Source organism: Xyrauchen texanus, chromosome 4, assembly GCF_025860055.1.
Source record: "Xyrauchen texanus isolate HMW12.3.18 chromosome 4, RBS_HiC_50CHRs, whole genome shotgun sequence".
In the NCBI taxonomy this organism is placed as follows: domain Eukaryota; kingdom Metazoa; phylum Chordata; class Actinopteri; order Cypriniformes; family Catostomidae; genus Xyrauchen; species Xyrauchen texanus.
In genome coordinates this window covers 39789320-40062354 of record NC_068279.1, presented here as the reverse complement: position 1 = coordinate 40062354, position 273035 = coordinate 39789320, and the positions used below count along the sequence as shown (strand labels likewise).

General features: G+C 41.1%; 4 protein-coding genes across 4 annotated transcripts; all 4 read right to left on the bottom strand.

Annotated features, from left to right (window-relative positions):
- Positions 1-30319: 30319 nt before the first annotated feature.
- LOC127642975 (pappalysin-1-like) lies at positions 30320-170893 on the bottom strand. Its single transcript, XM_052125462.1, has 22 exons — positions 170509-170893; positions 164370-165450; positions 143486-143631; positions 142879-143172; positions 142231-142423; positions 141218-141339; positions 133503-134004; positions 118752-118880; positions 118137-118228; positions 113675-113871; positions 86197-86304; positions 85470-85605; positions 83633-83846; positions 83160-83328; positions 66690-66873; positions 63767-63974; positions 63177-63369; positions 60748-60895; positions 60275-60390; positions 54030-54101; positions 52583-52681; positions 30320-37592 (listed from the first exon to the last, which is right to left on the bottom strand). Exons 1-22 carry the CDS (start codon positions 170891-170893, stop codon positions 37488-37490), a joined length of 4893 nt encoding a protein of 1630 aa, XP_051981422.1. The 3' UTR covers positions 30320-37487.
- Positions 170894-240731: 69838 nt separating this feature from the next.
- LOC127642972 (myosin light chain 4-like) lies at positions 240732-241502 on the bottom strand. Its single transcript, XM_052125458.1, has one exon. It carries the CDS (start codon positions 241451-241453, stop codon positions 240857-240859), a length of 597 nt encoding a protein of 198 aa, XP_051981418.1. The 5' UTR covers positions 241454-241502; the 3' UTR covers positions 240732-240856.
- A 2997-nt stretch (positions 241503-244499) lies between these two features.
- Positions 244500-252156, bottom strand: LOC127642968 (adenylate kinase isoenzyme 5-like). Its single transcript, XM_052125456.1, has 8 exons — positions 252095-252156; positions 247782-247968; positions 247126-247293; positions 246371-246543; positions 245578-245691; positions 244894-245085; positions 244695-244781; positions 244500-244573 (listed from the first exon to the last, which is right to left on the bottom strand). The coding sequence occupies exons 1-8, from the start codon at positions 252152-252154 to the stop codon at positions 244568-244570; spliced, it is 987 nt and encodes a 328-aa protein (XP_051981416.1). The 5' UTR covers positions 252155-252156; the 3' UTR covers positions 244500-244567.
- Positions 252157-255565: 3409 nt separating this feature from the next.
- On the bottom strand, positions 255566-259837 carry LOC127642973 (G-protein-signaling modulator 1-like). The gene is made up of 3 exons (XM_052125460.1): positions 259689-259837; positions 258473-258851; positions 255566-256468 (listed from the first exon to the last, which is right to left on the bottom strand). The coding sequence occupies exons 2-3, from the start codon at positions 258782-258784 to the stop codon at positions 256283-256285; spliced, it is 498 nt and encodes a 165-aa protein (XP_051981420.1). The 5' UTR covers positions 258785-258851; positions 259689-259837; the 3' UTR covers positions 255566-256282.
- Positions 259838-273035: the final 13198 nt, after the last annotated feature.

Below are 273035 nucleotides of genomic sequence, written 5' to 3'. Positions count from 1 at the left end.
CTTTTACATAATGATTGCAAGTTGATGAGTTTAAAAGAGTGCAGCAAAGGCAAATGTTATTTTCACGATTTCAGTTTTTAAGAAAATGTCAAAAAACTTTTATTTGGGTCCTAATTTTTGGGAAAAAGCATAAAAAAAAAAATTCTTCAGTATTTGACATTATTGCTCTTTTTAGGGTTAGTACACAGGGTTGTGCAAAATTTCAAAATGAGCTCCCTTTCAATTAAGTCATGAGTTGGAATTTGAATTGATTTGGCCACACATCACAATGCTATTGCTAATGCTAATGAATTTGAATGCTCGGAGGTAGAATTCACTGAATTGCAATTCAAAAAAATTCAACACATTAACAACACACAATTTCATTAGTCCAAGACACATTTTGTGACAAATAATTATGCATTTTTTTGAAAGTATTAATAGGTAGAATTGCATTTTTTTATTAAACTGAAAGATGTATAATTTCCCTCTAAATAAATAAATAAATAAAAGTCAAATTAACAGCCATCAATATATATTATTTTTGCTGTAGCACCAGAAATTGAGGCATATCTGGGAAGTAATGACAGCAGGCGGGTGTGGCAGGGAGTCCAACAGCTCACCAATTACAGGTCCACCGTAGGAGCAGCTGAGGGTGAGGCCTCGCTGGCAGAGGAACTGAACACTTTCTTTGCCCGCTTTGAGGTGGAACCAAGTATGGCAGCGACACCACACCCCACGGTCCATAGTAACCTCACCTTTACAGAGCATGAGGTGAGGCGTACACTACAGGCCGTGGACCCGAAGAAGGCTGCTGGGCCAGATGGCATCTCTGGGCGTGTTCTAAAAGAATGTGCGGATCAGCTGGCTGGAATCTTTATGAGGATTTTCAACCAGTCCCTGGCTGAATCCACAGTCCCACCATGCCTGAAGTCCTCCACCATCGTCCCCCTGCCTAAAAAACCTTATATTTCCAGCCTCAACAACTACCGGCCAGTCGCACTCACCCCAGTGGTGATGAAATGCTTTGAAAAGCTGGTCCGGGGTCACATTACATCATGCCTGCCAAAAAGCCTGGACCCATACCAGTTTGCATACAGAGCTAATAGATCCACAGAGGACGCCGTAGCTACAGCCCTGCATGCTGCATTGGCCCATCTAGAGCAGCAGGGGAACTACGTACGGATGCTCTTTGTGGACTATAGCTCTGCGTTTAACACCATCCTTCCTCAAAAAACTGATGAACAAACTGATGGATCTAGGCATTCCATACCCCACCTGTATGTGGATTAAAAGCTTTCTCACTTGTCGCACCCAGAGGGTGAGAGTTGGCCATCATACATCTACGGCCCTTAGTCTCAGCACCGGCTCCCCACAGGGCTGTGTATTGAGCCCCCTGCTGTACACTCTATACACGCACAACTGCACCTCCACCCACCACAATAACATCATAGTGAAGTTTGCGGACGACACTACAGTTGTGGGGCTCATCACTGGAGCAGACGAATCAGCTTACAGAGAGGAGGTTAAACATTTGTCGGTGTGGTGTGGGGAGAATAACCTTCTCCTTAATACTGTAAATACCAAGGAGCTGGTGATTGATTACAGGAGGGAAAAGACTGACATCACACCACTCATCATCAACGGGGATCGGGTGGAGCAGGTGTCGGACTTCTGTTTTCTGGGTGTGTACATTGAGGAGGGTCTGACATGGAGCGTAAACAGTGTGAAGGTGCTAAAAAAGGCCCAACAACGTTTGCACTTCCTGAGGGTCCTCAGGAGAAACGACATCACTCAGAGACTGCTGTTATCCTTTTACAGGTGTTCCATAGAATCTATCTTAACATACTGCCTATGTGTGTGGTTTAGTAGCTGCACAGTAGCCCAGAAAAAGGCTCTCCAACGGGTCATTAACATGGCCTAGAAGATAGTCGGTTGTCTCCTCCCTACAATGGTTGACCTTCACAGTGCTCGCTGTGCCAAAAAAGCTCAGAGCATTATTAAAGACACTTTCCATCCCGGTCACTCCTTGTTTGAACTGTTGCCATCAGGCAGACGATACAGGACAATCAAATCAAGAACAAACAGACTTAAAAACAGTTTTTATCCAACAGCAATAACCACCCTTAATGCCATAAAAAAACATTCATAAAACAATACTATATAGTTAGATTGTGCAATAACTATGACAGAATGAATGGTGGTGTGTGTGTGTATCTCCAATAAGATGGGGATTGTTTTTTTCTTTTTATTGATATTGATTTTATTGATGCACCAACTGTTTGGCACTTTTAAATTTCGTTGTACAGGTTACAATGACAATAAAAGGATTACATGAAATGTTCCACCAAGTTGTTTTCAGATAAGTTCCAAAAGATTCCTAATTTGAATTTGTTGATTGTTTCATACAGCATATTGAGCAAATTAGAGAATTCCTGGAAATTAAGTGTTCCTCCACCATGGTCCATAAAATGAAAATGTTGTACATATAGTGAAATAAATGAAATACTAAATATATATATATTTATTATTGCTTATTAACACTGTGAAAACTGATATGTTTGTAGAACATAAAGATATTACATTTCCATTGCTTTTTAAAGGGTAACTAAACCCTGCTCAGAGTCTGACTCCACCCACTAGCAATATTTGAAAAATGCTCGAAAAGTGGGCAGACCCCAGCGGGGATAGAGGGATGAACCGAGGGCGGGGCTGAGCAGGGGGTGGGGGGGGGCGTGCACCTGAGACCCGTAGTGACAGGTTAATTGACAGCTGCTGTCAGACTCTAAAATGGAGAGTGACTGGTGTTTTGCAAGTAGCTTTGCCACGGAGCGGTCTTTTGAAGTCGAGGACCTTTCTCCCCCACCTTCACCTGAAGTGGAGGAGGGTGAATTGTCTGTGGACACAGGGCCGGAGCCATATCAATTCGAGCCGCTGGCTCAAACTGCGGTTTTAACTCCCTGTTGAGCATCCGAGTGCGCATTCACCTTCACTCGCGTGCAGGAAAAACAAACGAAACGCTGTTCAGTGATGTTTATCCTTTTAGCAGGATTTTTATTTAGCAAGCTTCACTTGAACATAACATCAGTTAGCTGTTCTCTCAACTTAGAAGAATGTGACGTAAAGCGTAACGTCATCATGTACAAAACCATATACCTCCAAATAAAACTATACAGGTAGTCAGTACCGTAATACAATGTATAAGGGTGCAATACGTTTAACACTCCCGCATCGCGAACGCGCGTTTGTCGACCCCAGAGGATTAACTTTAGCCTAACCATAAATTGTGATTCAAATATATATGATCACTCACCTCAAGACGCCGCTGAGGTGGTGGAGTCCATGCAGGAGGAGCAGTGTTTGGCACTGCATCGCTTTTCAGCGCGAGCTGTTTGTAGAAGCCCATTTCCACCTCCATTGCGTTGGAGAAGCAATCCCACGTAAAATGCAGTTTGCACACTCCTCCAGTTCTAGGCGGGAACTCGCGGTCTTCCAGAACAAGGACGTGCAACCCCTGGCGCCTAATTTCCAAGTCTGCTGGAAAGCTATACAGTCCAGCAGTGCTGCTGCAACCAGAAACACTACACCTATGTACCATCCTGACCACTGTACTAAATACAGATAATCTACGCTAACTTGAAGCTATCCTAACTGACGCAATACTATGCTACTAACTAACTATGCTTCTAACAATACTACACTAACAAATATGCTAATTAACTACCTAGGCTACACGAAATAATCTAAATAACTATATAAATGCTATGCTAAATAGATGCTAAAATACTCTATCCTGATCATTTTCAATACTCGCAATTCCAACTCCTGACTCGCTACAGTGGTTTTGACGAAACGAGATGGTTTTTATACTGCCATGGGCGTGGTAGCTCGTACCAAGGGCGTGGTGAGCTGGAACCTGCTTACGTCAGCTGTCACCGCTTACGTCACGAAGTACCGCAAACAGCCAATAGGAAAATTCAACTGCAGTAGCCACCGTTCAACCTGAAGAGGGCAGCACTCAGACGTTTTTACACCATATATTGTAGAATTAAAACACTTTATACACAAATGTCAAAAAAATTACTTGAATCAATGACCAGTACTAATAAAGCCCCATTCTTACAGATCATTAACTAAAAAAAGTTGGTTTAGGGTTTAGTTACCCTTTAAGTTTAATTAATTCATTAATGTACTTTAAATATCAACCTGCGATGACTTTTACACATTAGCTGTCCATGTTACGTATTCATTTAGCATATATAGCAATTACATATTTAAATTAAGTAACTTTAAAAAGATTTCGTAAACTCTGTTAATTTAGTCCTGTGACAACTGATTGAGCTGACATAGAAGAAAAATGACCTAAATTAACAGAACGTCCATTTTTTAGATAGGAGGAAAACAACTGGAACACCATTCCCTGGATTCCAACCATACATTCTAGACGACTGAGAAGAATATTATGGTCGATAGTGTCGAACGTGGCAATAAGATCTTATAAAACTAAGATGACAGGTAAACCTGAATCCATGGAGAGAAAATAGAATTTGTGACCTTTAACAATGCAGATTCAGTGCTGTGGAAGGGTCTGAAACCAGACTGAAATGTGTCTAAATAATAAATGTATTTAGATGGGAGTAGAGCTGCAAATAAAAACTCTCTCCAAAATCTTGGAAATAAAAGGCAGTTTGGAGATTGGTCTGTAATTGTTGTGTATTGCCAGATCCAAAAAAGTTTGTTTTAACAATTGATGTAAAATTGCATGTTAAAAACTACTTGGAACAACTCCACTTGCTAATGAGCTGTTAATTATAGCTGTCACACTGGAACTGATGGTCATGAAAACTTCTTTAAGAAGGCTTGTAACTGGAACACTTAATCTTGGAGACTACATCTGCTAACTGTTCTTTCGAAACTGGTTCAAAGTGTGTCAGGGAGCTGGACAGGGAAGGAATTAGTGGTTGATCAAATTGTGAAGGTACAACCACACCTTTAATCTGCTAAATTCTGTGAGTAAATATGTTTAAAAATGTTTCACAGGTCTCTTGGGTGGCATCCAGAAAAGCATTTATAGTTGGGTTTAAAACAATACTTTTGAACAATAGTTCTGGTCGATTAGTGTTATCAGAGATTAATGTAGAGAAAGCTTTCTTTACTGCTGTCTGAGAGTTAGTTAAACACTCCTTTAAAATATCATAAGAGACCTGATGCTTGTCTCTTTTCCACGTTCGCTCTGCTCTTCTGCACTCTTGTCTAAGAGAGCGGGTGAAGTCATTTAGCAAAGGCTGTGAAACACCCTTAATTCTCCTTGGCTTGAGCGAAGCGAAACGTACAAGATTTATAAAAGCTTCAACCACTGATTCACTGTCGAGTCCAGCTAAAACTTCATCTGTGAAATGCGTTAGATAAAATTCTGAAAAGAGATTGGCAGTAGATGAATGAATATATCAGGAGTGATGTAACGGCTGAGAAAAAGTAGGGAGAGGACAAGTAGAGACAAACTCAAACATTAATGAATAATGGTCAGAAATGCAATATCTAAGACCTCTAAGTTGGACACAGAAAGACAATACAATAACACAAGATCTAATGTATGACCCATATTGTGAGTAGGACCAGTGACATGTCATTCAATATTTAAAGACTCAGAGGGAGATAAATTAATTTACCAGAGGATTTGATGGACAGCATACATGAATAATAAAATCAGGAGTCTGTCACCACGAGACACCAGTCTAGAGAGAAAATATGAAAATTGTTGGATGAATTCATTATTAAATCTGGGAGGTCTGTACACAAGTGCACAGAAAGCAGGACCCAATATGTCAATCTTTAATAGTTGGACCTCAAAACTGGAATACATGTCCATAGATTAAAAGAGTTTCTAAAAACAGTGGCAACATCACCTCCTCACCCTGAAGTCCGTGGGGGATTTTAAAAGTCACAGCCTGGCGGTGTTAATTCCCCCAGGGCCATTTGTTCAACAGGATTCAGCCATTCAACAATGCAAACAAGCAGGGAGCTCTCCGCTAAAACTGGCAAAGGCCAACAGTAAAACTCCAATAGGCCAAGATTGGCAACAGAAGGCAGAACATCCTCAAAGATTCCACCAACACAACTCGAATTCAAAGTCCACATGCTGCAGCCCCACTGGACTTCGACAATGGACAGGGAATCAAGCAGCCTATTTAAGTCTGTACGTAGTAGCCTTGGCAAAGACCATCGGTAAGTGCAGCAGCGTTAAATTTCCTTTGAGGTAATCCGACGCGAAGTGTAGCGTAGATTTCAAACAAACTAAAAAGTCAATACTCCATACGTTTTTCCATAAAAGGGGAGTCGCTCATACAAAAGGCCACTAAAACAAAAGCATCTAAAAACATTGAAAATTAGCCAGAGAGCAGCAGAAGATAAACACAACCATGTTCACTCTAGCGGATGTCAACATTCGTTAACTTCTCTAGAAGAAGATGGGGGTACACAGAATAGTTCAAGGCAGATCCCCCAGAACCCCTCAAAAAAAGGGCAGACTCCCGATGCCCAGATGAAGAGGATGATGCTGAGGAAGGGATATCAGGCGGACCATGGGAAGTCTGATAGATGGTCAAGAAGCCAGGGAGGAGCCTGTGGATGATCATGAGGCCAGGGAGAAGCCTCCAGGAAGAGAGCAGGTTCTTGAGGTTTGGGAGGCGGCTCTGGTCATGGAGAGGGGTCAGTGGTTTGGGAGGTGGCTCCAGGAAGGAAAAAGGCAGAGAATCAGAACACCAGAATGGAAATGGCAGGAGGTCAGAGGGTGGAGCCACAGGGGGTGGAGCCACAGTTGGTTCAGGAGGTTGAGTCTCATGAAGTGGAGCCGAAGGTGGAGTGGGCGGAGCCGTAGAAGGATCACAGAATTGAGTTTCAAATGGAGTGGGAGGAGATACTGGAAGGCTCAGAGGGTGGAGTTGTCGTGGTCAGTAGTGCTGGCAGCGACTAAAACGTCCTCCATGGTTGCTAACATGGGCAAAGACAGGGGAACAGTCTCTGTGGCTGTGGGCACTGGCACTGGCAGTGACAGGGGAGTAGGAGATCTTCTCTTCCTCCTGTTCCGGAAGGCCGTGAGCACTGCTGTGGAAGGCTCGGAAGGCGGAGCTGTGGAAAGCTCGATGGGTGGAGCCGTGGGGGGCTTGGAGGAAGGAACTGTGGGGGGCTTGGAGAAAGGAGCCATGGAAACCTCCATTATTCCTACCCTGAAGGCTGATCTGCTGAATAACAAGGCCAGGTCAAGAAGCTGGGCCAGGTTCCAGGGGCTTTTGCCATAAGGCATAAGTGACTTAATTGTCTTGTTTAGTTCAAAACGAAAGTCCATAAGAGCCACATCTTTTAAGTCAACCAAATCAGCCATCTCACAAAACTCCACCACATAGTCCACCAGCGAAAGATTCATCTGACGGAGATACAGGAGCTAAACTGTTCGGTTCATCTTTGGGTCAAGTCTTCTGTCAGCACATGAACACGGAGAGAGATGCTGTTGAACCCAAACGCAGAGCTTATACAAAATGAAGACAAATATACAAACAGAAATAGCACTATGAATACTGAAGATGATAACAAAAGAATGGCTTTTGCTCAAGGCACAATAGACAAGACTAGACCCTGAATAACTGAACATGAGGGTATAAATAGAAGTACAAATGATGGTTAACACAAAACTGCTGATCACAATGATGATGGGAGACAGATGAGGATGTTAATAGTGCATCTTGGGACATATGGTGAAGAGGGTGATTTCAACATAAAAGTCTGTAGAAGAGGACGGGGAGTAAACACAGAATTGTTTGTGACAGCTATCACTTTGTTTGTAAATGAAGAGGTGTCAAAACATTCCCAAGTTTCACAAGTGAAGTACAGAGTGCAACAAGTTTTGGGTCCACTGTTGTTCTCCTAATACATGCTCCCTTTAGTTTATATAGATTTCACTGGTATGCCGATGATACTCAGCTTTGTATGTATTCCAGACCAGATGACATTTTTCACAATTTTCAAAGATTGCAGAATTTAATTAGAAATTTCTGTTCAATTTTGACAAAACAGAATAATTATTAATTGGGACAAACACTCCTAAAACAAGCTTTTTGTATATAGTCTGAATCTAGGTTGCAGGCCTATAGTTATGCCATTGACATCAAGTTGCCTTTTGAAAAACACATTTATAATGTTTGTAGAACAGCATTCTTCTGCCTGATATATTGCTAAGTTACAAATCATGTCATCAATTTCTGATACAAAAAAGCTAGTTAATGGTTTCATATTACCTAAGACTAGTGCAATGTACTGTCTGGATGTTCTGCATTCTCCATAAACAATCTTCAGCTGGCTCAAAGTGCAGCAGATGGAGCTCTTACCAGATTTAGAAAATCAGATCATATCAACCCTATTTTATCATCTTCTTCACATTGGCTCCCAGTTAGGTTTACGATAACAATTAATTTGACAGTGTTTGTATTACACATATTACATGTTAATATAATTAATTATAGTAATACCTATAAAAATAAGTAAGTACAAGCAGCTCTACAATATAATTACATAATAGGACAAATATATGTAGTTTGGTAGTATTACTCTGTAATTACCAACTACCAGGCCCCTAAACTATGAAATAGCCTTCCTGGCAATGTTCTGAAAGTTTGAGGCAGTTTCAGAGTAGACTAATGGCTTATCTCTTTAGCCAGGCAAACACCTAACTTATCTCTTCTATGAAATCTGCTGCCAACGGCAGCCTATGTCAGACAGACAGCAAAGGAAGCTTCACTGACCACTGCCGGCATCTTTCCATCTGTCTTAGGATGGACTCCAAAAATTACAATTTAACAATTGTCTTTTCAGTTGAATCATTATTTGATCAAATTATTAAATAATTAGGTTCTCGTTAAATAACAAAATATATTTATTAAATAAATTACTATTATAATATATCTACATTTTCTAACTACACATCTTAGGGAGATTTTCTCTGCCACAGTCACACATGACTTGGTCATGGGGGCACTACGGCATTTTTTTTTTTAAGCTACTTTGGAAAAATATGTTTTGTGAAAGCGCTATAAAAACAAACCTCACCTGACTTGAACTAACCTTTATATATATTCTAAGTGGGCTTATATACAGTATATTCTGAAATGTTGCCTCTGTAGTGAGTATTTTCCTATTCACTACAGTAAACATTAAAGGGATAGTTCATCCAAAAATGAAAGTCATCATTTACTCACCCACATGTTGTTACAATATGAATTTATTTCTTCCATGGAAAACAAATAGAGATGTTAGGCAGAAATGTACTGTTGAATGGTGACTGAGGCTTTCAGTCCATATAACATTCTGCCTAACACCACCCTTTGTGTTCACGAAAGAGAGAATGTCATATAGGTTTGGAACAACAAGAGGGACACAGCATTTTTAGTTTTGGGGAACTATTTCTTTAATGGACATCTGTATCATAAACCCAATAACACTGGACCTGCTATGTTCATAATGATGCTAAAATTCCTTCACCAGCTGAGGAAGTTCAACCTGCCACAGGCGCTGTTGATACAGTTCTACTCAGCAGTCATTGAGTCTGTCCTCTGCAATTGAATAACTGTCTGGTTTGGTTCAGCTGCAAAATCAGACATCAGAAGACTACAAAGGACAGTTCGGACTGCTGAGAGGAATATTGGTTACCCCCCAGTTCAATAACTGTACACTTCCAGTGAGGAAAAAGGCTGTAAATCACTCTGGATCCCACTTACCCAGCCCATTACCTTTTTGAACTGTTGACTTCTGGCAGAGCTCTGAGCACCGGAACCGTCAGGTACAGGAACAGTTTTTTCCCTCAGGCTATCCATCTCATAAACAGTTAAAGCCGCCCCATTGAGCAATAATTATGTGCAATAGACAGTTTAAGTCTATTTATATTATCTAACATATCCTCTTTTGCCATTACATACAAAGGAAAAAAAAACTTTTTTCTTTATATACTTTATATAACTGAATTGTTTTAGATTTGCACTACGTATGAGTGTGTATGTATGAAGGTGTGTGTCTGTTTGTATGTACGTATATGTATAATCATAAATAATGGAAGCTCCTGTCACCAAGACAAATTCCTTGTATGTGTAAGCATACTTGGCAATAAAGCGGATTCTGATTCTGAAAAGTCATAAACTGTTCGTATTGTATTTAATTACTCAAACAAACTAAAAAGTCAATACTCCATACGTTTTTCCATAAAAGGGGACTCAACAACCCTCAGAATTATTCACCAGTGTTCACTTACCAGTGTTCTCCTTTCTTTGTGTTCATTAGTGGGTGTTTTGTGTTTATATGTGACCCTACCTCCCCGACATCATATTACAGAATAATGATAAAAAAGCATTACAGCCTTTTTAAGTGGATAAGAAAATATTTTGCAGTGTAAAAGGACCTCAATCCAGATATCCATGCCTTAATCAAAAGCAGTTCCAGAAATAGCAATCACTTTTACGGCATCATAACGTGAGACAAAACAGTGTTGTAAAATATAATGAATGAAATCAGCAAGCTTGTCTCATTAATAAATTAAAGCAAACTCTTAATTTAAGGTATGCCGCTTTTCTATCTTTGCCATTGTTCCATGTTCGTGATTTTAAGATGTTTAAATAGAGGCAGTGGATGCTGGAAAAGCTATTTGGTGTAAATGATCCGCATACAGAATTTCTTTAAAAAGTTTCAAAAATGCTTCAATGATCCATTATTTAATGGAAAACTTAAATGGAGTAGAGCACCCAAAAAGGACCATAAGAATCATACTCATCCCTATGTCAGTCCAAACACAAATGGCTTTCTTTTTTTCCCGTGGAACACAAAAAAATGTGAACTTTTGTTCCATACAACACAAGTGAGTGGATAACATTCTGCCTTTTGTTGTGTGTTAAAAAGAAAGTCATTCAAGTTTGGAACAACATGAGAGTGAGTAGGCTAAATTATGACAGAATTGTCAATTTTGGGCGAACTATTTAAACTTTCAGCATTAGTGGGCAGATGTTGTATGCCGTGTTGTTGTAGATTTAGCTGTTACCTCAGTAACCCATCTCAGTGTGAGATGTCATTTGAAATTCATGTCTGTTTGGGTGTGAGTTTCTACTGTTGACCTTTTCTTTTTTTAACGATCTCACAGCACAAAACATGTCTATAGGGATTGAGGAGAGCAGAGAGTAATGAGGTGGTCATGATACTGGAAAAATATATGAGCTGGTAGAGCTAATTTTTGGTTTAACATTAATGCCTGAATTATATGGGGAGAACTATTTAAGCAAATATGCAGGGACAATGGCTCTGTGTCTTCATCGTGGGCCAGGAGAGTTCTGGAAAGTAACACAATCCCTTGGAATCCTCACTGCAGACCTGCATCTTATGTGGGCAATTTTTCAGGAGCAGTGAATTCTGTGGGTGTAAGCATAAAGCTATAAAAATATCACATACAGGGCCTGTGTACATTTTGTACCACAAACATCACATTCTACCCAGACATGAAATGGGGTCTAGATGGTGCTATATTCTTTTTTCTTTTGGTATGATTTTCATTATTACAGCTTTTATTACCACTAGCCATTACACATGAGTTTCTATTTTCATAGGGAAATGTGCATTAGGCCTACTTTAAGAGACAGCCTCAAAGGGTTACTGTTTCCACATAATAACAAGAATCTAACATGCTGTTCCTCAAGGGGAATGTATGGATTATGATGGGTAAAACTGGTGTAGAACGGTATAGAATGTGGATATTTAAACCTCTCTCACACACACACACACACACACACACACACACGCACACATGCACGTACACACACACACACACACACAAATCAAATCGAATACAACATTTACATGAAAAAAAAAATAACATAAAAAGTTAATATAACCTTAATTTACTAATTTAGCTTAAATGGAAGTGAATGTGATTTGAGGACTGGTCAGTCTTCCTTGTCCCCCTTGCAAGTACACTGCAATAACACATATGTACATAAGTACAATGTATCAAATGTTTAAGTACATAGTAGTTAAAGACACCTAGTATACAACAAAAGAAAATGGATCCCATTAATGTTTAAAAACTGCCTTTAAATGTGCACTCAGTAATTTTTGGAAGTATGTAGAAGTAATTTACATTGGCTTTCACTGACACATAGTGGTCTGGATGCTGCATAATTCAAAGTATCCAGCTTGTCATGTGATGCTAACATGTAGAATAAAACAGTTTTTATGCTTTTATGCTTTAAGGTTACTGTTATGTCTGAACACTTCATCGATTTTATACATCTGTTTCAAAATTATTATTCACTGCTTTAGAAGTAAATCTTTTTAATGGAGGAAAAAGTGCGCCTTTAAAAGACCAAAGCTCTAAGGCCAAATGTTCTAAATATGGTGCTTAATCAAGTCAAGTCATTTGTATGGCACTTTTCACAACACAATTTATTAGAAGCAACTTTACAGAAAATTATGATGTAACAGAAAATAATGTTGTAATGTCTTAAATCACATATTTCAATTCAATTTCTAATTGACGGTTTTAAAAAAAAATCTTAAGATTATTTATCTTTAGACCCCCAGTGAGTAAGCCAAAGGCGACATTGGCAAAGAATACAGCGGTGGTAGAACTTTTCACAACTTAGCCACACTGTTTTTGCATGTATTTCTGTCACTTTGGCATATTCATGCAGATACCATGAATAACTAAATCTGAACCTCCATGTAGTGTAAGGTAATGTAGTTTCCCTCTCGAGAGGTCTCTCCTATTGCGTAAGTAGCTTACGCTATGGGAAAACAATATTTCAAGAAATATTGAAGTCTTTATGTAAAACACATTGCAGCTGCACAGCAGACAGCAATGAGCGAGGCAGCTCGTCATTGGCTGTGCTGCGGCAACTTGCTCGAACCAATGATGGGGCGACTCTGAACGCGCGACCAATGAGCGCGCTTCACGCCCGCGCGCTCAGAGCCTGCCAAGATTGCCGTGGCTAAGGCTATATATTAGGTGCCCCGTCATGAGAGTTCTTTAGATTTAATCTCCTTCAGCAAAGACCTTCTCTTCGCTGGATCCTCTGGATTATTGGAGTCTTTTCGCCCGCCGTCGACAAGCCTACAGCAGGACTGCAACGAGGACGCCGGCGCCTTCAGCCGCCTTCAAAGCCTTCTGCTACGCCATCCGGCGCGCATCACCTTATATCCTTTACTAAGCAATAACTTTTCAAGTGTTCGCCTCTGGGACGCTTTTTTGTCCTTAGTAAAGAGCAAATTCGAGGCGTTGTTTAAAATGCCTTCGACCTGCGCCTCGTGCAGAGGCCCTCTTCCTGACGGGGACCGTCACATTATCTGCGCTCGCTGCCTGGGACCTGACCACGCAGAAGCTGCTCTCACTCGAGGCGGATGCCCCGAATGTGACTCCCTGGGCCTCACCGAGCTGCGCGCTCGCTTTGCCGCCTTCGCCGCGAACAAGCCTGCTACCACCGTGCTGCCATCCCCTCTGTTCGAGCCGCGCAAGAAAAAGCGCCGCTCACGGAGGCCGCCAGAGCACGCAGACTTCAGTGACGTCACGCCGGGCCAGTCTCCGTGTGCTTCACCACCACCCGAGGACTCCCTGCCGTCAGTTCTATTCACGCAGGCAGACCAGCACCCCTCCGGAGCGCTGGGTCTCGTCTCGTTCGGCGCGTCAGGGGACGACGGTGAAAAGGATGACAGTCTTTCCATTGACGCTGCATCCGACGACTGGCTGGGCTCGGCCTTCGACCCCGCGCCGTCGACACTAGCGGACACGAGCAGGGGCACCAGCATGGACTCAGAAATCGTCCGCATACTTTCCAAAGCCGTGGAAGACCTCGGGCTCGACTGGTCTTCTCCGGAAGAACCCGCCCGCAGCCGGCTGGACGAGTGGTTCCTGCAAGGGCGCCGGCAGGCCCCTCGACAGAGACCCTCCCCTTTCTTCCCCGAAGTTCACGACGAACTCACAATGTCGTGGACATATACCGCCGCCGGCCAAGCTGCGTCAGCGCTTCATTCCATGGCTGTTCTGCAGGTCTATCAGGCCAAACTTCTCCGCACCATGGACGAATCTGGACCTGAACCTGAGGCTTTCAAGGACCTGCGCAGCGCCACTGATGTAGCCCTGCGAGCCACAAAGGCCACCGCCCAATCCATCGGCCGGGCCATGGCTAACCTGACTGTCCTTGAGCGCCATCTGTGGCTGACGCAAACAGAAATGAAGGACGCGGATAAGGCGCCATTCCTCGACTCCATTCCATAGCACTGTTCCCACAGTTATAAACACTTCCCCAGTAAAAGCGGGAAATACTATAAAGGTAACGCGCGTGCCTGCTGTCATGCATGCACCCCTACACACAAACACTGTATGCATGCCCAAAAAACCCCTGCCGCGAGCGGGAGGCTTTATGAAAATGGCGCGCGTGCCTACTACGGTATATGCATCCCCAACCATAAGCGCTGCCCATACAGTTTCAAACAGTTCTCTGGCCCATGCCGCGAGCATCACAGATGCGGCGCGCGAGCCAAGAAACTCCCCGCTAAGAACGGGAAGCTTTATGAAAGTGGCGCGCGTGCCTATCACAATGTATGCATCCCCACCCGTAAACACTGTCTATACAGTTTCAAACATTTCTCCAGCTCATGCTGCGAGCATTACGGAGATAGCGTGCGTGCCTGTAATCTCCCACGCCTCTGAGAGCTGTAAGCTCAGTGTTAGCACAAGGCAATTCTCCGGCAGGGTCCATATGTCACTGCGACACGCCCCCAGCCAGCATTCAGCCCATATCTGTGCGAGCAAACGCCGGGGAAAAAATACCCGACATGCCGAAATGGGTTTTGAACATAATAAGACACGGTTACTCGCTTCAATTCGCTCGCAGACCACCCCGCTTTTCAGCGGTGGTCGAGACGAAAGTGAAGAAAGATGTTTCACATGTTCTACGCACCAAGGTGCTCAAACTGATAGAGTAGAGCGCTATAGAAACTGTTCCTCCCTCTATGAGTGAGGCGGGTTTTTACAGCCGCTACTTTCTCGTCCCGAAAAAGGATGGTGACCTCCGCCCCATCCTAGATCTCAGACATCTGAACAAAGCTTTAATGATTCGCTCGTTCAGAATGTTAACGACCAAACATATCCTCGCGCAAGTTCGCCCCGGGGATTGGTTTCTATCAGTGGATTTGAAAGACGCTTACTTTCACATTCCAATAGCGCCTCATCACAGGCCATTTCTGAGATTCGCTTTCGAGGGACAGTCATACCAGTACACAGTACTACCATTCGGCCTATCATTGGCCCCCCGTACATTCACGAAATGTATGGACGCAGCACTTTCCCCCCTGAGACAGCAGGGAGTGCGAATACTGAATTACCTCGATGAATGGCTAATCCTAGCACAATCAGAGAGTCAGTTAACGACGCACAGATCTTGGATTATCAGTCATCTAGAATGTCTGGGTCTGAGAATCAATTTTTCAAAGAGCGTGCTATCCCCCAGCCAGAATATCTATTTTCTGGGAATAGTGCTAGTCTCAGTGCAGATGACGGCGCGCCTCTCATCAGAGCGCGCGCTCGCTATTCAGCGCCTTGCAACATCATTCAGAGCGGGCGCGCACGCCCCTGTCAAACGATTTCAAAGGATGCTCGGTCTCATGGCCTCGGCATCAGCTGTACTCCAGCTAGGATTGCTGCACATGCGTCCTCTCCAACGCTGGCTCAAGAGCCGTGTCCCCACTCATGCGTGGCACTCGGGCCACTTTTTAATCAGAGCGAATCACGGCTGTATAAAAGCCCTGACGTCCTGGAAGGCCGTCGACTGGTATCAAACCAGCGTGAGTCTGGGTGTAAACACGCAGAGAAAAATGATCATGACAGATGCCTCCAAAATAGGATGGGGGGCCCTTTACGAGGGCAGGCCTGTCTCCGGTTTTTGGTCAAACCCGGAAAAGCGCCTACATATAAACTGTCTGGAAATGAAAGCGGTCGCCTTGGCTCTCAGAGCCCTGCTTCCATACCTGAAAAACGAACACGTCCTTGTCCGAACGGACAACATGACGGTAGTGTCGTATATGAATCGCCAGGGTGGACTCAGGTCGAGCTCCCTGCACTCTATGGCCAGGGAGCTCATCTTATGGTCACAGCACAACCTGCGCTCACTGAGAGCAGCGCATGTGCCAGGCATCCTGAACCAGGGAGCGGACATGCTGTCCAGAGACAAGGTTCTCCCAGGAGAATGGTCTCTCCACCCCCTGACGGTCCAGTGGTTATGGAAAACCTTGGGCGAAGCAGAGGTCGACCTCTTCGCCTCCAGGGAAAATGCGCACTGCCCTCTTTTCTTCTCAAAGAGCACGGACGCGCTCGCCCAAGTCTGGCCGAGCCGCCCCTTGTATGCTTTTCCCCCGATCGCGATGCTACCTCAGGTCATCAGTCGGATCAGGGAGGTGAAATGTGCAGTGCTCCTGGTAGCCCCACTCTGGAAGAACCAGATGTGTTTTCCAGAACTGATGCAGATGATGCAATCTGCCCCATGGCCGATTCCGTTGAGGCTGGACCTCCTCAGGCAGGCCAACGGGATGATTCTTCATCCCCGCCCGATCTGTGGGCCCTTCATGCATGGCCCCTCAACGGGTTCCAGAGAACCTCCCCAGTGGAGTGTTGAGAACCATCACTGAGGCACGAGCGCCCTCTACGAGGTGCTTATATGCCCAAAAGTGGAAAGTGTTCAGTGACTGGTGTGATACCAAGAGCTTGAACCCCAAATCGTGTGAGATACCAAGTGTACTCGCCTTTTTGCAAGAGCTGCTGGAGGCGGACCGCACACCCTCCACGCTCAAAGTCTATGTGGCTGCCATAGCGGCGTCACACAATCCTGATAAAGGATGCTCATTAGGGAAAAACGACCTAATCATTCGTTTCCTAAGAGGCGCTAGGAGGATGAACCCTCCTCTCCCCCCCTCGGTACCGATCTGGGACCTGGCCACGGTCCTGGACACACTCAAGAGTGCCCCGTTCGAACCTCTCCGAACCGTGCACCTTAAACAGCTCTCGCTCAAAACTGCGCTCTTGCTGGCACTCGCCTCAGTCAAGAGAGTGGGCGACCTGCACGCGCTGTCATCAAGCGCTGCTTGCCTGGAATTTGGACCTAACGACTGCAGAGTTGTCCTTAGGCCAAAGTACGGGTATATTCCTAAAGTGCTCTCCACACCCTTCAGAGTACAGGTGATATCTCTGGCAGCGCTATCGTCTTCAGCAGACGAAAGCGACGCTAATTTACTCTGCCCGGTCAGGGCGCTCAGAGTATACTTGGAACGTTCTGCCCCGTTCAGACAGACGGAACAATTATTCGTATGCTTTGGCGGCCGCACTAAAGGTCTCGCAGTTTCAAAGCAAAGAATATCGCGCTGGATAGTAGATGCTATAGCGCTGGCTTATGAAGCCAAGGGCCTTCAATGCCCCTTAGGCGTCAGAGCTCACTCTACGAGGAGCATGGCCTCCTCGTGGGCGTGGTCGAGTGGGATACCCATTGAGGATATTTGTGCGGCGGCAGGCTGGGCCTCGCCTTCCACATTTATCAGGTTTTATAACCTACAGGTCCCCTCATTGCATTCCAACATTCTATCAGCCTGACTGTAGTATGGACTGGAGTACATATATGCTGAGCAATATCTCCTCCCTTATAAGGTCCGTCTCTGACTGACTTAGGGAGTTTTTTATGCATATCAGTAAAAAGAAAAATCAGTACATAAGATATGTGCGTGTTTTTACAATGAGCGCCCCACCATGGGCCACCTTGGGGCAAAGGCGCTCTGTATTATCCCATTATATAGCTCGCCGTTGGCCGGCTCGTTGAATAATCACTTTGCTTTAAGGCTCAGGCATCTGCCTCTGGCTTTATAGAGCGAAGTCAGCATGCACGGCGTTTTGCATGGTGTTCCCATAGCGTAAGCTACTTACGCAATAGGAGAGACCTCTCGAGAGGGAACGACTCGGTTACTAACGTAACCTCGTTTCCCTGAGAGGAGGGAACGTGTATTGCGTAAGCTGCCGTGCTTGTGCTTGGTCAGTCGCTTCAGTCGATTGAACCTAAAGAACTCTCATGACGGGGCGCCTAATATATAGCCTTAGCCACGCCAATCTTGGCGGGCTCTGAGCGCTGGGCGTGAAGCGGCTCATTGGTCGCGCGTTCAGAGTCGCCCCGTCATTGGTTCGAGCAAGTTGCCGCAGCACAGCCAATGACCGAGCTGTCTCGCTCATTGCTGTCTGCTGTGCAGCTGCAATGCGTTTTACATAAAGACTTCAATATTTCTCGAGAAACGGAGTTTTCCCATAGTGTAAGCTACTTACGCAATACTCGTTCCCTCCTCTCAGGGAACCGAGGTTACGTTAATAACCGAGTCGTTTTTAAATATTGCATTTGATCTTCAAAGATTCTCTGTTGCAGTATATCATTGAAACTGCTGTTATTGTATGGACTGCATTTATAAGGTCTAAGAGCATCACATGGTTCCAATTAGATAAAACCTCCAAACAAATAAAGAAACTGCTATTTATTCTCATTTCCTGTGCTCTTGTTTGCAGTGCTTGTATTTTCACACTAACCGCCAGTCTTTAGTAGATGCATTTTCACCCGTTCCTGTTCTATTTGAGGATCCCAAAATTGAGCTGAAAAATAAAAAGCTCTGCTACTTGGTACAATTGTTCACCACCATCGCCTGAGGTCAAGTGCATTTCCAAAACTCATTTGTTCTTCAGTTTTTCCTCACTTGCTGAAACCGGGGGAAAATCCCTCAGTGAAAGCGGGACACCCGCTCTGATTTCAGACGTCCTCACAGCTGCAGCCGGGCCTCTGGGTGACCTCACAAGGCTGGTACTAAACTGGTTGCTCTTAAAACCACAAAGCCACAGTTGTCTCACTTAAGCCAATTTTACTGCCAACTCAGAGTGGCCTCTGATTGCAGGCAAACAAATTTGGCTGATGTGGCCGGGGCGAATGTATTTCACTGAACATTCAATGGAAAGATGTTGCATTGCAGTTTGACTTTTAGTTCCAGCACAATGTAAACTGTGCTCTCCTAGGTTGGTTAAAGGAATAGTTCACCCCAAAAATAAAAATATATGTAATAATTTACTTACCCTCATGCCATTCCAAACCTTAATGACTTTCTTTTGCAGAACAAAGGAAAAAAGAAAATAAATATTCCTGTCCATCAATGGAAGTTGATGGCGACTCACTTTAAAGCCTAAAAAACCCCACTCAAAACTACTCAAAAGTAGTCCATGTGACTCATGTATCATATTCCAAGTCTTTTAAAGACATATGATTTTGTTGAGAAACAACCCAAAATCTGGTGAGACACAACAGTGGCTCATATGCATGTCACTGTGAACAAACTTCTCTCATGAACACACAATGGATATCAAGATTTTCACTGAAAACTTGGAATATGACGCACATGTTGCATGGACTATTTTATGATACATGTGGGTTCTTTTTTATGCTTCAAAGTGATGCATTGGCAACTGTGTTAAAAAAAAAGGTTGAGCAAAATATTCATAAATGTTTTCTCTTTTATGTTAGCATAAGAAAGAAAGTCATACGGGTTTGAAACGTCATTAGGGTAAATAAATTATGTCACAATTTTCATTTTTGAGTGAACTTCTGTATTCCTTGATGGACCAGCTTTATTTAACCCTCTTGTTGTCTTAGTGTCTTTTTTTTACCCGGGACAGGTAAAGAATATGATCCAAGCATTGTGACTGGTCAAAACTATCAAAACAAACAATATATATCTAGTGTACAATGGGACTAAAGGCCCCCAATGGTAAAAACTAATTTGAATATAATTTTCTCCTAAATCGTTACATGCCAGAAAGAACTATTATGGCACATTCTTAAACACTTCCCACTACAACAAAGTTTTTGACACAAGTGGGAAGGAATGGATTTGTTTGGATGGGCATGCGAAATGGGCCCACTTTAACAGCTGAAAAAGCAACAGAGATTAATTTATGAAATAGGCATGAAATAAATTGTTACTCAAAAATGCACACTGTTGATTTTCTAAAAGCAAATTGAATCAGAAAATATAGTTTGTCAAAATGTATTGAAATAAATGTAATCTGAGACATTCTTGGCCCATGTTTGGCAAGTTTTGAAAATATTTATTTTTCATTTTTGAAATTTGAAATAAACTGCTCTCTTGAAATAACCTTTGTAATTTCAAATGTTTCCACCTTTAAAAAACATCTCAATCCTTACCTTGTTTTGCAATTTCACCACACAACACCAATTAGCATTCTATCACAACATTGAAAGTAATGTGTTCTTAATTGTTATGAATACCCTGTCTTGTTTCACTGTTGCCCTTTTGTTTACCATTGTTGTCACTTTTGCACTTCTTAGTTTTCACTTTAGTCCCTTATGTAACTCCATAGTCCTTGTTAGCGTTCGTGTTCACTGTTCATTGTTTACACCTGCCCTTGTTAATTTGCCTTTGGTTTCTGTTAATCACCTTGTTATCTTGTTTGAGTTCTGTTCTTTCATTGGCCACCTTTCCCATGTTTGTGTATTTATACCCCGTGTCTTTGTTCAGTCTTTGTCGATCGTTGTTTGATGTTAACCCGGTGTATCGTTCCCTACCGAGTTCCCTGTTCGTGTTTACCTTGGTCAGCTCACTCAGTTTATGTTTCATTTCCCCATCGTGGGTTGTTACTTTGTGTTTATCCTGTTTTGGTTCGCTCAATAAAGTTCAAGCTGCGTTTGGATCCGCATTTCCTCGTCTGCCTCGTTACTCAAGCATAACATTAATCTACATATAAATAGTGTTAAATTAAATTAAATTAAATTCAAGAGCCGCTGGATGAATTTGTTGCAGGGATTACAAGACATGTTTTGGAGGCATTTTCAAATGATGGTGAGTCAGACGGTTCATAGCTGGTTTTGACCCTGTTCTTCAAGCAAAATATCATGAAGATGGTACTACAAGCCTAGAGGAAGCATTAGCAATTGCATGTAAATGGTAATGAGCACAGGAAGTTCACAGGCTTGCTCCCCTTTCCCACTCTAATCAACACACTACTCAAATACCAAACATATCTACAACTACAAACAGATCCAACGTGGAGTCACTTTCAGCTATGGTGTCCACATAGACTGTATCGACCTCAGAAGACTCCTCTGAACCGTGTCAGTGGTTAAACGGTAAACTGTTGATGTTAAGACTCTCCAGATGGAGGTCAGTCAGTTAAAGAGACAGCATGAGCATGCACCACATGGTTTTCAATTTGATTCCTCTAGACAGAGATGTTACTCACCTGAGATAAACACCACCATTCTCCTAGGAGGTATGCACACTCGCCCGCGTCTCCTTGGCATTGCTCCTCCTCCCATGCTGGCTACTCTGATGGCAGTCCACCACCCCATCTGCATCATCTCCACATCGTTGAGATGAACACTATTCCTCCATCCATCGGGACGCCAACAGATATTGGAGCTATGACACAATCATCACGTCAGCCCAGTTCCCAATCATCATGAATGACACATCAGCCCACTCTCCATCATTGACATTGTTGCATCAGCCCGACCTCCGATCAGCAACATCATCATTATACTTCCAATGGGATTGTCACAAGGCAGGCTGGCACTCCAACAGGTTCTCTGGAAAGACACACAACCTACAGCCTTCCAGTAATCATCTACCGTTGCCAAGTGATCATCAACACGTCAGTTATGTCCGTGAGGACATCGATCTTCAGGGAAACGGCTGGTAGCAGGAAATACAGGCCAAGTGTCTGCTGAGCCTGGGCCCAAAAAATCTGAACTTGTAATGTCTGACATCCCCACACCTTATGTTTTTGCTGTCATTGAGAACACGGCCATGAGAAGGTCCTTTCCAGTGACTGGTAAATGTCTTGACACCCTTGGTATGCTGCCTATTACTATTAGGCCGGTTGAGGATGTTTTTATTCATAATGTCCAGGTAGTCAGAAAAGCTACATAGTCAGTAATACTTGTTTGGGATTTTCTTCAAAAACATCATGCTGCAACTGATCTCAGAGAGAACCAGTTAAAATTGTGGAACTGGACTGTCCCTCTTTTATGTTCACAGCACATTGCCACTCTTAATTGTAATTCTGTGACATTTGCACCTGTACTTATCACTGCCATGTCACAAATGAACATTCTGGCAAAAATTCAACCCCCTACGGGTGAACCAGAACTCCTATGCAATTATACAGGACTTTTGGAACTTGAAACTCATACAGTACCAGGTCTTTTGGTAGCACGTATTGTAACCACTGTCAAAGCTGGTGTAACTTGTGTTCGATTCATGAGTTCAACAAGTGATGATTGTCATGTTCCCTGTGGCACTAGTCTAGGAGAGTTTAATTCCTTAGTCAGTCAGACAGGTGAAGAATATGCAGTGTTGGTACCTACTGTAGCTCAAGTACAGACTAAAATTGAGCCCTGCCTGAAATCAAAGCTAGACTTCAGTCAGTCAGCAATGGACAGAGAGCAACAAAATCAGCTGGAGGATCTGGTCTCAAAATATTCAGAGGTTTTTAGCATGCACGACAATGATTAAGGCCATACTGATTTGGTTAAGCATGCCATCCATACTGGGGATGTGCAGCCCATCAGGCAGGGGGCCTACAGGACATAACCACCCATTCGAGCTGAGATAGACCGGCAAGTTCAGCAACTCCTTTCTCAGAATGTCATTGAAGAAAGTTGTAGTTCCTGGGCTTCTCCTGTCATTTTAATTAAAAAGAAAGATGGCAGTTAAAGATTTTGCATAGATTTTAGAAAACGAATTGCAGTTGCTGTGAAAGATTGTTAACCCTTACCACGTACAGCAGATGTTTTAGACAGCTTGTCAGGTGTGTGCTGGTTCAGCTCCTTGTATTTGTCAAGCAACTACTGGCAAGTTGAGCCAAACCCGGATAATAGAGAGAAAACTGCATTCAAGGTTGCTTTATATCAGTTAAAGTGATGCAATGGGTATTACGAATGCCCCTCCAAATCTTTCCATTGAATGTTCCATTGCATTCCATTCCATTCCATTGCATTGGCCACATCAGCCAATGACTCGTGGTGCTGGTGCTTTGTGGACTCCATTGGCGAGTTTGTCTTGTCTACCTTGATGATGTTGTTGTGTTCAGTCAGACGTTCAGGGAACATCTTATCAGCCTGGAGGAAGAGTTCAGTCGTTTCCGGTCTGCAGGTCTTAAGCTGAAGGTCAGTAAATGTGTTCACAGTCAGTTGTCTTACTTGGGTCATGTCGTGTCCAGTCAGGGTCTCCTGCCAGATGAAAAGAACCTCGATAAAGTCCAGGTCGTGGCCTACTCCCAGAACTGTCACTGAAGTGAGAGCCTTTGTTGGTCTCTACTCCTATTATAGGAGGTTTGTAAGAAAATTTTGTCATCATTACCATTCCTCTTCATGCGCTCACACAGAAAGGTGCTGTTTTCAAGTGGTCGAGTGAATGTGAGGATGCTTTCCAATCGTTGAAGCACTCCCTAACTAGTCCTCTTTTTGTGGCTCATCCTATATTTACACAGCCTTTTCTGTTGTACACAGATGCCTCTCAGGACTGTATAGGCTCAGTGCTTGCTCAGGTTCAGGATAAGAAGGAGCATATAATTGCACACGCAAGTCACACTCTCACTCCTACGGAAAGGAAATGGTCAACTTATGACGTAAGCTTTGTGCTGTGGTATGATCAGTCAAACATTTCAAACATTTCTTGTCAGGAGCTCCATTCAAAGTTTTCACTGACCACAAACCCTTCTTAAATTTGAAAAAGGCCACAGTCGATAATCATCCAACATTTAGAAGAACACGCTGGATTCTTAAACTGGATGTTTATGACTTTACCGTCCTTCACAGAGAAGGAAAGCAGCATAGCAATGCTGATTCTATGTCCAGATATCCTAGCTCACCTGTGAAAGAAACAAATGGAATTCAGTGTGTAATTTCAAGCCCGAACATCGCTGAAGGAGTCCCCTCTTCTGACCAAATGCAGAACATGTGATGTTCTTTCTGACCCTGGTCTGACACTATCGGTTGACTTAAAAGAACTGTAAGCTCAGCAAAGGGATGATTTTAATCTGAGTACGGGCATGGACTGGAAAGAGAAAAGTAATCAAAGGCCACCACTAGGCAGATTGAAGCATTCCTCTGCCACCTTGAGAAAACTCTGGCATGAATTTCCCATATTGTCAGTCCGAGATGGAATTTTGTGCCATAAAGTGAAACCCTCCCCTCATGGCCCACATGCTTACCAAGTAGTCTTAACTGCAGTACTCATTCCTACTGCTCTTAAGTGTTTACATGTAGAGTAATTTAGTGGAAATTTAGGTGCTGAGTGCACTTTACTGAGAGTCAGGAAAATCTGTTACTGGTCTTGAGATATCCAGAATTACTGTGCTGAATGTGTATCCCGTCAGTCCTGTAGTGCTACCACTCCTCACAAAAGGGCCCAATGTAGTCTATTCACGCAGAGAGACCATTCCAAAAGATTGCTGCCGATATCACAGAGTTTCCTGTTTCTTCACAAGGGAATAGGTATGTGCTGGTTGTTATGGAATATTTCACTCGATTTGTCAACCTTTACCCTCTGAGAGACACGCGAACTACAACTGTTGCACAGTGCATTTTTGAGGATTACATTATCATGGGATCTGTGAGTCAATCCATACAGACCGAGGTAGACAGTTGGAGTCTGATTTGATTAAACATTTATGCAATAAACTTGGAATCATGAAAACATGCACCTCTCCCTATCATGCACAATGTGATGGTATGGTTGAAAGATTAATCGCACATTGAAAGATCGACTTTCTAAGCATATATATGAGAGTGGAGGTGAATGGGATAAATATCTGCCTCAAGTGGAGTTGGCTTATACCTCAAGTGTTCATTCGAGTACTGGGCTTTCTCCTTTCTTTCCATGTTTACCTGTTGACATCCTCTTGAACTGTAGTCCTGTGGTGACCTCTTGTACACAAGGCGCACCACGTGCCAGTGCTTTGACCACACATTTGTCATTTTTCTTCAGAGATGTGACTGCACAGTCCACAGCTGCTAAGCTGAATCAGAAAAACTGTATGATATAAGGACATTTTTCCACCCACATAAAGAAGGTGAATTTGTGCTTTTGGATGATCCAGCTCAGAAGCAGAATAAGCTGGTTCCTAAATGGAAAGATTCATACATATATTTCTGAGACGAATGGATAAAGATAACTGACCAGGTGTAATGTATGAGATCACTGACCCAAAGAATCCCCAGTCAAGGAACTGGGTGGTTCATCACAATCGCTTGAAGCCTTACAAGGGTTCTTTGTTGGACATGCCTACAAGTTCCTCTCAAGTGTCTGTGCCTTCTGATGTTTGCAGTACAAATGCCCCTCAGCATTCCTTTACTCTCAATGCATTGTCAGGAGCTTTGACTTTTCGACCTCCTACTCCACCTTATGTGCCTAAGTGAACTGTAAAGCACACAGCTTCTGCTGCAGGAACTGAATGTTCAGCTCAAACAGTTTCTCTGTCTCAGCCTGAGACTGTGCCATTGCCACGTCTACATCCTAACACCTTGCTGTCCCCTGGTGCGGCCTAATCAGTAGATTAATCTCAATTTACCCGTAGTGGCCGCACATTGAGGAAATCTGAGAGGTTCAAAGACTTTATTTGGTAAAGCCTATTGATTCTTCTATGATCTTGCACACTGGTACAGTACATGCGCATAATGGAGTTTGTTATACAGTGTTGTGTTTAAAAGAATGCGATGCTTAAAATCTGCAATCATCGTTGTTCCAGATTATTTGACTCTGATATTTGTGTATTGCATATATGTGTGTGTGTGTGTGTGTGTGTGTGTGTATATATATATATATATATATATATATATATATATATATTCTTGCTTACTGCACTCCATGTTAATTTTATGTTGTTCTATGTTTATGTGGTGAAAGGTGTTAAGTATAATATCATGCCAGAAACAAGGACATTTCTTTAATAAGCAGGGTAAGACTTTAATCTAAAATTGGCCAATTCATTATAAATGACATTTATAAATGTAGTAATTAATTTGGTAATTTATAATTAATTTGTACTTCAGTGTTTTATTTCAAACAGAGTAGTAACAATGCTTAAAACAGTTCAAACGCACAAACACACCAGGCATGTGGCATTGGACTCAACGCTCTGCGAGTGTTTCAAACAGCTAGACAGAGTGCATCTAATTACTTAACACACATATTAAAAAAATTATAACAGGCATGTTAAAAACGTGATGGTTTTGGCATCTTCTGTTAATCCAACTGCGTTTCAGACAGTCACTAAAAAAACTGGCATAAGCTTACTAGGATTACTACGGTAACCTGAACGAAGGACAGACAGATGTGCATTGTGCCCATTCTTTCATTGAGTTGGTCAGTGAATCTTCACATAATGACAAAATATGATGCATTATATTATATTATCTTTTGTACATTTTGTAACAGATTATTTTATAATAGCCTATTATAACGAATAGACAAACAAAACACAATGTAGCAGCCAAAGAGGTTAGTCAGACATGATATTATATATACAGTTATGTACTTGTCATTGCCCCTCAAGTACTCGAATAAGTAGACGAAATGACCAAAATGCATATCCCTAGTCTTTAATAGACTAAAAGAAACAGGTCTCAAATTTAAGCCTGAAAAGTGTAATTTCTTGCAGCAAGAAGCAACTTTCTTAGGTCATCAAACCTCAGCTCGAGTTATTGGTACTGATCCAGCTAAAGTTGAAGAGGTCAAGCAATGGAAAATCCCCAGTATAGTTAAGGAAATACACTCATTCTTAGGATTCTGTAGTTACTACAGAAAGTTAATTGAGGGGTTTTCTAGAATTGCCAGCCCTCTTCATGATTTAGTGAACCTGTGTATCAAGCAGTTTGGCATAACAAAGAGAGAGTTTAGTGCTTTGTGGTCATCAGAGTGCCAATCAGCATTTGAGCTGCTGAAGGAGAAGATTACTTCTGCTCCTGTATGCAATAAATTTATTTTTGCAGCTTATGCAAATCTGCAAAGACTATGCAGATTTCAGTCTTCCTTTCACATTGGAGACTGATGCAAGCAGTGAAGGACTGAGCGTTGTCTTATATCAGCAGTAGGGTGAGTGTAGGAGAGTCATAAATTATGCCAGTGGGAGACATCATAAATCAGAAAGTATTGACATAAATTACAAAAGCATGACGCTTGAGCTACTGGTCCTCAAGTGACATATCTATGCATGTCATTTGAACACACACAGTTTTTTCAATTGAAGATACATTTTATTGTTATAATCATAATAATGATTTCTATTAGAACAGTCCATGTAACATGCAAATATACCTTAGCTTAAAATTTCACAGCCTCATGACTTCTACACATTTTCTCTGTACTTAAAAATAAGTGGATGTAGTAAAGAGAGCTTATCACGCGACCTTGGTGTCAATCTTGGCCTAACTCTCCCTCTTGCCCAGAGATAAGTGCAAACAGCTGCTGCTTGTAGCACACACTATTCCTTACATTCAAGATTTTACACTGGGCAACAGTAATTCCCGAATCTAAATTCTCCAACACGACAGAGCCTAAATTCCCTAACATTGTCTCAAGTTCTTTATGATACTTCTGTTTCAAAATGACAAGACTGGATTGTGTACAGTTTACAACCCCTGGCATTGATTGGATTTTGGATATTAATATATATATAGAGGGATGAAGTGCTTCCAATCATTGTGTTCTTGTTAGCAATGGTTACCTCCAAAGAAAGACATGCAGCCATCATCGATAACTTCAAGGAGAGAGGTTCAACTGCAGTGAAGAAGGCTTCAGAACATGTCCAGAAGTGTCCAGCAAGTGCAAGGACTGTCTCCTCCTGAGGAGTCACCACCAGTGCAGAGCTTGCTCAATATTTGCATCAGGTTGGTGTGAGTGCATCTGCACACACAGTGAAGCGGAGAATTTGACAACGGCCTGTTGTCAAGAAGGGCATCAAAGAAGCCACTTATCTCCAAGAAAAACATCAAGGACAGACTGAAATTCTGCAGGAAGTACAAGGATTGGACAGCAGAAGACTGGTGCAAAGATATTTTCTCTGATGAAGCCCCCTTCCGACTGTTTAGGACATCTGGAAAATCAATAGTCCGGAGAAGAAAAGGTGAATGCTACCATGAGTCCTGTCTCATGCCAAGAGTGAAGCAACGTTCTGCAAGAGCAACTTCTTCCAATGATCCAGGAGCAATTTGGTGATGGTCCGTGCATTTTCCAGCAAGGCAAGGCAAGAGTGATAATGAAGTGGCTAGGAGATCATTACATTGAACTTTTGGATCCGTGTCCAGGCAACTCCCCGAATCTGAATCCCATTGTGAACCAGTGGTCAATCCTCAAAAGGCGAGTGGACAAGCAGAAGCCCACAAATTGTGATCAACTTCAAGCACTAATAACGCAAGAATGGATCGCCACCAGTCAGGATTTGGCCCAGAAGCTGATATCCAGCATACCAGAGTGAATTTCAGAGGTTATGAAGAACAAGGGGCAACACTGTAAATATGCACTCTTTGCATATATTGAATGTTTTTGCCAATTAAAGCCTTTAAAACTCATGAAACACTTATCATTGTTTTCCAGTATACCATAGAAACATGTGAAAAAATTATCTACAAATACTGAACCAGCAAACTTTGCAAAACACAAAATTTATGTCACTGCCAATACTTTTGGCATTGTATATTTAAGCAATATCACACGAGCAAGAGTGCGATATGGCCCTACATAAGCACTGCTATGATTCGGCCGTACTATAGGTAATCACAGCAGTGCTGATGTAGGGACATATAGCATGATTGCGAGTGTGATATTGCTTATATAAAACAGTTCAATGAACAAGTACATTTTAAACAATTTGGAAAAACAGAGTACGGTCATAAAAACGCATTTGTGCATGCAACTAATTTCTTATGCGACGAATCAGAATCTGCTGCTGCTGGTTCAAAACAAATGATGCGTCCAAGCCTCCATTAGTAATTCAAAAAGTTCAGAAATAGTATCATGGCTAGTGCTGTTTCTAACAAGTTATTGGATAAACAAGGATGTGTGTGTGTGTGTGTGTGTGTGTGAAAGAGAGAGAGAGAGAGGTGTGCAATCACTTGTTGCCACACCCAATCAGAGATGCTGCCAGGTTTCTCAGTGGAAAATAGACATCCAAACGGGTATTCCTCTCTATTTCACGGTAGCCAGTACGCAAGAGTTATTCACTATAGACACAGCGATGTCCTCTGCCATATTAAACAGTATGTATCCAATGTGGAATCCCTAATAAAAGGTAAGCACTTGAGTTCTGTAATAAATCAGTCTGTTGTTTCTCTCAGCATGAGCCTTCATCCTGAAGTTGTCCGTTTAAATCTGTTTAAAGCTATTTCCTAGCTTTGGTAATGTATTAGTAATACAGCAATCACGGAGCATAGTTCTATGTAAACAATGACTAACGGATTCACTTTACGTCACCAACTGGCTCATATTACACACACAAATTATCTTTTGCCACCACCTGCAGGCTAACATATTTAATTTAAAAAATAAAGCCAGTAACTCCTAACAGATACACTTTAGTTTAAAACAGCATGAACATGGAGTGATACACACACAGTGAAGTGTCTGAGTGCTGATGGTGTCACACCATCAGTGCTCATGGAATGTCTCTCGTCCGATCAGATTTGAGGACTGGAACTAACTGTGGTATATTAGACGATAGCTTTTAGTTTACATCAGAGCCACTTCCTTTTCTATAGTAACAGGGCAGATGGTATAGAGGGGAGGGAATGTATTGAGAGCATTTTATTGGACAAAAGTTTAGATATACCCTTGTGGACAAGATGAGCCATTGATATGTTCCCTCCTTTTCCAAAATACAAAGACTGTAAATTTGAAATGTGTAAATGTATTAGTTTACTTTGTAAACTTTTAAGATTACACTCACATGTAGATAGTCTCAAAGTTGACAGACATTGGAGTAAAATAAACAAAAGTTTTACTTAATGGTGTCTTTAAATATGTTTTGAGTTCATATCAGAAATATAATGGAGAGCAATATTACTCATAATATGCTCTAAGTCAAAGGCACATGCAAGTGTGCTTCTATCACGTTTCACTCAGTAATTAAACACAATAAGTACAATTACATTGAATTAACCAGTGTTTATTTTCTAAATAATACATATCAGGAAAAATAACATTGATTTATATTTACTGTTAATAATGCTTGAGGAGTTCATGGATGTATACAGTACACTAGTCTGCTCTGTGATTAATAATACCACAATATTACATTATATATATAAGGGCTGCAACTAATGATTATTTTGATAATTGAATAATCTAACGATGATTAAAACGATTATTTGACTACCTCAATCCGGGTGGCGGAGGACAACTCTCAGTTGCCTCCGCTTCTGAGACCGTCAGTCACGTATCTTATCATGTGGCTCGTTGTGCATGACACCGCGGAGACTCACAGCACATTGAGGCTCATGCTACACTCCATGCACTCCATGCACAAATCACCACATGCCCCATTGAGAGCGAGAACCACTCATCGCAACCAAGAAGAGGTTACCCCATGTGACTCTACCCTCCCTAGCAACCGGGTTGCTTAGGAGACCTGGCTGGAGTCACTCAGCATACCCTGGATTCAATCTCACGACTCCAGGTGTGGTTGTCAGTGTCAATACTCGCTGAGCTAACCAGGCCCCCTAAAAATCATCTTTTTAAAAATACCTCTAAATGACATTCACTGAATTAAAGGGGAAAAATACTTTTTTATAAGTTTAATTCAGTAAAGAAATTCACTGCAATAAATCCTATTGCTATCAAGTTTTTTTTTGTTGTTTTCCATTTAAAATGGTCTAAAAATCCTTAAAACAAGATCCAAATACTTGAGTAGCAACATATGAGATATTTAGACATGCTTTAAGAGAATGTGTCTTAAAAATAAGTGTATTTTTTACTTGGTTATACTTCTGCGAGTGCAGTAAAGACAAATTATACTCTAAAAGTACACTAAATATCTTATATGCTTCTTCTCAGGTGAATGCATATTTTTTTAAAGGATTTTTAGATATTTTAAAATATTTACATTTTTAATATTATATTCAACATTCTCAGATTAAAAAAAATAATCTTCAGCAGTATAGCTGCTAAGAGTCCCAATGCGAGCATCCCTGTGCCAGAGTGTGCATCAGCCATGTGCTGTTTCAGTCTCTCCCCCTTAGATCGGGACACTTTGTGCAACTCATAGAAGAAGTGCTGACCGCACAGAGAAATGCCAAACAATTCATGTTTGTGAATATTTACGTGACCTGCTTCCATATTATTTGAACTTTAATAAAGCTATAATGCATTAAATATAACTGTATTTAAGATGTAAGTTTTGTTTCAGCAGAGCGGAGCGAAGCGCTATTCCACAACGAGAGGGCTTCTGTTTTTACTTATTTTCTATGTTTGCATTGTAATTCCCTCATACTTTGCGATCTATATCAACTGAAGAAGTTTGGAAAGTTTAGAGTGTGTCTGGACTGTGAGATGTGTAATTCTTCCTCTCCTCAGTCAGGTACGAGCTGCAGTGCTGCTCTCATGCATCATCATTAGAGTTTAATGTGATCTCATGTTACGTTAAAAGAGATCAAACGACTATTCAACAACGGACAAGTTTTTATTGTTGACGTTGTCGATAAAGTCTAATAATCGTTTCAGCCCTAATATATATTACTATATATAAAACAAATAGCAGTCGCAAACACCTTACATCAAAGATACTTGTGAAAATGACAAATGGTGGGAAATAAAAATCAACTGGTTGTTAAAACGGGATTGTGGTAAGTGCCCAAAACAGTGCATTAAGTATGTATACTGAGCAAAGTGGGTTTCTTGAGTCTAACCAGTGCTTATGGAGACCATCAGTGTAAAAGATCTAACACTTAGCTGTTGACCTTGCAGGGCCATATTTGAGATGTACCAGAAAAGAAAACAAGGTCGTTGCCATTATATCTGATCTTGATTTTTATCTCAGTGCAGTTGCAGATGAATTTGCGAATTTGGAGACCAAACAATGACATTGAGACACAATATGGAGCAGGACATTGAAAATAAACAATAATGAGAACACTATAACATATATTTGACTTAGAAATGAAGTAAAAAAAACAACAAAACAAAAAAACAACAACACATGAATTCATGTATTCAGATGACATATGGGATTTCTTTCATAGCAATACTTTTTATGATATAGTACATCTATCATCTTTCATCAAATTCATCTTTGGGAACAGTTTTGATCATGCAACTGTAATCAGGGTATCTGATTTGACATAAAATACACTTAAACTGGCTGAATATTGACGTAAAAAATGTGCAGTCATATTCCGTTATTGGGAGCACTGTACAAATCATCACAGCTGCGAATAAATACAGAAACTATCAAATGAGAAGTGAAATAATGGCAAAACTTTTCAAATATTTAGAGACAGTAATCATAAGTTGCAATGTGTCCTCGGGGAGTTTTGTTCTAGACAAACAATAAAATGCAATACACTATGCACTATAAAACTGACTTTTCTGCAAGCAAACACAACACACAGGAAATATGAAATATGTTTAAACCTTCAAATCACAATCATGATTTATTAATGTATACAAAATAGTAAATCAATTTGCTGAGGTACAACTGTCTGAATAGATGAACTTGAGGATGTGCCTCTCTCTGTGGCAGAAATAAACGTTTAAGGAGACGCTTACGATTATGGAAGGAATCTATGGATGAGGCTTTCTATATGTGGCCAAACATCAGCAGCTGAGCCACCATAAACAGTCTTTCAGTTTCTCTCACCTATTCTACTATTTACAAAAAAAACACGGCTCCAGCCTGTTTCAATGTATCTACTCAGCTATTAAAAATGGAATATCTGCACAGAATGTCCACAGAATATACAAACATACGGCATCTAAAACATGGGTGAAAGTCAATACAGCAATACAGGAACACTTTGTACAATTTTCCGAAGGTGACATTTCTATAATATTTTCCTTGTGTATTATAGAATATTTATTTATTCTTCATACAAATTGAGTGGCTGGGAAAACAGGTCGTTTTGCTTGATTGGGGTAAAATTAGGCCTTTACTTTCAAACTGGAACCGAGCGAACCGACAGAGAGAGAAAAAAAAAACAGCATGAAAAAAAGACTTTTGATCACACCAAGTAACACTGGAGACATATGAAAATAACTTAGATGAGATGTGTAAATATAAATAAAAAATGACAACATTCTTAATAAATAATTCATTATTTACAACATTGTATATTGCTAAGATATTTAAATTACTAAAATACTGAAAAAGTAAGCAGCAAAGATTACAGGCATGAGGTACAGCAAAAAAATAAAGATCCTGTTAATTTTACAGTAGACTGTTCAAACATTTTTACCAAACTTCATTTGATTTCATCTTGCTTTTCATGGCTTCAGAAGAAAGGTGTAACATTGCATTCATTTCCATTGAGTCTTTTAAATATTTCCAGGAAAAAAAGGACAGAAAAGGAGATCACTATTTGTGTACAATACCCTTGTGAGATGTGTAAAGCGCAGTAATGGTCCATTTTCAGTGATGTCTGAAACTGGTTGTGATTCTAGTTTATACAATTGCACATATACTGTTATTTGTTCTAGGCACACTTTCCAAGTGATCATTTTATTAAAGCAGCAGTTTTTGAGCCTTCGCTATGCAATAATAACAGTTTAATAATAGGAACATAGTCTATAGAGGCAAAATATGACATGATCTTTTCATTGAAAGAAATGAATCAGTGACTGATACTCTATTACTACATACTCTATCATCTCATTTTGACTAATGCCATGCCCTGATTTTTTCTCCTTTGGATGTACTTTAATGGTAGCAGGTTATTTATGTCTGCAGTTTAAATGTATTACTCACACTCTTTTATTCTCACTGTTTCAAACAAAGGTAGAGAACAGAATCAATTGCCAAATGAAAAAAAACCAACACATTTTGAAGACCTATTCGATGATATCAAATACAAAAATCCTATTTTATTTAACAATAATGATTACCTGTATGACCATAGCAGCTTGTTTATGGTAAACTTTTTAGACTTTTATTTCTTTTTTACTATTTGATTGACAAAACAACTTTACAAACCATGTGCAGCAACTGTGGTCAATGATAAAATACTGATTGACAAAGATACACTTAAAAATTAGGCTACCATCAAATGAAAATGCACAAAAGGCCAGTCCTACATTAAACTCTTCTCTTCTGGAAAACAAAATAATTGTTAGAAAATTTGTTACACATTAATGCCATACAAATATCCTCTCATCATTTACTGGGCTGGCACAACCTTTATGTACTTCGTTAACCTAATTGTTTTTTACTTAACATGCCAATTGTTGTTTTCATGCTACATGGTTAATCGATTCCCCAGAGGAAAAAAGCCCTTTACATTTACTTTTAAGAGCTGAGGGAGATTGTGAGGGTGACTCATAAATGAGTTTAAGCCACTTTGTAGTTTATTACATATTTATATCTTTTAAAAGTGGTTTGTATTGGACTGTTTGTATAGTTTAACAGCTCCTTTCTTTACAAATATAGTAATACATAAGACTGAACGAGCACAAAAAACCGAGATGAAAGACTAAATGCTGATTTTACAACATTGAAGCTTAAATTACATTCTTTGTGTCAATAAATAACTCAATTTGATATTTCATTTTTCATATCAACTTGGTATGACTTTTGACTGGTTGCATGGTACATATTAAAATACATTATTGTCCCAAGCACATTTTCTGCAAGTGACAACAGCACTCCGGCTGCCTATTTTATTTGTATTATTAATTATATCTGGTATTTACTATGCCAGCTTTTACATTACTAAATTCCTTACATTATTGAATCAGCTCTATGGCGTAAAGGGGCCTTTGTGTCTCTATGTGATCTTATTTGTAGGTATTCATATGCAAAGTCTAGCACACATACATTTTTGAACGTTTGAAGAGACGCTGAAAGTACATTATCAATGTATTGATAGGATATGAAATGTAAACCCTTTTAAGAATGGAGTCTTTGATAATAAAGGCTGATCATTTGATCATAAATGATTGAAACAATGTTACAAAGAAACATCAACAGTGTTCTACTTAAATGTCATACTTGTTGAGCTTTGATGATTATTAAATTTAGCTATACAATGAGAGTGCAAATGTCTTTGAATCTGGATTTCATTTAAAAATAAATTTTCCATTAAAAAGACATTTTTGTGAAATTAAGTCACCTACGGCAGTACCCTTCCAAACATTCTGGCAATAATCCATCCTGCCTTGAAAGCCGCCTGATCTCATAAAAATTACATATGACGACATTTTTGAAAAATTATATTACGCAGACATATTGCAGCAGTTCCAAGGTGAAATGTCCACTCTGTGGCACTAAAAGCTAGTTAAATCTTCCCATAAACAGATGACGTTATTAAGGTTAGTGTTTTAAATCAACATAACCGACCACCCCACTCTAAACCTAACCAATATTGTCATAAAAACATATGCGAGATGAAAAACCCAACTGCAGAAGCATCTACATCATATTGTGGTGCTTCTGTGACAATTTCGGCTCATGTGTCGACTCCAGTGCTCTTTGTGATTTGTAGACCAGGTCCTTTGCATCGCAACTGCAACACTAATGGTGTGTTCACATACAACGCAAAGACAATTTCGATTTTGCGTGTTCGACTCGTGTCATTCGTTTCATTCGCGCCACCTGGTGTCTATTTGTGTCTATTCACATCTTTGCATTGACTTTGTATGTTATCGTGCTGCACGAAACGCTCGCTTTGCGTTGTATGTGAACGCACCATTAGTTGAGCTACCGTGTAATTCCATTGTACTGAAACAAGCCTTTAAATGTAGTTGGTTATGCAATGCAAATGTTAAAATGCATCGCCTTATAATTATGTGCTACAGAACATGTTTTGATGTATTAAGATAGCATTGTGTGAAGAATAGGGCAAAAAGTATGTGTTTCTGATCTGATAATCTGCTGTTTTAGTCGAGATTTTTATGAAAGTGAATAAAAGTTGTTGTAGCGCCTCTAGTGTTTATTTCACCATGAAATGGTTGGAATGATTTATACTGATAATGTATAAAACATACAAAAATGAATGTGTTCACTTTACATACAATTACAAACTAGATCACCCTGACAAACCAATTGTAATTTGTTTTAGACCTACATGAATATAGCCATTTCTGAGTATATGAAGGTTTTTCCCTGTAAAATGAAACAGCATTTTGACCAGAGGTAAAGTCTATGGCAGACTTTTTGTTGTGTTATATGAAACTACAAACTGTCCATAGAGATATTTGGCTGCAAGGCCAAAGCAGCAAAACTAGCAGCAACAGCTGTTCTAAAACAACTTCTTTCACATCTCTCTCTCTCTCTTTCATTCTTTCTTCCTCTGCTGGGGTTGTAATTCACTGGACCAACACCTCATCTGATGATTTTCGGTTTTAGATTTGAGCCTTTCTTGCTGATATACAGGATTTTGTGATTTAGGGCCACAGCTGCTGCACTCACACATCTTTCTATGCACTGTGAAGCATTCCCATCACCCCTCCATGTTTCATACAGGCACTGAGTTTATCAGACAGATTTTTGTTATGTGTGTAAGAGCAGCTCAAACATTCTGAAAAGTGCAAGTCATTCGTCTGTAGCCTGTTTCATTTCAATGACATAAATTTAGTTTGTGTACTTCCTCTTAGACATTTGAAAAAGGAAATATAAGAACAGAGAACGTTTGATAGAGAAGACACAGTGAATGGCTAAACTGTCATTGAGACAGTTATGGGGTATCGTGAAAACACCAAGAATCCTCTCTTTCATTGACTGATTTTTGTTTGTGTTTTCTGATTTGACTCTTTTGGAATCATTCTTTTTTTAATTCTCTGAATATTGTTAAACATCAACCGATGCATTTTTTCCCCCTTTCCTACCCTATTATCCTCTGACATTACATAAAACAAACATCACCATGGTTGCAGTTCACAAATAATGATCAATTAAAGCAAACATAAAACAACAAAACAGTCAGTCTAGGCTTGCTTTAGACATAGTTTGACAACATATATGGTTGCTATTGCCATAACTTCCACGTTTTATCCCTTTTGAGATCTATTATTGAGGTGTTGTTTGTTTGTTTGTTTTGGAGTGTCATACCCTCATATGTTGTTGCTATTGGATGAGAAAACAAGGGCATGTTGGTTGGCATGTTGGAGTGTGGTGTGAGTGGAGAGGCCCTTTTATAAGCAGCATGTAGAGATGAATGTATTCCCATAAGGCCCCCTGGGTGCCACAGGGGGTACGAAGCTCAGCCAATGGACCGGTGGCGGACTCCTTTGTTGTTCTCCTGGGCGTCGGGGTCTCGACACGCACAATCTTCTCGAATATCACATGACATAGGGAATGGAATCACCTGCCACATACAAAATATTAAAGTGGGTCAGTTCAAGGGGTGGGAGTTACATCTTTGTACGTTTAGACAGACACCGAAACGTACAATATCATCATATTGGCAGCATATAAAAAGTAAAGGCTTGACAGATGGATAAGTATTTATGATTCTTTAAAGACAGGTTGCAACTGAAAATGCAGGAACCTTTGCAAGGGTACAGTTGCTGGGGAATTCAATGATCCCAATAACATATTAGGACTCTCATTTATCATTAAATGATGGAGAAACTTTGTCCGACAAAGCTTTGTCTGACTTTTTAATAGCAAAATTATTTATAAATGAAATCCAGTCAGGAATAATACAATTAAAGTAATTTGCACTCTTTGTTTTGTTGAATTTATTATATCATCAAGGATGAAACATTTACAAGTATGTTGTAACATTAATATGTGTTTTACTCATTTACTGATTTGTGTGTGTGACAAGGGTGTAGAAGCAGTGGGGGACACGTCCCCCTCACTCATTAAAAAGGTGATTTTGTCCCCCCACACTTTTTCAAGCTAAACCAATACCGAATCTAAATGGTGACATTTTATTCAGTATTCTTTGCGTTTTGTTACTTTGGGCTGATTGAGCGACCATTAAGCCAATCACAGGCGAGCTTCATGAACCGAAACAAGCCTTGCGTAATAGGCTGTCAGTCAGAAAGTCTAATCAACCCGGCACTGTTCATTTCTACAAAGTTGCTTTGAACAATACTCATTTTCCATGTTTTTTATCGCCATTGATGTTGATATAAATTAATAATCTAGAGATGAGGAACACACAAACGCAGAAAAAACAAACAAAGGACAATCCTTCTTTTAAGCACACATTGTAAGAGGAGTTTATATCAGCGCATGAGTCTTCATTAAGTTATTCTTTTTACATTATGCTTGTGAGGTAAAAGTTTGATTGGTTGTTTTTGCCAATTTAAGCAGATTAATCGACCTGTGTTAAATATTTAAAGCTATTTTTAATATCAACTCCTATTTTTTACCTCTATGTTGGTGTGCAGTCGACAAACAATAGGAAAAAATAGCTCTGCTGTGTTTTTAGAACACTTAGCCATTTTACTGAAGCTAGTAGATTTGTAGACACACATGAAAACGTACTGATGTTATTGAAACTCATTATAATTATTATAAGACTATTATTGTTGTCTTTTGGTAAAAGTCATGCTCAACGGCTCACAAACTGAAGGGAAATTATAGATTTGCTTTGTTCTTATAATGCATAAAACCTCTACAGAATCTCTTTGTAGGTCTGTAGACATACACATTTTAAAGGATTCTTTTTTTTTTAAGAACTTTGATTCAGTGACTAACTAATTTGACCTAATTAAACCTTCTGACATCATCAGAAATGGTCACTGAATCATTAAATGGATCTGAACTAATTTTGGTGAATGTAGTCAAAACTCTCGAGCAACTTGGATGCATTTAAATCCCACAATGCACAGGCACAAATAAAACAATTTAGTAAAAAATTACTTTGTTCACATTCACATTGGCATTATTGTAATTGATTAAATAATTTATTCAAGGACCAGCTTGTGCTCAGTCTTTTATTGTAATGTGTGAAACTGAAGCAAGTGCTCCACAAGATGCCCTATATAGAGTTGTTCAAAAAGGCTTTCATGTTTGTTGCACCTTCTACTTGGAATGACCTACAGAAAACACTTAAACTACAGTGTCTAATTTCCTTAAATGATTTTAAAGGTTATGTTAAAACTATAGAACATGAGTCCATCCACACGTGCAAATGTTTTAATTAATGGCACTTTTATTTAATTGAAATGCACTTGAGTTGTCTTTGCCTCTTTTGTGTTTGTTTTGTGATTGTGTGATCTAATTTGTTCTGCTATCTTGGCCAGGTCTCTCTTGAAAAAGAGATTTTATATCTCAATGAGACAAACCTGGTTAAATAAAGGTTAAATCAAAATAAAATAAAATTGTTACAGCAAATTCTGCAAAATTTTTAAATAATTTGCAATACTTAAATCTTTAAAATACTACAAATACAAGTATATAATACTTCTATATGAATATAATACTTATTTTATACTTACAGTATGTATTAATTTTAAGGCTGTCGATTTAACACGTTAAAACAATTAACGCAATTAATCGCAATGCCCCCGGCATTAATAAGGTTTCTTGAGAAATGCAAGCTTGTATTACCACCTGTTTACTCCAGAGGGCAGTAAATGAAACTTCAGCTGTACGAGCAACGCACAGTTTATACAGTGAAGAAAACAACCCACAACACAAACATGCGTTATGTTTTTGAGTTCAAAACACTTAATGGAGTGCAAATCCGAACTAAGGGATCTCAATATGTATTCTAAGTATTAAATTATATTTAACTTGACACAGTGACCTAAACATTTTATGTTTATGATGCAATGCACCCGATACGCTATACAAGCCCTATGTCTGACCCAGCTGTACATAGATGGGTCCTTAAACAAGCCCTCATAATAAATCTCCAACTGATTGACAAATTCACTTGGGAAATGGATTGCTGTGAACTGTATGCCAATGATTGACTTATGATCAATAATATGGTAGTAAACAATACATTGTCAGACCTGCCAACCTGTACACATTTTGCATAGCAAGTACGCATTTTGATCAAAGTACGCTGGTACGATCTGTCACTCTAAACAATATATAAGCTGATTCAATTATTGAATTAATAAATAAAATGGAAATCCTGAACAGATACTTGGGTTTTATTCATAATTTACAGTGTTTACCGTGGGTTTTTTTTACATTACAACACAAGTTTTTGTAAATACTTTAAAATGAAAACATATATTACAATATAAAAAAATTAATTATTTAAATTGTTATTAAATAATTGAATGCAATTATGGTTATCAGTTTGTATAAGCACACATCATACAATGAAATATTAATCATGAAAAAAATGGTTTTAAGCAGGTGTACTGAAACTTTTGACTTTCACTGTATATTATAATATAGCCCAGTGCAGTGCAAGTTTGTAAAACATTAAAAGTTGAGTTTTTCTCAAGAATATATGATTGTATTGTTTTCTTCATAGTCGATTTATATGTTCAATAACTTGATGATATGGTTTTGAGTAGGTAAATGACCGTGTGCAAAGCAAAGTGTTGCAAAAGCAGGTGAAAATTTTCCTATGGTTGGAAGGTCTGCATTGTATTCTAAAGCTGCTTTTTGTATTGTCTTATCAATGATTAACGTCCAGGTTATGTATGTAACCTCCGTTCCCCGATGGAGGGAACGAGACGTTGTGTCGGAGAAGCGACACTAGGGGTCTCTCTTGAGTGCCGAAATATGCCTCTGACTTATGAAAAAAGGCCAATGAGAAGTTGGAAGACAGTATTTGCATACCCCGCCCCTGGACATACAGGTATTTAAGCGGGCAAATACGGGAGTTCATTCAGGATTTTTCTGAGGAGCCGGAAATGGTCCGGCCACAACAGTGGCTCGGCTCAGTGACATGATGGGGAGGACACAATGTCTTGTTCCCTCCATCGGGGAATGGAGGTTACATACGTAACCTAGACGTTCACATTGTGTCGGAGAAGCGACACTAGGGGTCCCATTTAATCATGCCATGCGCTGGGCCGTGTACGTGAACTGCTGATACAGAAGCGGGAAGGTATTCTGAAGTGCAAACGCGACCAACTGTATCAGGCAGCACGTACCCTTCCCCAATGCCCCATTGAAGTCATCAGAATCCTTCTGGTTACCCTAGTGAGGGGAACAAGGTGATGCCCAAGCCTGGCTGGGCCTCTTTTCTCTCTATGTTTCTTGCGTAGAGTAATCACGGCCGGTGCCCTTACATGCATTAAGGGAAGGGGGTCTTACCCAGTTTCCTATTCTTTCAGGGGGAGAAGACCCAGCGAGACCACACCTAACCTGCAGGGGAGGTAAAGGTGGCAAATACATCACATGGCCGCTTAGGTCCTATGTGGGAAAGTTGGTGCAGTGGTAGATCCAGCCTCGGAGAGGAGGGTGTTGCTACAGCACGGCGATTGAGGCAGCTGGAACTGCCTAAGGGAGACACCTGAGTCCACTCGTAAGGGGACAGTACCGCGGAGATTACACACAGGGGGAGTCCGCATACGAGGCCTTTAACCTGTGGAGCACCTATTCCAGTACAGGGTAGATTAAGTACCCATAGTGGATTGGGTCGGCGAGTTCCTCCGCTGAACTGCGGACCCATGAGGGCTAGGGAGGAATCATCCAGGGATCCGAGAGATGGGATCTCCTGGGAAAAAAGGCGCACTATTTTACCTCGGCTGAGGGAAAGGGCGCTAGGCGCAAGCGATTCACCCGGCCAGTTCGTCAGCGTGTTACCAAGTTCTACGGGCTCGGACCTGAGAGAACACGAGACGATACCGACTCAACCCGGAGATTGTAAAATCTCGCGAAGGTATTAGTTGTTGCCCACTATGCTGTTCTACAGATGTCTGCTAGGGAGATGCCCCTGGCCAGTGGCCACGAGGATGCAACACTTCTGGTTGAGTGCGCTCAAACCCGGAAGGGGGACACGGCCTGGGTGTGATAAGCCTATGAAATGGCGTCGACAACCCAGTGGGCGAGCCTCTGTTTGGAGAGAGCATTCCCTTTCTGCTGTCCCCTGAAGCAGACAAAGAGCTGCTCAGAACATCTAGAGCTCTGCGTGCGGTCCAAATAGATAAGCAAAGCACGTAACGGACACAGCAATGAAAGGGCTGGGTCTGCCTCCTCCCGGGGCAGCGCTTGCAGGTTCACTACCTGATCTCTGAAGGGCATGGTAGGAACCTTGGGCACGTAACCTCGTGGTCTTAGGATCACATATGTGTCTGCTGGACCGAACTCCAGGCAAGTGTCACTGACAGAGAACGCTTGCAGGTCCCCGACCCTATTGATGGAGGCGAGCGCGATCAGCAGGGCCGTTTTGAGAGAGAGGGCCCTGAGTCCAGCTGAGTCTAGCGGCTCGAAGGGGGGGGTCTCTGGAGGCCCGTGAGGACCACTGAGAGATCCCAGGAGGGGAACAGGCTTGGCCGGGAGGGATTTAGCCTCCGGGTGCCTCTTAGGAACCTGATAATTAAGTCGTGCTTACCAAGCGACTTCCCGTCTACTGTATCGTGGTGAGCCGCGATGGTGGCGACATACACCTTGAGGGTGGAAGGGGACAGCCTCCCCTCCAGCCTCTCCTGTTGGAACAAAAGCACTGACCTAACTGCGCACCTCTGTGGGTCTTCAGCTCGGGAAGAACACCAATTTGCGAACAGGCGCCACTTTAGGGCGCAAAGATGCCTGGTAGAAGGGGCTCTGGCTTGGTTGATTGTGTCTACGACGGTCGATGGTAGACCGGCTAGCTCTTCCGCGTCCCATCCAAGGGCCAGACGTGGAGGTTCCAGAGGTCTGGGTGCGGATGCCAGAGCTTGCCCCGTCCCTGAGAAAGAAGGTCCTTCCTCAGGGGAATTCGCCTGGGAGGGGCTGTCGTGATTCCCAATGTGCTCTAAGTCCTCGTGGTGGCTTAGTGATTCGCCTCAATCCGGGTGGCAGAGGATGAATCCCAGCATCCCAGATCAATCCGTGTCTGAGAACGTCAACTCTCGCATCTTAACACATGGCTTGTTGCCACGGAGACATTGCACGTGTGGAGGCTTCACGCCACCCAGAGCGGCATCCACGCCCAACTCACCATCTTTACTCGCTGAGCTACCCAGGCCCCTGCTTTTAAGCTGTTATATTATACATACAAACTGTACATTTTAGATGCTGTCAATATATTGATTTTGTATGTTTCAGTGTATCCAAACTGATTGTGCTAGAACCACACTTTAAATATGAATACCTACTAATACTAATTAAATCATTGTTTTGTTATGGTAATACTGTATTGTTCTTTAATTAAAGGGATTATTGTAATTTTTTAGCTCAACCACAGTATTCTGATCCAAGGGTCTCCTTCAGTCATTGAGCAAGAGTAGTGAAGAAAACAACAACAGTCACCCACCACACCATCAGTGCACTGGGACAAACAGTACAACCTAAGTCCAAAATATATTTTTAGATCTGGCTGCTATTCATCTGCCACCAGCTGTCATTAAAATCTCTGATGACAGCAATTGCCAGTGAGAATACCCCATGTGTCCATATGTTTCCTAAATTAAATTTCAAAAATATTTTAAGATCTTGATTCTCACCTGTACTTCTATTTTATTTCAGACACTTATTGCGATACACAACTATGCTCATCTATTGTTTTTACATTTGATGTGATAACAAAGTAGCACACTAATTTTGTTACCTACAAGCTATATGTTTATACTGTCTTTAATTACTCTGAAGTCACTCAGATTCTGATTAGCTGACAGAGTGAACGTGTGCATATGGGTACAGAGGAACAAGGGATCTCTTGAGGAGCACTAAGGAGAGGAATGCCCTCTCGTTGCCCTGAGAACTACACAGGCCTTTCCTTTTGGTGTCCCCATCCACCATAGGGGAGTTTCCCAACTGTAAATTTAGCCCATACATAGTGCCCACAAGCTCTGGCTGACAACATTCCCTCCATTGCCACACTCCTCATTACAACCGACCACACTTCTCCAGTTTTTGAGAGTATGTATGTGTCTGTCTTCAAAATATTTTCATCACTCTCAGCCATCCCTGAATCGTTTCCAGGAAAAGCAAACGAAACATAGCAAAACAAAAATATTTCACAAGAAAATACTGTGCATTTTTTCTTTTGCAGAAATCTTAAACACCTACATTTTTTTACAAGTCTGAATTAAAGAAACATGAAGATGTAAATATTGGTGTACAGTTGAATGTTTGAATAGAAGTCTTTGGGTGAAAATGTCTGAGTGGAATGGTCCTTGTATATAGATCAAATCTGTTTGACTGTTTTGGCTGTGTTGCTACAGTAAATTAACAACCAGATTTTTTTTTATTTTCTAAAGACAATGTGACTGGTGCTTGGGTATTGTACAAGGGTATTGTGGGTGCTTGCCAGGGTGTTGCTATGTTGTTGTATAGGAGTTCTGTGAAGTTTTAGCGCTATGCTATGTGGTTGTTAGAGTGTTTCGGATGTCAAACGAGGCCCCATGCTATATGATATCTATGATATTCTGGTCTCTAGACATGGCTCAGGTCCCTCGCTTGATGTTTTATTGTCAGCGAAGAGAAAATCTGATCACTGAAAAGCATTTCACAAGAGTCAGACAAGCTCTGATAAGCTTGAAAGAAGTGAAGTTGAGAAGTCTGCAGATATTTACACTAAGCTAATCTGTCAGTGTGCCTTTCCTTTAGCAAACCTTGCAACAACTGAATGTTCGCTCAACGTGCGACCTTTTTTGGATTGATGTCATTGGGACAGTAGACAGTTTGTGTGTCCATCAACAGCCTCAGTGGGACATGAGCAGGTTTGACTAATCTGCCCACAAATTTTTGACTGTTTGAATGTTTTGAAATTCTTCTTTAGTATGGTCACAAATTACTGCCAGACTTCAGTTTGTAGAATTGTAGAATCTTCACTTCCCATGTGATCATGTTCAACTAAACTATATTCCTTTATTCTTTACTCTACTACTATCTCTACTTTACTCTGCTTATTTGTATATGGTACGGTAGTTGACGCTTAATGTGCCTATGGACTTTTATTTTATTCACATCAAGTTTTGAGGTTAAAATGTATATGACTGTATAAAGGAAAGAATATATCTTAGGTCATGTCACTGGTCATCATTTCCTGTTTCGCCAAGTTTGTTTACCTTTTCCTAACAAAAAAATCTAGAGTTCTGACCCACTTGCTGCTAAATGCTGCAAACTTGCCTCAAATTTCCAACTCATTATTTTCACATACAAATGAGCTTGCGATTCACCACAAACATTTGCCGAGGTGCACTTGACTACACCGCATATCTGTACTTTTCCATCATTTGATTTATTTTTACTGATGTGATCAAAATATACATTACAAAAATTAAGGGATTCTTGTTATCAAAACAGGTGCAATATCTGGTTCAAAAAGCTAACAAAGATTTAAAAAAATGAATCTGCAAAGTGTCGCGCGACGATAATCACTTGTGGTAATATAAACAATCTGTTTTAACACCTTAAAATGAAGCACACTAAAGAATATTATGAAATCTAAAAGATGTGCTCCACATTAATTCAGTCTTTTTTAATAATTATTTTTTGAAAAAAGCGTTTATAAATATATTTTAAATGTATTTTCTGCAAGAAGTGTTATTGCAGAAAGACATATTAAAGATGTATTTTTTTTTTAATTCACATTATGTAATATTTTATGTTACTTTACTTTGAAAAGATCTTCAGTTTCTTGTGGAAAGTTTATAATAATATTGGTCAACAACATATCAGACTGAATGTGAGATGTGAAATTGAATATTATGGTAAGGTTGATTTAAAACTTAGTGTTTATTTTATTTTGAACTTTGTTTGTCAGGTTCTAAATAAAGAGAAAATAATATAGGAGGAAGTAGCTTCTATTTTAGAAGTATTTATTTCACTGACTAGATTTTACAAAAATAGGTGTTACGGTATGGTTATTTATTATTTTAACAAATTGTTATTGGTTTTACAGAATTTCATTTTTTTACTATATTGCAAAATATATAGTTATCAATATATATAGTTATCATATTATAAAATGACTCATATCGTGATATAAGATTTTGGTCATATCACCCACCCCTAATATGAACTCATCAAAACTTCATGCATAATCATAAAATAATGAACAAAATAAAAATAGTTTTAGAAAGAGTTAAGCACGGCACACCACAGGACATGTCAGCTATCTCAAATCAACTCCCCATATCTACACATCATAAGACAATCTTATGAAAATATAGTTTCACTAAGCGTTCTAGAAAAATCCAAAGAACTTTGGAAGAAAATTGTTTAGCATCCTTCTCCACTAAACACATCACCTGGAACCAAAATGACTTCTTCCATCATGACTTCACCTCTAAAGTGGAAGACCTCATCATTACGTGGCATGCATTCAAAACCTGGTGATCCTCAAGCCCAACAAACTAATAGGATGCTTTGTGTCAATGTTGCTTTTCTGTCTGCTTGTAGCACGTCAGAGGCCCAGGCTAGTTTTTCCTAATTGCTCTGTGGGCCTTGTGAGGGCAGTTATCCGCTATTGATGGCGCATTTGGGAGGAAAGACCTTGGCTGACAGGAGCTCTGACAAATACAAGCAATGTATACTATGACTTATTGGAATGTTGGATTGAAAAATGCATGGTCCTTTCAAAGAAACAATGCAAAAAGCCTCATTTTCTAAGACCACTGAAATGGACACAGTACAAAGAACTCTAGTGAGAGCCACTCAGTGAGGCGATTGAATTCCGTGTTTACTAACTCCAATAAACCATCACATTGTGGGAGACTTTAGAAATCAAAACATAATTTTAGTGCTGTCTGGGATGACCTGATATGCCCCAGATCTACAATAACTGACCTCTATCAGGTCATCTTGCAAGATGTGCCTACCATATACAATAAAATAAATACTGTATATGCATAAATTAGCCATGAAATGATAACAGTTGCCTTAAGAAAATGTTCAGAACTTCTGTGCATTCTGGTTAAAACACTTATCTAAGAGAAATACTTTTCATTTAACAAATTAATGATTCTATTACACCCAGCGTACTAGCTGTTTGTATTCTGTAGTTGGGCAGCGTTGTCATGTCAAAAGTGTAAAATGTAGCACAAATGTAGCATTTTCTGCTTCTCTACATACAAAACAATACTGAAAAAAGGCATTTACCCTGTGGTGGAACCAGTTATTTCATTGTTTGCTTTTGTTTTGGCAGGTTCCTTTCAGAATTCATACAAGAATACAGTAAAAGTTTAATATGTGCCAACTTATAGTAAGGGCATATTTAAGATGGGTACAACTTAAGTATATGGGGGTTGAGGAGTGCCAGGGTATATACATGGTTATATAGTGCCCCCATAAAGTAGTTGGACACAAAAGACACATGTATGAATGTCACTGCATTAAATAACAAAATGCAAAACCAAGTAGCACATATTTTGAAGAAACCATAAGATGTGCAATCTTTTCAAGCAAAATCTTTTAAATTATAAAGCAATTTATAATTATAGCAAAGATATACTGTTGAAAATTAAGACAAATGCATTTAGCCACTTTCTGGTTAATAAACGTTAGTGGAACATGATCATAGTTAATGTGATGAACTACACCTGTGTGATCTAGAAGGGAACTGATTTCATATTTCCACCTTGGGACCATTTGCAAAAATGGCTCAGAAAAGTGCAGTTCATTCTGAGAAAAGGTCTTGCAGATGCCACTTGGTTTGACATTTTGTTTTCTGTTTTCTAATACATTCATAAAATAAAAGTGTTAAGGAATTTTCCAAATTCTCGTGTGCATATTGACACTATTGGTTAGCAGCTCAGTCAGAGGAGGATGTGCAGTTTGATTTATTATTTGCTTGGGTAATCCTCTGGTATGACAAAGTAAATGGCCCCCTGAGTTTATAAGTTACTTTGTGAGTTACAGCTGTATTTAAATATTCGGAGTCCAGCTCCAAATGCTGTTTCTAGACCTTTCACAACAACTTCTGCATTTTGCCGGGAAATGCGTCATCACACAAGCCAACTTTTTCTTTTTGGCACCACACAATGGTAGAGTGATCTAGCCTGCTTCCAGAGTTCGCTGTTGTAATTTTGGAGAAGTTACTTCATTCTTTCTCTGTCAAAAGAGAACCTCACTCTCTTTGGTAGCCAGGAAAACTTGCTCAAGGAAAAATCAAGGGAGGACCAAGTGAATGAGGGCAGAGGATGACAAGTCTGACCGAAGAAGAACAGTACACAAGATGTGTGCAAAACCCATTCATGGAGCTTTTCCTTTTTACATCTTTTAAGGTTAAAATTGAAGGTTTCATGGATAAAGAATGATTTTCATTGCATTAGATGAAAAAACAAACTAACTAACATTTTCTGCTGCATTTTTGCAATTACTTTTAACCAACTGCTTCCAAGGTCATTTTATGGATATATGAAGTCAGTTCCCTATCTGTCACTCACTCGATGTTGTGTCGATGAACTGACACTAGGGGCCACTCTTGAGAGCCTGGAAACACCTCTGATCTTTGATAAAACGGCAATGGGAATTGGCAAGTGGAATTTGCATGCCACTCCCCTGGACATACGGGTATAAAAGGAGGGGACGTGCATACCGCTCATTAGATTTTCTCTTCGGAGCCAAACGGTCGATGGTTCAAGCTGTGAAGCAAGCGATTTCCATCCCTCAACTCTGCTGGATCCTTATGGTGCATTACTGTGGCTTTCTCCCCTCTCTGCTCTAGTGCACTGCAGAGATTGCCCCTGGGCGCTTCAGCAGATTAAAAAATATTCCAAAAGAGCAGTTTTCCCTCACAAAAGATAATATATTCCTAAAAGAGCGGCAAAGCCCTTACAGCCCTTACTTCACTGTACCATAAAAAGGCGGTGTGTTGCGGCCAATCTTGGACCTGCAAGTTCTGAACCGGGCCTTACACAGACTCCCGTTCAAGATGCTGACATTAATATGCATTCTAACGAGCATCAAGATTGGTTCGCAGCGGTAGATTTGAAGGATGCATACTTCCTCGTCTCGAATCTACCTTGACACAGACCTTTCCTGCGGTTTTCATTCGAGGGTCAGGCGTACCAGTACAAAGTCCTCCCTTTCGGCCTGTCCTTGTCCCCTCACGTCTTCACGAAGGTAGCAGAGGCTGCCCTTGCCCCGTTAAGGGAAGTGGGCATCCGCATTCTCAACTACCTCAACGACTGTCTAATCCTAACTCACTCTCGGGATGTGTTGTGTGCACACAGGGACCTGGTGCTCACGCACCGCAGCCGGCTAGGGCTTCGTGTCAACTGGGAAAAGAGAAAGCTCCTCCCTGTTCAGAGCATCTCTTTTTTCAGTTTGGAGTTGGACTCAGTCTCAATGACGGCACACCTGACGAACGAGCATGCCCGGTCGGTGCTGGCCTGTCAGAAGGCGTTCAGACAGAGGACCGTGGTTCAACTGAAACTCTTTCAGAGGGTCCTGGGGCATATGGCGTCCTCGCCGGTGACTACACTGCTCGGGTTGATGCATATGAGACCGCTTCAGCACAGGCTCCGGACTCGAGTCCTGAGATGGCATGGCACCGCGGGACACATCGCGTGGCCATCACACCATCTTTTCAGCCCTTGGAACGACCTTGCATTTCTACGGGCAGGGGTTCCCCTACAGCAGGTCTCCAGACGTGTCGTGGTCACAACCGATGCCTCCAACATGATGACGGTCGCTTATATAAACTGCCAAGACAGGTTACACTCCCCTTGCATGTCACATCTTGCCTGCCATTTCTTCCTCTGGAGTCAGTAGCAGTAGTCACATCCCGGGCGACCTCAACATCACGCTGGACGCACTGTCACGTCAGGTCTCCAGCAAGGGAGAGTGGAGACTCCACCCTTATGTGGTCCAGCTAATTTGGAGTCGATACGGGCAGGCACAGGTAGACCTGTTTGCCTCCCCAGAATCCTCCCATTGCCCGCTCTGGTACGCCCTGACCGAGGCCACTCTCGGCATAGACGCGCTGGCACAAAGCTGGCCACCTGGACTACGCAAGTATGTGTTTCCCCCAGTGAGCCTACTTGCACAGACCCACATCACTCAGGCTAGGGCCCCCTATTTGAGGTGCCTGTATGCCTTGAAGTGGCATCTGTTCGCTAAGTGGTGTTCTTCCTGACAAGAAGACCCCAACAGGGCTATATGCCCAAGGTTCCCACGATCCCTTTCAGGGACCAAGTGGTGAACATGCAAGTGCTGCCCCAGGAGGAGGCAGACCTGACATTTGCAGAGCAGCAGGCTGGGCTACACCCAACACCTTTGTGAGATTTTACAATCTCATGGTTGAGCCGGTCTCATCCCGTATCTTAGCAGGAACAAACGAGTAAGTCCGGAATGACCAGCCGGGTATACCGCTTGCGCCTAGCACTTTTCACCTCCCTTGCGCTGAAGATGTGCGTTGTTGATTCCCAGAAGTGTTCACAGATGTGTCCCTTGGTTGATTTCCTCCTAGCCCTGCGGCAGTTGAGTTTGCGGAGAAACTCACTGCCAGCCCAGTACTTGTGCTAACTACGCCCTGTGCTGGGACAGGTGCTCCGCATGTGCTGGTTCCCTATAGGCGACCCCTTGCAATGTATTTCCACTTAAAAACGTTTCCCGATTGGCAAACTGCATCTTCCTTGGGCAGAGACCCCTCTGCCCCAGTCTCCATGCTCATAGAGCTTCCAACCATGGGACTTCTCCACATGACATAATTTCGACTAGACTCGGCAAGACCATGCGATGTATTTCCTCTTGATTCCCCCTCTCTCCAGGCAGGGTGTGGTCTCTGTGGTGTCTTCCCCTTGGGAGTGAAACCCCCCCTACGCGGACACTGGCGTCCGGTCAGTTAGCTAGAGGAACGACTAGGACATTGGACTTTTCTCCTAAGTACAGTGGTGTTTCTGGGCTCTCAAGAGTGACCCCTGATGTCACTTCATCGACACGATGTCCATCAGGGAACGGAGGTTAAGAAAGTAACCAGGACGTTTCCCCACAAGTGCACACAGGTGCCCTTGCAGAATAACCACAGCTGGAGTTCATCACATTAAATGGGCAGGTTACACTAACATTTGTCTAGAAAGTGTCTAAATACTTTGTCTTAATATTGAACTCTATATCTATTGCTTTATACTTTAAAACCTTTCTAACTTCTTTTTGTGAAACATTCTATTTGAAAAATATGGATGTACTTATAAATTGTTGTGTAATGCAATGACAGTGTTACATTTTCAAGTTTAGCCAAAGTGTCTTCTTTGGGCAACTGTATGTGCTAGCATGTGTTGCCATGGCTTTGAAAAACAAAACATAACACATGCATGTGGTTCACACATTCATGTATAATTCCTACAATGCCCTGTGGGAAGGGTTCACAGAGTTTCCCCCATTGGTGTGGTTGTCCTTAAAAAGTTTCCTCTCCAAGAAGATAATTATGACAACACAAGATGTATTACCCTGCATAGCAGAATAAATCTATGGTAGGAGTGTAATAATACACTTTTTGGTATTTTTCAAACCTTGTAAAGAATTACAGCTTGTTGAGTTTTTTAACTGGTTATTTAGAATAATAGTTCACCCAAAACGGTAAATTCTGTCATAATTTACTCACCCTCATATGTGGAAAATATAAGGTGATGTTTTAATGAATATTGCAAGCAATCTATTCAGTACAATAGTTGTGGATAGTGACTCACTTTAAAGCAGTAGTTTTCAAACTTGGGGGCACGACTCCCCAGTTGGGCACCAGAGTACTGTCTAAGACTTTGAAAAACCCTACTTTAAACCTAAAAAAGAGCCCAAACTTATAATATATAAAAGCAGATGGTGTGTCATATTCCAAGTCTTCTGAAGGCATACAATAAGTTTAAAGTGACAAACTTAATAAGCGCTATGAGAGTGGCTCATTCACAGTGGCTTGTGTGTTAATATGAGAACTTGTATTGTTTAGCACTAAAACCAATGCAAGTTCTCATGTAAACCATGGTGAACCAGCTTCTCTCATAGTGCTCATGAACAAGCAATGAACCGAAATAACTTAAAGTTGTTTGTCTCCAAAACCTATCGAATACCTTCTGAAGTCTTGGAATATGATACATGAGTTGTATGGACTTCTTTTATGATACTTTGGGACATTTTTTAAGCATTAAAGTAAGCCAGTATCCACTGCCACTGTATTGAAAAGATGGGCCACTATATTTATGATTAATTTCATATTTTTTTGCACGAATAGACACAATAATTTAAATTTTTGGATAATCGATTACATTAAGCTTAATTAAGGTAAATCCTTGGAACAAACTAACAGTCACCTCTTTAATGTAAAAAAAAGATAAACCTTACCTTTTTAGTTTTAACAGTAGAATGACAGCAATCTCCACCATCATAGTTGCAGAATGCTCGATTGTTGATGGCATCGCAGTAATTATCACCCATGAAGGGCTAGTGAGAAAAAAATGGCAACTGTGCTCAGAAACAGGGAATTTTTACTACTACACATAAACCACACAACTTCCTTTATCAATGATGAATATAAGGTTATATAAATAAACTCTTCATTGTCACAATTAACATGAGGCTCATTGCCGTATAATAATCCGTTTCACAATAAACTGACATCCATCCATAAACTCAAATAAACCCAGGAAGAAAGAAAGAGACAGCCATTCACACATGCATGTATCCACAACTGTGTAAAAATAGATGCACAGACTTGAGTCTGTTGCAACTATGTTGACCTGGAAAAATTTTGTTGGTATTCCCGGGCTTGTGGATTGAGAAGGCTGCTTTTAATGGGGAAACCGAAGCCCTATTAAACTTATATGTGTCTCCCTTGGGAGTTACTGCACATTTCCATCTTGACAGGCACAAAAGGTTGCCCAACACACCTGTGACCTTTTCCAGTTTGAAATCATCTCTCTGGCTTGACCCAAATGCTTTCAGAGGGCTGCTGATTACCACCCATTGAAACTGGGTCAAGGGGAGGTAGGTTCAATAGTCTGCTGTTGTGGCCCAAATCAATAATATTACTGCAGGACTTATTATAAATGAGAGTGGGATTCGGATAATTGTCAAAGCTTTTCTTAGAACTGAGGTGAAGAGCACTTTCTGAGTAGCAGGGCAAGAAATGTAAAAACCACATTTGCTTTTAAAAATGATGATCAAAGATAAACACATGTAGAAATGTTGCTTTAGTCTTTTCAATAGTAAATGTAAATTGTCATCAGGACATATTTTTTGCCAACTCTAGCACTTCCTCAATAGCTCTTTCAGCAAAAAGACACCGTAGTTTGGTGATTTGAGGAAAGTGGGAACATGATATCCACTAGATGATTTTTCCAGGTTCGTCTAAAATGCAAAAGAAAACAAATTGTCCTTCAAAACAAAAGGTGGTAACAAATCCCACTTGTCTGCTTTTGTTGGCCCTGTTAAACCTGACTCAGATTAAGCTAGATGGGTCCACAGAGCACACGAGAGGAAGACACCAAGCACAGCATGTTTATTTATGTATTAGACTTCAAACGGTGTGAGAAGATGGCAGAAACAACTGTTCAAGGTTAGGCTCCAGAGAAAAGGCTTCGCCAGACCTCCATGAAGGTACAGAGTTTAGTGTTATGGCTGGGAGATTAACCTGAAACATTTACAAAAGTGGTGCTAATGGATGTTATCATTCTACCTTAGAACTAGAGTTTAGATTGTGTAATCAAACACAAATTGTGAATAAAAGATGGATAAAATTAATAAAACCAATAAAAACAACCTGTTGAGAGTAGAATATGTCAGGTCTTACCTCACATCCCTTGATGCAATGAAATGCCTCTGGGGTGGGGTACCACTTTAGTCCCATGGTGCATACAATATTCTGCATGAAATAGAGAATGATTAAGTTACAGATGTTTTGAATAGCTTCAAACATAAAACAGTTTGAATTCAGTGTGCACTATTCAGAATTGAATTTGGAATGCCTTTTAAATTCAAATTGAATTACTGAATTGAGCTGACTTTTTCAATAAAGGCAGCTAAATTAACGCAACGTTGTAATTCAAATGCGAATAAGGAAGTCAAATTTGAATTAAATTAAATTCCAAAGAAATTCATATACGTGTAGTTTTCAATAATACATTTGAATGATTTTATGAATGTTCCATTAACATAATATCATACATGCAACATATGAAGTATGTGTGACAGGGCGGAGGGCAGGGCCTGGACGTGATTCCACACACCCGGCCCCTAATCAGGCTAATCAAGCCTCAGAGAGGGATAAAGGCCGACTGGAGACAGGAGTGGGACAGATAGAGAGATTTACGGACAGCTGTCTGACACCTGTGTGTGTGTGTGTGTGTGTGTGTGTGTGTGTGTTTGTCTTTTTGTTTCAATTTTATATTAAACAATTATTTATATTGTCAAGCCGGATCTTGCCTCATTCTTTACATTAATCCCTTTACAGTATGATTTTAATATATGATGATATCAATGTTTGAAATGCCACCTAACAAAATTAATATGTAATTAATTTACAGTATATATATATATATATATATATATATATATATATATATATATATATATATATATATATAGTATACCTGTATATATCACTTAATTTGCCAGAATGCTTTAATTTACCCTAAATTTAGAAAATTCCTCTTTCTGTCATTCCAGTTTATATTCCAGTTCAACCTGTTGAGAGTAGAATATGTCAATAGACATAGAATATGTAGAATATCTCAATCATGGTCAATTCATTTCACACTCATGCATTGAAAGGGAGTAACTCATTTCACAACCTGATTTTTTTTCCGCTATCATGCAAAATACAAACAAATCAAATCCTCTATGAACCCAGTGATCTGGACTAGATGGTTACATCCAGTGGTCGATTTGTAAAACCTTCAAAGGGGATGGTGTAGTCAAATATTTTTTGAATAATTCTAATACTTATGGCTCATTGACAAATAAGGTTGTACAAGGTGTTATAATGAGAAATCTTCTAAAAAATATTGTTTAAAACACTTGCTTTGTGTCCAATTTGTTTTCATATATTTTTGAAAAACCTTTATAGTATTTTCTACAAAAATAAAAATATACCTTTAAAATTGTCGTATGGTGTAACCATTAAGTAAAAAGTATTATAATACTTTCTTTGCACCTTGAATACATTAGAGTATAAACAACTCAATTGTTAATTTCCAAAAAGTTTTCAAGCACATTTTTCAAGATAAAAAAATAAATATATGTTTATAAATATTATGAATTTTTGGAGCGTAAGATCAGGTCCGGGTGGGCCAGTAAGGGGCCACCAGGATGACCTGTTCCTCATCCTCCCTGATCTTGCACAGCACCAGTGCAAGAAGGCTCACTGGGGGAAATGCATACTTGCGTAGCCCCCGGGGCCAGCTGTGTGGCAGCGCGTCTGTCCTGAGAGGAGCTCCTGTCAGGGAGTACCACAGTGGGCAGTGGGAGTTGTCCTGGGAGGCAAAGAGATCTATCTGTGCCATGCCAAATCGCTCCCAGATCAGCTGGACAACCTGGGGGTGGAGCCTCCACTCTCCGCTCAGCGAAACCTGCCGGGACAACTCGTCCGCCATCGTGTTGCGGTTTGCAGGGATGTGAGTGGTGCGCAGCGACCTGAGTCGCGGCTGACTCCAAAGGAGGAGATGGCGGGCGAGTTGTGACATGTGACGAGAGCGCGTGCCGCCATGGCGATTTATGTACGCTACCGTCGCGGTGCTGTCTGAACGGATCAAGACGTGCTTGCCCCGGATTAGTGGGAGAAACCTCCGTAGGGCGAGAGATACAGCCAACAACTCCAGGCAGTTGATGTGCCAACGCAGCCTGGGTCCTGTCCAGGGCCCAGCAGCAGCGTGCCCGTTGCACACGGCACCCCAACCATGTTGAGAGTTTGGACACCTGCTGCAAGGGGACTCCAGTCTGCAGGAAGCAGAGGTCTGTCCAAGGGTTGAAAGTCTGATGGCAAGAAGGGGTGATTGTCACATGGTATTTGCTGTGGCGCCATGCTCATCTCGGGACTCGAGTCTGTAGACAGTGCTGAAGCGGTCTCATATGCATCAACCTGAGAGGAGCGGCCACGGCTGAGGATGCCATATGCCCCAGGAGCCTCTGGAATTGTTATAGAGGAACCGCTGTGGCGGGCTCGAAGAGAGTGAGGCACCTGAGCACTGACTGAGCGTGCTCGTTGGTGAGGCGCGCTGTCATTGAGACTGAGTCTAACTCCATGCCGAGAAAAGTGATGCTCTTTTTTTACTTAAAGTCCGACAAAAATATTTTCAAAACGACTTACTAAGCAATTGAAATTGTTAATCATAGAAGAGGTGTTTTCAAGTAAATGGTTTGTGTGAATTGCATTTTTTTATTTTTTTATTTAATAGATCTGGACAAAAATGAGCATCACTTCATTTAGGACACATGGCCAGAATATCCACCTGTTACCTGTTATTGTACATTGTTATGAATCTTGTAAATAGATTACACATTATGATCATGAAAAAGTTTTTTTTTTGCCCACTGCATTTGTTCTACTACAATCTACTACTTGACAATGTTTGAAAGTGCATGAAACATTTGAAAACTCGTGGTGTAAGTTTTATATGAAAACCTGTTTTACAGTGTTTTCAGAAAACTGCCATATTTTTTCACAGTGGAGAGAGCGAAAGCTTGCATACTCAAGGTTGGCAGATTGTAGGACTAAAGCTTCACCCTGGCAGCATATATACCAAACAGTACAAGTATCCAGATCTGATTGGGGGACTTCACCTATAGAAATCTGGCAACCTCACACATGTCGAAATCTAATTCAGACCAGCTAATCAGCCTTATTTAAAGTCTGTTATTTATCAAACGTATTCAAATTAAATATGAAATATTTTACTTACATGATTAGTTCTAAGTAATACATGACACAATTGATTTAAAGGGGATGGTAAGAGGGGATGGTGGTTTACAAAGTGGATGCTTTTTGGTATTTCTTGCAACAGGGGGATGGCATCCCCTCACATCCCCCTCAACTCGAGCCCTGGTTACATCAGCTTGCAATCAATGAAAGAGCTAGGCTTGAAGGATTACTGCCTTAAGAGCTTGGCTAAATAGAGGAGTCATTAAACTTCAGGAGGGCTACCCAGCTTCCACCCCTACTGGAGCACGCAATAGGGGGGAAATGGACCTCTGCCTCCTGGGTTAGCACAAGTAGAGAGGATGTTTAGAGAGGTGAAATGACGTGGTTTGGGGGAACTCCAGATGCAATGGGGAATGGAAAGGCTGAGCGTAAACAAAACATTTCCAAGAAAGCAGGCATTTGCCCTGTTGGCCAACTGTGGCCTTGCACACATACACACTTCGTATTCAGTGTCACACCAAGGGCCCAAGCGGCGTGTTTACTTAAGGGCTAATTTAAACCGCCTGCTCCTGAACTTGTGCTTGTTTTTATAGTTTCTCTGAAGGCCCAAGCTGTGCAAGTGCTACCTGCCTTCTATTAAAAAAGACTTTTATACTATCTGTATCAGAGACTGTTTTTCATTTTTAAGGCCTTTGACATTTTCCACCCAATACAGTCAAGACATAACATTTCCTGATGGTTTCCAAGCTTGTGTGCACTGCAAGACACAGAGGGTGATTTATGGAGGACTAGGTTACAAGAGATGTGCATGTATGCATATACAGGACATTCTCCTCCATGTCTCTGCCTTTGATTGTGATCAATAAAATTTATGCAAATAAATCATGTGAGTTTGATCTTCAACAATTCCATGAAAGAACTCAAAGGACCATGTCAGTTCAATCTCCCTGCAAGGTTGATTTACACAGAACAAGCTAAAACTATGATATGGAGGATTAGCCCAGAAGGAGCAGGAGAAGTCTGAACTCCTCATAATCCCAGCCAACCCATCAGTCGACCAAAACATCACAGTACAACTGGATTCAACAACACTAACACCAGCTAAAACTGCCAAAAACCTGAAGGTAGTATTTGATGACCAGTGAAAATGATCTGTCACACAGATTCCCGATTTACATCCTGTTTTCATTTTTGAATACACTGTGCAGCTCCTAGTTGTCATCTCAAGATTGTACTACTGCAATGCTCTGTTGGCTGGCGTTCCAGCTAGCCTCTACAGATGATCCAAAATGTGGAGCCCACATCACACCCCTTAGTCTCACTCTACTGGCTATCTGTAGAAGCCTACTTCAAATTTAAGGCTCAGACATTGGTGGACCTCTGCTACAAGCTGCTTGAACAGCATCCTCAGATTTTAAAGTAAGTCTCTTAAGATAAATGTGTTTTCTAAGTGATTAAATGTAAATGTAAATAAAAGAGCAGTGCTCTTGCATTCAGGAGATTATTTTGTGCTTCCCAAAGCTCCACTACAGTCTATAAAATCAAGTAAAGAACCACATGGCACAAACCACAATCTAGAAAGAATGAAAAGCAAAAAGACCACACCAAAGAACCTCTGCAATACTACAGAGGAGGAAATGCAAATATGGAATGAAAAATCCAGACAACCTCATAACCACACGTGGGCATGATGTCCCCCAAAAATGTCATTCAGTAGTCCATTTATAAATCAATGACATAGTAAAGGCAGAAATGGATATTCCTTGAGACCTGTCTGGCCTCGGTGACCCTAGCCACAGCGTTCTTGTTTGTGCTATTGATATAGTATGAAATCACTAGTTCCACAAAGATATTGAAGAATAAGGCACATTTTTGTCTCTTCCCATGAGTTTCAATGAGTCATTTGATTAAGTCATTGCTTTGAGCTCTGGAGTCACTTGGGCTTTTGCGGTCTGCTTCTGTCAGTAAAGCAAAGACCCTACAGCTGCGATAAAATAACTCCTTTCTCCTCTTACACATTTTAGGACTAGTTGAGTAAGGAGAGGAAAGACCCAATGTAACAGCAAGGAAAACAACCCTTAGCCATTTTCTGTCATATGTATGATACGTTGATAAATGGTTCAAAAGCAGTTCAGAATGTCATCATGGTTAAGGTTGAGTATTCTTTAGTTGACACTGTCCACTTCTTTTGTCCAGTTCTGTGGTTTGTCGGTTTTGTAGTGAAACTTATTTTGAGGAAAATAACATTTTGTTTGCTTTCACAACACTCATCATTTCTGAAGCACTCCAGGTCTAATCTAAGACACTCTGAGGAAATAAGAGGTATGTGTCACTACTGTCTAAAACTTTTGTTTGTGTCTACTACATTTTTTGTTACAAAAGCTTCCTGAAAGGAAATGCCTTAGTACTCTAACACAGTGGTTTTCAAGTGGATCTGCTTTAGGACCCAAATTTCAACAAAACGTCAACAACAAAAGATATGGGAGGCTTTTCTCCTCCATTTAAAAAATTGACAAGCTTATCTACTTTTCTTTCCCACCACTGCATGATTATATGGTCAGTTACATTTTATTATTTGCATTTAGCATCCTCATTCCTGGCTTCCTGTGCTTACTAAATCTTTTTCTATCTATGCTCCTGCTTTCTAAGGCACAGACAAAAAAGGGCATCAGGCAAATGTCACCAGTGTATAAATGAGTGTGGTCCAGACAACTTGGACTATTTTGGACAGGTAAACATAATGATCCATTGGATGGTATAAAAGAGTGGAACAAACATTTATCGTTTCCCTTTCTAATGTTTATGATTAATCTGAGTATTAATCAAAATGCTTTAAGTAACTACTGCCGACTACTCTGGTGTGTTTACATCATAAGGTGTTTATTTTGACTACCCTTAGTGCTAAAGTTACAAACCTGCTCTATTATATTATATATGACTTCTGAGAAGCTACATCTTAATTGTGTGTTAATCCAGATTGCATAGTACTGAATCGACCTGTTTGAAGATTCAACTTGTATTATGACCAGGTCTCAAATATTTTCCAAACATCTCCAGTATGACATCAGTCAAAAATATGCTTAAGATTAGAATCTGAGATTAAAACATAAGAGAAAAAAACATCTATAAAAGTAATGTAAAATTAGCCCACCCAATTGTTCTAATGTCTTGGTACACACCTTAACTTTAGGTGGGTTCCAAGAGTGGTCTTTCATCACAGTTTCAATGGTCATGTTGCTGGGAAAGAGGACCACACTGCTGCTTGCATCTCGGCAAGCCACCTCACACTCCTCTCCTGTTGGGCAACACAGCCAGATTTAGAACCAGTCTAGAATGTCATTTCCATTGTGTCTTGAAACTGTGTAACAGTTGACAAATGTAATTACATTTACAGGATATACTGTATGCATATACAGAGCCTTTAAGACACTTGTTCTTCTCATTTGCATATTCCATGTTGGGTGTAACTATGCTGAAGTGGTGCTCAGAATATGCATGCAGGTGAAGAGTAATAGCAACAGATCTGCTTTGCTGTAATGATGTACCCCATTAATTTCTTTATTTTATTTGTAATGTTATATTTTAATGTACACAGAGTGTTTATTTTGCTCTTCTCTGTCCCTGTATGAGAGGAGACAGTGTCTGCAGATACCTATGCCGTGGCCATTCTTGCATCTGAGATGGATGGTTGGGCTGAGGTTCTGTGGGAGGGAACACTGTCCTTTCAGGTTGGGGCAGAGACGGAAGGAGCCAGTCCAGTTCCCATCCTTTCTACATCGGATCACATTGGTGGTGGGAACCTAGAGGAGAGTCCAATATTTCTATTAATTATCATGAAAGAAAGGAGCTAACAAACCAATTCCACCTGTCAAACAAATAAATATAAAATAAATAAATGTTAAAATAAAAGTTGTCTATAATGGTGACCACTGATGGGCATGACTGGGTCCTTATGGTTCTGTTTGTCCTTTTCTAGAATTTTATGAATCTCAAGCATTAACCAGGTTCACCCTGTTCAAGTTGTTTGGGAGACAACCCAGGGTCTCTTCAGTGTCCATGCTGAAAAGACCAGCTTAAACAGCATGTAATTACAGAGCTGGTCTTAGCTGGGTTAGTGCTGGTCTGGCTGATGGACCAGTAAAGCCAGATTGTTCAGCAGTAAAACTTTGCTCATGAAACTTGCTTCCAAGCAAAGTTTGTCAGCCAGAAACTTCTTCTCTGGTAAAGCTGGTTGACCAAGAGAGTCTTGCTGGTTAAGCTTAAGCCTTGTTGGAAAACCAGCATTCTAAGTTGTGGACTATGGAATGTAAAAGCTGCCGCTATTAAATAAATGAATGCAGTGATAAAAATGAAAAGTGTCTGTAAAATATGTGCAAAAATTAAATGATTACATTTTCACTTTTGTTTTCACAGTGACAATGCTTCATCCTTGTCAAATAAAAAATAAAATGCAATAGCTGATTTTAAATTCCATTTTCATTGCAATCTTGAGGAAAGACTGCCAATATTAATATTACATTGAAAATATATTTTTTTACAAAGCATTTTCTCCATGCTAGCACAATAACAGTTGCATAAATCAAATTAAAAGTCTGTTTTAAATTTTATTTTTCAATATCAATTTTCATTTTCAAAACCAACATGTAAATTCTATGTTAATGAGGGGTTTATACTCAAGGGAGGATCCTTTAATACAGTGGTTCTTACTCTATATCTCACACTTTTGGCAGGGTACATTCCATAGTGGACCAGCATTCAAAACACAACGTAAACTTATGACTAGCTATAATATTTTCAGCAGGGTATGCAAAGGAGGCCAACAAAAACTGTCACAAATCCGCTGAGTTGTTGACCATATTCAGAAAATAAGAGAGCCGATTGACAATTTATGCAACTCATTTGGAAACACTGGGTCTGTTCCAAAACTTATTGAGCTGCCTCTCTGTCTCCTTCCTACATCTCTACAAGTGCAGCACACGAGACAAGACTCGCAAATTATTTCAATACAGGTGACACGAGAGAAACAATGCAATCCTCTAATAAGCTTAAATGTGCACAGCACACACACATTTTGGGTAAAATAGTTGGTTTTGTATAATATAAAACTGTTATTTATCAATGCTTTTCAGTATTGAATGGATTATAAGAATATTTATAATCCAAATTTCTCCCACCATCTTGGATTTATTTTTCATCACGTTGCATTCTGGGATCAACTATCTGGAGAAGGATACATACGATATTACCTTTAAAATTTGTCCAAAACGAGATATCTTAGGTGGCAGCATAATTAAGATACCTATTTGTTGGAACAGCCTTTGTTTCAGAAGTGCACCAATGATCAAAACAAGATAATTGTTCCAAAACAATGATCTGTTTTGGAACAGACCCATCTTCCTGAAAGCCAGCACACTCAAAGGCTATTTCACTTATTTCTTCCATTCGATGCTAACTGAAATGTTTTTGCCTTCTTGACAGGAATCATACAGCATATATACACTGCGGAGGCAGCTATATCATATCAACCAAAATCAAGAAATTTGTCAAGCCCACACTGCAGCTCTCCTTCACAATGGAAACTCCAGGTGTTGTACATTTTGGGAACAAATCTCTCTTGCACAAAAATATGAACTAAGTTAAATAATTTCAATTTTCTAATGTGAGATCTTCAGAGTTTTTTTTTTTTTTGTCTCTGGAGAGTACTCACAGGGGACAGCAACCTTCGAAATGCATGCCACCATTGGCACGTGGAAGGGTAATGCAAGTGTAACCAGGCTTTGCTCAATGAGTTGATACTTTCCAATGCTGCTACTTACTAACTTGAAGGGTGTGAAACAAAACACGCATGAATGAATGTACACATGAGACTCCTCTCTGTCAGTCTACCAGTTATGCTGCTGATAAATAGTCAGATGATAGCCTGAGTGAGTGATAGGAGGCACATGATGGGTGGAATGCCTAGCCAGACAGAGTAATGAGAGGTGATGGACTGAGATCTTGATGGATGAGAAGAAAAAGAGAACGGGAAAAGAAGAGAAAGAGAAGGCGACAGACCTGCTTGCAGTGGCTGTGCGGTCTCACCGTGTGGCTCGCCTTGTTGCAGTCGATCCAGCAGTCGCTGTTGAACTGAAAACCGTTTGTGCACTTGTAGGTACCATGGAAAATGGGAGGAGGTGGCTCACATGTGACAGCAACACACTCACCGGGTTGCCAGGTTCCATCCTCTGTACACTGCCTCTTAAATGCACGCCTATGGTACATCACAGGAATTGCCCTATGACATGTTTGTCAATCAAGGGGAAAGATGGATAAAGTGAGCAGCATGATCTTACATATTTTCTGCCACAAAATATACACACATTTTTTTTGTGTGTTTTCTTAAAGTACCTCGTGAAGACTTGTTCACTGTTATTTAAAGTCATTTTTTCCACGCCGGTATATTATTGATTTCAGATTACCTTCTCTAAACAACACATAAAAACAAAACCAACTGTTGATCAAATGATCTCTTCCTAACTCTGCAGACAAAAAAGTGGAACAGACTTTATGCCTATAGAAATCGACCAACAGGGTAAATGATGACACAATTGCTAATGGTATGAAACAAGTTAATTAACAGGATTAATCATGTACTTTGAACTGTAATGAGTTTCCAATTTGGTTTCTCTCACCTCTTGGGCTTCTCTGTGTGGGGAAAATGGTAGCCAGGCTTACACTTGTACTTGCAGAAGGAACCAACTTTGAGACCTGTAGCATTGCAGCGTTTGGTCTGCAGGACTGCATTGGGTACAGGAGGAGGGATTGGACAACGAAGCTCACACAGAGCCTCAGGAAAGGACCACATCCCATCCTCCATACATGTTAATACATTATTACTGCCTGCGGAAGGGTATGGGACAAAGTTAAGCCCTGTTTTCATCTGTCTCAGGTAATTTCATCACAAGCAGTCTGCTGATTTACATGTCACCTCTAGCCAATTGCTGTTTACAATTTACAATTTTTTTGAAAAAAGTTCAGTCATGAAACGTAAAAAGTCTATTGGTCCTTATTATCTTTTAGCCAATCAACTTACACTCTCTTCTGCCAAGCATTTAAATTGCCTCAGTTGTTTGCAGATAGTTTGCATGGTCTCACACCGCATGTTTTACCATGTGAGATCTTGAACGTAAAACTGTGTGTGTGCGTGTGTGTTTTTCAGTTTTAAACTTAGAAATGTATGTCTAATGAAATATGTTTTAATCCCTGTGTATTTGTCTGATGTTAGATCAAACTAGTAAGACTGTTTAGTTGTGTAGTAAAACTCGGAGGCCGTATATTTAATAGCCTCATATATGCTTCTCATATATGCATATATGAGTGTATATCCCCTTTCTAAGTGTACTAAATACACGTTCCTTGGTATCAAATTAAACCTTACGACTTGTCCTAGCTGAATATAAATATAAGATTACCTTAGAATGGTGTTCTGCTAGGTATTACCATCTTTTGAGTTATTCAAACCAAAGTCCTGACCCCGAGTCATAAAGGATGCAAATGAGCCTTGACAGGACAAAGGAACTCTCTCATGCCCAAATAAAGTAGACTTTTACGACCTCCAAAGGAATGTTCAGAGAGTGCTGAGCCTTGTGCTCTCTTACTGGGAAGGAGAAATTAACCCTTTTAATCCTATATATTCTATCCATGGGATAAATGTATCGACATGTATCTAATGTGCCATTTCACGATTTCCCTTAAATGTTGTGTGGTCTATGTTTTCTTGCAAACTCTAATGGGTTAATGTTTCAGACTTTGCATACTATGGTTAACCGAAATCATATGTGTGTCATGTTTGGTCTCTATAACTTGGTATTTTGAAGCTTGAAATGACTGTGTACATGATATGTCGATAACAACAACATATTAGTATTACAAGAATATTTTCTAGTTTCTTCATCAGCTACCACCCCTCCAGGGTGCACATGCAATGAGCAACCTGAGAACAAAGGGCAATAAACCAAATTCCCGCCTGGAACTTCCACCCTTCTTATTGGTCGAGCCAATGAGAGGTGGGACATGTTTTATAAGGTTATAAATTGCTCCTCTCTCTCTTGGCTCTCCCTCTTGCTTCCTGGCTCTCTTGCTTCCTGGCCCTCTTGCTTCCTGGCCCCCTTGCTTCTTGTCCTCTGAGCCTTGTGCTCTCTTACTCTCTTGGTCCTTCCTGAGAAGTCCTAATGAAGATGATGCTGAACTAGAAGGCCCCCAAGGACTCCCAAGCGTGCGCCAGGCTACGGCCTTGTCTTTCCATTCACCAAAGATCCTCTGACTCCCACTGGTTCTCTCTCATCAAGACAACATCATCAAAGATCAACTGGAGCCTCAACAAATTGCATCAGGACAGTTTAATTCAAATGGGATATGCAAGTATCAAACTTAGTCTCATTATTTGATACATTAAGTATCCTTACCCCTTTCTAAAAAGGGCGTGTCAGAACTAATATTATGGTTTGCTTAGGCTGTTGATCTGCTGAACTTCAAACAATGCTATAACTTCTTGCCTTCCTGTATTCTGCTTCAGCCCTCTTTCCCTTGGTAAACTGTATGAATGTATGTATATGTATGTTAGAGTAGTTTAAATGTTTAGTCTAGTTAATAAAGTCTTGTTCATGTCACACGTAAAGTTGTCTGTGTCTCAAGCTCATATCTAAAGTCACTAATCATAGATTTTGACTACTTGCTCTTAATACTTAGTAAGAAAGACATTTCCCATGCCCCGGAAATGTACATTTCTATTAATTAATTAATTAATAACCAATATTGAGTGTTCACGGGATGAACCAAGTATTTGGTTGTAATGTTAATGTAGCTACATCAAGTTAACCCGATTAACTGATCCAAATATTCATAATCGATTATAACATGTTATGATTGATTATTAATATTTCATAGAGCTGATTCGCTACACTGTATATGTTTTTGTCGTATTTGCTCTGCAGAAGCAGCAGCATAAGACGATCTAGTCCGCCAAGACTAAACTTTCTTAACTGATTATATTCATTATAAAACTGAAAAATGATTTCAGTAAGTTGCCATGACTGAACTGATATTAGCATGCATGTCAAATGCATTACCTGTGACCACTTATGATCAGATTTTGAGGGAATAGTTTCTAATTTTGTTAGTACATATCAGTTACTATGTCAGTGTGTTACTGGATGTTGATCCAGTAACAAAAGTAACAAAAAAGTTGTCTCACAAATATTGAATTAATATGATATAACTTGAGTATAATATAACTTCTCACAGCAATTTTTGATTTAGTGCTATATTTTAGCCAAGCACTTTTATTTACTGAATTTCACATGTGCATACTTCACATGATGGCTTGGTAATCAAAAGCATGCCACAAATTTGCATTAAACCTGGAAATTCTAGAGTAGATCCAAATAAAATCTACAGTACTTTCATTTGATGTACAGCACTGCTTTCTCAATGTGTGTTGAATATTATTTTATTTATTTTTTTGTACATTGGTGTCAAAACCACATTTGTCACGCATAGAGGTGACCTCTCAATCCCAAGGAACTTTTATTTTAAGAACAGTCATGCTCTACCCACCCACGAGCTGAGCCGGCTCCCGGCACTGGAAAGTGCATTTCTTGCCGTAGGTGGTGCCCTCAGAGAACTCAAAGACAGCCGGGTGCACGTGGTACTTGTCGGGCCGCCCGCAGTCCACAGGTTCACAGGTCACCTGCTTGTTCCATTTTCCATCTGCACAGGTGAGGGTCACCGTAGATTCAGACTTTGAGAGGAAAAACATGAAGGCAAAAGCTTCAAATATTGGAAAAGAACATTTTGTTTTCTCTCCGTTAATTCACTTGGTAAAAGTACAGCAACCGCTTTAATTTCCAGATAGTCCACCAGAGCAGACCATATAAAATATCTCAGAGAAAGGAAGCAGTGGAAATCAGGCAGTCTGAGTGGCTGATAATAGATGGCTCAGGTACAGCATATAAAGCTGTCAGAGTCAGTCATTTGTGCTCTCACTAAGACATTTCAGACCTGCACGATGCCTGTAAAGACATCTGCACATTTGAAAACACAAGCATTCTCTGTTTCTCTATCATACTCTCTCTCTTGTCATTGTCTCTCTGGAGTGGAAATGCCACTTTCCTCTCTCACCCAACGGAACCACAAAAGTAAACAAACATCACAGCCGATCCAGCTATGTGTTGCAGGGTTGGGCAAAATTCAGAATTGGCCCTTTTTCCATTAAAGAGCTGGAATTCAAATTTAGTTGGCAATCCCTAACAGGATGTTGAATGTTCAATTTAAATAACAGGAAGATAAATTTACTTAACCCAAGAATGCATATATGCAGCCTTACCTCCCTTAAATGCATACAAGACCCAATTTGTAGTTCTTGGGGACATCAACATCCACCTAGATAAACCTCAGGCTGCTGATTTCCACACTTTGCTTGCCTTGTTTGATCTCAAACGACTCGTAACTGTAGCAACTCACAAATCTGTAACCAATTGGACCTCATCTACATGTGCAACTACACAACTGATCATGTTCTTGTTACCCCACTGCACACTTCCGATCACCTCTTCCTCATATTTATCCAATAATTACCTAATTTAACAACACACTCTCCTCCTCAGATCTCTTGCTCGTTCTCTCACCCACCCGTCTCTCCCCTATGATTTCATCCTTGCTTCCTCCTTCCATCCAATTCTCCTTACTTGATGTTGATAATGTTAAAGACTTCATACTCCACTTTAACATCTTGTCTAGATGACTTCTGCCCCCTCTCATCCAAGCCAGACCATGCCACACACCCCCAACCCCTGGCAATCTGATGTTCTCTCTGAACATCGCTCTGAACTCAGGGCAGCAGAGATGAAATAGCACAAATCGAAAGAACCAGTTGACCTGAGTAGGCATCAGTCACTGCTCACTTCCTTCTCTGCCAACATTTCCACAGCTAAAACATCCAACCATTAGAACAAAATGTGTTATTTATCTGATACTCGCACACATCTCTCTTTCAATCCTACCTGCACTCACACACATCATTAAAACATCTCTCTATGGTACTTTTCCCAGTACATTTAAGCATTCAACCATCAGTGAAGATTAGTCTGCCTTTAGCTCATTTGGGCTCTTTCAACCCTCTGAGGATTTACTTATCTTTTTTTCTTGCAACATACTGGGAACATTTAATGACCTATTATAAAACCAATACATTAATCATTGCTTTTATTACAGTAACATCATGTTCTTGTACAAAAACCCTCTACAAAATCCTTACTGTGTCTGCAAATAATCAACTAATCAAATCTTTAGTATGTACAAAGCAGGAATAACAGTCATACATTTGTCACCGGGATCACAAACATACATTATTCCACTAGCTGCTCAATGAATCTTTAAATGTGTTAACCATGCAAAAGGCTTTATGAATTTACTGCACGGCAGCAAATTTAAGACTTTTCTCAGCCAAGAAAAGTAATGTGATCTAGAAGAATGTGACAAAGCACCGATTTTATTGTGGCAAATGTTCTTTATCATGCATCAACAAAACAACACACCATGATGAATGAACATCAATTTTGTTGTTGCTTTCATGTGACCTGAGCCATTTTATTCTCAATTCTTATATATTGTGGATTGAATTGGTCTAGAATGTAGTGAGTCTGTGGAATCCAATGCTTATCTAATGTTCTGTACCCTCTGAGGAAATGTACGAGCACCTAAAACGGAGCAATGCAGCGGGAAGCTTTTGAAATGCAATCCAGACACAGTTACAAAACACTTATTTGCCCCCTTTCTTTCCCTCTTCCTGCGCTGAAGCTCTTATTGAAAACAGCCAACCATGAAAGTGTGAGTCTTGAATGTTTTAGCTGAATATCACAAAACAAAACAAAGCAAAACCAAAATAAAAGGCGAAGCAAAACTGGCCTAAAGACTACATTCCACTTCATCATGTAAGAGCAACAGTATAGTTAAAAAGCAATCTTTGACCTCATATCACTGGCACAATAAAATCCAAAGTGAATGGCCGTCAACCTGCTCAACATCTCCCCCATGGTTAAAGAGATCACTGTCTATTTATCATAACAATGCTAAAAAGCATGTTAGAGTGTATACCTGCCTTCTTAATAAAACCTTCGGAGGCTACAGAGGTACATAAAAGTGTCATCTAACTTTCCCTCCCAGACCTCTCTGGCTCTCAATGCCGTTTTTATGCTGAATGACGCTTCTGACTCAAAGTTTATTAGCCGACACTTGCTGCATTACAGAAGCAGTAAAAGAAATGACTACATTTATTGAACAGGAGAAACACACACACACATCCAGGAGGCTGTTTAAATGCCCAGGGACCCACACAAATAAAGCTGACATGCAAACACACGTGGTTTCTACTTGAGTTGGATGCACAGAGAAAAAATTATTTTCTTACTCTGCGTAATCTTGTTTACAACGCAAATATCAAAACATCCTAAAAACCAAATAAATGTACTTAAGAAGCAACATTACATAAGAGATGAAGTCCTTTCAGAGAAATTAACAAAACTTAGTGAGATTTATGTCTTAGAACAAGAAAAAATAAAGTATTTGCCAATTGAGTAAGAAAAATAAACTTGTTCCCTTGAATTATCTTACTCCATTGGCAGATTTTTCGATCTTGTTCTAAGAATACACCTCACAAAACTTTGATGTTTTGTTGTTTTCTCTCAAAACAATACATCATCCTGTTTCATATGAATGTTTAGATTTATACTGGAAAACAAGACAAAAATACTGAGTAAGACTGTTATTTTATTCAGTGTAATATGCTTCATAGGCTGATCCTTCTAGAGAGCAGACGGGGAACGGCTCGTCGGAAAAGAGGACTGCCATCCCATCGGGGGGTGGTAAGTTGTGGAGGGGGATAGAGGGGTGTCTGCGTGCGGAGTTTCCTTCTTTTAAAACTTTACAGCTGCTGATTCCTCCACCACCAAGTATTTAACTACCACTGACTACTGTGCCTAATTCAACACAGATGCCTCGGTTGGACTTTCTCCTGCACCCCACCTCCATCCTGTCTTCCTCTCTCCGCATACACACATGCACAAATGAATAGTAACGCACGTAAGCAAACTCAGTCAACACACACACACAACCACGCATAAGTGCTAAAAAAACAGGGGGTAAAGCAAACCTCAAAGTCTTCAATTCCCTCTGTGCTGTTGAAATGTTGTTTGCCTAACGTTGACTGCTTTCAATAACACCTTGGCAAAAACAAGAGGCCGACAGCCAGGAGGTTGTGGCCACAAAGACATGACACTTCAATGGTTGTTATTGCTGTAGTTATCGGCTCCCAAAACTGTCCTCTGTGCATGATGCATTGTGAGATTATAAACCTTGATGCTTGCAATTGTGTAAACACAGATATACCTGCTAATGCTGTACAAAAAAAAGGACTGTATTGGCGGCCGCTCAATGATGCTACGGAAACAGGTTAATGATGAAATGGCTAATTGGTCAATGACTAGAGTCTTTAGGAACACATATTATGAGCTCCCTCGAGATGGCTAATAAGTTCTAATGACTGTGCTGGGATCAGCACTTTAACTCTGTAAAGGGCCAAGGGCTTCCTCACACCGTCGTCCTCATCTCACTATAGCACACATGCAAACAGGGCTGTAACCACAGTAGACAAGCACCATCAAATATTCTGATTAGTGATCAATAAAAATGGTTTTCAATAAAATAAAAATACAATAATAATAAAAAGAGAATTTTTTAAAACTTAAAAATGTTAAATACATAGACCCTGCAACTGTCATGTGTCTGTCATATTATATTCCAAACATATTTTTTTCTAAAGGAATCATGTCAAATACACATTTCCAATCATTATTCTGATTAAATGAAGTGTACATTAAGTGTTTTAATAAGTCTGTGTGTTGAAACCACACTACAAAACTTTAAAGTAGAATATAATACAATATACAGTATATTATGTTAATTAATTTAACTCAAAAATAAATAATTTGATAATTACTTTGAATGTTGCACCAAATAATTTGGTTTCAGCTCTTAGAATAATGCAATAAAACATACTATGAAAAGTTATAGAAATAGGCTTTATATAAAACAAATAAAACATGTAGAGTTTGTAATATCTGACTGAAAGAGATTGAGCTTAAATACTTCTTATACTTTTTTTAATTGAACATATATAACACATTTAGAATATGCAATTTCTGACTGATGGAGATTGAATATACAATTGCAATAAAATTGCAGAGATATTGTACATTCATTATATAATGTTAGGGAAATAATCTAAAAGAAATGCTATATATTGTACAAAACTAGCATTAGTGTTTTAATGAAAACATACATACAAAAAATGTGTATACAATTTTAAGACATGCAAATACTGGAACTTATTCATGCAACAAGAGTGAAATTATTTGATGAAAAATGAGCAAAACTAAATGTTGCATTCAATTTAACGCAAAAATGTACCAAAATAAAAACTTTTAATGATCTGATTCTGCATAGAAATTCATGAATGAAGTTCATACTTTGTTGCCATATTTATTTTTTATCTATAATTTATATGATATCTGATTTCATATTTTATATCTACACATATCTATATACCAAGTAAGGTTACATCCAAACAATACCATCAATACTGAAGAATATTAAAGCATTTCATCTTATCAGCAATAGATGGGCCTGCTTTTAACACTGCTACACCAAATCTCAAGTCATATAAAGTGCAAGGTTTAAATACTGCACAGTGGATGACCGTGGGTGAAAACTAAACAAATGTTTTGTGAATACTGCTTTATTTATTTTTTACAATGCAATGCTGCAAATACAGAGCTATTACAGTTCTTGAAGCAGATGTGGTGGTCTTTATGAAAACGCTCCTATTTTACCTTACATAACCAGACTAGACATCTCCCCAATGGCCTCTGAAGCCCCCAGTCCTGGACCCCAATGTGCACCACTGTTAAATATGCCGAGGCCTCCCAAAAGCAGAGAAAAACTGCTGTCTGCTGCCTTTCTTTCCAAATGCATATAACTCACAAGCCAAGTTTCTCAATCGACAGCGGCTGCTGGCAAAAACCACCCAACATACAGTAGAACTCATGTGCTTACAAAGAACACACAGCACTTTCTCATTGTTTTTCCCCCTTGTTCTTTTTTTCATGAATATCACCAAGAGAACAAGAGCTGGGAAACAGAACAGAGTTGTTATTTGAAGGGCAAGAACAGCAAATGTCCCAAAACATTCTTTGTGAAGGGGAGGGCTGTTTGTGGAGTTAGCACTGTGCTAACACTTGGCTAGGTGAAGTGGGGTAAATTAATGCTTTTGCCACCGCTGACATTTTGTGTGTGGAACTGGGGTCAACGGGTTGCAGTAACTGGTGCTTGTTGCTTAGTGAGGACGTACTAGGCTGGCAGATCTACAGTGCCACTGTTCCGTGGCCATGCCTTAAACAAATCCTCTGGGAGCGCGGTGGCGGCTGAGCATGGTGCTTTTGATATCAAATAGACCTGAACAAATTGCATCCTGACCAACTACACTCCGACACTTTCTTCACACGTTCAAACAGCAGTGTACCAGAAAATGCAAGCGCAATTAGCAGGGTTGCCAACTCTCACGCATCTGGCGTGACACTCACGCATTCAGCCTCAATCTCACGGTGAGGCTGAATGCGTGAGTGTCACGCCAGATGCGTGAGAGTTGGCAACCCTGAATTAGCAGATGTGCAAGGCACACATACTCATACACAAAGACACAAGTAGACCCTCATGTTTATGAACTTGTGCAGCCTTCTAAGGTCACATCCATTTTCATTTGAAATCTCAGTTTTCAGTTTCCTACATCAACCTTTTATATGGCAATAGAGAGCATTTTCAAAAGTATCTGTTTTTAGTACAGTATAAACATTGTTCTAGTGTGAATGAAAGGCACACCTGAGAAAAATCAAGGCATTTTAAAAAGAAAATATAAAATGTGGACAACCTATAGGTTAAGATTTGTGATTGTGGATGCACACCAATGATTCTTCAGATACTCATAATGACATCACATAACAAACTAGATTAAAAAGTTTGAGTACAAACTTTAAGTTGGCTTGTGAAAGTTTGGACCAGAAAGTTTGAAGAAGTTTAAATAAGTTTATAGTTTAAAGTAGTTTATAGTTTAAAGTAGTTTGAAGTTTAAAGTAGTTTGAAGTTTAAAGTAGTTTGAAGTTTAAATTAGTTTAAAGTTTAAATTAGTCTAAAGTTTAAATTAGTTTGAATTTTAAAGTTGGTTCTTTTGAATCTACAGTGTGAAACATACAGTGTGACCAGTGTAGTCTGATTACAACATTAATGACTCTAATGAGCCAGTTCTTTTGAATCTACAGTGTGAAACATACAGTGTGACCAGTGTAGTCTGATTCCCAAATTAATGACTCTAATGAGCCAGTTCTTTTGAATCCACAGTGTGAAATATACAGTGTGACCAGTGTAGTCTGATTACAACATTAATGACTCTAATGAGCCAGTTCTTTTGAATCTACAGTGTGAAACATACAGTGTGACCAGTGTAGTCTGATTCCCAAACTAATGACTCTAATGAGCCGGTTCTTTTGAATCTACAGTGTGAAACATACAGTGTGACCAGTGTAGTCTGATTCCCAAATTAATGACTCTAATGAGCCGGTTATTTTAAATCTACAGTGTGAAACATACAGTGTGACCAGTGTAGTCTGATTACAACATTAATGACTCTAATGAGCCAGTTCTTTTGAATCTACAGTGTGAAACATACAGTGTGACCAGTGTAGTCTGATTACAACATTAATGACTCTTATGAGCCGGTTCATTTGAATCTACAATGTGAAACATACAGTGTGACCAGTGTAGTCTGATTCCCAAACAAATGACTCTAATGAGCCAGTTCTTTTGAATCTACAGTGTGAAACATACAGTGTGACCAGTGTAGTCTGATTCCCAAATTACTGACTCTAATGAGCCAGTTCTTTTGAATCTACAATGTGAAACTTAAAGTGTGACCAGTGTAGTCTGATTCCCAAACAAATGACTCTAATGAGCCAGTTCTTTTGAATCTACAGTGTGAAACATACAGTGTGACCAGTGTAGTCTGATTCCCAAATTAATGACTCTAATGAGCCAGTTCTTTTGAATTTACAATGTGAAACTTAAAGTGTGACCAGTGTAGTCTGATTCCCAAACAAATGACTCTAATGAGCCAGTTCTTTTGAATCTACAGTGTGAAACATACAGTGTGACCAGTGTAGTCTGATTCCCAAATGAATGACTCTAATGAGCCGGCTCTTTTGAATCTACAAATCAAGAGATATGTGATTTGTTACTCGGTTGCTAGGGTAACCCCATCTGGTTGCTAGGCAGTTACAATAGTGATACTTATCAAGTGTCCTTGCCATCCTGAATTAAATAAATCAACCTAGAAGTCTCTAGGATTTTCTGTTGCAGAGATATGTGATTTGTTACTCGGTTGCTAGGGTAACCCCATCTGGTTGTTAGGCAGATACCATAGTGATACTTATCAAGTCCTCTTGCCATCCTGATTTAAATAAATCAACCCAGAAGTCTCTACGATTTTGTGGTGCAGAGATATGTGATTTGTTACTCGGTTGCTAGGGTAACCCCATCTGGTTGCTAGGAAGTTACCATAGCATGTTTTAGCGTGTGGCTATGAAGATTTTAGGTCATTACTTTTTGGCTGCTTGATAAATAAATCCTCTGAGGGAGAGAGAGAGGGAGAGATGCAGGGCTGACAGGCCCTTTTTGTCTGTGTGTGTGAAAATGTCAGTTGGGATTTGAATTTCTGAACATTCCGCAATGTTAAGTCAATGGGAGTTTTTTCCGAGTTTGATCGTCATTTTTAGGAAAACCGTAAGTCCGATCAGTTAGAAAAGATATAGCAACTCGAGTCAAAACAGTTTGAGTGTCTGAGCCGAGTTTGGAGTATGTGGAGTTAAAGCTCTAGGAGGAGATAGATATAGAAATTTCATCGCTAAGAAGAATAAGAAGAATCGGAATAATAACTAGAAAAAAAAGTTCGTCGAGACAAACTTTAAGTTGGCTTGTGAAAGTTTGGACCAGAAAGTTTGAAGAAGTTTAAAGTAGTTTGAAGTTTAAATTAGTTTAAATTAGTTTAAAGTTTAAAGTAGTTTATAGTTTAAATTAGTTTGTAGTTTAAATTAGTTTGAAGTATAAATTAGTTTGTAGTTTAAATTAGTTTGAAGTTTAAATTAGTTTAAATTAGTTTAAAGTAGTTTATAGTTTAAATTAGTTTAGTTTAAATTAGTTTAAAGTAGTTTAAAGTTTAACTTAGTTGCTAGATAGATAGATAGATAGATAGATAGATAGATAGATAGATAGATAGATAGACAGACACTCAGATAGATAGAGAGATAGATAGATAGATATTTACCCTCAGATAGATAGATAGACAACAGACAGACAGATAGATAGATAGATAGATAGATAGATAGATATTGACCCTCAGATAGATAGATAGATGGATTGATTGATTGATTGATTGATTGATTGATTGATTGATTGATCCTTGCTACCCTGAGTCCCAAGAACAAAGCCAGAAGTCTTTATGTTGTTCAGTTGCAGAGATATGTGATTTGTTACTCGGTTGCTAGGGTAACCCCATATGGTTGCTAGGCAGTTACCATAGTGATACTTATCAAGTCTTCTTGCCATCCTGATTGAAATAAATCAACCCAGAAGTCTCTACGATTTTCTGTTGCAGAGATATGTGATTTGTTACTCGGTTGCTAGGGTAACCCCATCTGGTTGTTAGGCAGTCACCATAGTGATACTTATCAAGTGTTCTTGACATCCTGATTGAAATGAACCAACCCAGAAGTCTCTACGATTTTCTGGTCCAGAGATATGTGATTTGTTACTCGGTTGCTAGGGTAACCCAATATGGTTGCTAGACCGCTACCATAGTGATACATATCAAGTCTCATTGACATCCTGATTGAAATAAATCAACCCAGAAGTCTCTATGATTTTCTGGTGCAGAGATATTTGATTTGTTACTCGGTTGCTAGGGTAACCCCATCTGGTTGCTAGGCAGTTACCTTAGTGATACTAATGAAGTGTCCTTGCCATCCTGATTGAAATAAGTCAATCCGAAGTCTCTACGCTTTTCTGATGCAGAGATATGTGATTTGTTACTCGGTTGCTAAGGTAACCCCATGTGGTTGCTAGGCAGTTACCATAGTGATACTTATCAAGTCTCCTTGCCATCCTGATTGAAATAAATCAACCCAGAAGTCTCTCTGATTTTCTGGTGCAGAGATATGTGATTTGTTACTCGGTTGCTAGGCTAACCCCATCTGGTTGTTAGGCAGTCACCATAGTGATACTTATCAAGTCTTCTTGACATCCTGATTGAAATAAACCAACCCAGAAGTCTCTACGATTTTCTGGTCCAGAGATATGTGATTTGTTACTCGGTTGCTAGGGTAACCCAATGTGGTTGCTAGGCAGTTACCATAGTGATACTTGTCAAGTCTCCTTGACATCCTGATTGAAATAAATCAACCCAGAAGTCTCTACGATTATCTGGTGCAGAGATATGTGATTTGTTACTCGGTTGCTAGGGTAACCCCATCTGGTTGCTAGGCAGTTACCATAGTGATACTTATCAAGTCTCCTTGCCATCCTGATTGAAATAAATCAACCCAGAAATCTCTGATTTTCTGGTGCAGAGATATGTGATTTGTTACTCGGTTGCTAGGGTAACCCCATCTGGTTGTTAGGCAGTCACCATAGTGATACTTATCAAGTCTTCTTGACATCCTGATTGAAATAAACCAACCCAGAAGTCTCTACGATTTTCTGGTCCAGAGATATGTGATTTGTTACTCGGTTGCTAGGGTAACCCAATGTGGTTGCTAGGCAGTTACCATAGTGATACTTATCAAGTCTCCTTGACATCCTGATTGAAATAAATGAACCCAGAAGTCTCTACGATTATCTGGTGCAGAGATATGTGATTTGTTACTTGGTTGCTAGGGTAACCACATCTGGTTGCTAGGCAGTTACCATAGTGATACTAATGAAGTCTCTTTGCCATCCTGATTGAAATAAGTCAATCCGAAGTCTCTACGCTTTTCTGATGCAGAGATATGTGATTTGTTACTCGGTTGCTAAGGTAACCCCATGTGGTTGCTAGGCAGTTACCATAGTGATACTTATCAAGTCTCCTTGCCATCCTGATTGAAATAAATCAACCCAGAAGTCTCTCTGATTTTCTGGTGCAGAGATATGTGATTTGTTACTCGGTTGCTAGGGTAACCCCATGTGGTTGCTAGGCAGTTACCATAGTGATACTTATCAAGTCTCCTTGCCATCCTGCTTGAAATAAATGAACCCAGAAGTCTCTCTGATTTTCTGGTGCAGAGACATAGTTATTGCTAAACGGTTGCTAGGGTACTCTGTTTAGTTGCTAGGGAGTGGCTTGACAGCTGCCAATTATGAAACTCCAAAGGCTGCTTGTCAGTATGAATGATATAAACCAACTCCCATGCCTCTGTGACATTCAGAATGGAAGATATCCCTCTATGGATTTTGGTTGTTAAGGTGCTCGACAATGGTTGCTAGGGAGGGGCTAGGAAGTGTTGAGGTGATTCATGATTGGCTGTTTGCTGCCCCGAGTCAAACGAGACCACCCTTGTGTTTCTATGACACTTCTATCCGGAGATATCCGCTTGATATCTTTCATTAGAAGTCTATGGGAGTTGTTGCTAAGGTGCTTTAAATTGTTGCTAGGGCGTGGCTTGATAGCTTCACAATGATCCCGAGAGACTGATTGGTCGTCTGAGTAAAATGAGCCCGCCCCTTGTCTCTATGACACTGTGATCCAGAGCTATGTTCAATACAAAATCCCTATGCAATGAGGGAGAGAGAGAGGAGAGATGCAGGGCTGACAGGCCCTTTTTGTCTGTGTGTGTTCCCAAATTAATGACTCTAATGAGCCGGTTCTTTTGACTCTACAGTGTGAAACATACAGTGTGACCAGTGTAGTCTGATTCCCAAATGAATGACTCTAATGATCCAGTTCTTTGAATCTACAGTGTGAAACATACAGTGTGACCAGTGTAGTCTGATTCCCAAATTAATGACTCTAATGAGCCAGTTCTTTTGAATCTACAATGTGAAACATACAGTGTGACCAGTTTAGTCTGATTCCCAAATGAATGACTCTAATGAGCCAGTTCTTTTGAATCTACAATGTGAAACATACAGTGTGACCAGTGTAGTCTGATTCCCAAATGAATGACTCTAATGAGCCAGTTCTTTTGAATCTACAGTGTGAAACATACAGTGTGACCAGTGTGGTCTGATTCCCAAATGAATGACTCTAATGAGCCAGTTCTACAGTGTAGTGTTAAAAAGTTTAACTTAGTTGCTAGATAGATAGATAGATAGATAGATAGATATTTACCCTTAGATATATAGAGAGATAGATATAGATAGATAGAGAGAGAGAGATAGATATTTACCCTCAGATAGATAGATAGATAGATATTTAGATATTTAGATAGATAGATAGATATTGACCCTCAGATAGATGCTAGCACGCTTTTAGCATGTTTTAGTGTGTGGCTAGGAAGATTTTAGGTCATTACTTTTGGCTGCTTGATAAAAGAAATCCTCTTAGGGAGAGAGAGAGGGAGAGATGCAGGGCTGACAGGCCCTTTTTGTCTGTGTGTGTGAAAATGTCAGTTGAATTTGAATTTCTGAACATTCCGCAATGTTAAGTCAATGGGAGTTTTTTCCGAGTTTGATCATCATTTTTAGGAAAACCGTAAGTCCGATCAGTTAGAAAAGATATAGCACACTATTCGGGATTAGTCTGAAGGTCTGTGCCGAGTTTGGTGCCTGTAGCTTAAAAGCTCTAGGAGGAGTTAGTCTTGGTAATTTTAGTCTCAGAAGAATAATAATAACTAGATAGGTACATTTCCTGAAGAAAATGTGAGTGGTGCTTGTCGTGGCAAAACTCGTCAAACAGCATGCTATAACTTGAAAAGAACAAAAATTATGGTCATAAATAAATCAAACCAGAAGTCTGTACGATTTTCTGGTGCAGAAATATGTGATTTGTTACTCGGTTGCTAGGGTAAGCCCAAGTGGTTGCTATGCAGTTACCAAGGTAATACAACACATGGCTCCTTTCCATCCTGAGTGAAATAAGTCAACCCGAAGTCTGTAGTGTTTTCTGGTGCAGAGATATGTGATTTCTTACTCGGTTGCTAGGGTAACCCCATCTGGTTGCTAGGCAGTTAGCATAGTGATACTAATCAAGTGTCCTTGCCATCCTGATTGAAATAAGTCAACCCGGAAGTCTCTATGTTTTTCTGATGCAGAGATATGTGATTTGTTACTCGGTTGCTAGGGTAACCCCATCTGGTTGCTAGGCAGTTACCATAGTGATACTAATGAAGTCTCCTTGCCATCCTGATTGAAATAAGTCAACCCGAAATCTCTATGTTTTTCTGATGCAGAGATATGTGATTTGTTACTCGGTTGCTAGGGTAACCCCATCTGGTTGCTAGGCAGTTATCATAGTGATACTAATCAAGTCTCCTTGCCATCGCTGATTGAAATAAGTCAACCCGAAGTCTCTACGCTTTTGTGATGCAGAGATATGTGATTTGTTACTCGGTTGCTAGGGTAACCCCATCTGGTTGCTAGGCAGTTACCATAGTGATACTAATCAAGTCTCCTTGCCATCCTGATTGGAATAAGTCAACCCGAAGTCTCTATGTTTTTCTGATGCAGAGATATGTGATTTGTTACTCGGTTGCTAGGGTAACCCCATCTGGTTGCTAGGCAGTTACCATAGTGATACTAATCAAGTCTCCTTGCCATCCTGATTGAAATAAGTCAACCCGAAGTCTCTACGTTTTTCTGATGCAGAGATATGTGATTTGTTACTCGGTTGCTAGGGTAACCCCATCTGGTTGCTAGGCAGTTACCATAGTGATACTAATCAAGTCTCCTTGCCATCCTGATTGAAATAAATCAACCCGAAGTCTGTACTGTTTTCTGGTGCCGAGATATGTGATTTGTTTCTCGGTTGCTAGGGTAACCCCATCTGGTTGCTAGGCAGTTACCATAGTGATACTAATCAAGTCTCCTTGCCATCCTGATTGAAATAAATCAACCCAGAAGTCTCTCTGATTTTCTGGTGCAGAGATATAGTTACTGCTAAACGGTTGCTAGGGTACTCTGTTTAGTTGCTAGGAGTAGCTTGGCAGCTGCCAATCATGAATCTCCAAAGGCTGCTTGTCAGTATGAATGATATAAACCAACTCCCATGCCTCTGTGACATTCAGAATGGAAGATATCCCTCTATGGATTTTGGTTGTTAAGGTGCTCGACAATGGTTGCTAGGGAGGGGCTAGGAAGTGTTGATTTGATGCATGATTGGCTGTTTGCTGTCCCGAGTCAAACGAGACCACCCTTGTGTTTCTATGACACTTCTATCCGGAGATATCCCTTTGATCTGTTTCAATAGAAGTCTATGGGACTTGTTGCTAAGGTGCTCTTAATGGTTGCTAGGGCGTGGCTTGATAGCTTCACAATGATCCTGAGAGACTGATTGGTCGTCTGAGTAAAATGAGCCCACCCCCTCGTCTCTATGACACTGTGATCCAGAGCTATGTTCAATACAAATCCCTATGCCTTTTCATTTCATGGGCCGCCCTACACCATTATAAGTCAATTGGGGCATTTTTGGGCAGCTCCTGCCCCCAGGGGTGCAACTTTTACCCCATATTGAGGTATGCTCTTACAGAGCCTGCCAGCCTCTTCAAATGTGGCAAATCACACGCTTCTACTAAATCCTCGCTTGGAGCTGTGGACGCCAAAGTTTGTCTCAATGTTAAGTCTATGGGATTTTTTCGCCGCTTTTTTGCCCCTGGGGCAAATACCGCACTCGATCGCTTATAAAAGTCATAGCACACGTGTCCTCAATAGGTCGCTCGATTTGACACCTCATTCGTGGGTCTACGCCAAACGGTACGGGACGAAGTTAGGTGTCGAAATTTTGTTAAGAGATATAAAAATAAAAATAAAAATAAAAATAATAAGTATGTGAGATTACAATAGTGATGCTTTGCAAGCACCACTAATAATAATAATAATAATAAGTTTAAATAGGATTTCAGTAAGTTGGCTCTCACAAGCCAACTTAATAAGTTTAAGTAGGATTTCAGTAAGTTGGCTCTTACAAGCCAACTTAATTAAAGACAAAGCTTGCATTGGCTGATTAAATCAATCTTTTACAGCTAATTAAATGATCTTTTGCATTGAATCAGCTAATTATTTTTTATCAAACAAATCATTCTGTTTGCATAAAGTGAATTGTTCTTACATAATGAATCAGTTGAACAGATATGCAAATGTGACCTAATTGAACGAGAGTTGTTGGTTGAAATCAAACTGAAACAGTTGAATTGACTGCACTGATTGCTGAGTCCATCATTCCACTGAAGAGTTGTGACTCATGGATGTACATCAATTATTTTACCAGACAAGACAAGACTTTTAAAATGATTAGTTTTTTGGCATCAAACTAATCTTCTTTTCCATTAAACGAATTGTTCTTTTGAATTGAATGAATCATACTTCTGCATCCAATTTATCATTGTTTTGCCTTATATTAATCATTCTATTAGCATCAAATGAGTTGTTCTTTCACAATGAATCAGCTGAATTGAATGCACTGATTGCTGAGTCCATCATTCAGCTTGAAAGCTGTGACTTGTGGATGTACATAAATAATTTTTCAGATATTCATAATGACATCAGACAAAAATGTGAAGACAAAATTAGCCATCAAATTAATCTTTTGGATTAAATTAATCGAACTTTTGCATCAAATGAATAACTGTATTACACTGAATTGTTTGCGTTATATGAATTTGTAATTTGTGAATTTGATTTGAAATCAATCGGATTAAATTATTTGCAAAACTGAGCATGAGTTGTTGGTTGAAATCAAACTGAATCTATTGAATTAACTGCACTGATTTTTGAGTCCATCACTTACTGATTTGAAAATCACACTTTCGGTCATATCCCACCAAAAATAAACCAAAAACTCATAATGAGCCAATCCGAAGAACACTAGCAGTGTTTACAAATGATTTTTTTACTTTAACCTCAAATTTAGGTTACAAAATTGTACTATTTAGAGATATTTTTCTAATTTATTTTTTTAGATAATCAAACAACCGATTAATAAAAAAGAATACTAAAGGTAAACAATTATGTAAAATGAGTGGGGCTTCCAAAACCACAATATTTAAGAAGAAGGAAGCAGCCATGCACTGTGACAAATGATCATTGTGTTCATATTTGCCAGACAGTGATTTCTGGAAGCAGGAACTTCCTTTCCATCACTCACAGATGACCATTGAGGTTGCTATTCAGTCAACTGTTTTTCCAGCCTATTACAATAACAACAACAAAACAACTTCCAGTCAGAGGGCAGGCTGAGAGTAATGTTTATGAAAAATCTACAGCTTGTCTTTTATTGGAGCCACATGGACCATTCCAGTGGCTGCAGTGAGGGAGAAAGACATAAAATCAACATCAAGCCAACAGCAGAGAGCCCACTGCTCAGAGCGCCAGCTATTGTGGCCATTCACTTACCCTCTCACAGTTTGCTTAGCAAATCCTACGTGAGCCATAAATCTTTACTGCTACTTTCTCTGTATGTGGTCAGGGCATGAGTCAATGATTATTGCTTAATCTAATACAAGCCCTTGTGTTTGCATGTGAATGATTGTGTTGTGTGCTTCTCTATGAAACCTGGTCAAAATTCTTGGCAAAATATTTAAGAGATTTGATTGTAGGACATAAACACACACACAAACACAGACACACACACAGACGCACACACACACACGCACACAGAGATTGAGAACACACATAAAATAACTCTCCACATATATTACACAGTACATTCAAAAAGTGATGAACTAAATATAGTGGTACCTGTGTTTTGATGATGTCATCATCTCGATGAATATTCAGTATATATCCTCGATTGCAGGTGATAGTGCAGCGCACTCCATTGAAGTATCCAGGACTACTGCACTTCATCTCGGCATTGTTGAGCATTAGCTTCTGACACTCGAGGGCATCACATGAGTAGTGAACGCAACTAAGGGATTGTGAAATTTGCAAAGATTACAGAAAGTAGTTACATCTACTGACCATTTAGGGGCTGTTCACACTGAATGAATTTTTGTGTTAAAAATGTGGTGCTCCTTTCACAGTGAGACACAACAGTAAAAGATGTCTGTTTAGAGAATTCTTGAGATCTTGTTCACAAAAGAGCACTTACACATGTACATTTTATAGACAGAAGAAGATTGAAACACTAGTTCAGCATGCTGCATGGTTGACACAACTTTCAAGCCTCTGCACTGACATGAGTGGAAGCAATGGTAGATTTATTTCCTCACCTTTGGCCCATAGGGTTGTAGATTTCATTGCTCTGGCAGCTGCTAATCGTGATGGGGTCAAAATATTGGAAGGAGCGCAGCCCTACACCTGAGATGGCCACCAGAGGAGAGGCGAAGCTTACTATGATGGCCTTTGTCCTGTAGAAGGCCGTGCTCAGGTCGTGACTCACAGGAATAACTAGTGGATTGTTCCGGCAACTCAGCCTCCATTCCCCTGAAACCATCCAAGCGTGGCATAATATTCAGTAAATCAACTCATGTGATAGTAGTGTGAATTTCAAGTATAGCATTTGAGTAGTCTCTTAGCATCAGCTCAGGCGGAGGACAATATTTTCAGTTAAAAACAGCTTGAATCAGCTTGAGTCTTTCCTCAAAGTTAGACCACTCTGAGGAATATTGCGATTTTCATTCATGTTGTAGTGGCTTGCATCATTTGAGAGAATTACAATTGGAGCGGACAGCTTACAAGCAGCTTTCGACCTCTCGATAATTTGGCTTTTACAAATTTGGAGAAAATGTCCGTGTTACAACTGTGCTTTTTATTCACGACTACATCACTGAGAATCATTCAAAAGAAAGGTCATACTGTTCTCTGGTCTTCAAGAAACTCCTTTTCCATACCTAGAGGTTGCGCTATCACTCTAAAAGGAGTTTTTTGGTCTATTTTTATCCATCGTACTTGTATTTATTTCAGTTCTAGGGCTATATTCAGGAGCACACAGCATCCATTATAATGGTATTTACACTTAGTAATGGCCTTCTAGGGTGAAAGTTGTACCTGTCAAATCAACCACTGCGCTAAATCAAGATTTTAAAACTTTGCAGACTACGTGTGGCTTTTAAGCGCATTCACATGGGCAAGATTTCACAGATCTTCCTCAGTATGCCTGATATGAACATGGAGTGACACAGATTGGAAGCAAGCACATCTGAAGAATAATTATACAGGTATTCCACTAAGATATTGTGCTCAAATTGTCATGTTTGCACTTTGAATAAATTCAAGTATAATTGGCAGAAACGGTGCAAAGATTTTGCACACTTTCTTATAAATCTTGTACTTTTTATACGCTTTATTAACGGCATTATGATTGATGTATGAATAAGCCTCCCCATGAAATACAAATCTGTCAAATGTGGGACAGCATTTGGAATATTTATCCATCAATGTTTAAAAAAATCATAAATGATCTAGAGTTTTCAATTAACGTAGCCCCTGGCCATACCGTCTGATTTTTTATTTCTAAATCACAAGCTATTACTGCCACAAGGAAATAAAAACATATCCACTGGTTTATGTTTTATATTGTTAAATAGCCTCCTCCCTAGAATTCATGCTATCGCTTTGGAAATTGGGAGGTCGTAAAGTGGTACCTGCATCTGTACGATTACTGACAAACTGACTTGTAACATGAGCAGAGGCTCATAACTTATCAAGTGTCACCATGAGCACCTGGCATAAGCTATTGTATGGTACATTATCAGAACACTTGCAATAAGTTCATGAGTGATATAGACTAGTTTTTTGGTGATTTTGGTTATTTTTTTATTTGTCCTTTCTAGAGCTTGATAAATAACCATTCACTTTTGCAAAAAATAAATAGCAGCTAAACATCTCCTTTTGTTGTTCCGCAGATGATAAACATACAGGTTTACAAGAGGGTGAGTAATTGATGAACAAAATACATCTTTATGGGGGTAAATTATTGAAGAATTTGATTACTAGATGAACAGACCATTTGTGTGTGTGTTTTTGGACAGTAATGGTTTATTCTAATAATAAACAAAGAGAAGTAAAATGAGTGATATCATATTATTGAGACGATGTGAGACTAACCAAGAGGATGTGTTTGCTCTTTAGCATCCACCAGTTGAACTGTAATGTTGTGCTGTCTCTGGTCGATGTCAACAGTTCCGTCAGCAGCCAGATGGATAATGACCGCAGCAGCCACCATAGGATGAGCGTAATAAGCCTTATGAGAGATAAAAGATGATGACTGACATCCATTTTTAATACATACCTGTAATGGGTTACAGAGATTTTGCCATGGATGTGCTCCTGAATCAACAACTTCTGTTGATCAAATATAGTTGTATCTAGAGTATGGTAACTCATTACTAACCCCAAAACCTAGCCCTAATCATTAACTATCCCTAAAGTTAATGCTTGGGATGGAGCAATTCGGCAGAATGGGATCAATTTAGGGTACATTAACTTTTAGACAACATGACAATTTCCATTATGTTCATGTCCAGAAACATGGTCTACTTGGATACCTCACAGTAAGTTGTGTGTTTAACTGTGATTTTTAATAAGTAGGATATGTTCCTGGATCAACATCTTTTCAAAATAGTCACATCCCTATACCTAAACACTAACCCTTAATTAACGCTAAATTCAGAAGTAAACGATAGGTTAATGAAAGACCTGACCCCAGCCCACAGCCTAACCTTTCAAGTTATTAGGAATGTTGTTCCAGGAAAGTTGTGAAAATCATAATCATACTGATTTGTCCACTTGATGTGACATGACATCAGTGTTTGAAACTGAAACCATCTCTTACCTTTAGCCAATATCGTGAAGTCCAGCTGTGCTGTTGTGACTCCTCACAAGGAAACCAAGCATATTGAGACACACCATGGGACAGGTCAAACACCTTCGACTGACAGCTCTGAGTGAACATAACAAGTGATATTTATTTTCTTTTCAATCCATTATATATCCTTTTGTTAAATCTGTGGAACATTTGTCTGATAACTGAAGACAATGATTGATTTAAACCAGCCATCATAACCCAAAGCTGATGATCTGTCTTTAACGCAAACCATTAATACAAACATTTTATGTTAATTTATCTCTTGGTAAGCTCATTTAATTGATTTGAGAGGAACAGTGTGCTGACTTTGATACACGTTTTATTGATAAATATTTTGTTATTTATGCACCTGGATTCAAATAATTTTTGGAGGCGCATGTTTTTCTGGATTTATATTGCAAACCATTGCCTACTTTTTTTATCTGCTTTAGTTGATATATAATGTATATATTGATTTTCACTGATATCCATGATGTAACAATAAATGTTTAGGAGGGTGAAAGGTAACAATTGTATAATCAAGGAGACACTTTTCTAGAGTTCTAATTCCCGATGATTTTTAAAAATTTTTAGCAGGTGTGCATTTGATTACATTTATTTGTGCATTTACTCACCTGATTCACTTGATCTGTACTTCATTCACTTAAGGTGTATGGGGCAATTAATATAACATCCATGGGCATTAGCAGAGAGACAGCCCTAAACGAGCCAGCCTGACAATGTTGAAACTTTTGTTGGGTGGGAACCTTTACATTTTTTTATTTACTTTGCATGTAAATTTGATTTTGATTACTGACCTACAAGTCATCTGGCTGTAAAGGGATTAATGGAAAGGAGGAGGCAAGAACCGGCTTGACAATATAAATAATAGTTTAATAATAAACTGAACCAAAAAGACAAACACACACACACACACACACACACACGCTTGTTGTGTTTCCATGTTTTATGGGGACTTTCCATAGACATAATGGTTTTTATACTGTACAAACTTTATATTCTATCCCCTAAACCTAACCCTACCCCTAAACCTAACCCTCACAGAAAACTTTCTGCATTTTTACATTTTCAAAAAACATAATTTAGTATGATTTATAAGCTGTTTTCCTCATGGGGACCGACAACATGTCCCCACAAGGTCAAAAATTTCGGGTTTTACTATCCTTATGGGGACATTTGGTCCCCACAAAGTGATAAATACACGCTCACACACACACACACACACACACACACACACACACACACACACACACACACACACACACACACACACACAGGTGTAGGCAGGCCCGGATTACCCAATGGGCATTATGGGCACGGGCCCAGGGGCCCCATGCACACTTGGGGCCCAAGCGAGGGGAAGATTTATTTATATTTTTAATTTTTTTTTTTTCATTTCCGAAAACGGAGCGTATATTTGCACCACGTGCCGGCCCGGTGCCTGTCTTTTTAGCAAAAAGACGCTCGACACAGAATAACTACTGTAGCGTAAGGCGTGAGGTGCATGATGGTAGCTTTTGACGCGTTCGGCCAGAGTTCGAATCCGCCTTTTGCCGAACTCGCTCTTCTCCCTTTTCCCAACACATGCAGGTACTTACTGCTGGTGGTGACACGTACGCGTGCATTTGAGCAACACTGGCAACAAAACTAGCACTAGTGTAATTGCTAAATAAGTTAATTGCCATTATGCAACTTTTAGAAAAGTATGAATTAGCAGAATATCCAGCGTTATGAAAACAGTAGGTCAACAGTAGGTCTTTGCTGAAGGAGATTAAATCTAAAGGAACACGCATGACGGGGTGCCCATTATATAGCCTGGCTATGCTAATTTCGGCAGGCTCTGAGCGCGCAAACGCGAGGCGCGCGTTCAGAGTCGCCCCGTCATTGGTTCGAGCAGTTGCCGCAGCACAGCCAATGACCGAGCTGCCTCGCTCATTACTGTCTGCTGTGCAGCTGCAATGCGTTTTACATAAAGACTTCAATATTTCTCGGAAACGGAGTTTTCCCATAGCGTAAGCTACTTACGCAATAGGAGAGACCTCTCGATAGGGAACTACAATGCATTCTTTAATTCCCTGTCTTATTCTGCCCTCTGGCATATCGAAATTAATACAAACCTTAACATAAAGAGACGGACAGTGTTATTAACAGACAGTAAAAATCATACTAATAATACTATGTAAAAAAAATCTGATGAGCCCAGAATATAAACTCAACGTGTTTAATTACACGTTATAAGCATTGCCGAATACTCTCAAATGAGATCGACGTCAATAAATGCACGCGTCACCTGCTACATCCTCTTTGTTGCATGCGCAAATTATGATCACTAATACAAAATACAACATTTTATTCACAAAAATGTCTCTATTTGTAGAAATTGCTGCACATTCGTTGAATTCTGAATTTTGCACACATAAGTTGAAAGCAATTTGTTTGTGGATAGTAGGCACAGGCTATCCTAGAAGAACATATCTGCAACATTTATCAAGTTCACGGATAATTGTGCGTGCATCTGATCTATTAAATTAGTATTATTAAGATAGACAGACAGATAGACAGACAGCCCCTGAGGAGAGGAGGAGAGCATGAGACAGACAGACAGACCCTGAGGAGAGGAGGAGGTATTGTGTGTGTGTGTGTGTGTGTGTGTGTGTGTGTGTGTGTGTGTGTGTGTGTGTGTGAGAGAGAGAGAGAGAGAACAACTTACATGAAATATAGTATTACCAAAAAAAACTAAAACAAGCTGCTTTATTTTACATTTGATTTACATTTACATTTAGGGCATTTGGCAGATGCTTTTATCCAAAGCGACTTACATGTAGTACATTTGTCAATAGTTGGACAGGTCATACACCAGCAATTGTAATTTGTATTGTAAGCAACCAATATTATACCATAATACTTACAGCATCTTGTAATGTGTCTACTACCATTTCACTATCATTCAATCATCAAACAAAGTGCCATTAGGGGCCATGAATAATAAAGTGCTAAATACATAAGTGCAGAATTTCTTTAGTATAAAGAAGAGAGAGTATAAAGAAGAGTAAAAAAGTTGAGTTAAGATGACCTATACTGTTTGCATCCTTTTCATCACAGGAAGAGGAGAGGGGGAGAGAGACAAAGAGTGGCAGCCCCTGTAGAGCCGAGGAGTAGAGGACAGGAGAGGAAGAGAGAGACAGACAGGAAAGCTACATTAATGGGTGTGTGTACGTGTTTGTGTGTTAATTATGGAAAAATTGTATTCATATAACTGGATTGGTAAAGGTGAGGCACTATGTGCTTGCATATGCCAGCTAGTTGCTCGCTATAGGTGTTACCAGCAAATAGTATCCAAAAATTAAAAAGCTTGATTGTGTGGGTGGGGTGGGGTGGGGGGCCCTACAAGACATTGTGCCCAGGGGCCTCTGAATTCTTAATCCGGGCCTGGGTGTAGGGCAGCTGCCCATAAATCTCTCTCTCTGCCGCACTGCCATCTCCGGTCAGCCTTTATCCCTTTCAGAGGCTTGATTAGCCTGATTATGGGCCGGGTGTGTAGCATCACGACCCGGCCCTGCCCTCCGCCCTGCCTCACTGGCCCACCAGAAAAAATTAAATCTCAGAGCTCCCTACAGTACGTTCATTTCATCCCTGACTGAGGAACTGTCCACAGTTTTACCAAACAAATAGACCAAAAATAATCTTCATTCTCTCCATTACAGCAATTCTTTGGATTAGATTAAAAACAAATTACCTTAAGGGCCATGCACTAAAACAGAATAATAATGATGTTGCCAGTCTGAAATCCCATATCAAAAGGTAACTTAGACCATCTGGAAGCTCACAATTAGCCTCCAAGTGGCCGGGGTAAAGTGCCACTCCAGATCAGCCTGAAAGGCAGTGAAATCCGGGTGAACAGGGGAACTGACCTACTCTCTGTGAGCACACCATGGGATCGGAACTGGACCAAGTAGCTGTGACTGTTGAGTGCACAGTTTCAAAATGATACATTTAAAAAACGAGATTGGCACTATGTGTGAGCGTGAAGTTAACCAATCATACAAGCCTTTAGGGAGGGTCAAGTTGGATCAAAAAGAAAACACACCTCCGATAACTGTTCTCTGGTATTAAGGGCAACTTTTGACATCTTGCCAAATAAAAAGCTCAAACTGTCTTTTATTTCAGGCTAGAGTGCATTAAAAGCATAGTTTACCCAAACATGAAAACTCTGCCATGATTTACCTAGCGTTACAACATTGTCACCCAACAGTTAGGTTCAGGGGGTTCAAAGTTAGGCTTTGCTGTCTGATTACTCCACAGCGTAATGAAATACACTGCCAGCAATATGCACTGATTCAACTGAGCAGAGTTGTGAGGACTTGGAATTAGCCATTGAGTTAAAAGGCCACTACAAAGACATTAGGGTCAGCATTGTAGTAAAATGAATGATTATTTATGTAAAAAAAAAAAAAAGGCTTTAGATGAAGATTGGGTAGCTTTTCCTTATTTTTTCCTTCTTTTTGCATTACACAAAGTCATACAGCTGTGAATCAACTCAATCCTGCTTTTCTTATTCTTCTTTCTTCCTTGCTTCTTCTTTTTTTAAGAAAAGCAGGAACGAATCAAAATTGTTTTGTGGTTAGAAACATTATGCCACAATTTATTTTGATTGTGCTTTACTAAAATTATACCTGCAATATTCCTTTAATTACATTTTATGACATCAGTTTTGGTGGGAAAACGTCTATGTTACTAGTGTAACCCCTGTACCCTGATGGAGGGAACAAGACGTTGTGTCGATTGTAGTGACACAAGGGGCTTCTTTCAGGTGTCTCGGATACATCTGAATATGAAAAAGGCCAATAAAAAAATTGGTGAACAGAATTTGCATGTCCCGCCCCAGACATAAGGGTATAAAAGGCGGGGATTGTGCATCTGTTAAGTCAGGTTCTGCACTGAGGAGCCGAGAATAAGGTTCAGCCATTACAGCGACTTGGTACAGTGTTGTGGCAAGGGTAACACAAAGTCTCGTTCCCTCCATCAGGGAACACCAGTAACCTAGACATTCCCCTTCTGTCACTCACTGGACGTTGTGCCGATTGTAGTGTCACAAGGGGCCCCTATTCAATAGCGTCACCTACACTGGACCGCATAACATATCTGCTGATGCTGGTGCATTAAGCTGTAGTGTGCCAAAGGAGCATGGGCATCAGACTGCACATAACCTTCCCCAACACCCCACTAAGATGTCATATTGGAACAAGCGATGTGACAAGCATGGGAGCATTTCTTTCTCTATGTTTCTCCTCATAGAGTGTTAGAGGCGGCTGGGGCCATCTAGATATAACTCACATCAGGGAAGGTGTTCTTTTCTTGTCCAGTTCTTCAGGGGGGAAAATACCCCGTGGAGACCACATCCTGCCCAGCCTGGGGAGGTGAATATGTGGCAAATACGTAACATGGGCCCGTTACGCCACACAAGGAAGTTGTGTGGTGGTAGGTCCTGCCTATTGAGGGAGGAGCTCTACAAACACATCGACCAGAGCAGTGGGGACTGCCCAAGGGAGGCACGGGTCTGCCTGACAGGGGAACCGTACCATGGAAAATACATCACAGGGGGTTAACCATGATAACTTGCACCTATGGAGCACCTATTCCAGTACAGAGTAGTTTGTACCCGTAGTGGGTCTTGTAGGGATTTCCTCTGCTGAAATTCATGAGCCAGAGGTCTGGGAAAGAAGAGCATCCAGGGAGCACAAGTTCGAGTACTCACCTAGGAGTAAAAAGCGCATGTGTTCGCCTCAGTGAAGTGGTATACCCAGTCAGTCGAAACCGACTCAACCCGGAGATTGTAGAATCTCGCAAAGGTATTGGTTGTTGCCCAGCCTGCTGCTATACAGATATCTGCTAGAGAGGTGCCGTTGGCCAGTGCTCACCCGCAAGGAGGAGGACACAGCGTGGGACGCTTTCAGGTCTCGCGAGCACAATCGGGAGGGCTGTCTTCAGGGAGAGGGCACTTAGCTCGACTGACTCTAGCGGCTCAAAGGGGGTTCTCTGAAGGCCCATAAGGACCATGGAGAGATCCCAAGAGGGGAACAGGCATGGCCTGGGATGATTCAACCTCCAGGCCTCTTAGAAACTTGATGATCAGATCGTGCTTCCCTAGGAACTTACCATCCACTGCATTGTGGTGGGCTGCTATAGCGTCTACATACACCTTCAAGGTGGAGGGGGACACCAGCCCCTCCAGCTTTCCCTGCAGGAATGAGAGACCTGACCGGACTGTGCATCTCTGCAGGTCTTCAGATCGGGAAGAGCACCAGTTTGCGAACAGATGACACTTTAGGGTGTAAAGCTGCCTGGTAGAGGGAGCTCTGGCTTGGTTGATTGTGTCTATGACAGCCGGTGGCAGACAACTCAGATCTTCCGCATCCCATCCAGGGGCCAGAGGAGGAGGTTCCAGAGGTCTGGGCAAGGATGCCAAAGGGTGCCCTGTCACTGAGAAAGAAGGTATTTCCTCAGGGATATTTGCCAGGGAGGTGCTGTCGTGAGGAGTGTAAGACCCGAGAACCATGTCCGAGTAGGCCAGTAAGGGGCCACTAGAGTGACTTGTTCCTCATCCTCCCTGACCTTGCAGAGCACATGTGCAAGTAGGCTCACTGGTGGAAATGCATACTTGCGCAGCCCCCGGGGCCAGCTGTGTGCCAGCGCATCTGTCTCGAGGGGACTTGCCTCCGACCTGAGGGAGTACCAGGGCGGGAAATAGGAGTTCTCTTGGGAAGTGAACAGTCTACCTGTGCTTTGCCATAACAGTCCCAGATCAACTTAACCACCTGGAGACTCCACTCACCATTGAGGCTGCCCGGGATTTGAGTGGCGTGCAGCGACCTCAGTCAGTGCTGACTCCAAAGGAGGAGATAGTATGCAAGTTGTGACATGACGAGTGTGCACAATGCCTTGGTGATTTATGTAAGCTACCATCACGGTGCTGTCTGAACGGATCAAGGCGTGTTTGCCTCAGACCAGAGGGAGAAACCGCAGGGCAAGAAATACAGCCAGCAACTCTAGGCAGCTGATGTGCCAACGTAGCCGCGGGCCCATCCAGGAACTAGCCCTGTTTGGAGGCATCTTTGGTGACCTCAATGTTTCTGGACACCTGCTGCAGGGGGACTCCTCTCCACAGAACACAGAGGTCTGTCCAAGGGTTGAATAACTGACAGTAAAGGGGGGGTGAAGATCACATGATACGTGCCACGCCGCCATGCCCATCTTGCGACTCGAGTCTGAAGCCAGTGCTGAAGTGGTCTCATATGCATCAACCCTAGTGGCGCGACCACGGCTGAGGTTGACATATGCCCCAGGAGCCTCTGGGACTGTTTTAGAGGGACTGCAGTGCCTATTTTGAATGACGAGAGGCAATTCAGCACTGACTGCATGCACTCGTTTGTGAGGCGCACTACCATTGAGACTCAGTCTAACTCCATTCCGAGAAAAGAGATGCTCTGAACCGGGGAGAGCTTGCTCTTTTCTCAGTTGACCTGAAGCCCTAGACGGCTGAGGTGCCTGAGCACCTGGTCCCTGCAAGGATCAGCCAGTCATCAAGGTAGTTGAGTATGCGGATGCCCACTTCCCTTAGCAGGGCAAGGGTGACCTCTGCGACCTTTGTGAAGACGCGAGGGGACAGGGACAGGCCGAAGGAGAAGACTTTGTAATGGTACGCCCGTCCCTCGAACGCAAACCGTAGAAAGATATCGGGGCAAAATTGAGACGTGAAATTACGCGTCCTTCAGGTCTATTGCTGCAAACCAGTCTTGATCCCAGATGCATGTTAAAATGTGTTTTTGTGTGAGCATCTTGAACAGGGGTTGTAAACGTTGTACAGTCATGGATGTGGAGGTAAAGTTCTTACGTCCAGAGTGCCACTTTGCCTGTAAGGGTTTGATGCCAGGGCGCAATGAGAATGGCGTTTGTGGGCACCGGCTAGGTGACACAGGGGATGAGGAAATAGCTCTTTTATTAAATGAACATTAAATGAAACCAAGGATTCTCCTCTGGCCCTCCACTGGGGAAGGAGTGGTCGGCTACCAGCTCCTGTGCAAACATCTCGTCCCCTGGGTGGTCCCTCTCAGGAACGATTGGGAGCCTTACGGGTCCTTGAAGAGGTTTGTGAGACTGGGGGTGTCATCTTTCTGCAGATAGCTCTACAATGGGGCTGAGAGCTGGGCCCTAGTTGAGGTGCAACTACCTGCTGGTTTCTTGCTGCCGCAGGGGGATGCCCTCGGCGAGCAGACAGGGCTCGGCTGGGGGTAGTCCGGTGCCGAGGTAAACTGCTGGGCAAAGTCTTCAGAGGTCTATTTGTCACCAAATAGACCGAGCTGGGAGATTGGGGCTTTGAGAAAGCTGGCTTTGTCAGTTCCCAGCATCTCCACCAAGTTCAGCCATAGATGATGTTCCTGGACCACAAGGGTGGTCATTGCCTGTCTGAGAGCCTGCCCTGTGACCTTCGTGGCCTGGATTGCGAGATCGGCAGCTGAGCGCAGTTCCTGCAGCACATCAGGATCAGGACCCACGTCCAGGTCAAGTTCTCGCATTGGATGAGCCATCCACAAACGCTGCCTCAGTGTGATCGCGACCCAGACACACGAGGCAGCACCTATGGCCGTCAGAAGCAGAGAGATATCTGCCACATCCAGGAACAACGCAAAGGTGGAAGGGCATCTTTAGAAAGACGAGTCTTTAAAAAGACGTTCAACGCCAATGCGTTAACTCTTTTAGAGAAATTATTGCTCTTTGAGGAGTTGTTACTCTTTTAGAAAGCTGTCGAAGTCCCCAGGTGTGTGGACTGCACTGGCGTGCAGTGGAGGGAGAAAGCCAATGGCAATATGCCGTAGATACAACCGCAAAGCTCTCTAGAGGTGAGTGGAACAGTAGTGAGTTTCTCAACTCACTGATCACACAACCGCTTGGCTCCGAAGAAAGAATCTGACTGAACAGATGCACAATCCTCGCCTTTTATACACCTATGGGTATTTTGTTCACCAAAGGTTTCTTTGGCCTTTTTCATATTCAGAGGTATCCGATGCTCCCGAAATAAGCCCCTTATGTTACTACAATCGACACAATGTAGAATGAGTGACAGAAGAGGAACAACAGCTCTGACATCAGTAAATATAAGCAATTATGTTATGTTTTGTGGTATTAGTTAATGTCTCCCTCTAAAACATCCATCCTGTGATAAAATTACAGGAACTGGAACGATAATATCAAAATCCCTCATTGAGCATACTGTTAGCTCACGTTACCGCTTTATTTACATTCTGTAAGTCATCCTATTCATTTTCATGCTATTGTGTAAATAAGTTATAAATAGCTTAAACAGAGCATATTTCTGAAAGTCTGACAAATATTATTTATTATTATTGTTTTTTTCTCAAAAAAGTGCATAATAATTTTCAGAGTTAAAAAAGGTAATCCATAACAGAAATAAGTCAGAAATCTTGTATGCATTATTTTTATTTTTTATTTATTTTTAAATATCAGCACTTTTTTTTTTTCATTCCATCACATAATCTTTCTGGGCAAAAACGAGCATCTAAACTCAACAAAAAAAGAAACGTCCCTTTTTCAAGGACACTGCATTTTAAAGATAATTTTGTAAAAATCCAAATAACTTTACAGACCTTTATTGTAAATGGTTTAAACAATGTTTTCCATGCTTGTTCAATGAACCATAAACAATTAATGAACATGAACTTGTGGAACAGTCATTATGACACTAACAGCTTACAGATGGTTATAAAAACTTAGGACACTTAAGAAACCATTCTACTGACTCCAAATAAAGACACTAAATAAAGATGCCCAGGATCCCTGCTCATCTGCATGTACGTGCCTTAAGCATGCTGCTCATAATTTGTCTCTCTGAGTGGAATCATCCCGGAATTCATATATCTAGAAGCGATGATGTAATATTATTATGACTTATATGCAGAGACTGGCAATTCACTTCATTCACAACTCCAAGACAGCTCTGCAGAGAGTGAGCTGACTGTAGAGAGGGGGATTCATAACATCTTTTTCATCTCTAAATGCCTCATAAAATTTGAAAAGGTTACAAAATTAGACACAAAACTTGAGAATTCTGATGTAATGCTTAAAAGAGAGTTAGAATGGGAGAAATGGGGTGGAAAAAAGGAAGAGAAGATATTTGTTTCCGACCCCTTACTTTGCTCTTCTATTGTCTCCTGAGATATCTCTCTCTCTCTCTTTATCTCTCTCAGCACACCAATGTAACCTCACTGACACTGTTCCCCGCTCCACCACCTCCCCTCCATTGATTCAAGTACATTACATCACACAGGGCTCACCAGTCAGCTCTACAGACAGTAACCTCTGTTGGCTGATTGGCCAGACAATAAAAACTATTAGTCATTCCAATGCAGAACTAATATTGACCACAAAACGTTTAACTTTTAAGCCGTTAGTCTGTTTTCATATAAAAATTGTTGCGCGATCATGAAGTAGAAGTAAAATAAACTCCACACAAAGGCGTATTGGCAACACTGTGCAATGCATTAAAGTGAGGAACAATTCCAAGTGATTTTAACCTATGTGCCAATGTTTCCCATTACAACCCACAATACCGTTTCTAGCAACAATGAGGTTCAAGCTCAACTGTGAAAAATGGCCATATCTCAGTGCTATAAATCCTTTGGTTGCACACAGCACGATAGGAATAGTTTTGGGACATGATTAATTCAGGAGCTTGCATGACAGGAGATATACGCTCCACAAACATCACAGAAGAGGAGAGGGGATAAGGAGTAGTGGCCAATAAAATGTTATGTTTTGTGGTATTAGTTAATGTCTCCCTCTAAAACATCCATAATATATATATATATATATATATATATATATATATATATATATATATATATATATATATATTTTTTAAATATCAGCACTTTTTTATTCAGTCCATCACATAATCCTTCTGGGCAAAAACGAGCATCTAAACTCAACAAAAAAAGAAACGTCCCTTTTTCCCTTCTGTCGCTCTCTCCACCTTGTGTCAGAGAAGCGACACTAGGGGTCTCTCTTGAGCGCTGATATTCACCTCTGGACTATGAAAAAAGGCCAATGACAGTTGGCAACCAGTATTTGCATGTCCCGCCCCCGGACATACGGATATTTAAGTGGCGCAAATACGGGAGTTCATTCAGAAAATTTCTTCGGAGCCGATGGTCGTGCGTGCAGTTACAAACCAAGTTCCTGTTTAATCCTCTGACGCTCTGCATGCTGTTGGATCTGACGGCGCACAACAGCGGCTTTCTCATTCGTGCACGGCTGTGCATTCTTGCCCCTGGGCGCTTCGACAGCGCAGACAACTTGGAAGAGTTATTCTAAAAGAGTGAATTTCGCTCTAAAAGAGCAAAACACAGCGGCGTTGAACGTCCTTCTCAGGACGCGTCTTTTTAACTCTTTCCCCGCCAGCGTTTTTAAAAAAAGTTGCCAGCCACCGCCAGGGTTTTTGACGATTTTCGCTAAACTTTAATGGCCCGCAGAATATTTTCTTCCATGAATATATGAAGATGCTATATATCAAAATAAGATCTGAGCCTCTGCTTTTAGGCAAAAAAAACGATTTTATTTTATCTTCATTTGTTCTTTTTTTATTGCCACTTGAACAGAGGTAGGTTTTGTCAAAAACAACATTTCAGACAAAAAGCTGAGAAAAAGGCATTTTTATCAAACAAGTGCTTTAGTATTAGTATGGTGTTCCACTTCACGTTTGAGACGATCACAGTCTGTTTCTTTGATCAAAGAGTTGCATACTCTTTCAAAACATGCGCGGGGGTCTTCCTTACCGTATACCACCTAAAACACGGATACCCGGAAAATTCCGTGTTTGGCGGGGAAGCGTTTTTTTCATAAAATCCGGAGAATTCCGTGTTTGGCGGGGAAAGAGTTAAAGACGATTTTCCGCCTCTTTGTAGTTTCTGGATGCGTTGATTGTCCCCACCTCTGACGGCCATAAAAACTGCCTTGCATTCCTGGGTTGCGATCACACGCAGGCAGCGTTTTTATGAATGGTCTATGTTTTCAGTACGAGAACATAGCCATGACAGCATTGCGGTCGTAGGCTTTTTCTTGTAGTGAGAAAAAGCCGTTTCAGCCACCCCCCGCGCCTCGCCTCCTTCCTACGGGATTGAGGCAGGCGCCGTGGGCGATGAAAACGATCTGGGGACAGTGACGGGCTCCGTTTCGCCGGGTGAATCCCCTCGAAACCCCCTGCCTCCCCGGCACGCTTGCTTGTTTCCGTGCGAGCTCGGGATGAGCATGCTCTCCAATGGGTTATGTTTTCAGAGTGAGAACATAACTGCGGCAGCGTTGCAATCTCTGCTTTCTCTTGTAGTGAGAGAGAGCCATTTCAGCCACCCCCCATGCCTCGCCTCCTTCCTACGGAATTGAGGCAGGCGCCACGGACGATGGAGAATGATCTGGGGAGAATAACGGGATGCTTTCGCCGGGTAAATCCCCTCGAAAACCTCCCGCCTCCCCGGCACGCTTGCCTGCTTCCCCCGAGCTCGGGATTAGTGCGGTCCGCTTAACAGCCTACCGCCGGTCCCTCGAGCTCCCCAGCATTGGATGATGACATCACCGCTGCATCGGAGAGCGTAACAGCGGCGCCGAATGCGGATAACTCGCCTGGACAGCCACCTTCGTGTCTCCGCCCAGTCTGAGCCTGACACAAGAAGGTCCGCTATGCTTCCCCGGGCTTAATTGGTTCCGCGGGCATGTGCGCTGCTCACAGCTGCGCCCCCCCCCCCCGGATTCCTTCCCGGATGTGCATGACGAGCTGAGCAAGCCCAGCTTCCTCGCTCCTTCGCTCTCGCTACCCTCGGTGGTAGAACGGTCCCAGACCGCTCCCCCCTGCACGCCATGGCCCCCTCCTGCAAGTCCATCGGGCCAGGGCACTTCAAATCTGCACTTGGGTAGTCCTGTTCTTGACGTGCTGCAGGAACTGCACTCAAACAGGCGATGGCCACTCCGTGGTCCAGAAACGCAATGATGGACAGGCAGTACGGGAGGCAGACAAAGCACGCTTTCTCAAACGCCCCTGTCTCCCAGCTCCGTCCATTCGGCGACACCACTTGACGACTTCACCCAGCAGTCCTCAGTGGTGAAGAAACAGACCAAGGCTATTTTCAAGCAAAACAGCATCCTGCCCTGCCGCAAACATGCCGCCAGGGGCCATGTCCTGTCTGCTCGCCGAGGGCGTCCTCCTGCGGCTTTCAAGAAAGAAAGGAAGTGGTGCTCCGCCTCAACTAACAAGTGAGTGGGCCCAGCTTTCAGCCCCAGCGTTGAGCTCCCCGCAGAAGTTGGACGCCCATCGTCTCACGGACCCCCTTGAGGACCCAGAAGGCTCCCAGGCGCTCCTGAGATGACAGACCCAGAGACCGAGACGTTAGCTCCGGAGCTGGTAAGACCACTCCGTTCCCCGGTGGAGGGCCGGAAGGAGAATTTTTTGTTAAATTCTTTACACTCTATAGAGCTATTTCCTTGTTGTCTCTGGGGTCACCTGGCCCACAAATGCAGTTCTCACGGCACTGTGCTTTCAGGCCTCAACAGTCCCGGCTCCATGGATGCGGTGTCCCCGCCTCCAGCCCCACGACTATTCCCCGGCCGGCCGGTTCAGAGGAGTCCAGAGGACGCCAACATCAGACCTCCTCAGTTACGAACCCGCCCCCCGCCGGGTGCGCGGAGCAAGGTAAGTGCTTTGAGTTTATTCTCAGCACCAGAGCCTTGGGACACCACGTTGCCTCCCGACGCCGCGTTACCTGTTCCACACCGCTGCGAAGCCCCGCCGGGTACATCCAAAAAACCTGTCCCCTTGGTGCCCCTAGCACGGAGTTTAGAGGCGTGACTTTCACTGCCCAACCCGTCACGCTGGCTGCACCGGACCATTCGACTCGGTTACGCAATTCAGTTTGCCAGGTCTCCGCCCTCCTTCGTGGGCGTACATTTTCCGCAGTACCGGCCAACATGCCCACTCCCTGCGCGAAGAAATCGCCTCCCTTCTATTAAAGGACGCGATAGAGCCTGTCCCTCCAACCGAAACGAAGAAGGGTTTCTACAGCCCTTACTTCGTTGTACCCAAGAAAGGCGGTGGCTTACGACCGATCTTGGACCTGCGAGTTTTCAATCGGACCTTGGCCAAACTCCCAGGTAACTCAAAATGCTCACCCAGAAACAAATTCTATCTGGTGTCCGGCATCTAGATTGGTTCGCAGCGGTAGACCTGAAGGACGCATACTTCCACGTCTCAATTCGCCCTCGACATCGCCCCTTCCTAAGGTTCGTGTTCGACGGCCAGGCGTATCAGTAAAAAGTCCTCCCCTTCGGCCTGTCTCTGTCCCCTCGCGTCTTCACGAAAGTCGCAGAGGCAGCTCTTGCCCCGCTCCGAGAAGCCGGCATACGCATACTCAATTACCTCGACGACTGGCTCATACTGGCCCACTCCCGAGAGTTACTATGCGCACACAGAGACCAGGTGCTCAGCCACCTCAGCCGTTTGGGGTTTCAGGTCAACTGGGAAAAGAGCAAGCTCTCCCCGGTCCAGAGCATCTCTTTTCTCGGTCTGGAGTTAGACTCAGTCCCAATGACAGCACGTCTCTCCAACGAGCGTGCTCAGTCAAGTCAGGCGCCATGGTCCCGCTAAAACGTTTCCAACAGCTCCTGGGGCATATGGCATCCTCCGCGGCGCCGGGCGCTGAGGTTGATGCATATGAGACTACTTCAGCACTGGCTCCGGACTCAAGTCCCGAGACGAGCATGGCGCCGCGGCACGCACAACATAAAAGTTACCTCTGCCTGCCGCCAAACCTTCAAACCCTGGACAGACCTCTGCTTCCTAAGGGCAGGAGTACCCTTGCAGCAGGTGTCCCGACGCATTCTGGTCACAACCGACGCCTCCAAATTGGGTTGGGGCGCCGTATGCAACAGGCGAGGGGCCGCAGGCCGGTGGAACCGAGGCCCGCTGCGCTGGCACATAAACTGCCTAGAGCTGCTGGCTGTTTTTCTGGCCCTGCAGAAGTTTCTCCCGTTAACTCAGAACAAACACGTCCTAGTCAGGACAGACAGCACCATGGTCGTAGCCTACATAAACCGCCAAGGCGGAGTACGCTCCCTCCACATGTCACAGCTCGCCCGTCGTCTCCTCCTTTGGAGTCAGCAGCGACTGGAGTCACTGTGCGCCACTCACATCCCCGGCAACCTCAATGTGATAGCGGACGCGCTGTCAAGACAAAGCTTGCCTGGCGGAGAGTGGAGGCTCCACCCCCAGTCAGTCCAGCTGATTTGGGACTGGTTCGGCAAGGCTCAGGTAGACCTGTTTGCCTCCCAAGAAACCTCCCACTGCCCGCTCTGCTATGCCCGGACAGAGGCTCCCCTCGGGGCAGATGCGTTGGCACACAGCTGGCCTGCGGGGCTGCGCAAGTACGCATTCCCCCCAGTGAGCCTTCTTGCACAGGTGCTATGCAAGGTCAGGGAGGATGAGGAGCAAGTCATTACTTTTCACTCTTTATATTTTTCCTCTTGGCCAACTCTTGAGGTCTCTAGGTCTTGATTTTAATTTTTATGCGGACGACACCCAGATATATGTTCACTCAAAATCTGATGTAAATGTGGCCGTATTACATCTCTCTAACTGTATCACAGTTATTAAAAATTGGATGTCTGCTAATTTTTTATGCTTAAATAGTGATAAGACTGAGGTGATGCTTATTGGTTCGCCCCACCAGTTACGCTGAGTGCAACCTGTAGCGTTACAAGTGGACGGCTCTGTAATCCAGTTCCAATCAAACTTAAAAAACTTGGGAGTAATTTTCGATTCTAATTTAACATTCGATCTTCACGTATGTAATACTGTTAGAGTTTCTTTTTTTCATCTTAGAAATATATCCAGGTTACGGCCCATGCTGTCCTTTCCTGTAGCTGAAAAATTAATTAATACTCTGGTTTTTTCTCGAATTGATTATTGCAATGCCTTGTTAGCAGGAGCATCAAAATCTATTCTGAACAAACTTCAGTGGGTACAAAACTCTGCCGCACGTATTCTGACTAGGACAAGACAAAGAGATCATATAAAACCCATTTTAAAGATCTTGCATTGGTTACCGGTTAAATTTCGTGTTGATTTTAAGATTCTGATGTTGACGTACAAGGCATTGAATGGACTCGCTCCTCAATATCTCGCCGAGCTTTTAATGCCCTACATCCCAACACGTAATCTTCGCTCTGCTGATACCGGTCTTTTAGCTGTTCCGGTAACGAAGCTAAAAACAATGGGTGATAGGGCATTCTCTTCAGTCGCCCCAAAGTTATGGAACTCCTTGCCTTCCGAAATAAGATTTGCACCATCTTTGAAAAGGTTTCAAACATAACTTAAAACTCATTATTTTACGGAAGCATTTGGGTAGAGGTGATATTGGTGGCTGTTAATGAGATGTATATTATGGTCTTAATCTGTCTTGATATTTATTTATAATTTGTTTTTAGGTTTGTAATCTTGTGTGAAATATTTTGTATTGTGTGATCATGCCTTTTTATGTGTTTTTTTTTACTTTTAATTTTGCTTATGTAAAGTGCTCTGAGAATTAACTTTTAAAAGCGCTATACAAAATAAAGTTATTATTATTATTATTATTATTCTGGTAGCCCCTTACTGGCCTACCCGGACTTGGTTTTCGGACCTCACGCTCCTCCCTGGCGAATTCCCCTGAGGAAGGACCTTCTTTCTCAGGGACGGGACACGCTCTGGCACCCACACCCAGACCTCTGGAACCTCCATGTCTGGCCCTTGGACGGGATGCGGAAGATCTAGCCGGCCTACCACCGACCGTCATAGATACAATCAATCAAGCCAGAGCCCCCTCTACCAGGCATCTCTATGCTCTAAAGTGGCGTCTGTTCGTGGATTGGTGTTCTTCCCGAGCCGAAGGCCTGCAGAAGTGCGCAGTTAGGTCAGTGCTCGTGTTTCTTCAAGAGAGGCTGGAGAGGAGGCTGTCCCCCTCCACCCTCAAGGTGTATGTCGCCGCTATCGCGGCCCACCACGACACGATAGACGGCAAGTCTCTTGGTAAGCACGACTTAATCGTCAGGTTCCTAAAAGGTGCCCGGAGGATAACTCCCTCCCGGCCTAACCTGTTCCCCACCTGGGATCTCTCGGTCGTCCTTACGGGACTCCAGAGACCCCCCTTCGAGCCGCTTGACTCAGCTGGACTCAGGGCCCTCTCTCTCAAGACTGCCCTGCTGATTGCGCTCGCTTCCATCAAGAGGGTCGGGGACCTGCATGCGTTCTCTGTTAGCGATGCTTGCCTGGAGTTCGGTCCAGCAGATACTCTCGTGATCCTAAGACCGCGACCGGGCTATGTGCCCAAGGTTCCTACCACCCCCTTCAGGGATCAGGTGGTGAACCTGCAAGCGCTGCCCCGGGAGGAGGCAGACCCAGCCCTTTCACTGCTGTGTCCAGTACGTGCTTTACGTATTTATCTGGACTGCACACAGAGCACCAGATGCTCTGAGCAGCTCTTCGTCTGCTTTGGGGGACAGCAGAAAGGAAAGCTGTCTCCAAGCAGAGACTCGCCCACTGGGTTGTCGACGCCATTTCCCTGGCTTATCACACCCAGGCCGTGACCCCCCCCTTGCGGGTCCGAGCTCACTCCACCAGGAGTGTTGCGTCCTCATAGGCACTGGCTAGGGGCACTGCCCTAGCAGACATTTGTAGAGCAGCGGGCTGGGCAACACCTAACACTTTTGCGAGATTCTACAATCTCCGAGTTGAGTCAGTATCGTCCCATGTTTTCTCAGGTACCGAGCCCGTAGAACTCGGTAGCACGCCCACGATCTGACCGGGTGAATCGAAACCTAGCGCCCTTCCCCTAACCAGGGAAACAGTGCGCCTTCATTCCCAGGAGATCTCAGGTTTGGGACACTGGTCGATTCCTCCCTAGCCCTCGTGGGTCGCAGTTCAGCGGAGGAACTCGCTGACCCAAACCACTGCGGGTACCGCAAGCTACCCTGTACTGGTATAGGTGCTCCACAGGTAAGGCCTCCTTCGGACTCCCCCTGTGTGTAACACCAAGGTTCTGTCCCCTCTGGCGAGCTGACTCCCGTGTTTCCCTTAGGCAGTCATGGCTGCCTCGGCTGCCGTGCTGTATGTTCCCCCCTCTATGAGGCTGGATCCACCACCGCACCGACTTTTATACATAGGCCCTAAGCAGGCCTCTGATGGTTTTGCCACTTAAACTTGCCTCCCCTCTCGGGTAGGCGTGGCCTCCACAGGGCCTTCTCTGCCCTGAATAAGGGCTAAGATCCCCTTCCCTCAATGCGTGCAAGGGCCCCGGCCTTAGTTGCTCTATGCGAGAAACATAGAGAGAAAAGAGGCCCGGCCAGGCTTGGCCCATTCCCAGGTTGGCGGCCAGCACTTTGTTCCCCTCCAGGGTAACGATAAGGAATCCTGATGGCTTAAATGGGGCACTGGGGAAGGGTACATGCAGCCTGATTCAGTTGGTCATCCTGCAAGTAAGAATACCTGCTCGCTCCTGTATCAGCAGTTCACGTACACGGCTCAGCGCATGGCACTTTTATAAGTGGACCCATAGTGTCGCTTCTCTGACACAATGTGGAGAGAGTGACAGAAGGGGAACGTCTAGGTTACATATGTAACCTCCGTTCCCTGATGGAGGAAACGAGACGTTGTGTCTCCCCTGCCACGTCGCTGAGCCGAGCCACTGTTGTGGCCGGACCATTTCTGGCTCCTCAGAAAAATCCTGAATGACCTCCCGTATTTGCGCCGCTTAAATACCCGTATGTCCGAGGGTGGGACATGCAAATACTGGTTGCCAACTCTCATTGGCCTTTTTTCATAGTCCAGAGGTGAATATCGGCGCTCAAGAGAGACCCCTAGTGTCGCTTTTCTGACACAACGTCTCGTTCCCTCCATCAGTGAACGGAGGTTATAGACGTAACCTAGACGTGTTCAGGACACTGCATTTTAAAGATAATTTTTTTTGAAATCCAAATAACTTTACAGATATTTATTGTAAAGGGTTTAAACAACCATAAACAATTAATGAACATGCACTTGTGGAACGGTCATTATGACACTAACGGCTTACAGATGGTAGGCAATTAAGGTCACAGTTATAAAAACTTAGGACACTTAAGAAACCATTCTACTGACTCTAAATAAAGACACTAAATAAAGATGCCCAGGATCCCTGCTCATCTGCATGTACGTGCCTTAAGCATGCTGTTCATAATTTGTCTCTCTGAGTGGAATCATCCCGGAATTCAAATATCTAGAAGCGATGATGTAATATTATTATGACTTATATGCAGAGACTGGCAATTCACTTCATTCACAACTCCAAGAAAGCTCTGCAGAGAGTGAGCTGACTGTAGAGAGGGGGATTCATAACATCTTTTTCATCTCTAAATGCCTCATAAAATTTGAATGAAAAGGTTACAAAATTAGACACAAAACTTGAGAATTCTGATGTAATGCTTAAAAGAGAGTTAGAATGGGAGAAATGGGGTGGAAAAAAGGAAGAGAAGATATTTGTTTCCAACCCCTTACTTTGCTCTTCTATTGTCTCCTGAGATATCTCTCTCTCTCTCTTTATCTCTCTCAGCACACCAATGTAACCTCACTGACACTGTTCCCCGCTCCGCCACCTCCCCTCCATTGATTCAAGTACATTACATAAAACAGGGCTCACCAGTCAGCTCTACAGACAGTAACCTCTGTTGGCTGATTGGCCAGACAATAAAAACTATTAGTCATTCCAATGCAGAACTAACATTGACCACAAAACTTTTAACTTTTAAGCCGTTAGTCTGTTTTCATATAAAAATTGTCGCGAGATCATGAAGTAGAAGTAAAATAAACTCCACACAAAGGCGTATTGGCAACACTGTGCAATGCATTAAAGTGAGGAACAATTCCAAGTGATTTTAACCTATGTGCCAATGTTTCCCATTACAACCCACAATACCGTTTCTAGCAACAATGAGGTTCAAGCTCAACTGTGAAAAATGGCCATATCTCAGTGCTATAAATCCTTAGGTTGTGCACAGCACGATAGGAATAGTTTTGGGACATGATTAATTCAGGAGCTTGCACGATTTCGGGCACAGGAGATATACGCTCCACAAACATCACAGAAGAGGAGAGGGGATAAGGAGTAGTGGCCAATAAAATGGTAAAATTACAAATGTATCATGTTGAAATATCTAGGGAGTAAAACAACACAGTTTTCTTTTTTTCTTTTTTTAAGAAAGAGCCAATTCTTTACTACTTCCATGTGTAAAGGGTTCAGACAAAGTCTCAAATCTCTACTTAACAGAATGTACTGAACACTTCTCAGCTATTTAATGTGAAACACTGTACTGTTCAGTCTGACTCCATTGTCCAGATATAAAGTGAGATTTCAGAGAGATCTGACTTTGTTTTATAGTTAAAGGTGCCACGTATGCCCATAAATTACAACTATAAATATTTCAACGTCATCTTTACTAGGGTTTTTTTTTTGCATTCATGGATGTATATACATACACAGTATAACTACACAGTCTAATGTATTTGTAAAGCATTCATTTACACTTAATTCATGAATTATAAATCATCGTTCCTAAAGTGTTAATAAATTAATAGAGAACTGTATTTACAAATAGAAATTATCAGTTCCCTATCGAGAGGTCTCTCCCATTGCGTAAGTAGCTTACGCTATGGGAAAACTCCGTTTCTCGAGAAATATTTAAGTCTTTATGTAAAACGCATTGCAGCTGCACAGCAGACAGTGATGAGCGAGGCAGCTCGGTCATTGGCTGTGCCGCGGCAACTGCTCGAACCAATGACGGGGCGACTCTGAATGCGCGACCAATGGGCGCGCACCAGCGTTCAGCGCTCAGAGCCTGCCGAAATTAGCATAGGCAGGCTATATAATGGGCACCCCGTCATGCGAGTTCCTTTAGATTTAATCTCCTTCAGCGAAGACCTTCTCTTTACTGCAAGCGCTCGCCCCCGCGACGCTTTTAAAAGTAAGAGTAATTTTCCAAGGCGTTGTTTCAAATGCCTTCAGCCTGCGCCTCGTGCAGAGGCCCTCTTCACGACGGAGATCGGCACATCATCTGCACTCGCTGCCTGGGTCTGGACCACGCAGAAGCTGCACTCATTCAGGGCGGATGCCCGAATGTGACTCCTTGGGCCTCGCCAGTGGCCGCTTTGCGTTTCACTGCAAGCGAGCGGCTTCCACCGTGCTGCCACCTCCGTTCGAGCCGCGCAAGAAAAAGCGCCACTCACAGAGGCTGCCAGAGCACGCCGACTTCGGTGACGTCATGCCAGCCCAGTCCCCGCGTGCATCACCGCTACCAGAAATCTCCCCGCCGCCAGTCCATTTCACGAGAGCGGACCTGCACCCCTCCAACAAAGCAGTGGGTCTCGTGCCATCGACATCAGCGGACACGAGCGCGGGCACCAGCATGGACTCGGAAATCATCCGTATCCTGTCAAAAGCCGTGGAAGACCTCGGGCTCGACTGGGTCTTCCCCGGAAAAACCCGCCCGCAGCCGGCTGGACGAGTGGTTCCTGCAGGGGCGCCGGCAGGCCCCCCGACAGAGACCCTCTCCTTTCTTCCCTGAGGTCCACGACGAGCTCACAAAGTTGTGTCTGCTCACCTAAAGCCTTCTTTTTCTTCCTCCCTCTCCTCAATGGACGGCGCGAGAGAAAGAGGCTACGAGGCAACTCCGCCCCTCGAGGAGACCGTGGCCAACCATCTATGCCCACCCTCCACCGCTGGATGGACGGCCAGAGCTTCTCACCCCTCGAAGCCCTGCAGAACCACCTCAGCTCTCGCCGGTCGCGCATACGCCGCCGCCGGCCAAGCTGCGTCAGCGCTGCATTCGATGGCGGTCCTACAAGTTTTTCAGGCCAAACTCCTCCGCACCATGGACGAGTCTGGACCTGAACCCGAGGCTTTCAAGGACCTGCGCAGCGCTACGGACGTAGCCCTGCGAGCCACAAAGGCCACCGCCCAATCCATCGGCCGGGCCATGGCTAATTTGCCCGTCCTTGAGCGCCATCTGTGGCTAACGCTAACGGAGATGAAGGACGTGGATAAGGCACCATTTCTTGACGCGCCTGTCACTCCAAGCGGCCTGTTCGGACCGGCGGTGAGAGAATTCACTGAGCGCTTCACTGAGGCTCGGAAGGATTCGCAAGCTATGCATCACTTCCTGCCCAAGCGCTCCAGCTCGTCTCAGAATCTGCGCCAGCAGCAGCAGTGAGCCAGGGCAGAGCCGCCCGTCTCCCAGCCGAAGAGCAGACCTGAAAAGGACACTCGACGCCGCTCGCATTCCGCTGGCCGAAGAAAGCCGCACGAGCAACGAGGTCCTCGGCCCAGAATCACTCTGAACACGGAGCCTTGTAAGTCTTCCTAGCAACAGGAAGAAAAAGAGAGAGTACGTATCTCACAAAAGCCTGACCGCTCTCTCTCAAACATCTAAAACATTACCCAGTCCCCTTACAGGTGGCTGGAAATGTCTATACAGCAGTCAATGGGCCAGTCATAAAACTCGCTCACCTGCAATCAAACGCCGTTTTTACGGCGACACACAGAAATCACGAAAAGAGTCATTTTCTGCCTGTGTCACTAATGGTTCACATGTCCACACTAAAGTGCGCATTCCCACATATCAATACTGTCCAAACAGTGCCAAATACCTCCCCAGTTCAGGCTGGATGTCCCAAAAATGTAGATTGTGTGCCTATTGTCATGTATGCACCACTACACACAAGCACTGTTCCCACAGTTATAAACACTTCCCCAGTAAAAGCGGAAATACTATAAGTGTAGCCGCGTGCCTGCTGTACTGCTCGCACCCCTACACACAGCTACCCATACAGTTTCAAACAGCTCTCTATTTCATGCCGTAAGCATCACAGATGCAATGCGCGAGCAAAGAAACTCCCCGCTAAATGCGGAAAGCTTTATGAATGTGGAGCGCGTGCCTATTATGATGTATGCACCCCCACCCCAAAACACTGTTCATACAGTTTCAAGCATCTCTCCGACTCATGCTGTGAGCATCTCGGAGATACTGTACTCTCACACGCACCCCTGCACTCGGCACTCAATACGGCTGCTCAGCGCGCACCTGCGCCTCTGAGAGCCATAGACTCTGTGTTAGCACAAAGCGATTTGCCGGTGGGGCCCATACGTCACTGCGACACGCCCCCAGCCAGCATTCAGCCCATATCTGTGCGAGCAGAAGCCTGGGAAAAAATCCCCGACATGCCGAAATGGGTTTTGAACATAATAAAACCCGGATACTCACTTCAGTTCGCTCGCAGACCACCCCGCTTTTCAGCGGTGGTCGAGACGAAAGTGAGAAAAGATGTGTCACATGTTCTACGCACTGAGGTGCTCAAACTGATAGAGAAGGGCGCTATAGAAACTGTTCCTCCTCTTTGAGCGAGGCGGGTTTTTACAGCCGCTATTTTCTCGTCCCGAAAAAGGACGGTGGCCTTCGCCCCATCCTGGATCTCAGACATCTGAACAAAGCTTTAATGATTCGCTCGTTCAGAATGTTAACAACCAAACATATCCTCGCGCAAGTTCGCCCCGGGGATTGGTTTCTATCAGTGAATTTGAAAGATGCTTACTTTCACATTCCGATAGCGCCTCATCACAGGCCCTTTCTGAGATTCGCTTTCGAGGGACAGTCATACCAGTACACAGTACTACCATTCGGCCTATCATTGGCCCCCCATACATTCACGAAATGTATGGATGCGGCACTTTCCCCCCTGAGACAGCGGGGAGTGTGAATACTGAATTACCTCGACGATTGGCTAATCATAGCACAATCAGAGGACCAGTTAATGATGCACAGATCTTGGATTATCAGCCATCTAGAATGCCTGGGTCTGAGAATCAATTTTGCAAAGAGCGTGCTATCCCCCAGCCAGAATATCTCTTTTCTGGGAATAGTGCTAGTCTCAGTGCAGATGACAGCGCGCCTCTCATCAGAGCGCGCGCTCTCTGTTCGACGCCTTGCAACATCGTTCAGAACGGCGCGCACGCCCCGTCAAACGATTTCAAAGAATGCTCGGTCTCATGGCCTCTGCATCAGCTGTACTCCAGCTAGGATTGTTGCACATGCGTCCTCTCCAGCGCTGGCTCAAGAGCCGTGTCCCCACTCACGCGTGGCGCTCAGGCCACTTTTTGATCAGAGCGAATCACGGCTGTATAAAAGCCCTGATGCCCTGGAAAGCCATCAACTGGTATCAAACCGGCGTGAGTCTGGGCGTGAGTACGCGGAGAAAAATGATCATGACAGATGCCTCCAAAATAGGATGGGGGCCCTTTACGAGGGCAGGCCTGTCTCCGGGTTTTGGTCAAACCCGGAAAAGCGCCTACACATAAACTCTCTGGAAATGAAAGCGGTCGCCTTGGCTTTCAGAGCCCTGCTTCCGTACCTAAAAAACGAACACGTCCTGGTCCGAACGGACAAAATTACGGTAGTTTCGTATATAAATCGCCAAGGTGGACTCAGGTCGAGCTCCCTGCACTCTATGGCCAGGGAGCTCATCCTATGGTCACAACACCACCTGCGCTCGCTAAGGGCAGCGCACGTGCCAGGTGTCCTGAACCAAGGAGCGGACATGCTATCCAGAGACAAGGTTCTCCCAGGAGAATGGTCTCTCCACCCTCTGACGGTTCAGTGGTTATGGCAAACCTTTGGCGAGGCAGAGGTCGACCTCTTCGCCTCCAAGGAAAACGCGCACTGCCCTCTCTTCTTCTCAAAAAGCACGGACGCGCTCGCCCAAGTTTGGCCGAGCCGCCCCTTGTATGCTTTTCCCCCGATCGCGATGCTACCTCAGGTCATCAGTCGGATCAGGGAGGTGAAATGTGCAGTGCTCCTGGTAGCCCCACTCTGGAAAAACCAGACGTGGTTTCCAGAACTGATACAGATGATGCAATCTGCCCCATGGCCGATTCCGCTGAGGCAAGACCTCCTCGGACAGGCCAGCGGGATGATTCTTCATCCCCGCCCCGATCTGTGGGCCCTCCATGCATGGCCCCTCAACGGGTTCCCAAGAACCTCCCCAGTGGAGTTTTGAGAACCATTACTGAGGCGCGAGCGCCCTCTACGAGGCGCTTGTATGCCCGAAAGTGGAAAGTGTTCAGTGACTGGTGTGATACCAAGAGTTTAAACCCCAAAACGTGCGAGATACCAAGTGTACTCGCCTTTTTGCAGGAGCTGCTGGAGGCGGGCCGCACACCCTCCACGCTCAAAGTCTATGTGGCTGCCATAGCGGCGTCACACAATCCTGATAAAGGACATTCATTAGGGAAAAACGATCTGATCGTTCGTTTCCTAAGAGGCGCTAGGAGGATGAACCCTCCTCGCCCACCTTCCGTACCGATCTGGGACCTGGCCACGGTCCTGGACGCACTCAAGGGTGCCCCGTTCGAACCTCTCCGAACCGTGCACCTTAAGCAGCTCTCGCTCAAAACCACGCTCTTGCTGGCGCTCGCTTCAGTTAAAAGAGTGGGCGACCTGCACGCGCTGTCATCAAGCGCTGCTTGCCTGGAATTTGGACCTAACGACTGTAGAGTTGTCCTTAGGCCAAAGCACGGGTATATTCCTAAAGTGCTCTCTACACCCTTCAGAGCACAGGTGATATCTCTGGCAGCGCTATCGTCCCCAGCAGACGAAGGCGACGCAAATTTACTCTGCCCGGTCAGGGCGCTCAGAGTATATTTGGAACGTTCTGCCCTGTTCAGACAGACGGAACAATTATTCGTATGCTTTGTCGGCCAAACTAAGGGTCTCGCTGTCTCAAAGCAAAGAATATCGCGCTGGATAGTGGATGCTATAGCGCTGGCTTATGAAGCCAAGGGCCTTCAATGCCCCTTAGGCATCAGAGCTCACTCTACGAGGAGCATGGCCTCCTCGTGGGCGTGGTCGAGTGGGATACCCATTGAAGATATTTGTGCGGCGGCAGGCTGGGCCTCGCCTTCGACATTTATCAGGTTTTATAACCTACAGGTCCCCTCATTGCATTCCAACATTCTATCAGCCTGACTATAGAATGGACTAGAGTGTGTGTATGCTGGGCATCACCTCCTCCCTTATAAGGTCCGTCTCTGACCGACTTAGAGGATTTATTATGCGTACCAGTACATAAAAAGCTCAGTACATAAGATGTGTGCTTGTGTTTGTACAAAGAGCGCCCGCCTTGGGCAAGGACGCTCTGTAATATCCCAGTATATAGCTCGCCGTTGGCAGGCTCGGGGAATAATCACTTTGCTTTAAAGCTCAGGCACCTGCCTCTGGTTTTATAGAGCGAAGTCAGCACGCACGGCGTTTTACATGGTGTTCCCATAGCGTAAGCTACTTACGCTAATAGGAGAGACCTCTCGATAGGGAGCGACTTCGGTTACTAAGCGTAACCTCGGTTCCCTGAGAGGAGGGAACGAGTATTGCGTAAGCTGCCGTGCTTGTGCTTGGTCAGTTTGCTTCAGTCGATTGAACCTAAAGGAACTCGCATGACGGGGTGCCCATTATATAGCTTGCCTATGCTAATTTCGGCAGGCTCTGAGCGCGCGAACGCGAGGCGCGTGCCCATTGGTCGCGCATTCAGAGTCGCCCCGTCATTGGTTCGAGCAGTTGCCGCGGCACAGCCAATGACCGAGCTGCCTCGCTCATCGCTCTCTGCTGTGCAGCTGCAATGCGTTTTACATAAAGACTTCAATATTTCTCGAGAAACTGAGTTTTCCCATAGCGTAAGCTACTTAAGCAATACTCGTTCCCTCCTCTCAGGGAACCGAGGTTACGCTAGTAACCGAGTCGTTTCCCTCATTCCCCCTGGAATGTATGCCCCTGCTAATATATATATATAGTTCCAAATGTATGTATTTTCATCATGCTTAAATTGCAAAGCCATTAAAACTATAATTAATCATGTACAAATGTTAGTCATATTTTTTGTTTTTATTTCATAGGCTGACATTTTAATGACAATTAAAGATTTAGTGGAACTTGAACAAAATCCCCAACTGAAGTCCCCTGATATTAAGGGGATTAAGAGTACATCTTAGGTCCTGTAAATAGTCAACATTTTTATCATCTTCACTAGATAATTTTAAATGGGTCAGCATTAACTTCCCAAACACACTGTTTTATGTCAGCTATCAACATTCTAAACGTCTCGGGTTACTTAACTGCAACCCCTGTTCCCTATCAAAAGCTACACTTTGATGCTGTGCTGATTTAGCGCAGCATCAAAGTGTAGCTTTTGATAGGGAACAGTATGTACTGCGTTTGTACATATGCACGTATGCTTGTGAAAGTCGCATGTGTCTCCCAAATTACATGCATGCAGTCTCACCTTTGTCACTGCAGGATATCCAGCGGCCACCTCTGCGGGACAGTATACCTTCTCCTCATTGGACACCTCCACCCCATTGGCCCACTGATCCAGGAAACCACTGGGTGTGTAAAGACCACAGTCCCTTACGCTAGCCTTCCGCTCAAAGTCCTCACACACGCCATCACCGTCGTAAAAGTAACACAAGCTGGGCTCATCTTCAAAGGAGAGAGATGGAGATGACAAATGTATAAGAGCCATACCAAACTAATATATCCAGATCGTGTTTCAGGTATTGTTAATAGCAGGCAAGTTAATCAGATATTATTAGCTGCTCTGTTACATAAAATGAAAGTAGATGATGCCCAGAGGCTGTCAAGCTCCAAAAAGGACAACAAAATATAAAAGCACCATAAAATAACAGTATCACATACAAACTTGTACGCCATAATCTAAATCTTCTGAAGACATACAATAGCTTTCTGTGAGGAATAGACTGAAATCACTATACGCTGGAAGTCTTGTTGCCACCATTCACTTTCATTGTATTGAAAAGAGCATCTTGGGCATTCGGAAGATTCTTATGATGTGTTATATTCATACGAGCAGACAGAGAATTACATTTGAAGAAAATTTGGAGCAGAAGAAATTGAAATATACCTTGTGTAAATTGTCAGCTTTACGATAAGATAAAATGCTATTTCTAGACATTTTACACGCACATGTTACCAGAAACAATCATATTTTTTAACAAGAAAATTCACATTTGATCATAATTTCTTTTTTCCTGGTAAGACCTCTGATATTAGGGCAAAAATCATGTTCTTGATAATAATTTTGTATTGTTTTCATTTAAAAATATATATAAATCCTTAAAACAAGATCAGTTTGATTTATCTTGTTTTAGAAACAACACTGCATAAGATATTTAAGATTTTCAGATAATGTATTTCTAACATGTGTATGTTGTCTTACTGTACTGGCAGTTTTTAGTCAAAACAAGTGAAAAAATCGACCAGTGCTGAAGAAATAATCCAAAGTATTTATAATACGTTACTGACCTTGAGTAATCTAACAGAATACATTACAAATAGCATTTTACAGTATGTAATCTGTAATCTGTAGTGGATTACATTTCAAAAGTAACCCTCCCAACCCTGACAACAGGTATGCATTAATCTCAAAATAACCTTATTTTTAATTTAGTTGAGTAGAGTACATTCTATTTTGTTTCTCATGAAGAGAGTCATTGGCATTACTTCATAGTGATATTGTCTAGTCTATTTTTTACTGCCGTTCATACAAGAACTGTAATAAATCAAATCATTCATGATGACAGATGTATTACATCGTTTATGACTGTTCTGCCCAGACACACTTCCAGCAAATTGATCATCTCAATTAAACTCCCACTAGCATTGTCAACATAGTGCTTCTAGGTTTTTTAATAAAGTCATTCATCTTGCTATAAACCTACAAATATGCTAGTATTTTAAATGTTGAGGAGGGTTCATAGTTGGTGCCCTGATATGTCCTGTCTATCCCTAGACTCCTGGATGTCAGCAAAATCAAGATATATGTAGCTGACGCTAGGAGAACATGCTTTTAACTGTCCTGTCCTGTCACCTGTTCAGTCATCCTTGTAATCAACAACTACTAAGTGCCAATCAATGCCAAAAGCAGACGGGAAACATGTTTTCAGGATATGCACTTATCATGTTGAACACTCTTTCCCTGGCAGCCTCCAAGCAACATAAGCAAACAGGGTCTATGTAAAATTAGAGTCATCCTCTGGTGCACAGCAGCTACAATATATCATTCAGAGGAAGCTACAATGTTTAAGGGCAGCAGGATCCATGCTGCACCTTGTCACATCACTTCCTGTACTAAAAACTAACAGGAATTGTTTTATTAATACTGTGTCACCACGTCCAGTTCTCGTGACACATTAAAAACAGAGTGCTGGAAAACATCAAGAACTGCAGGATTGACGTGACCGTAGATCTGTGCATTTCTACTTGATCAGACGTTTGTCTTGGGGCTCGTTCAAAATAAATAAAAGTTGTACGCAAAACACTCAGCTAAGATAAAACATTTTATTTTTGTCAAATGTCCGTCTGTTTTGAACAAAGTGACCGATCAAGAATGGAAAATGAAAGATGCTGTCGAAAGTGATATTGAGTGCTCTAATAATTCAGACAAAGATTTAAAAGTTTTACACAAACAGTCATAATTTAGTTGTTCATGTATTTTTCACTTTATTTATTTATTTGCTGCTGCAGCACCTTTAAAACATCTTTGCAATTGTCATTATTAAGAATGATCACACAATAGCCGTCATTGACTTACAATGTAATGTGTTTATGTATCTATCTGTCTGATTTTATCTGAAATTGTTGATTAAGGGTCATAAAAAAATTACAGGTTCATTTTTGCTGTGTACTTTCAATCAATGCTAATTTTCACTGGAGTTCATGGTACATTAAGCTTTTTTAACTAAAAAAAGATTAGGTTAAATGTCATTCCTCATGATATAGTTCGACCACTTTAAAAAAAAACGTTTTGAATTCTGTCATCATTTACCCACACTCATGTTGTTACAAATATGAAACACTTTCTTTCTGGAACACTAAAGGAGATGTTTAGTCAGAATGACAGACTCAGTTCCATTTACCATCATATTACGGAAAAAAAGATGCAATGAAAGTGAATGGTGAAGCTAATGCTTTGCTTGACATTTCCTTTTGTGTTTCACAGAAGAAAGAAAGTCATATGGTTTGGAACAACATAAGATGACAGAAAAATGTCATTTTTTTTGGTGAACTACTCCTTTAATGAAGCAATGAGAGTAGAATGTGCTGAATTTCACAGGCCATTATTTAAGGCAGTGAAGGATGAACTCATTGAACCTATTCCAAAGCGGTGGAACTGCCAATTAAGCACTGTCATGTACTGGTGCAACCTCAGACTTCCAGAGGTGGCCTAGAGGTCAGACAAGCCTTCAGCTTGATGAATATAGGCTACATTCAACAGTGAACTTCAAAAGCCCTTCTTTTTTTCTCTTCTGTCTCCTTTCATCCTTTCTTTACTCTGTCTTTTTTGGGCTCTTTAACTCCACTTCGGCTTTCCGTCCACACATTGGGAAGAAAAGGTGATTGGTGCATTACTGCTAACAGGGAATTGCCACAAAAGTCTGCTAGCGCTCGTTAGGCAGATCTTAGAGCTCTACAGCAAAGAGTAAAGTCCTTTGTTAGGGTACTTAAATATCCGAAAGAGGGTCCAGTTATGTGGCCAATTGTTTTGACAGAACTGATTAGCTTACAACTTAAACCACTCCATTATCATCACACCTTGCTAACAAGTTTTGTACAATAAAGGGATAGCACAACAGAATTTTCTCTGCCTTACACCAGAATTTTATCTGCCTTACACACATTGTCAATGTAGGATGCTTGGTGACACTGATGATAGACCGAATCCATGAGATTGATGGCTGGGCATCCAGGCAGAACTGACATCAATAGAGAACTGAGAAGTAATGGGCAACGCAGCTAAATGTTGCCAAAGCACAAAATCAATCAAACTGATGCTACAATTTGTTGTCTTAATAGTTTTGTAGTGGAAAGTGTATTCTGTTTAATTTAAGAGAATAAGCATTAAACCCATAAAGGAAACACACACACATATGCACACAAAAAAAATGCTTTTCTGGCCAAAATATAATTGAAATATACTGTAAATATATGTTAAAGAAATTATATTTTCTAAATGTCCCAGATCATTTTTGTTTGTTTATTTGCTTGTTGCTTAAACCTTTACATTTCAAAATATATTACAAAATGTTCAACTGGGACAAGAAATTGTGATATAGCAACTATTCTCTATTCTTGCTGAAATGTATTTTTTTTATGTATTTTAGGCAATACATTCTATTTTAAAATATTGAAAATGTACAAAAATATATCTAGAAAAATAAATCATATATTAAATATATTTAAAATGTATATGATTCTATTCTGTAATAAATATAAGCAATATTCTCTTTATTCCTGATATATGCTTTGTTTATTTCTTTTAAATTACACAAAACATATCAAACACTTTTTTTCTTTCCAAGTTCAAATCAAGTTAAGCTCTGTTGACAGGATAATGCTGTGGATTAACATAAAGCATTTTCAAATTCTGCCCCATGTTAATAAAAACAAGCAAATGTAACAGTAGCCAGCTGGTTCATAATACAGTAGCTGTGCAATGTGTAAACTTCCTTCTGTCTCACTAGTGACCAAGGACAGAGGTCATGGCTTTTATAGCCACCTTGCTAGCGCGTCTGGCTCCCATGCAGGGGATCGCCAGTACGAATCCCGCTTGGGGCGGGTCAAGAAGGGCCAGTGACACAAACATTGCATTTACAGTGATGCACTTAACTTGTGTTGAAGCCATGACATTGCTTTAACATTTCTACCTAAAGATCACAGTCACATACCAACACAATTGAACAAGGGCTCTTTCTTGCACTGGTTTGAGCAGCCATCTCCATTAGCAAAGTTCATGTCATCACACTGCTCGCCAAGATATCTGAAAGGCAAATGAATTTATGCTTGTAAGTCATATTGTGTCAGTGTTATGTCACACAAATAAAGGTTACTGCCAACAAAGGCGTGTTACAAATGAAGTCTTTGTCAGTGGGCATTGCAAGTCACAATGCAAAATAATTGTTGTTAGAACACACAACAATAAAATACATTTAGTAAGGTTTATACTTAGAACATGAAAACTTACAGTTTTCTATACATTTGAGTCATAAGCAATTAGGAAATAACATTTAATACCCAGGAAACAAAAAAAAAAAAAAATGTTTGTTACATGATGTAATCATTGTATTAATATATTATTTGTATTTAAAATAATAATACAAGTCTTAATATCTTATGCCATTTTAAAAAGGATGTTTTGCCGTGCATGGTAACCGACTAATATTTTCCATTGTTAAACAAATAAACCAAAATAATATGCAATTTTTCTACCAATTTTAATACATTTTATTTATACAAAATCTTTGAAAATTTGATTTGAATGCTACATAAGTAAGATGTCTCACTTTTGGATAAGTCCATCCCCACAGTAGGGTGAGCCCTGCTGGTGAGAGATTGGAGGAGATGGTTCACTCTCGGCTCTTCTAGACACTGTCAGCACATGGTAGGTGTATGTCTCGTCAAACTTTAAGTCCCTGAAACACACAAACAATCAGCAGAGTAGATGAGTCCAACTCTAATAATTGGAATGGTGAATTTTAGTTCACAAACTTCACAGTTCACAACTTTTGCTTCTGCTTGCCAGAAGCGTTCTGCACATTTCCAACAAATGTATAATTTTTTATTTGCATTTCTCCAACCATTCAAAGAAATTCTAAACTGATGATTTCTGCATATGTTTGTTGAGAAGCAGCTATTAGCAGTGTATAAATATGTGATTTTTCAGGCTGAGGCATAGTTTAAGAGTTTGCCATTATACAGGGATATAACCAATCATTGCCTTTAAAGAGGTCATGTCATGAGGAATGCAATTTTCAAGATTTTATTGTACTATAAATACATACAGTAAGTTTCAGAACTAAAAACCTCAATTGCTTTAAAGAGAACATTTATTGGCACCCAACTGCAAAAACGGCTCATTCTCTACCTCCACGACTTTAACGGATAGGGAGGGGAACGGTACAGCCATTGCTACACACCTATAGAGGGACCATTGCTGTAGTTGTTATTTAACTAACAAAGTGTTGGGGAAGATTCGAAAACACAGTTCCTGGCTGTGGAAATTTAGTGTCTCTGCATAGCCTTCCGAAGGATGACAACATTAGGTAAGATTAGCTAAAGTTTATTGTTTCTGATCGATCAAAGTGGGATTATATGTTTTTTTTTATTATTTTATTTCTGCACATAACTCTAAGGATTCTTTGTATAGTCAGACATTTTTAGCGCAAAATAAATAATTATTAGGACTCCAACGCAGAGCAGATTGTGCTTATTACATGGTTACTTACCAAAGAAATGGACTCGTAGTAGCATTACACCATCCATTAAATTCAGGCATCTCATCCAATCATAATCTATCATTTGCTTTATAAATTCTGTAGCTGTCTTTCATTGATCATTCTGCACATTGTTTTAGCCCCCATTCACCCCTTCACCACCACTTTACGACCCAGCCATAGGGGTAAGTTCCTCTCCCCTTCCGTTATCGTCTTCCGGCAGGATCTGGCAATCCGAACGAGAATCTTAGAGCTAAACCGAAGGACGGTGCTTACACCAAATGAACTATTCTATCCCCATATCCATGATAATTCTCAATGATATCTTTCTGGTAGAAATACATAACTTCAAATTACAATTATTTTGTAAGAAGAAAGCATAGTGCAGAGTGTAATGAAAGACAGTTGGGTAGAATACGTTAGTGGCTGCCATCTCATCTGTATTGTATTAACCAGGACATCTGGTATTTTGGCCAAAATTAATGTATCGAGATGGCCATTATCTGATATTTAAGATGCAAAACAGTCATGGGTGATCCCCTCACCTGGTTGACTGGTGAAATTATGGAGGATGTGACTACCAACCTGATGAACCTCCCAAATTTTCCATTAAATGGGAGACCGACAGTCCTTTACAACTGCATCTAGATTTATTAACCCTACAGATTCACAGCTTGTGTTAGTCTCGACTATTATGACTGTTTTTAGCTGTTTGGAATACATAATTCTGAAAAATCAATGGCGCAATCTAGTGGTCTGAAATCCATGAGTAACAACCGCATATCAGACGTATCAGACTGGTCATCAGGGTATTATGAGTCATCTTTACTGCTTCTCGGTTCACGGTGCGATCTCTACAAGAAAGCTAATAAAATAACTTAAACTCAAATCAATATTTCATGTGGATTTATTTATCTGGCAAGTAGTCTTGTAATAGGCTGGATGAGGAGGAGTGATTTTCACAAAATAAACACCAACAGAACTCTGATGCAAACTGGAGATGCATTTCAGATGTTCAGCAATTTATTTATTCTTATATAATTACTTAATTTCAATGCAAATCAATATTTTATGTCCATTTATATATGTGTTTGCTTAGTAGCTGTGTGATAAGTGGGATAATGTAAATTCAGCCTGTTACTATCATAAAATAAACCCAGACAGGTTATCATCCTGAAGGGGTTAAATTTGTGATGACAACCGGCTGACTGCAGATTATCCCTTGCTTATTTGTACAATATTCCAAATCCTTTATACCTATTCAAGTAATCAGGAGCAACAGTGTCCAGACTTTGTTCAGTTTTGATTTTTTTTTTTTCAGTCAAATAACTGTAGTTTGATTGCGTGCTTTATATAAATTGGGACATTATATTAGTACGGACATAGCTATTAATAATTGGCTGAACTGAGTGCTTTCAGGTGATTTAGAATATCGCTTGCACATTTTCATTCTTTTATTCTTGTAAAAAAAAATCAGCAAGTGCTGGTGGTGGGTGTTTGCGCTTCAGTAATGTTAGCCAATAATAACACAGTGGGTGTATATATTAAGTATATTATATAAGTCTTAAAGGGGACAGAACAGAAAACCAAATGTTTCAGACATTGAGGGCCAGAGACAGGGTGGAAAAAGGAAATGTAATACTATTTTATGACTTTTTTTGTGCAAAAACCTTTATTAACATTATACGTAAACCTCAAGGAAAATGAAGTAAAAAAAAAAGAAGCATGATATGACCCCTTTAATTTGAAATTATTAATGAAAAGCAAAATGTCTCCTTTCATCCTCAAACACCAACAATTAGATGGTAAGAAAGGATGGCTATTGTAATGTGATCTCAGTGTACAAAGTGTGCTGTACACACAGCACTCATCATGACTGTAATACAAACCTTCATATACGTAAAGCGCAAAACTCAGCTGAAATTCTGTAAATCTCTAGTCATTCCCTATGCTGGGATCAGCACAAAGCAGGGCCACTAAAGGTAACACACTTTGGCATTATAATAAAGCAGCATAGGATCTGCCATAAATACCACTTAATTAACGCACGACAACTCACATAAAATGCATTTCCACTCTCATTCTATATATCTCAATGAACTGACAAGATAAAAGAGTTGGAGAAAGACCAATTGGGAAGGCAAAGGGATTATACACCCATCTGTCAATTTTCCTAGTCCCTAAAATAAGGAATAGTTCACCCACAAATGAAAATTCCGTCAACATTTATTTACTCACATGTCGTTCTAAGCCCATATGTATTTCTTAACACAATTGGAGAAATTCGGAAGACTGTGCTTCTCGATGTTTCACATGCAATTATAATGAAAGGGGACTGGAGCTTTTAAGCATAGAAAAGAATACAAAAGCAAGAAAGTTTACAGAAACAAATTTCACAGAAGCAAAAAGAAATACTGGTTTGGAAAGACATGAGTCATGTCAGTTAATAATAACATAATTTTATTTTTTGTGTGAACTATTCCTCAAATTCCATTTTTTTTAATGAATCCTGCACCTCTTCCTACAATTAACCCAGCTACTTATGGTGCTTGGGTAACAAAAAGCATTTTAATCAAGACATAGATCAACCTTTAAACCTCTATTTGCACATTTGCTTCTCAGATCCTTTACACAGGTTTAACTTTCCGGCTGAAGAAATACAAACTCTGCAAGATTGCACAGTGTGCGGAAGCCTCACAGCTGGTTCAGGTACATTCAACTCAATCAGCTACACCACAAGGCTCTAAATCACCACAAACTCATCCAGCTGCAGTCTTCCCAAACAGTCGAATATGGGTCAGAGATCCTCAGTGGTGTGAGAATTGCATAGTGCCAGAACACACTTTGCTAGAACTGCATATGCAGTCTGAGCCAACCCCAATGGCAGGAGCTGGAAGATACTGGCCCGCAATGTGGTCTTGTGGCTGTGTTTTTCTAAGACATGTTTGTTGTGGAGAGGAAGAGCAAAGCTAAAAAAGTACTACTGCTATCCTTAACAGCCACAGTGACTCCTGAGGTAGACCGTTGGCTCAGCTTACACAGAGATGGAAATAATATTTTGCAAGAAAGTATCAATTTAGCCATCAATGTCTTGTGGTTACTTTACCAATTTGTGGTATGGCTGTTTGTTTGTGAAATCATAATCATTTATTTGAGCAACTAGCTTCATGCATTGCTGAAAACACGCAAAAGAGATACTTCTTAAAAATAAATGGCAAGATGCTAAGTTGCTAAAAACAAAAGTTCGAAAAGAAGGACAACAAACATGCATGGTGCATACAATGCAGGAAATTAAGAAGACAATAAATTTGCCATGTTTTGGTTCTGTCCAGCAATCCCATAGGTCTGGATTAGGATCAAAAGGAAATTAGATACCATATTAGACTGTTTGTAAGGGCCCATGATTCTTTATTGGTGCAGGGCAATCTGATACTAGCAGCACATAATACTCACTCAAATACTGCTATTTATTAGTCAAAAGTGCATTTTACTTCGTAGGACCATGGTTAAATGCCCTTCAATTCATTATAAAGAGAACATGGAGTAAAAAAAATCTTCCATTTGAGAGATTTAGTGCTTCATTAAAAGGAAATGTAGAGTTGAAGTCATTAAAACTCAATTTTAATCTCTCCACAGATTTATAATTAGCAAACTATAGTTTTGGCAAGTCGTTTAAGACATCTACTTTGTGCATGACATGATTCATTTTTCCAACAATTGTTTACAGATGGATTGTTTCACTTTTAATTGACAATATCACAATTCCAGTGGGTCAGAAATTTACATACACTAAGTTAACTGTGCCTTTAAGCTGCTTGGAAAATTCCAGAAAATAATGTCAAGCCTTTAGACAATTAGCCAATTAGATTCTGATAGGAGGTGTACTGAATTGGAGGTGTACCTGTGGATGTATTTTAAGGCCTACCTTTAAACTCATTGCCTCTTTGCTTGACATCATGGGAAAATAAAAATAAATCAGCAAAGACCTCAGAAAAAAAACTGTGGACCACCACAAGTCTGGTTCATTCTTGGGAGCAATTTCCAAATGCCTGAAGGTACCACGTTCCTCTGTACAAACAATAGTATGCAAGAATAAACACCATGGGACTATGTAGCCATCATATAGCTGAGGAAGGAGAGGCATTAGTATGTTTGGAAGAAAAAATGTGAGGCTTGCAAGTTGAAGATCACCATCCCAACTGTGAAGCATGGGGGTGACAGCATCATGTTTGGGGGTGCTTTGCAGCAGGAGGGACTGGTGCACTTCACAAAATAGATGGCATCATGAGGAAGGAAATTGATTTGTTTATATTGAAGCAACATCTCAGACATCAGCCAGAAAGTTAAAGCTCGGTTGAAAATGGGTCTTCCAAATGGACAATGACACCAAGCATACCTCAAAAGTTTTGGCAAAATAGCTTAAGGACAACAAAGTCAAGTTATTGGAGTGGCCATCACAAAATCCTGACCTCAATCTGATGAAAACGCTGAAAAAGTGTTTGCGTGCAAGGAGGCCTACAAACCTGACTCGGTTACACCAGTTCTGTCAGGAGGAATGGGCCAAAATTCCAGCAACTTATTGTGAGAAGCTTGTGGAAGGCTACACAAACAGTTTGACCCAAGTTAAACAATTTAAAGGCAATGCAACCAAATACTAACAAAGTGAATGTACATTTCTGACCCACTGGGAATGTGATGAAAGAAATAAAACCTGAAAAAAATAATTCTCTCTTCTATTATTCTGACATTTCACATTCTTGAAATAAAGTAGTGATACTATCTGACCTAAGACAGGGAAGTTTTCTATGATTGAATGTCTGGAATTGTGGAAAACTGAGTTTAAATGTATTTGGCTAAAGTGCATGTAAACCTCTGACTTCAACTGTAAATACCTTTAGACATATAGTGTTTGGTCTCGTTTTTATTTTATCAGATACAACTATAGAACCTAAAAAAGTGCAAACCTTGGAAAGTGCAATAATTCTGTGCAATGGAAAACATTGTCTCATACAATGTGCACTATACAATGTTCTTTGTTTGGTTTGATTTTGTCTTCGTTCTGTTTGGTCTGACAAAATCAAAATCTGTGTTACAATTTACTGCAATTGTCTTAATTTATGTAAATAATTTTTATTTTCTGTTGAAAACGATTGTTTTTGTTAAACATTTGATAACAAAAAAGAACAAACAAAATGAAATAGTCAGATCTGTATAATAATTCTGAGAAGACCATGGAGAGAATGAAAGGGGCTTGCATGCCTTACACATCACAGTCTTTCAGAGGACCTTCTTGTGTTTGGGTTTTGAGATGATAACAATATTTTTCAAGCCTCCATGCTGGAATTTGTGGTAGCTCATGACATCATCGCTTTTCCTATGCGGGATACCCCGCAGTGGTGTGGGAAAATTCTTTAGCTTCAGGCTGTTCACTCTTATCCCATGAAAGCAACAGGGTAGGAGCATGACACAGTGTCAGCATTTAGGATGTAGATTAGCAGTGAAACAATAAGGTAACCAGACACTAACCTCTGGGTATAAATATGACCAGTTTCACTTCCTGAAATCTGCTTTTTTCTCTCTCTCTCTCTCTGAGCAGAATAACAGGTTAGTTTCTATCAACACCTGTTTTTGTCTGAGACTTTGTGATGAGTTTCTTTTCATTCCTACATAACCCTTTAACACCAGCATGTCAGCAGTGCTACTCTTTCTCCCTCTGTCTGACTGCTTCAGAGATGTATACGTAAGATTAAAAACAGATGGGGCACCTCAGTGGTAACCATCTTTAATGGATCAATACTGTATATTCTTATCTGAACTGTGTATGAATTATCAAATTCTCAATTTTTTCCTCCACCATTTAGGGCACTTCCCACGAGTAGTGTACAAAACAGGGTATAAAATGCATTTCTTTGTATTATTTTTGAGTGAATGAACAGTGCTTCACATTCTGAAAATGCTGAACATCCAACTGAGGATGTCAAACTGAATATTATATTAGCCGTTTTATTTTACATGTATTTTATGGCAGAGACTATTTGCACATAGTGTAAAAAACAAAAAAAAAACAAACAAAGAAAAAACATACAACAACAACAAAAAACATCCTCTTTGCAGTAAGTGCAAATAGTGGCAGATACTATTTGCACTCATAATTAAATATTTTGTTTATTTAGTGTCCCACAGACACCCAAAACAAACCCCTATCCCTAAACCTAACCTTAACCTTCCTTTACAAAAATTAACCATGGTTTCATGACCAGTGCCACCATGGTATTTTGTAGTAAAACTATAGTTACCACAGAATTCAAAATGTTTACTATTTTAACATCATAGTACTGTAGTAACACCATGGTCAATTACATTAAAACTATAGCTTTGGAGGGGTCTGGGTAGCTCAGCGAGTATTGACGCTGACTTCCACCCCTGGAGTTGCAAGTTCGAATCCAGGGTGTGCTGAGTGACTCCAGTCAGGTCTCCTAAGCAACCAAAGTGGCACGGTTGCTAGGGAGGGTAGAGTCACATGGGGTAACCTCCTTGTGGTTGCGATTAGTGGTAAGTTGTGCTTGAATCGCAGAGAGTAGCATGAGCCTCCACATGCTGGGAGTCTCTGCTGTGTCATGCAAAATGAGCCACATGATGAGATGTGCGGATTGACTGTCTCTACTGTCTTACTTCTTGGGTGTCAACATTAAAAAAATAAAAAATAAATTGTAATGGGGAAAATCGTGTGGTTACTTGATTTTTTTTTACCATGAACAAATATTTAATAATGAGTAATGTTTTATTACAATAAACGAAATATCAGTTCAGCAGATTACGTCAAAATAACTTGTATGCATGTTTTTAATTGATGGAAACAGCTGGGCACATTTTTGAGGGGGTGGGGATAAAGACATTATGTGATGAAGTTACATGATGTGTACAGACATAACATGATACATAAAATGATACATACATACATTTTTCATTATAGTTTAATAGTTTACCTCAAACATTTTATAGTTCTCTCTACAGAGACATTTTTATTTGTGCCTCTATTTCTTTAAAAAAAAGTAATGGGATGCCAAAAACTGCCATATTCTACAAAGTGTCATAGTGAAAGAAAAAAAGATTTTTTTTATGCAATGTGGTCTCCTCTCCAATGCAGCTGGTCTTAAACGATGCAGAAGAGAGAAATCTATGAGTTGGCCTTTTTGGTACTTGTAAGAAAGGCACACTTATCTACCCCAGTGATACCAGACTACTGAAGGTACCCCTCTCTTTCAGATCAGATGCTGAGAATAATCTTATTATAGTATTAAGTGGATACCCTAAAAAAAAATCAAAGAGATGCATCTCATAATATTAAGCCCCCGGTTCAGCTACGAGCTGCTTAAAGTGTTAAAGAGGACAATAATGATAAATGATAAAACTTAATGACATCAAAGGAGTGAAAATAATTTGTCATTTGAAATCAAAAGTTGATGTCATTAAGCAAATGACTAAATACAACAACAAAACCCCACTTATATAATTCACCAAACTACAGATGTGATCCATCTCTGGACCCAAGAGATCAATCAAGTGGTTCTTGCTATATGCTGTATGGATTATACTGCAAGTATACAGAGGATCCAACACAGTTCTTGGAAAGTAGTTTTAGAAATGTAATATTCCTGAATGTTTACCTATAATTAGATTAAATAAAATATCAACAGAAAGATTACAACATATTACATTACAACAGATTACAAAGATTACTTATTTTGGTTCACGTCACACTGGACGGTAGAGGTGGGAGCAAGTCAAACGCAAGTCTCAAGTCTTAACCACCAAGTCTCGAGTCAAGTCTCAAGTGCAGTGCAGACAATTCAAGCAAGCCAAGTCGAGTCAGTGACTCACCTCAAGCAAGCCAAGTCGAGTCAGTGACTCACCTCAAGCAAGCCAAGTCGAGTCAGTGACTCACCTCAAGCAAGCCAAGTCGAGTCAGTGACTCACCTCAAGCAAGCCAAGTCGAGTCCTGATGAGTTTAAAGTCAAGCCACTGAACTAAAATAAAGAGGTTAATTTTGAAATACATTTTTGTTCTGAAAAGATGAACTTACACAACTATAAATATCTTTACATTAATTTTTTTATATGAATTGTATAACAGTAGTGTGTTATACTACATATATATATATATATATTAGTAAATTGTGTTTATGAACATGCATGGTATTTTTATCGTGGGCACTTGAAAATACTGTGAATACCTCTAGATACCTTATAATCCGAATTGTTTAAATTTTTACAATTAACAGGTTTAAATGTATAACACTGCGTGTGTGCTGTGTAAAAATGTGGTCAGATTTTCACATTGATCTAACAAAAGCTCTCTTACAGTAGGTGGCGCTTATGCAGCAGAAATATAGCTGTTACTCTGGTAACGCCTGTACAAAAGCAGCCCTGCGCTTATAAACAATATTTTATTAGGCATTATACGGAGGGAAGATGAAAAGAAAATGCCATCGAAACTTTTCTGAAGATAGTCAGTTCCCTTCAGGGATACATTTATATAAAATAGTCATAAAAGTATTGCATTCAAGGGCTTTAGTTAAAGTCTTCAGAAGTCATAATCACTATGAGAGCACTTGGATTTTGTCACATCATTCTGTATATTTTATACTACTTGTCACGTTTAAATAAAGTGTTGTGACAGCAAATCTGCCTGTTATGTTTTTATATTGCCAACATTTTTTTATGGTATATTGTTGACAGTTGAGAAGGTTTAGAAAAGGCTCACACACATTTAGAGGCAACATCGGGTCATTTCAGACTTGTCACCCTACAAAATATGAGATTAATCGTGAATAATTTTAATTCAAACATTTGAACAGTAATTTTATATATTAATCTTTCTGGATAATGAAATGATAATGAAATTATTTAGTTACCTTTCATTGTGGTTTTTGAAATGTCTGATGAAATTTGAGGTTGTGGTGGTTGTATTGGATATTTTACATTTATATTTTTGCTTATTAATTAATTGATGTCGCAATATCTTTTTAAACACATTTTTTTACTTTTTATAATAAATTATTGAAAATTATAATAATAAAAAACATTCAAGTCTAGTCCTGAGTCTCTGGTTCTCAAGTCAAAGTCAAGTCATTTTCTTCATTTAGTCAAGCAAGTCACAAGTCCTTAAAATTGCAACTCGAGTCAAGTCATGTAACTCGAGTCCCCCAACTCTGCTGGAAGGTGAAAGTGGAGCACAGTGCGTTGTGGGATCTGGTATTTAAAGCAGTGTGCACTGTTGAACAATTCAGCAAATGTAGGTAATTTGGGTATTCCATTTATGCGTACAATCTGCATTCTGTCCAAGGTATAGGCTACATTATAATAGTAAAAGTATTAATGTATAGGGTTGTGCTGATGATAACACAAAGTTAATTTGGTGTGTATTCTTCTGACTTTTTCACGGTTACACTTTTGGCTCAGTTTTTGCACCTAAACATGGCAAAAACACTGCAAACCTGCAATCAGCAATATGCAAGCAAAGAAAAGGTGTCACGAAGAGCAAAACAGATTGACTACTTATTTATGTATTTAGTAATATTTCAGTTTAATATTTAAGAGAGGAGAGATACCCAGAGGAACGACACTGAGCCAGATGAAGAACAAGCTGTCTGTCATGTTATTAAACCAATCAGGTCCAGCTTGTGTTTGCAACACAAGCTGGACCTCTCTTTTCCATGAGAAATTCATGCCAAACGTGTAACAAAGGGAAAATGGAACAGTGTATATCAGATTATTTCTGGAAAATATTTATGCAGTAAAGGTCTTTTACATGTTTGCAGTTGTTTTTTACACATTCAGACTGATTCTAAGTTTTTTTCTGTTTTGCTGTTCAACTCTTTCTTTGCTTGCATAGTCTTCCTGATTCCTTGTCTGAACTCAACCACTGTAATGTATCACTATACGTACTGAATTATTTGGGGGGGGGGGGTGTATATGTGTGCCTGCCATGACAAAGTGTGTTAGGCACTATGGAGATTCTCAGAGGCCATGCTGTTTAATCACTCTCCATACTGTTTCAGCATTGATCTAAAGTTGCAGTTCTTTAACTGAGACAGGACATTACAGCACATTCCCCTGCCACACTGAAGAGCTCTCATTAGGAAACCTGCCTCTTTTAGCCAGCCAACACTTTGATTGGGGCTGCTTTCACTGGTCACAATGAGTGATTGCCTGCCTCTATTCGAGCCAAACAAGGCTTGCACTTGGAGGATTAAATGGCCATGTTATTTTGCACCTTTCTGGAACTGACAAAAATGTTATGGTCCTTGTTTTACTGGGCAATATGAAAATTATCTGTAGTTAATTGACACACAGCAATGAAAGATAAGGAGTTTGTCGACTCAGCCAAGGCCATCCACGTAGATTGGGGAGGGGGGCAGTTGATAAGAAGAGACAGTGGACAATAAAAATAACAAAAGGAAAAAATAACTGTCAAGAACCCTGCGTGTAGTAGTGTATTTCAACTCAGGTCGCACTAGCAGTAGCTAACTATTTCTGACAATAGCAAACTGTATACAGATAAAGTAAACCTCATCAAGTGCTTTGTTTACATTTTGTCTAAATTCTTTTCACAGTAGATTTCATTAGCTGACACTGGGTAAACAATCCCTCATCTTCAAGTAACTAAATTACATTTTCCATACTGAAATAGAAATTGATCAACCAGCCCAAACTGGTTTACTGGTCTTTGCAAGACTCCCAGCCTGGTCAAGATATATCAATTTAAACTAGAAAAGACCAGCAAACCAGCTTAAGCTGTTTTTATTATTATTATTATTATTATTATTATTATTGTCAGAAGGGTTTGCACTGAATGCAACTACAGCAGTTTAATCCTTTGAACAAGCCTCAGCGCAATAAAATATCAATGCTCACAAAAACACAGATGGAGAGCAAGGAGCTACTGTAAAATTCCCATAAGGCCACTTAACTTTAGGAATCACGTAATCTGGCACTGAATTATGAATTTACTAGATTTGTTTTTTTAGTTATAGATAAGGTTTTTTTCTGAAATATCTTGTAGTACCTCAGAACAGCACTTTTGCTATGTGTTGCCATACAGTTCACATAAAAAGAACAGCTACATGCCTGACTACGATACACTGTTAAATTTTTTCACCATCTGGTAAATACAGCTGTGCAGCATTAATGCATAAAGCATGCATTTTTGAATAAAAACCACACTGTCTATCTAAGTAGATTAATAGGTTGGCTGATGAATCTCGACACCTAGCTAACTCAACTTGGACTTTGATTCTACAAACTAAACACAGCTTTATTGTATGTTTGGATATGTCCGTTAATTAAAACTTCTTAATTCTAAAACACATGAATTGCTGAAGTTATTGTTATGCTAAGATGAAAAGAACACATTTTCATCAGAAAACTGGACGTCTTTTTCTTAAACCACCTCTGTGTACAGTGATAACATATGACAGCTGCAGCTGTCACTGTATTTACTGTACTTTCGAACGTCTGCCAACTTTTCAGAAACAAGACAAGACATCCTAAACATTCCAGTGTGAGAACAGTGAAGTTCATCGGGTTCACATCAGGTCTGGTTTATTATCCACTGAGTTGATTTCTTGTGAAAACTAATATACAACATTGGCAGCCTGCCAACTGAGGTGTAGTCTTGTGCTCTTGGAGGGCCCACCATTCAGAAACTCTGGAAAACAAGCCCAACCCAAATGGCACACAAAAGGAAACAGAGACAATGCCTGCCATCTAAATGACTAAAGTCTTCATTTATGTATTGTTATTAAGAGACACATTTGCCAGAATGAAATAATGGATGCTTAATAGGCATACATCTCTCTTTTTGTCTTTCTTCTCTGAGGTGTAACAATTATTAAGCTTACAAAATAAAGATCCAAGTTTGAAGCCCATCTTAAAGGGACAGTTCGCTTAAAGGGACAGTTCGCTTTCATCATTTAGACACCCTTATGTTGTTACAAACTTGCATGAACAAAAAGGATATATTAGGGGTAATGTTAGCCTCATTAAACATTCAATTTCTTTACATGATTTTTTAAATTTTTTTTCTCCATACAATGAAAGGGAATGGTAACTGAGGCTGTCAGTCCCCAACACTGTGCCTAGCATCTGCTTTTGTGAACTACGGAAGAAAGTAAGTCATACATTATATGTACTGCACTGTAAATTATGACAGAATTTTCAACTATCCCTTTAAGAAGATCCTTGAAATTGGCTTCATATGCTGTAAACGTCATGATTTGTCACTTAACAGTAAAGAATGACAAAATGTAATTATTCTGAACACATTGCAGTGTTGCAAATTTACTGATCAAAACACACACAAACAACTCCCTTCCTCTTCCATTTGTCTTCAAATGAACAAAAGCCTTGTTTTTTGAAATATCACCAAACATCAAACTGTACAACAACCTTTTTTACACCTTTGAGAATATGTTTAGATGTTTGGGCTGACAAATGCCTCCTGTCCCTATGTCTTCAAACCATAGTGTTACATCCATACATCCAGAGCAGCTTCCTACCACCACCAGGATTGTAAGGAACTGGACAAAAGAGGCAAATGATGCTCTGCAAGATGGCTTGGAGGAGACAAACAGGGAAAATATTGAGTAACCTAGCCACTGTTATGCTTTTCTCACCAAGACCTGTCCAATAACATGCAATAGATTGCAAAGTACCTAAACAATAGTGCTAATGAGATTAACAGATCAGCACTCAGAATGTATGAATATCCCATGAAGTTAAACTGCCTGGGAGCACTTTGGCATGTATCTCTCAGATGACAACAAGCTGGCTGTGAAATTCTTTGAGCTGACCCAAACCCCCAGGGAGTAAAGGGTATGTCTGAAGACCTCACACATCGTACCTAAGGCAACCCTAGCACTCTACAGTGCATCAACACATGGCAAAAATGGTTTAGGGATTCATAGGGAACACAGTCAAACCCAAATCAAACTGAATATTAACAAAATAAAACGAATGTGCCTGTATTTCTGAAATTGTGTTTAAGCCATACTGAGAGAATTTTCAGACCAGTAGCTCATTTAATTTGATCTGCAGAAGAAAGTCAAATGAGTTTAAGATAGCAAAAGGGTGAGTAAAAATTGAGAATATAGTCATTTTGGGTGTACTATTCCTTTAAGATGTTCATGTAACTCATTTATAATACATGGATTGTAAATGATGTGTTATAAATTAGACTATTCCATATGTAAGACAAAATACATAACACGTCAGTAAGGGTATTGCAGTCTAAGGGTTAAAGCTCTAGGCTGATAACTGAAAGGGTTGTGGGTTCAAACCCTGCAGGGACTGATATGTGTTGGATAAAAATGTGTTGTTTCAAGTTTGTTCTTTCTTAAAGAATGAAGAAGAAGGCTTCATAATAATACTTTCTGATATGCTAGACCAAGTTTCTTTTTGGATCCTTTTTTAAATATGAATACGTTTATATTATAAACAGAGAGTACCCTGCTGAAACAAAAAACAAATCAAAAAATAGTTGCTGGTCACAATGATGTGTTTTGAATGTTGGACCACAACATTGCTGGTGTGCTGGTGTTTCAACAAAGCTTTTTGACTAGCATAACCAGCATGACTGCATTGGCTAACTAGCAATATTGGAAAAACTATCAACTTGACAAGCACCAAACCAGCACAAACCAGAATAAACCAGCATGGGAACTGCATGATGGTTAAGCTTGGATTTTTTTTTATTTTATTTTATTCAGCATGGTATATTAGAAAACCATGCAAGTTCATGGCTAAAAAGTACACAACTTACCTGTCCACATATCTCAGAGTCGGTTCTTGAAGGATCAGTCCATGTGGTGAATGTGTGAATGGTGGCTGGCGTATCAGCCTATAGTGTAGAGGATGGCATGTCTGGCATAGAGGGCAGTCAGGTTTTGAGGACAGCATTGTAGCATCAATTTCCAGGTGCTGCTCCATGGTGAAGAACTGCACCCCATAAACCTCTTCTGTCACGTCTAGTTTGAGGGTTAACGGTGTGTCACAGAACACATACTGTGGACCCAGTGAGATGTTGTGACCACTGAGTGTCAGAAGAAGGATGTCATGGATTGCAGGCAGTCCAGTCTCCTCAGAAGAAAAGAAGGTGACCCAAACCGTGAGGGAGTCGGGCACCAGAGGATAGGCAAACTCAAGTTGGAGCATGCAGCCCTGGTGTGGGCAAGATGCTGAGCCAACACTACTCGAGTCTAGCCCAGCATTGGGGCTCCAAGTGTGGACGCTTGGTTCACAGGCCTGCTCCACATCTGGTGGACCTAAGGACGACAGAATGTTGAATTTGAATCAATTCTGATTTGATTGATTTTCCCAAAAAGTGTTAGCTCTGTAGATCTGACACTATCAAATTATTGTTCTATTTGTTTTAGCATCTCAACCAGTCTGACACGTAGTACTGACTCAACCAATTATGTGAGTATTGGGCAGGATCTGTTTTATTTTCAGTTTAGTGACACTAGTGATGTAGAAATGATAGACTTCAGCTTTAAACTATTTTCATACTGAAACTAGGTAGTGCAAGCTACTGTCATGTTATTTCTCCTTAAATAATATAAGGTTATATGTGAGAGGGATAAATTGATTCCTTCGCAGTTTACTACACATCTAGATATTGGCATTTTCTGAAGAAAATAGTGTAACTTGTCCATTTAAAACTTGCTGGCATGATTCTAGGGTCTTGTGGGTGGTTGCCAAGGCATTGCTATGCTTATATTTACATTATGCATTTGGCAGATGCTTTTTTCCAAAGCGACTTACAGTGCACTTATTACAGGGACAATCCCCCTGGAGCAACCTGGAGTTAAGTGCCTTGCTCAAGGACACAATGGTGGTGGCTGTGGGGATCGAACCAGCAACCTTCTGATTAACAGTTATGTGCTTTAGCCCACTTTGCCACCACCACTGCTATGCTAATGCAGTCAGGTTGAACATACTTGTGGTGCATTCACATCATGTCGGAATTACCGGATTTCTAACAAGATTTCAACTTGTATAAAGCATTCACATCTTTGTGAATTCACAAGTTGTAAACTCGTAATTCTATGAAAGCTTAGATTTGACAGTCGTGAAGTCATGTAAAAGGAACCAATATGGTAGTGGCCTCAACAGTTAAAGGTAGTGAACACATATTACATATTTACATTTAAATGGCATTTTATTGGAGTTCTTTCTTTGTTGTTAATCCTTTTACAACAACTTAAAAAGGTAAATTAATAAATTAAAACAGTGATCAACATTGTGCTGTTACAAACAACAAAGTTGTTTTGGCATTATGAGTGTTTCCATAGAAGAAAATAGGACGTGAACACCTCCCAGTAGAATCTGTGTTGTAATCTCATAATTACAGTAATATAGACACAACTTGAACACAGCAAAACACGCATTCTTGCATTACAGTGGCAGTAACAAACCTCAATACTCAAGAGAGTGATTTACCTTTAAAAGTTTGTGACATTAAAACCAAATGCGTTATTATTCAGGTAATTTTCAATAAATATATTTAATGTACTTGCTCAGCAATATTATCTTCAAACTGTTGATCTGCCATTACATTAGTTGACTCGAAAGAGAAAACTCAAAGTAAAAGTGGACAGTTCACATGAATACCCACTATAGGGCCTCTTGTGGTAATGCTGAGAATGAGAACGAGCACTTGCTTAGAGTAAAGAATTGCGGTCTGACAAATTTCAGAGTGCAAAATCAAGCTTGCGTAGCTGGAAACCTCAGGAAGCACCACTGATTATTTGCAGATGAGCCTTAAAGACAGTAGAAATTAACCTGCACAAAATCAATTACTGTAAGTTTTTACATATGGTAGTAGATTATTAGGTGCTTGGATTACAGAATTACACTGTAAAAACAAACAAATAGTTTCTAAAAGGGCCAGATGATGTTTTTTAGTGAGATGGTAGGAGGTCATTTGCAAAATTCTGGCCCTGGGCCCAGTTTTTCTTCTTAGAAAAAGGCGACTTAATGGGGTGACAGAGAGGGGGTGAGCTTGGCAGGGAGGCCCCACGGAATCTAGAAGGTTCTCTGGAAGGAAAATGTGCTTAAATAAGACCTACAGCAGAGGCCAACAACTCCAAGCTTGTTGCTATTTTAAGTGAAGATAATTTTTTTAATGTAAATTACAATGATGAGTGTCTGTGGGGCATCGTTTATTTAATCCCGGCAACCTTTGTTGGCTTGCAGAACAAAGCTAAACCAATCAGTTCACGTGAACAGAAATCATCTTAAATTGATTTTTAAACACCACTTAACAGCAGCAAAAACATTTGTGGAAACATTTCAAATAGATAAACAGTGGCACCAAAAATTATTTGGACACTTAAGCCACACTTAAACATGTAGAAATTTCACTGCATTAAATTAAAACAAATGATATTTATACTATGTATTTTCAAGTGGATCATAGAAAGACTAGTGACCACTTTGCAGAAGGCAATGCAGATACAAATGATCCATGGCCTTATCTCATTAGTAACGTTTTACTGCACATCTTTGCAATTACTTTTAACCAACTGGTCCAAAGGCATTTTTTTTGTGCGCGTGTGTGTGTGTGTCCAAATACGTTTTGTCTTAATTTTAAAAATTACATTGATTTAAAACCTATCAAAAATATTTTGCTTAACAGGTGTGCTTGTGCTATCTTTCTTTAAAATAAATGCCACATGGTTTGAAATGATTGTCATTGTTATCTAATTCAATGACAATCAAACATTTTTAAGTGTGCCTTAATAATGTAATTTTTGGTGCCACTGTAACCACACTGAAATAATGAAAATAATAAATTAAACAATTCAATTGAAATCATGCTGATTTGGCTTTTTACATGACAAATGAAGAGGGAGTCAAGCATCATTTGTAGTCTAACAGTAAGTTAAATGATAAATGTAAAGAATGTGGGGAAAACGTTTTGTTAATATTATTTGGTTGCCCTTAGCCGAGCATAGGTAACCTCTCTCACAAGTCTAATTAGCTCCCCAGACTCAAATATCTCCTTTGTTCAGGGTGGGCAGTTGTTGCTCAATTCAATGGCCAAAACAAACTAGGATGTTCTGGAATTGGATCCATTTTCACAATATCAAATGCACAAATTTTTGCAAATGGTCTCCAACATTGGTCCCCCTATGTACCTCAGTTGCTGATTAAGGGAATATTAGAGGAAATATTAGATGGAAAAGGGCAGAAAGGACAGAGCTAGAAATAGAGCAAGCCATCTAAAAGAACTGGAATGTCCAAAACAAACCAATATGGTTTAGTTTAGTAAAGCATTTACTTCAAAAGTAAAATTTCAGTAGGATAATTTGTCTTGAAATTAAATCTTAAAATGTCACATAAATGATTTAGTGACATCAGACAAAGATACATAGATCATATTGACTGTAGCTCATCTTCATCTAGCATGTATATACATTAATCGGACCACAACTGAACAGATTCCTGGTGAAATAAACACTAGAGGCACTACAACAACTTGGCTTTTACTCACTTTCACACAAATCACAAGTAAATTGGCAGATTATCAGTTTACACATTTAACTCTGTTCCTCACATAGACCCCATTTACACCTGGTATTAAGATCCATCTCCGATCACATGTGGTCTGGTGAGACACATCACTGTTTACATGGTTCTTTAAATGTGTCTCCTGTGACAACTAGTGATTGTATTTGGAGGGCAGGGACTCTGTTTAATGATGACAAACATCAATCACTATGTCAGTGTGTTACTGCATGACATAAAAGCAAAACAAAGTCTGAAAAGACAAAGGAAGCACAAAAAAATGGTGTGCTATTTCTCCCAGATGTGGCTGAAATTTAATCTAATTTTTACCTGTATTAACCTGAGCTGCAGATGTCCATGCGTCCCTGCATGTTGATTTCAGACACACTGAAGAAGATTGTGTTTGTGTATATATCTGCTTTTTCAGATTTTCGGAACCAACAAAGTTTAAACTCTTGTTTTAGTGTAGCAGTTGATTGACAGGCGAGGGGTGGTGCTTCACTTAGCATTTACACATCAAGCACATTTCTAGAAGCTTCTGTCACCAAGACAAATTCCTTGTATGTGTAAGCAAACTTGGCAATAAAGCTGATTCTGATTCCGATTCTGATTCTGAAATGTGACCACATTTGTATGTAAAAGACCCCATTTAAACCTGTATTTAGCGCTGACATGTGATCAGATCACCAAAATCAGGGTCTTAATGTTATCTTAGGACATCAAAACACTTTTACAAATTTTCAAGCTTATTCAAACACAACCATGTTGTGCGCTAATTCAACTGAGAGAGTGTTGCACTTAAATAAGACCAGCAGAGCACGCAAGTCGACACATGACCATAAGTATCGCCGAAGCACCATAACATTACATGGTTGCTTCAGCATTTGTGTTTTACATTTGCTTTTATGACACTATCGGTTAGGTTTACAGTAGGTTTAAGGTTTATGGTAGGGAAGGGAGGTAGGTTTTGTTGATTTAAATAAATTGGGAGAAACCTCATCTGTTTAGGAAAATATTTAACAAATTTTTTGGTGTCAAATAGTGGACATTTCATCTCGCATCTGCAATACGTGTAATCAGGCTGGTTTTGTTGCGTGCTCAAAAAGCAGTAGTGATTTGTAACATTTGTTTTACATTAGCTTATGACATCCTCACTTCGCTCAACTACACAAAACTCTGCTGTAGCTCGATTATAACTGTGCATGTAAACGTACTGACTAACATAACTGGTCACTAGCATATGTTGTGTTATGGATCCTGGTGTGCAAGTGTACCCAACATGCTTTACCATCTTTTCTAGCTTTACCCAAAGATTTATTGTTCATCTGTTTTCACCAGAAACGCCATGCTAGTCAACCAGCTTTAGCTTTAGCTATTTTTATTAAATATTTGCTGGTGAACAGCATGGCTATGCAGCGAGACCAGCATCAAACCAGCCTGGAACCGCATGTAAATGTATGCTGGTCTTAGCTGGATTTTTCAAGAATCCATAGTTATCTTGGTAGTGGCTGGCACTAGGAACAAGACAAGTGAACGGAACTGTTTTCTGGGCAACAGCAACATGGCAGACAACTGAACTCTTGAGGTAAGAGTGGAATGGAGACACAGATCATTCCTAACATTCCTGGTTTTGTGTCTTACATTTGTTGTTCTCTTCTCCATGTTTTCAATCAACTGTGGGATCCTTCTCATGAACACAGGCGACCACAGTGTAATTTGCGTGGCAAATTGAGTTGACTTTGCACAGCACTCTTGCATCCATCATTTGTTATGCCTGTGTTGTTCTTTTCTTCATTTTTGGCATCGTGATAAGGGCAACACTCGCAAAATGTTCTGCCATTCCCAGAAAGTCATCTAAGGACGTTTGAAGGGAAAAATATCAAAGTGGCTTGTATAACCTAGTTGATTAAATGAATGTGAGCCCAAAAAGGAAAATTTTGTCATCATGCTCATGTTGTTTCAACACCTGAATGACTTTATTTTGTGGAACATGAATGTAGAATGTTAAACTCAGTCACCATTTACTCTCATTGCATCTTTTTTTTTTTTTTTCATATAATGAAAGTGAACGGTGACTGATGCTTGCATTCTGCCTAACATCTTCATTAGCGTTCCACAGAAGAAAAATATGTAATCTGGGTTTGGAACAATATGAGGGTATGCGAATGACAGAATTTTAATTTTTAAGCGAACTATCCCTTTAAAGACAGAGGGCATGCATTAGACAGGGTAAGTGCTGTAGACAGGTGATCTTCAGAGAATGGTGAAGGGCAGAGGTTCAAGCCAGCTGTGGGTCATCAGAGTCAGTTTTTGTATCCGATTGTAAACAGTGGAAAGATGGCCCAGGCTATGGAGCTCACCAGGGAAACCATCCAAATGCAAAGCATAGTTAAAACATTGTGTCCATGGCAAGTCTGGGCATGCCTTCTCAGCTGACTGTGTGTAGGCACTGCTGGGCCAACTTGGCTTTGAGGGATGCAAGCATGCTTTACCCGCCAAAAGTCTGACTCACCCATTTTTAAAAGCAACCCAAATGAAGAAATTAAGTAATTAAACAGAAAAAAAAAAAAAAACAGCCAGCCATGGGAATGCAGGTCTCTGAAGTTGTTTTCAACATTTCAATGTCAAGTCCAGTGTCAATTTTTTTAAGAGCTTTTGCAGTTAAATCTAAAATAGAGGGCATGTGTCATGGCTGATAGAGTGTATTGCATTTTGAGTGCTTGGGTACAGTGTTGGTATCATTAATGAAAATTTAAATAAAAAGTAAATTATGCTGAAACAAAATTGACAAACTAACATTATTGGCAAAAAAACAAAAACAAATAAAAACTGCAACTAAACCTAAATACACTATGACTTCAAAACTACACTAAAATAAAATAAAGACAGCCCATAGAAATGGCTGTTTCTACACATTTAACAGTGCTACGCATTAACTGTATCCATCCTAATATACAAAAAGCAATTTAAACTGAAAGTAGAAACTGAAAAAAAAAATTTATAAAATAGAAATAACAACTAAATTCAAAATCCCAAGCTATAATAACCCTACTACGACAGCTTCTTACTAATAATATAACAACATAAAAAGGAAATAAAAAAGACTGGATTCCATGGAATTCAGATAAGGAGAAGCCTAAGGATAGCAGTTTGGCCTCATTCTGTGATACTGGATCAAAGGTTGACCTATGAGTGCAGGGTCATTGATACAGCACAGGAAAACATGACTCATTCCCCCTGGTAAAAAACAACATTCATTTATGTTCACAAAGCTCTATGGGCCACATTTTTAGAGCCTTAAAATAAACACATGAGAAAATAAAAGATTTTGACAACCCCCGTGACAAATTTTTTCCACACATTTTAGTTCCTTTCCTCAGATTACTTTGCTGTTCTGTCTGATATTGGCCTCACTTGGCATCCTGCAATAGGTGCAATGCTTTAATCATCCATACCACTCCATAAAACAGCACATTAATGGTTTTGAACAGAACTCACCAATTAAACACAATTTCAAAGTGTTAAAAGATACAGATCCCTTCCACTTTGCCAAAGCAGTCAGTTTAAATTCAAACAGGAAACCTTTTGAAAATGATTCAAGTATACCAATATCAAAACCACTAAATCCACTGTAAGTCTCTGAGTATGAAATGAGATTTATTAATGAAATAATGTAATCATAAATTATTTAACTATTAAAAAGTTGATATGGTATTGTTGTGTTCATTTACTCTATATGTAGAGAATGTATTGGACAGCACTTCAAAACAGTAACATCTAAGACAGCTGCTGAACATAAATCAACAAAGTGTCTGATCATTTTTAAAAAGAAGCATCTACAATTTCTTTGTTTTTTTTTCCTGGAGTGGTCAGTCTGCTCTCAAAAGCATCCATGGCAAGGTTTTCTTGATCATATTTAGATCATATTTTACTCTGTTCAGTATCAGCAGTGTTATTGAGTCTTACCTTCTGCCTCACGAGGGCTCCAGTGGCCGGAGGGGGAGCAGGGTCTGGGCGAGGAGGAGTTGGAGGCATATTGCAGGAGCACCCCAACTTCAGTGCATCGGTCACACACTGATCCCACTTCTCTAGGAAATCAACAGACAGCCAATGTAGCAACTTCAACACAGTAATGCCACAAAATGCTGTTTAATGTCTAGAACAATTGAGAGAGACATGTTATACCTAACCAGGTGAAAGACTGCTGTGGCGTGAAGCAGTTACAGTAATCTTAACATATTTGCTGTTTAATATGTACAAAACAGCTGTATGGAGTGGGATTTTGGACAAATGAGATTTCACTGTGGGCAGGGCTACCCAGTACGATGCCACAAAAATAGGAACCAATTGACCAACAAAATGTCCTGCCACTCGCCACGGTCCCATCTGCATCTGGTTAGGACAAAATCTATTTTACAATGAAGAGACAGTATATCAATCATTACTCATCTCTTTAACACATTGCACCCGGTTAGGACACAGCGTAAGGTAGTGGGAGAGAGAGGGAGGCATGGAATTGGGACAAAACTCATACATCTGTCTCTATGTGAGCCTCACAACTACATCATGTGCGCTGCACATGCACTCCCGCTGCGCCACAGCTTTGGCATGTATATAATCTTTAAAATACTCTGACCAGATTACAACTTGACATGGTCGACTTTGACATTTTTAGTATCTTAAAATTTTACTGGAGAAGCCAGTCATTTTTATCTTCAAATAACTTCAGGGACTTTGTTCGTGTGCTACTTGTATTTTATAAGACCAGCATGGAATTGGAACTAACAAATAAAACCTGATGGAGCTTACAAAATTTAACAGCAAATAACTGTTTGTTAATAACTAATAAATAATAACTAATGAAACAAGTCATTGAATTGTTACTGTTGTATCTTTACTCTCACTACAGCATCTATTATCATTTATTACTGTAGATATAACTGATCTAGGAACAGCTTTGGACCCTAGTTCTTTTTCACCTGTCAAAGTAATGGCCAGTAAGGGCAGGGAACCACTCCAGTGTGAAGGAGTCTTGGTCTTGCGCTGTTACTCGAGGAGGTAGAGGAACAGGAGCTGGTTTACTGCCAGGTCTCCAGGACTGGTAGATCAAATCCAGGTAACAGTGCATTCTGGCCACCTGATTGAGTGTGAAGGAATCTGTGCAGTCATCATCTATAGGGGGAACGAAAAGAAACAAGTTATAAGACTGCTCACCAGATATTCAAAGACTCAAACACACACAAAGGCTTATGTGTGAATGTGTATTATTTTATAAAATAGAGTGGCCCCAAAAAGTACAACCCCACTTAATATAAACAAATGCCATAGTATTACATAACAAAATATCAAACCAAGTGGCATATATTTGAAGGAAAGATGTATCAAGCACGTTTCAAATCTTGAGACGAATTGGTTAAATGTAATTGCATAGTGAAGTTAGTGTCATCATCATCATCATCATCATTAAAGTGTCTAACTTCATTACAGGTGCCACTTGGTTTCATAGTTTATATAATGGAATGAAATTAATATATTTTCAAGTGTGGCTTAAGAGTCAAAATACTTTTTGGGCCACTGTATGTTCACTTGTGTTTGTATCCACTTGTGTTTGTCTCAGTACGTCTCACCAGCATAGCTCATGTAATTGTTGAAGGGAGTGTTTGTGAAATGCCGTCGACCGCAGGTGTCATTGGCAGGCTCAGGGTCTCTGCAGTACTTGTACTTAGGCGTGGGATTGGTATCTGCACACAGATCTCCAGTCTCTAAGGAAGGCTCAGTCTCTAAGCAGGCATCATTACAGGACTCGACTTCTGAGATTCCCCTGAAGACATGGTACAGTCCAAGACTGTGGCCAATCTCATGGATCATGGTGTGAGTGTGGCCAAATGTGCCATAAAATGAAGGGTTCAATACGATCCCACCTCAAAAATAGACAAAACGAGAAGGCATTATAAGCATTTTAAGTGCCTTTTCTGTTATATTTTTTGGAGCTTTTATGATTGACAGGAAAATATTATGAAAGAGACTTGAGGGTACTGATGTGGTACCATGGTATCAAATGGTTATACATAGCATTTTGATATATACCATGGTGTCGAATTATTATCATATTCAGCTACCATGGTATATACATGGAAATCCAAGGTACTACATACATAAGATTATCATGGTAATATACATCACATATTATCAATACTATCATATACATTTTGATTGGTTTTAGTATTTATTTACCTAAATGTGTTAAGGCTTCTTTATCCCAGGGCCAAGTGGCCACACCAGCAAGATTTTCATCAGATGAGTTAGCAAAGAAGATATTCAAGTGTGTGGATCCATCCAAATTCAAAACCTCTTTCAGCTCCTTTACACCCATATAAGCCCTGAGAACAGAAAGAGACACATTCCACCAAAGTTTCTAAATGCATTTTCCAACTTCCTGATGAACATGTGTTTTCAACCTTATACCCTGATTCAGAATCTATACATTTATTCATTACAGAGGAGTAGAATCCTAACCAAGGGCACTAAACAGAATTATCTACAGAGAATAAAATACAGTATAAATCAATTAAACAAACAATGTTTGATATTCTAAAAACATTTCTATGTTAAGAAAATAAATACAAATACCCTCCAATTATCATTTATTTAATGCAATAAATAAATATGACTCTTATTATCAGAATGTGAAAGAAATAATTACATATTCCTTAAATTGCCAAATATTTATGGGAGTAATTGCTATACTTTTTATGAAAAAAAATTATAATAATTGTCCAGACAGGATTATCCTCATTACTGTATTGCCAAATAAAATTCAAAAATGTGTGCATTTTTTGTGCAAAATAAAATGTATCTGTTTTGTTATTTGTTTTGGGGGTGAAATATGACCCAGGCATGTTATTCATGAGTTTCACTCTTTTGTTCATTTATTAATCATTTTATTAACCAAATATCTCAGTATCATGATAGTTGGAAAAGCCCATACAAATAAAATACTCAGAGAGTATTTGTGTAAGTGAGTGTGTGTCAAGTTTGTCAAGAGAAGCAGTGTTCTGTAATTTAATGGCCCAAGTAATGCTGTCACACAGAGTTTGTATTTGGATGGAAACCTGAGCTTCGCTCTGCAGCCAGCTCTGAGGTCAGGGGTCACTGGCCCTGTCTAGTTAGGAATGTATTGTGTCATTTGGATAGTTCCAAACACGGCCCCTTTAAAATGCTTATTATTTTACCTCAAACACACTGGGCATGTTATTCTCATGCATGCCTTTCCCCTGCTGAGATAACTGTCATGCAAGTCAAACAAAGACATGCCGCTCTGGAGTGATGAGTGCTGGCTTGCTGGAGACATACATTTCCATATGTATAACAGTATGTAACCATGCATATATTCATATTTGTGCAGACATATGGTATTTAATAGAAGGCTGTAATCATGTCTTGAACATTGGGGGGGACCAAACCATTTTGGGGGTAGGGGGTCATGGGTGTTGAGGTCACAAATATAATGGTCCTCTTTGGTTCTTTAATATAGTAAAGGTGCTGAATGCAATACTTTTCTGAATAAAGGCTTGAAATTAAAAAAAAAAAAAAAAAAAAGCCCAATTTTTTTTTATTTTTGGTCTTAAAAGGTACATGTATTTTTAAAGTTCAAACAGTACAAGACATACTCTGTGTCCAATTTGCCTATTTTAGTAATTCTTTCTTTCTTTTTTGTGCTGTCTCAAAGGAAAGACAAATATAATTGTAATTTCTTTTCATCATTGATGTATCTGACTGTGTCAGCTGGCTAGCAAAAAGAAAATACACAAAATTATTTACTGCTCTCAAGTCCCCCACCCCCATCCATGTAATATTAACACAATCTTTTTTTCAAGAAACCTAATGTTGCTATTTTCACTGCTGTCAAGGTCCAAAGAGAAAAAAAAAAAAATCATTGAAATACCATAAAAGTAGTCCATACAACACTAAGCTCACAGGTTTTAGTTTTAATCTGAGGGTGATAACACTGTACTTTGTGTTATAGACCATTTTCTTAGACAATGTCAGGAGAATTTTCTAAAAAGCTCCTTCAAATGCCAGATTACCACATTAATTAAATTCCTTTACAATATACACACATTCACTCTTTGTCTCAAGCCTGTAAAATGCTCCATTAATGTTTTCACATTCAAAATTATGAATGACATTCAAATCACGTACTGTATGTGACTTTAAATTCAAAACTTTGCCAAATGGTGAATAGTTTGCACCATGGGAAATTAATGTCGGTTGGTACAACATTTAAATCATAAAACAGTGGGCAAATATTGCATGTTTAGTTAAATAATGACATCTTACATGACACAAACACTCTTAAACTGAACTGCTGACACTGACGCATGCGTGCTGTGTTGTGCTGGGATAATCCGTGAGGTTTCCGCTTAGCGTCTTGAGTCAAGCCTTCATCGATTTGATTTGATCTCAAATGACATTGATCAGCGGTGGTAGACTACTGAGCACACTAAAAATGTAACTTTTTTAAACCATTATGTTATTCCTGCAACAAATTATAGACAATTAAACAGCAGTGCATAATGAACTGCAGCAGAACAGCAACAAATATATCAATTAATACGTACATACCTAGTAAACACACACCTCCACTATTCAAAGAAAAAAAAGTAAAAAAAAAACAGCCAGGCCTCATTTCTCATCTTAAGAGCAACATCTGCTAGCCAGTTCACTATGGGGACCAATCAAACATGGTATCTGTTGTCATACTGCTAAACCCAGGGTTAGCCAAGACATTATGAAAATGTATGTATTACTTTGTAGTGCTTTTTGATGTATTAACCTTCTAAGGAAGACACAGGCTTAAGAGACAGGATGACTATTTCCTGTTATTTATTTTCATGTAAGCCTTACACCATGGCACTATGTCTTGTAAAGTCATCAATCTTTGTCATAAAAGAGCAACACAGAAGGTCACATGAAAGTTCAAAAGAAGGAGAGTAAATTCATTTGTAATTTGTAAACATCCATTTGTGTGTACCAACTATATACTTGATAATATGTGTATTTTGTTTTACTGTACTGACAGTTTTTATAGTCAAAACAAGTGAAAAAAATCTACCAGTGTTGAAGAAGTAATCCAAAGTGTTTAGAATACATTACTGACCTTGAGTAATCTAATGAAATACATTACAAATTACATTTTATAGCATGTGTTCTGTAATCTGTTGTGGAATAGTAACCCTCCCAAACCTGTATATACACAAATATATACTATATACTGTATGACATGTCATGCTAATGTGCTAATGTGTAATGTGCTATATTTGTGAATATAAAGCAATTTTAAACATTTAGCTATTAATTATATTTTTTCATGCAAATGTTTAATTGAACTTGCATTAATTAAGTGAATTCATGGAATATTTTCTACATTTGTCACACTGCAGAACCATTTAGCCTACTGAAGGCAAAAAGGTGATTACAATAAAGGGTGACCAGTCACATCTCCAAAAAAATACACTTAACAAATATATTTTAACCAGAAAAAAAAATGGGTTGTACAATGTCAGAGATGCTTCTTTTGATAGCTGTATAGACTTCGTACACGATTGAAAATATTATTTTTGCCCTGATATCAAAGGTTTTACTAGAAAAAAAGAAATGATGTTCCAACATGAATTTTCTTGATAAGAAATATGATCATGTCTGGTAACATGTGCATGTAAAATGGCTAGAAATAACATTTGAGCTTAGCGTGAAGCTGACAATTTACACAAGATTTATTTAGATTTCTTCTGCTCCAAACTTACTTCAAACTTACTTCTCTGTCTGCTCATATGAATGTAACACATCATAAGAAAGTGTTTCAACGCTGTTCAAATGCACTTTGTATCGCATCATTTATATGTTTAAATGTTTTCCATCTGAAACGACAAAATATTAAATGAAAAAATGACAATAAAATGCAAATTAATCTCTTCAGTAATCAAAGTACTTTTTGAATGTAACTGTATTGTAAATACCAATTATTTAAATTGTAACTGTAGTGGAATACAGTTACTTATATTTTGTATTTTAAATATGAAATCCCGTTACATGTATTCCGAGTGTGTGTGATCACATGTTGCCACACCCAAGCAGAGATGCTGTCAGCTTTCTGAAGATCAGTTTTCTCAGTGGAAAAATAACATCCAAGCGGGGGTATTTCTCCCTATTTTGCAGTAGCTGATGCGCAAGAGACGTTCACTTTAGAAACCGCAATGTCCTCCGACATTTTAAACAGCACCCATTGTGTTATTAATCAGTCTCACAGCTGTGATGAGCCGTAATGCTGAAGCTGTTCATTAAAAGCCGTTTAAAGCTCTTTCCTAGCTTTAGTGTTGTATATACTGATATATATATATATATATATATATATATATATATATATATATATATATATATATATACAATGATCAGCCCAACATTAAAACCACTGACAGGTGAAGTGAATAACATTTATTATGTCAAGGGTTGGGATATATTAGGCAGCAAGTGAACAGTTGTGATGGCTAGAAGACTGGGTCAGAGCATCTCCAAAATGGCAGGTCTTGTGGGGTGTTCGTGGAATGCAGTGGTTAGTACCTATCAAAAGTGGTCCAAGGAAGGTGAGCTGGTGACAGGGTCATAGGCGCCCAAGGCTCATTGAAGGCTAGCCTGTCTGATCTGATCTCACAGAAGAGCTACTTTAGCACAAATTGCTGAAAAACTTAATGGCTATGATAGAAATGTGTCAGAACACAGTGCTTCGAAGTTTGCTGCGTATGGGGCTGTGTAGCCGCAGACCGGTCAGAGTGCCCCTGCTGACCCTTGTCCACCACCGAAAGCTCCTACAATGGGCACTTCAGCGTCAGAACTGGACCATGGAGCAATGGAAGAAGGTGGCCTGGTCTGATGAATCATGTTTTATTTTAGATCATGTGGACAGCCAGGTGTGTGTGCGTTATTTACCGGGGGAAGAGATGGCAGCAGGATGCACCATGGGAAGAATGCAGGCGGGCGGAGGCAGTTTTATGCTCTGGGCAATGTTCTGCTGGGAAACGTAGGGTCCTGGCATTCTTGTGAATGTTACTTTGACACGTACCACTTACCTAAAGATTGTTGCAGACCATGTACATCATAATATCATAACATCAGCCACAACATTAAAACCACCTGCCTAATATCATTTAGGTCCCCCTCATGCTGCCAAAACAGCTCTGACCTGTCGAGGCATGGACTCCACAAGACCTCTGAAGGTGTCCTGTGGTACCTGGCACCAGTATGTTAGCAGTAGATCCTTTAAGTCCTGTAAGTTGTGAGGTGGGACTCCATGGATCGAACTTGTTGGTCCAGCACATCACATAGATGCTCAATCGGATTGAGATCTGGGGAATTTGGATGCCAAGTCAACACCTTGAACTCTTTGTCATGTTCCTCAAACCATTCCTGAACAATGTTTTACGCATTATCCTGCTGAAAGAGGCCACTGCCATCAGGGAATACCACTGCCATATATACAGCATATCGTACCAGGTACGAAATGCTCATTACGTTTTCTTTTTTGGGGGGAAATAGAATTAAATTAACATCCAACAACATTCCTTTATTGACAGAAATTTCAGAAAGAAATTACTTTGTTGCCCACATATGATCAGATATGGCAGCAGGGGTGTGTGGGATGAGGGTTGATGTTCGCTAGGCAGAAAATTGCTGATTAGTTGTGGTTGTGACTTTACAAGCAGCACAGCTGTCAACGAGCAGGACCACAGAATGGAAACATCATGTGTGGTATTGTGGATCTTAACTGGTTTTGTTTCAGGACCCAGATTAGACACTGGTCATCAAGTGGCAACCCAACTCTGTGCTAAAATTCTTAATCGTTCAAAAGTATTCAAAAATGCACTTAAAATCAATCACTGAACTGTATTTATACCACAATGAACAGCATATACTGACCATACTTTTGGCATCCAACAATTCACAAGATGAGGGAGTGTCAAGCAATCTGTCAGTGTTCGTATCTGCCTAATGTAGCAAGTTTAGATGAATTTGTGCAACTTACCAAAATGTTTGATTGAACACACACTCTTTGATATCAACAAAAAAAGATGTGGGAAGCATTTTCTCATCCTTTAAAGGGGTCATGACATGAGAAACCAAATTTGCCTTGATCTTTTGGTATATAAGAGGTCTTTGTATCATTAAAACGTCCTGCAAGTTTAATATTTTAAGACGTCCTCCCCATTCTAGACGAATCATTTATTTAATCAAGCTCAAACTACAGCTCGTTCTGGATTCATGGTTAGAAGTGACGTGTCGGTTAGAAGTGACGTAACAGCGTTTGCATATGACCGCCTCCAGCACAAGATAACTACGCTTTAAGCGCAAGATTACGCTCATTTCAGTATCGCCGTGCGCCTCACAAGTGTTCAGTCGATGGACAGCGAGCTCTGACAGAGACTACTTGTGCACAGGAAAATTACGATGCCACACAGATGTGCTGTTCCTGGCTGTGGTCAAACAAAACCTCTGAATAAGCTGCCGAAAGATCCAGACGTCAGGGAAAAATGGATGCAGTTTATTTTTTGCGGACGACCCAGTCACGGCAGTGTTAACTTAAGCGTTTGTTCTGTACATTTTAAGGATGACTGTTTTGAGAACAAATCTCAATATGATGCTGGCTTTGCCAGAAAACTGTTGCTCAAAGATAAGTCCGTGCCGACTATTCTGGGAACAACGACGACGCAAACTGTAAGTAATCTATTTTAAACTTTAAACTACTTTTTAAAGCGCAATTTCATTCATTATGAATAATCACAGTGTTTTTACTTAGTTTACTTGCATATTGTTCTGGCTGGGGGCGTCAATAATTGATACATAGGCACTGACGTTAGCCAATCATAACAGTGGGCGTTAACACTGAAGTCTTAAATGGAAAACGCCCCCAAAACAGACTGTTTGAATCAGAGGATGAGAAACAGGGTGGGAAAAGGTCATAAATCACTAGATTTTAAAAGTTTTTCTTAAAAAAAATATATTAATACTATAATTGCACCTAAGGGAACATAATAATACAATAAAAAAAACCATGTCATGACCCCTTTAAAAGGAATAGTTCACCCAAAAATGAAATTCTCACATCATTTGAAGGTGAGCCTCATGCCATCCCAGGTGTGTATGACTTACTTTCTTCTGCAGAACAAAAACTAAGATGTTTAGAAGAATATCTCAGCTCTGTAGGTCCATGCAATGCAAGCGAATGGTGAACACTTTGAAGCTCCAAGAAGCACATAATGGCAGCATAAATGTAATCAAACGGACTCCAGTGGTTTAATCCATGTCTTAATGTGCTTTTTCAGAGTGTTAATGTTTTTACCATTCACTTGCATTGTATGGACCTAAAGAGCTGAGATATTTTTCTAAACATCTTTATTTGTTTTCTGCAGTAGAAAGAAAATCATACATCTGGGATTGCATGAGGGTGAGTAAATGATGAGAGAATTTTCATTTTTGGGTGAACTATCCCTTTAAATGTTAATTCCACACTTATTAAGAAAACATCTCAGAAGGTAAACATTTTTGAAAGCCTGAACAATTTACAGACTGATCAGAATGGATATACATACAAGGAATTTTAATTTGGCTTTTTATGGGTAAAGAAACATTCACTGCAGTTCTGTCTTATGAGAACCTTGGCATGCATCTATTGTGCAGATCACTGGTTTATCTTGACTCTTAAACACAAAGAAAGAAAGAAAGAAAGAAAGAAAGAAAGAAAGAAAGAAAGAAAGAAAGAAAGAAAGAAAAAGAAATACATATTTCCAAACTGAGATTTGAGAGCATTTAGAGATGTGAAATAACAAACAATGACACCATCTTTTTGTGGAAAAAACGAAACTGTTAGGAATTATCAAAAGGTGGCAGAGGTTAGCTTGTGAAACTTTGGAAGCCAGCTCAAGGGACAAACCTACAGAGAGGAGATGATATAAGGTTTCCCTCCTAATAATTTCAGGAATTTCATTATTTCCTATGAAAATATTTGGCTGGCTTTTTGGCTGTATTGAAGGTGATGAGGGGGTCAGGGACTAGTCAGCTAGTGCAAGTGCAAAAATAGTTGTTTTTTAAAAAGCAGACCTTTGCTTTAATAAAAGTTCCACTACTGTAGGTCAAAGCCACCAAATCTGAGTTCAGTTAAGTTTAATCCACTGACTCAATTGCAAAAACACAACACAAATCAGATGTGGACGTAGGCCTACTACAAAAACAGCAGGCCAAAGTATGCATATGTCTGGCCAAAGTATGCAGGCATCAGTGGACATGTGTTTTGGAACTGCTGAGTTGGAAAGTGGTTGACACTGCAAAACAACCTTTAAAGCCACAAAATGAATCACTAAACTCAAATTTAGCAGTGATGAACATCACCATTGTAAACAACTCAATGTACCTGTGCCAGTGTCAGTTTGAAGTCTGCAAATAGCTGACTGAAGGCTCTAGTGCCAATTTCACATTTGTTTTCGTAGATATATGTACATTTGGATAGATACTAAAATGTACAATATCAACATATTTACAGCAATCTAAAACATAAGAACTTTACCTTATGCACAACTTTAGTGACGTAAAATCGTTATGAATCCTCTGACGACTTCTGACGTAAGATCTCAAATTTTATTTCAATATTCAATGTGAGTTGTACACATGTAAAATGATTTATGTGATGTGTTGTTACTGTACGTTTCGGGGTCTATGCAAATGTACAAAAGTGTACCTGTGATAGAACCACACTTTACTTAAGAATACCTAATAAGATCACATTGTCTTAAAAGTGAGAAGTCCATTCACATCTACTTGACATATACAGTATAGCCCCGAGTAATAGGAGGGATGAGGGTCCATTAAATTATAATTTAAAAAAACAACCTAGACACAAATTGCAGACATCACTGCTGATCAGTTCCGCCTAGCCGCACTCAGAGTGCTCCAATGTGGTATGTTGATGCATTTATATTTAATGCCTATTAAATGCGTGATTATGGCTTCATCCATTTACACCCATGTATTATTCATCTGAATCAGTAAAGGCGGCCTTACATCCAGATGTACTGAGTGTGGCTTTGCGTGGAGATGCTCTGGGCGGGATGGCATAGCAGTGTTCACCAGTTGGCTGAGAGGGCTATAATTTTCTCAGCCTTTCACAGATCTTTTCATCAGCTTCAAGTACATAAGCGGAGTGATCAATCATCTACACAATTAGCATCATGCACAAGCAGGCATGAGGTTCGCATACTCATGGGGTAATTTGTAGCTGACCTCTACAGAAATAATATAATTCACAGACAGTAGCCATAAAAAAAGAGCTTGAAGGGTAGAGGATACATTTATTGCGAGGTCTTAAAAGGATGGAGATGTTCAAAAATTTGATTTATAAACATATAAGGCTAAGTGAATAAAATAATTTTGGAATATTGGAAATATTGTGTGAAAATAATACAACTGAAAGGGCCAGTTCGCCCATGAGTGTGAGTAAATGATGACAGAATTTTCCTTTATGGGTGAACTAGCCCTTTCACAGTTGTATTCTTTTCACACAATATTTCCAATATATTTGAATCACTTTCACTGTAAGTCTTTCAGCAGAATGAGTACAATGCATTAGAATAAATATGGATGCACCAATGTGCTTGTCTGCAGGAATCACCTACTCAATGTGTTGCCTACAACATTCATTTCTGAACAGTGTATTCCAACAGTAAATCCTCCATTACTTCCTGCTTCTGTTATATGTCATGCTACATTCAGCACTCTCATTCTCTGAAAAAGGACTAATAACATGAACATTTAAGGACAAGCAACCAGATCAGCATGTAGATCTACTCCAGAATGAATGGCATATACAGTTATATATCTTTAAGGGGCTTTTCAAAAAAACATTTTTTAACCATTTATATATCAATTATGTAACAGATTAAATAAATTCTGAATTGAAGTTAAGGCTATAGGGATGTTGCATTTATGTGTGTGTAATAAATTCTGTCCTTCGGGACTTGCCGTGGGCAAGAGAGGATTGAGCATGCGCTTGAGGTTACTGTTGGTCCCTGCAGGATATGTGGTTGAGATGTGGAATAATTAAAAGTGTTCATGGAACTTCTGAGTCTCATTTTCATTATTTTATTATTCAAAAGTGTTTAGGCGAACCCGATCCAGAAGCTCGGTTACTATAATTTCATGGTTAAATCAATGTATTCAGAAGATATCTGATTGGGATTGGGTGAGAACAGACCAAAATATAACTTGCTATTGCAGTCTCTGGGCAAGATCATAATTTCTCGCTCGATTAAACTTCCTAGCGCTTGACGCATGCACCGAGTGCTAGATGGTGCTAGAAAGTGTGATCAAGCTTGAAATAATGATGGCCAAGGAGACTGCTGATGTCAAGATTTATTGTGAAAAATGAGTTATACTGTATTTTGGTCTGTTCTAAGCCAATATAGATTGGATTGCTTCAAAAATCATAGATTCAACAACTGGAGATTTATGGATTACCTTAATGCAGATTTTTGGTAATTTCTGGACCTTGAACATTTGGGCACCATTCACTTGTATTTTGTGGACAATCAAAACATCATATCAACATTAAAATATAAAACGTCATGTTCCGCAAAAGAAAGAAAGTCATATTAGGCGACATACAATAATGGTGAGAAAATTATTAATTATTATGTTTGGGTGAACTATTCCTTTAATGTATTCACTTTTCATGGCGGCGGATGACAAATCGCAGTTGCCTCCGCGTCTGAGACTGTCAAGCCACGCATCTTATCATGTGGCTTGTTGAGCATGTTATTGCGGAGACCTAGCTCATGTTGAGGTTTCACGCTATTCTCCGTGGCATCCACAACTCACCTCGTAGCTCACCGAGAGCAAGCACCACATTATAGCGACCACGAGGAGGTTACCCCATGTGAATCTAGCCCCGTAGCAACCGGGCCAATTTGGTTACTTAGGAGACCTGGCTGGAGTCACTCAGCATGCCCTGGATTCAAACTCATGACTCCAAGGGTGGTTGTCAGTGTCTTTACTCGCTGAGCTACCCAGACCCCTCTACTGTAAGTTTTAAACATTCCTTGTGGACTGTAAAGGAACTTTTTAGTCCTGAAACTTACAGTATGTTTTCATAGAACCAAAACAACACTTTAAAAATATCAAGGAAATATCTCAAATTCCCTTTAATAAGTAAAAACTGACACATTCATAAGGGGATTAGACAATCAGTATCTACAGTCTATTGACTGTTTATGTCCTTCCTCTCTGCCAAGGCTCCACTGTAAAACAAAGGCTACAAAACTAAAAGGGTTTCGATCTGTTGTCTATTGTCAACCTTGACTTGTACCAGTCTCTGTACCAGTATTATTATTCATCAAACAAGTTACAGATCCTCAAACATCACTGACCAATGTCTATTCAGGAACCCATTAGTGAAAGGTGCCCTATATGTTGTTTGACCCATAACTCTACCCCTAATCCTAACCTACCAAGCCTTTAAAAGTTGGACAGCCTGTCCACAATAAACAGGGCACCTTTCTCCAATATGCACATCCATTAGTTGTCTGTGTATTATCACATAGCTGTTCAATATTAATCTCTCATATTGTTTCAGATTGCAAATAGATAGATGAAACAATAGATTGGCTGAAACTCTGAAAACGGTTCCCTTCTCTTGAACAAGGTAGTGTGTGTGTGTGTGTGTGTGTGTGTGTGTGTGTGTGTGTGTGTGTGTGTGTGTGTGAGTGTTTGTTTGTTTACGAGGACATTTATTTAGGTTACAAACTGGTAATTATAAGTATTTTGCTATAAATTTGGTTTATGAGGAAATTTCTTTTGTCCTCATAATTCAAATCGCTTAAAACACATATTAAACTATGTTTTTTGAAAATGTAAAAGTGCAGAAAGTTTTTTGTGAGGATTAGGTTTAGGTTTAGGGGATAGAATATATAGAGGGACTATTGTGAGCATCCTGAGCAGCTGCATCACTGCCTGGTTTGGGACTTGCACCGCAAAACCCTGCAGAGGATAGTGAGGACAGCTGAGAAGATCATCGGGGTCTCTCTTCCCTCCATCAAAGACATTTACAAAAAACACTGCATCTGCAAAGCAACCAGCATTGTGGACGACCCCACACACCCCTCACACAAACTCTTCACCCTCCTGCCGTCTGGCAAGAGTTACCGAAGCATTCAGGCTTCTTCTCCCAAAGCCAACAGACTCCTCAATACTCAGAGACTTTTTGCACACGTTTGCACGTGCACTGTCTATAGGTGTTATTTAGTCTGTGTAGTCTCATGTGGTTCTGTGTTTGTCCTATGTTGTTTTATGTAGCACCATGGTCCTGGAGGAACGTTGTCTCGTTTCACTCTGTACTGTACTAACTGTATATGGTTGAACAACAATAAAAAACACTTGACACTTGACTGTACTTGAATCTATAGTTCATGCTGTATAAAAATCATTATGTCTATGGAGAGTTTTCATAAGGACAGCTGTGTGTGCGTGTGTGTGTGTGTGTGTGTGTGTGTGTGTGTGTGTGTGTGTGTGTGTGTGTGTGTGTGTGTGTGTGAGAACAGCACAGCGCTGAAACTTATCTCCACTCTTAGACAAACAAACATAGATAAAGTTACTATTTACAAACACATTCTCAGTGACAGCTATTCCAGGTTCTATTGGAACCCCAGGAAAGATCTTGAATCACTGTCAATGGGCACTTAGCTAAAATTGAGCTAAAAATGCCTAAAAAAAGTGTTGTTTGTGGGGTTAAGCACCCTGTGTCAAAAAAGATTGTTTAAGATTTGGGCTTATTTCGATTTTCATCAGGATCTGTGAATCAGGACCCAGTCCCAGTCGCCCCACTGCTAGTTTTGGTAGATTTTAACTTTTGTATAATATACTACTTCTAAAATATGTATTTGAATTTACAGTGTTTTGAATGCAGTAAGTAATGTTTTCAAGCAAAACCAGCAGTTCCCCTTCTGTCGCTCTCTCCACGTTGTGTCGGAGAAGCGACACTAGGGGTCTCTCTTGAGCGCCGATATCCACCTCTGATCTATGAAAAAAGGCCAATGAGAGTTGGCAGCCGGTATTTGCATGTCCCGCCCCCGGACATACAGGTATTTAAGCGGCGCAAATACGGGAGTTCATTCAGAAAATTTCTTCGGAGCCGATGGTCTGTCTGCAGTTTGCTGCGAGTTTACACACCACTATAAACGTTCCTGTTTCCTCTGACGATCTGCATGCTGTTGGATCTTGACGGCGCACAACAGCGGCTTTCTCCTTCACATTGCACGGCGTGCATTGTTGCCCCTGAGCGCTTCGACAGCGCAGACATACACACACATTGTGTATTTAAAAGAGCAAATTTCTATTAAAAGAGTAATTTCTCTAAAAGAGCAAAACACAGCGGCGTTGAACGTCCGTTTCAGGACGCGTCTTTTTCAAGATGCCCTTCCGCCCTTGTGTTGTTCCTGGATGCGGTAGAAGCCTCTCCGCTTCAGACGGCCACAGGCGCTGTCTCGTGTGTTTGGGCCGCGATCACACCGAGGCGGCGTTTGTGGATGGTTCATGTTCTCACTGCGAGAACATGACCATGACCACGTTGCGGTCGCGGCTTGCTTTCAACAGAAAGCAAGCCACCCCAGCTGCACCCCGCATTGCTACTTCTTCCCACGGGATTGAGGACGATGCGGTTGGCGCTGGAGGCGATTTCGGGGCGGCAGCGGGTGCAGTTTCGCCGGGTAGCCCCCCGCGAACCTCCCGTTCCCTGACACGCTCGCTGGTCCCCGTCCATGCTCGCGGCGATAGCGGCTCGCCTCACGGCCTGGCTGTCTATCCTCCCGAGCCCGAAGCAGATCAGCTCGCCGCTGCATCGGAGAGTGTGATGTCTGATGCTGAGGACTCCCCTGGACTGCCGCCTTCGGGCCAGCATGCCCAGGCTGAGGCCGACACTCAGATGTCAGACATGCTTTCCCGGGCCGCCGTGAGCGTGGGGTTGGATTGGAACCCTCCATCCTCCCCACAGCCTTCACGGTTGGATGACTGGTTCCTGGGGGCAGCGCGCCGTTTGCGGCCTCGCATCTCCCGGTCCCGTTTTCCCGGAGGTGCATGACGAGCTGGCGTCTACGTGGAGAGCCCCGCTCTCCGCCCGTCTAGGTGCCACCCGCTCCACTCTCACCACCCTCGACGGCGAGAGCGCCACGGATACGGGCGATTCCCCAGGTCGATAGGGCAGTTGCGTACCATCTATGCCCCGGTAGCCCTACCTCCTGGCGTGGCTGCCCGTACTCCCATCCAAGCCCTGTAGGACAACATCCTCGCTCAACGCGAAGGCCTACAGTGCGGCTGGACGCGCTGCCTCCGCCCTGCATGCGATGGCCCTCCTGCAAGTCCACCAGGCCAAAGCACTCAGAAACATGCACGGGGGTGGACCTGATCCCGATGTGCTGCAGGAACTGCGCTCAGCGACCGACCTCGCCCTGAGAGCGACGAAGGCCACAGCGCAGGCACTCGGACAGGCGATGGCCACCCTAGTGGTCCAGGAACGTCATCTCTGGCTCAATCTGGTCGAGATGCGTGAGGCCGACAAGAACCGCTTCCTGGACGCACCTGTCTCTCAGATTGGCCTTTTCGGCGACACCGTCGAGGACTTCGCCCAACAGTTCTCCGCGGTGAAAAAGCAGACGGAGGCCATCTCTCACATCATGCCCCGCCGCACACCTGCCGCTACGGGCCCTGCCCCGTCTGCTCGCCGAGGGCGTCCCCTTGCGGCGAAGAAACCAGCTCCTGCTCTGCCTCAACCCGGGCCCAGCTCTCAGCCCCAGTGTCGAGCACCCCGCAGGCGGCGCACACCCCCTGTCTCACGAACCCCCTCTAGGACCCGGAAGGCTCCCAAGCGTTCCTGAGACAGCCGACCCAGAGCCGAAGACGTTAGCTCCGGAGGTGGTAAGACCGCTCCGTCCCCCGGTGGAGGGCCGGGAGGAGAATCCTTTGTTTTTTCATTTGCCACACCCCTGACGGGGCTGTGGTACCCACATTCTCAATAAAAGAGCTATTTCCTTTGCCTCTGGGTCACCTGGCCCGCAAATGCCGTTCTCACGGCAATCTGCTTTCAGATTACGACAGTCCCAGTACACCGGACGCGGCGATCCCGCCTTCCGCCTGCCCACGACTGTCCCCCGGCCGGCCGGTTCAGACGAGTCCAGAGGACGCCAGCATCAGACCTCCTCCTCAGTCACGAACCTGCCCCCTGCCGGGTGCACGAAGCAAGGTAAGTGCTTTGAGTCTATTCTCAGCACCTCAGCCTCAGGCCGCAATGAAGCCGCCTGATGCTGCACTACCTGTTCCGCCCCGCTGCGAGGCCCCGCCGGGTACCTCCAAAATACTCGTCCCTTTGGTGCCCCTAGCGCAGAGCTGGGAAGCGTGGCTTTCGCTTCCCAATGCATCACGCTGGCAGCACCGGACCATTCAACTCGGTTACGCAATTCAGTTTGCCTGGCTCCCACCCCCCCTTCAGGGGCGTCCGCTTTTCCGCAGTACATGGCTAGCATACCAGTTCCCTGCGCACGGAAATTGCGACCCTCTTAGCCAAGGGCGCGGTCGAGCCCGTCCCTCCAACCGAAATGAGGAAGGGTTTCTACAGCCCTTACTTCATTGTACCCAAGAAAGGCGGCGGCTTACGACCAATCCTGGACCTGCAAGTTTTCAATCGGGCCTTGTTAAAACTCCCGTTCAAAATGCTCACGCAGAGAAATATTCTGGCTGGTGTTCAGCATCTAGATTGGTTTGCAGCGGTAGACCTGAAGGACGCGTACTTCCACGTCTCGATTCTGCCACGACACTGACCCTTCTTACGGTTCGTGTTCGACGGCCAGGCGTTTCAGTACAAAGTCCTCCCCTTCGGCCTGTCTCTGTCCCCTCGCATCTTCACGAAGGTCGCAGAGGCGGCCCTTGCCCCGCTACGAGTAGCCGGCATCCGCATTCTCAACTACCTCGATGACTGGCTCATCCTAGCGCAGTCTCGAGAGTTACTATGCACACACAGAGACCAGGTGACCCCCGCCTGCCTCAAAACACTGTGACCCTGGACAGACCTCTGCTTTTTACGGGCAGGAGTGCTCCTGCAGCAGGTGTCCCGACGCGTTCTGGTCACAACCGACCCCTCCCGGGATCCTTGTGGGGTGCCGTGTGCAGCGGGCACACAGCAGCGGGCCGTTGGAAAAGGGCCCCGCTGCGTTGGCACATCAATGGCCTGGAGTTACTGACCGTCCTTCTTGCTCTCAGGAAGTTCCTCCCTTTAGTTCGGGACAAACATGTCCTCCTGAGATCGGACAGCACCACGGTGCTGGCGTACATAAATCGCCAAGGCGGCGTACACTCCCGCCACATGTCAAAACTCGCCCGCCGTCTCCTCCTATGGAGCCAGCAGCGACTCATGTTGTGCCACTCACATCCCCGGCAAGCTCAACATCGTAGCGGACGCGCTATCACAACAACGCCTGCCCAGCGGGCAGTGGAGGCTTCACCCCCAGTCGGTCCAGCTGATTTGGGAATGGTTTGGCAAGGCCCAGGTAGACCTGTTTGCCTCCCAGGAAACCTCCCACTGTCCGCTCTGGTACGCCCTAACAGAGGTTCCTCTCGGGACAGACGCGCTGGCACACAGCTGGCCCTCGGGGCTGTGCAAGTACGCATTTCCCCCAGTGAGCCTTCTTGCACCGGTGCTGTGCAAGGTCAGGGAGGACGAGGAGCAAGTCACATTAGTGGCCCCCTACTGGCCCACTCGGACTTGGTTCTCGGAACTCAGACTTCTCGCGACAGCTCCTCCCTGGCGAATTCCCCTGAGAAAGGACCTCCTCTCTCAGGGACGGGGCACGCTCTGGCACCCGCGCCCAGACCTCTGGAACCTCCATGTCTGGTCCCTGGACGGGATGCAGAAGAGCTAGCCGGCTTACCGGCGACCGTTGTGAATACAATCAACCAAGCCAGAGCCCCCTCTACCAGGCACCTTTACGCCCTAAAGTGGCGCTTGTTCGCAGATTGGTGTTCTTCCTGAACTGAAGACCCACAGAGATCCGCGATCAAGTCAGTGCTCCTGTTCCTACAGGAGAGGCTGGACAGGAGGCTGTCCCCGTCCACCCTCAAGATGTATGTTGCCGCCATTGCCGCCCACCACGATCCTGTAGACGGCAAGTCTTTGGGTAAGCACGACCTGATCCTCAGGTTCCTGAGAGGCGCCTGGAGGTTGAATCCCTCCCGGCCAGGCCTAGTTCCCTCCTGGGATCTCTCGGTAGTCTTGGCAGGACTCCAGAGACCTCCCTTCGAGCCGCTTGAATCAATAGGACTCAGGGCCCTCTCTCTTAAGACGGCCCTGCTGATCGCGCTTGCCTCTATCAAGAGGGTCGGGGACCTGCAAGCGTTCTCTGTCAGCGACACTTGCCTGGAGTTCGGTCCGGCGGATACGTCTGTGATCCTAAGACCACGACCGGGCTATGTGCCCAAGGTTCCTACCACACCCTTCCGAGATCAGGTAGTGAACCTGCAAGCGCTGCCCTGGGAGGAGGCAGACCCAGCCCTTTCGTTGCTATGTCCATTGCGCGCCCTGTGCATTTACCTGGACCGCACACAGAGCCCCACTCCGAGTCAGGACCCTGGTCGATTCCTCCCCAGCCCTCCGGGTCCACGGTTCAGCGGAGGAACTCGCCGACCCAGGCCACTGCGGGTACCCTGATGGCTACCCTGTACTGGTATAGGTGCTCCACAGGTAAGGCCTCCTGCTCGGACTGCGCCTGTGTGTAAATTCCACAGTTCTGTCCCCTTACGAGCGGACCCCCATGTCTCCCTTAGGCAGTTACAGCTGCCCCGGTCGCTGTGCTGTAGCAACTCCCCCCTTTCGAGGCTGGATCTACCACCACACCATACTTTCCACACGAGCCCTAAGACGGCCGTGTGACGTGTCTACCACTTTTCCTCCCCAAGAAAAAGGGCAGGTGTGGTCTCCGCGAGGGTCTGGGTAAGACCCCTTCCCTATATGCGTGTAAGGGCCCGGCCGTGATTGCTCTATGTGAGAAACATAGAGAGAAAAGAGGCCCAGCCAGGCTGGCCCGTTCCCATGTTGGCAAACATCACCTTGTTCCCCTCCCAGGGTAACTAGAAGGATTCCGATGTTCTTATGGGGCATTGGGGAAGGGTACGTGCAGCCAGGTACAGACGATGCGCGGCACTGTATGAAATCCCTGCCCGCCTCTGTATCGGCTGTTCACGTACACGGTTCAGCGCATGGCAAGATTGGAATGGGTCCCCTAGTGTCGCTTCTCCGACACAACGTGGAGAGAGCGACAGAAGGGGAACATCTGGTTACGTATGTAACCTCCGTTCCCCGAGGGAGGGAACGACACGTTGTGTCTTTCCTCCGCCATGTCGCTGAACCGAGCCACTGTTGTGGCCGGACCATTTCCGCTCCTCAGAAAAATCCTGAATGAACTCCCGTATTTGCGCCGCTTAAATACCCGTATGTCCGGGGCGGACATGCAAATACCGGCTGCCAACTCTCATTGGCCTTTTTTCATAGATCAGAGGTGGATATCGGCGCTCAAGAGAGACCCCTAGTGTCGCTTCTCCGACACAACGTGTCGTTCCCTCCCACGGGGAACGGAGGTTACATACGTAACCAGACGTTTTTATGTTTTAATATTACATTATTAAAATATTATGATTTACTGTATGTGTGGACCACTAAGTTAAGCATTAAAGATGCCTACTGAATGTTTTTGTGATTGTTTAAGAAAGCATATGTGTATTAGTCAAAATCCCACTCATTTATAAAAAAAATCAGAGGTGGGCCACAACCTAAAACATGGGTCGGAGATTTGTTCTGATAGAGTTGTTGATTGTGAATAATTAGCAGGAAATAAATAGATCGAAAAATAAATAGGCTTAACAACTTATAAAATGGAGGAGAAAAAACCTCTCATATCTTTTGTTGTTTATGTCAAAGACTGGTGCATCAAATCAAACTCAACAGTACAGTATTTTAGCCAAAATATGTCACTTAATAATAATGGCTAATACTAAAACCATATTTAAAAAGAAATGATGTATTATTACTAATAATAAGGTTTGTTTGAAATTGCAGATTTCAAAGTAGACTGCCACAAATGCATGAGTCTAAGGCAAAAACAAATTCACCACAGCATTTGATTCCATTGTTCTGTTCTTGCACAACCCTTTGTTCATGCATACTTGTACAATCAAAAAGGAATGTCAAATCACTTCGTTATGTGGCCCTCGGCAAAACTCTCCAGACATACCATAATCAAATCAAAACAAGCAACCAGTTGGAGTGCTCTTCTTTCTCTGGTTGACCACATACGCTCTTGTCTAATCTCAAACATGAACACACACACACATCAACAGGACAAACTGTAATTACGGCAACAAAAAACACAAATTACAATGTCACTGGAACCACAGAAGAACAGGAAGCAATAATATTATGTAATTTGTGAACAGTGCCACACTGCAAGGAGGTTACGAACCTGAAAACATATCAGATAGTACCTATCAAATGTAAGTAATGCCTATTTTTTTTTATTCAGATATTTAATATGAAAGCATGCAACCATATTAAATGAATTTTTCCTGAGATTAAACTTGGATCTTGACATACTTCTCCTTTTTTAGCTGGCACAGCTCCCTGGTTGTCCTTAAATGCACTCGTTTACTCTGATTACTAAGAAAACTAAACCCTGTGCACAAAATGACCATAAGCAGTTATGCTTTGAAGCATATGCTACACATTTATGCTGAAAAAATCATGTGGATGGTTACGATTTGCAAGGAAACAGTTGCTGAGGAAGGAGAACAGTGGAAAGGAGATCTCTGGATTGTTCAATCATCCAGAGAACAAATGCAGTGCTTTTGTACCCCAACATTTTCAAATGCCCCCCACAAACTCAACATTTCTGTATGGTCTTTTTTTCCTGAGTAGCACTCCCAGAGGAGTTTAATGCTGTAAGTAATAGTGTTTGAGATTCTGTTTTAAGCTGTGATTGGCTCCGCTGCTTCTCAAGGGGGACATGCTTTCTATTCCGAGTTATTCTCTATCAAATCACTTTTATAAGCTTACAAAAAGGAGAACTATGTCTAAATTCTCCTCAGTATTCACATCTGGTCACCACGAGAGCAGTTAATTTCATCCACAGAGTAAAATGTGATTGGTTGCTCAAATTTGAATCAAGGCCAAAATAGACCACAGGGATGCATGAAACACAGAAGTACAGGCCGGAATCTCAGTAGTACAGAGGCAGTCACTACAAAGTGAGTACAAAAACATAGGGCCACATCTCATCCTTCATGTTGTTTTATTGTTTCTCGAAACTGCAGACATCCTTTACTTCAATTCATGCTTCAGACCTCTGACTCCCATTCAACACTTAAGATGTTTTCAGGATGTCACATCACAATACATTAATGGAACAAAACTGAGATTGCTGAAAGCTTCACACATATGAATGAAGATAATGGTGCCCTAGAGTTCTCTCTATTCTTTCTAAAATCTTTAAACAGCAATGAACTCCTAACCCCAAGTAAAAAAAAAAAAACTTCTACAAAGTAATTTCAAGCCATACTGTACAGACTCACTTTGATATTTTAATCACTAATTAAACAATTAAAAACACTTCTGCATAACAAATTAGCTGATAAATCTGAACACATATATTAGTATATTTTTTCATCCTAACCAGGCATGATGTGTCAAGTATAGACAAGCAAAATAGCAACAAGTAATTTGTCTGTCTACACTGAAGGTGAACAACAGGACATATTTGATGTTTAATAAACAGTAATGTGGAGCAGGAGTTTTGGCCAATTCAATTTCACAATAAGTGTAACACCACAGCAACAGAAACCAAGCGATCAACAAAATGTCCTGCCGCTTGATGCTTGACATGGTCATGACTAGTAAGGATGAAAACTCAGATTTACAAGAAAGAGATAGCTTTAATCATGTTGAGTCTGGTTAGGACAGAGAATGTTGGAAAAAAGTTTTGAGAATTACCTTAGGGGTGACGCTGGATTAAAGCAGGTCTTCGTGACATCAGTGATATTGGGGTTGCAGCAGTCTCCATGATCATAATAGAAATTGTCCCAGTTACACTCTGGCTCACAAACCTCATTACCCTGTTTGTTTTCAGCGCAGCGTGTAGTCTGCCTCTTACAGTATCCAGCATCGAAACCAGTAAGGGTGTGGTTGCATTCAAGATCACACTCTTCATCTCCCACTTTGCTGATATCACAGTTGGCCAATATCAGGCGGTTACGTAAAGATGAGTTGTAGACATTGTGAACAGTGTGGTTCCAGGTAATGTTGTAGACACGGAAAGCATTGTTCAAGTGCTGGTGCTGAAGGTTAATCTGGTGTTCAGTAACTGTTGGCCACAGTCCGTCATCATCGTAAACATTTATCACTCGATAACGAACCGTCTTGGGCTTGCGGAAGCTCCAGAGCTGGTAGTAGTTGGTCACTACCTCCACATTGTCACACACGGTCTGTCCGCAAGATGGAGGTTTCAGTACAGTATCAAGAGAGCCACTTGAGTCTCCTGCAAGGCTCCGGTCCGAATTCTCCAACCGGGGGAAGCTGCCATCTTTCACCGTTAGCCACTTTCTTGACATGTTCTCAAAGTTCTCATACATCACTAGCTGAGAAAGATCGTCGGAGTGGGTGTGACTATGACCCATGTATCTAATGATCTCACGTTGGGTCAGAGCCCGATGCCACAAGCTCAAGTGTTCAATTGTTCCCCTGTAGTTGTGGTTTAAGGCATTGCCACTGATCATTAGCACCTTGCACTTCTTGGTAAGTGGGCTGAAAATTTCACCGGATTGGTCTCGGCTTACAGCAACCTGTGCCCCATTAACAAACAGCTTCATAAAGAGACCATTGTAGGTGACGGCCAGATGTGACCACTGATTGGGAATGTAGGGGGCGTTTGAGGCAATCAAGGTAACTTTGTGGGCTCGGTCTGTCTTAAGGGAGAAGAAGAAGCGAGGGTCACGGTTGGCTTGGTCGCTGACTGCTTTGATGCCAACCAACCATCCTCTGTCACTGGAGGCGTAGAAGCATTTATCATAGAGCCCTAGAAGAGAATGACACATACAGTACTAAATACGTTTTAATGCCGCTCACAGTCCAACATGATCACACAGGAAATCGACATGTTGCTTCTGAATCTTCATGAGCCCTATTCTGCCAATTACTGACAAGTGCCATCCGCATTAGATATTTTTGCATCAGCTGAAATGTGTTAATATTTCTCTATGCCGCTACTGTGCATTACATGTGCAATTTCTAAGACACTGAGTTCTGGTCCCGTGAAAAACAGGAAGTAATTATGGTCACTCTCAGACATGTGTTCGGGTCCTGTGTAAGTTATTGTGTTCACATAAACAATTGTGTGCATGATTCTGATGTTGCATTTTAGATCTAAAATTACATTGTACTACACCAATGGTTAGGTTTAGGGCTGGGGTTTGGGTTAGGGAGTAGGGTTGATGAAAAATTTATTCCTGTTACAGTAAATGTATTACATAATTTCAGCTAAAAACACAGCTCACTTTTGGTGCCACCTGTGGAGACTTCGTCTCAGAGCACCTCCAGCTTCAACCACAGAGGACAGTGGTTTAAAATTTTAGTAAGCACATACCAATTTCAGCAGAACTTTCTTCCTGCTTTCACAGGGTGATCAGTCTGTGCAATTGCAATATGATAAACTATCACAATGTCATTGATGAATTGCAGTTTGTAATTTAACATGTATTAGATACACACCAACGCAGAAGTACATAAATTACGGCTGTTTATAATCAATAAATGCTGGACACAATTAGTAGGTACTAATTATGTCAGCCATTTAATATAGTGTGCAATGCTAGATGCCATTTACAGCACACTGATATGGATAGTGACCAAAAACTGCATATATGTTTGTCCAGAAAAGTTGGTAACACAACATGGTTCCCATGATCGAATCGTTGCCACAGTCTAGTCCAAGGACTACAGGCCTACAAAGAAGCATCTGCTAGCAATCAGTCCCAGACAATGTGGTCTTGTATCAACAGAGCAAAGGTTACTTGAATTTTTAGTCTATTTTCTTGAAATGTTCCGCATCAGTAGGGATGTTTGAAATCAAAAATGGTCATTTTTTCAGCACAGTCCGTATTATGATAGGGGCTCTAAAACCCTTTCTTCCTGTTTCATTTGGAAACCATGTGCTGAACTGCAGAAGGTAAGGTATTCTTACATTTAATGAGTATGTATCCTTCATGATCAACCAGAATAAAGGAAGTATACAAGAGTATTTAGTGTGCATCACTACACTTTAATACTGCAGAAATCAGATGGTGTATTCTATAATCAGTTCACATTTAATTTACATTTAATTTAAAAAGCTCTACAAATCCGCACAGCAATGCCGCTTAATCCAGTAAGTTGTGGTGCAATGAAAACTTGCACTTGGAGTCAAATGGTGAAGATCAAGTGAAGCTCAGTCTGCCTTCAGTTCCTACATGAGGAATTCTCTTTTCCCGCAGTGGCAAGAAGTGCTGGTAAAAGGTAAATCGTGAAAATCAATTAGGCAAATGAAGATGTAAAGTGTTACCAGGGTAGCAGAGAAAATATTACTATACCATTTTAATTCACTACACACTGATATATTACTGATATGTCTCATAACTCTAAAGGAGCACTTAAAAGCTTTTGGACATGAGGGTTTAACCACTAGGGTTGACCACTTTAAAAAGTTCATTCATTTGGGAGCGTCATTCTAAGTAGCAGACAGGAGCATATAGTTCCCTCTTACTTCTGGGCTGCCAGCAGAACCACTGCCAGCATCTATAAAAATAAATTGTACCATAAAACTGAGGAAATTACAATCTGTGAAATCCTGGAATGAGACCACTAAGTAGGATATAACAAACAGGTACATTTCTTGCCAGTCCCGAACTTCAGACATGCAAGGGGCTCAATTTAGGGAAAGGAGAAAAGGTGTTGTATGAATGGATGAAAGGGATTGACATTGCAAAATTCATATTGATCTATATTATGCTATCCTTAAAACCCAATAGCTCATTATAAATGCATAGCTCTATCCATCTTACAGATAATAGATTAAACACAATTGTGTGATAAATTATTAAGAGAAACTCTCACACAAATATAAAGCAATGCTTGCTTAGCAAATTAACTTGAAAATGAAAACCTATCCAGTCATGGAATTAAGTAAATGTTTTAATAAATGTTAAAATGTAATTCTAGAACTATGTGTGGCTGACCTCTTGTGCCAGATATGGCACAGCTTGTAATCCTTTCCAATATTTCACAAAAGCATCCATTTTATCTCAGTATCCAGCACCATGGACAGAGCACTACAAAGTGAACATTATGAAATGAAGGACACCAATGCAACAGCTGTCTGGGAAAAAGGACTATCACCTGAATTGTCTGTCGACCTTAATGTAAATATCTGGAAAGGTTTTCTTAAGTTTAAACTAGTTAATGACCGGTGTTAACTATCTGGTCAATATACAGTAACTATTTGTGCAATTTATGGCAATTAAATGTTTGGTTTTTAATTAAATTCTAATGAATCCTATAATTAATGTAATCAAGGCAGATTGTTATTAATTACAATATAACACATCTTTATAATGCCTCCCACTACAAAGTATCTATTAACATTAAATGAACATAGAGTACCTGTCAACAACTACACTAACCAACCATAAATCACCATGTTTTGTAACATGATAATTGAATATTTAACTTTTTATGGCCATCATTACAAACCTCTATGAGGTGTTATTGACAGTTTTATGAGGTGCTCATTAAGTTATTGTAATGTGCCATAAAATATCCCATCCCACAGAAGTCAGAGACCTCAAAGACAAAATTAAAAGAATATGTTTATGAATATTTATGTTCAAAATTAAGCCAACAGCTAAAAGACGTCTGTCTGTGGATATGTTTTAAAACTTTTTGTAACACAGAAATCCATTTGTATGAGACTTCAAATAATAAGCTCAGCACATGGACACTTTCTGTGTGCGCTGCATTCTCATGTCTCAGGATCTAAAAGACTGCACTGGCGAGTTCATTGCATGATGTTTTGTGGCAGGGATGACCACTTAAAGACTATTTTTATAGATTTCTCCATCTGCTTTGACACTTTAAGCTTTTTCGTCTTTATTCATCTACCTGATGACTACTGATTTCAAAACAGACCATACTTGTCTTTACGCTGAACTGTTCAAATGTGACAACTAATAGACAAGAAGCCAGAATTTACTTGGACCACAAATGTCACAATATTTAAGAGTTTGCTTAAAAATGGAACAACAGCTTTTGATGTGGAGAAGCTATATAAACTCTGCCAGCGCCCCCTCGTTGCTTCTTGATGTCATCGTGACTAAGGAGAGCTTTGTAAGGACAGAGGACAGACTAATTTTAGATGACTCACTGATAAGATATATTCAATCTATCTATTATCATGCAGCTCTCTGGAGACATAAAGCTTGGGTAGAGACATTGTACCCAACTATATGTAATGACTTTGATTTTAAATGTACTGATAATATGATTTGCAACTTTAAAGCATGCATTTTGAAATCTATAGCTGAAGAGTATGTGCATGTGCTAAACCTCATGTGCAGAATTATTTATTTTAATTAGCCTATAGATTAATTTGTAATTATAATTTTATTTTGCAATTATTTAACTTTTGTATTTAATTTGCATATTACTTCTTTGTAATATTTATAGTTCTTGTGGGACAGGTTGTATGTGATATCATTAGGTAAGAGAAACAGGAAACTAAGGGGTTTGTTAATTACAGCTGACAAATCTCTTTAGAAACATTTGAGCAACTACACTGAGTTCAGTTTCACTGGGTTTCACCATACAAACACATTTTAGAGAGATAATAAAATGATTTCATTCGTCTATCATTACAGGACATTTCCGTACATGTTCCCACAAAACAGGGTTCATGGGGTGCACGAGGGATTCGTAAATCGACTCCACGTTTTACGCTCTCTGTTGGCTGGAGAAGGGATGAAAAAGAAATCATATAAATGTGTTAGAGAAGAAAATAAATAAATACAACCGAGCAACTAACACGCCAACCTTTTCTACTCTATCCCCTTTATAGAAATGCGTAATAGCCTATGCACAATTGTAAAGCAAAATAAATCATTAGATAAAAATTTAACGATTGTGTAATAAATAAATATAAATAAATAAATAACGCGTTTCTTTTTTTTTTTTTTTTTTTTTTTTGCAGAATATAATAAATAATAAAAAAAATGGACTAGGCAGTAATTTTATAATAAAAGGAAAATAAGCACACGCTATACTGGTCTGTTGGATATTAGATTGTATAGACGATGTTTCCACGGCAGCCTATGCATCAAAGGGATGACGTATTTCTTTAAGCTTTTCCTGACACGCAGACACGCAGCTAAATCTTACAGCATCATACAAAAAACTATAGACTATGCAGTTATTACAGTTTTGTGTGAAGTTTCGATGGAACTAACAAAAATGCTCTTTGTATGGTGTTTAACAAAAATAGATACAGATATTAATAACAGACTCAAATTTGTTATTTTGTTTAAAGAGCTTATTAATGACTGAATGTCATTTTCAATTAATAACTTATTTGGTTATTTAGTTAATTGTGTTACCAAATAACCCAAATTGAGATGCTAGCTACATCAGCTCACTAGACATAGAGTAAAAACTACTCTGATGCAGTTCAAACGGGTAATTTCAAGTAGGCAACAAGATGAAAATGCAACCAAAAGTTTGATCATGATAGCCTGGCAACACCGCATGCAAAACCCAAGAGAGTTTTTGATAGTAGCCTATACGTAAACAAGAACAGCAGAGGCGCATCTCTATATGCCACCCTCAGACAGATCAGAAACTGGGCAACTATTCTTAGTACATCCTACGCATTACCTCATAAATTGTGCGACTAATATAAAAGTGTTAGTACCAAGTGTTTATGCAACTATCCATACATTGGAGGTGGTGCGATTTCCTGCTGAATCTTTATGAAGCTCGCGCATGCTGCAGTTTCATGGATATTCTTTCTGCGAAGATTAGATAATGCAAGTTCAAATAAAGCAAATCAAACCTCCGATAACAGCTGGAGAGCGTTGCCCGCCCTCGGGTTTTATCCACATTTCCAGAGTAAAATTACCCCTTGGCACCTCTGCATTGGGTTTCAGACGCAGTTGATCTCCTCTGCCGGTAAAATAAACAGCCCTCCGCCGAGCCGCATGGGTGCTTTCCCCTGGCCGTGACAGGCGAGGGGAGCGCCGATCTATCCGGGGAAGTGAGCGTTTGCCCCGAGGCAAGCGTGTGGCACAAGCTCCTGGGAAGGTACTTCTGGCTTCCCTGATGCGTACCAAGTCTCTTTTAGACCTTACAACTCGCCGTGGAGTCCCACACTCAGATCCCAAGCACACGATAAAAACCAAAAGGCATTGAAACCAAGTGCAAATGGGCAAAAGTTTCATTTTCAAGTGGCGTTAAAGAGATTTTTTTCCCCAACAGATAGGGAATTTGATGTAAGAGATTTCAAAATACCAAATAGCGCTAATGAGATATTTCCCGGTATTTTTTTTTTTTTTTTTTTACAAAAGCCTGTCAATACGCCTATTCAACACCAAGCAAGACGGCAATGCTGTCTTATTTTTTCCTTTATAATGTTAAGCCACGACCCCCTTTCCTTGCCCCTTTCAAAGACACTTCAACACAGATTGAGGGGGGAAAGGAATATGTTAATTCATCCAAGTGCTCCACCTTCCCAATTGAATGGATCCCATTAAACTGTAGGGATGACTAAGTAATCAATCAGCGTGGAGAGGTCAAAATCATTTCCCTTTCACGTTTTCTTTATCCGCATTTCAAATAAACTTGGTAAATACGATTTTCCTCGAGGATATCAGTGCATTTCACCTAATGAACCCCATGCGTAAATGCAGGTGGCAAATATTAAAGGGGTCAGTGCCAAGACCACAATGTATTTCTTTAGAGGGTTCCACTTAGATTAAAGTTGAAATGTGCATAAAAGTCTTGCTTTCAATGGAATCGTGCTAGTCGGAAAAAAGATGACATGGTTCAAATACAGTGCTTCATGTTTTAGGCAACATTCTGTCACATTGTTTTGCTTTTGGCAAGAGGTTAGTCCGACATTTTCGGGTTAATTCTGTGTCGGACAGTAGCGCGAGTCGCAGGTTGTTTTGTTTCTCAGTGCGCATCTGAACCGGGACGGTGTTCTTATTTTGCGCACCGTAGCGTTGAGAACCCTCTAGCGGCTGCACGATGAACTCTCAAAAAACAAAGGAAAACAAACATATAGTCAGGCACGTTACAAAGCCTATATTTTTTTAATTGTTGTTTCCTTTGTCCGTTTCTGCCACAACGACCTGACTGGGGAAGTAGACTGACAGAGAGCCAAAAAACAGATAACCCAGGCTGATGGGGAGGATGACTGTACAGTTAAAGGCAGACTAGCTGTCCAGAACAATGATCAGGGTTGATCAGAGTCAATTTATGCATTGCTTAATGGAAGGGAGCACACAGGGGAAACTGACATGTGTGACATCAATAAACTAACTTGAGTTTAGAAGCTTTCCAAAGTCTCTGTGCAATTGCTTTTCCTTTTTGAATGTCAGCAGAGGGAGTCTGGAAATACATCGTCTGCTCCTGATCACAGTGTTCTGTTCACACAGCTGCTGAGGGACTCCTTGCAAACATGTGACGTCAATACTGCTGAATATCAATGGGCACTGGTGCTAAAGGACCAGCGGGAAACCTGGGGTGAGCCACTATAGAGCCCCTCATTCGGCAGGTTCTTATCTCAAAGTTGCTTTCAACCGTTCTTATTCAGCAGGATGTGCAAATCACTTTAAGCCCTTTGCTCAGGAAGGTTTTACAATGATACTCCAAGGCACCTTGTCTCTTATCACTTGAAATGGATAGAGTCCACTAATAAGACTTACCACAAGGACCAATAGGCACAGCACTTTAACTGGAAACATATTTTTTGAGGTCTATACTATTAAGCATAAAGCCTCCAGACTGTATTCTAATGTGTCACCTGTCAAATGAATGAAATAGTTAATTTCTATGATTTCAGAAATCTTTATTTTGACGAAACACAATTATTTCTCCTACAACTGACCTCCTTGTTATATTGGGCAGAAAAGTATAAGGAAAATGCACTTATTGTTTGCCATTTTTAATTAAGAGAAAAGGACAGCATGAACAAAAGCTCCAAAGTGATGTGGAACTCCCCTAACTTCTGAAAACAGTGTTCTGCTGTCATACCAGATTCATTTGTTTCAGATATCTTAATATGTTAGTGGGAGACAGGAGGCAGTTGTAACACACTAAATTTCCTTAATCAAAAACAATTTCAAGTAATTGTATGTATTACTTAGAGTAATGATACCACTTGCTCAGTGGTGTTCTCTCTGCATGAGAAGGTGCATGATCATTTCACATTTTCAGATTTTGATGTATAAATGGATTTTGGGCAACTATGTTTTCTTCTGCTGTCTAAAGTGTACATGATCATCAGATGTCAACACTTTTGTAGAAGCCAAATAAGATTCTACCATGTCTTTGCAGAGGGGATCAACTGTAAAACGTATTAAATAAAATTGTATTACTTTTGAGTCTTAAAAAATGATGTAAAAAAAACAATACTTTAAAGTATCTGGAGTCAGACTGTTCTTGATGATATGCCCAGTCAGATGATCAATAGATTTTAGTAAAATGTATTTAACTTATTTCAAATATTTACAATGTAGGTCTCACTTAAGATGTTTGCTTGAAATACATACAGTACTGGCAGCTAAAAGAATTAGTGCCATATACTGTAAAGTTAGAAAGTATTCAGTGAAATTTGAAGCAATGATAAGCAATGGTGTCATCATTTTTTTGATGTGCCCTCTTATGTGAGACACAGAGGGTTTAGCATTGCCCCAACCACTTTTAAAATCGCCCCTGTTATAGTATTACTCCCCTGCCTGACTTGTTGCATTAAATTCAATTTTTATGATCAAGTCTTTCTTAATATAAATATTGTAATGTTACTAATACTGTAAGTGACTTACTGTTTCTGTTTAAGATTCACCAAAAGATGGCATGTAGATTTGCAGTCTGTGAGTTATAAAGAAAATAGCAATACAAAAATTACAGTTTCCATACATATGCCCCCCATATGTAAAAAATCCCCTCTGTGTATTCAAATTTGTGCAGCCAATTAGTATTTTATCATTTGTCCTGTATGGTTGTGCTGTTCAGCTGCAGAATACTGACTCACTTTCTTACATTCAGCATTTTCAATGGGATGCTCACTGACAAAACAGTGGGGTATGGGCTGCATTAAAGAAATTAAACTTTACAAATCCTTCACAGATAACATTAAGAGAGCTCCTCTGGCTCTCTGTGGTCTCTTCTTTATGACTTTTCACAATATCAGCAAATTTACTGCAAAGTAGTATCTAATAACATGCTTAGTTATGGACAGATTTAGATCTGACTAATGTGCTTTCCTTCAGGAGTAAATCATCAAGCACAGTGCTGAGCTTATATTGTGATTAATTGCTGATTGCATAGACAGCTGAAGACGTCATCAATGACGTTCATATCCATGTTTTATTTTGTTTTGTTTCCCGCTCCCTCATCTGCAATCAGGAAATGCAAGTCAGTTAATTGGAATTGATCCTGGCTTGTCTCCTACATGGAGACCTACTACAACTAAAAGACTAAAAGCAATTAACCAAACACTTAATCTTTTTGCTGATGCTGAGGCATAAGGATTTCGTAATGTATTTGATGCTCACTCAACACTGGAATTTTTTAATTGCTTGCTAAGGCAACCATCTCAATTAATATTCCTTATACTTAGGGTTAGGAATTTGAAAAAATCACTAATCCTATGTGTTAAACTCTAGACTTCTTTGATTGTTCAAATTGTGCAGCTTGATAAGAACAGTTGTTCTATTACTGTTCTAAGCAATCAGATTTATGATTCTGGTCTAGAGGATCATAAAACAGGTGAAAAGTCTTACAATGACTTGAAGGAGGGAGCCACAGATAGGCACTTGACATGAGACAGTAAACATCCACCCAGAAAACCCTAGCAACCACCTAGCACAGCCTAGAAACCACATATCAATGCCCTGGCAACCACCCACAACACTATCATCATGGCGGTGAGTTCTGCATGGGCAAGCACCACTCATGATTTTTAAAACCAGTATTCTCTTTTACATGAGCAATGGCTTTTTCTTCACTACAAGTACACATTGATAATCTTTGTGTCTGTGTGTATATATATATATATATATATATATATATATACACTTTAGGTGAGTGTATATATATATATATATATATATATATATATATATATATATATATATATATATATATATACACTCACCTAAAGGATTATTAGGAACACCATACTAATACTGTGTCTGACCCCTTTCGCCTTCAGAACTGCCTTAATTCTACGTGGCATTGATTCAACAAGGTGCTGAAAGCATTCTTTAGAAATGTTGGCCCATATTGATAGGATAGCATCTTGCAGTTGATGGAGATTTGTGGGATGCACATCCAGGGCACGAAGCTCCCGTTCCACCACATCCCAAAGATGCTGTATTGGGTTGAGATCTGGTGACTGTGGGGGCCATTTTAGTACAGTGAACTCATTGTCATGTTCAAGAAACCAATTTGAAATGATTCGAGCTTTGTGACATGGTGCATTATCCTGCTGGAAGTAGCCATCAGAGGATGAGTACATGGTGGCCATAAAGGGATGGACATGGTCAGAAACAATGCTCAGGTATGCCGTGGCATTTAAACGATGCCCAATTGGCACTAAGGGCCCTAAAGTGTGCCAAGAAAACATCCCCCACATCATTACACCACCACCACCAGCCTGCACAGTGGTAACAAGGCATGATGGATCCATGTTCAATTCTGACTCTACCATCTGAATGTCTCAACAGAAATCGAGACTCATCAGACCAGGCAACATTTTTCCAGTCTTCAACTGTCCAATTTTGGTGAGCTCTTGCAAATTGTAGCCTCTTTTTCCTATTTGTAGTGGAGATGTGTGGTACCCGGTGGGGTCTTCTGCTGTTGTAGCCCATCCGCCTCAAGGTTGTGCGTGTTGTGGCTTCACAAATGCTTTGCTGCATACCTCGGTTGTAACGAGTGGTTATTTCAGGCAAAGTTGCTCATCTATCAGCTTGAATCAGTCGGCCCATTCTCCTCTGACCTCTAGCATCAACAAGGCATTTTCAGCCCACAGGACTGCCGCATACTGGATGTTTTCCCTTTTCACACCATTCTTTGTAAACCCTAGAAATGGTTGTGCGTGAAAATCCCAGTAACTGAGCAGATTGTGAAATACTCAGACCGGCCCGTCTGGCACCAACAACCATGCCACGCTCAAAATTGCTTAAATCACCTTTCTTTCCCATTCTGACATTCAGTTTGGAGTTCAGGAGATTGTCTTGACCAGGACCACACCCCTAAATGCATTGAAGCAACTGCCATGTGATTGGTTGATTAGATAATTGCATTAATGAGAAATTGAACAGGTGTTCCTAATAATCCTTTAGGTGAGTGTATATTTCAAGTTTATTGGGTTTATTAATGTACTGTAAGTACTTGTAACTTGGGAACACAGAGTATATTCAGAACAACCTAGAGTGTCATATAATGCAGAATCAGTTGAATGTTTAGATGGGTCAGTGTTAGTAAATCAGAACAGAAAGGTCATTGATGATACAAAATATTTGCAGCTTTCTAATCTTTGATTATGCCAATCTCATCCCTTATTTAAAAAATGCATGTACATGCATTGTATACTGTATATAAACGAGCAAGTGTGAGAACAAGCATGTGTGTGTGCATGTGTGCATGTGTGTGTGTTTGTGTGTGGTTGGGGAAATTCCACCTGGTGTTTATTGTACTGAGATTTCAAAAGATAACCATCATAACAATGGTGAGTGATATATCTACTGACATCTTTTGTATCCAAAATAGGAATATGGGCATTTCACATTCATCCAAAATCATGGTGCTCCCCCAGTGGAAGAAATCATTTTGTACTGTAGTTAGGCAGGCTTGGAAAAACCCTGATCTCTGACCAATATATCATTTTGTAATGACTAAATGAAGCAATGCATCATCTTAATCTGAGTGGCATGAAGTGGTTGCCATTAGGACAATGTTGCATAAATAGCCAAAATGAATGGTACTTTGATTGTTGTAATCCTCATATTTGTTGGCAAACGTGATCCATCTGAACTAATACAAATAAAATTCCAAGGAATTAATTGACATTGTTACATTACACCTAAATTTATGGCTTAATAAAAGCAGTCCTTAAAAGAAGTCTCAGATATCCCTTAATATAAAAAAATAAATGATGTTAATAATCCAACAAACAGCTACTTCATTTGTTCATTCATTTGTTTATTCAGTCGTTCATTCAATTTAATTTTACATCACAAATTAAATAATAATCATCTAATAAAATCTGATAAAATAGTCAGTCATCTGTTACTTAAGAAATGAAAGTATGAATTTGTGTGTGAACTCAAAACCAGAACTACAGTAAGTAAAACAAAAATAGAGCCCACTTCATCCACAAATAGGAGTAGTTCTAGGATCAGTGGATAAACAGGGCCCAGCTCAGACCTCTGTGGATAGATATGGGGCCATACTTTGATGAAATATTGAAATATTATTCATCTTTCTTTTAATGTAACATCTGTAAGGTGTGATTTATAAGGTAAATCGTTAAATAATCCTGAAACTAAAAATAAAAATGTCCCGCTAACTTTTGTCTCAGCTCCAGATATGCTCAAAGATCAGAAGTTGCATGCTTTTAACACTATTTATGTCCCTTTCAACTTTCCGTAGTTCAACGACAGTTATTGATTTGTCTGTTTTTTTAAGTTAATTTAGAAGACAGCAGCCTGTAAATAGGCTAAAATAGGATCTTTTGAGGAAATAAAAATACTAGATTTGCCGAAGCTTGCGAGGTTCATGGCACTGTGTCTTAATAAAAGACACAGCCACAATCAACCGATTATCTTATCAACCAATTTAGTGGCAGCAGTGTAATGTATAAAATCTTGCAAATGTGGGTCAGAAGTGTCAGTTAATGTTCACATCAACCATCAGAATGGGGAAAGTAATGTGATCTCAGTGATTTAGACTTGGTTATAGTTGGTATACCATTATAGTCGGTGCTGGACGGGCTGGTTTGTTTATTTCAATGTGGCAGGGCGGAGGGCAGGGCCGGGTCGTGATTATACACACCCGGTCCCTTATCAGGCTAATTAAGCCTCTGAGATGGATAAAGGCCGATGGCAGATGCTGGTGCGACGAGAGATAGTTTACGGACATGTCCGTCATGTGTGTTTGTCTTTTGTTTAGTTGCTCAATCAAATATTATTTATATTGACAAGCCGGCTCTCACCTCCTCCTTTCCATCGAACTACATTACACTGGTGGTGAAATCTGGGAAGGAGGAGGGATGCCTATCACGGAGTCCTCGACACTGCCGTCCACCCAGGGGAGCGCCGCTGCCATTCCCCGGGGGAGGGAGTAGACCGACCGCCCGGACGCGGTGAATGGACGCCGTCCGCGAGACGAGTGGGGACTGGACTCCCCGACCGTCTGGAGCAATGGAGCCACTGCCAGGGGCGGAGGAGTGCCCTGCCATCCCACAGAAACGCGGAGGGGTCGAAGGAAGACCGCCGTCCGCAAGGGGAGGAGGGAAGTGTCTCCCCGACTGCCTGGAGCAGTAGGGCCGCTGCCAGGGGCGGAAGAGTGTCCCCACGAGTCACCGAGAATGTGGAGGGGTGTTTTGACCGCTGGGGGTCATGAGTCTGACTCCGGTCCGCCCAGGGAGAAGCGGCTGTCGTCCGCCTGAGAGGGTGGAGAAGTGATCGAGGACCATGCGACGTTGTATCGGAGAACTGGTGAGTAGGTTTTTTTTTTCATCTCTCTCCTCTCTCTCTCTCTCTCTCTCTCTCTCTCTCTCTCACACAGCCGTTGGCCTATTCCCTCTCGTTTAAATTTTACAGTGTTTTTTGGGGAGGTACTACACTGTTACAGGAAGTACCCCCCCATTTTATACACTGTTACAGGAAGTACCCCCCATTTTAATTATTTCTGTTTCCCTCCACTTGTCCCCTCCCTCGTCCAGGTAGATGGGGATGACCTGCCGGCAGACTGGGCTTAAAGCACGCCCTCCCCAAGGGAAAGGGGGGGAGGGGGTGTACGTCAGGCTGGGGGCTCCCCAGCCTGAGAGAATGAGGGAGGAATATGGCAGGGCGGAGAGAGAGACAGTTTATGGACATGTCCGTCGTGTGTTTGTCTTTTGTTTAGTTGCTCAATTTATATTGACAAGCCGGTTCTCGCCTCCTCCGCCCTGCCACATTCTGTAACTGTTTTTTTTTATAATTACCATTGTCCATTGACAGTATAATAAAAAAAAAAAAAAAAAAGAAACGATGAAGTAGGACAGTTGCATTAATAAAGGGAATGTTTGAAAATTGCATGAAAAAAATTTTCTCAGTCCAAATGGTTAAGATAAAACATTTCCTTTCTCTTATTCTACAAGATGGATTGGCACTATATAATCACAGGGATGTGTTTATCACCGGGGCCCTAAGCAGCCGCTTAGTTCGCTTATGCCTTGGGCGGCTCTGTATATATATATATATATATATATATATATATATATATATATATATATATATATATATATATATATATATATATATAATTAAATATTAATATTGTAAAAAATATATGTACATTTTTGTACCAACTTGATACTGGTATTATTCACTTCACTTTTCATCAAGTTTAATATGTAGGTGCTGGACAGTATGACCCAAAAGCAGAGGTAACAATTCCAAAAATATTTATTTAAAAAGTCAGTAATGCACCACCACACAGAGTAGAGAGTAGTGTGTTCGTCAGTGGAGTGTGTGTGTTGTGGATGTCAGGAGGAGCTTGGCAGAATCCTCCATAGAAGCTTGGCGAGCAACAGCAGAATTGCGAGCAACAGCAGAATTGTAGACCCCCGGCACACGGGCATAGAATGGAATTCCTTTGTGGATTGCCAGGCTGAACTCAGCGAAGACTGGAAGGCAAAACACAACCCAAACAACTCGGTCAAACTAACAGAGTGACAAGACAGGACCAGCTAGACAACAGAGGTTAGTACCCAATTTAGCATAATAATCTGGCAAAGAAACAGAGAAATATGAGGGCATATCATGTGCAGTCGGGCTGGAACAGGTGTTGCTCAACAAGCAATCAGTGGCATGATCGGCTCCACCCTGAGAACAATGAATGTTCCCATAGAAACGCTGATCATGCCAGTTGATGACGCCTGTCAATCATGAGGGAGAGAAAATGACAAAACCTACAAAAAAAACCTGCAGGCTTATCAGAACTGTGACAGAATGATGATAAAAACAAGTGGGGTTTTCCTGAAAACATTCAGGGCTTAAGTCCTGGTAGCCTACACCTAGCATCGCCCATCTAAACAATGCTACATTGTGTGTGCTAAAATGCTCGCCAACTATCACAAATAATTTTTGAGCTATGCTAGGGAAAGAAACAAGTACACCTGTCCTTTGCATGTTATAGAAAAGTTTTGATTGAACCTGTCATATTTTTCAGGATATGTCCTGTTCAGTTGCTTGTCCTGTGCCTGAGCACCTTGAATTTAGCCAGATTTTTGATCTTGTAGAAAAAGGTCAATTAAAACCCTTTGAGAATTTATTTTGTATATTGGAGAACTCTATTCTGATGTGCTCAAGCATTTTTCTAAAACAAATAAACACAATTTTCTGTCATTCTTTGTAATTTAAGTGGTGTTATATTGTATAAAGATTATATTGAACCTCATATCATTCATTGAACCAAATAGAGAGATAACGAATCGGTTACCTAACGTAACCTCGGTTCTCTCTAGATGAGGGAATGAGTATTGCGTAAGCTAGCTTACGCTACGGGAAAGATTCATCTTTTCTGAGATATTGAAGCCAAAAAATTATCCTTAATTTTGTATCCATTGTCAACGCAGTGCAGCAGCTGCATACCTTGAGCGGGCTAGCTAGCGAGCTCATTGGTTGCCCTGCGGCAACTGCTGCAGCCTATAGACGAACTTGAGTGAACTCGAGTCCAATGACAGGCGCCCGCGCCGTCACTGTATCAAAGCCCGCCAGAATGGCCGTGGCTAGAGTGCATATAAGCGTAAGTTCGTAGGCTGGAACCCTGGTTTTCATTGAATGAAGCGAAATCACTCGTGGCGCGAGCACGGCCGGCTACGCAATACTCGTTCCCTCATCTAGAGAGAACCGAGGTTACGTTAGGTAACCGATTCGTTCTCTTACGAGAGGTTCTCTCGTATTGCGTAAGCTAGCTACGCTCACGGGAACCCATTGTCAACGCCGTGCGCGCCAAGCATCCACTGCATGAGCCCCGGGGTGGGGGACCGGGGAGCCCTTGTGAGGGGGGGAATAATATTTGGCCGGCAAGAGTGCGGGCCAGTGTGCGTGTAATACATAAGCACATAGTGGGAAGGGAAAGACAGAGCGGCGGTGCCAGTCTGTGTGGAATGTGTCCCGTCAGTGCAGCTCACCAGGGGAGCTATAGCGTATTAAACCGTAGTTTTGCCTGCAGGGCGGGCACTTCCAGATTGTAAAATCTGACAAAGGTGGAGGGGGAAGCCCAGCCCGCTGCCACACATATGTCGTGAATGGTAATCCCGCTGGACCATGCCCACGAGGAGGCCATGCCAACGGGCATGGTAGGTCTTTTGACGCATACGCGGTAGCAATAGCGTCCACTATCCATCTAGACAGTGTCTGTTTCGAGGCGGCGAAACCTTTGGTGCGCCCTCCGAACGAAACGAAAAGCTGCTCAGAGCATCTGAAAGAGGCGGAGCGCGCAGTATACAATCTCAGTGCTCTGACTGGGCAAAGGAGATTGGCGTCGCGTTCAGCTATCGGATGCTGGCAGCGCCGATAGGAAATGATTTGTGCTCTGAAAGGAGTACCGATCACCTTGGGGACATAGCCGTGTCTAGGCTTCAAAATGACCTTGGAGTCACTTGGTCCAAACTCAAGACACGCAGCGCTGACAGACAGCGCGTGAAGGTCTCCCACACGTTTAACTGATGACAGGGCAGTTAGAAAAACGGTTTTGAGTGAAAGGTATATCAAATCCACGGATTGAAGCGGTTCGAAAGGGGGGGCTTTCATAGCTTCGAGAACTACGGATAGATCCCCGATAGGAACCGATGGGGGGCGCGGGGGGTTCATCCTTCTAGCTCCCCTGAGGAAGCGGATGACCAGCTCATTTTTTCCCAGTGACTGGCCATGCAGGGGTTCAGCGAACACCGCGACGGCCGCCACGTACACTTTGAGCGTGGATGGGGATCTGCCCTTATCCAGCAGCTCTTGTAAAAACACGAGCAGCGACGACACCCCACATGTCCGTGGGTCCAGGTCTCTGTCGGTGCACCATTTTGAAAACACAGACCATTTGGACGCATAGAGTCTTCACGTGGAAGGGGCTCTAGCGTGTATGATACTGTTTATTACTCCTTCTGGCAAAGCGACGGGTAGTCGTTGATCACCCAGCGTGCAGCGCCCAGCGCTCTGGGTGGGGATGCCAGATCGTGCCGCTGAGCTTGAGAGAGGAGATCTGCTCTCACTGGAATGGGCCACGGGGCTGTCAGTGACAGCTGCGTAAGCTCCGGGAACCATGTCTGATTCTCCCAGCGCGGGGCTATGAGGAGCACCGAGTGGCGCGTTTCCCTGATCCTCTGCATTACCTGTGGCAATAGCGAGGCGGGAGGGAAGGCGTAAAGCGGGCGGTTGGGCCAGTCCTGGGCCAGCGCGTCCTCACTTTTCGAGAAAAATACTGGGCAGTGAGAGTTCTCTTCTGGCGCTAAAGAGGTCTATCTCTGCTCTGCCGAATATGCTCCATAACTTCTGGACTGTTTGAGCGTGCAGGGACCATTCCCCTGGGGAAATATTGTCTCTGGACAGTCTGTCTGGGCCGTCGTTCAGGTGGCCTGGCACGTGCATCGCCCTCAGCGGCGCAGGTGGCACTGGGACCTACTCAGTATGCGTTTTGTCAGATGGAAGAGGTTCCTGGATCTGACACCGCCCTGGCGGTTTAGATAGGATACCACAGATCTGTTGTCCGAGCGGACCAGGGCGTGGTGACCCTGAATGAGCGGGAGGAAGCGCCGGCGGCGTACTCGACTGCTATCATTTCCAGACAATTTATGTGAAGGAGCTTTTCCTGAACTGACCATAGGCCAAAACCGGAGAGCCCTCGCGGACCGCGCCCCAACCCGTGTTGGGCGCGTCTGTCGAGATGACTTTCGGCGAGATACAGCTCCTATCGTCACTCCCGCTGATACCATTCGGCCACTGCCCAGGGCTGCAGAGCTGAGATACAGGTCTGAGTCACTCTGATTGGCTGGCGGCCCGTGGCCCAAGCCCGGCGAGACGCGGGTGTTTAGCCAATGCTGAAGCGGGCGCATGCACAGTAAACCCAGCTGAAGTACTGCTGCGGCTGAGGCCATGTAACCTAGCATTCTCTGAAATTTTTTCAGAGGCGTTAGGCTGTTCATCTGAAAGGGCGCGGTTAGTCGCTGAACACAGCCGCGGCTGTGTAGATAAGCGAGCCGTCATCGCCATGGAGTCTAGTTCTATTCCAAGGAAGGAAATTGCCTGACTGGGCTGTAGTGAGCTCTTGGTCCAATTGACTGCAAGACCCAAACTGTTCAGATGACTGAGGAGAACTGTCCTGTGAGACAGAAGCTCCGTATGTGACTGTGCCAAAATCAGCCAATCGTCCAAATAGTTCAGAATTCGCAAGCCCTGACTCCGCGAGGGGCGCGGCGCCGCATCCATGCACTTCGTGAAAGTACGAGGTGCTAAAGACAGGCCGAGCGGAAGGACGGTGTATTGATAAACCTGGCCGTCGGCGAATCTCAAGAATGGCCTGTGACGGGGATTTATCTGAATCTGAAAGTAGGCATCTTTCAGATCGAGAGAAATAAACCAGTCCCCTGGCGCACATGCACGAGGAGTTTCCTGATTGTAAGCATTTTGAGCGGTCTTTTTGCGAGCACCTTGTTCAAAACCCTGAGATCTAATATTGGTCTGAGGCCGCCGTCTTTCTTGGGGACAAGAAAATAACGGCTGTAAAACCCCGAATCGCTCAGAGAAGGTGGCACTCTCTCTATGGCCCTTTTGCACAGAAGGTTTGCTATTTCTGAACGAAGCATGCAGGCTGCTTCCGTGTTCACAGTAGTTTTGAGCAGCTCTGAAGCGGGGAGGCGGCGATTGAACTGTAGCAAATAGCCCTGTTTTATTGTGCTTAACACCCATTTGGATATCCCTGGGATAGCTTTCCACGCTTTGAAGCGTAGCAGCTAGAGGGTGAATGGCCAAGTCAGCCCTGATTGCCGCACACAGCGAGCTGAACAGAATGTGTGGCGCGCTTACTGTGCTTATGCATGACTGCTCGCAGACAGCAGGGACAGGCTGTTCTGTGAGTGACTTCCCGATTGAGGTGAATGGGGAAAGAGTCACATCTGTGAAGTGATCGCGTGAGCATAGTCACGGGCATGGGACTTACATACAGAGAGGTGTTTGCTGGCCGTGTGACAGAGCGGGCAGAGAGGAGCGCGCGCACGGATTAGGTGGGCGCGTTTATTGACTCTAACACTTCGAGCTGGCTGTGCCCGCTTTATGTGAGTGGGCTCTGATAGGGACACGGGAAGTGTAATGCTTGTGTGTAGGGGTGAACACTGGATTGTGGGCACATTTTCTACACATAAGGCATGTTTGCTTTTTACAAGATTTCTTTGGGTCGCCGTGAAAGCGGCATTTGAGTACAGGCAAGCGGGCAGTATCACCCGGCTTGTTGGCTGCTGAATCCACCACTGCAGTAGCCTGAGAGAAGGGGACTGACAGGGGCGAAGCTTTGGCGGTGATCCGGCCGCGGCGGGACTGAGCCGTTGTTTCCTCAACAAAGCTAGGAGGACTTCGGTTGCTCAGGTTTCAAGCGCAATCTTAGGCCGAGGCCCGCAGAGGCGGCGGTCTGCGGCGGCTGTCTGAGTGCATTCTAGGGCAGCCGCCCTGTCGACGCTGAGAAGTCTGGCTTTGCTGAGCTGGGCGCTGTGAAGAGGCTCGTGCAGGAGGCTGGTCACGTGGGCGGCCTGCAGAGGAGCTAGCGCGACGAGGCAGGAAGAGATTCATGGCTTGGGTGGCTTTCTGGACTTCCGAGAAACGGTCAACAATGCCACTCACCACGGAACCGAAGAGACCGGACGGAGAGAGCGGCGCGTTGAGGAACGTGGAGCGTTCAAATTCTCCCATGTCGGCTAGCATTAGCCATAGGTGTCTCTCGGTCACAGTCAGCGCGGCCATGCACTTCCCTAGGGCTTGAGCTGCAGCTTTGGTGGCGCGAAGGGCGAGATCCGTCGCGCTCCTTAGATCTGAAACAGCCTCTGGGTGCCTGCCTTTCTCATCCCACTCTCGAAGAAGGTCCGCTTGGAGGATCTGTAAAGCGGCCATGGAATGCAGAGCAGATCGCGGCTTGGCGGCGGCATAGGCATGGCCAACACAAGCGGAAGTAGTTCTGCAGGCCTTAGGCGGGAGCACTGGCTTAGACCGCCATCTCGCGGAGGCGGGCAAAGGTGTGCTGCTACCGAATCCTCGACCGGGGGATGGAAGAGTAGCCCCTCTCGGTGGCGCCGTCCACCGAAGCGAGAGGTGGAGACATGGGATCGGTTCCTGGCGAGAGAGGCGTTCCACGATTTAGAGAGCTCGGCGTGGAGTTCGGCAGGAAGGGAGCAGCCGGACGCTGGCGCCGCGGCGATGGCTCTGAAGAAAGCAGCCGTCAAGTCTGTTGGGAGCCTGCTCAGAGGGCGGTGACCACTCGAGCCGAGGCGGTCGGCGGCCTGTGTGAGGAGGCGTTAGTTCTTCCTCGACTCCGGCGGGTCCTGCTGGATTCCTGGGCGAGGAGGAGGCTTGGGAGCCTGACCACTCCTCGCTGTCGAAGCCATGATGGAACAGCAGCCCTTATCCTCTGCCTGCGTCATCCGAGATGGCAACAGTCGCGGCCGCTCGGCGGCAACTGCGGCGTCCGGGGCGGGGAGGGTGAAAGCAAGGCTCGAGGAGAGGCTCCGGCGAGGTAGTCGCTTCTAACACCGGTTCCGGCAGCCTTTGGGGCGGCGCTTCTTTCTCTGTGGCGAAGCGAAGCAGCGGCGGCTTCGGTTTTGAGTGCTTCGAGTCGAGCCCGCAGGGTCGATATCGGAAGCTCCTGCGCAGAGGTCGCATCCGCCGTCAGCGAGGCGAGCTCTGCATGTTCCAGTCCCAGGCAGAGGCGCAGATGAGGTGGCAGTCTCCGGCTGAGAGGGCGCGGCATGAGGCACAGGTGGTGCGAGGCATCTTTATAAAGGCGCTCGTTGCTCTTTTTGTGAAGTTTGCTGAGGAACTAGCTTGCTCTAAAAGGATACGTCGCCGGATGGCGTAGCTCGCAGGATGGCTGAAGGTGGCGAAGACGGCCGGCTTCTTCGGCGCTGTCCAAGCTTGCTAGATGCCCCTCGAGCGGCGAGCGGCTTCTGCAGTTCAGAGATGCGAAGAGCTTCGCTGAATAGATGAAAATTAGGGTTCCAGCCTACGAACTTACGCTTATATGCACTCTAGCCACACCCATTCTGGCGGGCTTTGATACAGTGACGGCGCGGGCGCCTGTCATTTGACGCGAGTTCACTCAAGTTCGTCTATAGGCTGCAGCAGTTGCCGCAGAGCAACCAATGAGCTCGCTAGCTAGCCCGCTCAAGGTATGCAGCTGCTGCACTGCGTTGACAATGGATACAAAATTAAGGATAATTTTTTGGCTTCAATATCTCAGAAAAGATTAATCTTTCCCGTAGCGTAAGCTAGCTTACGCAATATGAGAGAACCTCTCGTAAGAGAACCATATTGTCCCACTCCTACAATGCACATTTTCCATATCTGCAGTTTTTCCCTACATATACAGGCTTACCTTAATTGTGTGTGTGCAGTGGAATCTTCAGGTGTTTGGACTGAAAAGCCTCATCATGTGTATAGATTAATATTTCAGTTCTTTATATAAGACTCTTCCTCTGAGGGCATTAGATGTCTCCACTTCAGAGACCTGTGTCATTTGCTCTGAAAGACGTTAGCCAGGGAACGCGTGAGTCAGGATGTGTTCCTCTGTGTGACAGTTATACTGCTTGGGTACAACGTGGTGGGAACATCCAGAGCCCAACTCCCTCATGTCACCCTGCAGTACAGGTGACAGGTTATCCTTCAGTACAAAACACATCCCTGTGATTGTATAGTGCCAATCCATCTTGTAAAATAAGCGAAAGGAAATGTTTTATCTTAACCATTTGGACTGAGAACATTTTTTTCATGCAATTTTCAAACATTCCCTTTATTAATGCAACTATCCTACTTCAGCGTTTCTTGCTATTTTAATATTTGTAATAGAATTAGGTCTTAATTCACAGGTCTGTTCTGATAGGGTCACAGACTGCAGGGGAAAAAAAAACAATGATAAATTATACATTCTTTATGAAAAGGTCTGTTCCTACAGTTTTCATACGGCATATTTGTTAGTTCCAGATTTGTCATGGTTATAATGTATGATGCAGGAAAGCACATGTGTGCATTTGTGCTTGGTGCAAAGGTTATATATCTTCCATGTTTACAGCAAGTGGTATCCTGGGGCCATGAAGCTCATTGAACAAACACATGGTTCCAGTATTGGTTTTGAGTTGACAAAATTATCAAGATTATTTGGTACCATGATGCTGTTCATCAACTTTCTCTTTCAACTCAGGCTTTGGTCCTGAATTTAAGATAAGTTCATGCACACATGAACATCAGAGTGACGTTTGCAGCGAACAGCCAATCGTGTGAAACATGGATAGAAAGAGTGCTATTCAAATGTACTTCTTGCGAGAGAGTCGGTGGGATTTACCTCTGTGCTGAAGGGCCTATCATTATGAAAATATGAAGAATTTAAATACATTTAAACAGCACAACAAGAGATTGTTATAAAAAAAATTTAAAAAAACAATAAACAATAACACCACCGCTAGCTGTTAGCTACTAGCTCATTGTGCTGCATAAAGCAGTTGTTGCATGTGGATTTTACACAAGTGTAAGAGTAAAATTGGCCTTGTTGTTTTAGAAGCAAGCTTTCCAGTAGCTGGTCAACTTAATAAAGTGAAGCAGAGTGTGAAGATAACTTAACAAAATGTACCATCCTCTATTGTGGACTCCAGCTGTGGCCGAGTCCAGGGCAATCTCCCTGCCATTGCTCACCGGTCTAGATAGTGTCCATTTGGTTGAACCACTTCCACTTTTCCTTGATGGTTCTGTAGTCACTTTTAAGATTTTTTTTTACTTTTCCCTACACTGTTGGCCACTTCCTGAAAGACATTTAGTTTCATTCGTCGCTATTGAGCGGAACATCTGCATCTCATTTATTGACCACGGCATGGGTTTGTGCACAACCATTTCTTTTCACAATTTGAAAGTCACGTAAACAAATGAAACTGCTATCGCTGTAGCTAACTTTAAAACTAGCGAGTTAATGTCACGTGTAGAAAATCCAGTGACGCTGGTAGTGACGATTCTCTCTGACCAATCAGTGATCTGCAGGGTTTTGAAGTCACATTTAGTATCGACTCGGCTCACATGGAACATTGACTGAGGTGGAACTAAAAAAAGTACCAGGTACCAGGTACTATCCACAGTGGAAAACCTCCAAAAAGCCCACCTCCAAGTAGAGTCGAGCCGAGTCGAGTTGTAACGTGCAGTGGAAAAGCCCCAAAACACAGCAAGAAGAAACACCACTGCTGTGTGAGAGCTAAAAATTAGTGCTGGAAACAAATTCTGAATGTGATAAAAAAAATATAAATCTGCTGATTGCACAAGTGAATTCATAGAGGTCCACAAGAAGAACACTCAAGCTTTTTAATTTTAAAAGTTTAAAAACTTGATTTGAATTGAGAGCTTAATATTAAGTAATTCTATTACAAATATAGGCTATTGAATAATTAAAAAGTGAGCACTTGGAAAACTGTAGGCAATAATTTGCATGCAATTTTGTTTACCACTTATATTGATGCTCATATGAGGGGAGGCACATTGGCTCAGTGGTTAGCACTGTATCCTCACAGCAAGAAGGTCCCGGGTTTGAGTCCTGGCACAACTGATCAACTGTGTGGTGTTTGTATAGTCTCTCTGTGTTTGTGTGGGAGTATTATCTTTCCTCCAGGTGCTCTGGTTTCCCCCAAAAGTCCAAAAACATGCAGGTTAAGTGAATTGGAGAATCTAAAATTGCGCCATAGGTGTGAGTGAGAGTCCCCCAGCCACTGGGCGTTGCATCGGGAAGGATATCTGGCATAAAAACTGTGCCAAGTCAAATATGAAACAAAGGAGTTTAGGAGGCATTCATCCCTTTTTATAGCCTTTTGGAGTGATTAAGCTTTTAATATTTTTAAATCTATCATTATTGGCATCATTAAATAAATCCATTTTACTAGCTCTTTGAAAGCCTAATATTATAATATGATTATATTTTCATGTATATTTTATGGCTACAGTAGGCAAATGAAAAACAATTATAGTGTATTTAAACAAAATATAACTTCATCTACCAAAAAATTATATTAAGACTCTCAAATAAATAATTTATCATGAATAATTTCCCTGTAAAGTGCTCTTGAAGAGACACAGGGGGACCGAATTCATTTCATGAGATGTTTCACTTTACTCACAGCTGATTGGTTCAGCAATTAAAAATGCAACTTTGTTTTCATATGCTATAACCTTTGTATACTTGCCTCCTTGCACTTGTTATGACTGAAGATCCCTTTAAAGTATATTACTATGATGCATTAGCCTGTCAAAAATTTTGACATCTTGTAACCACTAGCAGTGGTCAATACCTCTCATTGATCAATCAGGCAGTCTTTTCATCTGCCTCACGGATTGATAGAACATCAGAGAATGATCAAAATAATATGGACAAAGAAGAAGCCCCCTTCAAGAAAGAAGTGCATAGTTGTGTGAACTGGGACAATGACAAGGAAATGCTTCCCAGTGGTCATATGCCAGCACATGTAACAGTGCATTAGTGCATAGGCCGATGACATCAGCATTGTGTTTTCTTTGGAATTTATGAAAAAGATATATAACCTTTGCACCAAGCACAAATGCACATTTATGGATTCAATGATTCACTTTAGGATTTTGAAACAGAAAGGTCTCATATTAGTACAAAAATACAGCTTATTACTATAGCTTAATGTACATATGGATGATAGAATCCATAGAATCCACAAATTTAAGGCTACCTAGAAGTTGTCGGATTTTAAGCCAGTGTAATGGATTATGCAGTAAATTATTTCTATCGGGAAGACATGCAGCTTGAGTGAAGTTTAAGATGCCATTTATTTGATAAATGTAAAACGTAAAAAAAAATTAAAAAAATGAAAGTAATGTCTCTCTCTTTGGCGTAGGCCCCGTCCGGCAGTCCGAGGGAGTTGTACCCGGAACCATCATGTCCTGCCGGAGATAGGAGGAAGGGACGAGGAGCTTACCCCCGTGCGGGACAGGGCTCAACTGGTGGTGGTGGGGTGGTGGAAGTTGCCGTGTTAGCACACTGAAACAGCAATGTGATAAATTGTGAGCAGACTTATAAAGCAATGGCTTACATGCGACTGGCTAGGAATTACCCAGCTAATGATGTGATGACGTACACCTGCTAGTCTTCCCGCTAGAACTACGCTGCACTTCCATATACTGAAAAAAACAATGTGTCTACCAGCAGTATCAGAGCTGTAACCACTGTGATGGAAATGTTTTATGTAATGGCTTCAGAATTGGTCAAAAGGTTATTTTAACATGGAATGTGCAGAAAAGTGCAGACTAAGGATGCTCAGGTCAAAGACTATGTATACATCACATGATCAAAGAATGTAGACTCACCGAAATGTGCTTAACATAATAGAACTAAGAGTCATGATTTGCTTAGATCATTACAAACCAATCACCAGGATAGTGTAACCAATTACAGTTAAGAAGACATGAGTGACATTGATTTTTAATCAACTGTAAGATATAAATGTACATGTATCTTTCTGTTCGGGGAAACTCTCTTGGTTGTTGTGACCAGTGAGCTCCTGGTCGTGAATAAAACTTAATTCCTGTAAAGAGCAACTTGGGAGTCCTGTCTGGTGTATGCTGCGCAGCTGCAGAATAGAAGTACTAAAGATTCTGTGCTCAGAGGACCACAGCAGGGAAGTGTTGGTAGACTATAGACCCGCACTCGGGGTGAGGCTGTAATACTGAGAGTTAGAATTAATGATCCTGTATCGGACCAGCGTACACCTGAGAAGGGCGCTGAGAGTGTATAGATGCTAAAGACCTAGTGCTCAGGTGTGGTTTGAGCTAGTGATAGCAGCTTCTTGACGGGACACCGTCACCATAATTCGGGAGGGGAATTACTTCAAAGTATTGTATTGTATTTTAAGTATTCGGGAAGGGAATTACCTCGAGATACCGTAGTATATTATTTTATTATATTATATTGACAACTGGAAGTTGTTTGATTTGTCCACGGTGAATATGTCAGATTAGTAGGTTGTATTCATATTGAGAATTTCCATGACACCACCAAAAGAATTAAGGGGGACATATCCTCACAAATATTCAGCCTAATGGTCGACCAATATGGGTTTTCCAAAGGCCAATTCTTAAACTATTACATTTAGCCCCCCAATATTGAATATGTTATTTCTATCTTGATAAGTACAAAATGTTACATAAACAATGTCTCTTCTACACTAGAAGTCTACATGTCCCATTATAAAACAAAAATTGTTGAATTTAGTTGAAAATGATGCGAGTAGCACTGCAAAAATTTGAGCACCCCCAAAGTCATAGATGGGCGCCGCCAACGGACACCAAATGGTGGTGTGTGTACCTTCATAGGACATTCACAGTAGACCTTATAATAATGTGAACAAAATCATGTGAAGCGTTTCTTAGCAAAGCATCCCCAATAAAATGCAGAGACAAATGGAACTTTAGCGACTAAAATGGAGCTTATGTGTAGTTCAGGCAACTACAGAGTGCCAGCTGGCTCATCAGCCGACTTGAACTGCATCTCGATTTGTGATCAGCGAGATTTCCCGGTTGCAGCTGTGACCAATTGAAATATGTTTTAAACAATAGCTTGTGATCTGTTCGGAAAACACTCTTGAAATCTGCAAGTGCACAAATACAAATATGAGTATATTACAGAGACCCAAATTTGTTGTAATATATTTCATGCATTTCTTAATAAGACTAAAATGGTTAAAAATAAGAACAAGTTTAAAAAGTGTTCTAAAAATGATTTGGAAATAATTGCATGATTCATTGTTTGGGTAATCTAGTGCTCAGGTTTCAGTGTTCGGTATTGATTACTTTGGCCTGACTATCATGAAGGGGGAGCTCTTGTAGTTACATCACAGAGCATTTCTGGTATTAGTCATTTTCCCATTTATTCAGGTATTTTTAAAATAATATGAACAAAGGTTAAAAATATATATTTATCAAATGTTTCCCATACTATGGTGTACATAGTATTAGATATTTTCAAGTGGTTATATGTTTTCTGTCGAGTGTAAAGTGAACACGAAAGCACAAAAGCATGGGTTCAGTGAAATACGTACTTGAAAAAATTGTGAATTTGAGTGGTTAATTTATCCTTGCTGATAAGAAAATATGTACTTAAACAGATTGTTTCATAAAATAAGTATATTGGATAAACGGGTTCATAAGTGTTCCAAATGAAGTAGGTATGACAATTGAAAAGAAAGACTCATGAGATAAATGTTGAAAATAACATTTATCGCTCATAATGTATGATATATTTTTTGTGTGTGAAATATATTTTATTGAACAAAAGAAGAGTACAGGAAAATGTTTTATTGCATACTGAATGCGTTTAATACCTGTATTTATATGAATGTATTGTATTCTCATAATTGATTCTACATAACTTTTTCAATGAGGAAACATTGCCGATCTTGTCTGTCATTAATAATTTGACAGATGTTTGACAGATGTATTTTACATAAAATAACCAGAAACATTGTTCATCTGAAATGTTTGTGCTGCAGTACCTGTAGTGTGTACAAGAATAAAGTCAGATAAAAGCCTGTATTATTTTAATACCAATAAAGGAGTGACTATTTTTTAGTGACGTTTTCTTCGAACGCTTATCCAGGACTAGGTCACGGTGGCAGCAGACTAAACAAGTAGCCCATATGTCCTTTTCCTCGGCCACATCCTCCAGCTCATCCTGGGGGATCCTGAGGTGTTCCCAGGCCAGCAGAGAGATATAATTCCTCCAACATATGCTGGGTCTTCCCCTGGGACTCCTCCCAGTTGCACATACCCGAAACACCTCTGCAGGAAGGTTTCCAGGAGGCATCCTAATCAGATGCTCGAACCACCTCAACTGGCTCCTTTCAATGTGGAGGAGCAGCGGTTCTACTCTGAGCCCCTCTCGAATGTCAGAGCTTTGCACCGTATCCCTTAGGATGAGCCCTGAAACCCTATGAAGAAAGCTCATTTCGGCCACTTGTATTTGCGATCTTATCTTTTCGGTCACTACCCTAAGATCATGACCATAGGTGAGGGTTGGAACATACACTGACTGGTAAATTGAGAGCTTTACCTTCAGGCTCAGCTCCTTCTTCACCACCATGGTCCAGTACAGTGGCCGCATTACTGCAGATGTTGCACTGATCCACCTGTCGATCTCACGCTCCAAATTTCCTTCATCCGTGAACAAGATCCTGAGATAACTGAACTCCTCCACTTGGGGCAACTGCTCTCTTCCTACATAACAAGAGCAATCCACCCTTTTCCGGCAGAGTGATTTAAGAGCAGCCAGCTTGCGCAGGCTCTGCAGTTGCTCCAGCGGAGCTGCACAAGCTCTGAAAAACAGCTCATTCACGATTGGACAGACTCACATCATGACAACAGTTAAATGTGTTTCATGGGCTGTATTCACAATTGCATACTTAACATACTACTTTTACTAATTCTGCTATGCCAGTCTATGGCAGAAATAAGAGTAGAATATTAGTATGTCATTACTAATATAAAAATTATAATATAAAATACTTTAAAATGCCTTATTGGATGGTGTTTAGTGTATGTGAAAAGCAATGTAATACCAGCATTTTCTATGTAGTATAATGAGCCCCTTCTGCTGGTTTTCACAGCCAGTAAAGTTTGAGGTGCTCTCGCCCAATCAATGATTCTGAGTCAGGCAAGACCATTGATTTAAACAAAATTAAATATAGTGAGCTAAATTTATAATGATTTGTAATTAATTGCTATTTTTACCCCATTAATTCATCTTAATGCCCCAGTATTTTTCTTTTATATTTTTCTGAGGTGACATTTTGAACTCTGAAAACTGTACACAGAGGAAATTATAATTAGATGGTGTGGAGGCGAGGGCATGGTCGAGCATTTGGTGAGAGGAAGGGGCAAGTGTTTTCACCTGAGATAAATTGCTGGTATTTGCTGTTTCTTTGTTCACAGTGAGACATAGGGAAATAAAAGGCCTCAGAGTGAGGAAGAGAGAACCCCAGCTGACAAGGTTTGTGAGTGTTGGTGCTGCCATTCCTTTTTGAGTGCTTATATGTGAAGCTTCACCGTTATGCAGAAAAGAAAACACGTTTGTGTGTGTAAATAAATGTACCTTTGAGTTGGATTTTTTTACCATCTCCCACTTCATCAGTCCTCTAATCTGTTACACTGGTGCCAAAACACGGAATAGAGGAAGGATATGCTGTCATGGAGTCGTCGCCACTGAAGAAGTCTTCAGGTCCCTTGCCAGCATCCACCAGGGTCAACACCAGGCCCTCATGGAGCTTTGGAGAGAGCATCAACAGTGCTTTAAGGTGCTCATTTGGGCCCAGGAGGAGGACTTGCATGTGCTGCGGAGCTTAGTACCCCAGCAGGTGGCAGCCTCCCCATTACTGGCAGCAGTGCACCCCCACGTGTTGCTCAACATGATGGGGCTTCAAGATGATCTGGAGGCCTAACTTTAGCTCTTTGAGCACACAGCCAAAGCTCTGAAATGGTTGCCGGAACAGTGGGTGGTCCATCTTCTGCCATTGCTGACCGTGGAAACCCAGATCATGGCACAACAGCTTCCGATCGCCAACCTCCTGGACTAATACTGAAAAAGTCCATCTTGCAACAGATCGGCCACAGCACAGAAGAACACCGTCAGGGTTTCTGCTCCTAAATGCTGAGCGAAGTCGGCCGCCCATTTGCCTTCGCCCGGCAGTTCCGTGACACAAGCTGGTGGTGGGTGCTGGCTAAGGAGTACAGCGATGCCAAGGATGTCATCAACCTGGTGGTGCTGGAGCAGTTCATCTTCCGGTTTCCAAAAGGGATGGCCGAGTGGGAGTTTAGTCCTCACCTCATCCGTCTGCTAATTTTGGAATCTAATTGTCTGGTTTTCCATCATTATTGACAGGGTTGTGTGTGGATGGGTCCTGTGTGAAATTAAATCAGTGGCTGGGGAGGCATGGCCTGGGCTCTCTGTCGCTGCTTCACATCAGGCTGATGCTGAGGAAGGGGAGGTGTCATCCTCCCCCACCCTTAGTGAATTCCTGGTACGGGGGATTTCCTGCTTGAGCAGTCACGAGACTAAATCCTGAAGCATGCATTTGACCAATTGAAAGTGATTGATGTTCAAATTCTCCAGCCAGTCATCGCACTTACATATCCATATTTTTCAATTATAAAAGATTGGTTGTATATAGTGACACAGGACACTTGGACAAATGAGACCCAGTCGTTAATACCAAAGATCCATCGAGAAATGTATTTCCAGGCAGCTCATCATAATTCCACCGATGGCAGGTCACTTGGAACAGGGGAAAGCTGTCCCCTGGCCCGTTTATATTGGCCGGGCATTCACAGGGATGTTTGCTGGTGGTGTGCGGCATGCTGTGAATGTCAGTTGGTGAATCCGCCAGCCGCCCCAAAAGTGGCGTTGTGCCCCATTTCATTTCATTGATAGAGTTTCCTTTCGAATGAATTGGCATGCTGTTTTCACTTTGCGTTAGTCCTGGTGGTATACGCAATGCGATACCTGGTTGCAGTGCCACTGCACAACATCTCAACATGTAGTGTTGCGGAGCCACTCTTCAAAATAATCTCTAGAGTGGGCATTCGAAAAGAAATCTTCACTGATCAGGGCACGGCTTTTATTTCATGTACACTATGCAAGCTATATGAATTATTGTGTATTAAATCGATTTGGACAAGTGTGTATCATCCAAAAATGGACGACTTGGTCGAATGATTTAAAAAGTTTGTGCACGAAGATGCTCGGAATTGGGAAAAGTGGTTCGAACCCCTGTTATTTGTGGTGCGAGAGATCCCGCAAGCCTCCGAGGGATTTTCATAATTTTAATTGTTATATGGGTGTAAGCCCTGTGGTGTGTTAGACATCATGAAAGAGAATTGGGTGGAGGGACCTTCACAGAGCAAAAATGAAATTTAATACATTCTTGACCTGAGAGCAAAACTCCAAAAATTGTGGTGTCTGTCACAGGAGAATTTGCTATGGTGCAAGAACGTCAGTGCCAGCTGTATAACAGGGGAGCTCAGCTAAGGGAGTTTAACAAAGGCATATTGGCAGATCCCCTTAACACCGATGTCATGTGAAAAACAGCCTTCTCCACACATTTGGTTTACACCAATTTCTGGCATCTGGATTTCCACTTGGGTCAGGTGCAGCCCCAAATTGATAAAACCACAGCGATTGCGACCTGCTCAAGACCCAATACCAAAAAGGAGGTGAGACAGTACCTGGGGCTTGCTGGCTATTATCGAAGGTTTGTACCTAGTTATTCAGATGTCACTATCCCACTGACAGATCTCACTAAAAAAGGGAGCTCCACACCCGGTCCAGTGGACAGAGCCATGCCAACAAGCATTCACACAGGTAAAAGCTGCACTTTGTGATTCTCCCTGACTCCTCTCGCATCAGAGAGGGGGCTGGGTGAAGTACTGTCCCAAGTGGTGGAGGGGGAGGAGCGCACGGTGCTGTTCATTAGTTAGAAGATCTCTATAAGATACATGAAATACAGCACCATAGAGAAGGAGTGCTTGGACATCAAGTGAGTGGTCCTCACTCTCCGCTATTATTTGCTTTCCAATGGCTCCACCGCATGAAGGATGCCAACGCCTGGATCACCCGTTGGTATCTGGCACTCCAGCCGTTTAAGTTTGAGGTGGTCCACAGGCATAGGGTGCAGATGGTTGTCACGGACTTCCTCTCCAGAAAGGGGGCAAGCTTTGTGTGTGTTGGCACTGCCATTCCCGTTTGAGTGTTTATATGCGAAGCTTCACCATTACGCAGAAAAGAGAATGTGTTGGTTCGTAAATAAATTTAGCTTTGAGTTGGATTTGCCATCTCCTGCTTCCTCATTCCTCGAATCTGTTACAAATATATTATTCAAATAATGGGATATCACCTGTAGGTAATGTATTAGTCTTTTTAATTATTGTTACTGATAACATCAGTGCTGTTTGTGTTCAGATGAGGACACTATGCGCCCGTGATCTTTTCTCTAAATGCAGTTTGGATGGGATAGTTTTGTGATATTAAATAAATAATTATATTAAATAAATAAATAATATACATGTTCATGTGTTGTTTTTCCTGTTGGCAGTTTGTTATTATTTTGAATCATTATGAACATATTAAACATGACAAATAGAATTAAGATTTATTGTATTACTGTAAAATACCATGAATGAAACCACAACATGTCATGCATAGATACAAAATAAAGCTGTTATTATTATTATCATCATGTGTGTAAGATGAAAATACACATGGAAAGTACATGTGACTGACTTGTTTCTGGGATAACGCCACAGCCATCTCCGATGCACAGAATATATTACGTAAGTGTTGCTCACCCTTTTTCTATCTCTCATTTCAAATATTGTGCACTTACATCCCCTATTTTAGTGAATGAGGGGATATGAGGTGATATTGGACACAGCAATAGTCCATTTGTAGTAAATTGTCGTTGTTATTTTTACTGTATGAAACATACAGTATTTTATAACAAAGCATTTTCTCATTGGCATATTGCCATTGTGATAACTTATTACATATGAAGGCATATTATTAAATCAAAAGAATATGTTTTTTATTGAATATGGTTGAAGGTTTATTGAAGCTGGTTTGCACCACAGTTGATTAAAAAAGTGATTTTGTAAGTCATTAATAAGAATGTTACTCATTGTAATGAGATATTAAGTCTAAGATATTATGAAACCGTTTCTTAGTGTTTTGAGATACAGTACTAACTTTATCTACAAAATATATATTTTTTATCAACTTTTTATCAACGCTTTAGTCTCCATATCTGACCTATGTATGTCATTGACTTCATGTATGTCAAGTTCAGAGTCTAGATGCACTGAAGTGTTTTGCTGATCATATTATTTATGGCCAAGATTGAATCTCCAGCCTTTGTGAGATTTTGAATTTTTATCTTGCGTACTTCTGCCATTCTATCGAATAATAACAATTATTTTAATCTGAGCAATGATGTCAACATCATTTAGTACGTTTACATTTGATGGAGTGCAAAATATTGAGACAGGAGCATAATTTTCCGAATCAATGAGTCTACCGCCGGTCATTCACATCTGTTGTAAAACGGAAGGTCTCCAGTTAACATGAAAACCAGTTGAACCATACACCAGCAGCAATGCAAAATGATTTTTTTTTCTTCTTGATTTGTTTGACTTGAATGAGCAATTGGCAGAAAAACCTGCAGCAGTGAACTGGCCTGGCCTGACTCAGTTCACCATTGATTGGGTGAGAACACCTCAAACTTTACTGGCTGTGAAACCAATAAGCAGGGCTTATTATACTTCATAGAAAATGATGTTAAAAAGTGACGCTTTTATGCAACCAAAAACAGCGTTTTTGCCAAGCAGCGTAAAAAGCGGCGCTTTTCACATACACTAAACACCATCCAATTTGCAGTTTTAAACTATTTTCGCACATTTTTAACGCCGGTTGAAATTACTATGCCATATTTTATGGATTAATGGTTGTTTAGAATACTGCAAAATATGCCATTTTAGATGTACACAGGTTAAAACTATCACATTATTCTGAGAATCGTGGCTTGCCATACACCTCCATGCTCCTCTCCTCGAAGCCTTGAGATCACCTGCACCTCCTCCTGCAGACCAGGACTAACGCACACGCAGGTGAATTTAATCCATCTCATTTGAATCTCACAGACAAGTCATCTTTATTTCTGTTTGCCATGTTGGATATTTCAAAGCAATATATTGAACAGTGTATCAGATATATTCTCATGACTATAGAATCTAATTGCTGTATGGTTAACCTACTTAAAGTGACCCATCAAATCTGTCATAATTTGCACTTTGCACAAAGCTCAAGTAACAGGTCAATCAGAACTGTATGATTTGGCTTTGCATTTTACATTTCATTCTCAAAATCTCAGTATTTACAGCATTCATCTGTAACAATTATTTTGGGCAATGGAGGAGACAGGAGGCAATGAAGCAGTACAGGCAAGGTTTTTTATTTCCTTTCGCGTCAGTAACACAAAAATGCTTTTTCTGGAACACACAGTCAAATCATCATTAAGCATCAAGCTCATACTCTCTATCCCTCTCTCCCCTTCTCTGGTGAGCTGCTGGCCTTTAAGTCTCTCTGCCATCACTATAACAAGAGACAGGTTTTAGAGATAATTACAACCCAGGTGACGAGCCTTACTGCTCTCCCTTTCCCGCAGATAGACACACGACCACACCCCATCCCCATATATCCCCACCGCCCGACTCAGGCCAGGGCAACATCCAAAATAAAGGGGTGAGAGAAGTCAGGAGCATATAAAAGCGGCCCTCCACAAAGCGCAGACTTTATTTTTAGAAAAGGCTGTTGTCACGTCTCTGTCCACTGGACCGGATAGGGGGCCCCCTTTCTAGTAAGATCGGTCAGCGGGTTGGTGATATCAGAGTAACTAGGCACAAACCTTCGGTATTATCCAGCCAGCCCCAGAAACTGTCTCACCTCCTTCTTGGTCTTGGACCTCAGACAGGCTGCGATTGCTGTGATTTTGTCAATCTGGGAACGCACCTGCCCGTGGCCCAAGAGAAACCCCAGATACCAAACTTCCACCCGCCCAATTGCACACTTCTTAGGGTTGGCCGTGAGCATTGCAGCAATCTCAGGACAGCACTCAGGTTTTGCATATGCCGCTGCCAGTCATTACTATAGATAATAATATCATCTAAATATGCAGCGGCATATGCTGAGGATTTTGTCCATGAGATGCTGGAACATGGCGGGGGCACTGAACAAACCGAACTGAAGGATCACGAATTGGTGTAACTGAAAAGGCATTTTTTTTCTCAGGTGATTGGAGTTAAAGGTATCTGCCAATAAACATTTGTTAAGTTTAGTGTTGAATAAAATTGAGCCACGCCCAACCGATAGAGCAATTCGTCAATCCGAGCCATTGGGTACGCATAAAATTTGGACACGGCGTTCACTTTGCAATAGTCAACACAGAACCGGACCGACCCCTTCTTAGGCACCAGAACCACCGGGCTGGCCCAATCGTTGTGCGACTCTTCTATTACGCATATCAAGCATAGCCTCTAATTCTTCCTTAATTAACTTTTTTGTGTTCAGGAGGGCGATAAGGTCGGCTACAAATCACCCCCCCCCTCCCGATATGGTGTTCTATGAGGTTCGTGCGACCGAGAAGTGGTCAAAACATGTCTGCAAATTTTATTTGCAAGATGGCCACATCTGTGAGCTGCGACGGTAAGAGGTGGTCTCCACACGGGACCGGGGTGAATTCATTTGGTTTGAGTATCACCTCTGGCCCAAGCTCCGCCCTCTCGGGGACTACTGTCGCTAGAGCCACAGAGACCACCTACCTCCATACTTTTAGGAGGTTGAGATGGTAAACCTGACGTGGCCCGCCCCAATCCTTTTGCTTAACCTCATAATGGAGATCTTCAACTCGCTGTGTGGCCTCAAAGGGCTCTTGTGACTTGGCGAGTAATTTGGAAAAATGGGATGCAGAGGTGAGAGAGAGAGAGAGAGAGTCTGCTTCGATGCCTCCTGGATATGCCGCCATGTAGTCCTCTACCAGCTGGACAGCTCTTCCAACGATGCCGGGCAGTGGCATTGGACCCACTCCCATTCCACGAGGAAGCTGGGAAATGAACTGCTCCAGTACCACAAGTTTGACGATATCCACTGCACCGCGGGTCCCCTCTGCCAGCCACCATTTCTGGCAAACATCCTGGAGCTGTTGGGCGAAGGCAAATACGTGGCCGTGTCTCTGAATTTAAGGGATCGGAACCACTGGTGATTTTGTTCTGGACCACGACCAACCTGCTGCAGGATGGTTTTCTTCAGACCCAGGTAGTTGTGGAGGCTGGCAGCGGGAAGTTGTTGGGCTGCTAGCTCCACCTCCTTGGAGAATAACGGCAATGAGCAGACAACCCACTGGTCAGGAGGCCACTTCCACACCTCTGTTGTCTTCTCAAAACAAGTCAAGGTAGGCCTTCGTGTCGTCATTGGGTCCCAGCATCATCAGGGTGACAGGGAAAGTGGGCTCCGGGGGGTTGCAACACCAGCCCCCTCTCTCTCGACCAGGCTCTGGAATACCTGCCGGTCCTCGGCTTGGGTCTGTAACAAGAGTTGGAACTGTTGTTCCTGCTCCAGGCGTAATGCGATGAGGGCTTGGTGCTGTGTCTGCTGGATACTGGTGAGGGATTTGATGACTTTGCCCAGTGGTGAAGATTCCATAGTGGTGTGGTCCTCCAAAGTCACGGGTTTTGGCACCAGTTTAACATGTTCTTTTGGGCAATGGAGGAGACAGGAGGCAATGAAGCAGGCAATGTTTTTTATTTCCTTTCACCTCAGTACTTAATTCAGTCTTTACACTCAACCAGGTAACAAAAATATGCTTTTTCTGGAACACACAGTCAGATCATCAGAAAGCGTCAAGCTCATACTCTCTCCTCTCTCCCCTTCTCTGGTGAGCTGGTGGCCTTTAAGTCTCCCTCTGCCATCACTATAACAAGAGCCAGTTCTATAAATAAGTACTGATTTTTAGGTGACTGCATTCAAATCATGAAAACATATTAAAATTATACATTATACATTTCCATACAGACTGACCCACAGGTCTAGCTAAAACTCTGCAATTTATGTTTCAGATATGAGCATACCAGACGAATATCAGCACAATCTTAGCCCCTTTTCTCTATCTGCTATGACACGAAGGTCACTATAGCATCCTTAACTTTTGCATACATTTCTTATCCCATAATGGCCAGATAGCCGCTGAGTCCATTATGCCTTCATTTAATAATTATGAACTGTAATTATAATGATTGTATTTATAAATATTTGTATTTCAGAGTTTGACTTTGAGATATCTCAATATCGACAGGTTTACCAGTGTGTGTTCGTCCGCCAAGTTTTTCTCTCTGTATACACTCACCTAAAGGATTATTAGGAACACCTGTTTAATTTCTCATTAATGCAATTATCTAATCAACTAATCGCATGGCAGTTGCTTCAATGCATTTAGGGGTGTGGTCCTAGTCAAGACAATCTCCTGAACTCCAAACTGAATGTCAGAATGGGAAAGAAAGGTGATTTAAGCAATTTTGAGCGTGGCATGGTTGTTGGTGCCAGACGGGCCGGTCTGACTATTTCACAATCCGCTCAGTTACTGGGATTTTCATGCAAAACCATTTCTAGGGTTTACAAAGAATGGTGTGAAAAGGGAAAAACATCCAGTATGCGGCAGTCATGTGGGCGAAAATGCCTTGTTGATGCTAGAGGTCAGAGGAGAATGGGCCGACTGATTCAAGCTGATAGAAGAGCAACTTTGCCTGAAATAAACACTCGTTACAACCGAGGTATGCAGCAAAGCATTTGTGAAGCCACAACACGCACAACCTTGAGGCGGATGGGCTACAACAGCAGAAGACCCCACCGGGTACCACTCATCTCCACTACAAATAGGAAAAAGAGGCTACAATTTGCAAGAGCTCACCAAAATTGGACAGTTGAAGACTGGAAAAATGTTGCCTGCTCTGATGAGTCTCGATTTCTGTTGAGACATTCAGATGGTGGAGTCAGAATTTGGCGTAAACAGAATGAGAACATGGATCCATCATGCGTTGTTACCACTGTGCAGGCTGGTGGTGGTGGTGTAATGGTGTGGGGGATGTTTTCTTGGCACACTTTAGGCCCCTTAGTGCCAATTGGGCATCGTTTAAATGCCACGGCCTACCTGAGCATTGTTTCTGACAATGTCCATCCCTTTATGGCCACCATGTACCCATCCTCTGATGGCTACTTCCAGCAGGATAATGCACTCATGACAATGAGTTCACTGTACTAAAATGGCCCCCACAGTCACCAGATCTCAACCCAATTGAGCATCTTTGGGATGTGGTGGAACGGGAGCTTCGTGCCCTGGATGTGCATCCCACAAATCTCCATCAACTGCAAGATGCTATCCTATCAATATGGGCCAACATTTCTAAAGAATGCTTTCAGCACCTTGTTGAATCAATGCCACGTAGAATTAAGGCAGTTCTGAAGGCGAAAGGGGGTCAAACACAGTATTAGTATGGTGTTCCTAATAATCCTTTTGGTGAGTGTACGTACAAATGTGTGAGGCCAGCAGCGCCTCTTTTATCTGAAGAGGTTCGACTCTACTTGAATATTAATAGGTTCCTTAAGACAACATTTTACAAATGGTGTACTGAGTTTGTTCTATGTTTTTCTAATTTGCTGCAGTTTGGAAACCTGAACACCAAACTCTAATTTTCCTGCAGCCATCTTTACACCTCCCAATACAGGCAAACTATAGGGTGTATTTCTCTCAGCTGATGTCTGGAGTTTTCCATTACCACTACAGGATTCTTGCTGGTGACATTAAGGCTCTTTTTACAGCCATATTTGCATGTGTCTTGCTCCTTCCCAAGACAACCTCCTTCTGCAGACACAGCACAACATTATTTGTCCCTCTACAGGCATGAGAGCATACCCACTTCATTCCACAGGTGCTTGCGGATACATTGCAACCCCTATAATCAATAACTACTCTCTTGACCAACACCATGGTATATTCTAAAGCTTGGAAACTCAAATTTACAGTGCATTTAGGCAGCATGACCAACTCCTAATACATGATTTGATTTGCTGACATGTGTTGGAAGTGTTCTTTTCACACAACTCATGGAATAGCATGGCAGTACACCACTCTGCCATCATACGGTTCAGCATCATGCAAATAAGATAGTCATGTGATGTGTCGTATGTTTTGTTTTATGAGTAGAATGCAATAGACTTTTGACTGGCATTTGCAAACATTAACACATTACTCCTGTTTCAATTGTTCTGCATTGCTGCTAATCTGTTTACAGGATTGATTTTAAATTGCACTTATCTTTAAGTGTTGGAATGGCACCTTATTTTTCTGACCTAGCGCACATAAATAAACCTGTTCGGAGACTGATCAGAGACATTGACGGTTACCAGGTCTTCTTGTGTTCTTCAGATCTGCTTGCACAAAAGCTGAATTTAAGTCAAAGCTAAAGACTTATTTCATTGATCTGGCTATAATCAACCATAGAGTGTGTTGTATGTGTTTACATTTCTAATTGTCATATCCTCATGTATTGTGGTTGCACAGTGCAGTGGTTAACTATTGTTTTATTGTGCTACAAATAATTGATTTATTGCAATAAGCATTCGCAAACCAGAGTATAGTGAGTAAATGTGAGCATTGCTACACCCAACGTTGCATTAAGCTTTGAAGAAATTAGGGTTTTTACTACTTCAAACATGAAAGAATACGAAAACCTGATGCTCTGGTTCATTGATCCCAATATGCAATACATAGAGCTCGATATAATGATTGTGTTCTAATGGCAAGAGGGAAGTCTGATCCCCCAGGCCAAGGTCCTAATACCTCTTGATATGTGAGGTGCTCTCATGGAAATAAGATCATTAGAACAGTCTCGATTTAAAGTTTCCCATTTGATTTTTAGGTCTGGGTTAGATGACCAGTTATTTATTAACATCCCTAATTGCTGGAGTTGTTTAATGTACTCGAGAGTTGCAAGAACAAGATTTACATTTTATTGCTATATTCTCTGTAATTTTATAGCAGTTATGTATTTTATAGTTTGCAACCACATTTCCTAAACTTTTTGTTTCCTTTACAGAAGTATTCACATAACAATTTTATTCCCCATACAGGTGCTCACAGTTCAAGTTTTTCCCTTTTTTTTAAGTGTTTCCACACCTTACCTGGTCTGCAGGCTCCTTTCACCCCCCACCCACATCTTAGGTGCATGTTGGGCCCTTTACCAGTCCTAATGAGCCCCTGGTCGCTACTGAGGATGGGAACGTCATGTCTTCCATCGCCACCGCATCTTTTAGCATCATGGATTGGCCTCTAACCTCTATACAGCTCACTACTTCTTCATCTGAGTGTCTCCTACAGCAGCTTAAACCCTCCCCACTTTCACATTAAAGACAGTGGAGCAACAGTCACCTTCTGCCTATATGTGCTATATCCAAAGGAACAAGGATATTTTAAAAACCATAAGCATGTCATTTCGGCACACATTAGCGATCCTCTGTGCCTCCTTTATGAGGATGTTTGGACTCATTTCAAGTCCCTTCCATTCTAGTTCCCAACTTGAATTCAGCTATACAATCTATCACATCCCTCCATTGTCAATCTCTACATCCCCCATGGTTTCTCAGGAAACTGAATGCCTCACCAGCTTTTCAGAGGCATGCCACTGTCTCAATATCATTAATTCAGAACTGTGGTAAACTACCTCTGCCACGCTTCTTCGAGCATCACACCACACTGTCTTTTGCCTTGTATCGTCAGTGAGCTTTACTGCAGACATAACTGAGGAATGCTACCCCCGCCTTGGTTAATGGAGCCGCACTCCTTCAAGTATCATGTCACGCTGTCTTTTGCTTTGTATCTTTAGGGAGCTTCACTGCAGTTGTAGCTGAGGTATGCTTCCTCAGCTTGGTTAAAGGAGCCATGCTCCTCCAGTATCATGGCGTGCCACCTTTTGCTTGTCCTATCAGGGAGCCACGCTCCCAACTAACCTTAGAACTAAATGTTTTTCGTCATTATGTTTGGGGATTCGAGCCTCAGTGAGGCTATACCATGTGTTCAGCATGGAAGCTGAACCCCTCAGAAGAGCCTCCCTGCCAAAACTATTGTTAAGAGTTTGTACAAATTAATTCCAATCAAACAGAATGGTCCTGACTGAAATGGAACTTTATCGACTGAAATAGAGCTTAAGTGTAGGTCAGGCAGACCACGCAGTGCCAGTTGGCTCATCAGCTGATGCTTAGCTGATCTATGAACTCCACCTCTTACAAGAACACGCACCTGCTCTAGTCTGTTGCACAGACATTCACTCACCCACCCCCATCCCGAGTTCCCACTCACAATCAAGTAAGTCTTGAGCCCTTCTGCATGCATCTTCTGTACATACGGAGATCACCTCATCTTTCAGTGACATAGACTGATATCATAGTCTCCCTGAATCCTTGTTCTGAACTCAATCATTGTACTGTATCACAATTTGTACTGAATTATTACCATATATTGGATCTGTCATCAATCAGTTGTCAATTTGCTTGAAAATTATGTGCTTAATTGTTATAGGCTTTGTAGGAGGGGTTCAAGTCACAGCAAGGTATACCATGTGTTCAGCATGAAAGCTGAACCCCTCAGAGAGGAGCCTTCCTTCCAAAACTATTGTCAAGAGCTTATACAAATAAATTCCAATCAAACAGAGTGGTCTTGACTGAATTTGACTTGTGTTCTTCAGGGATGTGCAAAACTACAGATTTTCATAATCAACTAGATGGTGGACTGTCTGGGTGACTGGTCAGCTAGTCATGTTAAGGAACCCTTGTATAATTTGGCTGCGTTATGTCCACTAGACACTTAACTGATGCAATTTATAGAGATATATGGCATATGGGTGTTAAACGCAGCCCATTGGCAGGGTAATAAATGGATATTCAACAAATAAATATGCTAAACAACTATAACTTTTTATCACACAAAACTATTGAATTAAGAAAAATAATAAAGGCTCAGATATAAAGCAGCACAAAAGTGCTTATGGGCCTCCCGGACACAAAATAAAGTGCTTCAATGCCAACAGAGCACTTGGATGACAAGTTGATTAGTAGACCATTCCTACTTTTATTAGCATTAAAAATATTAAGTTGGTAAAGGACACAAGATAAATGGAAGTGTTCTTTTAAATAAATGTTGTAAGTAACAGCTTGTTGGAGTGATTCTTCGATACAAAGATAATACTTTGAGGATTTTTGGAGGGTAGGTATAATCCTACCTGATCTAAAGCCTTTTTCTCAGACAATGAAACAAGAGGTAGAATAATTAATATAAGTAGAAACCCACAACTTGCATCTCTCCCAAACATTGGTGCTATTTAGGTATGTATTTATTCACTGAATGGAAACTACACTTTTAAAATTTGAAAACATGTTGTTTTAAAGTTGGAGTCCAGGTTGCTCACAAAGAATACACAAGAAATTAAGTGGCCGGTATTAATGAGGGCCATAAAGGTAACAAACAAGTGGTCCTTTTAGAGAGCAAGACAGACTTTGTCTGTTTCTCCAACCCTAAGAAGGAAGTTTGATGGACTTCTGCCAATTTACACAAAGTTAGGTCTCCCCTGTGGCCTGGAAAGTGTACCTATAGGAAACTGTAAAGACCATAACATAAGCATCTAGCCAGAGCAGAGTGCAGGACTCTCCTGATTTCTCAAATCAAACAGAACACATAGAAATTAAGGATATACCAGTTCCATATGGAACCCCAGGAATGACATTTTATTCAAATAAACAGTTTCCCTTTCGCAGAAAAAGGCGGATCTCAGCTCTACAACCCAAACAGGCCAATGTGAGGAAACATTCATGCCTGGTCAGTAAAGAGATATGGTTACACTTTTATCCCCTGCTATTAGGTTCACAATTAAACCACTCCTCCCCCTCCCATGATCCTCTAACATCAGGGGTGGAAAGAGTACTGAAAAATCATACTCAAGTAGAAGTAATGTTACTTCCCAAAAAAATGTAGTGTGAGTAGAGTAAAAGTAGCTGTCCTAAAAACTACTCAAGGAAGAGTAAAAGAGTAGCTCATTTAAAAGTAATCATGAGTAGTGTGTATTGAGTACTGAGTTAAAAAATTCTATGCCCCATTATAATGAAAACTGTATGCCAACTTTTAAAATACATCACTTATCTATGATAATCATTACATAAATCTGATTCCAAAAAATAAAAGGGAGACATGATAACAGAAATGAAAAGATTTAAAAGTTATTTTCAATACACTTATCACCATTTTAAATCGTAATGTATGAAACAATTACATTAAAATCAGTTCATGTGTAGGGTCTAAATTTCTCATAATACCGACAGAGCGTTATTGTTTTACTTTTCTATCTTTATAAAGGCTAAGCATAATCATACATTATTTAATCATCTCTACTTTCCTGGTAATTTATTATACCATTTAACACACTCTCTACATCAGGGGTCAGTATTATTAAAAAACGAACAATATTTTCAAAACATATTATTATTAAAAATGTCACTGTTTTATTCTATTACATTAATACTTTTAAAGCTACTCAAGTTATTAAGCCAAAAGTAGTGAGTGGTTTTCTCGTTTCCTTGTTATTGTTGTTTGATTAATAGATTTATATGATATAGCCTACTAGACAGTGCTCAATTCGGATACATGTACACTTCAAGTCCAACATTTTGATGCAAATACAATTTTTGTCCCACTGTTTAAATTCACTTTAGACATAAACTACTGCGTTTAGATTAAATCCTCATCAAGACAAATTATAAAGTATATTTGATCATTTGGGCATTAACGCTCAAACATTAGTCGCCTGTCAATCAAACAGCACACAGCGACAGATGTCAGGAAATAAAAAGTAAATATTTTATATTGCATCTAGATCAACCAACTAGTGGTGCTCTTGCTATTGCGATTGATATAATGATCACCCCTTTTCGAGTATGAAAACCTAGGCTAAATGTAGAAAACTACCCAAAATTTGATCGAGGACATCTCTCTTTTTTCCGATAAACATCTAGATAATTTTATTGCCCAGCCCAATTGATAACATTGCATTAATCTCTCACAGCAGCCCAATAATCTCAGTGATAGATAGTTCAATTACAGGCTACGTTATAGACACATAGAATCTAGTAAGCCGAAATATGAAATTTACCTCAATATGTTTCTTCAAATTAGAGGCTGGTTTAATGATGATATCTGGCTTGAGCAAGTTAAACTTACATGACACGATCATGCAATTGGCCTTTTTCACTGCGAAAAACCCTTCCAGGTGTGATCGGGATGTTCAGCTGTAAACTGTCATGAGACTCTCCTTAGCTAATCATGTTGATAAATAAAAATAAAATCTGGACAGGGAAGTAGCAAACACAGATGTGTGAAAATAGCACAGTTACAGCAATTAAAATATACTCAAGAAAAAGTAAAATTATAACATTTTTTATCTACTTAAAACAGTACAATTCTTGGGAAAAAGTAGTGAATTACATTAACGTGAGTATTTATAATTTGTTACTTTACACCCCTGCCTAACTTAATCCACACAGCTTCAGTATCTTCTTGCCCCCTTTTAAGACTGCATTTAAAGAAAGAAATGCCAGAGCATTTAGAAAATGTGGTCAGAGGTGGGCAGTAACATTTACTCTGATACATTTTTTTTTAAAATTACTTTTAGAGTAGGTTTAAAAGTGGGTACTTTTTACTCTCACTCAAGTAAATTTCGAATTAATTTTTATTTTTACTTTTGCTTCTTTATAATGGGTGGCATTCCTGTTATTACATTACTGGGTTTAATTTTAATTAATGCATCATTTATTTAGAGATTATTGAATGGGAGTTTTACAAGAACAGAAGTTCACACAGCTGCTCACGCTTAGCCATTGTCACAGATTGTAACTCAATCATGGCCGCAGCATCAAGCTCTTCAAAGTGAAACACTTTCTTTGCTCCGCTCAGTGAAAAAAATAATAGTTTCACCATGCAATGACTTCACTGAACACCAAGACAAGCTGATATTTCAAGATTAAAATCACAGCTACAATTTAAGGCAGCACACTGAGGTAAGTTTTAGCTCTAATCCTAACGTGGGCTTTTCTGTGTAATGAGATGGTTATTTTCAGGGTGATAATGTAACTGGGCTCTTATGACATCAGTTTTTAAGTGTACATTTTTAAATCAGTGCAGCAATATATCAGTTCGCTTTGTCCCATGTCCCGCATGTCATAAGCAGTATTTTAGTATTTACACCATGCCCTCGAGGGGGTACTAGAAACTGTCGCAGCTACTTCAGGCAGATTAACTGTCTAAATCCATGTAAACATACAGATTAAGAGTAAATAAATGCCTTTTGCTTGATCGACAAGTGCACACGTGCACAGCGAGGTGCGTGCTTGTGAGATGTGCGGGTGCGGGTGCGAGGCGATCATATGGCAAAGAGAGTGGCTGTGTCCAAAATCGTTCACTCATTCACTCTTTCCCATATAGTGAATGGCAATGAGTGCACTATATCTCATCAGTGAGTTAATGAAATGAGTAAAGATGGATACACCACGTTTTGGAGCTCTGGGGCTGTTGCAGAAACGTCTTGGGTTACTTAACTGTAACCCCTGTTCCCTGAAAAGCGGATCGAGATTCTGTGCTGATTTTGTGCTTTGGAAACGTCTTTAGCTGTGAATATGTGTGCAACACGTCAATGAAATTGACTAGAATTTATAGCCTCTGCCAGTGACATCATCAGGATGTGCTGATACCAGGGGCTATAAATAGATGCGCCACAGGTGCATTGTCAGGTATTTTGTCTGAAGAGCAGTCCTGGGGCATCCTCAGTGTGGACAGTTAAGTAACCTGAGATGTTCCCTATCAAAAGCTACACTTTGATGCTGCGCTGATTTAGCACTTTGGGAACGAGAATACCCACGCCGCCGCACTGCGAATGTCTGGACCCCTTGCGGTTGTGTAGTTATGCTCACAAGAGCACGAGAGGTTGCAGACATGAGCTTGTGATGTTGACTCAAGGACGTAAGCATGAACATCCAAACTATAAAATCTTATGCATGTGTGTGGAGAGGACCAGCCTGCTGCATTCTAAACATGCTGCAGAGGGACACCTCTAGCCAAAGCTTTAGAGGAGGTGACCCCCCTGGTAGAGTGAGCCATGATACCTACTGGCGAAGCTTGACCGCGCGCCTCGTAGGCCATGGCAATAGCATCACTCACGCAATGTGACATTGTTTGCTTGGTGGCGGCCGCCCCTTGTTACGGCCCCATGACAAACGAATAGTTTCCCTGAATTACGCCACTGGCTAGTGCGGTGGACGTAAGCCTGAAGAGCACGGACTGGACACAGTCCGTGAAGTCTCTCCTGATCCGGCGTTGTAAATGGCGGGAAACAGAAGGCTTCAAGAGTGACCGGATGTACGGCCGAGAAAGGAACCTTAGGCAGGTAGTCAGGATGAGGGTGCAATATTGCTTTAGCCATTTCTGGGACACAATCTAAGCAGGATGGCAAGACAGACAGAGCCTGCAAATCCCCAATTCTTTTTAGAGAAGTAATCGCCATAAGAAAAACCATCTTGAGATTCAGAAGTTTATCAGACCCTGACTCTAGAGGTTCAAAGGGGGTCTCAACCAGACCCTCAAGGACTATTGCCAAGTCCCATGAAGGGATCCTGGTCCTAGCAGGAGGTCTCAATCACATGGCTCCACAAACGAAGCGAGCGAACAGAGGGTATTTCAGTTATGACATCCCGTCAATCAAGGCGTAGCAAGCCGATAGAGATGGCCACATAAACCCTGAGAGTGGCAGGGCATGTACCTGCTGATAATTTTTCCTGCAGAAAGTCCAGAACTGAAGCAATCTGGCAGTTAACTGGATATGCAGTATGTGCAGTGCACCATCTTTCAAAGACTACCCATTTATTGGCATAACTTCTTCTAGTAGTTGGAGCCCTAGCACTCAGAAGGGTCTCGATGACTTCAGGTGAAAGCCCGGTGTCCCTCAGTTGGTACCCTTCAGGGTCCAAACATGAAGGTTCCACAGTTCGGGCCGGGGATGAAGTATCATCCCCTACGCCTGAGACAGAAGGTCCCTCCTGTCCGGAATCGCCAAAGGCGAGCCGTCGAGGAGAGACATTATCTCTGAGAACCACACTCTGTTCGGCCGACACAGCCCTATCAGTAAGAGGCAGGACCCTTGCTGGCGAAATCTGGCCAGGACTCCAGGGAGCAGAGAAACCGGAGGAAACATTCTGGGCCATGTATGCACCATCATGTCCAGACCCAGGGGGGCTGGGTGACTCAGAGTGAAGTAGAGGGGACATGGGTGGCAAAGAGGTCCACTTCTGCTCTCTAAAATCTCAACCAGATTTTTTTCACAACCTCGGGTGGAGTTTCCACTCCCCCGTCAGAATTTTCTGTCTGGACAGTAAATCTTCTCCCACATTCAGGCATCCAGGGATATAAACTTCTCTGATTGATAGGAGCTTGCCCTGGGCCCAAAGGAGAATCTGCCATGCCAGTCTGTTCAGCTGGCGTGAACGTAGACCTCCTTGATGGTTTATGTAAGAGACTACTGCTGTGTTGTCCACCCGCACCAGGACATGGCAGCCTCTCAGATACTGGAGGAAGTATTTCTGGGCCAGAAATACAGCCATCAACTCTAGACAGTTTATGTGCCAATCGAGCTGATGACCCTCCCATTGCCCTTGGCTCCCCAGCCCGTCAGGGAGGCGTCTGTCGTTAGCAACTTGCGACCCAAGGTGAGGAACCGGGGTCTGAACCACATAGAAAGGGAAGCGTGCAGCACATAACCCTTATCTGCCTTTGGGGACTGGCCCTTGGATGAAATCCCCTGGCTTTGAGCCACAACTGAAATGGTCACATATGCAAAAGGCCCAAAGGAATCACCGAGGATGCAGATGCCATGAGAGCTACTATTCGTTGATACTGACGAACTGTGCAACCTTGGCCTAGCCTGACTTGGCTCAGAGTGTTCTGAATGGTCTTGATTCGAGCGGGAGACAATTGTGTCCGCATCATCATCGAATCCCATACGATCCCTAGATAGGTAGTTTCCTCAGTGGGAGAGAGAATGCTTTTCTTGACATTGAGTTTAAAACCCAGAGCAACCAGATGAGCTAAGATGATATCCCTGTGCTGTAATGCCAGTTTTTGTGACTGTGCTAGTATCAGCCAGTCATCAATATAATTTAGAATGCGGATGCCCCGGACACTCTCTCTGGAAGGGGAACATGTTCTATGGCCCCTTTGACCAAGATATTTTGCAGTTCTTTCCATAGTAGACATGCTTGTTCTGGTTTCACGGTAGTGGGAACCACGGCGTTGAAACGTGGAGGGTGGCGAACATATTGAATTCTGTAGCCTTTTCCAACTGTTCTTAGGACCCACATAAAAACACCCAGCAGTAGCTTCCAATGCTGATGGGTATCAATTTTGACACTACCTGTTGAGGGGATGTCGAGTGTTCCGTGTCCTGGACTACGGCAGGAAGCATCAGAACATCCAACATTTCGCTGGAAACCGCTAACTCCCTAAACACCAGAGACAGCGGGAATGGAGAGGTTACGTAGGGGTATCGGGAAGGTGCGGGTGAATGTCTCACGTAACCAGTCCCAAAGGGGGGCTACCCCCACAAGGCTGGGTGCAAGACCATCAGGACATTCTCTTCCTAAAGATAATGGTCCTGAGGTCTTGCTTTGGAGACTGCTGAGGGCGACGAGCTGGTCCCCAGTCTCTACGAGGGGGAACGCAATTCGCCACGCTCTGTTTTTGAGCCTCCCTTCTAGAAGGACCTGGCAAGGCTGGGTGGCCGGCAGCCCCTCCCCCTGAGTGCCGCATTTTGACTGAAAACAGATCGCAATCCTCAACGCAAGAGCAGCATGCTCTTCCCCCAAACACACAAAACAAACCGTTTCTTTGTTTATCCATTTTTTTGGAAAGAGAAAGGTTTTCTGCACACTGCCTAACAAATTCTAACTCCTAACAGAGAAAAATAGAAAGTTTTGACATGGTTGAGAATCACAACACACACAGAATGGTCTGAAGACAAAAGACCTGACGATGCACCTATGGCACATCTATTTATAGACCCTGGTACAGGCGCATCCTGATGATGTCACCGGCAGAGGCTATAAATTCTAGTCAATTTCTTTGACGTGTTGCACACATATTCACAGCTGGTCACTCCTAAAGACGTTCCCAAAACACTAAATTAGCACAGCATCAAGTGTAGCTTTTGATAGGGAACAATGTCACATATGAAATTTTAAAATGCCTTTTTTGGCCTTACTTGTTATTCTTATTAAATAATATATTAATACAATAAATCTTCATTCTGTTTGTAATTTGTTTATATATACTGTGTGTTAATATAAAGCGTAAACAAATTTTATCAAATAAAGAGTGCAATTTAAAATGTATCAGTATGTTTTTCTTCTCTATATGTTATTATGTTATTTTAATCAAGAAATTATTTGTGAAAAAGTAATTTACTACATTCAGCATGAAATAAAACATTGCAGGAGTGAAGGAAGAAGTAAACTCCCATTTGTACGTCTTCCCCATGGTGGATTGTGGGCAATTAACCGTTGCTGAATTTACTCGAAATTACAGTGCATTGTGGGTTAAAATAAGTGATTAAAAGTAGGGCTCACTCAGAATTAAGACACTCCTACAAAATGGCCGACACCCGAAATAGTGCACTATGTAGTGGATTGGGAGCAGTTTCAAACACATCGAGTGTTCTATGACCGGGGATGGTGCCCTACATACTAGGCTGCATTTATACATTAAAAAGCTAATGGTCTAAATACTTATGACACTGAAAACTGTAATTACTCTGAAATAAGAATCCACACAGGACATTAAATGCTAATAGCTAAAGTAGGTATTAATAAAACATGATCTTGCTTTGGTTTGCATTTCAGCATTATATATAATGTCCTTGTAGGACATTTTCACGTTTTCACTGTATCAATTACTAGACATTTTTTCAAACCTCTCTTATTGACAAATTCATCCAGATCTGACAAGAGCCCTTAAAGGGAAAAATTATCATTATTTACTCACCCTCATGCACCCCAGATGTGTATGAGTTTCTTTCCTCTGCTGAACTTACATACAATGCAAGTGAATGGGTGGCAACATTTTAAAGCTAAACAAAATCACATTAGTCATCATAAAAGTAAACTGGAGTTGACTCCAGCGGTCACATCAGTATCTTCAGAAGCAATGTTATAGGTGTGGATGAGAAACAGAGAAACAGAACACTTTCACATTCTTCTTCTTGTGTTTATAGTGATTCACATTCTTCTCTACACATCGCCACCTGCTGTCAAGCAGAAATTGACAAATATTGATCTGTTTCTCACCCACACCTATCATATCACTTCTGAACATATGGATTTAACCACTGTAGTCTTATGGATTTCTTTTATGCTGTCTTTATGTGATTCTGGAACATCAACATTTTGGCCTACAGAGCTAAAATATTCCTCTGAAAATCTTAATTTGTGTTCTGCAGAAGAAAGGAAGTCATACACATCTGGGATGGCATGAGGGTGAGTAAATGATGAGAACATTTTCATTTTTGGATCCATCTCTTTAAAGTGATAGCTCAGCCATAATTTTATATTCTGTCATAATTTCCCTATCTTCATGTTGTTCCTCACCAGTTTGATGCTTTGTATTATATGGAACACAAAATATGTTGACAGAATGTTATGGACTGACAGTCTCAGTCACCATTCACTTTCAAAATATGTAGAAAATAACATTCACTGAAAGTAAATTAGTGACTCAGGCAAACATTCTGTCTAATATCTCCTTATTATGTTGCATGGATTAAAGAAAGTCATACAGGTTTGGAACACATGATGGTGAATGATGACAGAATTTCCATTAATAATAATAATGATAATAATATTATGTAATATGTGTTAAATGTGTATTATGCAATGGAATATAGGGGAGTAAACATCTATTATGTCATTTGTTTAAGTAACAAGGTTTTTTTTAATTGGATAATTTCTTACTCTTACGCAAGTCATTTTTTATGTTAGTTCTTTTTCTTGAGTATTTTTAAGCAATTGTACTTTTACTTGGGTGCAGTTTTCTATTCTTCCCACCTCTGCTCCTGGTCCCCTTTCATACTCATTTAAAACTCTACCACTTGAAGTAATAGTTAATTGTCATTATTTACTGACCATGATGTTTCTCCAAACCCCTGTAAACTTTTTCTTCTTCAATGGAATTCAAAAGGTACATTTAAAAAAAGTATTTACAGGTTTTACTTGTAACTGTAAGTTAACAGGGACTCTGGTCTGTAAGCACAAAAAAGTATAAAAATAAAAAAAATTTATCATGCAGAGAATCATGCACTTATATTCCAAGTCTTCTGAAGTGATATGATCACTTTGTGCTAACAATAAAATTAAAGTCATTCCTTACTCCCAAATCAAAAGAAATCATTAATAAACCACTTAAATAAAATATGATGTTAATGATATCAAACCGCATAGGTTATTGATCATTGCAACCATCGTATTTGATTTAAGTGCTTTACTTGATTATTATGATTTGATTTGATCTGAGAGTGAATAACGACTCAAAATAAATTTGTTTAATTACACAAAGTGATTGTATTGCTGCAGAAGACTTGGACTATACAGAGCATGAGTAAAATAGATTACTTTTACTGTGGTTTTAAGATGTTTATGAAGTGTGTGTGTGTGTGTGTGTGTGTGTGTGTGTGTGTGTGTGTGTGTGTGTGTGTGTGTGTGAGCGTGTATTTATCACTTTGTGGGGACCAAATGTCCCCATAAGGATAGTAAAACCCGAAAGTTTTGACCTTGTGGGGACATTTTGTCGGTCCCCATGAGGAAAACAGCTTATAAATCATACTAAATTATGTTTTTTGAAAATGTAAAAATGCAGAAAGTTTTCTGTGAGGGTTAGGTTTAGGGGTAGGGTTAGGTTTAGGGGATAGCATATAAAGTTTGTACAGTATAAAAACCATTATGTCTATGGAAAGTCCCCATAAAACATGGAAACACAACATGTGTGTGTGTGTGTGTGTGTGTGTGTGTGTGTGTGTGTGTGTGTGTGTGTGTGTGTGTGTGTGTGTGTGAGCGTGTATTTATCACTTTGTGGGGACCAAATGTCCCCATAAGGATAGTAAAACCCGAAATTTTTGACCTAAATTATGTTTTTTGAAAATGTAAAAATGCAGAAAGTTTTCTGTGAGAGTTAGGTTTAGGGGTAGGGTTAGGTTTAGGGGATAGAATATAAAGTTTGTACAGTATAAAAACCATTATGTCTATGGAAAGTCCCCATAAAACATGGAAACACAACATGTGTGTGTGTGTGTGTGTGTGTGTGTGTGTGTGTGTGTGTGTGTGTGTGTGTGTGTGTAGCGTGTATTTATCACTTTGTGGGGACCAAATGTCCCCATAAGGATAGTAAAACCTGAAATTTTTGACCTTGTGGGGACATTTTGTCGGTCCCCATGAGGAAAACAGCTTATAAATCATACTAAATTATGTTTTTTGAAAATTTAAAAATGCAGAAAGTTTTCTGTGAGGTTTAGGTTTAGGGGTAGGGTTAGGTTTAGGGGATAGAATATAAAGTTTGTACAGTATAAAAACCATTATGTCTATGGAAAGTCCCCATAAAACATGGAAACACAACATGTGTGTGTGTGTGTGTGTGTGTGTGTGTGTGTGTGTGTGTGTATGCGTGCACGTGTTTGTTTCAGGCTTAACAGACCGGAGTCACTATTCACTTACATTATGGCAAATAAACCTTTGAAGACTTTTTAAAAGTACATTTTTTGTGTTTCATTGAAGAATATAATATGGGTTTCAGGATTAGTAAAAAATAACAGAAATAAAATTTTTGGGTAAATAACTTTAACACATGAATATGAAGAACTTAAAGGACTACGTTTCTAAAACGTGATTCTTTGATCATGTCTTGTCTAGTGTTGCTATAGCTTATCTGGTAGAACACTGAGCTAGCGAAAACAAGGTCATGGGATTGATTCCCAGGAAATACACAAACTGACATTGGATGCACTATTGTAAGTTGCTTTGGATAAATGTGTCTTCTAAATATAGGTGCATGTTTCCCCTAAAATAATACTTATATTGCTTTACCTGCTCACTAATTCACCAGTTCAGACTTAGCCTAGTTATGGCATAAATGGGCATTAAGTCACAATTTACGTATATTACGGAATAAAAAAGCAGACTGATATTTTATGACATCAATGATGTTTAAAACATTATGATGTTGTGTATCCTTTAGCTTAGTGTATTTTATGTATTCCATAATGTAATGTGTCATGCTCATTTGTATGTCACCGACATTTTTATGCTATTAATGATATTTTGACTCATTGTGCAATTATCTACAGCAGTGATTGCTGCTTCCCATTGTTATCATAAATGTTTCAATGATACAAGATCAGCTCTCTGTCCTTTACGTACTACTAAATATTTGAGCATTGCACCATTAAACTTAGGTAGGATGTAATCCTACATATAAACTAAATATTTACGGAAGCCTCTGACCAGGCATAATGGATGGAATAAAAAAGCAGACTGATATTTTATGACATCAATGATGTTTAAAACATTATGATGTTTTGCGTGACAGACATCAATAATTTCGACATACATTATGGTGTTGACATTTATGAGAGAGAGAGAGAGAGAGAGAGAGAGAGAGAGAGAGAGAGAGAGAGAGAGAGAGAGAAATCATACTTTTAAGCGGCTTTTCAGCATGAAATCTTTCTAACGGTGCAGTTTTCAGGGTGTGTCACCCGGTGTCAAGTTTCAACACATTCAAAATGTATATAGGATATTAAAATGAATAAATGTGTGTTTATTCCAGCCTCTTGTATTAGTATTTATTTATCACCCCTCATTTATTTTAGATACAGTTCCTATAATATTGTTATTTACATAGGGCAAATATACTATTTATCAAATCTACTTTTATTATGTATCATATTTCTATGGGGATGTAATTTATTACAGCTGACAGTTACATGAGCAAACAAGGTTTGAACATCAACTGTAACAAGATCAAATTGAAGTTCACAGCTTTTTAACACTTTTTGATTTGAAGGTATTGGATAAATAAAGGTAAATGTCATAAAATGCATCTATGCATTACTTTACAGAGAGCTTATGTCCTACTAGTTAAGTCATGCTTTAATAAAAGGTGATGCAACCAAATTAAGCACTGAATTAGTTACAAACTAACTAGAAGTTACTAAGCCCTTAGTGTGAACTTTCCATCCTAACTTACAAGCAGCTGGTGCAACCATACCCTGCTGTAGATGGAGGATTTTATAAAAGAGCTTTCCTCAGCTTTAATTAGTGTATTGCATTTCAAGGCAGTGGGGGTGTGAATGGAGTACAACAGAATTCATATAGCTGTCTTGCAAAGTGATGAAAATAGCTCCTTCCACCAGCAGATCAGAACATGGGCTTCCTCATGATGAATGAGCTCCAGGGACAGGCTGCTCTTTTACAGCATGACTTGTATCCTCTGCCCAAATCCAGTGTGAGAGAAAACAAGCTCCTCTCATAACATCATAAAAAGACAACTTTAACCAATTTCAATGAACTGATCCCAGTAATTCTTTGGTGATCTTGTTGCCAACAAGTCAACAAGATCTGTTAATATGCTCCATAAATGATCTCACAAACAAATATCAGAGAAATTACTCAAACCATTTAAATTAAGATCGCAAGATTAGTCTAGGGGAAAATTAAATCCGCTACATAATATAAACTGTGGGAGATGATGCCTGACAGATGTGGGTGAGAGGTTACAGAGATCATAGTTAATCCATTCTAATAGAGGTCAATAAATTATCTCTCTCGCTCCTCCTGAAGGTGTGCTCAAGGATGTCAAATCCAACAGGAAGAGGTTTACATTATAAAATGAATTCATCTGACCACAAATTGCATTTCAGGTCTCTGGTACTCCTCTCGAGTGCTTGTGATGTAATGTGTCATGCTCATTTGTATGTCACCGACATTTTTATGCTATTAATGATATTTTGACTCATTGTGCAATTATCTACAGCAGTGATTGCTGCTTCCCATTGTTATCATAAATGTTTCAATGATACAAGATCAGCTCTCTGTCCTTTTTTATATGAGCTTGAATTACAGCTAAAAGACCATCATTCACTTTCATTGTACGGCAAAAGATTAAATGAAAATTTGAAATGACTGAGATTACATTCTGCCTTACATCTCCTTTTGTGTTCAACAAAAGAAAGACAATTCAAACTGGTTGTAACAACATGAAGATGAGTAAATTGTGACATAATTGTATTGTTTGTATGAACAATTTCTTTAAGATTTGACATCAAAGTCTCAAAAGAAACCCAATCTTGTGGTGACAATCCCCCAAGATGCATCAAATCCCCTCCTCCACTCTTCCAGTGACCTCATACATCCTACGTTTCCCCCTTCAAATCGCTGGGTTGTCCTTTTTAGTGCTATGGTTACACATTGCAACCATTTCAGATTTGGCTCGGTGTGGCCAAGGGCATGTTCTGTGTTACCTCTACAAACCCATATGTGACTGAATATAAAAGGGATCTTTATCTCAAAACTGTTTTCTGGAGTCTAAACTGAAGGCCATTTTCAACATTTCCATAGACTGTCATGAATTGGGGGGCATACTGAGTATATTTATGTGTGGATGTGATTTTCAGGGTCTAGGGGATTGAGATATAACTAAGATATAGCTTCCCTTACTGCTTTGATTTGTTTTCCATTTGACCATTAACACAAAAAGAAGTCCCTAGTGTAAAGATTGTCTGTTGTTGTCAATGTTGCTCCAGTGCATATACCAGGCATGTGTTGCTGTATCCATAGTTACTCCTAGATTGCATCCTAATTTGTCAAGAGTTCTCGTGAGACCACCCACTTCCAATACCCCCTACCAGCATGTGTTCCTCCAGAGTACTGACCTCTGTGCCCTACTTCTCCATCCTGGCCCTGCTCTCTCCATACCCCCGTAACCTTCAGCCCAGACATTAGGCTTGACACTAAAGCTACAGTTTTTCCAAATTTCACACAAATATCTTGACTCCACACCAAAGCTTCATACTCTATTTGTGCAAGTAGTATATTCAAAATTAAGAAAACAAAATTGAGCATCATCAAAATTGTGTGAAGGTATGTGTACCAACTGTGAATAGTTTAAATGCTAAATTTACTAATTGTTTTTCCAGTTGTTTACATTTTCTAATCCCACCAACACCCTTCAGATTTTGAAGGGTTTACCACACCTACTATTTTGAACATTTGTTGGATCAGCTTTTCAATTAAAAATAATTGACATAAATTGAGATTTGAAACTAAATTAACAACCGAACAGACAGAGGAGTGTTTTCTTAGAAGCTGTGTTTCCTGTTCTTTGTTATAACTTCAGAGAACTGCATGTAATGATGAAAAGGAAAGCCAAAGAATTATTAGTACTTATAATAGAAGAACAACTTGCTAGAGGAAACTTTCCACAAGGAAAATTCTAGAATTAAAAAAATAATATATGTGAAAGGATGACTTTCCATTATTGGAAAGAAGGAGGTGAGAACCAGCTTGACAATATAAATAAAATTAATATAAAACTGAAACAAAAAGACAAACACACAAAGGTGTCGGAAAGCTGTCCGTAGACAAAGAGAGAGTGAGAGATTGTTTCCCCTTTCTTTTCTGCCTCCTCTATCTCGCCTCATAACCTGTGGACCTGTTGATGCTGGTCGTTCTTGGGAACGTCTTGCTGCAAAAGTGCTGTACCATCCTATTGAGACTTCTCACTGTTTCCTGCGAGCTGAATTAGGTGCACGAATTGAGGACATTTTGGGATGTTTTTCTGTTCAACTGAATTTTTTTTTCCTTCAATGAACAGAGTTTTCTGCATCTGAGTCCTGTGTCCGATCCATGACAGTCTTACTCAAGCTTTACTTAAACTAAAGCTGTTTTCCTTGATATGGAGAGATGTTTTCTTTTTTTCCCACTGACCTCTCTAACAGCTCTTGCTTGCTTCAACAACATTATACTAACATATCAATCTGGCCCTGCTTGGATGTTATGTCATAGAGGATACAACACCTACTATACTAGAAGTCCACATATGGTTTGGCTTAGGAGGTAAAATAAACACTGTGGTCTTTTCTTGCCCTCCTGTGAACATTAATTCACTTAACTATATCCAAATGACCAAAGCTGGTATTCGTTGTAGGTGGGAAAGAGAAAAGATTAATTTCTCTGCAAAAGCACATAGACTGTTGCTGTCTCTTCATCTGAAGTGCGCAAACTGCCATGCATGTTATGCACATGGGCGCCATTTGATTTTTGAGCTCTCTGACAGCTTAGCACTCTGGGCCCTGATCGTATTGCAATCTGCTATTATTTATAAACATAAGCATGATTGCACATTCTATAAGAAACACTAAACAAATTAATAATACGTTTAATAGTTAATTAAAATAACTTAATGCATTTAATGAACATACATATTAGAATGTTTGATCATGTCACTTTAGTGAGTTGAGACTGTGCTTCTAATAAAAATGTTGTCTTTTCATGTTTTAAAATTTAATTTAATTTATAGCTTGGAAAATCCAAAGGCAAACAAAACCAGATAGTCCCCACAACAATCAAGTAGTATCAGTGGCGGGCCGTGCATTAACAGTCTAGGCCTTCAGTGTGATTCATGCCATTAAGGAAACACAGTTTCACAATGAATAAGACACCCTATGCCTTTGGGCATCATACATTATGTCGCAGCTAACTAGTAATACCAATTGAGATTTGAAAAACACGTCCACGCACAAAAGCCAGAACTTGAAATGACACTTAATGCTCAAGAACGCCTAATTTTAACTGCAGCATGACTGTTTTGTGAAATGAAATTCTCCCGAACAGACTCATAATTTTTCATATGAATCTACAAAGAAGGTCTATAAATCCTGTAAAAATCGATCTAATAATATTTGTGATTTAAATGTTGCTTGCAATAAATGTTGTTTTGTCAGGGTACACGGTTATGCTGTGTTCCATTCAAGTTGGATGTGGGATGCATTCCATTCCCCGAAATTCGGAAGATGATGTTTAAGGAAACAAAACTGCAATGCTCCCGTTAGCTTAGCAGGGGTTTGACTCTCATTAGAGTTGTCTCCTAGCAACCCAACTGATAAACAATGCTGCAGTGCTTCAGGTGTACTATTATCAAAAGAGATTATAAAGTTTTATTCACCTGTTTCTGCAGACATTTGTTAAACAAGCTTTAATATCATGCAATGTGGAAACAAACTCCTTTATCGATATTACTTAATAAGTGAATGTTTATAACTTACTTTGTATATCTCCCTGAGTGTCAACATGTTTGTGTGACATCATGCATCTCAGCGAAATCTTAGATGAGAATTTCTGCATGAGAGAACAAGTTGTAATTCTGACTTCAAGATGCATTCTATTACACTTTTTTTTAGTAGGAAGTTGTAAAGTCCGACTTACCGTGTTGAATGGAATGCAGCACAACTTTTCAAAACTTGATCCGACACTGAATGCTCATGCAGCCTAATTTACACTTAGAAATCTCCTGATGTTTCTATAACAATGCAAAAAGCACTTACCAGTTTACTTGACGTGAAAATCAGTCCTCCTTTCCTGTTTAATAAATGAAGCAATCACACAGACATGCAGAAAATGTTTTTAAATCCATAAGGATCTCTTTCTCAATGGCGATAGCGGAAGTAATGACAATCTCGAGCTCTTCGCTTTCAAACTACGTCAATTAAACAGTGAATGCGTCACTCAAGGCCAACTAGTAGGCCTTGACTGGGACATATTCTAAAGATCACACCCACCAAGGACAAATAAATCAATCTGATTGGCTGATGAGTCTGACAATCTGACTTTAGTTGCTCATTCATTTGCACTGTTAAGGGATTCTGAAGAAATTCTGAAGGCCTGAGGAGGTGGAGCTCAGAATCACGTGCTGCTTCGGGCATTTGATTTATGAAACAGTTGTCACACCTTGCTTGTAAGCATCAAGGAATAAATTCTGACTGGATAAACTTTTCATTTTTCTCTGTTTGTAGATTAATTAAGAGTGGGAAGCTATTAAAAATACATAGGCAAAAAGGTGATTGAGAAGGAAAGGATGAAAAATATTTATTTATTTGGCATGTTAGGCTAGCAAAGAAGGCTTTGCTGGCCCTGAGAATTTGCTACTGGATTTGCCTCTGCAGATTTAATACAGGAGAAATATTGAAAGCTAGGTCCATAATTCATGGAGGTCTAGGGTTTAAAGCACTTGATTGTACCTGTTTTTCTTTCAGTTGTCAGAATATTTACGGGTAAGATGCCAGATGGCTCATCAATGAGTAGATTGATGCAAATATGGGGTCTTTAAAACACACTATAGAATTTTGTTATGAAAAATAAAAATTTGTGTTTTATACAGTAAAACACACATTATGTTTTCTAGTCTATTCCTCGTCAGTGCTGTTTGGAATGTCAGGTTCCTTTCCAAATTTCTGTCCAATAAAAGGCTCTCTAAGCTATTTCATGGTGTCTCTAAAAATAAACAATTTTATAAAACTCTTACAAAGCTTATTTATCATTAAACTGTGAACTTAGCATTGCAGCCAACCTCAGATATAGAAAGACACTGTCATTCTGAACCACATTTCCAAATCAATTCCCCCAGAGTTTATTCCTTATCTGCTTTTCCCCAAGCACAGAAACGGCTCAAGGAAGCATCTGCACCAACATATCTGTTTAAGAACTGACTTTGACCCCACCCAAACCTGCTGAAATGGCACAGCAGGCTGGATCAACCTGTTCCATCCTGGATGTTAACCTAACATATCGATTGTTCTGGAAGCAGAGTGCATTGGTGTGAGCTAGATGGCCGTGTGTGGAGAAGCAGAGACACCTGACTGGAGGAGATTTTAATGGACTCTGGCAGGTTCCTGTGGCCACGTCATTGTGCATAATGTCAGCCTGCTGAACTGCTCAGCTCCCCACAGGAGCAACACCAGCTCCAGCCTGAGGATCTTACTGACTCCACTCTACCACCATGGCGTTGACTTCATCTCATAGAGAACATCTTTATGAATGTCATCGTTCTCCGACACACACACACATTGTAATGTAAATGTGCACACAGTGTTTTTTCTTTTTTTATTGGCTGCTAAACTTTTAAACAGAAAGAAATTAATAAATTTTTTAAAATATGTATAAAATTACATTATGTGCATCTATGAGATGAAGATAGTCATATCAGTCTTAAAGAAAAAGCTGCTTGATTCTACACATGGTGCTGCACCATGTTAAGGTCGTATAATCAACTGGATATTACCAAGTGTGCCGCACAAGCCCTTAAAAGTGAATCCAAAACGTCTCAATCGAAACATAATTTTGTTTTTAGTTAGTTATTTGATGCTATAAAAACGGTGCTGTGACATCGTGATTCACAGCTGTGATTGACAGGTTCTCTGAGCGAAGTAGTCACTGAAGCACCAACTGATTTTTTTCTGGATCGTCGGAGGGCTGAGGAGATTGGAGCTGTAAATTTAATATCTAAATTTCTATAATTAATTATTTCACATCGTCATAAGTCAAAAGTGCAGGGGTGTGTGCTTGCGATTGATTCAGAGAGAGTGAGGGGCGGCTTTACTTCCTGCTCACAACTGCGCAGACTCAAGTCCCAAGATGTCAGCGCCATAGCGGGACACTGGCAGCTTCAGTTCTCACCAATGGAAAAGAGCGAAGGGGCGTCGTCCATCTTTTTTTACAGTCTATGGATATTACTCACATTTAAAGGTGCTATATATAATAGTTTTACTGTACTAAATCATAAAATGACCATAACATGTCATTAGAGAATTAGGAAACATGCTAAGTTGAAATACAGGCTTCTCCAATAACAATGCTACAGCCAGTATATTGTACTTTGAAGTTTCCATGGAATCCACGGCTCCATCTACAGAGCCTTCCAAGGCTCCACCTCCCGAGCCTTCCAGGGCTCCGCCTTCCACGGCTCTGTCTCCTGAGCCTTCCATGGCTCCACCTTCCACGGCTCCGTCTCCTGAGCCTTCCACGGCCCTGTCTCCTGAGCCTTCCATGGCCCTGTCTCCTGAGCCTTCCATGGCTCCTTCTCCTGAGCCTTCCACGGTCCTGTCTCCTGAGCCTTCCACGGCCCTGACTCCTGAGCCTTCCACGGCCACCTCCCAGGCCTCCTGACCCAGTCCCCGTCCTGTGGCCACCTCCCAGGCCTCCTGACCCAGTCCCCATCCTGTGGCCACCTCCCAAGCCTCCTGACCCAGTCCCCGTCCTCCTTGGCCGCCTCCCAGGCCTCCTGACCCAGTCCTCGTCCTCTGGCTGCCTCCCAGGCCTCCTGACCCAGTCCCCGTCCTCTGACCGCCTCCCCGGCCTCCTGACCCAGTCCAGGTTGGCCCTTCCTCCTTGTCTTTGCCCTATTCCCCTCATCCACTTGCCCCTTGTGTCCCCCTTGGACTGCCTGTTTGCCCTTTGTGCCCCCCTTGGACTGCCTGTTTGCCCCTTGTGCCCTCGTTCGATGTAACAATATGATTTAGTTTTATAAGAAAAGTCACAGTTTCTAACCTAAATCTGCCCAGATATCAAGCCTTACTTGGAAATCCTGTGTGATTTCAGCAGGGTTGTCCATTTGAATTCCTGTTGCGTTGAGCGGTCAGGAGAAAAGGATCTGAAGTGGGTCCTTTGTCTTACGCTCGTCAGTGAAAAGACACGTCTCTGCGTTATTTTGCGGGTCCGGTGATGGAGAGAAATGCAGGAGGAAATAAACGTTGATAGAAAACGATTGAGAAGGGAAGCTGGTCACCTTTTACATTTTCTAAATAAATTCACTGTTGTCTCAAGTGAAAATTAAATGAACCGGTTGTAATAAGTATACTACACGACTGGAACAAAGCTAAATTAATCTTACTCTACCGTGGCCAAATGGTGAGGTTAGAAAAACATGGTCTCTCTTTGTCCAGAAGGAGGGAAATTCCTTTGTATGTGTAGATACGCGTCTCTTTATACCGCAGGCTTGTGCAGCTGTATGCAGAGAGACCGAAATCAAATCTGTCCGCTAGTTTGGTGGAGAAGATGACATCATCGGTCATAGGCCACATTTGACCAATGAAGTTTGAGTCCATGGGCGGGACTTCCCATCCGGCTGTGAAGCATTCTGGGAAACCAAGTTCAAAGTCTCACCTTTGATCATAGAACAAAGGGCCATGCGGTCTCCGCTGCCATTTATATTGGGGCAAGGCCCTACAGCATTAAAAGTAGGGCTGTCGATTTAACACCTTAATTCAGTGCGATTAATTTTACAAAAAATATTGCGTTAAAAATTAACACAATTAATCGCAATACTCCCGGACCACAATAAGGAAGTGCAAGCTTGTAGTACCACCTGTTTACTCCAGAGGGCAGTAAGTGAAATTTTAGCTTAATGAACAACGCGCAGTTTATACAGTGAAGAAAACACGTCAGTAGGCAGAACAACACAAACATGCATTAAGTTCTTGCGTTCAAAACACTTGAAGGAACGCAAATGCAAACTAAGGGATCTCACGATGTGTTTAAAGATTGAGTATTAAACTATATTTAACTTGCCACAGAGACCTAAACATTTGATATTTATGACGCAATGCACCCGAGAAACTACACAAGCATGTCTGACGCAGGGTGTGGCTGGACTGAGATGGTGCAAAATTTGGAAATTACCCATAAATATTCAATCATGAATAAAATCAAAGAAATTTCCTTCAAACTTATTTATAAGTACTACCCCACTAATTATTTTCTTGTAGAGAGATTTAATTGTGATGTCGATATATGCTGTACATTTTGTGGTCTGCAGGAGGAAACATTTTTTCATTTATTTTTGAGTTGTCCCTACTAGACTTGTTTTTGGTCTGATTTCTGCAAGTTTGTTAGAGATCATATCATTCCCAGCTTTAAATTTTGTTTTGAAAATGTTTTATTCATTTTTTTAGCTATGGTTTTTCCACGTCTCTTCATAAGGAATATTATTTGATTAATTTTCTGCTTTTGTTGGCAAAGATTAGTATTCATGAATGTAAGTATGGTGGTTATAGACCATTAGTTTTAATTTCTAATTCAGAGGTTCAGCAATACCTAAGAACAATTTCCAATTTGAGTAACAAGAAAGCTGTAAAGTGTATTAAAATTGCAAACAATTTGATATTTTTATTTAAACTGTTTATTTATTTATTTTCCTTTTTGTTGTTGTTTGTTTTAATATACCTCTTGGCTCTAGAAGTAAAAGCTTTGTAAGCATTAATAAAAAATAAAAAAAATGTCTGACGCAGGTGTAAATTGACAGGTCCTTAAAAAAAGCCCTCATAATAAATCTCCAAATGATTGACAAATTCACTTGTGAAATGGATTGCTGTGAACTGTATGCCAATGATTGACTTATGATCAATAATATGGTAGTAAACAATGCATCTTGTGCTACAAGAATGTAATGCATTTTAAGTATCGTCTAGGTTACGTATGTAACCTCCGTTCCCCGATGGAGGGAACGAGACGTTGTGTCAAAGAAGCGACACTAGGGGTCTCTCTTGATCACCGATATTCACCTCTGAACTATGACAAAAGGCCAATGAGAGTTGGCAACCAGTATTTGCATGTCCCGCCCCTGGACATACGGGTATTTAAGCGGCGCAAATACGAGAGTTCGTTCAGGATTTTTCTGAGGAGCCGGAAATGATCCGGCCACAACAGTGGCTCGGCTCAGCGACGTGGCAGGGGAGACACAACGTCTCGTTCCCTCCATCGGGGAACGGAGGTTACATACGTAACCTAGACGTTCCCCTTCTGTCGCTCTCTCCACGTTGTGTCAGAGAAGCGACACTAGGGGTCCACTTATAAAAGTGCCATGCGCTGAGCCGTGTACGTGAACTGCTGATACAGGAGCGAGCAGGTATTCTTACGTGCGGGATGACCAAATGTATCAGGCTGCACGTACCCTTCCCCAATGCCCCATTTAAGCCATCAGGATTCCTTATCGTTACCCTGGAGGGGGGAACAAGGTGCTGGCCGCCAACCTGGGAACGGGCCAAGCCTGGCCAGGCCTCTTATCTCTCTATGTTTCTCGCATAGAGCAACTAAGGCCGGGGCCCTTACACGCATTGAGGGAAGGGGGTCTTAGCCCTTATTCAGGGCGGAAAAGACCCTGCTGAGGCCACGCCTACCCGAGAGGGGAGGCAAGTTTAAGTGGCAAAACCATCAGAGGCCTATGTGGAAGTTGGTGCGGTGGTGGATCCAGCCTCATAGAGGGGGGGAACATACAGCACGGCAACCGAGGCAGCCGTGACTGCCTAAGGGAAACACGGGAGTCCGCTCGCCAGAGGGGACAGAACCGTGGTGTTACACACAGGGGGAGTCCGAAGGAGGCCTTACCTGTGGAGCACCTATACCAGTACAGGGTAGCTTGCGGTACCCGCAGTGGCTTGGGTCGGCGAGTTCCTCCGTTGAACTGCGACCCACAAGGGCTAGGGAGGATTCAACCAGTGTCCCAAAGCTGGGATCTCCTGGGAATGAAGGCGCACTGTTTCCCCTGGTTAGGGGGAAAGGCGCTAGGTGCAAGCGATTCACCCGGTCAGATCGTGGGCATGCTACTGAGTTCTACGGGCTCGGTACCTGAGAAAACACGGGACGATGCTGACTCAACTCGGAGATTGTAGAATCTCGCAAAAGTGTTAGGTGTTGCCCAGCCCGCTGCTCTACAAATGTCTGCTGAAACTCCAAGAGTTCTCGTGCTTTGGATTTTTTGATGAATGAGGCATACTGCATAATCCAAACCCGAAGAACCACCTTAAGTGCCTCCCAAGCAATGCACACAGAGGATACTGAGGACCAGTTGGTCTCAGTAAAGCACTGTAATGACGCCACAGCAGACAACAGGTTTCTTTAACTCAAGTGAGTAGTCTTTTTATTTGGGCTTTCACGCTAGATGATAGCTTCAATTTCACACATATAAGGTTTCAGCTTTACAATCTAACATAAGTGTACACAGAACTCTCTCTCTGATCCAGACTCCTGATCTGCTGGCTATGTCGCTCTTGTAATCAGAAACAGGTGTTAGGCATAATTTAGCTCAGGTGTAAGTGCCCTTACCGCTCTTTCTCTCTCCAGGCGGACGCTTGACCACACCCCCGCTGCCACAAGCACCAACTATATGATTTATTTTTCTCCATATGTGGCAACACCACTAAGCTCACCAGAGCATGATCTGAGACTAAGATGTTTCCAATTGAGCAATCAACTACAGAAGAAATGAGGGACTTAATAAACAGCCATCAGAAGAAAACCCCCAAAATATATTTTGGTGTCCAGTGTGGTTACTTGGAACTCGCCAGCTCCATTAGTATGCATAGACATGTATATAGTTGTCAGTAGCCAATGTAAGCACTGCACTAGAGGTCTACATTCCTGCGGAACTTCCGATTTTTTTTCCACCGCTGGATTAACATTCAAAGTTGAAGGCAGGAGCGGAAGGTATGACTATGAGTTCTAAGCGGGAGCAAGCAGTTAGAGAATTGCCTAAAATATTTTATGTGGAAATCTTTTTGTAATTTTATTAATTATTGAATAATCACCATTGGTAAAACCTTGGAAAAGTTAACATCACAGGAAAACACCAATGATGCCATCTCTGCCTATTGCAAAAACCATGAGCACAGAATGCGGAAGTTGCCCCCACATTTATTGCCACATTTCTAGCATGATGTTCACAACTGCATTGTTAAGTATTCAGTGGGCCAGAACCATGCGTTGGAAGCCTATGACGGACAGTTTACACACTTGTAATATTTTATGGCAAAAAAAAAAATGTGATCAGATGTGCATATTGTAAATTTTGTTGTAAATATTCCATGCACAGTTATATTTTATATAATATTTCCTGCACAATAATATTTTGTATTTTAAGTATCTACTAATTTTTTATTTGATGAATTTTTATATCTTTGCCTTATAAGAATTGTATTGGTGATTGTACTACACATTGGAATATAAAGTGCTTTAACTTTGGGTAAAATATACATTTCGTTTCGAAAAGGATCACAAAACAGTATGACGGAAAATTAAAAAATTTATTTTGCAATTTCAGACCATAGTCATAAAATTGAAACCAAGGCCAAGTACTGGAAACAAACAAGTTTGTCAGTGTGCTATATTCACACTTTTCCTATATTTTGCATACATATACTGTACACATGCTATATTTTGCCCCAATGAAAGGGCACTGCCTGAATTAATTATTTAATTGCAATGGCTGAATTAAAGCACTGGCATACTTTATCCCTGAGCTGTTTGTCTTGTGTTGTACTTTTGGCTGTGTGTGGCAGGGAGGCTTGCTGTAGGTCAGGGTCTTGTCTCCATCTTCCTGTGACAGTGTCATGATCTGGTCCTTCCTGGTCGATTCTTGCCATGTATAGTTCACAGCACTCTATAAACAGAAAGTTGTGCAGAGCACAGCAAGCCAAAACAATGTCCTCCACTTTGGCAGTGTTTTAAATATTAATGGTGGTTAGAAAGACTCGAAAATGGTTTGCTAGGGTGCCAAATGCATTTTCTACCACCCTCCGAGCTCGCAAAAGCCTGTAATTGAAGATGCGTTGCTCTACAGATAGCCTGTGGTTCGGATATGGCTTCATGAGGTACTCCTTCAAGGGAAATGCCTCATCTGCCACAATGCAATAAGAAGCCAGCAGGTCAGATTCAGGAAGTGGTGCAGGGGCAGGGATGTTTGATGTTCTGTTCTTCAGGGCATCCTGCAGTGAGCATCCACCAAACACTCCACCATCTGAAATCCGCCCATTGCAACCCACATCTACATACAGGAATCTGTAATTGCTGTCGACCAGTGCCATTAGAACTATGGATAATGTATGCTTGTAGTTGTAGAATATTGATCAAGTTCCTGGTGGGGGCGAATGTTGACGCGTTTCCCATCCAGAGTACCCAGGCAGTTTGAGAAGTTCCACTGAGCATGGAACCCATCGGCTACTTGCTGCCACTCTTCCACTGTGTCTGGGCACTGAAAAACAAGAAAATAAAATGTAAAACAAAAACTAGTTTCATATGTCAGACCCTTGATAACTCAGTCATTTGGTCATCTTTCACTGTCCGAATGCATGTAAACTTCACTATAAACATCAAAGTATAAAAAAATTAAACAACAGATATAACATCCATACCTTCAGGAAGATTGCTGCACATGTTTCAGGAACGAATTGCCGAATTGTTGACATTCCCACTCGGAACTGGTAAGACAGGCTTTTGAAGCTTTCCCCTGTAAATATTACAAGCACAAAACTCCATTATCAACACTGCAGGGTTCCTAACTTCCTACACCTGTTCCTACACATCAAAAACCTTACAACTGTGGTAAATAACATATCGATATACATACAATATATACATACAATATACAAAGTATACTGATTATTGCACTTCATCATTACATTAAACTAGATTAGTGTTATTAAATATTAATGCTATTGTGCTATAAACAAACAGAATTATGTTTTATATGTTCTCTCTTTTTTTAAGTAGACTTGCCATCCTATATAACTGAAATTTCAAGCAAGTTCAAGCACTTTCTTCAAAATATTAGCACTTTTCAAAGCTTAAAAAGCCCAATATACACCATTGAAAAGGTGTTGTAATGTTAAACAAAGAAAAATCTTTAGCTTGCCCACCTGTTGCCAAGAAACGTAGTGTAATCATCAGATGTTCCCCTACGGAGATACAATCCCGGTAGTTTGTGTTTTGCCTCTGGATGATTGGACTGATATGTTTCTTCAGCATGTGGGACTGAACAGGAAAAAGCAGAGTGAAATTTATAATATTGGAGGTTTCAGTTAACTCCAGCTCTCGACACAGGTTCGGGAAAGCCCCTTGAGCCTGTTTCTGGAGTATCAACGATTTCAACCATTTAATGCGTTTTCTCTTTATTTTTCATGTCCGCTTCTTCCTTTCTTCTTCCACAAGCAATAGACCAAGGGCTAACAATGCCAGTGCCATTTGCAACTTATCAGATATGTCAGATATATTGGTGAAAAAGGGGGTGCTGCAGAGGCCCCCTTACATGCCCATGCAAACCCCCCCCTCCCCCAAAACATAAACCACCTACAGCCACCTACAACTTTTTGATTCTTCCTTCCGATCTTCTTTTATTGCATGTTTATTATGTGCTTCTAGGAACCAATCAAAAAGGGAAATAAAAAATGCACAAACAAGTCACACTAAGGTCTCAGGTGGTTAGTCAATATTGTGAGTTTGGGGTGGGACTACGTGTTTGCCTGACCAACAGAAGATGTGGGAGTGTTTGGGAAAAAAAAAAATCATCCAGAAATTACATACTTTACCTTTAAATCTTGCACTATATGTGGGCAAAGTGCTTTTTGATAATTTCCACATGGTTTAACTTCTCATTCATGGAGGCAATAACCCAGAGTTCTAGAGAGTTCCCTATACATGAAAAGGATGTCGGTCATAACAAGATCGGTCTGCTATGAAACCGTAAATCTGGACTAAAAGTCACTGGAGAGGTTTAAGTCCATCCTGACCATATTATTAAGTCCATATTGGTTCAATAAAGTCATGTTATCCCTTGTGTTTTAATTCTGGTGACCAGATGCCTGAACTAATGTAGAAAACATGTCAATGTATAATTACCAACAAGTTACACAATGGATTTTGTCTGCACAATGCCAGATGTTATGTAGAAACCAAAAAATAAATCTCATAGCATCAATGCCCCCTAGTGACGCTCTAATATTAAGTAATTGTCTGACAATGCAAAAGACATAATTTAACTGTTACTTGAGGTTCAGCCATAGCGCTTGACTAACTGTTTACACTTGTATTCTATGTTGCATTAGGAAGATGTCATTAGCTTAGTACATGCATATAAAAGTCTATAGGCAGTAATGCTCCCTAGCCATATTACATGCCACCACATCAATTTAGCACTAAATATTTCCTCTGAGTCCTCTGAGAGATTTCTCTCATATAAATAATGTTTGTAGAATATACTAAATGTACAATTAGCTGATTCTCGAGCCCTCACATGGTCTTTAAAGACAAATTGTCCTTGATTTTCCAAGACCACAGAATCTCTGCAATACACAAGCATAGCGCACAACCACAGCCGATGATGTCATCTCTAACTGACCCATCCCCCATAAGTGAAGAATATTCAGTGCAGATTTGAGGGCTTGTGCACTGAGACACCTCAATGGTAATTATTAAGGTGTGTCATGAACATCCTCTCTTTTTCCATTTGCTCAGTCAGTGGGATCCAACAGACATTTATTGCAGATGTTTATTAGATAAAGTGGACTGTAAAAAAATGTTTTACCTTTCTTAAAATGTAATTATCATTGTTTTAAGTTTTATAATATATAGATTTTAAAATAAATAGATTAGTCAATATTGTCATAAATACCTTTGGTTATTCCTGCTAAAGCTACTTTGGAACAACATACATTGTGGAAAGAGCTTTATAAATAACTATAAATGATATCTATGCTAATAAAAGCATTATAAGCCTTTTGCTTAATTCTTATTAGGCTATATGATGAGCATTAAATGTGTTTGGGAATAACCGTAATTTGTATATTATTTAAAGACTAAGGAGCAGAAATGGAGAGCCTTTTGAAATACCTTAAACCTATATCTTTTGATGTCCCCCTCCCACCCTAAGCTTTACAGATCCGTTTTACTCTCTTAGTTCTTTGACATTTAAGATGATATTTTGTTCAACTGTGATGAATGTAAGTGCATCACCTCACTTCTCTTTTCAGGCCATCTGAGGAGAGGTTTTTTGCTAAAGGATCCTTTTGTTATTTCTCCATGAACCCATGTGCTCCAGACTAAAATAATAAAATATATGTCTGGACATAAATGAATAATAAACTGTTGTTTGAGATAATAAAGGTGCTCAAGCATAGTCTTTAAGACCACACTTCCTTAATCACGTGCCAAGCATCCTCCAGAGAGCAAAGAAAAAGCTAACTACCCTCAGAAATGTCTACAGTTTCACTTTCTTTAAGAAACCATAGGTTTCTTGCGAACTTAAACTCTTCTGCCATATGTCCTAGTGTGAACCTATATCCACATGCGAGCACAAAAAGAGTCATTAGTTGGTCAGATGTTGTCTTTGGATCCATAATCGTCTACAACTGTTATCTTTGTCTGTGGTCTGAAAGAATGTATTAAAACTAATGTATACATCTCTAAAATAAAACATATTTTGTCTCTTTTAAGTATAAAAAGACAAAGGCTGTAATGTCTCAGTACTGCCAAAGCAAACAGTCTTTGCATGTGATAGATTCACATCTGAGCATACAGTCTAACCTAAGCAAACTCTGTCAAATATCTCTGAAAGTGGTTGTCAAAATGATCCTTCATACCATTCAAAAAGTAATAAATCAGAATTAAGCAATGGTACATGAGCAAGAGTGTTGTTGTAAGGGACAGACACACATCTCTCATGTTAAGTATCCTGTGAGTGCAACAATTTCTACTTAACTGGAGGACAGTTTTCCAAACTGTGATATAAAACCTAAAATTTGGTAACAAAAAGTGATACAAACAGTTGTGTCCCAGTGTTGCTACTCTTTAGAACGCTGCATGTCAAATCAGATTAAAAGACCAAAACTGTTGTCTTGTATAAATACTAATGTTAGTTTATTAATGTAAGGTTTTTGTATCATAGACTGGAAAACGGTCTACATAGAAAGTTAACAGACCAAATCACTCACAAGACACTTAACTTGAGAGAGGAGTCCCTTTCCATTCTCTCGTGCCTCTGCACTCATCTACAGTACTGTATGCCTGATATACATGATGTATGTGATGACAGACATGAGGATCTGAATGATGGATGGCTGCATTTCCTAAGTTTGTTTAGAATGTAACAGAGGAGAAGTACAGATGTGGTGTTCAGGAGGTCTGCCAGGGCAGTACCCATCAACATATGCATACTCTTCTCCTCTCATAAACATTGAAATAAAATCCTTTCTTGGACTTACATACTGTTTTGTTTTGTTCTCTTGATTGAGCGCATATATGGGGAAAATCCAGTGATGTTCAAACTTGCAAAGCTGCTAGTAATCTGCTGTTATAACTGCAAAACAGATACAATGATAGAAAAAGTGAATCTCATGGATTCGTGTGCATTTAAATGTGGACGATACTATAGCGACACTACTAACTTTTGCAGCAGTGTAACAGTAGCGAGAAGTTTTTTTTATAATAATGCAGCTGTTTCTAGTAACGACCTACATTTTCCAATTAGTGTTGTTGAGCGACCAAACTCCAAGTTCCTGTTTCTCTCACATTGTTTTGCGTGCACAAAGCTTTAGACCCAAGCAGGTTGGATGAATTATCAATAAGTGATGTTTCGTTCGTGAACGAATCGATCTTTTGGAACAAATCTTTTAAGTGAACGAATCATTCTCGTTCACCTCAATCGCCCGCGCGCGCGCTCTCTCTCATGTGTAACGTTGGAAAGTCGTATTCGTTCTACAGCATTGACTCTAAATGATACTCTGTATTATTTGTAGTGCTGAAAAGTCTGATTCATTTGATTGAATCTGTTCTTTTGAACAGTTCATGTAAATTAACAGATTCAACAAAATATATATATTTTTTTAATTATATAGCGTAATATTTAGTTAAATTCAGGTATTTATCACTACCCAGATATCAAACTGAGCTAGAATCAAAGTAGAATCGACGTCTCTCTCAGGATCGAAACAAAGTTGATTCCTCGTCTTTTTGCTTATCGAAGTTATGTACGTAGTTCACGCCACTGCAAACAAAAAAAAATTGATCTAATTGGTTTGCTTACCTCAGCTGAAACTACTTGATTTCAGTTCGGTGCAACAACGACGTCAACATATTTTCTACTTTTGTTTTTAAAATCGCCTATTCAAGATTTATTTGCATGCATTTAATTTTGAAGAGAACTTGCAAGTATACAGCCATCCATATAAAAGCGGAAAAAGGTATTGTGTGGTGTAGGTATGACTGGAATAGACATCTGTCCAGGTTGACACAAGTTAAGGCCAACATTTCTAAGTTCTCGGTCTTCAACTGGGGCTCACAGAAAAACAGACCTGCAATAAAAAAAACAAAGCAATTCAAATATTGCCATATTACCCACTTCAGTATAAAATCTTATCAGGTTACAGGAGTATTCCCAATACTATAACAACTCTAATGATGTCTTTGTAACCCTATAAAAGGTTTCTGTATCCTGAGCGATACAGCATTTGAGACTGAAGGGAGGAGCAGTAAATTAGCCAAATTTCTGTGAAGATTATTACTAATAGAGTCCATGCCAAAACTGAGGTTGTGTGACTTTGTATTAAAACTCAGACATCAATTCACAATCCTAATTTAAAGTAGCTTGGCAATATTGTGAGAAATCCACTGTGAGAAAATGAAATTGTACATGCTGTTCTGCTCCGTGTGTGTGTGTGTGTGTGTGTGTGTGTGCTTCTGACCTTCCATGTGTGTTCAGTTGACCCCAGATGCAGGCTGTAGTGCGCACGATAGTGAGTCAATATATTTAGCAACTGCTGAGCATTTTTTTCCTCTTTATCAAGGTCAACCGTAAGTTATCACGGCTGGAACATCTGTATATGGCCTCTACACCCATTTTCTCCCCCTTGACCCTAGGCCTTGTTACCGCTTTCCCATTGGCTGCTTATTGTCTCATGAAAATATAAATGACATGCTTGCTCTAATAAACATTGAGTAGATTGAATACAGACCGACTGCGTGTTGTTCTTTCTACTTCCTTCGCAAAGTCTCCAGAGACTCAGACTCACGACTGCACCTCACTGGGCATGAACATAGAAAAACGGGACAGGGGAATTAGAGATCGCGACTAGATCCAAAATATTCCTAACATCCACTAACCTCGTGGAAAATGTTCCTACCTTTTGCATGTTGTTTTCATGAAAAATAGGCTACATGCTACAAAATTGTCAATAAAGGAAGTAAGTTAAAGAAAAAAACTGAAATGTTTTAAAAAAAAAATGATATGATAGAAAATAGCAATAAATATTTTTTTTCATGAATTAGTTTATTAGGTATTTTTATGTTCTTGTCCTTTAAGGGTTAATGATCAGCAGGCTTACAAAATATTTTATAAGTAATTTTTTCTGGACTAATTAATGTGCATCATCAGTAAGTGTACATGCAAGATTTATTTCCATTGACATCTGTTTTTTTGGTCTGCGCCATGTAAGCTTGCAAAGGTGGAAAATTGTTATCAACGATGAGAAAGACTACCATTCAGTGATGTGGCTCTGTGGATTTCCTCCCTAAATGTAAAAGAAAAGGCATCAATCACAGTGAAACTGCATTTCAACAGTGGGTCATTCCATAATAAACTCAAGTCTTATGAATGTAAATTTTAGATTTATAAAGAAATAACAGGTTATACTATTTTTATCTCCACCCTACCAGGGCTGGACTGGTAATCTGGCATACCGGGCATTTTCCCGGTGGGCCGATCAGGGTCATAATGGCCATCGGGAGAACCGAGAGGGTTAATGATTTTTTATGAGCTGCCATGTTATGCAGAATGGACCACAAAACGGCGCCAAGATATGCAGAAAAGGACAGCGAAGCATGAAGTAAATGAAACAGGGATCAGGCACTGGATGTCTCTCTGAAATAGAAAACTATGTACAAGTGACATTATTAAGCAATATATTAACAGTCCTGCTACTAATCATCATAAAATCAACATATTTAATCCTTTAGGTAAAACACAAAAGACAGCAACTGTTTCCCAGTAAATTTATAGGATATAGTAGATGACAATGTATTTATATTGTTGTGAGACATACAATTTTAATGTTATAAAGATAACTTGAGACTTCTGCCTTTGCCATGCTTATTTGGAGCTCTATGAACCTTAGGGCAGAAAATGCCACAAGGTTTGTCCCTGAAATTAAAACACAGTCTTTGAGAAAGTAATTTGAACATCTATTCACAGTATATATTTTTGACTCAGTATGGCTCTCACGGGCAGCACAACTGCAGGCTCACACGTAGGTCATTCGCGAGCGGAAGATAGAGAAATTAATGAACTAAATTTAAAGTTTAGAAAATATGAGTGAAATTGATCATGTTGAGATTGCCCATCTACACCAACTGAAATGAGTCGAACATGGTGAATTATCTAAATTTACCTCAGTTGCCGGCTGCCTCATGGGAAACTGGACAGTGCGCAAATAGGGCATTTAATTACAAAATTACCAGGCAGTAATGTTTTTAATACACTGAAGGATAAAACAATTAAAATCTAAAGTGATAATCAATGAAAGACTGACAAAATATTGAGTAAAATGATGAATAAAAGAACATTTAGGCTTACCTTTTCTAGTGAAGCATCCACTGATGGTTGGCCCTGTGTAGATTAAACAACATGCATGTGCAGATCTCTGACATCTCTAACCATGTTTCAACATAAAAAAAAACATTAAGATTTCGACCAAATCGGTCGGCGGTACATGTTGATGAGTCAGTCTCATTCCTGCATTGAATATGTTTTATTTTTGACCTAACAATGTTCTGATGTACAGAACAAATTGTGAGATTTTATAATATATCTTCAATTAAAGGTCACGGATCATAATATTACTTTAGGGGATTAGCATTTGATTGACATGTAACTCTGGGGACATGAGGAAATAGACATTATCAAAGCCTTTTTAGCAAGTCAGTTCACTCGGCGGCCATCTTTGGATCGTTCATGGGCATCTTTATTCTATGTAAACAAGAGGCAGCTCCTTTCTACTTGAATGGGCAAAGACTGAAATATCCAAAATGGTTGGTCAAGATTACGATCATAGAACATTAGAAATCTACAGTAAAATCTGACTACACTGGTTTCATATGTTGAGCTTCTTTCCCTCAGATGACCCTAAAAACTAAATTTTCATGGAATTTGTAGCTAATGTGCATGCACGATCTTGAGTTGATTGAAAGGCGACGTCTGTATTTGAAAGGTGATTGGCTCTTTTAGGGACTTCCTTTCTACATCCGTTGACCGTTGGGCATTTCAATTTCTCCCATTCAATTTAATAAAAGTGACCTGTCTCTGCTAAATAGTCTCTGACCTTATTCACAGTAACACCATTTTTATTTTGACGTGAGTGAAAATTAGGCTGTGAGGTATAGACTTACAGTCTCTTCAATGCCATTCACTGTATAAAGTTTATAATGATCGAGTAGATCACATCTTATTTTCTCGTGATATTTGTCAACTAAAATCTTTATTTGAAATGTTATGATTTATTTAATATTTTTTCAATATTTCATCAGTGGAACGATCCATAACACCTTAAACAACAGTACAACCCATTAAAAAGACCTTTTGTCTTTTCCTCACAACCTCATTGACATTTCCATAAAAAATTAAACATAGCACTACTGTGAAAAAGGTTCAATAACTGAAAAAAAGTGCAAAAATTTAAAATTATTTATGTTATTTAAAATGGACTTTTACACTCTCAGCAGTGTGTAACATTATAAACAGTCTTTATTATTTTTGCCAAGCCTATTAAAAAAGTAATCGAGTAAAATTAAACAATATAAACACCATTACTTACTGGGGACTTAAATGTCACTGAATTGTAGGAATGACCAATATAAGTTAGGGTGTGTTCTCGTTTCTTAACTGTCAGCAATGTATTATGAATTTATCTGTTTGAGTTTGATGCTGACAAGATTAACAGAACAAAAAATCTCAGACGAAACAAAATTTGGATGGTTTTTATTTGATGGTGTCCAAGACATACAGACAAGACATATTTTCTTTCCAGTGTTTTGACTGTTGCCATTTAGAGTTCCATTCTCATAAAGCAACCTTTGCATGCTTCAGCTCACCCAGAGAGGATGTGCTTGATGAAGGATGTGTAGTTAATGCAGCCATTGGCGTCTTCTTGTCCAGCCATCAGACGGTCCACCTCATCTTCTGTCATTTTCTCCCCAAGAGTTGCCAAGACATGACGAAGCTCAGCACCCATCACTGTTCCATTCCCTTCTTTATCAAAGACTCTCAGGCCCTCAACAAAGTCTTCAAAATTCCCCTGGTCTTTTGCCCTTGAGATATGCTGCAGCATAGGCAGAAAAGTCTCAAAGTCCAGGTATTTGGTGTTCATATCTTCTGCCTTTGGCTTTCCCAGAACGGTCAGCACATCAGCATTGGTAGGGTTGTGTCCCAGAGCCCTCATCACATCTCCACACTGGCCATACCTGATCTTCAACTCCCCTGTTGGAGTTTCATCAAAGAGAGTAAAGGCATCTCTGAACTCTTCAATCTGGTCAGCAGTGAATTCCAGCGGGATGCTCTTCAGGTCTATCTCAGGCTCTTTGGGTGTCTCTGGAACTGGAGCTGGAGCAGGAGCCGGGGCCTCTTCTTTCTTCGGCTCTGGTTTTTTGGGATCTGGCTTCTTGGGTTCTACTTTTTTTGGTGCCATAATGCTGAGGTTGAGTGCGGAAATGGAAAGATGGAAAGTGTGTTGTAGGAGCAGCTGTTGTGCTTTTATACTGACATGCCACAGCATATGATAGACTTATCAGAACTGGAATAGTGGCAGACTATAAAAGGAAGTGAACTAAAACAGTCTTGAGTGGTGCTCTTGCCACACTGAAATGATTCTGTCTATTAGATAAGACCAGACTAACCACCCCCTTCCTCAAATGTAATGAACAGTTTCAGTGAATGCTTTTAAGTAACTCCAGCTTTATCAGCAGTAGTCTGCAAAGTTATTTTCCATAATCATATAAGATTGTTTATTAATAGGAGAATTAATTTAGCATAGACACTTAACACATAAGAGCAAAGAGTTTCTATGGCTGTTAACAGAATATAGCTAATAATAAAACAGTTTTGAAACACTGAAATTAAGAGAAAAAGCCTAATAATTTGATAATGTTTAATTAAAATAAACACACACACACACACACACACACACACAAAATGTAAACCATTTGCTTAGGAACACAATTAAGAAAAACATGATTTTAGGAGTGAAGGACATATTTTTCTGAAGGACATATTTTTGTGGTGCATAAGACCACAGAGAGTAGAGATGTGTGAAAACCTTCAGAGCAACAGTTTCAGTGACGCAATTCTGTTCAGGCTCTATGCAGCTTCCAAGGACAAATTACGTATGGTAGTACAAAATTAAGAAGGATATTTTTAAACATTATAAAAAATACAGTGCTTTTGTTTTGTATTATATAGGAGCAGTAATAAGCAAAACTGTACATAAAAACACTTCTTTGAAAGGTATAATTAAGCTGTATTTTATGCAAGCATGGACAGGTTTTTCCCACAATGGCATTTAGAGCTGCTAGTATCTTGCCAGTCTAGTGATAAGGATGGATCTATTCTGAGAGCCAGCACATACCATCACTCAGACACAGTGATGTCATTTGTAGCAGTATTTTAAAGGGATAGTTCACCCAAAAGTGAAAATTTTCTCATATTTTACTCACCTCATGCCATCCAAGATGTGTATGACTTTCTTTCTTCTGCAGAACACAAATTTAGATATATAGAATAATAGTTCAGCTCTGTAGGTCCTCACAATGCAAGTGAATGGGTTCCAAAAAAATGTAAACTCCAAAATCCAAATAAAGGTATCATAAAATGAATCTATGCAACTCCAGTAGTTAAATCCTGGTGGTTAAGTGTTCTGACACAATTTTGAGTGGGTGAGAAACAGTTTTTGTTTTTTGCCATAAACTATTTTTAATACCAATTAGCAATTTGTGAGACGGATGTGAATTACCAAAAACAGAAGAAAGAGAACGAGAAAGTGAAAGTGAAGACGAGATTGACTGAGCAGGAAGGAGTTTTTTATAAAAATGTACCTGTTTCTCACACACACCTATAAATTCACTTCAGAATATATGGATTTAACCACCAGAGTCATCTGGAGTACTGTTATTTTGCCCTTATGTGGATTTTGGAGCTTAAAAAATTTGGCACCCATTCGCTTGCATTGTATGGACCTACAGAGCTGAAATATTCTTCTAAAAATCTTCGATTGTGTTTTGCAGAAGAAAGAAAGTCATAAAAATCTGGAATGGCATGAAGGTGACAAGATTTTAGGTGAACTATCCCTTTAAGGCCACTTAGCACAAAAAGAGATCCCAAAAAAGAGACAGAGAGATACCAAGACTGTTTATGATTATTTATGATGAATATCAATATCTAGTCTAAAGCTTACTGAGGTACATGGGAGGCCAAGCTGGTATTTAGCTAGTCCCTCTCTAAAACCAGCAAACCACCTTCAGGTTTTTTAGCTGTTTTCTCTTTCTTTTTTTTAATGCAGGGAAAAATTACATGAGTTACAATCTGATGCATTTCAGGCTAAATTTGTCCACATCATTTTCATCATTTTTGCATATCCATATACTAATGAGTCATAAGACTACTGAATAAGTATGGCTGAAGTGGTTATATTCATGGGTGACAGGTTTCTCTTTTAAACCGGTTCCTGAGTTTATAACATCATGATGGCTTTTGGGAAATTAAAGTCTGCCATCTAGTGGCTCTAATGTGGTTTGCTCATTCTTGGACACATTGTTTCCCAAAACTAGACAACTAAAATTATTCAAGTACAGAATAGATTTTTTTTAAATCAAAACATATTAAAGTGTGATAAACATTATAACTACTTGTTATGCCACTACTTTCTATTTACTGTGTAAGTGTGTTTGCATTGCATTTTATTAATTGCATGCGTTGCTTTTGTTTAAATATTTCTTGGTATTTAAAGTAACATTGTTTAAATATTTCTTGGTATTTAAAGTAACATTGTTTAAATATTTATTGGTATTTAAAGTAGCATTGTTTAAATATTTCTTGGTATTTAAAGTAACATTGCTTTGGCACTTTGAGTTATTGGCCAAGGTCTGTCAGCAAGGGCACTGAGTGTGTACATTGATGTCCAACACTGAGAAAGTGGCACAGCTGGAATGAACATCCATTAATGAGAACACAGCCTGAGGACACATCTGTAGTGTCTTTTTTTTTTCTTCTCTCTGTCTGATGTGGCAGACTCTGGGCTAAAAACAGCATGCCTTTAGCACGCCAAAAACAAACGTGTTTATGAATAAATGGCTTCTTCTTGCAAATTGTTCAGTTGTTTAATTTTTTAAATGTCTCAATTGTTACAGTGACTTTCTGACTTTCAGTGACTAAATGGATTGTTTTTGTTTGAATAATGCACTGTGGTGTGTTAAAAAATGTATTTTATTTCTGGCTTGAGGTTCCAAAGTATATTAATCATATCAACTAATAACAACATTTTAAAAAACTGAAAATTAGAATGTTATAAAATAAACAAAAGATTCTCTTCCACTTTCCTGCTGTACTGTACATTATATATAATCAGAAAAAAAAATACACAATGAAATACAAGGGGGCAATGTAAGTCTGCAATATACATTCCCTCACCCCTTGGGATATTATTGAACAATTAGAGAAAAAAGAAAATATCTAGCAGGCTGGTTGTAAATCACATTTAGGGTTTTAATGGCAGCAGCAGGTTGTTTAGAAAAAGTCCTTCTAAAGATCCTCAGTACTGCTCTGCAGGAAGAAAAGTAACATTTAATCTAAGTTGTAAGTGAAACATAAGTTTTCATTTTTTATTTTTACATTAAACAGAAAAAATGTTGAAGGTGAAAGTTTTAGTAAAAACCTACTGCATTGGAGTCACCAGGGAACAGTCTCTCCTGCACAATGGCACAAATGTCTGTGAAAATGTCGTCCTCTTCTCGATCTGCATCCACCTGACCACAAGTAGATATAATTGTGTTTTTTTTTTAAACAAAGGCAGCCTTTATACCACAGTGGCAGGTGTGGTTATATTCACAGAACTGCATGTTCTGGTTAGGCCCTTACCCTTACAATAAGTCCTCTCTCCTGATAGTACTTGGCTATAAGTGTGATGTTGTGTTTGAAAGTATCTAGTCTCTTCTCAATAGCATGAGTATTGTCGTCAGGGCGACCCTGTTGGGAGGCTCTCCTCTCAAGACGCTGATGGAGTTGCTGATTGGAGCAAGCAAGCAAGATCACCATGTCTGGAGAGCCAATCTGTGGTAAATATGGTCAAAGGGGCCTTAAAGGTGCTGTAAGCATTTGAAATACCATGCATGAAATGTACTGTATATTACTTCACAGATATCACTGATATAGGTGTGCTGAGAAATCAAGCCTGCATCTGGGACAACCCTAGGCTCTGTAAACTGCACAAATGAGTCAGGAGTGACCCACCAGTTTTTAGCCAATCAGAGAACTAGTCAATCAGAAATGCTTTCTGTCTGTGAATAATTTAGCATGGTCCGATTTGCTGCCATCAAGTTTTCTGATGTCATTGTTGTGCAAGATTTTTGAGAGCATTGGGTGGAAAATCATAAAATGGCAAAAGTAATCAAAATGGCTGAAATTGCTTACGGTACCTTTAAGCAATGCCACACCATACCAATGTATATCATTTAAGTTTTCAATCTAAAGCCAAAAAGGCCAAATTAAATATTTTAATATTTGTATTAATAGTATGTACATCTTTTTGCACAAATAACTTACCTGCTCATCAAAGGTAAATGCCTGTGATATCTCTCTGGGGAATCCATCCACAATGAATCCTTTGGCATCCTGCTTCTTAATAAACTGATGTTTCAGCTCTTCAATGGTTGTCTCCTAAAGGAAATCACGCCAATCAATGAGTAAGATGGCAAGCATGAGGTGACATATTTAATAGTGTAAGCTCAAGCCAACATTGACAACACATTTCTCACAATGCAACTATGGCTTGGCTTGGTACAATCAGAGATTTCTTGTTGACTCTTGCAGATGAAGATGCTAACCAAAACACTGCAGCTCTCTGTTTCTTCTTCACTCTTTATCAAACTTTGCACGTTTCACACTCCCAACTTTGGAATGCTGACATTCTAAACCAGTGAGTAAATCTCAAAGGAGTGATGATTACACCCACCAGCTTTGATTTGATTTTCTCGCTTAAATGAAAAAGATCCCAAAGCAAGCTCTTAATTGAAAATGGAGGTAGAGAGCTATTGTTTAAATTAAATTGATTCAAAGCTAGTGCTGAAATTAAATACATGGGAGATTTTATGTACCAAATTAATGATGCATTTAATTAATTCACTACATATTTAATTATTTATAAAATATTTAAGTATTTATTTAATGATGCAAATAATTCATTCACTATGTATCTAATGATTTAATTATTTAATTATTAAAATATTGATTTAATGACACATTTAATTAATTCACTATGTATTTAAATATTTATTTAAATATTTATTTAATTATTAAATTTTTAGTAATTTTGCCCTCCATAGTTAAATTGCCAAACCTGAGGTGCAAGTTCTCCATTGGCAATGATCTGAGCAATCAACTCCCATTTCCTGTCACTGGGGGCATGATGCAGCAACTGGTTCCTTAAAATTTCCCCCACCGACACATGCTCAAAATCATAGTGATGTGCAATTTTTGCTGTCTGAGTGCCTTTTCCACTGCCTGGTCCCCCTGGGAATTTTTGCAACAAGATAAATTCCATTTTACATCACAGACACAGCAGAATGAAAATGTTAATATAAAATCATTATTTCAATTTCTACAAAATTTCACATCAACCAGCTCAAAGCGAATAAATTGATGAATTCAGAAAAAAGATGACTTTATATTCAGGAATAAATTCTACAAAAGGATTTTTGTAGTTTCTACGCCACTAATGGCATTAAATGGAATTACAAAAATAATTACTATTTGTAAACGAGTTTCCACACAAGTCCTGCCCCAATCAGATGCCATAGGTCATGCCAATGTTGCTATGTCAGGTTGATGAGGATGCTCAAACAAAGCAATGTTTAGAAAGCACCACAGAGCCACAGTGTTAACACTTTTCAGGGAAATCAATGGCGTATAGATGACTACACATTAAATAGGGAAGAGGAAATGTATTTAATCATCAAAAACATTACACTTTTCACCTTAAAGTAACTGGCCCAAAGAATGTAATTAATACCCAGATCATCCCCTACTAACATGAAACTAAATCCATCCAAAGTTGTGGGAAACATCACACTCTACTGGTTGAGAGTGACTCACCTATTATGAATATGATATGTGGTCGTGGTTTAGATGGGTCAAAGACATCATACTCCTGTATGAGCCCAGAGGACTCTGTCATGTCTGAGTCACTTTCTATGGAGAGCTGGGCCTGAATTGGTGGTAGCCTGTCATATCGATGGTAAGGGCCAGGACCAGGGCCGGCATCTGGGAAAAGAACGGATTACATTAATGATTTCTGTATGACATTAGAAGCCCTCTTACTTAAAATGGAATAAATTATCTAAGCAAAAGTATTGTTTAATAAAGCTACTTTAAATTTCTTGAATCAGTAGCCACAGGCTTCAATGTGGCTAGACTTTCATTATTGAGACATTTACCGGTAGCTCATTTTCAAACATTTGAACCATTTTTGTAAAAAAAAAAAAAAGAAATCTTTGCCATTCTCTTTTATAGCTTTCCTTCAGGTTCAGAGCATGATTAAAGGATTTTTATCTAGAAAATGTGGAGGATATTTCAGTTATAGGTAGTGGAGGGAGTCCACGGATGGTAAATTGACATTGCATCTGAAATGCATAAAAGTATTAGAAAAGTGTCTCACTGTACTGTATATATGTCACATACAACTAACTAATGTAACTTAAGTCTATATTTTATTATTAGTAAGACAATGCTCTCCAAATTGGCTAAATTACCAAGCTTGCAGGGGGCTTTCTTCCCCAGTGCAGGGGTGATTGGTGGAAGTGGTTTTCGATCAGGTGTAATGAAAGTGTCCCAAGACACACACTCAGGGCCTCCCAGGTCTCGTGTTTTCCGCAGGCAACTTTCCAAGAATACCAAAGGGTCCTCAGGCCTGTGGTACATCAGCCCTGTTAACATGCTCTGTGAAATAAGTTAATACAATGTTGTTATGTGCATTGCTAATAATTGCTGTGAGTGTTGACTGCATTTGTTTCAAGATTAACTATTCCATTTCACTTCTATTTGGGTAAATTGCTTCTTTCAATACATTATGTGATTATTTTGTGCAATATCACTGACAGACATTGTTTTGGCATTTAACATATTAATTTGAGTTCCCCTTCTGTCGCTCTCTCCACGTTGTGTGGGAGAAGCGACACTAGGGGTCTCTCTTGAGCACCGAATATACCTCTGATCTATGAAAAAAGGCCAATGAGAAGTTGGCAGCTAGTATTTGCATACCCCGCCCCCAGACATACGGGTACAAAGGCGAGGCAAATACTAGAGTTCATTCAGGAATTTTCTTCGGAGCCGATGGTTGTGCATGCTGTTCGCATGAGATCACACCAGTTCCAGTATTCCTCTGACGATCTGCATGCTGTTGGATTGATGGTGCAATACAGCGGCGATTTCTCCTTCTTGCACGGCAGTGCAATTGCCCCTGGGCGCTTCAGCAGTTCAGAAACCCAAGCTCTAAGAGAGATGTTTAAAATAGTGATTTTCTCTAAAAAGAGCAATACACAGCGGCGTTGAACGTCCTTTTCAGGACGCGTCTTTTAAAGACGTGTTTCTGCCTCTGTGTAGTTTCTGGATGCGGTTGATTTCTCCCCACCTCCGATGGTCATAAAAGCTGCCTGGCGTACCTGGGCTGCGATTACACGCAGGCAGCGTTTTTATGAATGGTCTATGTTTTCAGGGCGAGAACATAGCCATAACAGCATTGCGGTCGTTGGCTTTCTTTTGTCATGAGAGAAAGCCACTTCAGCCACCCCCCGCGCCTCGCCTCCTTACCACGGGATTGAGGCAGGCGCCGCGGGCGATGGAGGCGATTTGGGGACAATGACGGGCTGTGTTCGCCGGGTAAATCCCAGCGAACCACCGCCTCCCCGGCACGCTTGCTGGCTTCCGTCCGAGCTCGGGATGAGCGATTTCTCTCCAATGGGTTATGTTCTCAGTGCGAGAACATAGCTGAGGCAGCATTGCGGTCGCGGCTTCTTTTGTCATGAGAGAAAGCCACTTCAGCCGCCCCCCGCGCCTCACCTCTTTCCTACGGGATTGAGGTAGGCGCTGCGGGCAATGGAGGCGATTTGGGGAAAATGACGGGCTGTGTTCGGCAGGTAAATCCCCGCGAACCACCCGCCTCCCCGGCACGCTTGCTTGCTCCCATCTGAGCCCGGGATGAGTGTGGCCCGCTTCGTGGCCGGCCTTCCGGTTCCTTGAGCTCCCGGAATTGGATGACGATAATCACCGCTGCATCGGAGAGCATTACAGCGGCGTCTGATGTTGGTGGCTCGTCTGCGCCGCCACCTTTGGGTCTGCGCGCCCAGTCTGAGCCTAATGCACAGAGGTCCGATATGTTTCCCCGGGTACCGAGAGCGTGAGGTTGGACCGGAAAATCCCGTCCCCCTCCCCCGCTATTTGATTGGTTAAACGGGCATGTGCGCCGCTCACAGCCGGTTCCTTTCTTTCTGGACGTGCATGATGAGCTGAGCAAGACAAGCTTCCTCGCTCCTCCGCTCTCACTACCCTCGGCGGTACCGAAGCCCCGGCGTCGAGCTCCCCACAGAAGATGGATGCCCCCTCATCTCATGGACCCCCTCGAGGACCCGGAAGGCTCCCAGGCACTCCTGAGATGACCGACCCAGAGACCGAAACGTTAGCTCCGGAGTTGGTAAGACCACTCTGTCCCCCGGTGGGGGGCCGGGAGGAGAATCTTTTGTTGAATTCATTTAACTTGTACTCACATTCTCAATAATAGAGCTATTTCCTTTATTTTTTTTTGTCTCTGGGTCACCTGGCCCACAGATGCCATTCTCACGGCACTCTGCCACCAGGCCTCAACAGTCCCGGCATGCTGGACGCGGCCACAGTCCGCCTTCAGCCCCACGACTGTCCCCCGTCCGGCCGGTTCTGACGAGTCTAGAGGACGCCTGCAACCGGACCTCCTCCTCCAGTCACGAACCCGCCCCCTGCCGGGCGCAGAGCAAGGTAAGTGCTTTGAGTTTGTTCTCAGCACCAAAGCCTTGGGACGCACCCTTGCCTCCAGACGCCACACTACCTGCTTCGCCCCACTGCGAATCCCCCGCCGGGTTCATCCAAAATACTCATCCCCTTGGTACCCCAGCACGGAGTTTGGAGGCATGGCTTTCACTGCCCAACCCGTCACGCTGGCTGTACCGGACCATTCGACTCAGTTACGCAATTCAGTTTGCCAGGCCCCGCCCCCCCTTCGCGGGCGTCCGTTTCTGGCACCTACATTGGTTCGCAGCAGTAGGCCTGAAGGACGCGTACTTCCACGTCTCAATTCTGCTACGGTTCGCATTCGATGGCCAGGCGTTTCAGTACAAAGTCCTCCCCTTCGGCATGTCTCTGTCCCCTCGCGTCTTCACGAAAGTCGCAGAGGCAGCCCTTGCCCCGCTCCGAGAAGCCGGCATCCACATACTCAACTACCTCGACGACTGCCTCATATTGGCCCACTCCCGAGAGTTACTAGGTGCTCACAGAGACCAGTTGCTTAAACACCTCAGCCGCTTGGGGCTTCAGGTCAACCGAGAAAAGAGCAAGCTCACTCCGGTTCACAGCATCTCCTTTCTCGGCATGGAGTTAGACTCAGTCTCAATGTCTGCACGTCTCACCAACGAGCGTGCACAGTTGGTGCTGAAATAACTTGCAAAGTTCAAGCCAGGCACAACGGTCCCTCTAAAACTCTTCCAGAGGCTCCTGGGGCATATAGCATCCTTGCCGCAGTCACGCCGCTGGGGTTGATGCATATGAGACCGCTTCAGCACTGGCTTCAGACTCGAGTCCCGAGACGAGAATGGCGCCACGGCACGCACCGTGTGATAATCACCCCCGCATGCCGCCAAACACTCAAACCCTGGACAGACCTCTGCTTTCTACGGGCAGGAGTGCCCCTGCAGCAGGTGTCCCGACGCGTTCTGGTCACTACCGACGCCTCCAAATCGGGTTGGGGCGCCGTTTGCAATGGGCACGCAACTGCGGGCCTTTGGAGAGGGGCCCCGCTGCGCTGGCATATCAATTGCCTAGAGTTGTTGACTGTTTTCTTTGCCCTGCGACAGTTTCTCCCGTTAATTTGAGACAAACATGTCCTAATCAGGTCAGACAGCACCACTGCGGTAGCGTACATAAATTGCCAAGGCGGCGTATGCTCCCGCCACATGTCACGACTCGTCCATCGTCTCCTCCTTTGGAGCCAGCAGCGACTCGGGTCATGCCACTCACATCCCCGGCAAACTCAATGTGGTAGCAGACGCGCTGTTACGACAACGCTTGCCCAGTGGAGAGTGGAGGCTTCACCCCCAGGTAGACCTGCTAAATCTCATGTTTACAACATTCACCCTTTGTTTCATTCCAGAACAGATGTGCCTTAAATATGATGACTACCTACATGATTGTGCTTCCTTAATAACATTTCACCTGAAAAATTGCACATGGAACATAGTAATAGAATCAAATAATATTGATAAACAAACCACTGTCAGAATTGTTTCTCATGTGATATGATCCTCCATAGATGGACACTGTATTTTGTATGCAACTGAATATCTCCCACACAAGCACATACACTTGTTGACGCTGTCTGAGGACTATCCTCCCTCATGCAGTAAAGATTTAGACTTGCCACTTTGCAATTAGAGCACCCTACTTGAGGATCACCATAGAGACACCTTCAAGTACTGTATCTAATTTACCATGTAATTTTGCAAGCTAGATTTTGATTCATTCATGTTCTCATCTGATTCATTGCTCTTGTGAGACTAAGATTATCTGACGTTATAATAGTTGATAGTGCATAGCCACCATTCTACTCATATGTATCATCACCTCTAAAGAACTAAAACTAAAGACCTGTTGGAAAATCAAAATCATATCAAGTGTAAGGTGCATAATGGTAAGGGTTATTTGTAGCTTTGGCTCTCAACTACCTATTGCAAAGAGACATAAGAGAGATGTTGCAGATGTGTGTGTGTGTGAGAGAGAGAGAGAGAGAGAGAGAGAGAGTTGTGAGCTGGAAGCTTAACCTTACCTCAAAAAGGTGCGGAATCTGTCGTTTGGAAAGGTATTCCTTTGCGTCGCTTGTGTTCATTGTGTTCAATTATCCAGAGGAGTGTTTGTAAGTCAGTAGCGCCGCAGCTGTGTGCTCATCTGTTGCACAATACTCTCAGTGCAGCTGCACTGCCTTTGACTATCTCTTTTGTGTGTTCGCTGCTGGGCTTTGACGCCGACGACCTCCAGGTAATGTTTTTATTCAACAGCAGTTTTAGTCATGCTCACACAATACAATGCATAAAGTTAACCTTAGCACCACAGTTGTGAGTAATAGACTATGTTGTAATCAATACCAAGTTTTGACCAACTAAAGGTACCTGAGATAGACGAATTTCTAACGAGGCTATTATTATTTTTTTCTTTGCCTGTGTGACGATCTTTTATGTTGTGACAGAAAAAAAGCAAGCCTATTATATTCTGACAATAAGTTGGTATTCAAACTGTTCTGAGACCAGTTTCCATAAGAGATCCAATCATACAAAACGCAGTTCGTTAAGCTGTAAACTGATTAGGTAGCACAATTTAATCTGCTTTCGTTCGCAGCTCTGAACAGAAGTGTGCCACGATTCATAATTGAAGCCTATTTTCATTTTCCAGTCTCCAGCGTTTTCACTCGCATCAGTGTAGGCTATACGATTTTTGGCGTTTTTAATAATAATAAAAAAAAGCTAAATAATAATAATAATAAAAATAATAATGAAAAGTAGCTCCAAGTACCGATACTTTACAGAATCATTATGACCATCTTTTGACAGGGCTTCACAAATCAGGTAAAGAAATCCTAAGCGAAATCCTGATTCGAGGGCCATTGCTGTCACATCTAGCTTCAATTCTTTCCTTGCAGTTACATTCACCCTTCACACTTATGCCACAAGGGGGCCCCCTATAATTGTCTAATTGAGCTGTAACCGCTGCCCTAGTCTTAATCGCAGCTTTTAGTACATTTAAAAATAAAATTAAAAAATCTTCCTTTAAAAAAATCTTCTGCCTTTGTGGCCCCCCAGTGGCCCTTAGCGGCTGCTTATACCATTTATAGCTTGAAACGGCCCTGGGTAGATGACAAATGATGACACATGGTTAGTTGTGTTGATATCCAGGGACGTGCACAGATATTTTGAGGGGAAGAGGCTCTAAATCTTTCTGAGGAGCTGTCACTTCAAAATTGTTTGGGGTTGGGGGTGGCATTAGGGTAATACAATCTCTGTCTGACCTTTTATTTTTTGCTATACTATATTTTTTAACCAAACATTATGATTTTTTTTTTTAATGGAGTATAGGTAGGCCTGTTAATGTATGAAAACACAGTATGCTTAATAGTTTAAGTATTTTTTATTCATAAATATTTTCCAAAATATGTTAAAGACAAAAATATAAATGGTGGTCAACTTTGAACTATACAGGAAAATGTAAAAATAAAGGACTAGAAACAAAAAAAAAAAAAAAAAACACCTGGGTTTAATTTATTGTAGGCTATCTTCTTTCTGTTTTCACACTATTCATAAAATTCTGACAAAATAAAGATTTTTCCACCTTAACCATGTGTTTTACACTGGAGCCATTTTTTTCTCAGTTAAAACTGCCTCAATAACCTAAACTTAAATGCCAAAATTATACTACAATTCTTAACAGAAATTATCACAATGGGGTGACGGTGTTGACATGTTGAAGATGTGACCTCAGAGACTTAAACATTGTTTTTTTTTTTATATAAAAAAAGATTTAACTTACCAGACCATGTGTCCTGCTGTTGAATCCACCATGAGCAGGAAGTGGAAAGGGGTACTCAGAGTTATAGCTGATCATGATATTGTCTGGTTTATTCAGGATTATAAACAAAATCTGACTTGATGTAAAGTGAGGACACAACTTTGATTGGCAGTTTATATATATATATATATATAATTTAAAGTGTACTTGATGTATTTCTTGATATCTTACAGATCCACACCTTTCATTTGATATTTATATGAATTTGTTGCATTTTTAAACACTTTGTTTGGCAGTTTAACATTGTTGCTGTAACTGTTGCTGAGGATAGGTTAAGTTATATGCGCTTGTCCTCAGTATAGAGCATGCATTTAAAAAAAAAAACATTAAATGAAATTATTTATTTAAGTAATGAATGCCCTGACTATACACATTTCCTTTAGATTAACTTTTTCCGTATTTGTATTATTCAGAATTTCTTGTTTTTTAACATTAAGAGGACTTTATCATGTAGGAAATGTGTTGTCCCTTATCTCAAGAATTAGTGCAATAACTGAAATATAAATACAAATATGTCATCTATACAGGCAGATAAGTCTGAACTTTAAGCCAAGCATGCTCACAGAATTAAAAACTTAATGGCGTGTGACACGCTAAGGAAAAAATATGATGGCGAGTATCGGCGCAGTACAGTACCAAGTGTATTCTCCAAATATTCCACAATATGCATAATTAATCGCAATTGGCGAAGAAAAGACCAACAATTAACTTATTTTGCTTACTGTATATAGACGTGCGCAATTATGAACAACAAGGCAGAACACGGAACTAAACTTTCTTCATGTAAAGTGCGCTTTGTTTCCTCAGTCACGCATGATGCGAGAGTGCGTGTGTAATCTGAGATGGCCTCTGTTACTCATTTGGGTATTATTTTAGTCATTCTAATTGATTTTTACATTCTGTAATAGATGCATCGATGTTTCATTATAATATTGATGTATTTTACAGCCCTAAATTCTATTATTAAGTGTAAAAAAAAATGTCTTTAATTTAGGTGTGGAAGCTTTAATTTTGAGTGGCATTTTAGGGGAGCCTCAGAAAAAGGGCAGGGGTTCGAGTCTCTAGAGCCTGCACCTGCCTCCTGTTGATATAATTTACTTCTTCAAGTTGTCATGACAGCCAACAGCTGTATATGTTGAGCCTGAACAAATTTTTACTCCAATTTTACACTTAATATGGTTGTTGTTTTCCGTCTGGATTGCTCCTTTAGATTTTACATGGCTTCTGATGGGGCCAGAACCAGAAAACAGTCCAGTGGCATGACAACCACAGTTAGTCATGAAAACTGTGGATGACTATGCATTGTGATTTCGCTTTAATTTTTATCTGCATGAGCGCATTTGGTCTGAACGGCCCCTTACATCATTTAATGGAAATTCCATATTCCATAATGAATTATCATTTTACAGCAGTAACAATAAATGTAATAAATACGGTATGCTGGGGGAAGCTACGGTTAATGTGCAACATAAGGGCATTGATCACACTATGTCCATTAAAAAAACTATGTAAAGACATCCTGAAATCGTAATAAAGCATCACTTTTATTCCATTGAAACAAAAGCCATGTTAAACAGTGCAACTTTATACACTTTTCACAGACTATATATATAGTTACAATTTAATGCTACAAATGTATTCAACACTGCGATGGACTGGCGACCTGTCCAGGGTGTCCCCCGCCTTTCGCCCAATGTTAGCTGGGATAGGCTCCAGCCCCCCGCGACCCTGTACACAGGATAAGCGGTTGACGATGGATGGATGGATGGATGGAAATGTATTCAACACTACATCTTTATGGGAATCTGTTACTATTAGTATTTAGTTCATATTACTTATCAGCAGAACTAGAGGAACTGATCCCAGCCATGGAAATCCAGTGTCATGCCAAACGCATTTGCTTCCATGACACTGTCATTCCAAATCAGAAAATTCATATTCAGGGTGCTGAACCATACTTTCCATTTGAGTTAAATGAAAATGCACCTGCTTCTAAATTATGCAGAACAGTTGTTTGTCACACCGATCTATATCGTTTTGTATGACAGCAGTTAGTACTATTACCTTTCAAAGGCTTCAGTATATTCATCATTTTCCATGGTGTTGTTTTCCTTGAAATCTGCACAACCACTTTTTTAAAACAGCAATTATTGGAACAAATATGCTACAGCAAACAGGTGAGTTTCCATTCTCTCTGAATGACATCATGATTTACGATCACCTCTGTGTAATTTGACTGCAAAAATATTAAATAAATCAACATGAAATAATTTTGCTAGTGTCCTAAATTACTACCCCCTAGCCCAAACCTCTGAATATCTCCCAAAATGTGCAGCCAGAGAGTCCTGTTGGGGTTTTCTGAAGCACTTTGTGGAGGTCACATCAGTATGAGAAGTCTCTAGCCTGAGTCCTCAAAGGTTTTGGACTTGTGATTTAAGTCTGTTTCAACCTTTTCATCAGAGTGAAAAGAAACCCGTTGTTCATCCATCCGTTTGGATTGCACTCTTTGAATTAGGCTAAAGAAGTCTTCATCTGGGTCTGGTGCTGGAGGCAAAGAGCATCTCTGAGCATTGATTCTGGAGGACTGGGGAGGAAGAGATGTAATATGGTAAAAAGTTCATGCAATCAGGTCACTTTAAATTGATGATGATGCAAAATAATAAATAGAACGACAAAGGAACCCTGCTTTCATGATGAGTTACTGGACATTTGAGCAGGGGTGGATCTACTGGGGTGGCATCGGGTGGCATTTCCAAATATATTAAATTTAAGTAAATTATCATTGATTTTGACATTGTGTAGGGGTTTATTCATGTCCAACTGCATAAACTCTCACCGAACAGCAACCAATCACAGCATCAACCAATTGCCTACCTACTATTGTTGCAGTGTAGTGTTTGGGCTCTCATGGGTTGGTGAGCTTATTTCCTCACCAACAAATACCACATGGACAAATATATGGAAAAAGCGAGGTAAAGGATTCAATTGTCAGTTGTTTCCAAGTATTCACTGACTGATTATTAGATAGTCCTCTCTACTTTTTGAAATAGCTTTTGTCAGTGTATAATCCAGATGAAACATCTCCAGTTCTTGAGAAGGACTTTCTATTTCATCTGTGTGTGTTATGCGATCCGGCGCTGGAATATTTTATTTTGAATGTTATGATAAGTGTTTGTGTATGTAGTGTGTGTGTTGTCTTATACTCTTTCTCTCTCTTAATCGCTCTCAGGTATGTGGAAACCAGGTGAGATGATTTTTGATGGGGGACAGTGTTTCCTTCCATATATAAACTGACTGTTTTATGTCTGGGTTGTGTGATGGGAGACGGTTGTTCATGAAGTGTGTCATCTTGTTCTAGAGTGCTTAGGTGCATTCCGGGTTCCTGCTGCTGCTGCTGGTGCGGAGAGTTTGTGTTTGTCGCTGTCTGATTTTCAGAGTTCGCTGCTCTTTCTTATGCAGAACTGTCAATAAATGCGTCTGTTTTTCCGCTACTCTATGCGTCTGTGTTTCCGCTACTCCAATCTTTTATTGCATTTTACTTTTAAAGTGTAACACCCATCCACTGACGTACAGATGCAATCTTGTTTTATTTATGAATTAGAATCCAAAACCTCTAAAAACTAAAGGCAAAAAGTTACCACTAGATCAATCAGTCATGTTCTTAATCAAAGTGCTGATCTTTGTATTCATCTACTGATTAACATAATCCCAAGACTGATAGAGGCATATGTAGTAATTAATTGACCATATTATGTGAAATATTTATTTGGGTGCTTTAATTATGTAGGCATTAAGTATGACTGTTGATCAAAACAGGTAATTTAAAATAATCTTTTACTGTGCATAATTAATTAATTCATTAGTTTTGCAGCACTGCCCAACACAGTACAATTTTCTGTACAGTTTATTTTTATTTAGACCTAACTTTGTGTTAATATTCACTTTCAAATGAATTATTCCAGCTGTAACAATGGCGATAGGCCTACAGGACTTTATTTACAGAATAACATGGGATATGCACGGATTTTCCATCCATGTGTACACTTAACAAAGGTGGTGATGTTTAGTCCAGATTGTCAGTTCTATATGTGAAGCATAGGAACATTTACAATGTCGATGTGTTTAATAGACAATGTCTTAGTGCTCTGGAGATATATATACTGTATTGTTACTTATTTTTTATTATACAAAAATATATATTTTTTCAATGTTGGCAAATTAGTATCAAGATGTTTACTATGTGGTTGCTCTGGTTGCTCTGGTTGCTCAGTTCTATCACAAATTCATGGACATTTATAATTTGATAGTGACTCCAGTTAATGAACATTTAATGCTGCAATGAAGCTTGGTACCTCAATCCATAAGAACTATGTGTGGGTATTTGCTTTAGTGTTGCCACCCCTCATAGTCTGCAAGCCACCACATAAAAAATTGAAAAACTGCATTTGAGACTGCTAAATTTTGGCTAAACGCTGTTTAAAGGGATAGATCACCCAAAAATTACAAATCTGTAATTAAGTCAGACAGGTTTAATGTTGACAAAACTTCCAATTTTAGAGTGTTATGATTTTATATTGTATTGAGTTACCTGACATTTTATTAGCATGTTGAAGAACTCATCACTAGGTTCCTGTGGACTACATGCTTCACAAAAGTGTCCAAAATTGTTCTGTGCTATTCTAATGCCCAGGCGATCCCCTATACTGGCTCTCTGTTCATCCAGTCTGCGGCTCTGGGAACTGGCTATCAGGTCAAAAAACTCCTCTGTCTGGGTAAGGGAGATGAGGGAGGCAGCTCCAGACAGTAAAGGGGACTGCGGCATGGAGGACAGTGACCCGGGCAAGGCCTCTTGGGCCTGGGCATTGGGTTGTTGAGGATGTCGGCAGCGCCGGTTCTCCATGCCGCTGCGTGTGGGGTCTCTGAGCACAGTGAAAGGGCAGACCTCATTAGAGGTGACTGGGCCTCACCTTTAAAAAAGAATACAGAGCAAAAGTTAATACAGTCTTTTGTCAATTCATGAATTTGCTTGTCATGATGCCTCATTTGCAACAAAAGCACATGGTAGCCAATCTCACACAAGTGACAACCTTAAATAATCACAGATCAGATTAAAATTTGCTGAAAAGCATGGGCAAAGTGTTAGTAACCACTTCAGTTTGAATGTTAATAATCAAGTCAAATGCGAAAACTTTTTTCTCATTCCCAAAATGAAATAAACATATTCTGTACTCATTAGCGCTATCATGAACTTATTATATTCTGATAAAGCATAAATGTTTGGGTGTATTGTTAAAGCATGCTGGCTTCTGTAAGCCTGAAACATTTACTTGCCAACATGTGATCTGGGATAATAACATATTTAGAGCTGGCATGATGCGTAAATTGTAATCCTGCAAACAATTTGAATAAAAAAAACAGCATTTGCAACCATTTTCTCCCTTTAAAAATAATGATAAATAAAAACATATACATACACGTATATATATATATATATATATATATATATATATATATATATATATATATATATATATATATATATATATATATTAGAAAATTGTATACAACGAGCTTTTAAAACATAATTATAATTTTGTAACCGAAAACCTTTCATATACTTAATTATAAATGCATCATTTAAACATGACAATAACTTACAGTTTAATCCTTAAAACAACAAAACAATCCAAAAACAAATAAAGTTCACAAAGGCACTCTCTGGGACTTCATCTGAAACCAGCCATACAGCAACTGCCACATGCTCTGGCACTAAATTATTTTCTTTGCAGACATGATAAACAGACCTTTCTCTCCCAAGATTGAAACATGTGATGCTGAACAGTGTCCAGCAAAATCTTCTCAAATCTTCTCTAGCATAAAAACAAATTAAATTCAAGGAAAAATGGCTTATATTCCATCAACAATGTGAATGACTTCCCTATCTTCCACACCCAGCTTTCATGTGTGAAGGGCTGTCTGTTTTAGAGGGAGAGAAAGGGAGAGTGTGGAGGGGTGTGTGTGGGGGTGGGGTTGGGGGGGTGTGGTTGTCATAGGAACTGGAAACCGGCTTCCAAATCTCGCTCTGTTGTTCACTCACACACAGACATATACACACCAACAAAAACACACACATACACACACACACACACACACACACACACACACTATCTGGCACACATACACACTGGGTTGCATTCCTGCATTGTTGAGTCCCATTCATTGCCTCCTGGGGGGTCAGTTGCCTCTCTCTTTCCACAGTCAGGAAAACTAGAGCATAGTTATACCAGCATACATTTGCCAATATTGTTGCTGTACCTGATGTTCTCATGTCTTTCTTGTAAGCAATGCTGAGACACTGTTAACAGAGCATAAGGAGGGTTGCTTTGAAACAAACATAAGGAGGAGGCAATAACCAAGAAGACCGGAATGAACCAAAACAACATATTGTTGCCTGGGGCCCTTTGGCTGAAATGAATGGATGAATGCCACTCCATTTAGAATTCCCCGGGGGGTAAATAGAGCAGTCTTTCTTGGGATTTCCTCCAGTCCTGCTCCATGTGCCAACCAGCAGGCAGCTGCTAGTGCAGCACTCCAGATATTAAGTTCCCTATCTGTCACTCACTCGACATTGTGTCGATGTAGTGACACTAGGGGTCGCTCTTGGGAGCCCCAAACACCTCTGATCTTTGAGAAAAGGCCAATGGAAATTGGATGCCACTCCCCCGGACATAAGAGTATAAAAGCAGCTAGCTCGCAACCACTCATTCAGATTTTTTCTTCGGAGCCGAGTGATTGATTAGTAGAAAGCTGAATTCCACTGCCAGTCCATTCACCTCACTAAGAAGAGTATTATGTTTGATATAGGCCGCATTTCAGCAGCTTTCTCTCCCTCTGCACGATTGATGCAGAGTATGCCCTTGGGCACATAGAAAGCTAAAAGAGTATATATTCTTGCAAATAAAAGAGTATATTTCCTCTAAAAGAGCAAACACTGTTGGATAGTGTGTTTTTAAAGATCTGTCTGTGTGTAATTCCTGTTTGCGTTCGCTATCGCGGCCTCCACTTCTGATGGCCACGATTGAGACAGGCAGCTCGCCTCAGTGCCAGCTTAATGTTTTTTTGGAGCTCGTGAGCAGGATGAGGTTTCGATAGCATCATTGGAGAGCGTGTTGGTGATGTTGGACGCCAAGGGCTCGACTGGGCTGCCACTAGAGCTAAAATGATTAGTCAACGTTATCGTCAACGTCGACAATAAAAAATTGCCAACAAATATTTTCATTGTAGAATAGTCTTTTGATCTAATTTAACGTAACATGAGATCACATTAAACTGTAATGATGACTCGTGAGAGTAGCACTGCAGCTTGCGCATGACTGAGGAGAGGAAGAATTACACAGATCACAGTCCAGATGCACTTCCAAACAGCTTCGTCTTATGTAGATTGCAGAGTACAAGGTAATTATACAAAAATAACAAATAAGTAAATACAGAAGCACTCCCGTTGTGGAATAAGCAGAGCCGGAGCTCTTTAAAAGGAAACACCTTGGTGTTACATCTTAAATGCAGTTATATTTAATGCGTTACAGCTTTATTAAAGTTAAAATAATACGGAAGCAGGTCATGTATTTAACTACAAACTCAGTAACTTTTAAGCACTGACAGTGAGAGAGTAAATTTTTTAATCTCACTGCTCTCGGGGAAGGCACGGCAATGGGCCACTGCATTGTGGACTGCCGAGAGCCCCCTTTTGACGTCATATGATCAGTTTTGTCACCAGATTGCCGTGGTTTTTAATCACCCGGCAGCTGGTAGGGATGTAGGCAGCCGCCTCGTGTTTTTGAAACAGGCGTCACGCACAGCCGCTGCCTACGCACTTGATTTCCGCACCCTTGCCGCGGGTAGCGGGTGGAGCGACCCCGCATTGTTAACTGTATACCGCCTGGGTTTGAATGACCAGCTCCAAATGGAATTGGCATGTCGAGGAGAATCGCTGTCGCTGGAGAACTATATTCAGCTCTCCATCACAGTGGATAACCTGCTTCGGAGCCCCTCTGTCGTCCAAGAGCCTGCTACGGGTCTCCACTCACCTAAACTTGTTTCTCCCAAGTACTCTCCCAACCACACGGGACTCCCGCTAAGCTGTACCCTTGTGCGTTCTACTCCCATAAGCTGTCCTCCCCGAACAGAACTACGACGTCGGGAATAGAGAGCTGCTGGCCATCAAGCTAGCCCTGGAGGAATGGCGCCATTGGCTGGAGGGCTCTAGGTTCCCTTTTGTCGTTTTCACCGACCATAAGAACCTAGAGTACCTTCGCTCAGCCAAGAGGTTGAACCCTCGACAGGCCAGGTGGGCGATGTTCTTCACCCGGTTTAACTTTTCGGTTACTTTTCGTCCGGGCTCCCAGAACATCAAGGCTGACGCACTCTCTCGTCTCTTCAACCATGGTTCGGAACCCCCAGGGTCGGAGACAATTCTCCCCACGTCGTGCGTCGTTGCACCCGTTCGGCGGGAACTGACGGAGGCCATCCTGCAGGCTCAAGGCGACGAGCCCACGCCTCCTCAAACCCCCCCCAACAAGATGTATGTACCCACCACTATTCGCCCTCAGCTTATGCAGTGGGTTCATACTTCCCTTTGTTCTGGCCACCCGGGGATTACCCGTTCTACCGAGCTACTCGCTAGGAGATTTTGGTGGCCCTCACTCAAGGACGATGTCCACAACTATGTCCTCTCGTGTCCAGTCTGTGCCCAGTCCAAAACACCTCGTCACCTCCCTGCAGGACTCCTCCAGCCGTTGCCTGTGCCTGACCGCCCGTGGTCCCACATTGCCATGGACTTTATTACCGACTTGCCCCCCTCCGACGGCCGGACCAAGATCCTGGTTGTCATAGACCGCTTCTCTAAGATGTGCCGCCTAATTCCCCTACCCGGGTTACCTAATGCGACACAACTGGCCGACCACATGATTACCCACATCTTCCGAAACTTCGGTACTCTCGAGGAGATCACCTCAGATCGGGGTACCCAGTTCACGTCTCGCTTCTGGCGGGCCTTCAGTGACAGACTGGGTATCCAACTCAACTTCTCAGTATGTACAGTATAAACCTAACACAACCCCTAAACCTAACCCTCACAGAAAACCTTCTGCATTTTTACATTTTCAATAAAACATTGTTTAGTATGATTTTTAAGCGATTTGAATTATGGGGACACTAGAAATGTCCTCATAAATCACATTTATAGCATAATAACCTTGTAATTACCAGTTTGTAACTTACAAAATTGTCCTCGTAAATCACAAAAACACGCACACACACACACACACACACACACACACACACACACACACACACATACCGTCCTCTCATGTGTTATAGGCTTATTTTGGTTACCGTATCTAATCACATCACTATTTAGTTTGTAGTTGTAGGTTGGAAGTTTATTAACCGCATTGTATTAATTATTAATTGATATTACTGCATCAATAAACTTTGTTATAATTCAAAGAGAAGTGTTTTGGTTTGTTTTGCATACACATGTGTCAAAGGCTGGCAGGGGATGCCAGTGCTTGAATTCAACCCTTCGTTGTTCCCTTTTTAATCTTGATGATCTACGGACATCAATTTTCCTAAGTAAACAATCTAATATTGAGACTTTTATAGTGTCTGGTTATTAGTCCCTGATTCCAGGGTGGTGCCCCGTCGATATTAATCCTAATTAATATTCTATTGATTATGATAATTGACAATTATCTTTGATGATTGTTGAATTTGAAGGATCAATAAGCTAGTGTTAAGTCTAGTCAATGTTTAATTAATTTTAATAATTAATTATTATCTTGGATAATAATTAATATTCTATTAAATTTGATGATTGTTGATTTAAAGGATTAAAATGCTAACATTGATTCTAATCAATGTTCTATTGATTTTAATAATTGATAGTTATCTATGATAATTATTAATTATTGCTAATAACCAAACCCGCTCCTAAACCGTGAGCCCTACAGCATCAACCCAAGGTTTTAGTGGGATTGCCGTACTCTGTCTGAATGACACTCGCTCAAGAGGTGCACTATCATGTAGACTGAGTCTAACTCCATCTTGAGAAAAGAGATGCTTTGAACTGGGGAGAGCTTGATTTTTTCTCAATTGACCCGAAGCCCCAAGTACTAGGTCCCTGTTCGCACACAACAAATCTCAAGAGTGAACTAGAATCAGACAGTTGTCGGTGTAGGTAAGATGCGAACGCCAACTGCCCTTAACAGGGCAAGGGCTGCCTCCACAACTTTCGTGAAGACGTAAGGCAGGGACCAACTGAAGGGGAGGACCTTGTACTGATAAGCCAGCAAACCGTAGGAAGGGTTTGTGTTGAGGTAGAACCGAGACGTGGAAGTACGTGTCCTTCAGGTCTACCACCGCAAACCAATCTTGATGCCGGACGCGTCAGCATCTCGAACAGGAATCTGTGCTAGCCCTTGTTCAGAACTCGCAGGTCCAAGTTTGGCTGCAACCCACCGCTTTTCTTTGGCATGATGAAGTAAGTGCTGTAGAACCCTTTCTTCATCTCGGCTAGAGGGACTGGCTTCATGTTTGACATACCTGGGGGTGGGGCCTCACGGCAGGGTGGGCAGGAGACGTCACATCGAGGAGCCTTGCTTCGCCCGAGCTCGTGGCTGCACTGAGTGGAACCTTGAAGCACTTACCTTAGTCCATGTTCCAGGCATAGGGTGAGATATTTAAAAATATTTGTATTTTTAATATTATATTCAACATTCTCAGATAACAATTTTTACTTCTGCAGTATAGTTCCTAAAGTAAATGTACATTGTTTTACATTGTACATTGTTAAATGAGTTTTAGATATTTTTATTGGAAAACAAGCCAAATGTAACCCGCACAAGAAGAGACAGTCACAATGTATAGTCAAACTACGTTTATTGCAGGCAAAGCAAAAGTACAAATAGGGCAAATCCAGAAGAGAGTGGTCGAGGGGAGCGTAAGGTCGAAGCCGGGGAATCAGGATATGGCAACGGGGCAAATCTACAAAAGAGTGGTCGAGGAAAGCGTAAGGTCGAAGCCGGGGAAATCAGAATCAGTATAACAAGTAAGACAATCGAGTTGAATAGACAGGGGAGCTAGGGGATCACTAGAGCTGGCAAAGCGAAGGGGTAAACTAAACAATAACCAACCCGAGTGAGACGAAAGGGCAGCGTAAAAATAGGGGAAAACGAACAGTGCAGGTGAAACTAATAACCGAGTGATTGGGACGAGTGCGGGTGAAACTAATACTCTGGTGATTGGGAGCGAGCGCGAGAGCCAGAGGGGGGTGATTGGGAGCGAGCGTGTGAGCTCGAGGAAGCGGAGCAAACTAGAGGAGCGGGGTTCGTTATAGTACTCCCCCCTCTGCTACGGACGGCTCCGGACGGCCGTGCTCGGTTGCGAGGAGCGTGACCTCTGGGAAGCGGTGCGGGACGATCGGGATGCTGGTGATGGTAGTCTAGCTTGAGAGCTTGATCCAGGACATCTCTCGACCGTACCCACGACTGTTCCTCAGGTCCGTAGCCCTCCCAGTCGACCAGGTACTGCAGCTCGCCACCCCGACGTCGGGAGTCTAGCAGGACTTTTATACTTGTACAGTATAAAAGTCATTATGTCTATGGAAAGTCCTCATAATGATAGGTAGACCAACATGTGTGTGTGTGTGTGTGTGTGTGAGAGAGAGGAGTGACGCACACAAAATGGCGGATGTGACTCTCGTGGAGAGTACGTCACGTGAGATTTACGGCCAGAGAGTATGGCTACGAATGTGGGCGGAGAGAAGCCTGTTAATGGCGTCTGCACGTGTACGGCGTGTCTTCGCTTGCATGATAACTTGGGGACAAAGTTGAGCTTTATCACAAAGTTATCAACTAGCCAAATGTTTGTGAGGGGTCCGTGTTTGTGTGTGTGGTTAGTACGACAGAGAGAGAGAAAGTGGCGGCACCGAAGCCGGTTTCGCGATCGTGGGAGAGAAGGCAACTGTTAGTTGATCACTCAGAGATGCGGTGAACGGCTCGTGGTGAACGCGTAACCCATCCCGTGGCCTTTGGTTCTTTAATGGATAAAACACAGTGTGCCGGTCTCATCCACGATGGTGTAAATACACATCAGTCCAATGTGGTTGGATTACAACACAGCAAACTCTCTTTTGTGATAACAGTTTGTTACATCAATAGCTTGAGTATTATTAGCAAGAAGGAGCAGACTCGGCGGTCCGTAAATTGCACAAACAATAAACTTGATCCACAAAAATAACACACCTAAATATTCTATCTCTGCCCAGACATTAACCTCTTACTTGGATCTGTCATTTCTTGTCCTGTCCAGTCATTATATATTTTGTTCTTGTTCTTTCCTTCTACTCTTTCGCCATCTGCTGGCTCTCTGGTTACTTCTCCCCCTTCCTCTCGTTCTCCAGCTGCTTCTCATCTCCCCTTAATTCTCCGTCAATTCCCTTCCCACCTGTTCCCGTTTTCCCGCTGATTAGATCTCTACTTCTTTCCCTGCTTTCGTTGCTTTCGTTGTCTGAGTCTCACTTGAGTTTCACACGTTGAAACAAACCGTTGTCTACTTGTCGCTGTCCAGTCCTGTCCTATTGGCATCCGCCTCTCTACGCTCTTTTCTCCGTTAATTACCTGGATAAATTTGTGTTCTGTTCAGTTCGCCCCGTGCTGCCAGAAGTCTGGTCCCCACGGTCTCGCCTCGATCCCTGTCTACCCCAGGGGAGTTTACAGCCTGACGGCGCAACACTGCAACCCCCGGCTGCTGCCTAAGGGACACTCGCTAAGAACTCAGAAGAAGCTTCCTTTATTCATCGCCCACTCTGCGGGTTGTTTGTGTTAACCTTTGCCTCTCAAGGAGAAGATTTTGTGTTCATTTCTGTGTTGCTAAGAACTTTCATTAAAGAACTACATTTCTGTTACATCGCTCTTGGGTCCTCACTTACCTCCACAACAGGATCGCGTGAGGACACATGTAGAACTTGTATTCATCCGTCGGTTGACTCCGACTTGGTTCCTCGAGGCTCGGGTGATGACGGGAGGCCGTTTCCTCGCTCTGTCGGTGGGTGGCTGCTAATTCTCGGCGGGCTGGCGGAGAAATCAGCGACGTCAACTTGATTGAAGAGGAAAGGCGATCCTTCTTTCTTCACTTTTGCAGGCAAACGGATGAAGATATGGATTCCTCGCCGGTTTCCTTCAGATCTGTTAAAATGATCGGTGGAACACAATGTAATCTCAACTCGTCCAGCAAGATGGAGATTGTATGGCCGCAGTTTCAAGTTGCACGTTACTTCCTTGTGCAATGAGGCAACACCTGAGAGCAGCGATTAACTGCGATCTATGCACGGCTCGTAGACCAGAGGCAAGCCTGTGACATTGCATGGAGCAGACTCAGGATCCAGGGCAGAAGGTGGCGCAAGCTCTGCGACCATGACAGTCAGTGTAGGAGTGCATAGTTCCACATCAGCCACTCCTACAGTGAAAGATGAAATGTCATGGAAGAGTATTCTGTAATGTTTGCTAGCAGTAACAGGCAGACAAAAATGTTGACGTAGTGAGAACCGAAGTGCAGTTTATTTACAAAGTGCTATCCAAAAAACTTAAATCCAATGTGAAAAAAAACAGACATAAACGACTTGACATTACACCAAATTATACCTGACAAAAGACAATGGCAAACATGAGGGCTTAAATACAATGTCATGGGCAAACTCACGTCAACAACAATGGATAATCAAACAATGAACCAATGACAACAAGACACATAACAGGATCACATAAGGGAACAGAAAATCCCATGACTAAACTAAACAAAAAAATAAAAGATATGAACAAAAACACATTTAAACATGACAGCAAGGGACATGCAGTTTTATGCTTCAGCCGCTATAGGGACAAATGTTACATAGTATAGCTTTAAAAGGCCGGAGTGAGAAAAGAAAAAACATTAATGGTCTTGTGAGTGGTTGCACAGAAAACACACAGAAAAACAACTGAAAATGTGTAGACAGTCTACATACAGGACACAAAACCACAGCACAGACTATTTCACAGACATAAAGAAAGCAAAGCTGTCACGATTCATGAATTCGCTGTTTCCTTCTTGTCCCGTTTTATTGTTGTTCTGTGTGTGTGAGCGCGTGTTAGTGGGCGTTACCGCTCGTTCCATTGATCAGCGTGCCAGCTGATCTCATTCCCTGCACCAGCTGCTGCCCATTCACTCATATGCATATATACTCATCACAATCTCCTCTCTTTGTCAGATCGTTGGTTTGGTGCCCTCAGTGTTGTCCTTCGTATGCCTGTCCGTTATCCATTCTGGTTCCTGTTCCTGTTCCTGTTCCTGTTCCTGTTCCTGTTCCTGTTCCTGTTCCTGTACACCTGCACAGGATTTACTCCTTCACTCTTCACTGAACTGTTTTGTATTATTCTGACCGCTCATTAAAGGAGTCACTTGCATTCTTGCTTCCGCCTTTTGATTGTGACAAAAGCTAAATGTAAAGTTCTCACTAACCTGGAAAACTTTGGCAAATCCAGTGATTATTTCATTCTTAAAAGAATTCGTTGTGTCAACCCAGAACATTGTGAACACAACTCAGTTTCCAGGCAGACTGATTAAAAAGTTCTGTGTGCTTTTACTCACTGAAGGTCCATCAAAGACGGTTATTGACGGACCGAAGCTGAGACAATTGACCGATCATGAAACTGGTGAAAAATTACATTTTGTATAAGGACATATGTAAATAGATAGAAGAAAAGGTCTTGGCAGGTTGACATATGGTAAGACATACCATATTAAATATATATTTTTAACAGCACTTTGCTAATTTTTATACATGCAGTTGTTATGATCATATTATTTGAGAGACTACATGGAATAGTTATATACGTAGTCATATTTGTATATAGGACAATTAAAACCATAGGACAATTAAAAATGAACTAGTGAATGCAATAAAATGATTCAAAATGGTAAAAAAAGTTAAGGAAAATGGTGACCACTCTAAATATACACCAAAATACACACACATATCTTAAAATAGATAGAAAGCATTTTCCAGTTTTGAGTGCAATATCCATCAGACGGTTATTGCACGGACTGAGGCTGAGACAATTGATTAATCATGAAACTGGTGAAAAATTACATTTTGTATAAGGACATATGTAAATAGATAGAAGAAGTACTCTTGGCAGGTTGACATATGGTAAGACATACCATACTCCATTTAAATTATTAAAATTATTATTTAAAATATTTATTTGTTAAAAAGCCTTAGGAAATTTAAGATAATTTCTCAAAAGCACTACATGAGCCATGTGAGACCTCCAAATACAAAATGCACAATCTTCTGATGCCCTTTTAAGCCATCAAGGCCTTTAAAGTCTTTAGACACAGCACTGGAGAGAGAAAGCAAATATTTCTGTTTAAATGCACTGCCAGAAGCTTTTCAACTCTCCATTAGGAAAATGCTCTGTCAGATAGGAAAATCCATCAGCTTTTGTTTACAGACCCATTGATCCATACCTGTCCATTCAGGGTTATCACTCTCCATTTAGCATTGCATAGACTTACTGTAACAAAGTTCAGAGGAAAGGAGGAGGCGAGAACCAGCTTGACAATACAAATAATATTTATCTCAGGCTTCATCTGCCTAATTAGGGGCTGGATGTGCGGAATCACGACCCGGCCCCACCCTCCGCCCTGCCACACTTACACAAAATCTTCATGTGTGGACGCAAACTTGCCTGTCAAGTGTCAGCATGTGTGTTAGAGCATCACAAACAAGTGCATTAAAGGCAATATCTATTGGCAGTGCATCCTTCATGTTGATGTAACAGAAAATGTCTTTGGCTTTCTATGTGAACAGTTGGATTCATGTGCAAATATTAAATTGGGCACTCTATAAGGGCCGGAACATGCTTATTGAAACACCCAGCATGATTGCAAGCAGGATGCCACCACCTATGCACCATGGGTTCCCATTAATCAGATGCCCTTTATTATTGCCACATACATATTATTACAGTTAATTATTTTGGTCCAGCTAAAGCTATAAAATCTCTGTTATCTTTCCTATTTCCACATAGTTTTCTGTTTTTTTTTAGCATGTTTTTAGATAATTATGATGTTAAAAGTTGGCTTTATTTTGTGCAACACAATCAAGATAATGCTGAGATCGTGAGGCGAGTACCCCAACAAAGTTGTTGATATTTTTTTTTAACCGTAACTGGTAGTTTCAGGCACTTTTAGCATTGTGAACTTGTTTAAAATGAATAAAAGTAAATTCCTATTCAAAACATTTTTCACACACTATTTTTTTGTATCTACTAACAATGTAATTTTTTGTTATTTCTTTTACTACGTTAGTTGCTGTTTTAGTGATTTCTGTGGCATCCGGTCCAATGAATTGCTCACGTGTTTATCAGCTGGTAACATAAATTCAGGGACTAGGGCAGTGTTAGACTTAAACAACTCAAAAGTGTCAAACAACTAAGTCATATTGTTATTTGAATGGTGTTGAAATTATGAAGATGCCTGCATGCGGATAGATATAACTAACTAAATAAATAACAGTACATGCATAATAATAATAATTGATGTATATTTGCATGTTGCGTATTCACAGCTAATATTAGAACATGAAAGCAAACCATTTACATTACGATTGTGTTGAAGAATGTGGTACAAATGTACCACTTTATGTCATGGTTGTATTGAGAGAGGAAAAAGGTCATTTTAAAAAGAAGTATATAAAAATATAATAAATATATATAGTGGCAAGCATATGGAGTGGAAATAACATCTGTCTCTAAGTACACATTTTTAGAGAATTAATTTATAGTGTATCAGAGTAAGAATTGCTATAACTGTTTTTTTTTACTCTTTCTTTTTCTTCTGCGACTATAATCTAAAATAACTTATTCCAGTCTCTGCAACAGTTACAGTGCCATTTAATAATTTAAGTAAGGCTTTATTAAGACCATATTTATGACACTTCAGTGTATCCAGAAACAATCATGGATGTGTCACTTTCTTTTGATACAACTCATCACAGGTGAATTTTGATTTCACACTTTACTTAGCATCTCGTGTCTTGCTATCCATGAAGCTTAGTGTGTAATCTCATTTTCAGTCCACTTAGGATCCAGTCAGACTGTGACTCGTCCGCTGTGTCATATTCAGGATGTACTTTCCTACTGAACTCTTCTGATCCAAACAAAGACACCTCAACTTCTGCAGACTATGACTCATCCCCAAAAGTTGTGGCAGTGGTGGCTCAGTGGTTGAGGCTCAGGGTTACTGACCAGAAGGTCGGGGGTTCAAGCCCCAGCACCACCAAGATGCCACTGTTGGGCCCTTGAGCAAGGCACTTAACTCCAGGTTGCTCCGGGGGGATTGTCCCTGTAATAAGTGCACTGTAAGTTGCTTTGGATAAAAGCGTCTGCCAAATGCATAAATGTAAATGTAAAAGTTCCTACTTTCTCCAGAATTAGACTCACTGTCTTATAAAGAGCTCTTGAAGAAGAAATTACCCACAAATCTAAAGCCTTGCACAGTTTTCTACTGAAGATCCAACAGCAGAGTCTTGAGAGAGACTAAATTCTGCATCTGAGGTGAAACATCAAGAACATCTTACTAGGTAAGTTTGCAGGTTGACAAGCAAAGGACTGTAATGTCACTGAGCATTGTGGAATATGAGAGGTTACAGAGCACATTTATGTAATACATACAGAGGAACATATACAGTATATTTCCATGATATAGAACTCTGCAAGGTTGTGTTATATTAAGTTACTTTGTAGTTTGGTTCTATCTCTTCAGCTAGAAGCAAAACCATCACAGTGCAAGTGGAGTAATCAGATTGCCTGTCCAGAAGCACCCTGTAAGCTGTTTTTCACCCAGTGCCTGCCACCAAGCATCTGCTCACTGGGGTGAGACTCTTATGAAACATGAGAGTAACAATGTAATAATTCTTCCTGACCCAGAATACAATGCAAGAATGTTTAGAGGTTTAAAGGCACCTTGGCCAACAAAATGTCTTACATAACAGAGATATACAAATCTATTTACATACTAAAATAACCTTTTTGACCAATTTCTTTCTAACCACACAGTAGAGCCCTCTACATACATAACTGCTTGGAGGAATGCCATGGGGCTTGTAAAACAAATTTTGAACTCACAATGTTCTGCAATTTCAAAAGCTGAAAGGGTCAGCAGAAATTGTAGGCTTCAACTGCGTTTCACTCATAAATTTACATTTAACAATTTGGCATACACTTTCATCCATAACAAAAACTGACAGTGCATTTAAGCTATTTTTAGTTTGTTTGTTCCCTGACAATGTAACCCATGAGGTCGGCATTGCTAGCTATGAGTTGAACTACTGAAACAGCATTAAATGTGTACAAAGAATCAGGCTAAGCATCTTGTGCATGTTTTTTATATCATAATTTGCATATTTGGATTCTTTCTAAGCATTAGTTACGCATTAGTTCTCATATTACCCTTACATGCATTTTCTTTACAGAACAAAGTGAATGCATAAACAAGAGGGTTCCTCACTCAAAAGGTTTAAGTCAGTTGAAAAAGTTTGTGCAAAATCCTCAGCCAATATTATTTTGTCCTAAATCTGGAATGATGTTTAGCAGCAATGCCGCATCTTCATGTTATGTCAAGGAACCTCCATTGAGAAACAGAAATCAATACTTCTCTGAGGCCTCATAAAATCCAACCTTGAACATATTGACTGAAAGTGAGAACAGAAGCAGTTTTGAGATGTGCTAATTTACCCGAGACTGCTGAAAGACAATTGCTTGCCTTTCCTAGACAGAACCTGAGTGTTGTATCTTCTCTCGGCCTTAAGAGGGCAGTATTAAGTCAGCTAAGTGTTCACTGTAAATGACAGAAATAAACAGTGGGGTCCAAAGTGTGAGACCACATCAAAATCTAGGGATTTAAATTTTAATTTGAACCTGTAAATCCTGAAATATTTAAATCAAGGTTTTCTGAAGATTCTGTGCTATTTCTTGGTAATTAATCAATTAAGCATATTCATAATATTGACCATATAAAGGGAATACAAAATTCAGATTATTAAAAATTTT

Coding starts and splice junctions, on each gene's coding strand:
- LOC127642968 (XM_052125456.1), bottom strand. CDS start 252,154: ATGAACACAAGCGACGCAAAGGAATACCTTTCCAAACGACAGATTCCG. Junction 246,544..247,125: donor ACATATCATATTCATAATAG/GTGAGTCACTCT, acceptor AAAAATTCCCAG/GGGGACCAGGCAGTGGAAAA. Junction 244,782..244,893: donor AGAGAGGACTTATTGTAAGG/GTAAGGGCCTAA, acceptor ACTTGTGGTCAG/GTGGATGCAGATCGAGAAGA.
- LOC127642975 (XM_052125462.1), bottom strand. CDS start 170,893: ATGAAACTTTTGCCCATTTGCACTTGGTTTCAATGCCTTTTGGTTTTT. Junction 165,451..170,508: donor CTCTCCAGCTGTTATCGGAG/GTTTGATTTGCT, acceptor ATTCTCTTCTAG/GGCTCTATGATAAATGCTTC. Junction 86,305..113,674: donor GATATCCTGCAGTGACAAAG/GTGAGACTGCAT, acceptor ATGTTCACTCAG/AGCTGTCAGTCGAAGGTGTT.
- LOC127642973 (XM_052125460.1), bottom strand. CDS start 258,784: ATGGAGAACCGGCGCTGCCGACATCCTCAACAACCCAATGCCCAGGCC. Junction 256,469..258,472: donor ACATGCTAATAAAATGTCAG/GTAACTCAATAC, acceptor CTTCCTCCCCAG/TCCTCCAGAATCAATGCTCA.
- LOC127642972 (XM_052125458.1), bottom strand. CDS start 241,453: ATGGCACCAAAAAAAGTAGAACCCAAGAAGCCAGATCCCAAAAAACCA.